Raw genomic sequence first — 288,358 nt, forward strand, 5'->3', positions numbered from 1 at the left:
TAGACATGTACAGGGAGCAGCCATGTCTCTGGCAAGTCCCAAACAGGGACTACTCGAACAAGCAAAAGAGGAAAGCAGCGCTGGATAAACTGTTGGAATTGGTGAAGCCGGTGTATCCCAGGGCAGACATAAACTATTTGAAGGCCAAAATTGGTACCCTGAGGAGCACATATAATAGGGAGCGCAAGAAGGTCCAGGATTCCCAGAGATCCGGAGAAGCAGCAGATGACATATATGCCCCCAGGCTGTGGTACTGCAACAGAGATTTTCGTCAGACCAGACGGAACCCAGGCCATCACTATCTACACTTCCTTCAACACTTCCTTCCACATCAGCTGCAGCTCCTGAAGTCCAGCCTGGGCCTTCCACCCAGGAAGATGTGGAGCAGCCCAGCTTGAGCCAGGTATAGCATTGTTGACCATATTTATTGTCAAAAATTGAATGATGTTAACTAGATGATATTGATCACTAATTTCTGATTTAACAAAGTGGTTGACATATCAATAGACAGTAGTAGCCACAAATGATTGGGACAAGAATGAAAAATGCTGGGGTCAGAAGGTTAGTCTTTTCTATTTGGTAACTTTCAATTCGCAAAGGTCAAATATCGTGTGTGATCGATGACCAAAAACCTAAAACTACATACCGTTTTCATACACAGGAAAGTCTCAGCCTCAGCCAAGTGGAGGACGTGGCAAGCAGCATGACAGAATCCCAGGTTCCTCCCCCCCGCCCTCCAACCAAAAGGACCAGGAAGGCGAGGAACCTGGAGGAGTCAGTGACTGTTTTGCTTTGCCAGGCTACTGCGACACTTAACATGACCCCTGGTGGCCACAAGGCATTTGGCTGTCTCACAGCAAGCAAGCTCGAACACATGGAGGAGGGCCAATGCACGAGCTGTGAAGAAATCATTATGGAGGCCCTAAACAAGGGGACGAGGGGCGAACTAACAACTCAAAGCCACCTGGATGAGTTGGACCATACTCCTCCACCACCTCCAGCAACACCACTAACACCACAGCCACCCAACCCACCACAGCAGCATGAAAGGAAGCTTCTTCACAAAGAAGGAAAAGGATATATAAAGATATCCAAAACCTTGAATATGCCAGTCAGTACTGTTTAATCACTTGTTAAGAAGTGGAATATTAAGGGCTCTTTTGATACCAAGCCAAGGTCAAAAAATATTGCAGCCACAACTGGCAGAAGAATTGCTCAGGGTACAAAAAAAAAACCACAGGTAACCACAGTAGAAATACAGGCTACTCTCCAAATAGACGGTGTGGTTGTTTTTAAGGAGCACAATTCAACGATGCTTGAACAAAAAAGAACTGCATGGTTGAGCTGCCAGAAGGAAGCCTTTGCTGTGCTAATGCCACAAAAAAGCCAATGAGGCATGTCAAGGTGCTGTTGGGCATATTGTAACCAGGCTCTTTTTTGTGGAACTTGTACAGTTGAGGCTTCTTTCTGGCAACTTGACAATGCAGCCTGTATTTTCCCTGAGGTTACCTGTGGGTTTTTCTTTGTATCCCAGACAGTTACTGTTCCTGTGATATATCTGACCTTGGCTGGGTATCAAGAGATCCCCACATTTTCCACTTCTTATTAAGTGATTGGACAGTACTGACTGGCATATTCAAGGCTTTGGATATCTTTTTATACTGTATCCCTTTCCATCTTTGTAAAGTTTCATTACCATAATACACAGGTCTTTTGACTGTTCTTTTCTACTTCCTCATGGCTCAGTGTCTAGCCTGCTTAGTGCATCCATGTGAGAGCTAACAAACTTATTGTCTATTTATACACAGACACTAATTGTGATTTAAAAAGCCACAAATGTGGAAAATTAACCTTTAATTGCCATTTTAACCTGTGTGTGCCACCTTCTTTGTCTGTACCAAGGCCAAACATTTCAGGGTATGTAAACTTTTTATCAGGGCCGTTTGGGTGATTTCTGTTATTATGATTTTAAAAGGATCCAAAAAAAGATGTGATAATAAGTGGCTTCATGTGATTGCCATGCTTAAATACAATTTTGGCATGATCAGTCATATGGTTAATATTAATGCCAAAATGTCCCAAATTCTGCCAGGATTTGCAAACTTTTGAGCACAGCTGTAAATCTGCCCTCCAAAAATACAATTCAAGCCTCCTCACTGCCAAGCAGACCTATTTTATCACTCATCAACATATCATCCCATCCCCATCAACTCTTCTCTACCTTCAACTCTCTACTTCATCCTCCACTGCCTCTACCCATCAACTCACTCAATGCCCAGGAGATCGCCAATCACTTCAAACAGAAGATTGATACAATTCTTGAGGAGATCTCTACTGGTCAGATCACCCTCCACGCTTTACACTTCATGACCACGGGTACAATCATTATTTCCCTCTTTGAACCCCACCACTATAGACAAGGTTGCTAAACTACTTGCTAATGTCCATCTTACCACCTTCCCCCTGGATCCTGTTCACTCGCAATGCTATTCACCCTCTAGCTGCATTCTACACTCTTTAACCCACATCTTCAATCTCTCCCTCTCTTCTGGCTTCTTACCCAACTCTATAAAACATGCACTTGTCAGCCCCATTCTTAAAAAGCCCTCACTGAACCAATCCAATCTTGACAACCTATGCCCCATCTCCTTGCTCCCCTTTTTATCCAAACTCCTTGAATGTCTGATCTACAACCGACTGAGCGACCACCTTGCTGATAGTAGCCTTCTTGATCCTTCAGTCTGGATTTTGACCTCATCACTCTACAGAAATTGGTCTCCTAATGCCGCGTACACACACGATCAAACAATTGGGTGGAAAAGTCCGGCAAACTCAAGTCCACCGGACAATCCCCCCGTGTGTAGCCTCCGGCAGACTTTTTTGATCCGAAAGTACGGCGGACTTAGAAAGTAGTTTTGCACTCCAATCTTCCCGCCGGACTTGCATTTCGGCGGACAATCTGGCCGTGCGTATGCCAGTCCGCCGTACTTTTGAAATGAACTGACTTTTCCGCCCGGAGAAAAGTCCGCTCATTTTGAGCGGGTCTCCAGGTAGGCGGGGCCCGCGAAGGAGACGTCGCTGACCCCGCTACCTGGTATGGACTTAAAGGGGAACCCCAACGCTGAAAAAAATCGGCATGGGGGTCCCCCCAGGTCCACATCAGACCCTTGTCCAAGCACGCTACCCTGTCGGCCAGGAAAGGGGGGGATGAGCGAGCGACCCCCCCCTCCTGAGCCGTACCAGGCCGCGTGCCCTCAACATGGGGGTGCCTTGGGGAAGGGGGGCCGCGCAGCCCCCCCACCCCAAAGCACCTTGTCCCCATGTTGATGAGGACAAGGGCCTCTTCCCGACAACCCTGGCCGTTGGTTGTCGGGGTCTGCGGTCTTATTGGAATCCAGGAGCCCCCTTTAATAAGGGGGCCCCCGGATACCGGTCCCCCAACCTATGTGAATGAGTATGGGGTACAATGTACCCCTACCCATTCACCTGTAAAATAAAGTAAAAAAAAAACACAACACACAAGATAAAATAGTTTATTGCACAGCTCCCAAAGGATGCTGGGACTGTGACATCATAATAGGCGGGGACATCATCCGGTGATGTCCCTATATAAGTCGCCGCACGCCCGGTCCCTGTCATTGTGAGCGGAGGGAGCGACGAGTCAACATCTGAAGAGAAGAGAAGAACAGAAGGCGGCGACGACGACAGCGGCGACAGAAGACGGGGCTACCGCCTGTAAAAGAGCTATAAGAAGGCGCGGTGGCCTGGCAGAAGAACCGAAGGGGGGGACAAGACCCCCGAAGTCAGAAGAAGAGAGCGGCGGCGAGGAAGAAAGCTGCGCTCCTCCACTAGTAAAAGAGCTAGCAGAAGATAGAGGAGGAGTCCGGCGAGAAGACCCCCGAAGACGGAAGACCCCCGGAGCTGTGCAATAAACTATTTTATCTTGTGTGTTGTGTTTTTTTTTACTTTATATTACAGGTGAATGGGTAGGGGTACATTGTACCCCATACTCATTCACATAGGGTGGGGGGCCGGTATTCGGGGGCCCCCTTATTAAAGGGGGCTCCCGGATTCCGATAAGCCCCCCGCCTGCAGACCCCGACAACCAACGGACAGGGTTGTCGGGAAGAGGCCCTTGTCCTTATCAACATGGGGACAAGGTGCTTTGGGGTGGGGGGGCAGCGCGGCCCCCCCTTCCCCAAGGCACCCCTATGTTGAGGGCACGTGGCCTGGTACGGCTCGGGGGGGGGGGGGCGCTCGCTCGTCCCCCCCTTTCCTGGCCGGCCGGGTAGCGCGCTCGGACAAGGGTCTGATGTGGACCTGGGGGGGAACCCCACGCTGATTTTTTTCAGCGTTGGGGTTCCCCTTTAAGTCCATACCAGTGGCGGGGTCAGCGACGTCTCCTTCGCGGGCCCCGCCTACCTGGAGACGCGCTTGAAATGGGCGGACTTTCCGCCGCTTGTGTGAGCGAGTCCGTTCATTTCAAAAGTACGGCGGATAGTACGGCGGACTTAGTACGCCATATTAGTCTGCTGAAAAAGTGCCGTGTGTGGGAAAGTAGCCCGTTCGGAAAGTCGGACGGACAGTCTGACGGGAAGTCCGCCAGACTAAGTCCGTCGGATAGACAGCTACGTGTGTACGCGGCATAAAACTAACAAACAATCTACTAATGGCCAAAACCAATCAACTCAGTACTGCTACTCCTGGACTTCTCTGCTGCCTTTGATACAGTTGAACATCCCCTCCTCAAAAAACTCCACACCTTTGGTCTCCGTGACTGTTCTCTTCACTGGTTTTCTTCCTACTTATCAAACTTCACCTTTAGTGGTATAATTCTACTTCCTCCTCTCCTCTTCCTTTCTGTGTTGGGGTCCCCCAAGGTTCTGTTCTTGGACCTCTCCCATTTTCAATCTACACCTCCTCCCTGGGTAAGCTGATAGCCTCCCATGACTTCCAATACCACCTCTATGTTGAAGACGCACAAATCTATTTCCCTACCCCTCAGCTCCCTCCCTCTGTCTCCTCCCGTATAACTAATCTACTAACAGATATATCAGTCTGGATGTCACCCCACTTCCTCAAACCCAATCTATCCATAACCAAACTTATAATTTTTCCTGATTTCTCTGTCAAAATTGATGGTGCACCTATAAGCCCATCCCCACATTGCCAGGCTCCTAGGTGTAGTCCTGGACTCTGAACTCTCCTTTAAGCCCCACATCCAATCACTGTCCAAATCTTGCCGTTTCAACCTTCGCAATATCTCCAAAAATACGCCCCTTTCATACCAATGAAACAACAAAGCTCCTCATTCACTCCCTGATCATCGCTCGCCTCGACTACTGCAATTCCCTTCTGATTGGCTTACCTTTAAATAGTCTATACCCCCTTCAAGAATTCTGCCACCAGACTTATCCACCCTACCAATTGCTCCACTGTCTGCTACTCCTCTCTGTCAATCCCTCCACTGGCTTCTGCTCACGCAACAAATTAAATTCAAAATACTACAAAGCCATCCACAACTTAGCCCCCAGCTGCATCACTAGCTTAGTCTCTAAATACCAAACTATTCATTCCCTTTGTTGCTGCCTCCTTCCATGCTCGCCTCCAGGGCTTTTTGAGAGCCTCTCCAATCCTATGGAACGCCTTATGCCAATCTGTCCGATTATCTCCTACTCTATTAGCTTTTAGATGATCCCTGAAAAACCTTCTCTTCAGAGAATCCTATCCTACCCACACCTAACAACTGTATTTTCATTTTCTCCATCAGCTCATCACAGTTATTACCTTTAGTTCCACTTGACCCTCCCTTCTAGATTGTAAGCTCTAACAAACAGGACCCTCTGATCCCCCCTGTATTGATTTGTTGTGTAACTGTACTGTCTGCCCCCATGTAGTAAAGTGCTGTGCAAACTGTTGGCGCTATATAAATCCTGTACAATAATATAATTTTGTGCAGTAACTATTATGCAACACAGCACCACATGTTCACTACCTTATTAACATAGTATAAATAAAACCTAGGCATTCTATTCACCTCCAAAAATGTACTAGTAATGACAGGCAAACCAAAAATTAAGGAGCATTTTCATTTAACCCTTTGTAGCGCTTCAATAAAAAAAATTAGCATATACACAACCTGCAAACTGCTGTGCCACTGGCCTGTTATATCTGCTTTGGCTCTAATCTTATTAACAAGACATCAGCCTACATCTGTTGGAGCTGCAACTTCACCAGTCAAAGCAGCATTAGTACTGACTAAAGAAAAAGCCTGTGTCACTGAACCACACTGGTCTGAATACACTGGTTAGCAGCTGCAGCTGATTTTCTGCAGCCACCGATCAATAGAAAATTCTCCAACATGTCCCTTTAACAGACATCAAGCCCAAGCCTTGTTCAAAAATGTGGCTGGTCCAGCAGGGACTGATCAGTATAGGGCCAGCTTTAAGTGGTATTAACCCAAAAGCAAACTTTTATTATCTTGCATCTTAGCCAGAGGCATAGCTAGAATCTTCAGGGCCTGGGTGCAAGAAACCATAAAGGGCCCCTCTGCCCCTTGCCTGGGGCCCTTCCTGTTGATCATGGGGCTCATTACTCCCATCAATGGGGCCCTTTATTCCTCAGGACAAGTCCTTCTCCACTTTCCTCAAATCCCCCTTTCTCCCTATCCCAGCACTTATCTCCACCATCCCCCGCCCCCCTTCCAGCACAAATCTTCCTTCCCCCAAATTCCCCTCCCAGCACAACTTCTCTCCCACTTCTAGCACAAATCCTTTCCCCCAAATCCCCTCTTCCAGCACAAACTCCCTTCCATCCTTAAAGAAATCCACTCCAGCAAAAATTTATTTTAACATCTCAAAACCCCCTTCCCAACACAACACCCCTCCATCCCAAGATCAATCACAATACCCTCCCATCCAAAACTCCCTCCTAGTACAAACTATCCCTTTCCCTCCCTAAACACAAATCCTTTCTCTCCATTCTAGTAAAAATCTCCTAACAGTATATCTCCCAACTGTAACGGTTTTGGCGGGACCTTCCCAAGAGATTTACAAAATCCTGGTGCCCCGGGAATTCGGGCTGAATTCTGGAGGCCAGTGCCAGAGCAAGATCCAGCAATTGGCTTCAGTAACTTGCCTGACAGGGTCACACCAGAGTGGGCACCCAGTGCACTTGCCCCGCAGCTCTTATAGGGTTCCAAGGGTCCCAGATGCTGCGATTGCTCCTTCTGTGGCAGGCAACATCTCTTTGATTTGGGGGGAGGGGATTAAGAGGATATGTGCTGGGGAGTGCTTTGGGAGGGAAAAGGACTTGTGCTAGAAGGTGACGTGGAGGGGGGATTTCAAAAATTACCACCCCAGCACAAGTCCTTTCCCAACCCCAAGCACCCCCTCCCCAGCAGATATCCTCTTACTATCCCTCTACCACTCCTCCAGGTGTATATCCTTATTACCTGCCCCCCTCCGTCCTACTGCTTTGGTTACTCTGTCCCCTGCTTTGGTTACTGTGCCCCCCTCCTCGGGTAATGTGTCCCCCTCTTTGATTACTGTGTCCCCCTCTTTGGTTGATGTCTCCACAAGTTAGATTACCAGTCTACAAAATATGTATTACTATCACAAAGTACCAAGCAGTACAATATGAGTTAAAATTCTTTCGTTTGAGAGTGGGTGTGTGTAGGGAGAAAGGGGCGTGGAGAAAAGAATTGCCAACACACTTCCACGTGGCGTACTGCACATCTGGCTGCATTTGCTGCTCCCTTATGAATGTGAGTGGGACACTGAGGAAAATAAACTAAACGTCTTTGAAAAAGGACACAACATCTGCCCTCATCAAGCTCATAAGCACTTACAGTAAGTGCAACATAATATTTTAACATTTTTGCATATCCTCAAACAATATTATCATAAGTTAATAGGTCTTCAATTTTCAGGGTGAAAAAACAGTATTGCCATTTCTACGGTGCAAAAATTTCTGTTCTTTTGAGCAGAAATCCATTTCATCCTTTTTGTGTTTTTGGGGCTTTGTGCTTAAAATGCCATATGACTCTCGAATCAAAGATATCATCAGAGGTGCTCAGCAATCTTTTAATATTTTTATTAACCTTTAATGCTGATCTACATCTACACATATAAAAAAAAACTAAAAAAAATGTAATTCAATTACTTGATATAAAAAAATACATATATACTGAGGCAAGGCAACTCTGCCAATAACTCTAAACTCCAACTTGCAGCATTTATATTATACTGCATAGCAATGAATACATTGAGAGGAATCTTACCAGGAGGTATCTCCACCCTCCTTATGGTGGCCATACACACTTCAATCGAGGTGAAATTTAATTAAAATATATTTTTTATCATAATTGCATCAGCAAACACCTGGGTGGACATAACTTCACTTCTGATTGATTTAGATCAGATTTGATCAAACTAAATGAGTTGGCCAGGACAGAAAATTATTAACTGTCTGGCATTGATCAGCAGCACTGAGATGCTTTGGCCATGAATTGATCAGATTATGAAATTGCACAGTGAAAACAGACCTAGTATTGTATCTTGTAACTATCGGCTGAAATCCAATTTTCTGTGTGCATCATATCAAATGAATGGGTTGTCGGCTATAGATAAATTATTCCTATTGGGAGAGATTGATCAGAAAATGAGACAGGAAGACACAGAGAGATGTTAAAATACTGTCAGAAAATTTTCTTATTGTTGCCCCCCTTACTAGAGAAATTTCATACCATTTCTTGTTTCTGACACCAAGACTGAATGGGAGAGGGAAAGCTCTCTAATGGAGGCCCAGACAGCATTAACCCTTACATAAAACACTAATCTGATTAGGGTTTTAATCTGGACTCAGACAGACTGTGAAAATATGCAATGTCAACTATTAAATTAATTTATGTATGCCTAAGGGATGTATTTCATAACTGTTCATATATCAAAACTGCCTATAAATGTATTCTGTGTGAATGGGGGAAAATGTCATGTTTTCAGACTATATTCTCTGCAATTTGAATGTGTGAATGCAGAAATACTGCACTCTGGCCACAAGATGGAGCTGAGGAGCATACTCATTAGTGTTGATTTACCAGTGAACCATTTTTAAACTTTTCACATGTTTAGGCTCCATGCACACTGAAGCTCAAAAAAGCTTTTTCTGGACGCCAGATTGCTGGCAGAAAACGCCGGTTGAAAAACTTGCTTTTAACAGCGTTTTGCACTAGCGTTTATGAGCGTTTATGAGCGTTTATTAGTGTTAGCGTTTATGGGCGTTTTCAATAAAAATACACAGAGGACACTCCAAAAATCCCACAGTACATTCCAAACTCCCACAATGCATTGAAAAAATAGAATGCCGAACACTAATTAACGCGCGTTTATCAGCGTTTGTCGTTTTTTGGCGGTGAAAAACGGCACTTTGAACGCGAATTTCTGGCGTTCAGAAAAAAGCCCGTAAACTCCACTGCTCATTAAAGCTGTAAAAACGTCCATGTGTGCATGGACACATAGGCTAACATAGAGTGGAGTTTATGGGCTTTTTAAAAAAAACGCCCAAACTCCAATAAACTGCAGTTTATGAGCTCCAGTGTGCATGGAGCCTAAGGCTCCATGCACACTGAAGCTCAAAAAAGCTATTTCTGGACGCCAGATTGCTGGCAGAAAACGCTGGTTGAAAAACCTGCTTTTAACAGCGTTTTATACTAGCGTTAATGAGCGTTAATGAGCGTTTTACAGCGTTAGCGTTAATGGGCGTTTTTTATAAAAATACACAGAGGACACTCCAAAAATCCCACAATGCATTGGAAAATAGAATGCCGAACACTAATGAACGAGCGTTAATGAGCGTTAATGAGCGTTAATGAGCGTTTGTCATTTTTTGCCGCTGAAAAACGGCACTTTGAACGCGAATTTCTGGCGTTCAGAAAAAAGCCCATAAACTCCACTGCTCATTAAAGCTGAAAAACGTCCATGTGTGCATGGACACATAGGCTAACATAGAGTGGAGTTTATGGGCTTTTACAAAAAACGCCCAAACGCCAATAAACTGCAGTTTATCAGCTTCAGTGTGCATGGAGCCTAAATGTTGCATGACATTGATTTTTGCTTTTCTTTTTTTATTTTATTAAACTTGTATTTTCTAAACATGTCTTTTTACTTAAAGTGGTATCAAACCCAAAAGCAAACATTTATTATATTGCAGCTTGACAATTCTTAGATGTGACGGTTTCATTTTGTTTCGTTATTTTAGGCTTTCTTTCTTTTATTTTCGACTGGTAATCCAGCCAGCAAGTCTGTTGTTTTTCACAGCACAAACTCTCCAGTAAAATGTATCAGTTTACATGGATGAGACAAATCATTAACACAATCACCTTGTGCACATTAGCACTATTATTCTGTGTGCAGGTGGGGGATGGAAAAGATGTCCCTTTTACCGGCTCTGCCATAAGAGGAGTGCTTACGCACAACTCTTTCACTGTGCCTGCAGGGAGAACAATGTGATGGGGCCATCTATACATGTAGACAAATGCACATGCATTGCTTTTTTCCTGACGCCTTCATGGCAGCACACACTGGGTTGTGACTCCACCCCCCACAACCTGACAGGATTGGATAGCTATAAATTTGAAGGGGAGACCTCCCGCTGCATTCTCTTTTTTATCCTCACCTGACAGGTTGGTCGGACGCGTTTCCATGTGACAGATGAATTAAGCCTCTACCGCATTCGCCCCAGCAGGTTCAAGCCTCTCCTGTTTGGTAGTCCCTCCTGTACAGTCTCTAAAGGAGCTTCTATGGAGGGAGACCCCCGCTCTGGTGGTCTCAAGGGGTGTTTATATTTTTTTCTGCCTGGCATTTTACAAGCTTTAAAGAAGCTTATTTTGCAGTGGATTCCCCTATCCTTGCTTTTCCATTTCTTTTCTTGCCTTTACGGGCCTAGTACCCTTAAGTTTCCTTCCTGTGGTCAAATATATTTTGTACCTTGTTTTCTCTGCAGCGGAGGGTACAGGTCTGCTGGCACCTGTTACCCCTCTTGTCCGCCGTTCGTTCCGCCGTTCTGCGCATGCCCAGTTCTGAGTTTTTTCCTCCTATACTTTCCTATAGGTTTCCCTCTTCTAAGATGGCGCTGGGGCGCTCGTATCGCTTCTGCGCATGCGCGGAGCGTCACACAGCGGCGGTATGGCGCCATTTTTTAAAAACACAGTGCTCCTGTGTGAATTTCTATGTATATTCTATTGATGGCTGCTGCTGAGGGAAAAAAACTGTTCTGCATCTCTAAATTCAGTTTCTTCTAAAGGTAAGTCCCTGTGGGATTTCTTATATTGTTTTTTAACTGTTTCTGCTTATGTTTAATATTATTGTAATAATTATAGTTAAATATTTAATTTATTTTTAATAATTTTCAATGTATTTTTCTATGCATTTTTAGCAATTAAATGTTTAAAAAAAAAAAAATGTTTTTTCTCGGTAGGGATCATAGTAGTCCCTTCCTGCTTATGCGTTCCTTCTTACGTTTTTAGACTGTCCTGTACCCTTTCCTTATGGAGTCCACTGCCCACGCAGACCACCATAAGCAAGTTAGGTAAGAGGCTTTTCCAGTAGGTACGTATTGAAGGGGAGATCAAAAGAGTGCTGGACGCTTAGTGCTGCCTTTTTTTCTTTCGGCAGCCCAGCTGAGTCAAGAACGGCAACTTCTAGACAGGGAAGAAGATCCAGCCATACTTCAAGCAGAAAATCGCATAGAAGCCACTCAAGATCCCCTTCACGCCACCGGAGGCATAGCCATTCACGGCATAGCCACACGTACCGTAGCCAGTCAAAGCATAGGAAATCTCCTTCGCATCAAGTCGCCATGCCCGTCCTGCACCAAATGCCTGCTGGGTATGCAGTGCCCCAGCTTTGCCAGACAAGCTCGCCTGTCGTTCCTGCTTCAGTGAGGCCACTAGAGAAAAGGAGGCGGATGCCAGAATGGCCACGGATCTCATTAGGGAGTCCGTACGAGACACATTGCTTGAGTCAGCAACGCCAGCTCTAGATAGAGCAGTTCCCAGCACATCCTCTGCGGAACCTCGCCTCACCCAAGCTTCAGAATCCTCATCTGAGGACGAATGTCAGGATATGTCAGCTGGCTTTGACTTTTCCCTGGTGGAGCCTTTTGCAAAATCCGTTAAGGAGGCAATTGGCTGTCAGGAGGACGCGAATTTGAAAAGGGATCCAGAGACCTTCCCTTTTATTGAGGAGCTTGAGGACCTCATCAAGGACGAATGGGAGCGATCAGATAAAAGAGCGAGCCTCTCTAATAGACTGGCAAAGATGTATCCTTTGAAGGATGCGAAGGTGAAGCCCCTTATGAATGCCCCCAACGTTGACTCTTCATTGATGCGCTTAGCCCGTCATGTAACCCTACCGAACGAGGATGCGGTCTCCTTCCGGGATGTTTTAGATCGGAAAATGGATCTAGAATTAAAAAAAGCTTATTCCACGGCTGGAGGAGCCTGTAGACCAGCGATTATTACGGGGGCAGTAGCCAGGGCCATCTCAGGATGGGCATCCGGAGTGGAAAAAGATCTCAAAGACGGCGTTGAGATGGAGAAGATAATATCCTCCTTGCAGGAGATCAGACTAGCAGGGGATTTCGTAGCAGAAGCTTTGGTAGACATTATTAGATCTTCAGCGAGATCAATGCTGGCCTCAGTAACTGCAAGAAGAGCTCTATGGCTCAAGCCATGGGTTGCAGACGCAGCCTCTAAAACTAACTGGTGTTGGATTCCTTACGATGGTTCAAATCTGTTTGGTGCTAAACTAGATTCGGCCATCTCCAAAGTTTCCGGGGGTAAATCAGGTATGATCCCTTCCGACAGAAGACCTAGGGCGCAGAAAGGTCCAGTCTTCAGGCGTAATTTACCGGACAAATACCGGGAATCCAGATCCTACCGTCCAGGTAGGGAGTTTAGAAGAGATTGGAGAAGCACAAAGACCTCCTTCCTCAAGTTACAGAAGTCCAAGGCCACCCCGACTGGGGATCAGCCAAAATCATTTTGAAGATCTGCCTGCCCACCCGGCCCAGGTGGGCGCCAGGCTGAAGAGTTTTTTCAAAGTGTGGGCAAGTCACATAAAAGACTTATGGGCACTCTCCACGATAAAATTTGGCCACAAATGGAAGTTCAAGAACGGTCTTCCACTAAGCTACTTCCGCGCAACCAGGCTTCCGTCTTCCTCAACCAAGAGAAGCCTGTTAGTAAAATATGTAACGGAATTAAGACAAAAGGGTGCAATCCTAGAGGTACCATCCCACCAAAGAGGGAGAGGGTTTTATTCCCCTCTTTTTTTGGTAAAGAAGAAAACAGGCGACTTACGGCCCGTACTAGACCTCAAAAGACTCAACAGAGGCGTCCAAGTGGAGTCTTTCAAAATGGAGAGTTTACAATCTATTCTCCTAGCCATAAACCTGAATGACTGGATGCTTTCTATAGACTTGTCAGACGCCTATCTTCATGTTCCAGTTCACCCGTTTTTTCAGAAATTCCTGCGTTTCGCCATAAATCAACACCACTTCCAATTTCAGTGTCTTCCGTTCGGCATCTCCTCGGCCCCCAGGACATTTACCAAAATTCTGCTGCCACTAGTAGCTTTCCTCAGGGAGAAAGGATTACGAGTCCACCACTATCTGGACGACATCCTGCTGTTAGCGAAGGATCAAGAATCTCTAACTCTCCATCGGGAGATTCTCCTTGTGACCCTCCAGAAATTTGGATGGATAGTCAACTGGAAAAAGAGCAGTTTGCATCCAACACAGAGAATGGTCTTTCTGGGAGCAGACCTGGACACCAGACTAAACAGGATACAGCTTCCACAAGAGAAAGTCAGATCTCTAGTACAAAAAATGCAGAGGCTATTGTCGATAGATCAGTTGCCGGCCAGAGTCTGCCTAAGTGTTGGGGTCCATGTCAGCAACTATACCTATGGTCCAGTGGTCCCAGTGGCACATGAGACCTCTCCAGAGCTCCTTTCTCAGGCAGTGGGATGGAGTATCGATGCGTCAGACCATCCGGGTTCCCAGTTCAGTGAAGCAATCGATATGGTGGTGGACTCACCACAGCAATCTCGGGAGATTCAGGCCGATAATTCCTCCAGATCCAGAGATTATAACTTCGGACGCTTGCCAGACTGGTTGGGGAGTCCATTTTCGAGACCTGGCAGCTCAGGGTCAATGGCTCTTTCAGGCTTTGGGCCTAGTTTCCAACATCTTGGAGCTCAGAGCGGCTTTCCAAGCCTTGCGAGCCTTTGCGCCTCTCCTGAGAGGCAAGAATGTAGTTATCCGCATGGACAACAAAGTGGCAGTGGCCTACATTCAGAGGCAAGGAGGTACCAGGAGTGCCACTCTGATGGAGGAAGTTCGGCCCATTTTGGATTGGGCTCAGATTCATCTTTCAGGACTGGGAGCAATATATGTGCCAGCAGCGCAGAACATGTTAGCCGACTACCTGAGTCGGGAGTCCCTTTCCAACAACGAGTGGTCCCTGAATCCTCGAACCTTCGCTCTTCTGACAGAAATTTGGGGAATGCCGGAGATAGACCTTGCGGCTACACCAGCGAATACCAAAGGTCTCAGGTTCCTATCAAGAGGGTCATTTCCATCGGCAGAAGGGGTGGACTGTCTGAGTCACCCATGGAATTTCAGGCTGGGATACATTTTTCCTCCAACTCCGTTGATAGCAAGATTTCTATCCAGACTCCGGAGATCCTCAGCTACTGTGATCGCAATTATCCCACTGTGGCCGAGGAGGCCGTGGTTCACGACTCTTCTGCAACTCAGCCTTCAACCTCCTATTCCACTTCGGATATCTCCGGATCTTTTGTCCCAAGGACAGTTCCTGCACCCCGCTCCGGAGAAGTTGCACCTGATGGCCTGGAAATTGAGAGGGCTAGACTGAGAGCCCAGGGCTGTTCTCAGGAGGTCATTTCTACTCTGATGCAAGCCAGGAGATTCACGACCAACTCCGTTTATTCTAGAGTTTGGGAAAGATTCTGTTCCATGGCTCAGCAGAGAGGTTGGAATAACGTCTCTCCAGAACCCGCTCACATTCTGGAATTTCTCCAGTCGGGGGTCAATAAGGGCCTGAGTCTAAGCACCCTCAAGGTTCAGGTGTCTGCCCTATCAGTCAAAACGGACACGAAGTGGGCCTTTCATCCTCTAGTTGTTCAGTTTTTGAGAGCCTATCTGAAAATCAAACCTCCCAGGAAGCCGTTTTTTCCATCATGGGATTTATCAGTAGTTCTTCATGCCCTGTCCTCACCTCCATTTATTCCATCTGAAAAGATTTCTTTATGGGATTTGACCTTGAAGCTAACTTCCCTGATTGCAATTACATCAGCTAGAAGGGTATCGGAAATACAAGCACTAATGATCTCGGAACCATATTTGGTGCTCTTTCCCGACAAAGTGGTTCTAAGACCCTCGGAGCAGTTCATACCCAAAGTAGCCACTCCATTCCACTATAACCAGGATATCATTCTTCCATCCTTCCATAACGATCAGGGGGATCCGCACCCTTTGGATGTGAAGTCAACCATTGTCAGTTATCTATCTGCTACTACCCCGTTCAGAAGGACAGATTCTCTCTTGGTCATTCCTCACGGTTCTAAGCGGGGTCAAGCAGCCTCTTCACGCACCATCGCATCCTGGCTGGTTAGGATCATTAAAAAAGCATATTCCTCCCAGCAACTAGCAATTCCTGAAGGCATCAGGGCTCATTCTACAACGGCAGTGGCTACCTCCTGGGCAGCATATTGTAGGGTTTCTCCAGAGATGATATGCAGAGCAGCATCTTGGTCCTCCAGACATACCTTCATTTCCCATTACAAAGTGGATTCAGCTTACCTATCCATGACCGACTTCGGCAAATCTGTTATTAGAGCAAATTCTTCTGCATTATAAGGAATAAAAGTTTATTTTTTACTTGCACCCACCAAACTGGCAAGTTATTTCCCAGTGTGTGCTGCCATGAAGGCGTCAGGAAAACGGAAAATTGTATACTCACCTTCGGTAATTTTCCTTTCCTGACGCATCTTCATGGCAGCACACAATTCCCTACCTGTCTCTTGGTGTTAATATATACGGAGAATGCAGCGGGAGGTCTCCCCTTCAAATTTATAGCTATCCAATCCTGTCAGGTTGTGGGGGCGGAGTCACAACCCAGTGTGTGCTGCCATGAAGATGCGTCAGGAAAGGAAAATTACCGAAGGTGAGTATACAATTTTCAGTTTTTCTGCATCCAAAATGCATAGGAAGTAGGTTACATGGTTTTCAATAGCAAAGTTCAAACCAGTGCTTGTAGTTCCAGTGCATTCTGTTTCCAGGGAAAAAAAAATGGAATGTAATGTGCTGCATTTTTTCTGCACAGAACTGTACTGGAACACATTAAAAAATGCATGAAAAATGCACCGGAACCCCAAAACGAGAGAAAAGAAGAAAAAAAGCATCCAGAACACATCAGCAACATTTTATAACACATCAAAAATGCACCAGAATGCATTAAAAATATGTCAAAAATATGCATGCAGAAACACATCAGGAACGGATCTGGAGGACATTTTTGTGGTGTGAATTAGCCCTAAATCTGCTAATACAATTTTTATTTGAATTTTTCTTTATTAGTAAACAAAGAATTACAAAGCACATCATCATAAAAGGGATCCGTATTACAAAAAAAAACATTAATATCTCAGACACAAAAAAACATGAATACAATACCTACATATAAATAAAAAGGTGTGTACCTGAACCTTATCATAATTACCAAATATAATGAGTTTCCCCTGGAGGAGGCAAGAGATTAGACATGTGCGATTCGTTTCGTACGAATCTCAAATTCGTACGAATTTCTCAAAACTTGTACGTTCGGGAGGATCCGAAATACGAATTGCCGTGCGTCCGAATTCTGTACGGAATACGAACTTTTGTTTACGAATTCCGGATTTCGGATCAGCGTTTTTTTGCGGCGTTTTTTGCGGCGTTTTTTACGGCGTTTTTTACCGCGATTCGCGGCGTTTTTTACCGCGTTTTTCAGTCATTATGCTTATTTTGACTTGCAGAAGACTTCTGTGATAGAAGTCAATGTAAGTTGCCTGAAGACATCAGTGAAGGACTTTCATCCTCTCTGGGCAGGCTGCCAAGAAAAGAACAAAATGATACAATGTTTCTTCTTCAATGGGCTGAACTCCGTGTGTAGAAGTTCTCAGTTTAACCAAAGACTAGGCTTCATGCACACGAGATGCAGATGCAAACTCTGCTGGAACCGGCGTTTAGAAACGCGCATTTTGCCACGATTTTTACCGCGTTTTACCAGCGTTTTACCGCGTTTGCGTCTAGAAGCGTTTAGTTAAGCTAACATCATAGACCCTCCCCAGCTCAAAAAACAGTATTATTAACTATTTCAGCAATTTTGTGAGACCAGAGTGAGTAGCAGCAGCCGTGAGAGCTGCAGTGTACTTGTATTTAGCGTGTCACTTGCCACGGCACCTGCCACAAGTTGTGGATTGTCCACTTGCCACGTGACTTGCCACGTGACTTGCCACGTCATCTGCCACAAGTTGTGGATTGTCCAACTGCCACGTCACCTGCCACAAGTTGTGGATTGTCCACTTGCCACGTGACTTGCCACATCACCTGCCACGTCACTTGCCACGTCACCTGCCACAAGTTTTGGATTGTCCACTTGCCACGTCACTTGCCATGTCACTTGCCACAAGTTGGGGATTGTCCACTTGCCACATCACCTGCCACGTCACCTGCCACAAGTTGTGGATTGTCCACTTGCCACATCACTTGCCACATCACCTGCCACGTCACTTGCCACGAGATGTGGATTGTCCACTTTCCACGTCACCTGCCACGTCACTTGCCACGTCACCTGCCACAAGTTTTGGATTTTCCACTTGCCACGTCAGCTGCCACGTCACTTGCCACAAGATGTGGATTGTCCACTTGTCACATCACCTGCCACGTCACTTGCCACATCACCTGCCACGTCACCTGCCACAAGTTGTGGATTGTCCACTTGCCACGTCACTTGCCACATCACCTGCCACGTCACTTGCCACAAGATGTGGATTGTCCACTTTCCACGTCACCTGCCATGCCACCTGCCACAAGTTGTGGATTGTCCACTTGCCACGTCACCAGCCACATCACCTGCCACAAGTTGTGGATTGTCCACTCGCCACGTGACTTGCCACATCACCTGCCACGTCACTTGCCGCATCACCTGCCACAAGTTGTGGATTGTCTACTTTCCACGTCACTTGCCACATCACCTGCCTCGTCACTTGCCACGTCACCTGCCACAAGTTGTGGATTGTCCACTTGCCACGTCACCTGCCACGTCACTTGCCACAAGTTGTGGATTGTCCACTTGCCACGTCACCTGCCACATCACTTGCCACAAGTTTTGGATTGTCCACTTGCCACGTCACTTGCCACGTCACCTGCCACAAGTTGGGGATTGTCCACTTGCCACGTCACTTGCCACATCACCTGCCATGCCACTTGCCACAAGATGGGGATTGTCCACTTTCCATGTCACCTGCCATGCCACCTGCCACAAGTTGTGGATTGTCCACTTGCCACATCACCAGCCACATCACCTGCCACAAGTTGTGGATTGTCCACTTGCCACACCACTTTCCACGTCACCTGCCACAAGTTGTGGATTGTCCACTTGCCACGTCACTAGCCACATCACCTGCCACAAGTTGTGGGTTGTCCACTTGCCACATCACTTTCCACGTCACCTGCCATGTCACCTGCCACAAGTTGTGGATTGTCCACTTGCCACGTCACTTGCCACATCCCCTGCCACGTCACCTGCCACAAGTGGATTGTCCACTTGCCACATCACTTGCCACATCACCTGCCACAAGTTGTGGATTGTCCACTTGCCACGTCACTTACCACGTCACCTGACACAAGTTGTGGATTGTCCACTTGCCATGTCACTTGCCACGTCACCTGCCACAAGTTGTGGATTGTCCACTTGCCACGTCACTTGCCACATCACCTGCCACGTCACTTGCCACAAGATGTGGATTGTCCACTTTCCATGTCACCTGCCATGCCACCTGCCACAAGTTGTAGATTGTCCACTTGCCACGTCACCAGCCACAAGTTGTGGATTTCCACTTGCCACGTGACTTGCCACATCACCTGCCACGTCACTTGCCACGTCACTTGCCACAAGATGTGGATTGTCCACTTGTCACATCACCTGTCACGTCACTTGCCACATCACCTGCCACGTCACCTGCCACAAGTTGTGGATTGTCCACTTGCCACGTCACTTGTCACATCACCTGCCACGTCACTTGCCACAAGATGTGGATTGTCCACTTTCCACATCACCTGCCATAAGTTGTGGATTGTCCACTTGCCACGTCACCAGCCACATCACCTGCCACAAGTTGTGGATTGTCCACTTGCCACACCACTTTCCACATCACCTGCCACATCACCTGCCACAAGTTGTGGATTGTCCACTTGCCACGTCACTAGCCACATCACCTGCCACAAGTTGGGGATTGTCCACTTGCCACATCACTTTCCACATCACCTGCCACGTCACCTGCCACAAGTTGTGGATTGTCCACTTGCCACGTCACTTGCCACGTCCCCTGCCACGTCACCTGCCACAAGTGGATTGTCCACTTGCCACATCACTTGCCACATCACCTGCCACAAGTTGTGGATTGTCCACTTGCCACGTCACTTTCCACGTCACCTGACACAAGTTGTGGATTGTCCACTTGCCACGTCACTTGCCACGTCCCCTGCCACAAGTGGATTGTCCACTTGCCACGTCACTTGCCACGTCCCCTGCCACAAGTGGATTGTCCACTTGCCACATCATTTGCCACGTCACCTGCCACAAGTTATGAATTGTCCACTTGCCCCGTCACATGCCAGTCACCTGCCACAAGTTGTGGATTTTCCACTTGCCACGTCACCTGCCAGGTCACTTGCCGCGTCACCTGCCAGGTCACTTGCCACGTCACCTGCCACAAGTTGTGGATTGTCCACTTTCCACGTCACTTGCCACTTCACCTGCCACGTCACTTGCCACAAGTTGTGGATTGTCCACTTGCCACATCACTTGCCACCTGCCATGTCACTTGCCACATCACTTGCCACCTGCCATGTCACTTGCCACAAGTTGTGGATTGTCCACTTGCCACGTCACTTGCCACCTGCCATGTCACTTGCCACAAGTTGTGGATTGTCCACTTGCAATTGCAATTGTTTAAAATATTTTTCTAATGGTTTTTATCATTTGCAATCATTTTTGAGATTTTTAATGTAAAAAAAAAAGGTCACCTTTAAAAACGCTTATAAACGAAAACGCGTTTTGCGTCTGAAACGTGGAAACTTTTGCGTCTGAACCCATTTTTTTGCTTCTTGAAAAACGAGGTTAAACGCAACTGCATAAAAACGGCAAAAAACGAGACTGTGTGCATGGATACATAGGATAACATTGAATGAGTTCAGGAGCAGTTGAAAAAAGTGTCCAACTGCCTCTGAACACGCGTTTTACTGCGTCTCGTGTGCATGAGGCCTAACACCCCATTCACACCTGAGCGTTTTGTAGCTTGACGCCTGAAGCTACAAAACGCTGGAGGGGAAAAAATCCATTATTCTCAATGGAGATGGTTCACATCTCCACTCCAAGTCGCCTGAAGCCCTACGCCTGAAGCTCAAACAAGTTCCGGACCCTTTTTTGTCGCGCGAATCGGGCTGATTTGGGCGTTTTGTTGCTTTTAACATTAGTGACCTTTTGCTCTGCACAAATTCGCGGCAAATCGCGGTAAAAACGCGGTAAAAAACGCCGCGAATCGCGGTAAAAAACGCCTCAAAAAACGCTTGAAAACGCTACGCTCAGGTGTGAATGCAATCTTTTTTGACACTTGTTGCTTACAAGTAAAAATCCAGTATTTTCTGCTAGAAAATCACTCAGAAGCCCCAAAAATTATATATATATTTTTAGCAGAGACCCTAGGGAATAAAATAGCGGTTGCAAGTGTCATTGCTGTATGTCACGCTGCTAATGTCAGTGCTTTCTAGAGGTCGAAAAAAAAGGGCTAACTTGCGTTTGAAAGACCTCTGCGCAAATACCGCGTCACATAAAATATTGCAACAACCGCTATTTTATTCCCTAGGGTCTCTGCTAAAAAATATATATATCATTTTTGGGGCTTCTGAGTGATTTTCTAGCAGAAAATACTGGATTTTTACTAGTAAGTAACGAGTGTCAAAAAAGATTTAGTCTTTGGTTAGAGCCGGTTCACACAGCGGGCGATGCGAGGCGACACGACTCGCCTCGCTCTCGCAAGTCGCCCCCGTTCTGTACAATGGAACCGTTCTGAGAGGAGCGACTCGAGTCGCTCCGACTCAGAAAAAAGGTTCCTGTACTACTTTTGGGCGACCTCGGGGCGACTTGCATTGACTTCTATACAGAAGTCATTTGCAAGTCGCCGCTGAGGCCGCGGCAGGTCGCGGCGAGGCAAGTCGGAGTCGCCTCGCCTCGCCTGCAGTGTGAACCGGCCCTTAAACTGAGAACTTCTACAAACGGAGTTCAGCCCATTGAAGAAGAAACATTGTATCATTTTGTTCTTTTCTTGGCAGACTGCCCAGAGAGGATGAAAGTGCTTCACCGATGTCTTCAGGCAACTTACATTGACTTCTATCACAGAAGTCTTCTGCAAGTCATAATAAGCATAATCAGCAATGTTTTTGCCTTTAAATTCATGGTAAAGAACGTTCGTACGAAAATTCGTATTTCGTACGAAACAGAACGGAATTTCGGACACGAAATACGAATTACGAATTAATTTTATTACGAATCGAAACGGAACAGAACGAAACAAATTTTTTGACGGCGCCCATGTCTGCAAGAGATAGCATCAGAGGAGGAGACACCCTGCCTTTAAATGCAAAAACTCTGCTAATACATTTAACACTCCCCTCCCCCAGACTGATAGTGCTGCTATCTGCTGTGCCTCCTTTGTTCATTCATTCAGAGTTTTATCTCAATAATACAGGAGGTGTGTTGCTGCCCAGATCACCAAGTGAAAACACAAGTGAAAAGTTAAAGAAAAGAAAACTGATGCAGACTCCACATCTAACAAATGGTAAACTGCAATATGGTACATTTTTAGTTTTGGATTTACTACCCCTTTATAATTACATGGTGGGTCCTCTGCCACATTCGATGGGCAATATCGCTGCAGAATGTGGCCTATTCAGGTAATTGGGGTCATGCTGCAACTGCGTGTCAAGTGTTAGGTTCATGATTGTTCTGTGGTATTCTCAGGGTCTGCCCTATGATGGGGCCTGGTGGAACCGTCGGTACTGAGCTGCATTTTCAGGGGGGCAGCAAACTGATGCCCGCCAGCCACCCAGTTATGCCCGCTACGCTGCCTGTGAGGGAGCCTGGTGCCGCTGCTGTTAGTGGTGACAGGAGTGAGCGGGCAGAACACTCGCTACCCGGGTGGGAGCAGTCAGTGGGTGAGTGAGTGAGTGGCCGGGCCAGTCAGCAGGTGAACAGGCTTGCTGGCCATGTCTTACTGCCCGCCCTGCATCACTGCAGTTCTACCATCACTGTGCAGCCGTGGCAGCCGAAAGATTACATCATCTCTCTGCTGCCTGCCTTCACTCTGGGACACAGCAAGTGACAATCCGCAAGGTGTGGCAGGTGACGTTGTGGCAAGTAACAATCCACAACGTGTGGCAGGTGACGTTGTGGCAAGTGACAATCCACAACATGTAGCAGGTGACGTCATGGCCAATGACAGTCTGCAATGTGTGGCAGGTGACATCGTGGCCAGTGACAATCCGCAACTTGTGGCGGGTGACATGGCAAGTGACAATCCGCAACGTGTGGCAGGTGATGTGGGCAAGTGACAATCCACAATGTGTGGAAGATGACGTTGTGGCAAGTGACAATACGCAACGTGTAGCGGGTGATGTCGTGGACAGTGACAGTCCGCAACGCGTGGCAGGTAACGCGTCAAGGGACAATCCGCAACATGTGGCAGGTGACATGGCAAGTGACAATCCGCAGTGTGTGGCAGGTGATGTGGGCAAGTGACAATCCACAGCACGTGGCAGATGATGTGGGCAAGTGACAATCTGCAGCGTGTGTCAGGTGACATGGCAAGTGAAAATCCGCAATGTGTGGCAGGTGACGTAGAAAGGGGCAATCCGCAACGTGTGGCAGGTGACATGGCAAGTGACAATCCGCAATATGTGGCAGGTGACAATCCGCATCTGGTGGTGGAGTCCAAATCAAATCTGTAAGTACAAACACACATCACAAGTTGTATGAGACATGAGAGCCTGAGAGGGACTTGCCTTGCCAAGCCCTAATTAACCACTTACAGACCAGAAGGATTTTCCCCCTTAATGACCAGGCCATTTTTTGCGATTCGGCACTGTGTCATTTTAACTGACAGTTGCGCAGTCATGCAACGCTGTACACAAATTAAATTGATATTCTTTTTTCCCCACATATAGGGATTTCTTTTGGTGGTATTTGATCACCTCTGTGGTTCTTATTTTTTGCTCTACAAACAAAAAAAAGAGCGACAATTTTGAAAAAAAACACAATTTTTTACTTTTTTGCTAGCGTACATTGATTCTTTTGCGCAAAAGTTATAGCTTCTACAAAATAGGGGATAGATTTATGACATTTTTTTTTTTTTTTACTAGTAATGGCGGCGATCTGCGATTTTTAGCAGGACTGCCAAGCTGAGGTGGACAGATCAGACACTTTTGACACATTTTTGGGACCATTGATATTTATACAGCAATCTGTATCTATAAAAATGCACTGATTACTGTATAAATGTCACTGGCAGGGAAGGGATTAACACTAGGAGGCGATCAAGGGGTTAAATGTGTTCCCTGGGAGGTGTTTCTAACTTTGGGGGGATGGAACTGACTGGAGGAGGAGAGAGATCGCTGTTCCTAATCACTAGTTGTAGATATGTGCAATTTACAGGTTGTAGATATGTGCGATTTTCAGGTTGTAGATATGTGCAATTTACAGGTTGTAGATATGTGAGATTTACAGAATGCAGATATGTGCAATTTACAGAATGCAGAATGCAGATATATGAGATTTACAGAATGCAGATATGTGCGATTTACAGAATGCGATTTACAGAATGCAGATATGTGCAATTTACAGGCTGCTGTATGCAGTTATGGGCAATTTACAGTTTGCAGAATGCAGTTATGTGCAATTTACAGGTTGCAGAATGCAGATATGTGTGATTTACAGGTTGCAGAAAAGGTGCCTGATGTGGTTATACACAAGATAGGCATGATTCATCTGCTTTAGTAGAGCCCTGTGTATAATGTGCAGCCTGGTATATGATGTTGATTCGATAAGGGGTGTAGTTTGTGAGAAGTGGGAGGGGCCAAATCTGAAGAGGCTTCACCAGCCGCCACTGGTATAGAGCCATGACAGGTTCTCTTTATACTCCTTTATACATGTATAGAGCCATGACAGGTCCTCTATATACGCCTATATACATGTATAGAGCCATGACAGGTCCTCTATATACTCCTATATACATGTATAGAGTCATGACAGGCTCTCTTTATACTCCTATTTACATGTATAGTGCCATGACAGATCCTCTTTATTCTCCTACATACATGTATAGAGCCATAACAGGTCCTCTTCATGCTCCTATAAATATTTATAGAGCCATGACAGGTCCTCTTTATACTTCTATACATGTAAACCACCTTTATACTCCTATATACATGTATAGAGCCATGACAGGTCCTCTTTATACTCCTATAAACATGTGTAGAGCCATGACAGGTTCTCTTTATATTCCTTTACATGTACAGAGCCATGACAGGTTCTCTTTCTCGTTCAAAAGTTTTTATTTTATGTTAAAATAAATTACATGTACAGAATATAAACAAATTATTTTATACCAGAAATAAAAAGACATATTGAAGTACAGATGATACAAAGCAAAGAAGAATTTCAAGATATTCTCATGGGAATGACAATAAATGGCCTTATTTATTTTAGAATTAGAAAACCTTCTTATAGCTGAGTTTTAAACATTTTAATCCCAAGAAAATATAAATATGTCAAAAAGAAAATATATGATTTTAAAGTTTTGACCATAACTTCTAAAGTATGTTTATAGTAAGTATGTATAGTAAGGAATGAACATAAAAGGTATATAGGAGGGGAAGGGGAGGGAATAATTCTCCGGAGGAGGTTTTATATATCATCTAATGTTGTAATTCTATAAAAGACAGGTTCTCTTTATACTCCTTTATACATGTATAGAGCCATGACAGGTCCTCTATATACTCCTATATACATGTATTGAGCCATGACAGGTTCTCTTTATACTCCTATATACATGTATAGAGCCATGACAGGTCCTCTATATACTCCTATATACATGTATAGAGCCAAGACAGGTCCTCTATATACTCCTATATACATGTATAGAGTCATGACAGGTTCTCTTTATACTCCTATATACATGTATAGAGCCATGACAGGTCCTCTATATACTCCTATATACATGTATAGAGCCAAGACAGGTCCTCTATATACTCCTATATACATGTATAGAGTCATGACAGGCTCTCTTTATACTCCTATTTATATGTATAGTGCCATGATAGATCCTCTTTATTCTCCTACATACATGTATAGAGTCATAACAGGTCCTCTTCATGCTCCTATAGATATGTATAGAGCCATGACAGGTCCTCTTTATACTTCTATACATGTAAACCGTCTTTATACTCCTATATACATGTATAGAGCCATGACAGGTCCTCTTTATATTCCTTTACATGTATAGAGCCATGACAGATTCTCTTTCTACCACTATATACATGTATAGAGCCATGACAGGCTCTCTTTATACTCCTATTTACATGTATAGTGCCATGACAGATCCTCTTTATTCTCCTACATACATGTATAGAGCCATAACAGGTCCTCTTCATGCTCCTATAGATATATATAGAGCCATGTCAGGTCCTCTTTATATTCCTTTACATGTATAGAACCATGACAGATTCTCTTTCTACCACTATATACATGTATAGAGCCATGACAGGTTCTCTTTATACTCCTTTATACATGTATAGAGCCATAACAGGCCCTCTTCATGCTCCTATAGATATGTATAGAGCCATGACAGGTCCTCTTTATACTTCTATACATGTAGACCGCCTTTATACTCCTATATACATGTATAAAGCCATGACAGGTTCTCTTTCTATCCCTATATACATGTATAGAGCCATGACAGGTTCTCTTTCTATCCCTATATACATATATAGAGCCATGACAGGTCCTCTTTATACTCCTATACATGTAGACCGCCATGACCGGTCCCCTTTAGTTATCATAATTTAAAATAATGAATGTGGGGGCCTTTTGGTGATTTCTTTTGGGGGGGGGGGGGGGCTGGGTATTCTCATACAAAAAGAAAAAAACTGCGCAATCCCTAATATTTCTATTAGGATATAAGCCACTCCACCTTAAGAAAAAAGTGTACCTTGTGGTCTATGATTTCAAAAAACAAATCTCATGACTAAATAGACCATAGAACATTGCTTATAACTAGTGAGATAAACATATGTATTAACCCTCGTACGTTGTGAACCCAAAAATGAAATATACACGCCACCCAACGCGTTTCGTGAAAAATTCACGTCGTCTGGGGTATGGGTGACACGCCATATTGCCTCCATTATATAATAAATGCTGGTACAAGCCTGATTTGTGATAAAGCGCTCCTTACTGGGGCATCTGGTAAGGGGCTATTGTTATCTGTTTGGTGGAGGTGCACCTGGTTTTACTTCAAGTTGACTGAAGGGTTTGGGAATGAACAGATCCCTTTAACACGGGGTGTTTCTTTAGTTGGACTCATAATGGACTTTATTATATTATCACATTTATATTGATTCATTATTTTTTATAATTTTTCTAGTCCTGTTGGATGTTACTTTACATGTTTTTCTTTTCAGAATTTTTTGGCATAGATTGACCCAGAACTGTATATTTCATTTTTGGGTTCACAACGTACGAGGGTTAATACATATGTTTATTTCACTAGCAATGTTCTATGGTCTATTTAGTCATGAGATTTGTTTTTTGAAATCATAGACCACAAGGTACACTTTTTTCTTAAGGTGGAGTGGCTTATATCCTAATAGAAATATTAGGGATTGCGCAGTTCTTTCCTTTTTTCTTTGTTTACACGTATATAACACTTTGGGTATGTACTAGAATTGCTGCATCACATAATTCGGTTTATTATACACTGTAGCGCAGATTTCCTCTCTCTTTTTTCTTTATTCTCATACAAAAACCCCGTTTGACAGTCAAAAAAAATAGGCATTCAGGGGGTTATACTGACTTCTGAATGCATTTTTTTTTTTTTTTACAGCCAAACAGGGTCATCCACTCCTATACCACTCTTGAAAAAAAACAATATACCACTAATCAATGGTCAGAGACTGCCATAATAGTACACTTCGGCTCGGTTCACACTGCTGCGATGCGAGAACTGGTGCAAATCTTGTGCCATCACATACAACTTGCAGGCAGTTCACACTGCCCTATGCGAACGGCTTCGAGAGTCAATACAAAGGTAATGACACCCCCAGATCAGTTTACATATTGAAGTGTGAACTGTCAATTTGAACAGAAATCTTCAATTCTATACAGAGCTAGGATTTCATATCAAGGAGCTATCAGTTAGGCTGGATTCACACCTATGCATTTTTAGTGCGTTTTGCATTTTTCAGATTTTCGCTACAGAACATGTTCCATAGCAAACCATGTTAAATGGACTGTAGTGCAAATCTGCAAAATGCAAAAAACAACAAAAAATGCATAGGTGTGAATCCAGCCTTATAGGCAAATAAAATAATAATAATAATCTGTGATGGTTTCTGTTATATAAACAAAAACTAAGCTAAAACCTGCCAGTTGCTGTCTATTTTTAGTGAATTACTACATGTACAAGCCTTAATTTATAGGTGGCATATTTCTCTCAACAAAGGGTACAGTATGCTTGCGTGGATTCTGTAAAAAAAAAAATAAAAAAAAAAATATGATAAATACAGGGCACTAAAAATGTGGTTGTTACTATGTTTATGCAGACACACAGCACAGTGGTTCCACGCTCTCTGCTACACAGAATTTTTGTTGTATCGTAAAATAAATGACACAAAATAAAAAATTAATTCTCTTGAAGAATTCACTAAATATACGCTTTAAAATTGTAGTTTGCTGTGGTGCCTGCAAATGGAAAATAGCAAATACAGCTTTACCCTAAGGTCTCATGCACACAGACATAAAAAAAAGACACAGGGCTGTCACATGTCTTCCTCAGGGGGATATGTTTGCCTAAAGCCATTTATTATCAATCAAATATGTTTACTCTTTTTAAATCATAATGACAACAGAAACTACCCAAATGACCCTGATCAAAAGTTTACATACCCCAGTTCTTAATACGGTGTATTGCCCTCTTTGACATCAATGACAGTTTGAAGTCTTTTGTGGTATTTGTGGATGAGGCTCTTTATCTTCTCAGATGGTAAAGCTGCCCATTCCTTAGTTACATAGTAGGCGAGGTTAAAAAAAGACACCCTATGTGTGATTATATGTCAGTATTACAATGCATATCCTTGTATGTTGTGGTCGTTCAGGCACTTAGTTAATAGTTTTTTGAAACTATCGATGCTCCCCGCTGATACCACTGCCTGTGGAAGGGTATTCCACATCCTTGCCGCTCTTACAGTAAAGAGCCCTCTACGTAGTTTAAGGTCAAACCTCTTTTCTTCTAATTTTAATGAGTGGCCACGTGTCTTGTTAAACTCCCTTCCACGAAAAAGTTTTATTCCTATTGTGGGGTCACCAGTACGGTATTTGTAAATTTAAATCATGTCCCCTCTCAAGCGTCTCTTCTCCAGAGAGAATAGGTTCAGTGCTCACAACTTTTCCTCATAACTAACATCCTCCAGACCCTTTATTAGCTTTATTGCCCTTCTTTGTACTCCATTTCCAGTACATCCTTCCTGAGGACTGGTGCCCCCAGAACTTTACAGCATACTCCAGGTGCGGCCGGACCAGAGTCTTGTACAATGGGAGAATTATTGTTTTATCTTTGGAGTTGATCCCCTTTTTAATGCATGCCAATATTCTGTTTGCTTTGTTAGCAGAAGCTTGGCGTTGCATGCCATTGCTGAGCCTATCATCTACTAGGTCCCCCAGGTCCTTTTCCATTCTAGATTCCCCCAGAGGTTCTCCCCCCCAGTTTATAGATTGCATTCATATTTTTGCCACCCAAATGCATTATTTTTTAATTTGTCTACATTAAATTGGTCCCAGCACAGAACCCTGGGGAACCCCACTACCCAACCCTGACCATTCCAAGTACTCCCCATTTATCACCACCCTCTGAACTTGCTCTTGTAGCCAGTTTTCAATCCATGTACTCACCCTATGGTCCATGCCAACGCACCTTATTTTGTACAGTAAACATTTATGGAGAACTGTGTCAAATGCTTTTGCAAAATTCAGATACACCACATCTACGGGCCTTCCTATATCTAGATGGCAGCTCACCTCCTCATAGAAGGTTAATAGATTGGTTTGGCAAGAACAATTCTTCATGAATCCATGCTGATTACTGCTAATGATACCGTTCTCATTACTAAAATCATGTATATAGTCCCTTATCATCCCCTCCAAGAGCTTGCATACTATTGATGTTAGGCTAACTGGTCTGTAATTCCCAGGGATGTATTTTGCGCCCTTTTTAAATATTGGTGCTACATTGACTTTTCTCCAATCAGCTGGTACCATTCCAGTCAGTAGACTGTCAGTAAAATTTAGGAACAATGGTCTGGCAATTACTTGTCGGAGTTCCTTAAGTACCCTCGAGTGCAAGCCATTTGGTCCCGGTGATTTAATCATTTTAAGTTTCCCAAGTCTAATGTTAATTCTGTCCTCTTTTAACCATGGAGGTACTTCCTCTGATGTGTTATGAGGATAAACACTGCATTTTGGTTACTGAAGCCCCCCGATTCCCTCATGAAGACTGAGGAGAAGAATAAATTCATAAAATTCAATACCTTCGCCATCTCCCCATTCCTCTTGGTAAAAAGCATCCAGTTCCTGCAAATTCTTTGGCTGTCTTGCATGAAATACAGGTTTGAGATCTTACCAGAGTGGTTCAATGATATTGAGGTCAGGAGACTGAGATGGCCACTCCAGAACCTTCACTTTATTCTGCTGTAGCTAATGAAAGGTTGACTTGGCCTTGTGTTTTGGATCATTGTCATGTTGGATTTTCCAAGTACATCCCATGCGCAGCTTACTGGCTGATGAATGCAAATGTTCCTCCAGTATTTTTTGATAAAATACTGCATTCATCTTGCCATTAATTTTGACCAAATTGCCTGTGCAATTTGTGCAATTTGCCTTTGTAGCTCACACATCCCCAAAACATCAGCGATCCACCTCCGTGTTTCACAGTAGGAATGGTGTACCTTTCATCATAGGGCTTGTTGACTCCTCTCCAAATGTAGCCTTTATGGTTGTGGCCAAAAAGCTAAATTATGGTCTTATCCATCCAAATGACTTTGTGCCAGAAGGTTTAAGGCTTGTCTCTGTGCTGTTTGGCATATTGTAAGTGGGATATTTTGTGGCATTTGCGTAGTAATGGCTTTCTTCTAGCGACTCGACCATGCATTCCATCTTTCTTCAAGTGCTCCCTTATTGTGCATCTTGGAACAGGCACACCACATGTTTTTGGAGAGTCCTGTATTTTATCTGAAGGTATTTGTGGGTTTTTCTTTGCATCCCAAACACTTTTCCTGGCAATTGTGGCAAAAATTTTGGCTAAAATTTTGGTTGGTCTAACTGACCGTGATTTGGTTTCAACAGAACCCCTTATTTTACGCTTCTTGATTTGAACACAGCTGATTGGCATTCTCAATTCCTTGGATATCCTTCTATATCCCTTATCCTGTTTTATATAGTTCAACTACCTTTTCCCGCAGATCCTTTGACAATTCTTTTGCTTTCCCCATGACTCAGAATCCAGAAACGCCAGTGCAGCACTGGATGAAAGATGCAAGGGTCTGTCAGGAGTCCAGAAACTCATTGACCTTTTATACACACACACACACTGATTACAAGCAAACAGATCACAGGTGAGGATGGTTACCTTTAATAGCCATTCAAACCCCTTGGTCAACTTGTATGCATGTTATCAGGCCAAAATCACTAGGGTATGTAAAGTTTTGATCAGGGTCATTTGGGTAGTTTCTGTTGTGATTATGATTTAAAAAGAGTAAACACAGTTGATTGATAATAAATGGCTTCAGCCAAACACTAACCATGCGTGAAAGGAAAGTTTTTGTGTTATCATTCAAATTCTCTGAAAAATGGCCAAGAAATCATAGAATCTGCCAAGGTATGTAAACTTATGAGCACAACTGTAAATGCAAGCGTATGCACATAAACTTATTCTAGTGGCCAAAATAAATATCCTGGCCAGTAGAATGATTTTAAGCTCAACGTAATATGCCTGTAAATGTGCATAAATATGACTAATTATGTACCAAAAAAAGCATTTTTTACACTTGATTTTTCTGCCATCTCTTGGCAGAATGACCCGTACACACGAAGTTTTCATTGTATATTCCGATCGTGTGTATGCCCAATCTGACTTTTTACGTCGAAAATTCTGACGGACCTAGAAATAGAGCATGTTCGAAATATTTCCGATGGAACCAATTCCTATCAGGAAAACCACTCGTATGTATGCTGTTTCCGACGGACCAAAAACAACGTATGCTCTGAAGCAAGTATGAGACGGAACCCATTGTACGTGTTGTATGTCACTGCGTTCTTGGCATTCAGACTTTGGTGTGATCGTGTGTACCCAAGACAGTTTCAGCTGAATTCCGTCGAAACTCCATCAGAAAAACCTTCAGAGTTTATTCTGACAGAGACAGGGCATGTTCCGTCTGTACAGGGCATGAGAATATTTTAGTTTATATTTGCCTGCTCTGTGGAATAGAATATCAAAGAGTGGCCCTGAACCTCCTCTTCTCAGTTCCCCCATCAGTGCTCCTGGCACTTCTTATGGTTGCACACCTGTGGACTTGATCCCAAGCCGCACTGCCTGTGTCTACAGACACGGACAGCATGGTTTGGCCCCTTCCCCCACTCCCTTGTCAGAAGATTTGACTGACAGTAGCAGAAGCCAATGGCTTCCTCTGCCTCAGCAAAGCTTGTAAGACTATGACGCTGCAGACAAGCACAGTACTGGATCGAGTGAGGTAAGTATAAGGAGGGGGGAGGGGGTGATACTTTTAACTAAACATTTTTTACCTTAATGCAAGGAATGCATTACAGTAAAAAATGTTTAGGCTTTAGAAACAATTTAAGCCGGCCCTAAACACTTCTGACAATTGTCAAACTCTTCTAGGACAGACCAGTCTAGGGACAAGAACCTCCTAGCGGTACAGGAGCAAGCAGTTGCTGAGCTCATCCTCAGCAACAGGAGAGTACACTGTTTATATGAAGGGATTGGGAGAAGGATGGCGATCATCCTAATGGCTGTTCCATCCCAGAAAGAGGACAAGATGGAGCTTTAAAAATTGAAGAAGTGTTTGGGACCAGCTTCACTCTGTGCACAAGTAGCATACAAGTACTGAAAGAGCATAAATGCATTTTTTTCAAGTCTGATTTGCTTTTGGTTATGGAAGGGTGTTTATGGGCTGCACTGTTTTTTTTTTTGTTTTTATTAATACGAATTAATCCTTTAAAATGTAAAACATTACTTGATGACAGCAAACTGTTATGAGCAACCAAAAACGTCCGCAAGGGTTATTTATTAAAAATCTTGGGTAAATACACGAAATATTTAATACTGGGCAAACAAGGTGAATGTGAAACTGTAAATGCCAGTATAATTGCCAAAACTGTCATTATAAATTTAGCTTACAGTCCAAGAAACTCTTAATCCAGCACCAATGAAAATGCCAGGACTGCTGGATTTTGGCTGGCTCTGTCCACATCTGTCATTTTGCCGACAAATCAATAATGCTTAATGGAATAATGTGATGCAGTAAGTACACAGCTATCGCAGAATGTGTACCACTTCAAAGAAAGTGGAAAGGTTAGGGAGGCATCAAGGTCAATTTCAGTTTAAAGAGTATACAAGGTAAACACTATTTTCACATAATCCTGCTTCATCACCGCATTGAAGTTTCTGAAAAATAACTGTTCTTACAATTAAGTGAACAAAGCATATTGCACTGTAGTGTGTAATTGTCTCAGTCCAAAGTACCTAGTGTGGTTTTTATATGCTCTCTCTTCCCTCTGCTATCTGCATCAGTCACTTCTAACAGGTTGCCTCTATTGAGGTCTCAGACTACACTCAGCTCCCTGCTCTATTCTGTGCAATGTGCATCAGATCCCAGCCTCCTGCCTTCTGGTGCTCAGAAATAACCTTTGATCTGTGAACGTTGAATAGCTCTGCAGAGCAGAGGGCTGCAGATAATCTGATACAACTTATATAGAAGGGTTTGTTTCATCCATGTATATCACTCACGGGTTGTCACTTCAGTGAGTATATATAAGAAGGGGACTATCAGGTATGATTGGGGATCATGGACCCTCCAAGCACACTGTCATCAAGCGTGCCGGCTGCACGGAGGGTCCACGATCCCCAACCATACATGACAGTCCAATGCATGGCAGGTTGATTGCCTACAGAGCTTGCAATTAGAATTAAAGTAAAGTTTTCTAACTGACCCGAATATCTCAATATGCAACTTGTCAGCTTTTCCTACAGCAGCTTCGAATACACTGATAGTAAGACTGCTCTGTGTCCCAGTTCTAAGTCTGTTGACCATTGTTCAAATTCCATGCAGTGCATTATGGGTTAAAGATTTTCCTGGACATGAATTTGACAGGACTGCAAATCTCAAACCCACAGGATTCCAGTCAAACTCATGGTAGCGGCAAACCAGAAACGAATCCCTACTGCTGTGGAGATTATATGTGAAATACATATAACAGATCCTGAGGAAATATACACTGTGGTAGTATGGTACCCCACCAGCAGAAGGATGCAGGGTTCTCAACCCGGCAGGTTGAGGGGCTCCAGGGGAGTTGTTTGTTTGAGAGGAAACTGGCTTTTCAGTTTCCTCATTGTTTTAAAAAATCCAGTTTGGGACCTGGAGCCCGGAGATTCCATAGTGTTATGGGTGGGACGGAATCTCCAATCCTGGGACCGGGTTTTGGGAAAAGCCAGGTCTGGCTGGATGATTGAACAGGTGGGTCCTGGGCTTATAACAGAACCAAGACCATGGTTCTGGGCTCCATCCTCCCGAGGAGTCCAGGCAAGCAAGGGAGAAGCATGCATATCTGCATGGTGTAGTCAGAAGGCCCAAAGCTGTGGGCTGAGCAGTAAGGAAGATCAAAAGAGGTACAGTCATTGTACGTGATCTCTGAAATGTGGCCGAGAGGGCTGAAGGGTAAAGCCTAAACGTCAGTATTACTGAGGAGAGCCAGGTGGCTTTTGTAATTTTTCTGTTTGTTCGTTTGTTACTGCTGTGAAGCTGAACCCTCCTGTTATGGGACTTGTTTTCTGTTACTTTTAATAAAAGTGGGCCAACAAGCCCTTAAATGGCATAACTGGCGTGGATTCTGCTCACTGGCGTGCTCTACACAGAGGCTAAAAAACCCCCAAATATCACAAAACTATAATACCAAAAGTAATGAGACACCGATCTTAATGCCGCGTACACACGATCAAACAATCTGGTGGAAAAGTCCGGCAAACTCAAGTCCGCCAAACAATCCCCCCGTGTGTAGCCTCCGGCATACTTTTTTGACCCGAAAGTACGGCGGACTTAGAATGCCGTGTTGCACTCCAATCTTCCCGGCGGACTCGCATTTCGGCGGACAATCCGGCCGTGTGTGTGCCAGTCCGCCGTACTTTTGAAATGAGCGGACTTTTCCCGCCCGGAGAAAAGTCCGCTCATTTCGAGCGGGTCTCCAGGTAGGCGGGGCCCGCGAAGGAGACGTCGCTGGCCCCGCCGCCTGGTATGGACTTAAAGGGGAACCCCAATGGCGAAAAAAATCGGCGTGGGGTCCCCCCCAAGTCCACAACAGACCCTTGTCCGAGCACGCTACCCGGCCGGCCAGGAAAGGGGGGCGAGCGAGCGCCCCCCCTCCTGAGCCGTACCAGGCCGCATGCCCTCAACATGGGGGGTGCCGCGTGGCCCCCCCACCCCAAAGCACCTTGTCCCCATGTTGATGAGGACAAGGGCCTCTTTCCGACAACCCTGGCCGTTGGTTGTCGGGGTCTGCGGGTGGGGGGCTTATCGGAATCCGGGAGCCCCCTTTAATAAGGGGGCCCCCGGATACCGGCCCCCCACCCTATGTGAATGAGTATGGGGTACAATGTACCCCTACCCATTCACCTGTAAAATAAAAGTACAAAAAAACACAACACACGAGATAAAATAATTTATTGCACAGCTCCGGGGGTCTTCCGTCTTCGGGGGTCTTCTCGCCGGACTCCTCCGCTATCTTCTTGTAGCTCTTTTGCTAGCGGAGGAGCCCAGCTTTCTTCCTCGCCGCCGGCCTCTTCTTCCGACTTCGGGGGTCTTGTCCCCCTCTTCGGTTCTTCTGCCGGGCCACCGCGCCTTCTTATAGCTCTTTTACAGGCAGTGGCCCGGTCTTCTGTCGCCGCCGCCGCCTTCCGTTCTTCTTCTTCTTCTTCTTCTTCTTCTCCAGGAGATGTTGACCCGACGATCTCTCCGGCCGCAATGCCAGGGACGCGCTGCGCTGCCACTTATATAGGGACAAGGGGCGGGGTCACATGGGTTTATGTCACATGGGTTGGTGTCACATGGTGACCCCGCCCCCTTATGATGTCACAGTCCCGGAGGATGCTGGGACTGTCGCCATGTGACATCAACCCATGTGACCAACCCATGTGACATAAACCCATGTGACACCGCCCCTTGTCCCTATATAAGTGGCAGCACAGCGCGTCCCTGGCATTGTGGCCGGAGAGATCGTCGAGTCAACATCTCCTGGAGAAGAAGAAGAAGAAGAAGAAGAATGCGGCGGCGGCGACAGAAGACCGGGCCACCGCCTATAAAAGAGCTATAAGAAGGCGCGGTGGCCCCCCGGAGCTGTGCAATAAATAATTTTATCTTGTGTGTTGTGTTTTTTTTTTTGTACTTTATTTTACAGTTGAATGGGTAGAGGTACATTGTACCCCATACTCATTCACATAGGGTGGCGGGCCGGAATCCGGGGGCCCCCTTATTAAAGGGGGCTCCCGGATTCCGATAAGCCCCGTGCCCGCAGACCCCGACAACCAACGGCCAGGGTTGTCGGGAAGAGGCCCTTGTCCTCATCAACATGGGGACAAGGTGCTTTGGGGTGGGGGGGCCGCGCGGCCCCCCTTCCCCAAGGCACCCCCCATGTTGAGGGCACGTGGCCTGGTACGGCTCAGGAGGGGGGGCGCTCGCTCGCCCCCCCTTTCCTGGCCGGCCGGGTAGCGTGCTCGGACAAGGGTCTGTTGTGGACTTGGGGGGGACCCCCACGCCGATTTTTTTCGGCGTTGGGGTTCCCCTTTAAGTCCATACCAGGCGGCGGGGCCAGCGACGTCTCCTTCGCGGGCCCCGCCTACCTGGAGACGCGCTCGAAATGAGCGGACTTTCCTCCGCATGTGTGGGCGAGTCCATTCATTTCAAAAGTAGGGTGGATAGTACGGCGGACAGTACGCCGTATTAGTCCGCTCAAAAAGTGCCATGTGTGGGCAAGTAGCCCGTTCGGAAAGTCCGACGGACAGTCTGGCGGGAAGTCCGCCAGACTAAGTACGTCGGACATACCGCTACGTGTGTACGAGGCTTTACATGCATTTAAAATTGAATGGCTTCCCAGTCTTAGTCTATAGGGTTCACTATTAAGTTGGCCCACCCTTTGCAGCTATACCAGCTTGAACTCTTCTGGAAAGGCTGTCCACAAGGTTTAGGAGTGTGTCATTGGGAATGTTTGACCATTCTTCCAGAAGCGCATTTGTAAGGTCAGGCAGTGATGTGTACAAGAAGGCCTGTCTCGTAGTCTCCACTCTATTTCATCCCAAAGGTGTTCTATCATGTTAAGGTCAGACCATTCAAGTTCTTCCACCCCAAACTTGCTCATCCATGTCTTTGTTGACCTAGTTTTATGCACTGGTGTGCAGTCATGTTGGATCAGGAAGGGGCCATCCCCAAACTGTTCCCAAAAAGGGAGCATGAAATTGTCTAAAATGTCTTGGTATGCTGACGCCTTAAGAGTACCCTTCACTGGAACTTAAAGCGGTTCTCTAAAGTGGAAGTTCCGCTAATCTGATCCCTCCCCCCCTCCGGTGCCCCAATCGGCACCTTTCCGGGGGGAGGGGGTGTAGTTACCTGGATAATCCAGGTATCTGCACCCACTTCCGTGACAGACCGCCGCAGATGCCCCCCCCCCATTGTGTTCTGGGAAACACACTGTTCCCAAGACACAGCGGGGACCAGCAGAGACTCGCAGTGCGACTCGCGCATGTGCAGTAGGGGACCGGGCAGTGAAGCCGCAACGCTTCTCTTCCATGACAGAGGATGGTGGCGGGGCAGCAGAGAAACGAGCGATCGCTCGTCATCTGCCGCCGACATCGCTGGACCCTGGGACAGGTAAGTGTCAATTTATTAAAAGTCAGCAGCTGCAATATTTGTAGCTGCTGGCTTTTAATATTTTTTTTTAAGGTGCAGAACCGCTTTAAGGGTCAAGCCCAACCCTTGCAAAATAACCCCACACCATAATCCCCCCTCCACCAAAAGATTTGGACCAGTGCACAAAGCAAGGTCCATAAAGACATGGATGAGAAAGTTTGGGGTGGAGGAACCTGACTGGCCAACACAGAGTCCTGACCTCAATCCGATAGAACAACTTTGGAATGAATTAGAGCAGAGATTGCGAGCCAGGCCTTCTTGTCCACAAATGTGCTTCAGGAAGAATGGTCAAAATTTCCATATACAAACTCCTAAACCTTGTGGACAGCCTTACCAGAAGAGTTGAAGCTGTTATAGCTGCAAAGGGTGGGCAAACTCAATATTGAACCCTACAGACTGAGACTGGGATGCCATTAAAGTTCATAGGCATGTAAAGGTAGGTGTCCTAATACTTTTGGTAATATAGTATATATGAGTATATACAGCTTTTGAGGTGGAGATAAGCTGGATATGAGGTAAAAAAAAGTGAAACTCATATATTATATGAAAAAACAAAAAGAGAAGCTGCGCATATAAATTGAATGATGTACAGTGACAATCCTGATATTGCGTGACACCTAAAAATCAATAATAATATAATAATATAATAATAATTAAAATAAATCACAACAAACCGTCAGAAATTATGAATATAAAAAATCTGTGGAAATTCTATAAAAATTTATAACAGATATTTATATTTGTAATAAATTGATAGATAGCATGAATAAATAAATAGTCCAGTGAAGTGATGAAGAAAATTAATAAAATCTTCTGTGCAAACAAAAAACACTGATAGTTGTGACTAGTGATGGACGAACGTTTCGCCCGGCGGTCGTTTCGCGGCGAATTTCCGACATTCGCGGTCCGCACGTTCGAACGCCTTTTTCCGTCGTTCGCCGCGGCGGACTTACGTGTTTAATGTATACAAGAACTTTAACCTTTGGTGACACGTTTATCATGTGATACAGGACAGCCAATTGAGACATGACAGCACATGGACACTTGGACATTCCCCCTAACCTATAAATACACCCGATCCGGTGGCCATTTTACATTCTTTCTTCTGTTACGATAGGGACAGGTTCCTGTGTGGAGTAGGGAGAGATAAACCACTAGCTATTTGGTACACAAAAGTTCTTTTCAGGACTGGTATAGGTGTTAGGTGTTGATAGGTTTGCTGTGCTGCTGATTCTTGCAGCAGCCTGAGTGTCTTTTGTTAGTTTAGAGAAAGGGAAAGGACGGTGTATGCTACAGGGACAGCCAGATTAGTCTTTCATCATCATCATCATCATCATCATCATTAGCTGTTACTATCAAGGTCCACAAAAGAGCTGTTCCAGTAACCACTAATCGTTCTCTTTTTTTGCCAATTTGTATAGGGACAGGAAGGAAGCAGTGTTGTCAGGCAGTGAGGGTAATTTTAAAGACTTGCTGTTATTATTAGTTCCACAAAGGTTCTTTTCAGGACTGGTATCAGTGGTACAGTAATAGGCTTGTACATGTATAATATTCTTTCTTCCAAATATAGAAAGGATATTATACTTGACTGCTGCCCTTCTGCTGCAGTCTGCTAAACATTCACAACTCACTTGTTCCACAAAAGTTCTTATAAGGACTGGTAACTTGGTATAGGGTGCTACGGTACATAGGCTTGAGTGCGGTACAGTCTGCTGTTCTGTAAGGACCGCTATCGGTCCACAATAGATAGGGTTGACGTGCACCACTGCTGACCGCTGCCCTATACTGCAGCAGTCCTTCAGCGGTATAGGGACTGACGTACAGTCTGCTAATCACTAACACACAACCTGCTTGTTCCACAAAAGTTCTTATAAGGACTGGTAACTTGGTATAGGGTGCTATGGTACATAGGCTTGAGTGCGGTACAGTCTGCTGTTCTGTAAGGACCGCTATCGGTCCACAATAGATAGGGTTGACGTGCACCACTGCTGACCGCTGCCCTATACTGCAGCAGTCCTTCAGCGGTATAGGGACTGACGTACAGTCTGCTAATCACTAACACACAACCTGCTTGTTCCACAAAAGTTCTTATAAGGACTGGTAACTTGGTATAGGGTGCTACGGTACATAGGCTTGAGTGCGGTACAGTCTGCTGTTCTGTAAGGACCGCTATCGGTCCACAATAGATAGGGTTGACGTGCACCACTGCTGACCGCTGCCCTATACTGCAGCAGTCCTTCAGCGGTATAGGGACTGACGTACAGTCTGCTAATCACTAACACACAACCTGCTTGTTCCACAAAAGTTCTTATAAGGACTGGTAACTTGGTATAGGGTGCTACGGTACATAGGCTTGAGTGCGGTACAGTCTGCTGTTCTGTAAGGACCGCTATCGGTCCACAATAGATAGGGTTGACGTGCACCACTGCTGACCGCTGCCCTATACTGCAGCAGTCCTTCAGCGGTATAGGGACTGACGTACAGTCTGCTAAACACTAATACACAACCTGCTTGGTCCACAAAAGTTCTTATAAGGACTGGTAACTTGGTATAGGGTGCTACGGTACATAGGCTTGAGTGCGGTACAGTCTGCTGTTCTGTAAGGACCGCTATCGGTCCACAATAGATAGGGTTGACGTGCACCACTGCTGACTGCTGCCCTATACTGCAGCAGTCCTTCATCGGTATAGGGACTAAGAGTTTTGTCACAGGGTCATTTAAAAAATGACAGGCAGAGGAAGAGGCAGGCCCTTCCGCAGGGGTGGTAGGGGTAGGGCAGGAGCAACAGGCTTGAGCCAAAGTGGGAAGTTGCAGAAGGTGCGTTCAATTACTTTAAAGGATGCACCAGACTTGGTTGAGTGGCTCGCTCAGCCTTACTCTTCTGCACCCTCCTCATCCTCTCGATCTGCACCCTCTTCTTCACTCTCTGCTATGTGCACCCCCAAAGACACTACCACCAACAACACGACCACCACCACCACCACCACATACCTTCCGCTTGAGTCACTGGAATTATTTTCCGATCCATATCAAGAGGACATTTCTGATGCGCAGCCACTCTTGGTATTGGATCAGGAAGAGGAGGTAGCAACAAGCGCTACTCAGCAGTCTGACGACAGTACCCAGATCAGCCCAAGGAGGAGGTTGGTCCCCGGTGTTGCTGCCTACTCCGAGATCTCTACTTATAGCGGTGGGGAAGGTGACGTTGATGATGACGTGTCTAGTGATGTCACGTGGGTGCCCACAAGAGAGGAAGAGGAGGGGAGTTCAGAGGGAGATATGGACCAGCAGATAGGGAGGAGAAGCAGGAATAACTTACATTGCACAGGAGGGACAAAGCAGACTGCAAATGTATCAGGAGCGAGTCATCGACCATGTACGGTCACATCTGGCGCTCCCAGGACACCGGCACATGGCTCCGCAGTGTGGGCTTTTTTTAACGTGTCCGCTGCTGACAATAGCGTTGCCATCTGCAATCTTTGCAGTCAACGCGTTAGTCGCGGTAAGCCCAATACTCACCTAGGGACGACCGCCTTAAGAAGGCACATGAGCAGCCATCACCGAGCCCAGTGGGAGCAACGGAACACACAAAGCCACACTGCAGGCTCTCACCGTCCAGCCTCGTCTTCTACTTCTCCTTCTCCTCTCTCCTCACAATTGTCCTCCACTCCACCTTCCATCACGCCAAGCTCACATTTTTCTGCAAAAAGGCAGGCTTCCGTGGGCCTAATGTTTGAGCGTAAAAAAATGATGACGCCGGATAACCCTCTTGCCCAACGGTTGGCGGCTGGCTTGTCAGAACTCATAGCCCGCCAACTACTGCCATATAAACTGGTGGACTCGGAGGCCTTTCGCAAATTTGTGGCCATTGGAACACCACAATGGAAGGTCCCAGGAAGGAAGTATTTCTCAGAGAAGGGCATCCCAGAGCTATATGGCCATGTTCAGCGGCAAGTGAATGTATCTCTGGCACACAGTGTCGGTGCCAAGATACATCTGACCACAGACACGTGGTCTAGCAAACACGGGCAGGGAAGGTATATCAGTTTTACTGCCCACTGGGTGAACCTTCTGACGGCCGTCAAGCATGTAACCCGTGGCACCCGTGTAGATTTGGTTTTACCGCCACGGATTGCATGCAGGCCTGACTCTTCTTCTCCTCCTCCTACTCCATCCTCCTCCCTCTCCTCCTCAGCTGCCTCCTCCTTTTCCGCTGCTAGCGTCTCTTCCGCTGCACCGCCCAAGCTCCCCAGAACCTATTCCACATGCCAGGTGAGACGTTGCCATGCCGTGCTGCGTCTGTTGTGCCTGGAAGCAAAGAGCCACACTGGCCCGGCACTCCTTTCAGCTTTGCGTTCACAGGCAGATGAGTGGCTAACACCGCTCAATTTGACAGTTGGTAAAGTGGTGTGTGACAACGGTGCCAATCTGCTTAGCGCATTGAAACAGGGCAAAATCACGCACGTGCCGTGCATGGCACACGTCTTAAACTTGGTCGTGCAGCGATTCCTTGTCAAATACCCTGGGGTCCAGGACATCTTGCGGCAGGCAAGGAAAATCTCGGCCCATTTCAGAAGATCTTACACGGCCATGGCTCGCCTTGCTGACATTCAGCGGCGACACCATCTGCCGGTCAGACGTCTTATTTGCGATTGCCCGACGCGATGGAACTCAACCTTCTATATGCTTGATAGGCTGCTCCAGCAGAAACGTGCAGTTAACGTCTACCTGTATGAACTCTGCGAAAGAAACGGTTCTGGGGAGCTGGGTTTTTTTTCACCGCGCCAGTGGCTGCTCATGCGCGACACATGCAGACTTCTGCGGCCATTTGAGGAGATCACCAAACTGGTCAGTCGCAGCCATGGCGCCATCAGTGACATGGTACCTTATGCCTTCTTTCTGGAGCGTGCATTGCGTCGTGTCATTGATCAGGCTGTGGAGGAGCAGGAGCGGGAAGATGAGGAAGTCGCAATGCTGGATGAATTCCCAGGGGGGGCTACTCTATCTGAGACAAGTCAACAACAGGAGTCTGATGAGGAGTCAGAGGAGGATGGTGCCGGGGCGGATGAGCAGGAGCAAGAAGAGCATGCTTTAAACCTTTCTGGGATCCCTGTTGTGCGAGGATGGGGAGAGGAGAATGAAGAGGACGACATTATCCTGGATGATGAGCAGGAGCCAGGCCACCACACCGCTTCCACTTTAGTGCAAATGGGGGCCTTCATGCTCCAGTGTTTTAATAGGGACCCCCGTATAAAAAGCATGAGGGTCAAGGACCAGTACTGGGTGGCAACGTACTTAGACCCCCGGTACAAACACAAAATGGCGGAAATGTTACCGCCGTCGCAGAGGGCTGTCAGAATGCAGCACTTCCAGGCCTTGCTTCGAGAAATGCTGCATTCTGCTTTTGCGTGCGCTGGCAGAGGAGCAATTCCCACTCCCAGAGAAGGATTTGCGGGTACCAATCCAACAGCGCCTGCAAGAAGAGGCCGGTTTGAAGATGTGTTGGTGACTTCGGATATGAGGTCATTCTTTCAGCCGACCCATCGACAGGTGTCATCCGGATCCAGCATCAGGGAACGCCTAGACCGTCAGGTGTCCGACTACATTGGGTTAACGGCCGATGTGGACGCTCTGAGGAGTGATGAACCCCTAGACTACTGGGTGGGCAGGCTTGACCTCTGGCCAGAGCTTGCCCAATTTGCAATCGAACTGTTGGCTTGCCCCTCATCCAGTGTCCTGTCCGAAAGGACGTTCAGCGCAGCAGGGGGGATTGTGACCGATAAGCGTACTCGCCTAGCTCACGACAGTGTTAACTACCTCACATTTCTAAAAATGAATGAGGCATGGATCTCGGAGGAATTCAACACATGTGACCAGTAGACCATGTATATGTCTATAAACTATTTTTTTAATCAAGCACACAGACCTTCTTAATTCATTTGGCTCACTTCCTTGACCCAAAAAAGCACACCGTACTATATGCCCCTACCCTCCTCTTTGAAGAGGTTGAGCGGTGTCATATTTCTACTGGGGCTGCTTATGATATCCCTGTGCTGTGCTGACTTCCTCCTGGGGGTTCTTATTATGAAGGGATCACACTATCCCTGTGCTGTGCTGACTTCCTCCTGGGGGTTCTTATTATGAGGGGATCACACCATCCCTGTGCTGTGCTGACTTCCTCCTGGGGCTGCTTACGGTGCTGCTGTCAGTGCTGTATGTCACGGTGCTGCTGTCAGCGCTGTATGTCACGGTGCTGCTGTCAGCGCTGTATGTCACGGTGCTGCTGTCAGCGCTGTATGTCACGGTGCTGCTGTCAGCGCTGTATGTCACGGTGCTGCTGTCAGCGCTGTATGTCACGGTGCTGCTGTCAGCGCTGTATGTCACGGTGCTGCTGTCAGCGCTGTATGTCACGGTGCTGCTGTCAGCGCTGTATGTCACGGTGCTGCTGTCAGCGCTGTATGTCACGGTGCTGCTGTCAGTGCTCTGTATTACGGTGCTGCTGTCAGATGCCTCTATCACGGTGCATGTGTCATTCCGGTATGTCACGCTGCTGGTGATCATCTCCTGCACCCTCTTCTTTGCCTACCCTGGTCCCTGACCTTCCCTCTCCTCCATTGCCTTCATTAGCTCCATAGTCCTGAATTGTTAGAACAATTTCCCAAATAAAATAAAAATGCTTGTAGTTATCGATCCCAAATTCACCTCATACATGTATTATGTCATTGTCCAGATGGTGGGACTACGTTTTACCCCCTAATAATTACCACGTGGCCGCAAATTCGACATGAAGGTTTGCAAAGTTCGCCTCCCATTGAAGTCAATGGGGCCCGCGGCGAACGTTCGGTTTCGCGAACGTTTGGGTCCGTTCGCATTTCGCTTTCGCGAAACGTTCCGTCGGAAGTTCGTCCATCACTAGTTGTGACCTCCACCACACAAACTATGCGCTTACCAGAGGGCAAGCAATAACATTCCTGTAGTAATACTCAGTGTCACCTCATCAAACCGTGGTAGCACCTCGCTCTCTCTTTAAATTATAAGTGCACCATATAGCGGTTTATTTCCCCCAAGGGATATCTCCACTGCTCTCTTCAATGCTTTCTCTCTTTCTCCAGTATCCTATTTACCAGCCCTTGGATATGACAGCCTAGTCTTATGTGGTAGCTGGCTCCACTCATTTCCCAGTGTAAGCGTGGCTTCCTTGCATGGTGATGTCAGTGTCCATAACTCTTCGACTACACAGTTCATCAAGCGACGACTTCAGGAAGCGATTTGTAAGTACTCCTCAGGAGATTTACAGCCTATATGGGGGGGGTCTTCTGATCCGAGAGAGGCTGAACCCGAACAGGATGGATGGTGGATGGGGAAAAATAAATTGTACCAATAATCAATCTGCACAATCCAATAATATAACTAACTTTAATTATAAATGTTGCTGGCCAACACCCATAAGTGATTCCAACCTAATTATACAGATATATGACAAAAGATTACGTAGCGCAAATTACAAAAAATAAACACAGTATAATCAAATGTAGCACCCTCTAGTGTGCTAGAAGAGCAGTGTAGTTTTTTTCTTTATGAACAGGTAAATTTCCAGGCTTGGCTGGTAGCCAAGCCTGGGTGTGTTCTTGTGATCTTGGGAGTGACCTAGAGTAGTGCTGGGTGACTCACAGGTGGTGTCACTAAGTCCTCCCACTTCTTTCCAGAATCTTCTGGTGCTTTCTGGAAAGAGAGGTGGAGAGGGGAGGTGGATCCATCTGGGAAATTCTGAGGATCCATGACCAATCCCCAATCTGGATTGGCAGGGGGCAGGCCTCCTTAAATACCCAGGGTCAGCCCAGCTGGGGAGGAGTTGATCAGGTGATAGATGGAGATGGATTGTTAGGCTGTCTGGGCCTTTGAGGGAGCTCCCCAGTCTGGGGGGGAGACGGGACCCTCTTACAACCCACAGAGGTGTCCTGGCCAGGAGACATAGGAGGAGCAAGAGAGGACAGTGGTAGAACACTGCTGGGCAAGTCCCCAGGTGTTCTACAGAGGCAGCCAAGAGGGCTGGTGAGTGTTCACACCGTCGAGAGGACTGGGAGGCATGCCTGATTGGACTAAGATGCAGAAGTCTTGGATGGGCGCAGAGCCAGTCTGGGGGATGGTGGTGGCATGGGCAGTAGAAAGGGGTAGCTGCAGCCAGAAGGGCTGTCAGTGCCTGAAGAGGTGGTACTGGGAGCAGTAGCCACGGGGACAGCTAGCATTGGAACTTTCTATTTGCTACACATAGGGGCCAGCAGTCTCTGCCTCAAAGGCCATCTGCTTTAGGCCTGGCTGAGCTAGTGTCAGGCCTACAGTGCTAGCTAGTCCAGGAAATGCAGCAGGTGATGTGTTGGAGGGGTGAGGAGTGATACTCTGCAAGCAAGGAAGTGTAGGATGACAGAAGGAGATTGTATATACCGAGGTGTATATAGTTGGTCTCATAAGTTTCCCATCCCCCATCCAAGTTAAATTTCCCTCAATAAAACATAAAAAACAAGTACAAGGACTGCTTTTATGTCTCTAAGCGAGTGAAAAGTGTGTACCTGACTGGGGCAGGATGACAGACGGTAGTGGTAGACCACTACATTCATCAGCCCCTACTGGGGTACCGCTACACAAACAATAGTGCAAACAATATGTGCAAAACAATTTATATGTGCAAAAAATAAGTGCAATAAATGTCCAAAAATATCAAAAAGAATTCTATCACCACTGTGAAATGTAATACTAAATGCGAATCCTCCACCCTTGTAGATAAGCCTCTCACCTCACTACCATGACCCCTCCAATACCAGTAGGCCTCACCACATATGTGTCCCTTTCTGGGGATGAAGACAAACAGCTACCGCTTCAAATGCCTCTTACTCAGATGGATGGATGGATGGATGGATGGATGGATTGGTTGATAGATTTCCAAGCCCCAAAAGCACACAAACCTAGTGCTCTCCATTTAAAACTGCCCATTTATTTAAAAAAGGATAAAGTATTACACTTACAAGGACAGCACTATAGGCAGTGCTAACCATAGATCGTGTGTTTGTCATATACAATCATAGGATCATCAGATGCAGAGATGGTCGCGGGATGACATCATATACGTGAAACCACGTCCTAGATGAGGACAAGGTTTCTCGTATATGACGTCATCCTGCGACCATCTCTGCATCCAATGATCCTGTGATTGCATATGACAGACATGCATTCTGTGGTTACCACTGCCTATAGTGCCATCATTGTAAGTGCAATATGTTATTCCTTTTTAAATACATTTTTTGCACATGTTGTTTGCACTATAGTTTGATTATACTATGTTAATTTTTTGTAAGTTGCGCTACATAATTTTTTGTCATATCTCTGTAAACCATCACTGACTATGGAAAATTTGCACTGGACCTCATGCAACATGGATTTTGTGCCTCTCCACTCTTCCGCCAGAGTCTGGTGTTGGAAGTACAACAGCACAGTTGCTAATAAACTGACAATACTATATGCATTACATACATGATATTATCTATCCAGCAGGTGGCACTGTAGTGTTATAGTGTGTTTTTCTATGGTAATGTGAGCACAGCATGTTCTTTATGCTCTTTGCAACATTCACTCAGGTTGAACTGGATGGACTGGTGTCTTTATTCAACCTTACTAACTATGTAACTATGTAACTATGCTCTTTCCTGTTTCATGTCTCTAATGCTGTAAGACATAATCTAACATCCTCCATAAAAGTAAAGCTGTAAGCTGTATACAAGAAGCTTCCAGCACATAATTATTCATTCACCTGCTAATAGGTCAATACTCTGGCAACAGGATATGGGTCCAGGCACTAGTGATGGACGAACTTCCGACGGGACGTTTCGCGAACGCGAAATGCGAACGGACCCAAACGTTCGCGAAACCGAACGTTCGCCGCGGGCCCCATTGACTTCAATGGGAGGCGAACTTTGCAAACCTTCATGTCGAATTTGCGGCCACGTGGTAATTATTAGGGGGTAAAACGTAGTCCCACCATCTGGACAATGACATAATACATGTATGAGGTGAATTTGGGATCGATAACTACAAGCATTTTTATTTTATTTGGGAAATTGTTCTAACAATTCAGGACTATGGAGCTAATGAAGGCAATGGAGGAGAGGGAAGGTCAGGGACCAGGGTAGGCAAAGAAGAGGGTGCAGGAGATGATCACCAGCAGCGTGACATACCGGAATGACACATGCACCGTGATAGAGGCATCTGACAGCAGCACCGTAATACAGAGCACTGACAGCAGCACCGTAATACAGAGCACTGACAGCAGCACCGTGACATACAGCGCTGACAGCAGCACCGTGACATACAGCGCTGACAGCAGCACCGTGACATACAGCGCTGACAGCAGCACCGTGACATACAGCGCTGACAGCAGCACCGTGACATACAGCGCTGACAGCAGCACCGTGACATACAGCGCTGACAGCAGCACCGTGACATACAGCGCTGACAGCAGCACCGTGACATACAGCGCTGACAGCAGCACCGTGACATACAGCACTGACAGCAGCACCGTAAGCAGCCCCAGGAGGAAGTCAGCACAGCACAGGGATGGTGTGATCCCCTCATAATAAGAACCCCCAGGAGGAAGTCAGCACAGCACAGGGATAGTGTGATCCCTTCATAATAAGAACCCCCAGGAGGAAGTCAGCACAGCACAGGGATATCATAAGCAGCCCCAGTAGAAATATGACACCGCTCAACCTCTTCAAAGAGGAGGGTAGGGGCATATAGTACGGTGTGCTTTTTTGGGTCAAGGAAGTGAGCCAAATGAATTAAGAAGGTCTGTGTGCTTGATTAAAAAAATAGTTTATAGACATATACATGGTCTACTGGTCACATGTGTTGAATTCCTCCGAGATCCATGCCTCATTCATTTTTAGAAATGTGAGGTAGTTAACACTGTGGTGAGCTAGGCGAGTACGCTTATCGGTCACAATCCCCCCTGCTGCGCTGAACGTCCTTTCGGACAGGACACTGGATGAGGGGCAAGCCAACAGTTCGATTGCAAATTGGGCAAGCTCTGGCCAGAGGTCAAGCCTGCCCACCCAGTAGTCTAGGGGTTCATCACTCCTCAGAGCGTCCACATCGGCCGTTAACCCAATGTAGTCGGACACCTGACGGTCTAGGCGTTCCCTGATGCTGGATCCGGATGACACCTGTCGATGGGTCGGCTGAAAGAATGACCTCATATCCGAAGTCACCAACACATCTTCAAACCGGCCTCTTCTTGCAGGCGCTGTTGGATTGGTACCCGCAAATCCTTCTCTGGGAGTGGGAATTGCTCCTCTGCCAGCGCACGCAAAAGCAGAATGCAGCATTTCTCGAAGCAAGGCCTGGAAGTGCTGCATTCTGACAGCCCTCTGCGACGGCGGTAACATTTCCGCCATTTTGTGTTTGTACCGGGGGTCTAAGTACGTTGCCACCCAGTACTGGTCCTTGACCCTCATGCTTTTTATACGGGGGTCCCTATTAAAACACTGGAGCATGAAGGCCCCCATTTGCACTAAAGTGGAAGCGGTGTGGTGGCCTGGCTCCTGCTCATCATCCAGGATAATGTCGTCCTCTTCATTCTCCTCTCCCCATCCTCGCACAACAGGGATCCCAGAAAGGTTTAAAGCATGCTCTTCTTGCTCCTGCTCATCCGCCCCGGCACCATCCTCCTCTGACTCCTCATCAGACTCCTGTTGTTGACTTGTCTCAGATAGAGTAGCCCCCCCTGGGAATTCATCCAGCATTGCGACTTCCTCATCTTCCCGCTCCTGCTCCTCCACAGCCTGATCAATGACACGACGCAATGCACGCTCCAGAAAGAAGGCATAAGGTACCATGTCACTGATGGCGCCATGGCTGCGACTGACCAGTTTGGTGATCTCCTCAAATGGCCGCAGAAGTCTGCATGTGTCGCGCATGAGCAGCCACTGGCGCGGTGAAAAAAAACCCAGCTCCCCAGAACCGTTTCTTTCGCAGAGTTCATACAGGTAGACGTTAACTGCACGTTTCTGCTGGAGCAGCCTATCAAGCATATAGAAGGTTGAGTTCCATCGCGTCGGGCAATCGCAAATAAGACGTCTGACCGGCAGATGGTGTCGCCGCTGAATGTCAGCAAGGCGAGCCATGGCCGTGTAAGATCTTCTGAAATGGGCCGAGATTTTCCTTGCCTGCCGCAAGATGTCCTGGACCCCAGGGTATTTGACAAGGAATCGCTGCACGACCAAGTTTAAGACGTGTGCCATGCACGGCACGTGCGTGATTTTGCCCTGTTTCAATGCGCTAAGCAGATTGGCACCGTTGTCACACACCACTTTACCAACTGTCAAATTGAGCGGTGTTAGCCACTCATCTGCCTGTGAACGCAAAGCTGAAAGGAGTGCCGGGCCAGTGTGGCTCTTTGCTTCCAGGCACAACAGACGCAGCACGGCATGGCAACGTCTCACCTGGCATGTGGAATAGGTTCTGGGGAGCTTGGGCGGTGCAGTGGAAGAGACGCTAGCAGCGGAAAAGGAGGAGGCAGCTGAGGAGGAGAGGGAGGAGGATGGAGTAGGAGGAGGAGAAGAAGAGTCAGGCCTGCATGCAATCCGTGGCGGTAAAACCAAATCTACACGGGTGCCACGGGTTACATGCTTGACGGCCGTCAGAAGGTTCACCCAGTGGGCAGTAAAACTGATATACCTTCCCTGCCCGTGTTTGCTAGACCACGTGTCTGTGGTCAGATGTATCTTGGCACCGACACTGTGTGCCAGAGATACATTCACTTGCCGCTGAACATGGCCATATAGCTCTGGGATGCCCTTCTCTGAGAAATACTTCCTTCCTGGGACCTTCCATTGTGGTGTTCCAATGGCCACAAATTTGCGAAAGGCCTCCGAGTCCACCAGTTTATATGGCAGTAGTTGGCGGGCTATGAGTTCTGACAAGCCAGCCGCCAACCGTTGGGCAAGAGGGTTATCCGGCGTCATCATTTTTTTACGCTCAAACATTAGGCCCACGGAAGCCTGCCTTTTTGCAGAAAAATGTGAGCTTGGCGTGATGGAAGGTGGAGTGGAGGACAATTGTGAGGAGAGAGGAGAAGGAGAAGTAGAAGACGAGGCTGGACGGTGAGAGCCTGCAGTGTGGCTTTGTGTGTTCCGTTGCTCCCACTGGGCTCGGTGATGGCTGCTCATGTGCCTTCTTAAGGCGGTCGTCCCTAGGTGAGTATTGGGCTTACCGCGACTAACGCGTTGACTGCAAAGATTGCAGATGGCAACGCTATTGTCAGCAGCGGACACGTTAAAAAAAGCCCACACTGCGGAGCCATGTGCCGGTGTCCTGGGAGCGCCAGATGTGACCGTACATGGTCGATGACTCGCTCCTGATACATTTGCAGTCTGCTTTGTCCCTGCTGTGCAATGTAAGTCATTGCTGCTTCTCCTCCCTATCTGCTGGTCCATATCTCCCTCTGAACTCCCCTCCTCTTCCTCTCTTGTGGGCACCCACGTGACATCACTAGACACGTCATCATCAACGTCACCTTCCCCACCGCTATAAGTAGAGATCTCGGAGTAGGCAGCAACACCGGGGACCAACCTCCTCCTTGGGCTGATCTGGGTACTGGCGTCAGACTGCTGAGTAGCGCTTGTTGCTACCTCCTCTTCCTGATCCAATACCAAGAGTGGCTGCGCATCAGAAATGTCCTCTTGATATGGATCGGAAAATAATTCCAGTGACTCAAGCGGAAGGTATGTGGTGGTGGTGGTGGTGGTCGTGTTGTTGGTGGTAGTGTCTTTGGGGGTGCACATAGCAGAGAGTGAAGAAGAGGGTGCAGATCGAGAGGATGAGGAGGGTGCAGAAGAGTAAGGCTGAGCGAGCCACTCAACCAAGTCTGGTGCATCCTTTAAAGTAATTGAACGCACCTTCTGCAACTTCCCACTTTGGCTCAAGCCTGTTGCTCCTGCCCTACCCCTACCACCCCTGCGGAAGGGCCTGCCTCTTCCTCTGCCTGTCATTTTTTAAATGACCCTGTGACAAAACTCTTAGTCCCTATACCGATGAAGGACTGCTGCAGTATAGGGCAGCGGTCAGCAGTGGTGCACGTCAACCCTATCTATTGTGGACCGATAGCGGTCCTTACAGAACAGCAGACTGTACCGCACTCAAGCCTATGTACCGTAGCACCCTATACCAAGTTACCAGTCCTTATAAGAACTTTTGTGGAACAAGCAGGTTGTGTGTTAGTGATTAGCAGACTGTACGTCAGTCCCTATACCGCTGAAGGACTGCTGCAGTATAGGTGAGCGGTCAGCAGTGGTGCACGTCAACCCTATCTATTGTGGACCTATAGCGGTCCTTACAGAACAGCAGACTGTACCGCACTCAAGCCTATGTACCGTAGCACCCTATACCAAGTTACCAGTCCTTATAAGAACTTTTGTGGACCAAGCAGGTTGTGTATTAGTGTTTAGCAGACTGTACGTCAGTCCCTATACCGCTGAAGGACTGCTGCAGTATAGGGCAGCGGTCAGCAGTGGTGCACGTCAACCCTATCTATTGTGGACCGATAGCGGTCCTTACAGAACAGCAGACTGTACCGCACTCAAGCCTATGTACCGTAGCACCCTATACCAAGTTACCAGTCCTTATAAGAACTTTTGTGGAACAAGCAGGTTGTGTGTTAGTGATTAGCAGACTGTACGTCAGTCCCTATACCGCTGAAGGACTGCTGCAGTATAGGGCAGCGGTCAGCAGTGGTGCACGTCAACCCTATCTATTGTGGACCGATAGCGGTCCTTACAGAACAGCAGACTGTACCGCACTCAAGCCTATGTACCGTAGCACCCTATACCAAGTTACCAGTCCTTATAAGAACTTTTGTGGAACAAGCAGGTTGTGTGTTAGTGATTAGCAGACTGTACGTCAGTCCCTATACCGCTGAAGGACTGCTGCAGTATAGGTGAGCGGTCAGCAGTGGTGCACGTCAACCCTATCTATTGTGGACCTATAGCGGTCCTTACAGAACAGCAGACTGTACCGCACTCAAGCCTATGTACCGTAGCACCCTATACCAAGTTACCAGTCCTTATAAGAACTTTTGTGGACCAAGCAGGTTGTGTATTAGTGTTTAGCAGACTGTACGTCAGTCCCTATACCGCTGAAGGACTGCTGCAGTATAGGGCAGCGGTCAGCAGTGGTGCACGTCAACCCTATCTATTGTGGACCGATAGCGGTCCTTACAGAACAGCAGACTGTACCGCACTCAAGCCTATGTACCGTAGCACCCTATACCAAGTTACCAGTCCTTATAAGAACTTTTGTGGAACAAGCAGGTTGTGTGTTAGTGATTAGCAGACTGTACGTCAGTCCCTATACCGCTGAAGGACTGCTGCAGTATAGGGCAGCGGTCAGCAGTGGTGCACGTCAACCCTATCTATTGTGGACCGATAGCGGTCCTTACAGAACAGCAGACTGTACCGCACTCAAGCCTATGTACCGTAGCACCCTATACCAAGTTACCAGTCCTTATAAGAACTTTTGTGGACCAAGCAGGTTGTGTATTAGTGTTTAGCAGACTGTACGTCAGTCCCTATACCGCTGAAGGACTGCTGCAGTATAGGGCAGCGGTCAGCAGTGGTGCACGTCAACCCTATCTATTGTGGACCGATAGCGGTCCTTACAGAACAGCAGACTGTACCGCACTCAAGCCTATGTACCGTAGCACCCTATACCAAGTTACCAGTCCTTATAAGAACTTTTGTGGAACAAGCAGGTTGTGTGTTAGTGATTAGCAGACTGTACGTCAGTCCCTATACCGCTGAAGGACTGCTGCAGTATAGGTGAGCGGTCAGCAGTGGTGCACGTCAACCCTATCTATTGTGGACCGATAGCGGTCCTTACAGAACAGCAGACTGTACCGCACTCAAGCCTATGTACCGTAGCACCCTATACCAAGTTACCAGTCCTTATAAGAACTTTTGTGGACCAAGCAGGTTGTGTATTAGTGTTTAGCAGACTGTACGTCAGTCCCTATACCGCTGAAGGACTGCTGCAGTATAGGGCAGCGGTCAGCAGTGGTGCACGTCAACCCTATCTATTGTGGACCGATAGCGGTCCTTACAGAACAGCAGACTGTACCGCACTCAAGCCTATGTACCGTAGCACCCTATACCAAGTTACCAGTCCTTATAAGAACTTTTGTGGAACAAGCAGGTTGTGTGTTAGTGATTAGCAGACTGTACGTCAGTCCCTATACCGCTGAAGGACTGCTGCAGTATAGGTGAGCGGTCAGCAGTGGTGCACGTCAACCCTATCTATTGTGGACCGATAGCGGTCCTTACAGAACAGCAGACTGTACCGCACTCAAGCCTATGTACCGTAGCACCCTATACCAAGTTACCAGTCCTTATAAGAACTTTTGTGGACCAAGCAGGTTGTGTATTAGTGTTTAGCAGACTGTACGTCAGTCCCTATACCGCTGAAGGACTGCTGCAGTATAGGGCAGCGGTCAGCAGTGGTGCACGTCAACCCTATCTATTGTGGACCGATAGCGGTCCTTACAGAACAGCAGACTGTACCGCACTCAAGCCTATGTACCGTAGCACCCTATACCAAGTTACCAGTCCTTATAAGAACTTTTGTGGAACAAGCAGGTTGTGTGTTAGTGATTAGCAGACTGTACGTCAGTCCCTATACCGCTGAAGGACTGCTGCAGTATAGGTGAGCGGTCAGCAGTGGTGCACGTCAACCCTATCTATTGTGGACCGATAGCGGTCCTTACAGAACAGCAGACTGTACCGCACTCAAGCCTATGTACCGTAGCACCCTATACCAAGTTACCAGTCCTTATAAGAACTTTTGTGGAACAAGTGAGTTGTGAATGTTTAGCAGACTGCAGCAGAAGGGCAGCAGTCAAGTATAATATCCTTTCTATATTTGGAAGAAAGAATATTATACATGTACAAGCCTATTACTGTACCACTGATACCAGTCCTGAAAAGAACCTTTGTGGAACTAATAATAACAGCAAGTCTTTAAAATTACCCTCACTGCCTGACAACACTGCTTCCTTCCTGTCCCTATACAAATTGGCAAAAAAAGAGAACGATTAGTGGTTACTGGAACAGCTCTTTTGTGGACCTTGATAGTAACAGCTAATGATGATGATGATGATGATGATGATGAAAGACTAATCTGGCTGTCCCTGTAGCATACACCGTCCTTTCCCTTTCTCTAAACTAACAAAAGACACTCAGGCTGCTGCAAGAATCAGCAGCACAGCAAACCTATCAACACCTAACACCTATACCAGTCCTGAAAAGAACTTTTGTGTACCAAATAGCTAGTGGTTTATCTCTCCCTACTCCACACAGGAACCTGTCCCTATCGTAACAGAAGAAAGAATGTAAAATGGCCACCGGATCGGGTGTATTTATAGGTTAGGGGGAATGTACAAGTGTCCATGTGCTGTCATGTCTCAATTGGCTGTCCTGTATCACATGATAAACGTGTCACCAAAGGTTAAAGTTCTTGTATACATTAAACACGTAAGTCCGCCGCGGCGAACGACGGAAAAAGGCGTTCGAACGTGCGGACCGCGAATGTCGGAAATTCGCCGCGAAACGACCGCCGGGCGAACCGTTCGGCCATCACTACCAGGCACAGCCTGCAAACCCAGCAGCACCCAGGCGCTGGAAAAATAATTCTGCAAGTCAGTGAGTACTGTATGCAAACTGCTGAAAGATGGCAACCAGTTCAGATGCGTTTACAATTGCAAAGCTGAACAATTAAAATGACCAGCTGTGAAAGTTTAAACTAGAAATGCTTTTGAACAAGGATGACTTGTGGTAAGTGCTAAATACAGGCAGACCCACAAACAGAGAGACAGAGGACTGGGATAGGAAGGATAGACAAACAAAAGTGACTATAAGCTTACTAGTGGAAGATGACCAGCTTATCCACATAAGAACAGAGAAAACAGCCAAAGGTATGTGGACTTCCTCACAAAAACTACATGAGCGTTCAAGTTTAAACAGCAAGCTGTTTTTGCTAAGACAGCTGTATAAGAACTAGATAAGGGGTCTTCAAACTGCGGTCCGGGGACCAGATGTGGCCCTTTGCTTGCTTTTATGTGGCCCTCGGGGCACCATTTCATTCACTGATACCAACAATCGGTCATAACCCCCCCTACTCACACCAATTGAACCAAAGATGAAGGGCCATTTCCCCCAACAATACCAACGATGGGGCACAATTCCCCCAATGACACCAATGATGGGGCACAATTTCTCCCAATGACACCAATAATGGGGCCTAATGACACCAATGATGGGGCACAATTCCTCCCAATGACACCAAAGATAGGGCACTATTCCCCCCAATGATACCAATGATGGGGCACAATTCCCCCAATGACACCAATGATGAGGCACAATTCCTCCCAATGACACCAACAATGGGGCCTAATGACACCAATGATGGGGTGCAAATCCTCCCAATTACACAAAAGATGGGGCATTATTCCACCCAATGATACCAACGATGGGGCACTATTCCCCCAATGACACCAATGATGGGGCACAATTCCTCCCAATGACACCAATGATGGGGTACAATTCCCCCAATGATGGGGAACAATTCCCCCAATGCCACCAATGATGGGGCACAATTCCCCTAATGCCACCAATGATGGGGTACAATTCCTCCCACTGACACCAATGATGGGGCACAATTTCTCCCAGTGACACAAATGATAGGGAATAATTTCTTCTAATGACGCCAATAATGGGATCCAATGACACCAATGATGGGGGATAATTCCTCCCACTGACACTAATGATGGGGCACAATTTCTCCCAGTGACACAAATGATAGGACACAATTACACGCATGGAACCGTGCGTCAGAGGGGTGACCGGCCAGACCGGATGACCCCGCCCTCCGTTATATAAGAACTGTCAGAAGAAGAGAAGCGTTACACAGCGGGAGCCTCCCATTGCGCGGCGTGGCCCGAGAACGAAGAAGAGACGCCGTGGAGGAAGATGGCGGACAAGAACACTGGAGCAAGAAGAAGCGGATCGGAGGAAGAAGAAGATGGAGGATGAAGATGGAGAAAACAAAGGATGAAGAAAGAAAGAAGACCAGAAGAAAGAAGATGAAAGAAGACTTTAATAAAGGACTTGTCAAAGGCCGTCTCCTGTCATTTTTAACACTTTTGTCACTATTTTGGTGAAATGGTAGGGGTACTTTTGTACCCCTTTACCATTTCACACAGGGGGTAGGCCTGGATCTGGGGGTCCCCTTGTTAAAGGGGCTTCCAGAGTCCGATAAGCCCCCTGCCTGCAGAATCCCACAACCACCGGCCAGGGTTGTGGGGATGAGGCCCTTGTCCTCATCAACAGGGGGACAAGGTGCTTTGGGGGGCCGCTACCCCAAAGCACCCTCCCAATGTTGAGGGCATGTGGCCTGGTACCGTTCAAGAAGGGGGGTGCTCTCTTGTCCCCCCTTTTTTCCTGCGGCCCGCCAGGTTGCGTGCTCAGATAAGGGTCTGGTATGGATTTTGAGGGGGGCCCCACGCCATTTTTTTTTGGCACGGGGTTCCCCTTAATATCCATGCCAGACCTGAAGGGCCTGGTATGTTCTTGGAGGGGAACCCAATGCCATTTTTTTTTTTTAATTAAAGTCGCCTGGCCTGGGGTGACTTAAAGTCATGTTGTAAGTCGCCGCAAGTCGTGCTGTGAGTCACACTCAAGTCGTGTCCAAGTTGTCTTCCAAGGTTGCGCTGGAAGTTGTGTTGCCCCTGTGTGAATGCACTGTTATTGATACAGCGCTCTCTACTATGAATTGTGCCATCATATTATGTGTTGTGCTTATGCGTGTGCCGGTTCATACGCTCACTTAAATTTACCTGCCACACAAATGGAGGTAAGAACCGGCACAGCGCATTCATCTTAGTAAATCAGACGCTTTGTTTCTAGTTGCTGTGTCTACCATCTGAACCATGAATTTGTCCTGCAAGACATTTAGGAACTGGTAAGCCTTAACCATCTCAATACAGTGCACTTATACCCCCTTCCTGCCCGGACCAATTTTCATCTTTCAGCGCTTTCACAGTTTGAATGACAATTACTCAGTCATGCAACACTGTACACATATGAAACTTGCGTCTTTTTTTTCACACAAATAGAGCTGTCTTTTGGTGGTATTTAATCACTAGTGGGTTTTTTATTTTTTGTGCTATAAATAAAAAAAATTCTGTCATAAATTTGCTAATTAGTAATTTGTCTTCATAAATTTAGTCCAAAATACTGCTACATATCTTTGGTAAAAATAACCCAAATTAGTGTATATTATTTGGTCTTTGTGAAAGTTATAGAGCCTACAAACTAATGTGCCATTCGCTGAAAATTGATCACATGATCATCAGACCTTCAGTACATTAGGTGAATCACATTTCTTGAGACACTAACAAGTCAGGAAAGTACAAATACCCCCCAAATGACCCCTCTTAGAAAGTAGGCATTCCAAGGTATTAAGTAAGTAGCATGGTGAATTTTTATAAGTTGTAATTTTTTCCCACAATTCTTTGCAAAATGAAGATTTTTTTTTTTTTTTTTTACAAAATGGTCATATTATCAGGTTATTTCTCACACACAGCATATGCATGCAACAAATTACACCCCAAAATACATTCTGCTACTCTTCCAGAGTATGGCAATACCACATGTGTGAGACTTTTACACAGCCTGGCCACATACAAAGGACCAACATTGAAGTAGCACATTCAGGCGTTCTACAAGCATAAATTACACCATCCTTTCTCAACCACCTATTAAACTTTTGAAGGCCCTGGAATTGCCCACAGAATGACCCCATTTTGGAAAGCAAACACCCCAATGTATAATCTATGAGGCATAATGAGTCTTTTGAATTGTTAGTTTTTTTCCAGAAGTTTTTGGAAAATGTGGAAAAAAAAAGAAAACGCAGTTTTTTTTATTAGATATTTCGAAAACATAGCATGTATATAGCAAAAAGTACACCCCAAAAATGCATTCTGTTACTCTTCCCGAGTATGACGATGCCACATACACATCCTGGCCACATACAGAGGCCCAACATTGAAGTAATACCTTCCGGCATTCATGGAGCATAAATTACACATCTCATTTAATTTCTACCTGTGACACTTTTGAAGGTCCTCGAGCACCAGCCCAGTGGAATTACCCAAAAAATGACCCCATTTTAGAAAGTAAACACCCCAACATATATTCTATGAGGCATGGGCTGCAAATAGTTACTCAGGTACTCTGATGGGCTGCAGATAGGTATTTGGGTACTCTGATGGGCTGGAGACAGGTTTTTGGGTAACTTGATGAGCTGCAGACAGGTACTCAGTTACTCTGATGGGCTGGTAACAGCTACTTGATTACGCTGATGGGCTGGTGACAGGTACTCGGGTACACTGATGGGCTGGTGACAGGTACTCGGGTACTCTGATGGCCTGGGGACAGATAATCAGGCACTCTGATGGCCTGGTGACAGGTACTTGGGTACTCTGATGGCCTGGTGACAGGTACTTGGGTACTCTGATGGCCTGGTGACAGGTATTCAGATACTCTGAAGGGCGGTGACAGGTGCTCAGTTAATCGGTACTCATATGAACTGTGACAGGTGCTCATGTGGACTGTGACAGGTACTCAGGTACCCGGGTACTCATATGGACTGTGATACGTCTGAAAATTCCTATGGAACCAGGCTATCAATAGAGCAATGAAGCAGAAAACTTGCTACCCAACAATGACATGTATTGCAGAGCAATCAATAAGCTGCTATATATTGCCACTGTGACAAGATCAGACATAACGGCATTGAAATGGAAGGGGAGGGAATTTGGGACTTTACATGAGGCATAAGTTGGTAAGTCCAATGCCTCCATCCCTGTTTGTCACTATTACTGAAAAGAAGGGTGGAGACTTTATATGAAACATGCAACTTGAAGGTGATAATGGACAATGGGTGTGTGACCAAAAAAATTTAATTATAGCTGTACCTACTGGATAGCAATGTCACAGTAAGCCCCTGTACACACGGTCGGAGATTTCGACAACCAAATCCGTCGGATTTTGTCCGTCGGATCTTGTCCGAAACTGTTGCATACACACGGTTGGACTAAGTTGTCGAAAAATCCGATCATTCAGAATGTGATGACGTAATTTCGTTACGATGGGACTACGTTCAGGCTAGTAGCCAATAGCTTTGATGTAGGAATTTGATCTGAGCATGCGTGGCACTTGGTCCGATCAAAAATTCTCTGCACATGATCGGAGTATGTCCGATCGAACCAGTTGGTCGGGAAATATTTCCAACATGTTGGAAAATTGGGTTCGACGGATATTCCGACAGAATCAGTCCGATGCATACCACACACAGTCGGATTATCCGACGACACGGTCCGATAGGACACATTCCGATGGATTCTCCGACCGTGTGTACAAGGGCTAACACAGAACAATAATTGCATAAAAATAGTATTAACTCCATATATAATACATAATAGCTTTGCAGCATACAATGATAATGACTATATAAAATTCAGGCATGTAAATGCATATATCACATTATAGGTATATAAAAGATCATGATTGTTACAGCATGCTACAATAAAACAAGGCACAAATGATGGAATTATTCCATATGGTGTATAACAGAAAAGCATTAAAATGGCTTGACGCACTTCGTGGAACTCTCCACTCATCAGGAGCAGATGCTAGTAATATCTGAAATTGATAAGGTTCAACTGTTGGTAGGGGCCTCTAATAACAGGAGAGTGAGGGGGGAAAAGTTATAATAAAGTAAAAGGAAGGTAGATAATATATATAGGGCGAAAAACATCCACCAACTTAGAGATCATCTATGGGTCTGGCTGTAAACCGTAAGGGCCATGCACCGGCCAGACAGGTCATCAGTTCCGGGAGCTGAGGCAGCATATCCCGAAATAGAGTGTTTGAATAAACCCTCAGGAGACAGATGTCCCTGGGAGTAGGATATCCCATGGATGGTGGATAGGAGGTAGGTGGAAAAACTGTGAACACTTTTTACACGTATTCATACACTTCATTTCACATCCCTTCCCTTTTTTAGATTATTCACTGTAACATTGAGATCCAGTATGTACAGCTATAATTAAAATTTTTTGGTCACACACCCATTGTCCATTATCATCTTCAAGTTGCATGTTTCATGTAAAGTCCCAACCCATCTTTTAAGTCATACAGACATAACCGCAGCAGTGGGCATAATATTCAGGAAAGTTTCAACTCCCTGTCAGCATGACTGGAACGCAGTCATGCAGAATTGTTAAAGGAACAATTCAGATGAAGTCACGCCTGCCAGATACATCAAATCCAAAAGAGTTGGATATGTGAATGCTGATTGGGCCAGGGACTGCATAGACTGCAAATCCACAAGTGGATTAATTTTCCAGTATGGGGAAGGAACCATAAGCTGGTATAGTCAAAAGCAAACAACTGTCGCTCTATCTTCAACTGAAGCAGAGTACATTGCAGCAGCATACACATGTCAAGAAGTGATATGGATTGATCACCTTTTTGTGGACATTGGGATAGACATGTCAAACCAATTCCCATTTTTTAAGACAACCAGGGATGCATAAACCTTACACAATCAGAAAGGGTCAATCCTAGTGTCACTGAACCCCGTCACACTCTGCCTGAGTGCTTCATTCAGCACACTGCTTCCTCCACTCTGGACCTTCAGATATCAGATATTACAGCCCATATATTGTAAACAAGAACCAGGCGAGACTAGCTCGGGTACAAAAAATGCAACATGGAATGTTTATTGGAACAAACTCACACAAATATGTATACCAGGAGGACCCCCCCCCCCCTTTCTGATCATATTACCCTAGCAGTACAAACTGTAACCAGAAACAGAATTAACATAGCTAATTAACTAGTCACTTAAAGCAGCCGAGGTGACTCCAAGGTTTGACCTTTCAGGTCAGCCTTGCCGTCTTCTAGCTCAGAAGACACAATCCACATTATCATAAGTATAAACACAGGACACCTTATTAAATGGACAATAGCAGGAGTCTCTGTATATTTCCTGGGAGATATTGTGGATAAATATTACTGTTCCACTTTAAGTAATCCAAGCCACATTCTTAATGTCCAGTGTGACTTAGACATAGAAAGCAAGGGTTTCCTAACCTCTCCAAGGGATTCTGCATTCCACCAACCCCCCACCCAAAGTGATTCCCATCACACCTAGGACCAAATGCATTAACGTGAAGTATCACCTACTGAGGGACAATCAAGAGCAAGGTGTTATCGACATTCAATACTGCCCGTCAGACCAGATGACTGTTTTTTTAAGGAAAGTCATTGTTATATCCAGATGAAGCGGAATATAATTTGACAAAGCAAATGCTGTTGAGAAGGGGTGTTGGAAGTACAACATCATAGCTGCTAATAAACTGACAATGCTGTATGCATTATACCTATCTATCCAGCAGATGGCACTGCAGTGTTATAGTGTGTTATTCTATGGTAATGTGATCACAGGATGTTCTGTCTATGTTCAATGTATGTACTTTTATGCTCTTTGTTCCTGTTTCATGTTTCTAATGCTGTAACACATAATCTAACATCCTCCATAAAAGTAAAGCTGTATCCTGTACACAGGAAGCTTCCAGAGCATAATTATTTCTTATCCTGCTAATAGGTCAATACTCTTCACAATATCTGGAACCTTGATTTCCAGATGAAATGCTAAATTTCCCACAGTCCATGATGATTTGTGGAGCAATGTCATCTGCTGGTGTTGTATCAAGTCCAAAGTCAGTGCAACCATCTACCAGTAAATTCTAGAGCACTTTATGCTTTCCTCTGCTGAGCAGCTTTATGGAGATGCTGATTTCATTTTCATGCAGGCCTTGGCACCTGCCAACACTGCCAAGAGTACCAATACCTGGTTTAATGATTATGGTATCACTGTGCTTGATTGGCCAGCAAACTCGCCTGACCTAAACGCGCATCTAAATTAAAAGAAAGAAATGCTTGAAATATATCACTGTGTGTAATGAATTTATACAAAATGTATGAGTTTCACTTTTTTAATTGAATTACTGAAATAAATTAATTTCTTTATATTTTAATTTTTATGAGATGCACCTTTATATGGTGCTATGTGCATGGCTTTGTGTGTCCTAACTGGGGGAATAATGCAAAGTTCACCAAGAGCTCTTTTGGGGGTGTGCTACATTTAGATGAAACATACATGGTTGCTGTTTTGGAGGTTGGTGGTAAGTTTATGCTGCCAGGGGCAGTGATAGGTTACTACGGTATTGATAGGGCACTGTGTGGATAAAAGAGCTGTTAGTGCAAATGCAGTTTATGATGGAAAATAAATGTTCTCCTGATGTCCACAGCTGTAAGTTTAATATTTTAGTTCTTCAACTGACATTTTCCAGTTTAGATTTGAATCTAATCACCAGCTATGAAGTCAGCTTATGAATAATTTATGCCTTTTTATATCCCTTTTTATACCCCTCTTGCTTACATAGGCTGGACAATACACAAATACTTAATGTCATGGAACTTCCACGTTGTATTGAGTACAGTACCTAAGGCATGAAGGATCTTTTGCAACCTGAATGAGATCTAAACCCTAACAGGATGTTTTTCACTTTCTAATGCAGTGTGTATTATAAACGATTGCAATGGTATTTGTCCATAAAATACATGTTTCACCTTTTTTGCCAGTGTTGCTGATCTCCTTTAGCCTGTTTTGCAGCCTCTCCCTGTCTGCATGAACTGGCTCCAGAATCAGCTTCACATCATTCCTCAGGACTGGATTTCATTTCTGTGCAATGTGTGTTGGCACAGCAGAACTTTGCCCAAAGCATCACACTGCCTCCGCCATCCTGTCTTCTTCCCATACTGCATCCTGGTACCATCTCTTGCCCTGTTATAAGTGGCGCATCCACACCTGGCTATCCACATGATGTAAACGAAAATGTAATTCATCAGACCAGGCACCTTCTTCCATTGCTCCTGGTCCAGTTCTGATGCTCACATTCCCAATGTAAGCATGGGTCAACATGGTCACTCTGACTGGTCTGCAACTACACATCCTCATACACAAACTGCGATGCACATTTTTTCTGCTTTCAACACATCAACTTCATGGACAACATGTATACTTGCTGCCTTATATATCCTACTGACTTTCAGATGCCATTGTAACTAAACCATTAATGTTATTAACTTAAGCTGTCAGTGGTCATAAATTTATGGCTGATTTATTTATGGCTGGTTAGTATTGCCTAAGTAGTTTGTTAGTAGTTAACACATCTATCTTAAAGTGATTGTAAACCTTCGTTTTTTTAAAATAACAAACATATCATACTTACGACCCCTGTGCACTTTGTTTTTCACAGAGTGGCCCCGAACCTCATCATCTGGGGGGCCCCCGGTGGCGCTCGTGGCTCCTCCTCGCATCGGTAAACCCCCTGGGAAAAGCGCTCACCCTGGGGTTACCTTGCAGGCGAGTCCAGCATTTGCAAGCATAGACACAGAATGCCGGACTCGGCCCCGCCCTCCTGTGCCCGCGTCATTGAATTTGATTGACAGCAGCAGGAGCCAATGGCTGCGCTGCTATCTATCTATTCAATCAAGAGCCAAGAACCCCGAGCAGAGAAGATGTGCGTGTCTCTACAGAGTGAATGAACTGGTTCCGGTGAGTAAAACGGAGGGCTGGGGAGCCGGTCAGTGCCATTTTACCGAAGTACATTGCCGTGCAGTGGTTGGCAAGTGGTTAAAGAGGTTGTAAACCCTCATATTTTTTCACCTTAATGCATCCTGTGCATTAAGGTGAAAAAACACAAGGGTTTACAACCTCTTTAAAGTGATTGTAAACCCTTACAAACCACTTTGACCTACAGGTAAGCCTAGATTAAGGCTTACCTGTAGGTCTAAGAAATATCTCCTAAACCTATATGGTTTAGGAGATATTTGCCCGAAGACAGGCACCGCTGTCTACGGCTCATGCTCCGTAGACAGCGGTGTGCAGGCGCTCTGAGTGCGGCATAGTCAATGACGAAGATGCCACGCGTGTCGGCTCCCGTGCGCATGCGCGGGAGTGACGTCATCGCGGCTTCGCCGAATGACAGCGGCAGAGCTGCGAGACCCCACCGAGAAGATGGATGTGCCGGACTACAGGGGACAGCGGTGACTTCGCTGGCTCCTGTGTCAGGTAAGTGACACATAATGGACTACTATGTGATGCATAGTAGTCCATTATGCTTTGCCTTTGCAGGGAATGAAAGAGGAAGTAAACCCATCAGGGTTTACTTCCTCTTTAACCGCTTGCCGACCGCTGCGCGGCAATGTACATAGGCAAAATGGCATGGCTGAGCAAATAAGCGTACCCATACATCCCTCCATCATCGCAGGCTAGTTGGCGGGAACATCGCCAGCGTTGCGCACCCACTGTACGCCACAGAAGCAAGCCTATGGGTGGCCCACAATCATGACACAGAGAGGCAGAACAGGGATATGCCTATGTAAACAAGGCATTTCCCTGTTCTGCCTAGTGACAAGACAGGGATCAACTGCTCCCACTGATCGGGAGCAGTGATCGCTATCATGTTGTAGTGAGCCCATCCCCCCTACAGTTAGAACCCACTGAGGAAACACACTTAACCCCTCGATCACCCCCTAGTGTTTAACCCCTTCCCTGCCAGTGACATTTATACTGTAATCAGTGGCTTTTTCAGCTCTGATCGCTGTATTAATGTCAATGGTCCCAAAATAGTGTCAAAAGTGTCTGTTCTGTCCACCGCAATGTTGCAGTCACGATAAAAATCCCAGATCACCGCCATTATTAATATAAATAAGAGAGGGTGGATCCTCACATTCAGTTTGTGTAAGGTACAATGGCCACCTGACATCAAGAAGCACACCAGGAGGGAATGAGCGTTCTGCAGAGAGAGCTTGCAAAGGTCCATATTCCGGATTTTTCAGGATCAACACACAGTCCCGTGGGGAAAATCAAGTACAGTTTCTATGGTTTGGCAATCCGTAACTTCCAGTTACCCAGCTCACAGATCAGTCCTGTGCCTAACGTTGGTCTGAAGTTGTCAATTTCTGGAGCCTTCATTGAGATTACTGGGAAGTGGGGATTCAAGACAAAGTTTGGCGTATCATTTAGCGGTGGATTTGATGTGAAGGTGGAAGGACTCAGTATATCTGTAGGACTAATGCTGGGCAGTGATGGAGTGGGCAGACCAACGATAGCTCCTTCTGATTGCAGCTGCCATATCTCGAATGTCAATGTCCATGTATCAGGGAAGTTTGGCTGGCTGGTCGATCTTTTCAAACACAATGTTGAAAAAGCATTTAGAAAGTCTATAGAGAGTCAGATCAGTCCATTGGTTCAGAATGCCATTGTCACTAAACTGGAACCACTTCTTCAAACCCTTCCAGTGACAGCAAAGATTGACAAAGTAGCTGCAATTGATTATTCTCTCACCGGTCCTCCACCTGTGACTGCAGCAACTGTGGATGTTGCACTGAAGGGAGAATTTTTTGAACTGTCCCATCGGACTCCTCCTCCTTTCTCACCGCCATCGCTATCCTTACCAGCTGACCACAACCTCATGATTTACTTTGTTTAACACCGCTGGCTTTGTCTACCATTCAGCTGGGAAACTCGTCTTTAATGTCACTGATGACAAGATTCCCAAAGACTTTAGCATTCGATTAAACACTTCTTCATTTGGCGCGCTAATACCTCAGTTATCCAAGATGTACCCAGATATGCTCATGAAACTCAAGGTCTCATCTACCTCAGCTCCATTTCTAGACATCAAACAAGGAAATTTGACCATTTCCCCAAAAATGGAAATTCAAGCTTATGTGATCCTACCCAATGCCACTCTGGCTCCAGCTTTCCTATTAAATGTGACAACCAGCGCTCTAGTGAAGGTAGCTATAAGTTCAGGAAGGATTGTGGGTAATCTGGAACTGAGTAGGATACAAATGAACCTTAAACACTCTGATGTGGGTCCCTTTTCCGTGATAATATTAAATGCTGCTGTAAACTATTATATGTCGCACATACTGCTTCCCCAGGTTAACGACATCCTGCACAAGGGTTACCCCTTGCCACTGCTGAACCATATTCAGCTCACAGATGTTGTCATAGAGCCACGAGAGAATTTCCTTCTCTTTGGAGCAGATGTTCACTATGGACAAGTGGAGAACAACTGGATTGTTGAATTATACTGATAGAGAAGGATGCATCAGGATTACACTGCATCCAAGTGAATCTGCGATTACCTAAAAGTCAATCTTGTAGCAGGACATAAAGCAACACTCTGGTCAAAAAAATATTAAATCTTGATGTATACAGGGAGCACCTATAGCTTCACATTATCATCCAGGCATTGCTGTACTGGACCCAATAACCCTAAATGGTTTTCTGGGTGGTTTGAGAACCCTGGCTCGTCATGCAAGATTGGCTATTCTCAAACAACGCCTAGAGGCGATTCAGTTTGCATTGTGCGCTATACAAGTATTTCATTCATTCATTCATTCATTCATTCAATAATAATAAAAATGGCCTAAATCTATCTCCTATTTTGTAGACGCTATAACTTTTGCGCAAACCAATCAATAGACACTTATTGGGATTTTTTTAACCAAAAATATGTAGAAGAATATATAAGGGCCTAAACTGAGGAAGAAATTCGTTTTTTTTATATTTTTTTTAGGATATTTATTATAGCAAAAAGTAAAAAATGATTTTTTTTTCCAAATTGTCTGTCTTTTTTAGTTTTCAGCATAAAAAAAAAGCAAAAAAAAACGCGGAGATGATCAAATACCACCAAAAGAAAGCTCTATTTGTGGATAAAAAAGGACGTCAACTTTGTTTGGGTACAGCGTCGCAATTGCACGACCGTGCAATTGTCAGTTAAAGTGATGCAGTGCCGTATCGCAAAAAATGCTCTGGTCATTAAGGGGGTAAATTCTTTTGGGGCTGAAGTGGTTAAGCACTCCAGGCTGTTTCCTGACCTACATATTGAAAAATGCCCATACACCTTCAGCCTGCAGTCTGAAAGAGCTGTCATTATATTCGAAGGCAGACACAAACATTTCACGCATTTACTTGCACATCAATCTCTATTTTTGCAGGGCGTTCTTGTGCTCTGGTTGTTCATCATTACCCACATCCCATAAGTTAACTACTTAAGGACTGAGCCTATTTTTTACACTTGTTGTTTACAAATTAAAATCAGTTATTTCTTTTTGCTTAGTTACTTGCTAAATTACTTAGAACCTCCAAACATTATATATATTTTTTTCAGACAATCTAGAGATAAGAATGTAGATTATTACAATACTTTATCTCACACCGCAGCGGTGATACAAACACAATTTTTTGGCGAAAAAATACACAGTTTTTAGTTATAAAATAAGAAAACACTAAAGTTAGCCCAATTTTTTTCTATAGTGTGAAAGATAATGTTACGCCGAGTAAATTGATACCCAACATGTCATGCTTCAAAATTGCGCCCGTTCGTGGAATGGCAAGAAACTTTGGCACTTAAAAATCTCCATAGGCATATTTCTACAGGTTACCATTTCTGAGCTACAGAGAAGGTCTTGGGTTAGATTTATTGCTCTTTCACCAATGATCGTGGCAATACCTCACATGTGTGGTTTGAATATCGTTTAGATATCTTTGCGCTAATTACATTGAAAACCTAGAGCGAACATTGGGACTTTATATGAGGCGGTATACAATATATACATACACCTCCATCCCCGATATATTGAAAAAAGAAAAAAGGAGAAATTGTGGGACTTTATATGAAGCATGTCACTATATTAATTGAACCACTTGATTTACATATTATTCCATTTATTAATACAAGCCATGCATACAATAGGTAAATAATACATTATAGATGAATAAATAATTGAGCTAAAGGATCATAATCATAATACATAATTGATTCAATAAAATACATAATAATCTCATAAAAAATTATATTAATTATAAATTGATAATTATAAATCCATAAAAAATGAATACTTCATAGTATAACATAGATAGTTCAGTATGATATGCATAGCACTCGACCTCAGTATGTAGACCTAAATTGTAATAGTAACAGCATATAGACCTCAATAATAGGTAGGTTCGTAAAAATAATGAATTCTAAATAATAAATAAAAACACTGTGACGACGCATCAAAGGTAAGTTCTACGCGTTTCGTGGTTATATACCACTCATCAGGAGCAGATGCAGAAAATGGGGGTATCTATAATGAGATAAAAAAGCCAAATGCATATCATACTGAACTATCTATGTTATACTATGAAGTATTCATTTTTTATGGATTTATAATTATCAATTTATAATTAATATAATTTTTTATGAGATTATTATGTATTTTATTGAATCAATTATGTATTATGATTATGATCCTTTAGCTCAATTATTTATTCATCTATAATGTATTATTTACCTATTGTATGCATGGCTTGTATTAATAAATGGAATAATATGTAAATCGAGTGGTTCAATTAATATAGTGACATGCTTCATATAAAGTCCCACCATTTCTCCTTTTTTCTTTTTTCCTTTTTGCGCTAATTACATATGCGTTTGCATACTTTTTAATTTAAAATTTTACACTGTCCCTTTAAAAAAAAAAAAAAAATGTGATCACTCTATTCCTATTACAAAGAATGTACACATCCCTTGTAATAATGAAAAAGCATGACAGGGCCTCATTAATGTGAGATCTGGGGTCAAAAAGACCTCAGATTTCACATTTACACTTAGAAGCAAAAGAAAAAAATAATATTTTATTTTTTTCTTTTAAAAAAAATTATATCTTTAAGGTCGTTGGGCGGAAGATTCATTTGATGTCACTCCAGTCCTCCAAGGGTATAGAGTTGAGTGGGGGCCATTATGCCCTCCCTCAACTTCCTGCCCATCAGGCCACAGGACTGAATCGTCTCTTCCAACGGCTCTGGTAAGTGGCGGAGACCACTTTTATTTTAAAGCTGACTGCACGCCATGAATAAAAATACCGGGGTTATGTCAGCTATCTGACAACTCTGGTATTTAACATCAAAGTATCGAGTATATACATGGTGGGCGAGTATATACATGGTGGTGGCTAACCACTTCAGCCCTGGAGGATTTGGCTGGCCAAAGACCAGAGCACTTTTTGCGATTCGGCACTGCGTCGGTTTAACTGACAATTGCACGGTCGTGCGAAGTGGCTCCCAAACAAAATAAATGTCCTTTTTTCCCATAAATAGAGCTTTCTTTTGGAGGTATTTGATCACCTCTGCAGTTTTTATTTTTTGCGTTATAAACAAAAAAAAGCGACAATTTTGAAAAAAAAGCAATATATTTACTTTTTGCTATAATAAATATCCCCCCAAAAAAATGAAAAAATAATTTTTTTTCCTCAGTTTAGGCCGATACTTATTCTTCTACATATTTCTGGTAAAAAAGATTGCAATAAGCGTTTATTGATTGGTTTGCGAAAAAGTTATATCGTCTACAAAATAGGGGATAGTTTTATGGCATTTTTATTCATTTTTTTTTAATAGTAATGGCGGCGATCAGCGATTTTTATCATGACTGCGACATTATGGAGGACACATCAGACACTTTTGACACATTTTTGGGACCATTGGCATTAATGCAGCGATTACTGTAAAAATGTCACTGGCAGTGAAGGGGTTAACCAGGGGGTGGCCGTGGCGCTGTAGGGATTAAGTGTGTCCTAGGGAGTGATTCTAACTGTAGGAGGATGGGCTATCTGTGACACATCACTGATCATCTCTCCCGATTACAGGGCGCTATGATCAGTGACACTGTCACTAGGCAGAATGGGGAGATGCTTGTTTACATTAGCATCTCCCCATTCTTCCTCTCCGTGAGACGATATGCAAGCCTTGCAAGATCATGTAAAATAACGTGATTTTGCGCAGCGGAGCCAACAGTAAAACTGTGGCGGCTGGTCCACAAGTGGTTAAAGAGTCACTCCACTTTAGTTGAGAAAAAAACACCTCCCTCTAAGTGATCTATGTACATTACAGGGATGTGTTGCAGATTTCTACCTTTTGTTATTCTGAAGAAATAGCTGTTTTTTTTATCTGTGTTCATGTGCAGAGTAAATCTAATGGGAGTGATTTTATCATTATTAATCAGCTGCTACACCTGCAGGACTTTAAGTAAGCAAGTGGCAGGGTCAGCATCCCTTTAGACATGATTTTCCATTGGGAGTATCTCACCAAAAATCACATTTGTAGATGATGCCCAAAATCTAACTGACAGGAAATTACATATCTATGTACAAAATGCCTCCAGGTTGCCATATTGCATTGCTTTTTACAGAAATTTACGGAACTGCAAAGGAAAGGTGATTTTTAATAACATTCAATTACAATATGACTAGTGCCACAAGTGCATATATATTTTTTAATTTGTGTTTGTTTTTTTCCCCCATGAACATGGAGTTACCCTTTAAGAATGTTTGCCAGATCCAGATGGTTTCTAAGGCTCCATTCACACTAATGCGTTTTTTTTTATGCATTTTGCAGAAATGCAGGGAAATTTTTTAATGGGTTTCCATGGAACATGTTCACATCAATGCATTTTTGTGCCTCAGTGTTTTTGGAAAGGGTCGGGGACTTTTTTTTCCCACAAAATGCAGTGTTTTGCATGTAATAGACTTCCAAAACTAAAATACTGTGTTTTTACCATGATTTTGCCGTGATTTGTGTTTTTTTTAACTGTACAGTTATTTTTTAACTGTACATTTACTGTATATAACTGGTGGCTAAGGAGGGGTCGGGAAGCCTGCCACCGCGTCCTTAACAACTGACGAGTCATCAGATGTCAGCGGGCTTCCCTGCTGAATGTAAAAAAAAGAATTGACAAATGGGACCACCCACACCAAATTGCTTTTTAAAAATGGTGTAGGGTCCCCCTCAAAATCCATCCAAGCACGCAGCCCAGCAGGCCAGGAAAGGGGGTGGGGACGAGCGAGCAACAACCCTGGCTGTTGGTTGTCAGGGTCTGCGGGCGGGATGCTTATTGGAATTTGGAAGTTCCAGATCCCAGCCCCCTACCCTATGTGAATGAGTATCGGGTACATTGTACCACTACCCATTCACCTAAAAAAAGTGTAAAAAAAAAAAAAACAATACACAGGTTTTTAAAGTAATTTATTAAGCAGCCCTGTTGTCTCTACCGACTTCTCCCCTCTACAGCTCTTCTCCCTCTTCTGGAGACCTCTTCTGCCTCCTCCGCTGATGTCTTCTGCCTCTACCGGTTCTTCTCCCCTCTCCGGGTCTTCCAGCCCACTCCGGTTCTTCTCCCTCTGTCTTCTGACTCTGTCCACTGTCTTCTGCCTCTGCCGCAACTTCTCCGCTGTCTTCTTGCTCTTTTGCCCAGTCTTCTCCATGGTCTTCTTCCTCTGTTCTTCTTCCGATGTTCACTCAATGCTCTCTCCCGCTCTAATGCTGGGTGCTCGGTGTGCCACTACTTATATTGGCATGGGCGGCCCCTTTCCTGACCTGCCGGGCTGTGTGCTTGCATAAGGGTCTGGCATGGAATTTGGGGGGGTGGAACCCCATGCATTTTTTCAGCATGGGGGGTTCCCCTTAAAATCCATGCCAGACCAAAGGGCCTGGTATGCTCTTAGAGGCGGAACCCATGGCATTTTTTTTTACATTTTTTAAATTTTTTAAAATTAAAAAAAAAAAACATTTTGTGCGTGAAGTTCCCCCTAAAGATTCATACCAGACAGTGCCTGGTATTGTCGGGTATCAAAGTTGGATCCCTGTTCATTGAAGCCGGACGCATGTCAGACTTCAAGTTGCAGGGCAAAGTTGGATTCACAGTCGTATGATTGTAATATCATACAAGTTTTTCATGCTTTCAACGCTGGACATTATTTTTAACATGGGTTTCTTTGGAACACGTTCATATCAATGCATTTTTGTGTCTCTGCATTTTTGGAAAGGGTCAGGCACTTTTTTTAAATGCAAACTGCTGCTTTTTTTAGATTCTTTGGTTCAATACACTTAAATGGAGAAGCTGCAGAAAAGCATGTAGTGCGTTTTTACCGGAGTTTTCACCACTACTCTACCTCTATTTTGCCACGATTTGTGTTTTGCGTTTTTTTATTCTGCCCCACAATAAATTTGGCAAAAAAGAACCTGCAAATCGCGGTTAAAAAAAAAGCTGAAAAGCAAACTGCATAGGTGTGAATGGAGCTTTATGCCGCATACACACGATTGGAATTTTGGTTGGAAAAAGCTCTGATGGTTTCTCCGACGGAATTGCAAAGGATTTGCTCAAACTGTCTCGCATACACACGGTCACACCAAATTCCGACCGTCAAGAACGCGGTGACGTACAACACGTACGATGAGACTAGAAAAAGGAAGTTCAATACCCAGTGCGCCACCCTTTGGGCTCCTTCTGCTAATCTCGTGTTAGTAGAAGTTTGGGGAAAGATAATTTGCGCTTTTCAGACTCGTGCTTATTCCGATCATTTTACTGCTGTTCAGTTTGTGCTTGTGGGTTTGTATCTGGTTTTCAGTACATGTAGCCAGTTCGTATCTGTTTTTCAGTGTGTTCTTGTTCGCTTGTTCCTGATTTTCATCTCGCTCTTCACAGGCCTTGCTGTTCTTCACTGTGTTCGGTTAGTTCGTTCTGACCAGCCGACCATTTTGAAGCCATGTTGCGGGTTAGGTACTCGTCGTAGAGTTCATGCTGTGTGGGGGCTTGGTGTTGGGGTTCTTACTTTGACCCAAGCCCAGTCCATGAACAGGGTGGGGAGGAGTTCATGGACCAATAATTGGTTACTATTGACCAATTCTCTCATATGGCTCTGCTGCGTGAGATCCAGGTGAATAACTGATGATTTCAGGAATTTTCTCTGGATGACGGACCCCATTTTTCACCGTTTGTTGGCTTTGCTCACCCCTTATATTAGCAGGCAGGACACCTGCATGCAGCAAGCCATCACTCCTGAGCAGAAGCTAGTCGCCACCTTGCAGTGCTTGGCAATGGGGAGAAGTCTGCAGGACTAGTGATGGACGAACTTCCGACGGGACGTTTCGCGAACGCGAAATGCGAACGGACCCAAACGTTCGCGAAACCGAACGTTCGCCGCGGGCCCCATTGACTTCAATGGGAGGCGAACTTTGCAAACCTTCATGTCGAATTTGCGGCCACGTGGTAATTATTAGGGGGTAAAACGTAGTCCCACCATCTGGACAATGACATAATACATGTATGAGGTGAATTTGGGATCGATAACTACAAGCATTTTTATTTTATTTGGGAAATTGTTCTAACAATTCAGGACTATGGAGCTAATGAAGGCAATGGAGGAGAGGGAAGGTCAGGGACCAGGGTAGGCAAAGAAGAGGGTGCAGGAGATGATCACCAGCAGCGTGACATACCGGAATGACACATGCACCGTGATAGAGGCATCTGACAGCAGCACCGTAATACAGAGCACTGACAGCAGCACCGTGACATACAGCGCTGACAGCAGCACCGTGACATACAGCGCTGACAGCAGCACCGTGACATACAGCGCTGACAGCAGCACCGTGACATACAGCGCTGACAGCAGCACCGTGACATACAGCGCTGACAGCAGCACCGTGACATACAGCGCTGACAGCAGCACCGTGACATACAGCGCTGACAGCAGCACCGTGACATACAGCGCTGACAGCAGCACCGTGACATACAGCGCTGACAGCAGCACCGTGACATACAGCGCTGACAGCAGCACCGTGACATACAGCACTGACAGCAGCACCGTAAGCAGCCCCAGGAGGAAGTCAGCACAGCACAGGGATGGTGTGATCCCCTCATAATAAGAACCCCCAGGAGGAAGTCAGCACAGCACAGGGATAGTGTGATCCCTTCATAATAAGAACCCCCAGGAGGAAGTCAGCACAGCACAGGGATATCATAAGCAGCCCCAGTAGAAATATGACACCGCTCAACCTCTTCAAAGAGGAGGGTAGGGGCATATAGTACGGTGTGCTTTTTTGGGTCAAGGAAGTGAGCCAAATGAATTAAGAAGGTCTGTGTGCTTGATTAAAAAAATAGTTTATAGACATATACATGGTCTACTGGTCACATGTGTTGAATTCCTCCGAGATCCATGCCTCATTCATTTTTAGAAATGTGAGGTAGTTAACACTGTGGTGAGCTAGGCGAGTACGCTTATCGGTCACAATCCCCCCTGCTGCGCTGAACGTCCTTTCGGACAGGACACTGGATGAGGGGCAAGCCAACAGTTCGATTGCAAATTGGGCAAGCTCTGGCCAGAGGTCAAGCCTGCCCACCCAGTAGTCTAGGGGTTCATCACTCCTCAGAGCGTCCACATCGGCCGTTAACCCAATGTAGTCGGACACCTGACGGTCTAGGCGTTCCCTGATGCTGGATCCGGATGACACCTGTCGATGGGTCGGCTGAAAGAATGACCTCATATCCGAAGTCACCAACACATCTTCAAACCGGCCTCTTCTTGCAGGCGCTGTTGGATTGGTACCCGCAAATCCTTCTCTGGGAGTGGGAATTGCTCCTCTGCCAGCGCACGCAAAAGCAGAATGCAGCATTTCTCGAAGCAAGGCCTGGAAGTGCTGCATTCTGACAGCCCTCTGCGACGGCGGTAACATTTCCGCCATTTTGTGTTTGTACCGGGGGTCTAAGTACGTTGCCACCCAGTACTGGTCCTTGACCCTCATGCTTTTTATACGGGGGTCCCTATTAAAACACTGGAGCATGAAGGCCCCCATTTGCACTAAAGTGGAAGCGGTGTGGTGGCCTGGCTCCTGCTCATCATCCAGGATAATGTCGTCCTCTTCATTCTCCTCTCCCCATCCTCGCACAACAGGGATCCCAGAAAGGTTTAAAGCATGCTCTTCTTGCTCCTGCTCATCCGCCCCGGCACCATCCTCCTCTGACTCCTCATCAGACTCCTGTTGTTGACTTGTCTCAGATAGAGTAGCCCCCCCTGGGAATTCATCCAGCATTGCGACTTCCTCATCTTCCCGCTCCTGCTCCTCCACAGCCTGATCAATGACACGACGCAATGCACGCTCCAGAAAGAAGGCATAAGGTACCATGTCACTGATGGCGCCATGGCTGCGACTGACCAGTTTGGTGATCTCCTCAAATGGCCGCAGAAGTCTGCATGTGTCGCGCATGAGCAGCCACTGGCGCGGTGAAAAAAAACCCAGCTCCCCAGAACCGTTTCTTTCGCAGAGTTCATACAGGTAGACGTTAACTGCACGTTTCTGCTGGAGCAGCCTATCAAGCATATAGAAGGTTGAGTTCCATCGCGTCGGGCAATCGCAAATAAGACGTCTGACCGGCAGATGGTGTCGCCGCTGAATGTCAGCAAGGCGAGCCATGGCCGTGTAAGATCTTCTGAAATGGGCCGAGATTTTCCTTGCCTGCCGCAAGATGTCCTGGACCCCAGGGTATTTGACAAGGAATCGCTGCACGACCAAGTTTAAGACGTGTGCCATGCACGGCACGTGCGTGATTTTGCCCTGTTTCAATGCGCTAAGCAGATTGGCACCGTTGTCACACACCACTTTACCAACTGTCAAATTGAGCGGTGTTAGCCACTCATCTGCCTGTGAACGCAAAGCTGAAAGGAGTGCCGGGCCAGTGTGGCTCTTTGCTTCCAGGCACAACAGACGCAGCACGGCATGGCAACGTCTCACCTGGCATGTGGAATAGGTTCTGGGGAGCTTGGGCGGTGCAGTGGAAGAGACGCTAGCAGCGGAAAAGGAGGAGGCAGCTGAGGAGGAGAGGGAGGAGGATGGAGTAGGAGGAGGAGAAGAAGAGTCAGGCCTGCATGCAATCCGTGGCGGTAAAACCAAATCTACACGGGTGCCACGGGTTACATGCTTGACGGCCGTCAGAAGGTTCACCCAGTGGGCAGTAAAACTGATATACCTTCCCTGCCCGTGTTTGCTAGACCACGTGTCTGTGGTCAGATGTATCTTGGCACCGACACTGTGTGCCAGAGATACATTCACTTGCCGCTGAACATGGCCATATAGCTCTGGGATGCCCTTCTCTGAGAAATACTTCCTTCCTGGGACCTTCCATTGTGGTGTTCCAATGGCCACAAATTTGCGAAAGGCCTCCGAGTCCACCAGTTTATATGGCAGTAGTTGGCGGGCTATGAGTTCTGACAAGCCAGCCGCCAACCGTTGGGCAAGAGGGTTATCCGGCGTCATCATTTTTTTACGCTCAAACATTAGGCCCACGGAAGCCTGCCTTTTTGCAGAAAAATGTGAGCTTGGCGTGATGGAAGGTGGAGTGGAGGACAATTGTGAGGAGAGAGGAGAAGGAGAAGTAGAAGACGAGGCTGGACGGTGAGAGCCTGCAGTGTGGCTTTGTGTGTTCCGTTGCTCCCACTGGGCTCGGTGATGGCTGCTCATGTGCCTTCTTAAGGCGGTCGTCCCTAGGTGAGTATTGGGCTTACCGCGACTAACGCGTTGACTGCAAAGATTGCAGATGGCAACGCTATTGTCAGCAGCGGACACGTTAAAAAAAGCCCACACTGCGGAGCCATGTGCCGGTGTCCTGGGAGCGCCAGATGTGACCGTACATGGTCGATGACTCGCTCCTGATACATTTGCAGTCTGCTTTGTCCCTGCTGTGCAATGTAAGTCATTGCTGCTTCTCCTCCCTATCTGCTGGTCCATATCTCCCTCTGAACTCCCCTCCTCTTCCTCTCTTGTGGGCACCCACGTGACATCACTAGACACGTCATCATCAACGTCACCTTCCCCACCGCTATAAGTAGAGATCTCGGAGTAGGCAGCAACACCGGGGACCAACCTCCTCCTTGGGCTGATCTGGGTACTGGCGTCAGACTGCTGAGTAGCGCTTGTTGCTACCTCCTCTTCCTGATCCAATACCAAGAGTGGCTGCGCATCAGAAATGTCCTCTTGATATGGATCGGAAAATAATTCCAGTGACTCAAGCGGAAGGTATGTGGTGGTGGTGGTGGTGGTCGTGTTGTTGGTGGTAGTGTCTTTGGGGGTGCACATAGCAGAGAGTGAAGAAGAGGGTGCAGATCGAGAGGATGAGGAGGGTGCAGAAGAGTAAGGCTGAGCGAGCCACTCAACCAAGTCTGGTGCATCCTTTAAAGTAATTGAACGCACCTTCTGCAACTTCCCACTTTGGCTCAAGCCTGTTGCTCCTGCCCTACCCCTACCACCCCTGCGGAAGGGCCTGCCTCTTCCTCTGCCTGTCATTTTTTAAATGACCCTGTGACAAAACTCTTAGTCCCTATACCGATGAAGGACTGCTGCAGTATAGGGCAGCGGTCAGCAGTGGTGCACGTCAACCCTATCTATTGTGGACCGATAGCGGTCCTTACAGAACAGCAGACTGTACCGCACTCAAGCCTATGTACCGTAGCACCCTATACCAAGTTACCAGTCCTTATAAGAACTTTTGTGGACCAAGCAGGTTGTGTATTCGTGTTTAGCAGACTGTACGTCAGTCCCTATACCGCTGAAGGACTGCTGCAGTATAGGGCAGCGGTCAGCAGTGGTGCACGTCAACCCTATCTATTGTGGACCGATAGCGGTCCTTACAGAACAGCAGACTGTACCGCACTCAAGCCTATGTACCGTAGCACCCTATACCAAGTTACCAGTCCTTATAAGAACTTTTGTGGACCAAGCAGGTTGTGTATTAGTGTTTAGCAGACTGTACGTCAGTCCCTATACCGCTGAAGGACTGCTGCAGTATAGGGCAGCGGTCAGCAGTGGTGCACGTCAACCCTATCTATTGTGGACCGATAGCGGTCCTTACAGAACAGCAGACTGTACCGCACTCAAGCCTATGTACCGTAGCACCCTATACCAAGTTACCAGTCCTTATAAGAACTTTTGTGGAACAAGCAGGTTGTGTGTTAGTGATTAGCAGACTGTACGTCAGTCCCTATACCGCTGAAGGACTGCTGCAGTATAGGTGAGCGGTCAGCAGTGGTGCACGTCAACCCTATCTATTGTGGACCTATAGCGGTCCTTACAGAACAGCAGACTGTACCGCACTCAAGCCTATGTACCGTAGCACCCTATACCAAGTTACCAGTCCTTATAAGAACTTTTGTGGAACAAGCAGGTTGTGTGTTAGTGATTAGCAGACTGTACGTCAGTCCCTATACCGCTGAAGGACTGCTGCAGTATAGGGCAGCGGTCAGCAGTGGTGCACGTCAACCCTATCTATTGTGGACCGATAGCGGTCCTTACAGAACAGCAGACTGTACCGCACTCAAGCCTATGTACCGTAGCACCCTATACCAAGTTACCAGTCCTTATAAGAACTTTTGTGGACCAAGCAGGTTGTGTATTAGTGTTTAGCAGACTGTACGTCAGTCCCTATACCGCTGAAGGACTGCTGCAGTATAGGGCAGCGGTCAGCAGTGGTGCACGTCAACCCTATCTATTGTGGACCGATAGCGGTCCTTACAGAACAGCAGACTGTACCGCACTCAAGCCTATGTACCGTAGCACCCTATACCAAGTTACCAGTCCTTATAAGAACTTTTGTGGAACAAGCAGGTTGTGTGTTAGTGATTAGCAGACTGTACGTCAGTCCCTATACCGCTGAAGGACTGCTGCAGTATAGGTGAGCGGTCAGCAGTGGTGCACGTCAACCCTATCTATTGTGGACCTATAGCGGTCCTTACAGAACAGCAGACTGTACCGCACTCAAGCCTATGTACCGTAGCACCCTATACCAAGTTACCAGTCCTTATAAGAACTTTTGTGGAACAAGCAGGTTGTGTGTTAGTGATTAGCAGACTGTACGTCAGTCCCTATACCGCTGAAGGACTGCTGCAGTATAGGTGAGCGGTCAGCAGTGGTGCACGTCAACCCTATCTATTGTGGACCGATAGCGGTCCTTACAGAACAGCAGACTGTACCGCACTCAAGCCTATGTACCGTAGCACCCTATACCAAGTTACCAGTCCTTATAAGAACTTTTGTGGACCAAGCAGGTTGTGTATTCGTGTTTAGCAGACTGTACGTCAGTCCCTATACCGCTGAAGGACTGCTGCAGTATAGGGCAGCGGTCAGCAGTGGTGCACGTCAACCCTATCTATTGTGGACCGATAGCGGTCCTTACAGAACAGCAGACTGTACCGCACTCAAGCCTATGTACCGTAGCACCCTATACCAAGTTACCAGTCCTTATAAGAACTTTTGTGGACCAAGCAGGTTGTGTATTAGTGTTTAGCAGACTGTACGTCAGTCCCTATACCGCTGAAGGACTGCTGCAGTATAGGGCAGCGGTCAGCAGTGGTGCACGTCAACCCTATCTATTGTGGACCGATAGCGGTCCTTACAGAACAGCAGACTGTACCGCACTCAAGCCTATGTACCGTAGCACCCTATACCAAGTTACCAGTCCTTATAAGAACTTTTGTGGAACAAGCAGGTTGTGTGTTAGTGATTAGCAGACTGTACGTCAGTCCCTATACCGCTGAAGGACTGCTGCAGTATAGGTGAGCGGTCAGCAGTGGTGCACGTCAACCCTATCTATTGTGGACCTATAGCGGTCCTTACAGAACAGCAGACTGTACCGCACTCAAGCCTATGTACCGTAGCACCCTATACCAAGTTACCAGTCCTTATAAGAACTTTTGTGGACCAAGCAGGTTGTGTATTAGTGTTTAGCAGACTGTACGTCAGTCCCTATACCGCTGAAGGACTGCTGCAGTATAGGGCAGCGGTCAGCAGTGGTGCACGTCAACCCTATCTATTGTGGACCGATAGCGGTCCTTACAGAACAGCAGACTGTACCGCACTCAAGCCTATGTACCGTAGCACCCTATACCAAGTTACCAGTCCTTATAAGAACTTTTGTGGAACAAGCAGGTTGTGTGTTAGTGATTAGCAGACTGTACGTCAGTCCCTATACCGCTGAAGGACTGCTGCAGTATAGGGCAGCGGTCAGCAGTGGTGCACGTCAACCCTATCTATTGTGGACCGATAGCGGTCCTTACAGAACAGCAGACTGTACCGCACTCAAGCCTATGTACCGTAGCACCCTATACCAAGTTACCAGTCCTTATAAGAACTTTTGTGGACCAAGCAGGTTGTGTATTCGTGTTTAGCAGACTGTACGTCAGTCCCTATACCGCTGAAGGACTGCTGCAGTATAGGGCAGCGGTCAGCAGTGGTGCACGTCAACCCTATCTATTGTGGACCGATAGCGGTCCTTACAGAACAGCAGACTGTACCGCACTCAAGCCTATGTACCGTAGCACCCTATACCAAGTTACCAGTCCTTATAAGAACTTTTGTGGAACAAGTGAGTTGTGAATGTTTAGCAGACTGCAGCAGAAGGGCAGCAGTCAAGTATAATATCCTTTCTATATTTGGAAGAAAGAATATTATACATGTACAAGCCTATTACTGTACCACTGATACCAGTCCTGAAAAGAACCTTTGTGGAACTAATAATAACAGCAAGTCTTTAAAATTACCCTCACTGCCTGACAACACTGCTTCCTTCCTGTCCCTATACAAATTGGCAAAAAAAGAGAACGATTAGTGGTTACTGGAACAGCTCTTTTGTGGACCTTGATAGTAACAGCTAATGATGATGATGATGATGATGATGATGAAAGACTAATCTGGCTGTCCCTGTAGCATACACCGTCCTTTCCCTTTCTCTAAACTAACAAAAGACACTCAGGCTGCTGCAAGAATCAGCAGCACAGCAAACCTATCAACACCTAACACCTATACCAGTCCTGAAAAGAACTTTTGTGTACCAAATAGCTAGTGGTTTATCTCTCCCTACTCCACACAGGAACCTGTCCCTATCGTAACAGAAGAAAGAATGTAAAATGGCCACCGGATCGGGTGTATTTATAGGTTAGGGGGAATGTACAAGTGTCCATGTGCTGTCATGTCTCAATTGGCTGTCCTGTATCACATGATAAACGTGTCACCAAAGGTTAAAGTTCTTGTATACATTAAACACGTAAGTCCGCCGCGGCGAACGACGGAAAAAGGCGTTCGAACGTGCGGACCGCGAATGTCGGAAATTCGCCGCGAAACGACCGCCGGGCGAACCGTTCGGCCATCACTATGCAGGACCTCAAGTTCTCTACAGGCATCTCCCCCCAGGCTCTGGGGATCATTATTCCAGAGACCTGTTCTGCTATTATTCAGGTCCTGCAGAATATAGTCATATTAGGGTAAGTTTTATCCTTTAACATCACATTCTATGTATTTAATGTATGTTAATCTTTTGTATTTCTTTCATCATTCCATAATTACCCTTATTGTAATATGCTGTGGATGTCCCCTTTGTCTTCATGCATGCTGGAATCTTTTAATGCTCCCTTTTTGGCCTGCATGCATATTTGCCTTTACTAACCTCCCCAGCATGGTATCCTGGGCCCATACACACCTAGCCTAGTCTCCCTAACAATGTATTTTGTCAGCTCCATTGTACTGCTTTACCCTAAACACCCCTATAATGTTTACAAATGTTATTGCTGTCCTTAAATTCATGCAGAGTGTCAGAGGCTCTTTTTGGGGTCCCAAACTCATTTAGAACCCACCCCCTAAAATTTGGACAATGGGCCATCAGAGGGGGTGAGGAATCTGATAAGTGGACCTTAGATTTTTGTCTTTAAATACGCATTAAAATCAATGTTATACTGATGTTGGCCAAGAATGTTTGTGTCTAATCTGCTTTCAATGTTTATGTGCAAAATTACAAATTTTTATTTTTCTGTTTGGACTCCACAGTTTCCTTCAACGCCACAGGAATGGCAGACTGTGGCATCCCACTTTTCCCATCGTTGGGACTTTCCCAACTGCGGAGGGGCAATAGATGGGAAGCACATCCACATTGTCCCACCACCACATTCAGGGTCATACTATTTTAACTATAAGGGGTTTCATAGTATCCTGTTGATGGCGGTGGTGTCGACGACATACGAGTTTCTCTATGTGGATGTGGGGAAGAATGGCCAGATGTTGGATAGATGTCGGATAGTGGAGTCTTTGCCCAGACCGAGTTCTACCAAAGTCTCAAGAGCGGTGGCTTGGGATTGCCACCTGTGGAAGAGACTTCTGTTTGATTTTATTGCTGATGAAGCATTTGGTCTGGGCAATCATGTGATGAGGCCATTCACCCAGAGGATCCTCACCCCGGAGAAGAGGGTTTTTAATTACCGGCTGGCCAGAGCCTGAAGAGTCATGGAGAATACCTTTGGGATAATGGCCAGCCAGTTCCACCTATTTCTAACGGCAATCAACCTGGCGGAGTACAAACGGAGCCACATTGTTTTATGCTGCTGCATCCTGCACAACTTTTTAAAATGCTCCAAATTATATAGCCTCAGTTGGGCCTGAGGCTGGACTTCGGGAACCAACACTGATGGCACCTGGAAGCTATCTGTCCCGGCTTGCCCTACCAAAGCGCCCTTGAAGTGCGTGAAAAATATGTGGAATATTTTACGGGTAGAGGGGCCATTGCTATGCCAGCTAATTTGTGAATATTTTTGAAATAAAAGAAATTGATATGATAAAATCTTAATTTGGATTTACTGCTTGTGTTTCTTTTAACTGTCTCCTAGGTTCTCCTAGTGCACTTGTAGTTCCAAGTAGTTTTCACATTAATTAAATAACACCCATTGTCACTGTAAACACCAACTTAATACAAAAAGTGTTATTGAACATTGAAAGAAGAAGCCACACATTGTTGCGTAGAAAGCCTTTTACTCCGTGCACATTCACATATGCGTTTTATAAAACATTTGGCGGTAAAAAAAAACATATTTTTTTTCAAATTTTTACCTTGAAAGTATTTAAAAAATACAGAAACAGGCATGTTTCCAAACATAACATAAACAACTTTGGAACTTACAAAGTTCAACATTGCAAAAAGAAGGCAATATGAGACATTTTATAGTGTGAAAAGGGTCTTGATCTTGCTTTCATCAGATGGGGTGAAGTCACCCCTGTAAAAGCCAAATTTAGAAGATGCACACAAATTGTAAGTCAAAATGGGGATTTCATTTCTGATCCCTTAGCCTAATGTCAACATGTGCTATCTCCCATCATGGGGGATCAATGGACTTGACTAGACTACTAGAGTTGGGAGGAAAGGGTTGAAATACCCTGATGGCACATAGCACATGTTGACACATTGGGGGTTATTTACAAAAGGCAAATCCACTTTGCACTGCAAGTGCACTCAGAAGTGCAGTTGCTCTAAATTTAAGAGGTAGATCTGAAATGAGTGGAAGCTCTGCTGATTTTATCATCCAATCATGTGCAAGCTAAAATCCTGTTTTTTATTTTCCTTGCATGTCCCCCTCGGATCTACAGCAACTGCACTTTCAAGTGCACTCATGATTTTGGCCTTTCGCAGATTGGGGTTTGGGTACGGTCCATTCATGCCATCATAGTTGGCCCTCTTCAATATGTGGACCATCTCCACCATCTCTTCAAAGGACATATTGGAGGCCTTAAACCTCCTCCTGGATCGGGACATTTCGGCCTCCACTTTACTACTAGTAGTAGTGACCACCTGCTGTGTCTCCGCCATGTTCCTTTGCCACTTGCGACGAAAGAGACGGGGCAGGGAATCTTTGAGAAAGAAGGTCAGTGCCGGGTGGCGTGTGCAGAGTTTCACGCATGCGAAATGTATATAACGTTAAGACGCGTGTGTCATAGGTACGTTTAGTGTACTGAGGAAGGAGGACAAATGTTCCAACGAAGGTAACATCTTAACTTTGGTACATCAGTGGCCTATACTGATTCTAGATTGAGGCCTATATTGGGATAAGATTAGGAGAGTTTAGCCTAATATTTAGGGTTTTTGTCTTGTGTTTTGTCTTGCAGCAAATATGAAACAATTCAAAGACTCTGAATTCATGGGTCACTTCATGGACAAATACAGGGATATGCAAAATTTGTGGGAGGTTGAAAACCCTTATATCGAAATAAACCAGCTAGGAAGGCATCGCTGGAGAAACTGCTGGGATATGTGAAGATGCAGGTCCCAGACGCAGACATCGAGTTTGTGGATAGGAAAATTGGTAGCTTGAGAAGTACATATAGGAAGGAGCTTAATAAGGTCCAGGCTTCCATGAAATCAGGAGCTGCAGCAGAGGATGTACACTGTCTGTGGTACTACAACAGGATGCGGTTTCTGCAAGACCAGATGGAAGCCAGGGAATCACTTTCTACACTTCCATCCACCCTTGCCTCAACCACAACTGAGGCTTTCGAGGACCAACCTGGGCCTTCCATCCTGGAAGAAGTTGAGGAGCCTAGCTGGAGCCAGGTATATTATCTTTTAATATATTTATTGTCTGAAAATAATTGTTGTTAACTAGATGTTATTGTTGCTATCAAATGAATGATTTAACAAAAAGTGTTTGACATATCAATTGACAGTAGGGGGCAAAAATGAGTGTGACAAGAATGAAAAATGCTGGGGTCAGAATGATAGTCTTTTCTATTTATTAACATTCAATTTGCAACAGGCATGAGCTGAAATTTGGGTGTGATTGATGAACCAAAAACTAAAAGTATGTCCCTTTTTCAGACACAGGAAGACCTCAGGCAGGACGAGGCTCTGGAATGTGGCAGACAGGAGGAGGTGGGGGTAAGTGGCAGCCAGGTGGTGGCAGGACCCTGTAGCCTCACCCAATCTCAGGTGCCTCCCCTCCGCCTTCCAACAAAAAGTGCCAGGAAGGGGAGTAACATGGAGGAGGCAGCACTGGGCCTCATTAAGGATGCTAATGCGGCCCTGAAAAGCCCCCTGTTGCTGAAGAGGCCTATGGCTGCTATGTAGCTGCTAAATTGCAGCAAATGGAGGAGGGTCAACGCCTCATGTGTGAGAAATTTGTTTTTGAGGTCATTCGGAAGGGGTTGAGTGACCAAATAAGTGATAACATGCACTTATATATGCTCACCCATCCTCCTCCTCCTGCCACAAGTCCACCTCCAGAGCCATAGTATCCAAGGAAGGCTGCAAGGAAGGCTGCAGGGGAGGCTGCAAGGCTGGAACGAAATCTATTGGATTTTTGAAACTTTTTTAACTAATAAAAAAATGAAAAGTGGAGCGTGCAAAATTATTCGGCCCCCTTGCGTTAATACTTTGTAGAGCCATCTTTTGCTGCGATTACAGCTGCAAGTCGCTTGGGGTATGTCTCTATCAGTTTTGTACATCGAGAGACTGAAATTCTTGCCCATTCTTCCTTGCAAAACAGCTCGAACTCAGTGAGGTTGGATGGAGAGCGTTTGTGAACAGCAGTTTTCAGCTCTTTCCACAGATTCTCGATTGGATTCAGGTCTGGACCTTGACTTGGCCATTCTAACACCTGGATACGTTTATTTGTGAACCATTCCTTTGTAGATTTTGCTGTATGTTTGAGATCATTGTCTTGTTGGAAGATAAATCTCCGTCCCAGTTTCAGGTCTTTTGCAGACTCCAACAGGTTTTCATCCAGAATGGTCCTGTATTTGGCTGCATCCATCTTCCCCTCAATTTTAACCATCTTCCCTGTCCCTGCTGAAGAAAAGCAGGCCCAAACCATGATGCTACCACTACCATGTTTGACAGTGGGGATGGTGTGTTGAGGGTGATGAGCTTTGTTGCTTTTACGCCAAACATATCGTTTTGCATTGTGGGCAAAAAGTTGGATTTTGGTTTCATCTGACCAGAGCACCTTCTTCCACATGTTTGGTGTGTCTCCTAGGTGGCTTGTGGCAAACTTTAGATGAGACTTTTTATGGATATCTTTGAGAAATGGCTTTCTTCTTGCCACTCTTCCATAAAGGCCAGATTTGTACAGTGTACGACTGATTGTTGTCCTATGGACAGACTCTCCCACCTCAGCTGTAGTTCTCTGCAGTTCATCCAGAGTGATCATGGGCCTCTTGGCTGCATCTCTGATCAGTCTTCTCCTTGTCTGAGCTGAAAGTTTAGAGGGACGGCCAGGTCTTGGTAGATTTGCAGTGGTCTGATACTCCTTCCATTTCAAAATGATCGCTTGCACAGTGCTCCTTGGGATGTTTAAAGCTTGGGAAATCTTTTTGTATCCAAATCTGGCTTTAAACTTCTCCACAACAGTATTACGGACCTGCCTGGTGTGTTCCTTGGTCTTCATGATGCTCTCTGCGCTTTCAACAGAACCCTGAGACTATCACAGAGCAGGTGCATTTATACAGAGACTTGATTACACACAGGTGGATTCTATTTATCACCATCAGTCATTTAGGACAACGTTGGATCATTCAGAGATCCTCGCTGAACTTCTGGAGTGAGTTTGCTGCACTGAAAGTAAAGGGGCCGAATAATTTTGCTCGCACCACTTTTCAGTTTTTTATTTGCTTAAAAAGTTTAAATCATCCAATAGATTTCGTTCCACTTCACAATTGTGTCCCACTTGTTGGTGATTCTTCACAAAAAATAAAAATGTTATATCTTTATGTTTGAAGCCTGAAATGTAGCAAAAGGTTGAAAAGTTCAAGGGGGCCGAATACTTTCGCAAGGCACTGTAATATGAGGTCAAACCTTAGGAGTTTCAGTTTGTATGCAATCAGGCAGGCCCTTGCACTACATGGTTTTGGTAAATCTGAAGACAAAAATCAGCAGAAAATCGGATAGTTTGTATGGGGCTTTCGGACGAGCTGTCTGCGGATATTCATATCGTTAGTACGGTGCTTTCGACAGCCGATTTGACTTTTCATCAGACAAAAGCTGAATGTGCAGGCTATAACATTTTTGTCGGATGTGAACTCAACATCAGATTTTCGGATGGTCAGTACAGAAATCGTCAAAAAGACAAAACAAAAGTCAAAAGTACAACAACGCATGCTCAGAATCAAGGAACAAGCCGGAAGAGTTTGGTCTACCGTTTGTAATCTAAAATTAACATTTATGACGCGGTAGCTGATAAAATATCAAATAGCAGCGCACATTCTCATCTTCTTTAATGGGATAATAATGAAGCTGCTTTGCTGGTGATACTGATGTAGTTATGCCAAACATATTTTAAAAGGCAATTGTTTTGTACGATCTGAAAATGGCAAATCAACGGACACCCAAGGGTGGTGCTTGAGAAATGAACTTCCTCTTTATACTCTCATAGTATGTCACTACATTCGTGTTTGTCAAATGACAATTTGTGGATAGTTCGTATGCTAGACAAAATCCTGCACACATGCTTTTGACAAAAATCAGACGCTCGGTAGTCCAACAATCAAACCATGTGTACGAGGCCAGAGGGTGTGTGCTCCCTTCTGAAAAAACAAGGTGCAATAACCCATAGCAAGATATTTTATAGCTAAACAGAACATTAAAGATAGTTGCTGACTAGTTGGTGGAAGACATCTGCTTTTTAGTGACCCCACGCACAAAATATACAAATGTATCATTCCTACATGTTTATTGTTATACAATATTCATGGCCCTTAGTTCATATTATATATTTTTCTATTACGAATCAATTTATTATTTTTTCAAATACCTATCGCCATCTTTCAGCCAGCCCAGACCACAGGCAGCAGGGCTGGACAATTAGTTATCTAATTTCTGGGGTTGCAATGCGCTCAGTTCTCTCCCCATTCATCCTAGCTGTCTGATGGAGGTTGGGTCTGACCTAAGTGTATTGGCGTCATGTTCAAGCAAGCCCCATGGGCGGCACCGATTGATGCCGCTGGGTGATGGCATGCTTTTTTCTCCACCTAGTGCCGCAGTGGAGGTGGGTGGGCACCTACTGGGATGATATACAGTGGTGTGAAAAAGTGTTTGCCCCCTTCCTCATTTCCTGTTCCTTTGCATGTTTGTCACGCTTAAGTGTTTCGGAACATCAAACCAATTTAAACAATAGTCAAGGACAACACAAGTAAACACAAAATGCAATTTGTAAATGAAGGTGTTTATTATTAAAGGTGAAAAAAAATCCAAACCATCATGGCCCTGTGTGAAAAAGTGATTGACCCCCTTGTTAAAACATACTATAACTGTGGTTGTCCACACCTGAGTTCAATTTCTCTAGCCACACCCAGGCCTGATTATTGCCACACCTGTTCACAATCAAGGCATCACTTAAATAGGAGCTGCTTGACACAGTAAGGTCCACCAGAAGATCCTTAAAAGCTACACATCATGCCGAGACCCAAAGAAATTCAGGAACAATTGAGAAAGAAAGTAATTGAGATCTATCAGTCTGGAAAGGGTTATAAAGCCATTTCCAAAGCTTTGGGAATCCAGCGAACCACAGTGAGAGCCATTATCCACAAATGGCGAAGACATGGAACAGTGGTGAACCTTCCCAGGAGTGGCCGGCCGCCCAAAATTACCCCAAGAGCGCAGCGACGACTCATCCAAGAGGTCACAAAAGACCCCACAACAACGTCCAAGGAACTGCAGGCCTCACTTGCCTCAGTTAAGGTCAGCGTTCATGCCTCCACCATCAGGAAAAGACTGGGCAAAAATGGCCTGCATGGCAGAGTTCCAAGGAGAAAACCACTGCTGAGCAAAAAGAACATCAAAGCTCGTCTCAATTTCTCCACAACACATCTTGATGATCCCCAAGACTTTTGGGACAACATTCTGTGGACCGATGAGACAAAAGTGGAACTCTTTGGAAGGTGTGTGTCCAAGTATATCTGGCGTAGAAGGAACACTGCATTTCATAAAAAGAACATTATACCAACAGTAAAATATGGTGGTGGTAGTGTGATGGTCTGGGGCTGTTTTGCTGCTTCAGGACCTGGAAGACTTGCCGTGATAAAAGGAACTATGAATTCTGCTGTCTACCAAGAGATCCTGAAGGAGAATGTCCGACCATCTGTTCGTGTACTCAAGCTGAAACGAACTTGGGTTCTGCAGCAGGACAATGATCCTAAACACACCAGCAAGTCCACCACCGAATGGCTGAAGAAAAACAAAATGAAGACTTTGGAGTGGCCTAAGCCAAAGTCCTGACTTGAATCCTATTGAGATGTTGTGGTATGACCTTAAAAAGGCCGTTCATGCTCGAAAACCCTCTAATGTAACTGAATTAGGACAATTCTGCAAAGATGAGTGGGCCAAAATTCCTCCAGGACGCTGTAAAAGCCTCATTGCACGTTATCGCAAACGCTTGGTTGCAGTTGTTGCTGCTAAGGGTGGCCCAACCAGTTATTAGGTTTAGGGGGGAATCACTTTTTCACACAGGGCCATGATGGTTTGGATTTTTTTTCACCTTTAATAATAAACACCTTCATTTACAAATTGCATTTTGTGTTTACTTGTGTTGTCCTTGACTATTGTTTAAATTGGTTTGATGTTCCGAAACACTTAAGTGTGACAAACATGCAAAGGAACAGGAAATGACCTCTGTATATACCCCGGGTGGTGGGCTCCCTCACCTCCTTTATGCTATTCAGATGGCGTCACATGACATTGGCAGGGACCCACCCAGGACCAGGAAGGATGTATATCAGCTGGGGCCAGCCAACAGTTCACTCCTCCTAAACTTATCTCAAGGAAGGGATCACACTGAGCCACACTCATATTACATAGGATACGGTAGGTTTATTCATGTTCTCAAACATATACACATTTTAAACCCACTTGTTGCTTACTCACACACCATCCTGGGTGTGTCAATTCCTTATTTATCCCAATACACATTTTCTGTTGTTGCATTTTCTGCCTACCTGCACACTCTTTTTAGCTGCACTATTTTCATACTCTCCATACACATTTTATCACACATACACTGTGGTTCCACATATGGGATCAGTCAGTACACATCTCTCTCACACACATACAATCCCTCATTTAAACATCTACATGTTTGACCTGTGTTACACATTTTCAGTTCATTTCATTTCTGTTTTCATTCATGTTTTTTCACAGATTTGGGTCTAAAATGCACACACGATATCTTTTGTATATGTGATGTGACTGTCTGGTTTATTCCATGGCTGCTGTTCCTCCTGGCCCTTTCTCCGATTTCTTTTGGGGGCTGGTTGTTACCCTGCCTCAATCCCGGTTGGGACAAACACTTCCAGATCACCATGCCATTCTCTTACTGGAGTTGGGTCCTACTAGCGGACTTTTCCATTTGTATCCTTAGGAAAGGGGGTGTATTTGACATGTTCCTCTCATTTGAGGGCTATGTATATTGATAGTTGTTTATTTATTTAAATTTCCAGTATACATATGCGTCTTACCCCTGATGATTGGCAGTCAGCCATGAAACGCGTTGGGTATAAAACTAAGGGTGCCTATACAAGTTTATTTCAATCATGAATTCAATATCATGATAATCTACTGTTTATAATATGTGATTTTTTTCACCTATGATCTGTACGTTTATTTATACATTTAATTAATTACATATCTATTGTATTAATTATGTCCATGTTTGCATAAAATCTACTATTACAAATATCATGTTAATATTCTTCTTATGATTATATTAAAAATGATTTATTATCTATATATCTATTTTATTATGCCTACAATTATCTTGGATCACCTAGGGGATTATGACACCAAAACATAAAATTAATCTAAAACAGTTCTCAGATATTCATACATAATTTTACTAACTACAATGTCATGCCTCATTTAAAGTCCCATTTTCCTTTCCTATACCTTATTACAATATATTTAGGGATAGAGGCATTTCATTGTTTAAATTAAGGTTGCGGTCATTTGTGCTTCCAACTTTACTAAAGTCTGACAATCATCCTGTTTCTTCCACTCCTTTTCATGTTTTGCCCAAACTTTGATCTTTTGCCTCTGACTGCTTTAGCACAATAGGTTTACATTCCACCTGACCTGCTATATTTGTTTCATTCCGGTCACCAACTGCGTTTCCAACTCCTTCCTTGCATTTGTGAGGTTCATTGGTTCTTGTGTCTTGCTGTCAATTACCTCTGATGATAGGTGCTAAATACATTTTGACAAAATGTTGGTCTAAAATGTATTTTTCAAACAATTTTTTTTTATATCTCAGCTGTGTCTTTTGAGGTTAGTTTGCTCGTTTGCCAAAATTTCAGCATATATTTTTAATTGGACCAAACTCAACCACATCAAAAATGCATCAAACTATATTGCTATACAACTGTAATGGTAATCTGTAAAATATTTGTTTTTGCCATCTGCTTGCTTCCCCCCATGGGATGAATGTAGCTGGACCATGAGCCCCCTTGGGCACTGATTATTTCAGACAGCCTGGTGATCAAGAGGGAAGAGAGCAAGGGGGTGGGACTTTATATGAGGCACATGGTTTGCAAAAAAGCAAAATGGAGAACATACTTGGATTTATTATTGGTTGCCATATAATACAGCCAAATATGATAAGTAAACATATATAACAATGATATAGTAGTAATACAATGCATAAAGTCATAAAAGCAATATCACAAGGTATAGCAAACAATGACCTTCCAGAGTTCACTAAAACCAACAATGGGATAAAACCGTAATACATAATAATGCCTGCAAAGCCCATGACTTCATTGGTCCTGAAAAAGGGTATTAGAAGTAAACTTGATGTTCGGGTAATGTTAATGTTTTTAATGATATATGGCAGCTCTACGCGTTTCGTGGCTAGCGGGCCACTCGTCAGGAGCGAGCACAAGATGTATCCATGGGTAAATATAATTGTTAAAAAAGTATGAGTATAAACATAAACAATGATGGGGTTGAGGTCCCCAAACCAGAGAACTTGTTACCTCACTACAATTAACATGATGGTGGTGTAGTGCCGGGTATCGTGACCATCTGAGGAATACTCCCAAGTGGGAGCTGCGGCAGGCATCTCATCCAGGGTGCACCAATGGGCATCGACCCAGGCAGGCATGGAACCACAAGGCAACCTAAGCGTGCAATAAAATAAAAAAATAAAAAAATAAACCAAGGGTTAACCACAAGGACAGCGTGAAGGAGTGGGTGTAAAGAACCATGCTGTTGACATAAGGTGGATGGAAAAAAATGACAGCCAGGGGGCTGAAAAATTGTGGGGTAGGGTGAAAGAGGTAGAAAACAGCAAGCGACCACCAGTGAAAGCGGGAGGGGGAGAGGGTTGGAGGTGAAGTCCAAAAGGAGGAATGGTGTGAGTTACTGGATGCCAGTATTAAGGGAGAATAAGTGACTGGAGTGAAAAGGAAATCCAAGACTGACAAGCCTGGTGATGTTTTTTGAGAGGTACCCCCTTATCTGGTAAACCTCTCTTGAATCCCCCTGCAATGCTGGAGGAAATGCAGGGTGGTATCAATGTGGCAAAGGGGTGCTTGCATACTGCCGTCTAATCATTGGAGTGCCAGCCTATATATTTGCTATGCAGTGCTGGTACTGTTCAGGGGGCATGCAAATAAAATGTTTTTCTTTTTACTAAAAAAAAAGAAAAGTAAAATATTTTTTTACAAAATAAAACTATAACTGCAAACTCATTGTATGTTAAAAACATACCTAGCATTCTACGAAACTGACCATTGCATTAGTCCTGGGTAGGGATGAGCTTCGAGTTCGAGTCGAACTCATGTTCAACTCGAACATTGCCTGTTCGCCTGTTCAGCGAACAGTGAACAATTTGGGCTGTTCGCTGCAAATTCGAAAAGCCGGAACACCCTGTACAAGTCTATGGGAGAAATCTAAACTGCTAATTTTAAAGGCTAATATGCAAGTTACTGTCCTAAAAAGTGTTTGGGGACCTGGGTCCTGCCCAAGGGGACATGGATCAATGCAAAAAAAAGTTTTAAAAACTGCCGTTTTTTCAGGAGCAGTGATTTTAATAATGATTAAAGTGAAACAATAAAAGTGTAATATTCCTTTAAATGTCGTACCTGGGGGGTGTGTATAGTATGCCTGTGAAGGGGCGCATGTTTCCCGTGCTTAGAACTGTCCCTGCACAAAGTGTCATTTGTGAAGGAAAAAAAGTCTTTTAAAATCACTTGCGGCTATATTGTCGGCTCCGGTAATACAGAGAACACTCAATGAGTGTTCTCTGTATTAGCCGACAATTCATTCATTCACTGATTAAAAAAAAAAAGCGTGGGGTTCCCCTAAATTCAATTACCAGGCCCTTCAGGTCTGGTATGGATATTAAGGGGAACCCCGTGTCAAATTAAAAAAAAAATTGACGTGGGGGTCCCCCTAAATATCCATAAAAGACCCTTCAGGTCTGGTATGGATATTAAGGGGAACCCCGCATCAAATTTAAAAAAAATTGACGTGGGGGTCCCCCTAAAAATCCATACCAGACCCTTTATCCGAGCACGCAACCTGGCAGGCTGCAGGAAGAGAGGGGGGGACGAGAGAGCGCCCCCCCTGAACCGTACCAGGCCACATGCCCTCAACATTGGGAGGATGCTTTGGGGGTCTGTGACCCCTCAAAGCACCATGTCGCCATGTTGATGGGGAGAAGGGCCTCATCCCCACAACCCTGAGTGGTGGTTGTGGGGATCTGCGGGCGGGGGGCTTATCAGAATCTGGAAGCCCCCTTTAACAAGGGGACCCCCAGATCCCGGCCCCCCCCTGTTTGAAATGGTAAGGGGGTCCCCGCAGACCCCCAAAGCATCCTCCCAATGTTGAGGGCATGTGGCCTGGTACGGTTCAGGGGGGGCACTCTCTCGTCCCCCCTCTTTTCCTGCGGCCTGCCAGGTTGCGTGCTCGGATAAAGGGTCTGGTATGGATTTTTAGGGGGACCCCCACATCAATTTTTTTAAAATTTGATGCGGGGTTCCCCTTAATATCCATACCAGACCTGAAGGGTCTTTAATGGATATTTAGGGGACCCCCACGTCATTTTGTTTTTTCAATTTGACAGGGGTTCCAGACCTGAAGGGCCTGGTAATTGAATTTAGGGGAACCCCCATGCTTTTTTTTTTTTTTAATCAATGAATGAATGGCTTGTCGGCTAATACAGAGAACACTCATTGAGTGTTCTCTGTATTACGGGAGCCGACAATATAGCCGCAAGTGATTTTAAAAGACTTTTTTTCCTACACAAATGACACTTTGTGCAGGGACAGTTCTAAGCACGGGAAACATGCGCCCCTTCACAGGCATACTATAGACACCCCCCAGGTACGACATTTAAAGGAATATTACACTTTTATTGTTTCACTTTAATCATTATTAAAATCACTGCTCCTGAAAAAACGGCCGTTTTTAAAACTTTTTTTTGCATTGATCCATGTCCCCTGGGGCAGGACCCGGGTCCCCAAACACTTTTTAGGACAGTAAATTGCATATTAGCCTTTAAAATGAGCACTTTAGATTGTGAACGTTCGAGTCCCATAGACTTTAATAGGGTTCTAAAGTTCACACGAAGTTTAGGTCTGTTCGCAGGTTCTGGTGCGAACCGAACAGGGGGTGTTCGGCTCATCCCTAGTCCTGGGCATTCTAACAATAAAGCCCAGGCTTTTAGTGGTCAAATAAAATAATAATATACAATCTTTCATATGTAAGGTAAAGTCTACAGGCTTGGAAAGATCAGTTTTTAAATGGATAGAAAACTGTCAAAAAAATTGAAATTCAGAGAGTAGTTGTTAATGATTCTTACACTGAATGGCCAAACGTTATCAGTGATGTACCCCAAGGTTCGTTGTTGGGACCCTTACTTTTTAATATTTTTATAAATGTTATAGGGTCTGGGATTAAAAGTGTCATTTAAGTGTTTGCAGGCGACACCAAGCTATGGAGTGGAAAAACATCCTTACACGATGTTTCCAACTTACAAGCCAACCTTGATGCACTGTTTAATTGGGCAACTGTTCAGCAAATGAGGTTTAATGTTGATGAAGTTATGCACTTGGGGGCTAAGAATATGAATACATCATACATACTAGGGGGAGTACAGCTGGGGGAACCCATAGTGGAGAAGGATCTGGGGGTTTCATAGATCATAAGCTTAATAATAGCATGCAATGCCAAGCTGCGGTTTCCAGATCCTGCAAAGTATTTAATTGTATTAAGAGAGGTATGGACTCCAGAGAGAGAGATATAATTTTATCCCTGTACACATCATTAGAAAGACCTCATCTGCAATATGCAGTTCAGTTTTGGGCACCAGTTCTCAAAAAAGGATATCAGGGAACTGGAGAAAGTGCAGAGAAGGGCAACCAAACTGATAAGAGGAATTGGCAAGCTCAGCTTTGAGGAAAGATCAGTGGAACTGAATTTATTCTCTCTTGAGAAAAGGAGATTAACCACTTAACAACCGGCCCATAGCCGAATGACGGCTACAGGGCGGTTGTTTAACTCTGGGAGGCCGTCATATGACGTCCTTCCAGAATTCCGCTCTCGCGCGCCCCCTGGCGCACGGATCACGGTAAACGGCCGCTCATCGCGGCCGTTTACCACATGATCGCTCCGTCAAATGACGGAGTGATCACTTGTAAACAAACCAGCGTCATGTTATGACACCGGTTCCTCCCTCCCCCTCTCTGTACCGATCGGTACAGCGGAGGGGGAAGAGATCGGTGTCAGCAGCGCTGTGGGCTGCATCTGCAGTGCCCACATGGCTGCTCACCGAAAATTAACCCCATCATACCCTGCCATTACTCTGCAATACTCTGCTGCAATACTCTGCAATACTCTGCTGCAATACTCTGCAATACTCTGCAATACCCTGCACCAACACTCTGCAATACCCTGCAACAACACTCTGCAATGCTCTGCAACACCCGCCAATACCCTGCAACACTCTGCAATGCTCTGCAACACTCTACAATGCTCTGCAACATCCGCCAATACCCTGCAACACTCTGCAATGCTCTGCAACACCCGCCAATACCCTGCAACACTCTGCAATGCTCTGCAACACCCGCCAATACCCTGCAACACTCTGCAACACCCGCCAATACCCTGCAACACCCTGCAATACCCTGCAACACTCTGCAATACCCTGCAACACTCTGCAATGCTCTGCAACACCCGCCAATACCCTGCAACACTCTGCAATGCTCTGCAACACCCGCCAATACCCTGCAATGCTCTGCAACGCAATACTCTGCAACGCCATACTCTGAGATATCCAGTCATACTCTGAGATACCCAGTCATACTCGGGGATACCCAGCCATACTCGGAGATACCCAGCCATACCCAGCCATAGTCGGTGATACCCTGCAATACCCAGCCATAGACATCCCCCCCTCCCGCCGCCCTCCGGTGCTTCTACCGACTCGCCAATACGATCAAAGCCAGAATCTTTTTTTTTTTTCAGGCTTCCCAGCTTAGAGGTGAGATGCGGGGTCTTATTTACCCCATATCTCACTGTAAAGAGGACCTGTCATGCCATATTCCTATTACAAGGGATGTTTACATTCCCTGTAATAGGAATAAAAGTGATCAAAAAATTTATTTTTGGGGAAAAAAAGTCAAACTAAAATAAATAAAGTAAAATTAACAATAATAATTTTTTTTTTTAAAGTGCCCCTGTCCCCATGTGCTCGCATGCAGAAGTGAACGCATACGTAAGTCCCGCCCACATATGAAAGCGGTGTTCAAACCACACATGTGAGATATCGCTGCGAACGTTAGAGCCAGAGCAATAATTGTAGCCCTAGACCTCCTCTGTAACTCAAAAAATATAACCAGTAAAAAAAATTTAATCATCACCTATGGGGATTTTTAAGTAGCGACGTTTGGCGCCATTCCACGAGCGTGTGCAATTTTGAAGAGTGACATGTTAGGTATCTATTTACTCAGCGTAACTTCATCTTTCACATTATGCAAAAATTGGGCTAACTTTACTGTGTTTTTTTTTTAAGCACAAAACTGTTTTTTTTTCCAAAAAAAAGCATGCAAGGTAAAAAGTTTCAACGACCACCATTGTATTCTCCAGGTTGTTTGCTAAAAAAACATATATAATGTTTTGGGATTCTATGTAATTTTCTAGCAAATAAATTATGATTTTTACATGTAGGAGAGAAATGTCAGAATTGTCCTGGGTGCTCCAGAACGCCCGATGGCGCTCCCTGCATGTTGGACCTCTGTATGTGGCCACAATGTGTAAAAGTCTCACACATGTGGTATCGCCGTACTCGGGAGTAATAGCAGAATGTGTTTTGGGGTGTAATTTGTGGTATGCATATGCTGTGTGTGAGAAATAAACTGATAATATGACAATTTTGTGAAAAAAAAAAAGTAAAAAAAATCTTGATTTTGCAAAGAATTGTGGGAAAAAATTACAACTTAAAAAAACTCATCATGCCTCTTACTAAATACATTGGAATGTCTTCTTTCCAAAAAGGGGTCATTTGGGGGGTATTTGTACTTTTCTGGCATGTTAGGGTCTCAAGAATTCAAATAGGCCGTCAGTACTTCAGGTGTGATCAATTTTCAGATATTGGCACCATAGCTTGTGGATTCTATAACTTTCACAAAGACCAAATAATATCCACCAATTTGTACTTTTTTTTACCAAAGATATGCAGTAGTATAAATTTTGGCCAAAACTTATGAAGAAAAAATTACTAATCTGCTAAATTTTATAACAGAAACAAAGAAAAATTAATTTTTTTACAGAATTTTCTGTATTTTTTCTTTTATAGCACAAAAAATAAAAAACCCAGCGGTGATTAAATACCACCAAAAGAAAGCTCTATTTGTGTGAAAAAAAGGACAAAAATTTCATATAGGTCCAGTGTTGCATGACTGAGTAATTGTCATTCAAAATGTGAGAGCACCGAAAGCTGAAAATTGGTCTGGTTATTAAGGGTGTTTAAGTGCCCAGTGGTCAAGTGGTTAAGGGGGGATATGATCAACATGTACAAATACATACGTGGTCCATATAGTGAACTTGGTGTTGAATTATTCAGTCAGTAAGATTCCCTCCAGAGGTGGTTCTGGCCAGATCAGTAGATTGCTTTAAAAAAGGCCTTGATCATTTCCTTAATGTACATAATTTAACTGGGTACTGACATTTATAGGTAAAGTTGATCCGGGGAAAATCCGATTGCCTCTCAGGGGATCAGGAAGGAAATTTTTCCCTTGCTGTAGCAAAATGGATCATGCTTTTCCTGGAGTATTTGGCCTTCCTCTGGATCAACTGTGAGTGAAGGATTGTGTATATGGGACTGTATGATTTTTTTTTTTGTTGGTTGAACTAGATAGACTTTTTTCAAGACTTGTGTCTTTTTTCAACCCTGACTATGTAACTATGTAAATATACCCCCAACTAAAAAGAATAAAAAAATTTTTTAGTCCTGAACATAATAACAAATATAGAATATATGTAAAAAGTTGTAATCTGTACACAAATTCTCCTACCTAGCTGTGCCCCCAAAACCCCACCTTGTTGTCATGATCGAATGCTAAAAGATAACAGTAAACCTCCTAAGCTACGTCTTTTGAATACGTGAGAGGAAATAATAATCGTAACCATAAAATGCAGTATATTTTTTAGTTTTATAGTATATTTTTCCAGTAAACTGCTGGTATGCTTAGGTTGGCCTAGTGCTTTGTGTCACACAATTTGACCAGGATAATCAGTATGTATATAATATACATATATCATACATGCTGGTACATTGACATCTAAACTCCAGCACATCTACCTTCTAAGTAAAATAAAAACAGGCTCCACAATACCTGGAAATTATTTGTGTACTTTGGTACCATGCCAGATCATAATACACATTATATAACATAGTTAAATAGTGGCAAGAATAGGATAACAGCAAGGGCTGCGGATGTTAATTGTTCCATATGAATTGTAAAATGACAACATTGTAATTCATGCTGTGGATAAAAGACCAGTTAAGAACAAAGGTCCTTCAGCAACAACAAAAAACAAAACAAATACAATCTGCCTCAGAGAAACATTTGAGGTCTAAAATGTGGTTCCTAAGGGAATAAAAAAAAAAAAAAAAGTTGAATCACAGTATGTTGTACTATTTTCCATGCCTGAATATGACAACACCAGTCTTATTACTGGCCTATTATTTTCACGGGTTACCTCTCTGGCCATTGTTGAAGTGAGAGTGGTAGGGCTAGGTCCTTAACCCTGGACATTCAGACAGTAGTCATATATCAGCTTGCCCTATAATTTGAAGCACTGGTGGTGCTGTGTTGGAAAAAAATAAGGTATTTTTCGGACTATAAGAGGCACTTTTTCCCCCCAGAAATATGGGAGAAAATGTACCTGCGTCTTATGGTGCGAATATACGATTGGCACCGCCCCGCCACGATCCAGAGCGCGCCTCGGCCTTAGGAAAGGCCGAGGCTTCGGCCTAGCTCCAGAGTGGCAGCCATCTTGGTGCACCCTTCGGCCGTTTACAACATGATTGCTCCGTCAAATGACGGAGCGATCACTTGTAAACAAACCGGCATCATGATGACGCCAGTTCCTCTCTCCCCTCTGTGTACAGATCTGTACAGTGGAGGGGAGAGATCGGATGGCAGCAGCGCTGTGGGCTGCATCTGTAGTGCCACAGCGCTGCTCTGTGACAAGTGCAGTCACAGCCATCCCTCCATACCCTGCCAATACTCTGCAATTCCCTGCCAATACTCTGCCATACCCTGCCAATACTCTGCAATTCCCTGCCAATACTCTGCCATACCCTGCCAGTACTCTACAATTCCCTGCCAATACTCTTCAATGATCTGATACCGTGTACAGATAGGTAGGAAGTCGGGAGAGGGCAAGATGGCCCCCACTCCACTCTGTGCCCTTGGAGGACTGGAGCGATGTCAAACATCACTTCTGCCCTCCGACCTTAAAGGGCCCATTTTTTTTTTTATTGCTTTTAATTGTAAATATGAGATACAAGGTCTTTGTGACCCCAGATCTCACATTAAAGAGGCCCTGTCATGCTTCTTTCTAATTCAAGGGATGCTTACATTCCTTGTAATAGGAATAAAAGTGATAAAAAAAAAGAAAAAATGTGTTCCTCCGAACTTACACGCAGAAGCGAACGCATATGCAAGTCAACAAATGTAAATGGTGTTCAAACAACACATGTGAGGCCTCTCCGAAACATGATGCACATGAAAGCACACAAACAGTATGCTGAAGACAAGCAGACTAAGGACATGGATTACTGGAACTGTGTCCCGTAGCCTGATGAGACTAAGATAAACGTATTTGGTTCAGATGGTGTCAAGCGTGTGTGGCGGCAACCAGGTGAGGAGTACAAAGACAAGTGTGTCTTGCCTACGGTCAAGCATGGTGGTGGGAATATCATGGTCTGGGGCTGCATGAGTGCTGCCGGTACTGGGGAGCTACAGTTCATTGAGGAAACCATGAATGCCAACATGTACTGTGACATACTGAAGCAGAGCATGATCCCCTCCCTACGGAGACTGGGACGCAGGGCAGTATTCCAACATAACGACCCCAAACACACCTCCAAGACGCCCACTGCCTTGCTAAAGAAGCTGAGGGTAAAGGTGGTAGACTGGCCAAGCATGTCTCCAGGCCTAAACCCTATTGAGCATCTTTGGGGCATCCTCAAACGGAAGGCGGGGGAGCGCAAGGTCTCTAACATCCACCAGCTCTGTGATGTTGTCATGGAGGAGTGGAAGAGGACTCCAGTGGCAACCTGTGAAGGTCTGGTGAACTCTATGCCCAAAAGGGTTAAAGCAGTGCTGAAAAATAATGGTGGCCACACAAACTATTGACACTTTGGGCCCAATTTGGATATTTTCACTTAGGGGTGTACTCACTTTTGTTGCCAGTGGTTTAGACATTAATGGCTGTGTGTTGAGTTATTTTGAGCAGTACACTCACTTAATTTACATTGTAGCAAAGTGTCATTTCTTTAGTGTTGTCACATGAAATGATATAATAAAATATTTACAAAAAAGTGAGGGGTGTACTCACTTTTGTTAGATACTGTACATAAAAATATTGTTCACCTAAATTGCTAGTTTGTTGTAGACTTTTAACTTTTAGTTTTTTACAATTTACTTTTGTCCTCACATTTTTAGTAAGCATGCAAGTTGCTGATATGGTTAATAGGAAACAAGTCGCTCCAGGTGGTATGTTGAGACTCCAAAATGTGGGTGCCCACCCCAGCTTGCCTCTGTGAAACATGCAATGAATAAAGAAATGGCTTCCCACCACGGCTGGTCCCAAATCCTTTTATTCGAATTCCCAACATGACACACACAGGACACTAATCAAGCACATTATTCCTGTATAAAAACTCATCAACCATTTGCAGCCTGTCAGTGTCCTGTGTGTGTCATGTTTGGAATTCAAGAAAAGAAGTTGGGACCAGCCGTGGTGTGCAGCCGTTTCTTCATTCAAAGCATACAAGTTCCTTGGCCTTCCCTAAGTATCAAGCATTTGCTGTGTAGTGCCAACCTCATGTCTGCCCTAAGGGTCTCAATTTGTTTGAATTTAAAATCTTCTGGACTGCTTAACCACAAAATAGTTCATTAAATTAAATTAATTTCAGGAAACTAAAATGAGTTATGACCTGAGAAAGATTACCAGGGAACCATTTTCTAAGTGCAATATTAAAAGATAATGCTTCCAAAGAAAAAAATAATGAAGAAATTCTAATATTTTGGCTCAATTTTTCTTTATGTTTTTTACTATCTATTTAGTTATATATTTTGTGTTTTACAAATAAATATACTATATACATGACAAATGTTTACTAGAGCACTGTGCTACCCTTAAAGTGGAGGGCCACCCTGAAAAAAAAAATCTATAAAAAATTACAAAAAAATCTAAAAAAAAAAATGAAAAATTTTTTTTTTTTACTTACCAGAAGTGCCTGTTGCTAGGCACATAATCCTAATCTTCCTCTTCCTCCTCCGTGGAGATCTTCTGTCTTCTCTCCTCCGTGCGGCGTCTTCTGGGTAATGGGTCGCGCTGTGTTCTGGGAACTGTGTGTTCCAGAACACAGCGCGTCCCATTCACAAAGCGCTGCGTGACTCGCGCAAATGCGCAGTAGGAAACGGGCAGTGAAGCCGTAAGGCTCCACTGCCTGTTTCCCTTACAAGGAATGGCGACGCCGGGACCCGAGAGCCGAGGGACGGGTCGGCCTCGGGCGGCCGACATCGCGGGCGCCCTGAACAGGTAAGTGGGCTGATTAAGTCAGCAGCTGCAGTGTTTGCAGCTGCTGACTTTTTTTTTTTTTTTAAACGGCCCTCCGCTTTAAGTTGGTCCTGTCTGATTGAAGAGTAAGACAAAAGTGTCTATTATGTCACTCCTAGGACTAATTACTTTATGTTTGTACTTTAACAGACTTTATACAACACTGTTATAGGGAGAAACTGGAAAACATGTAAAAAAGCCTAATGTTTTGTACACACGGTTGGACATTCCGACAACAAAATCCATCTGATTTTTTTCGATGGATTTTGTGCCAAACTTGTCTTGCATACACACGGTCGGACAAAGTTGTCGGAAAATCCGATCGATCTGAACAAGGTGACGTAGAAAATGTACGACAGACGTAGAGGCCAGTAGCCAATAGCTTTCGTCCCCAAATTTATTCCGAGCATGCGTGGCACTTTGTGCATCGGAATTCTATACACATGATTTGAAAAAGTCTGATCAGATTTTGTTGTCGGAAAATTTTAGGTCCTGCTCTCAATTTCTTTCCATCGAAGTCCACACACGATCGGATTTTCCGACAACATAATCCGATCGGACTTTTCCTGTCGGAAAATCCGACCATGTGTACAAGGCATAAAGCACACTTGCTTGCTGAATAAAAAAAATGGATACTATTCATATGTAGTATTTAATGCTTAAATTGTATTTCTTTTTAGTTGGAGGCTGTCAATTTGTTGAAGCCCAGAGCCCCTGAGCAGCAGTAAACCTTTGGCTATCAGCAGGTCAACCTCTAGTGTAGTGGTTCTGTCCTTGGTACCCTCCGGAATGTGCTGTGAATAGACCGGCTCTCTGCTAATCTATTAATAGCACCCACTCCAACACAAATTTCAGGCTGCTTTTATCTTCTGTGTCAGAGAACCTGTCAGAAGTTATCATGCTGATAACAGAAGAACAGGGCAGCAGAAAGACATGGAACTTAGAGCTTTGGGAGAGATAAGAAAACACTACAGATATATGTACCCAGGTCAAATTTCATGGATCAGGTTTACATCCACTTTAAGATTTGTTTTACCCTCAGGCATGAAGGGGTTAACCAGCATAGGCACTTATTTTCAATGTTTTCCATAGCTTTACCTGCAAAAGGGTCTAGCCTGAAGTGATCTAGCAAGACTTAATTTTATGACTAAAGTTCCACTTTAAAGTGGTGTTCCGTCCCCAAAAAAAATTTAAAACCGGCAGCTACACATACCGCAGCTGCTGGCTTTTAACAATAGGACACTTACCGGTCCTGAAGTCCTGCGATTTCGGCACTGCAGCTGATGCTGCCACCATCATTGCGGGTAAAGGAACCCGGCAGTGTAGCCTTGCGGCTTCACGCCGGGAACCCTACTGTGCATGTGCGAGGCCCCGCTCCTCTCTCCTACTGGACCGGCAAAAGGGAGATGAGGCGGAAGGAGGAGGGAGCCCTGGGGTTATGTCACAGGCAGCAGCCGGACTCCCAGTAGTGGGAACAAAATACCTGTCAAAGACAAGTATCCTGTTCGCCCTCCCCCCCGAAAAGGTGCCAATTGTGGCAACGGAGAGGGAGAGGAGACAAGCGATGCATATACTGTTGGCGCTATATAAATCGTGTATAATAATAATAAGTTCCACTTTTGGGTCGAACTCCGCTTTAACAAATTGGAGCCAAACTCCAGCTCACATTTTATAAGCAGTTACAACAGCATTTTTTTTCTTTTGAGATAAAGGATTTACATAAATAAATAAATGCTGAACATTTTAAGCAGTTTTAAATAGTTTGTCTCAGCCCTCTAACTGCTACAACAGCAGGACAGATTGTTCTGTTGAAAAACAGCTTACTGGCTAGGTCATCAAGTGAAAATAAAGGAAAATAAAAAGATGAATGCAGCCCCACCCCCCACATATAAGAATTGGTAAGCTATAGTAAATGCTTGCTTTTGAGATAAAGGTCTGTACCTCAGTATGGACCTGAGCTGGAGGAAGAATCTGCAGGAGCCAGAACATTGCACTTGTTTTTGCAGTTGCAATGCTTTGCAGGCTCAAATGCACAATAATAATAATAACAACAATAATAACTAGAAAATCTACAATTTCTGGGGAAATAGTTTGAAGTGTTCTTGCCTCCACCTACTGGAGTTGGCAGAGTAACTGGGTGGAGTGGCTTCAGTAACTGTTAAGTGATTGGAGTGGCTGGAGTAACTGTGAAAAGTGTTTAAAAGCTTAATATTTTAAAAAGTATAAATAGTAGTAAAAAAGTTGAAAGTCCCATCATTAGCTGAAAGAGCAGAACATTTTTTCAAAAATGATTTTGTTTTTTCAAAAATGATTTAAAAAAGAAAAATGTCATGGGGTGGTCATAATGTTTTGGTTGATCATGGGGTGGTCATAATGTTTTGGCTGATCATGGTGTTGACATAATGTTTTGGCTGATCATGGGGTGGTCATAATGTTTTGGCTGATCATGTGGTGGACATAATGTTTTAGCTGATCATGTGGTGGACATAATGATTTGGCTGATCATGGGGTGGACATAATGTTTTGGCTGATCATGGAGTGGACATAATATTTTGGCTGATCATAGGGTGGACATAATATTTTGGCTGATCATGGGGTGGACATAATGTTTGGCTGATCATGGGGCGGTCATAATGTTGTGGCTGATCATGTGGTGGACATAATGATTTGGCTGATCATGGGGTGGACATAATGTTTTGGCTGATCATGGAGTGGACATAATATTTTGGCTGATCATAGGGTGGACATAATATTTTGGCTGATCATGGGGTGGACATAATGTTTTGGCTGATCATGGGGCGGTCATAATGTTGTGGCTGATCATGTGGTGGTCATAATGTTTTGGCTGATCATGGAGTGGACATAATGTTTTGACTGATCATGGGGTGGACATAATGTTTTGGCTGATCATGGGGCGGTCATAATGTTGTGGCTGATCATGTGGTGGTCATAATGTTTTGGCTGATCATGGAGTGGACATAATATTTTGGCTGATCATGGGGTGGACATAATATTTTGGCTGATCATGGGGTGGACATAATGTTTTGGCTGATCATGGGGGTGGACATAATGTTTTGGCTGATCATGGGGTGCTCATAATGTTTTGGCTGATCATGGGGTGGACATAATATTTTGGCTGATCATGGGGTGGACATAATGTTTTGGCTGATCATGGGGGTGGACATAATGTTTTGGCTGATCACGGGGTGGTCATAATGTTTTGGCTGATCACGGGGTTGTCAGCTTTTGTCCCCTCCCACTCTAGTTTTGAACATTTCGCCATTCATTCCTATGGGACAAATTTTCCTCCAACAATTACGATATTTTGTGAATGATGGGGTGGACATAATGTTTTGGCTGATCATGTGGTGGTCATAATGATTTGGCTGATCATGGGGTGGGCATAATGTTTTGGCTGATCATGGGGGTGGACATAATGTTTTGGCTGTTCATGGGGGTGGATATAATATTTTGGCTGATCATGGGGTGGCCATAATGTTTTGGCTGATCATGGGGTGGACATAACATTTTGGCTGATCATGGGGTGGACATAATATTTTGGCTGATCATGGGGTGGTCATAATGTTTTGGCTGATCACGGGGTGGACATAATGTTTTGGCTGTTCATGGGGGTGGACATAATATTTTGGCTGATCATGGGGTGGTCATAATGTTTTGGCTGATCATGGTGTTGACATAATTTTTTGGCTGATCATGGGGTGGTCATAATGCTTTGGCTGATCATGTGGTTGACATAATGTTTTGGCTGATCATGGGGTCGTCATAATGTTTTGGCTGATCATGGAGTGGTCATAATGTTTTGGCTGATCATGGGGTGGACATAATGTTTTGGCTCATCATGGGGTGGATATAATGTTTTGATTGATCATGGGGTGGTCATAATGTTTTGGCTGATCATGGTGTTGACATAATGTTTTGGCTGATCATGTGGTGGTCATAATGTTTTGGTTGATCATGGGGTGGTCATAATGTTTTGGCTGATCATGGGGTGGACATAATATTTTGGCTGATCATGGTGTTGACATAATGTTTTGGCTGATCATGGGGTGGACATAATGTTTTGGCTGACCATGGGGTGGACATAATGTTTTGGCTGATCATGAGGTTGTCATAATGTTTTGGCCGATCCTGGAGTGGTCATAATGTTTTGGCTGATCATGGGGTGGACATAATGTTTTGGCTGATCATGTGGTGGTCATAATGTTTTGGTTGATCATGGGGTGGTCATAATGTTTTGGCTGATCATGGGGTGGACATAATGTTTTGACTGATCATGGGGTGGACATAATGTGTTGGCTGATCATGGGGTGGACATAATATTTTGGCTGATCATGGGGTGGACATATTTTGGCTGATCATGGGGTGGACAAAATGTTTTGGCTGATCATGGGGTGGACATAATGTTTTGGCTGATCATGGGGTGGTCATAATGTTTTGGCTGATCATGTGGTGGACATAATGTTTTAGCTGATCATGTGGTGGACATAATGATTTGGCTGATCATGGGGTGGACATAATGTTTTGGCTGATCATGGAGTGGACATAATATTTTGGCTGATCATGGGGTGGACATAATATTTTGGCTGATCATGGGGTGGACATAATGTTTTGGCTGATCATGGGGCGGTCATAATGTTGTGGCTGATCATGTGGTGGTCATAATGTTTTGGCTGATCATGGGGTGGACATAATGTTTTGGCTGATTATGGGGTGCTCATAATGTTTTGGCTGATCATGGGGTGGACATAATATTTTGGCTGATCATGGGGTGGACATAATGTTTTGGCTGATCACGGGGTGGTCATAATGTTTTGGCTGATCACGGGGTTGTCAGCTTTTGTCCCCTCCCACTCTAGTTTTGAACATTTCGCCATTCATTCCTATGGGACAAATTTTCCTGCAAAAATTACGATATTTTGTGAATGATGGGGTGGACATAATGTTTTGGCTGATCATGTGGTGGTCATAATGATTTGGCTGATCATGGGGTGGACATAATATTTTGGCTGATCATGGTGTTGACATAATGTTTTGGCTGATCATGGGGTGGACATAATGTTTTGGCTGATCATGGGGTGCTCATAATGTTTTGGCTGATCATGGGGTGGACATAATATTTTGGCTGATCATGGGGTGGACATAATGTTTTGGCTGATCACGGGGTGGTCATAATGTTTTGGCTGATCACGGGGTTGTCAGCTTTTGTCCCCTCCCACTCTAGTTTTGAACATTTCGCCATTCATTCCTATGGGACAAATTTTCCTGCAAAAATTACGATATTTTGTGAATGATGGGGTGGACATAATGTTTTGGCTGATCATGTGGTGGTCATAATGATTTGGCTGATCATGGGGTGGACATAATATTTTGGCTGATCATGGTGTTGACATAATGTTTTGGCTGATCATGGGGTTGACATAATGTTTTGGCTGATCATGGGGTGGACATAATGTTTTGGCTGATCATGGGGTTGTCATAATGTTTTGGCTGATCATGGAGTGGTCATAATGTTTTGGCTGATCATGGGGTGGACATAATGTTTTGGCTGATCATGGGGTGGACATAATGTTTTGATTGATCATGGGGTGGTCATAATGTTTTGGCTGATCATGGTGTTGACATAATGTTTTGGCTCATCATGTGGTGGTCATAATGTTTTGACTGATCATGGGGTGGACAAAATGTGTTGGCTGATCATGGGGTGGACATAATATTTTGGCTGATCATGGGGTGGACATATTTTGGCTGATCATGGGGTAGACAAAATGTTTTGGCTGCTCATGGGGTGGACATAATGTTTTGGCTGATCATGGAGTTGTCATAATATTTTGGCTGATCATGGGGTGGACATAATATTTTAGCTGATCATGGGGTGGACATAATGTTTTGGCTGATCATGTGGTGGTCATAATGTTTTGGCTGATCATGGGGTGGGCATAATGTTTTGGCTGATCATGGGGTGGACATATTTTTGCTGATCATGGGGTGGACAAAATGTTTTGGCTGATCATGGGGTGGACATAATGTTTTGGCTGATAATGGGGGTGGACATAATGTTTTGGCTGATCATGGGATGGTCATAATATTTTGGCTTATCATAGGGTGGACATAATATTTTGGATGATCATGGGGTGGACATAATGTTTTGGCTGATCATGGGGGTGGACATAATGTTTTAGCTGATCAGGGGGTGGTCATAATGTTTTGGCTGATCATGGGGTTGTCAGGTTTTGTCACCTACCACTTTAGTTTTGAACATTTCGCCATTCATTCCTATGGCACAAATGTTGCTGCAAAATTATGATATTTTGTGAATCATGGGGTGGACATAATGTTTTGGCTGATCTTGAGGTGGTCATAATGTTTTGGCTGATCATGGGGTGGACATAATGTTTTGGCTGATCATGGGGTGGACATAATGTTTTGGCTGATCATGGGGGTGGACATAATGTTTTGGCTGATCATGGGGGTGGACATAATGTTTTGGCTGATCATGGTGTTGACATAATGTTTTGGCTGATCATGTGGTGGACATAATGTTTTGGCTGATTATGATGATAACATAATATTTTGGCTGCTCATGTGGTGGTCATAATGTTTTGGTTGATCATGGGGTGGTCATAATGTTTTGGTTGATCATGGGGTGGTCATAATATTTTGACTGATCATGGGGTGGACATAATGTTTTGGCTGATCATGGGGTGGACATAATGTTTTGGCTGATCATGGGGTGGACATAATATTTTGGCTGATCATGGGGTGGACATAATGTTTTGGCTGATCACGGGGTGGTCATAATGTTTTGGCTGATCATGGGGTTGTCAGCTTTTGTCCCCTCCCACTCTAGTTTTGAACATTTCGCCATTCATTCCGATAGGACAAATTTTGCTGCGAAAATTAAGATATTTTTTGAATGATAGGGTGGACATAATGTTTTGGCTGATCATGTGGTGGTCATAATGTTTTGGCTGATCATGGGGTGGGCATAATGTTTTGGCTGATCATGGGGTGGACATAATGTTTTGGCTGATCATGGGGTGGACATAATATTTTGGCTGTTCATGGGGTTGACATAATGTTTTGGCTGATCATGGGGTGGACATGTTTTGTCTGATCATGGGGTGGACATAATGTTTGGCTGATCATGGGGTGGTCATAATGTTTTGGCTGATCATGGGGTGGTCATAATGTTTTGGCTGATCATGGGGTGGACATAATGTTTTGGCTGATCATGGGGTGGACATAATGTTTTGGCTGATCATGGGGTGGACATAATGCTTTGGCTGATCATGTGGTGGTCATAATGTTTTGGCTGATCATAGGGTAGACATAATGTTTTGGCTGATCATGGAGTGGACATGTTTTGGCTGATCATGGGGGTGGACATAATGTTCTGGCTGATCACGGGGTAGTCATAATGTTTTGGCTGATCATGGGGTTGTCAGCTTTTGTCACCTCCTACTCTAGTTTTGAACATTTCGCCATTCATTCCTATGGGACAAATTTCACCACAAAAACAACGATGTTTCGTGAACCCTTCAGTGAAACATTCCACAAAGTAATAGCACACCAATCGGGAACAATCCGCATGTTTTGGTATATTACTGTCTATTTAGTGTAAAAGCTGTGGGGGGAGTTAGGGTGGTAAATTTGGCTATAATAATATATATGTGAGATAACAGTAAAGCCGCGTACACACGTAGCGGTATGTCCGACGTACTTAGTCTGGCGGACTTCCGCCAGACTGTCCGTCGAAATTTCCGAACGGGCTACTTGCCCACACACGGCACTTTTTGAGCGGACTAATACGGCGTACTAAGTCCGCCGTACTATCCGCCCTACCCCAAAGCACCTTGTCCCCATGTTGATGAGGACAAGGGCCTCTTCCCGACAACCCTGGCCGTTGGTTGTCGGGGTCTGCGGGCGGGGGGCTTATCGGGATCCGGGAGCCCCCTTTAATAAGGGGGCCCCCGGATACCGACCCCCGACCCTATGTGAATGAGTACAATGTACCCCTACCCATTCACCTGTAAAATAAAAGTACAAAAAAAAACACAACACACGAGATAAAATACTTTATTGCACAGCTCCGGAGGTCCGCAGTCCGCAGCTCCGGAGGTCTTCCGTCTTCGGGGGTCTTCTCGCCGGACTCCCCCGCTATCTTCTTGTAGCTCTTTTGCTAGCGGAGGAGTCCGGCTTTCTTCCTCGCCGCCGGCCTCTTCTTCCGACTTCGGGGGTCTTGTCCCCCTCTCCGGTCTTCTGTCGCCGCCGTCGTCTTTTTTTGTATTTTTATTTTACAGGTGAATGGGTAGGGGTACATTGTACCCCATACTCATTCACATAGGGTGGGGGGCCGGTATCCGGGGGCCCCCTTATTAAAGGGGGCTCCCGGATTCCGATAAGCCCCCAGCCCCCGACAACCAACGGCCAGGGTTGTCGGAAAGAGGCCCTTGTCCTCATCAACATGGGGACAAGGTGCTTTGGGGTGGGGGGGGCCGCGCGGCCCCCCTTTCCCAAGGCACCCCCCATGTTGAGGGCACGCGGCCTGGTACGGCCGGGTAGCGTGCTCGGACAAGGGTCTGTTGTGGACTTGGGGGGGACCCCCACGCCGATTTTTTTCGGCGTTGGGGTTCCCCTTTAAGTCCATACCAGGCGGCGGGGCCAGCGACGTCTCCTTCGCGGGCCCCGCCTACCTGGAGACCCGTTCGAAATGAGCGGACTTTTCTCCGGGCGGGAAAAGTCCGCTCATTTCAAAAGTAGGGCGGACTGGCACACACACGGCCGGATTGTTCGCCGAAATGCGAGTCTGACGGAAAGATTGGTGTGCAACACGGCATTCTAAGTCCGCCGTACTTTCGGGTTAAAAAAGTATGCCGGAGGCTACACACGGGGGGATTGTTTGGCGGACTTGAGTTTGCCGGACTTTTCCACCGGATTGTTTGATCGTGTGTACGCGGCATAAGTGGTCTTGCTATGCAAGAACACTTAATAAAAAGAATAATAACGGAACTTTTTTTTTTGCAATGTGGGTATTTTTATTATATTTTTTCAAAAGATGGAATTCTCCTATAAATCTCACTTTAAATTTTTTTTTTTATGGTAGGCAGAATGAGTTAGTAGTGATTGGAGCGGATTTAAACAATTGATTTAGTATGAAGTATGACTAGAATTGGTGGCAATGCTGGGCAGATCTCTGCGTGTAGTGGTGCTTGGTGTAGTAATGCTGGGTGTAGTGGTGCTGGGTGTAGTGATGGTGGGTGTAGTAATGGTGGGTGTAATGCTGCTGGGTATAGTCATGGTGGGTGTAGTGATGCTGGGTGTAGTGGTGCTGGGCGTAGTGATGCTGGGCGTAGTGATGCTGGGCGTAGTGGTGCTGCGCGTACTGGTGCTGGGCGTACTGGTGCTGGGCGTAGTGGTACTGGGTGTAGTGATGCTGGGTGTAGTGATGGTGGGTGTAGTGATGGTGGGTGTAGTGATGGTGGGTGTAGTTGTGCTGGGTGTAGTGGTGCTGGTTGAAGTGATGCTGGGTGTAGTGGTGCTGGGTGTAATGGTGCTGGGAGAAGTGATGGTGCGTGTAGTTGTGCTGGGTGTAGTGGTGCTGGGTGTAGTGGTGCTGGGTGTAGTGATGCTGGGTGTAGTGGTGCTGGGTGTAGTGGTGCTGGGTGTAGTGGTGCTGGGTGTAGTAATGCTGGGTGTAGTGGTGGTGGGTGTAGTAATGCTGGGTGTATTGGTGCTGGGTGTAGTGATGGTGGGTGTAATAATGCTGGGTGTAGTGGTGCTGGGTGTAGTGTTGCTGGGTGTAGTGTTGGGTGTAATGATGCTGGGTGTAGTGATGGTGGGTGTAGTGATGGTGGGTGTAGTGATGGTGGGTGTAGTGGTGATGGGTGTAGTGATGCTGGGTGTAGTGATGCTGGGTGTAGTGATGATGGGTGTAGTGATGATGGGTGTAGTGATGATGGGTGTAGTGGTGCTGGGTGTAGTGATGCTGGGTGTAGTGATGCTGGGTGTAGTGATGCTGGGTGCAGTGATGCTGGGTGTAGTGGTGGTGGGTGTAGTGGTGCTGGGTGTAGTGATTCTGGGTGTAGTAGTGTTGGGTGTAGTGGTGCTGGGTGTAATGATGCTGGGTGTAGTGATGCTGGGTGCAGTGATGCTGGGTGTAGTGGTGGTTGGTGTAGTGGTGCTGGGTGTAGTGGTACTGGGTGTAATGATGCTGGGTGTAGTGGTGTTGAGTGTAGTGATGGTGAGTGGAGTGGTGTTGGGTATAGTGATGGTGGGTGTACTGGTGCTGGGTGTAGTGATGGTGGGTGTAGTGGTGCTGGGTGTAGTAATGCTGGGTGTAGTGGTGCTGGGTGTAGTGGTGCTGGGTGTAGTGATGGTGGGTGTAGTGGTGCTGGGTGTAGTGATGGTGGGTGTAGTGATGGTGGGTGTAGTGATGGTGGGTGTAGTGGTGCTGGGTGTAGTGGTGCTGGGTGTAGTGGTGCTGGGTGTAGTGGTGCTGGGTGTAGTGATGGTGGGTGTAGTGGTGCTGGGTGTAGTGATGGTGGGTGTAGTGATGGTGGGTGTAGTGGTGATGAGTGTAGTGGTGATGGGTGTAGTGGTGATGGGTGTAGTGGTGATGGGTGTAGTGGTGCTGGGTCTAGTGATGCTGGGTCTAGTGATGCTGGGTCTAGTGATGCTGGGTCTAGTGATGCTGGGTCTAGTGATGATGGGTGTAGTGATGCTGGGTGTAGTGATGCTGGGTGTAGTGATGCTGGGTGTAGTGGTGATGGGTGTAGTGATGCTGGGTGCAGTGGTGCTGGGTGTAGTGGTGCTGGGTGTAGTGATGCTGGGTGTAGTGGTGATGGGTGTAGTGATTGCTGGGTGTAGTGTTGATGGGTGTAGTGATGCTGGGTGTAGTGGTGTTGGGTGTAGTGATGCTGGGTGTAGTGGTGATGGGTGTAGTGATGCTGGGTGTAGTGGTGATGGGTTTAGTGATGCTGGCTGTAGTGGTGATGGGTGTAGTGGTGATGGGTGTAGTGATGCTGGGTGTAGTGGTGATGGGTGTAGTGATGGTGGGTGTAGTGATGGTGGCTGTAGTTGTGCTGGGTGTAGTGGTGCTGGTTGAAGTGATACTGGGCGTAGTGGTGCTGGGTGTAGTGGTGCTGGGAGAAGTGATGGTGGGTGTAGTTGTGCTGGGTGTAGTGTTGGGTTTAGTGATGGTGGGTGTAGTGGTGCTGGGTGTAGTGATGGTGGGTGTAATGCTGCTGGGTATAGTCATGGTGGGTGTAGTGATGCTGGGTGTAGTGGTGCTGGGCGTAGTGATGCTGGGCGTAGTGGTGCTGGGCGTAGTGGTGCTGGGCGTAGTGGTGCTGGGCGTAGTGGTGCTGGGCGTAGTGATGGTGGGTGTAGTGATGGTGGGTGTAGTGGTGATGGGTGTAGTGATGCTGGGTGTAGTGGTGATGGGTGTAGTGGTGATGAGTGTAGTGATGCTGGGTGTAGTGGTGCTGGGTGTAGTGATGCTGGGTGTAGTGATGCTGGGTGTAGTGATGCTGGGTGTAGTGGTGATGGGTGTAGTTGTGAAGGGTGTAGTGGTGATGGGTGTAGTGGTGATGGGTGCAGTGATGCTGGGTGCAGTGGTGATGGGTGTAGTGGTGATGGGTGTAGTGGTGATGGGTGTAGTGTTGATGGGTGTAGTGATTGCTGGGTGTAGTGTTGATGGGTGTAGTGATGCTGGGTGTAGTGGTGATGGGTGTAGTGATGCTGGGTGTAGTGATGCTGGGTGTAGTGATGCTGGGTGTAGTGGTGATGGGTGTAGTGATGCTGGGTGTAGTGATGCTGGGTGTAGTGGTGATGGGTGTAGTGATGCTGGGTGTAGTGGTGATGGGTGTAGTGATGCTGGGTGTAGTGATGCTGGGTGTAGTGATGCTGGGCGTAGTGGTGATGGGTGTAGTGATGGTGGGTGTAGTTGTGCTGGGTGTAGTGGTGCTGGATGAAGTGATGCTGGGTGTAGTGGTGCTGGGAGAAGTGATGGTGGGTGTAGTTGTGCTGGGTGTAGTGTGGGGTGTAGTGATGGTGGGTGTAGTGGTGCTGGGTGTAGTGATGGTGGGTGTAATGCTGCTGGGTATAGTCATGGTGGGTGTAGTGATGCTGGGTTTAGTGGTGCTGGGCGTAGTGGTGCTGGGCGTAGTGGTGCTGGGCGTAGTGGTGCTGGGTGTAGTGATGCTGGGTGTAGTGATGCTGGGTGTAGTGATGCTGGTTGAAGTGATGCTGGGTGCAGTGGTGCTGGGAGAAGTGATGGTGGGTGTAGTTGTGCTGGGTGTAGTGATGGTGGGTGTAGTGGTGCTGGGTGTAGTAATGCTGGGTGTAGTGGTGGTGGGTGTAGTAATGCTGGGTGTAGTGATGGTGGGTGTAATAATGCTGGGTGTAGTGTTGGGTGTAATGATGCTGGGTGTAGTGATGGTGGGTGTAGTGGTACTGGGTGTAGTGGTACTGGGTGTAGTGGTACTGGGTGTAATGATGGTGGGTGTAGTGATGGTGGGTGTAGTGATGCTGGGAGTAGTGATGATGGGTGTAGTGCTGATGGGTGTAGTGCTGATGGGTGTAGTGGTGCTGGGTGTAGTAATTCTGGGTGTAATGATGCTGAGGGTAGTGATGCTGGGTGCAGTGATGCTGGGTGCAGTGATGCTGGGTGTAGTGGTGCTGGGTGTAGTGGTGGTGGGTGTAGTGGTGCTGGGTGTAGTGATTCTGGGTGTAGTAGTGCTGGGTGTAGTGGTGCTGGGTGTAATGATGCTGGGTGCAGTGATGCTGGGTGTAGTGGTGGTTGGTGTAGTGGTGCTGGGTGTAATGATGCTGGGTGTAGTGGTGTTGGGTATAGTGATGGTGGGTGTACTGGTGCTGGGTGTAGTGATGGTGGGTGTAGTGGTGCTGGGTGTAGTAATGCTGGGTGTAGTGATGGTGGGTGTAGTGGTGCTGGGTGTAGTGATGGTGGGTATAGTGATGCTGGGTGTAGTGGTGATGGGTGTAGTGGTGATGAGTGTAGTGATGCTGGGTGTAGTGGTGCTGGGTGTAGTGGTGCTGGGTCTAGTGGTGCTGGGTCTAGTGGTGCTGGGTCTAGTGGTGCTGGGTCTAGTGGTGATGGGTGTAGTGGTGATGGGTGTAGTGGTGCTGGGTGTAGTGGTGCCGGGTGTAGTGGTGATGGGTTTAGTGGTGCTGGGTGTAGTGGTGATAGGTGTAATGATGCTGGGTGTAGTGATGCTGGGTGTAGTGGTGCTGGGTGTAGTGGTGATGAGTGTAGTGGTGCTGGGTGTAGTGGTGATGGGTGTAGTGGTGCTGGGTGTAGTGGTGATGGGTTTAGTGGTGCTAGGTGTAGTGGTGATAGGTGTAATGATGCTGGGTGTAGTGGTGATGGGTGTAGTGGTGATGGGTTTAGTGGTGCTGGGTGTAGTGGTGATAGGTGTAGTGGTGATGGGTGTAGTGGTGCCGGGTGTAGTGGTGATGGGTTTAGTGGTGCTGGGTGTAGTGGTGATAGGTGTAGTGGTGATGGGTTTAGTGGTGCCGGGTGTAGTGGTGATGGGTTTAGTGGTGCTGGGTGTAGTGGTGATGGGTTTAGTGGTGCTGGGTGTAGTGGTGATAGGTGTAATGATGCTGGGTGTAGTGATGCTGGGTGTAGTGGTGCTGGGTGTAGTGGTGATGGGTGTAATGATGATGGGTGTAGTGGTGCTGGGTTTAGTGGTGCTGGGTGTAGTGGTGATGGGTTTAGTGGTGCTGGGTGTAGTGGTGATAGGTGTAATGATGCTGGGTGTAGTGGTGCTGGGTGTAGTGGTGCTGGGTTTAGTGGTGCTGGGTGTAGTGGTGCTGGGTGTAGTGGTGCTGGGTGTAGTGGTGATGGGTGTAGTGGTGATGGGTGTAGTGGTGATGGGTGTAGTGGTGATGGGTGTAGTGGTGCTGGGTGTAGTGGTGCTGGGTTTAGTGGTGCTGGGTGTAGTGGTGATAGGTGTAGTGGTGCTGGGTGTAGTGGTGATAGGTGTAGTGGTGCTGGGTGTAGTGGTGCTGGGTGTAGTGGTGATGGGTTTAGTGGTGCTGGGTGTAGTGGTGATAGGTGTAATGATGCTGGGTGTAGTGGTGATGGGTGTAATGATGATGGGTGTAGTGATGAAGTGTCCTGCCTCCATGTGTGGGTGGATCACATACTCCTATATGTATTCTCTGTCACTCCTCAGCCTCATGCCATTGCTGACAGCAGGAAGGATTGTAGCAGATCGGGGAGGAGACGCTCTCAGGTGCAAACTACTTTCTCTTCTCTTCCCAAAACTTGGTGGAACAAGTTACACGATTATTGTTTCCATGTCATTTCTGGTACTTCTATCAGATCTGTTCATTAGGAAGTTGTGTTAATAAATGAAAGCGATCTGCAAGGTGCCAACACAACTTCAAGTTCACCGACAGTGAGAGCGTGGTAGAGGGAGGTGAGTGCTCATATTCGGCTGATGCAATCTCATGTGTCTCTTAAGTAAGGTGGCAGCCATGATACCGGAGACCAGTTCGGGGGCAAGATCCAGGCTCCCTGGCTGGGGTGGAACTACAAGTCTCAGCACGCCTAGATATAAAACCTCCCCTAGGCTGGCTAGCTGGGACTTCCACGCCTTCTGTGGCCACTGACTAGACACGATGTGTTGTGGGCTACGCCAAAATGGCTCCTGTGTTGGGGACAGAAATTCATTCATCATGGGTTTTCTCTGCTGAATGCAGGCTGCACATGTGTTTTGATCGGCTGTGAGCATCGATCTGGCGAGACGGTCGTTGATAATTGCTGTTCTGTGTGTATCGGGTATGTAATGATTGATGATGATGGGTGGGGGTCGGGGTGCTCTGTGGGACAATGTTGGGGTTTGATTGACAGCTGGGCGCCTGTCTCTGTATGCGGGGGAGGAGGTGTGTCACGGACCATGTGTTGTCACATAATGTGATCCTCACTGCTTGCTGACAATTGGAGGGTTCTGTTTATATTTAGGACAATGATTGTTACTGTGGAGACCTGTGTAGTTTGAATTATATGGCACTGACGTGGCAGGGAAGGGAGCCGATCTAACAGCACATAGATCAATGACAGGAGGGGGGGTGGGTATAGATCAATAAACTGCACTGTCCACTTACACAAGCATGACGAGAAGCATCCTAAAAAAAAAGGGATGTATGTATTAAAACTGGAGCAGTTGTGCGTGACATCCAATCCGCTTTCAGCTTCTAAAATGAAAGCTAGAAGCTGATTGGTTGCCATACTCAGCTGCTCCAGTCTGCAGAAATTAATTTCAATATATTTTAGACTTCATTCACACGACTGCGAAAAAAGAAAAAAAGACGCACATACACGTGTTTTTGAATTCTGGATCTGACCTCAGCTGTATTGTATTCAGTGGAGCCATTCACACATGTGTAAAGACGCTCGGCATTCAGATCCGTAACACAGAATCCAAAAATCTGCATGCCGATTATGCGTATAAATGCGTGTAAATTATGCCTAAACAATCATTGTGTTCACATACATGTCTATGCATTTAAAAAAAAAACTGTCTATACGCAGGTATTATACTGATCGTTGCGCAGGAACTTTTCTCCTAGAAAACGCATGTGTAATAACATCAGTAATATTTTCATGGTCGTGTAAATGAAGCCTTCTATTACACACTAACTTGTTTCACTTCTCTTCCTGATGAGGCTGAACACCATCTCCTTTTAGGCTAGGTTCAAACTGCTGTGGGAATCGCAGTGAAAACGCAGGGCTCTGCACAGATCGCGCAGGGCTGCCATTTATTCTAAATGTCACCCCCTTCATGTAAAAACACTGTGTGCGGGAACTACGTGTAAATTGTGTGGTCGTTTTTTGAAAAGGTTCCTGCAATGCTTTGGGACGATGTAACAACTTGCATTGACTTCTGGTTAAAGTAGTGGTAAGCAAGCTGCGATAAAGACACGCAGGGATGTCTATTCAAAGTCGCGGCAGTGTGAACAAGGACTAAGGGCAAAAACTTTATTTATTTTTTGTTTTTCTCCCATATTGAATAGCGTAAAGCTGGTCATTCATGTCAACCCATTGTTCAATTTTCTTATGGGTAATGTGCTTATTGTGACAGTCAATTATTATTTCATCCCCAGTTTACGGTTGTGCCGTGCGAATTTGCAGCAAGTTCTGTGCGGATTCCACACCGCATGCAAACCGCACACAGTTCATGCGAATCGATGCAGGTGTGTATGTTAACGGCACCCTGAAATCCGTTTGTAAGGCTGGGTTCACACTGCTGCGGGGGGGAGATCCGGATGTGATTCGCACCGCACTGCAGTGCAAATCACATCGGATCTCTGTAGCAATGCGAGTTCAGCCATACAGATAGTATGGCTGAATTCGCATCGCTCCCGCAGCAAACTCGCACGGGACCCTTTTTTTGGTCCGCAGCAGAATCGGATCGCATGGGTGTTCACACCATGCGATCCGATTCCTGTGCGAGTGTGCAGTTCGCACTGCGATATGCGGACAGATCTGGGGGTGTCATTAAGATTTCATTGACACTCCCAGCAGTCCGCATAGGGCAGTGTGAACTGCCGGCGGGAGTCATGCGATGCGGGAAAACGCAGCGGATTCGCGGCGTTCCCGCATCGCTATAGTGTGAACCTAGCCTAAAACACAATGCGTTTTTCAGAATCGGATTACATGGGTGTGAACACCCATGCTATCAGATTCTGGTGCGGCCAAAAAAAAGGGTCCTGCATGTTGTTGGTGCGATTTGAGCCATGCAGAATAAGGACTCAAATCGCACTGAGGAAGATTTGCATGTAATTTGAACAGGAATGCAGTGTGATTCCTATTCAAAATCGCATGTGGTTTCCTGCACCGAATAGTGGGAACCGGGGCTCATGAGAATGAACATGGAATTTTTTTTTTTCTTTGATGAAATTATTATCTAATTGTTTAGGTTCCATGCACACTGGAGCTCATAAACTGCAGTTTATTGGAGTTTGGACGTTTATTTTTATTTTTTAAAGCCCATAAACTCCACTCTGTTAGCCAATGTGTTCATGCTAACATGGAAGTTTTTTTGCTTTAATGAGCAGTGGAGTTTATGGGCTTATTTTTCTGAACGCCAGAATCTTGCGTTCAAAGTGCCGTTTTTACAGCCAAAAAATGACAAATGCTCACAAACACGCATTAATTCGTGTTCGGCATTCTCTTTTTTTCAATGCATTGTGGGCGTTTGGAATGCACTGTGGCATTTTTTGAGTGTCCTCTGTGTATTTTTATTATAAACGCTCATAAACGCTATTAAAAGCATGTTTTTCAACCAGCGTTTTCTGCCCGCAATCTGGCATCCAGAAAAAGCTTTTTTGAGCTTCAGTGTGCATGGAGCCTTAATAGGTCGACTATTAAAAAAAAAAAAAAAAAAAAAATGTTTTAAGTGAAATGCGCAGTAGTAGTAGTCAATGGTGGTAGTAGTGGTAGTCAATCAGAAAATGTTTAAAATCATCTAGAAAAATTTCCAATACAATGATTGGGCCATCGAGTGTTAGATTGGAAGAACAAATTTTGTACTAAATTTCGCTTGTTTTTCTCTCCATGTATGGCCAGCTTAAGGGAAAGTTATAACTCCATCTGTTATTTGCCCTCTGTGTCCTGTTGGTGAGATTTCCCTTCACTTCCTGCCCCAATGATAAAACGGGAAGTGAGGGGAAATCTCTCCAAAATGAGAATTCCTGGTTGTCAGTAGAATTAGTGTCCCGTTCAAAGATTTCCCTTTCATTCCTATTTTGGTGACTGCTCAAAATTTGGGATTACGGTATCTTTATTCTTCGCTTTCGGTGATCACAGTAAACAGGACAAATAGGGTGAATCTCCCTAAAGGGGACACAGTAGTAAAAACGTGGCAGGTGTTCTAATCCCTCTCCGCTCCGTCCTAAACTAAACAAAAAAAGTTTAGCCTTTTGGTTATACTTTAAATGTTTTGTTTTGGAACAGTGCTTTTGTGCAGTTACACAAAATACATGGGTCACAGTAATGCAGAAATATAGAAGGCAGTTTCTATGGGACATCATCTTCAGCAGAAAGGGAATCCCAAGCTTTATACATAAAATAAAGGTGTCCCTGACCCTATGCTAAATGGCTAGAATCTCTACTGCTGGCACCAGACATATTTGGTTTCCTTTTTATTAAATGTTAACCACTTAAGGACCAAGCCTCTTTTTCAGACTCGGTGCTTAAAACTGTTTCTTTTTTTGCTAGAAAATTACTTCGAACCCCCAAACATTATATATTGTTTTTTTTTTTCTAACACCCTAGAGAATAAAATAGCGGTCATTGCAATACTTTTTTTCACACCGTATTTGCACAGCGGTCTTACAAGCGCGCTTTTTTTGGAAAAAAATTACTTTTTTAAATAAAAAATAAGACAACAGTAAAATTAGCCCAATTTTGTGTTATATCGTGAAAGATAATGTTACGCCGAATAAATTGATGCCCAACATGTCATGCTTCAAAATCATGCCCGGTGTCAAACTTTTACCCTCAAAAATCTCCATAAGCTACATTAAAAAAAATTCTACAGGTTGCATGTTTTGCGTTACAGAGGAGGTCTAGGGCTAGAATTATTGCTCTCGCTCTACCGATCACGGCAATACTTCACATCTGTGGTTTGACTACCATTTTCATATGCGGGCAATACTCAAATATGCATTCGCTTCTGCGCGCGAGCACGTCGGGACGGGGTGTTTTAAATTTGTTTTTGTTTTTTTATTCTTATTTATTTTACTTGATTTTATTTATTTTTACACTGTTTAAAAAAAAAAAATTGGATCGCTTTTATTCCCATTACAAGGAATGTAAACATCCCTTTTCAGAAAAAAAAACATGACAGGTCCTCTTAACTATGAGATCTGGGGTCAAAAAGTCCTCAGATCTCATATTTGGACTTAAATGCAAAAAAAAAAAAAAAAAAAAAAAAAGTGTAATTTGAGAAAATTATATTGAAAAAATGTGCCTTTAAGAGGTATGTGCGGAAGCGACATTTTGACATCGCTTCCGCCCTGCTATGGTATAGAGACAGGTGGGGGCCATCTTAGCCTAGCTCGTCCCCATACCACAGACATGACAGGTCCCGATCGCTTACTGGAGCCGTCGGTAGTGGCGGAGAGCGGCGGGAGTGGGGTGGCACCTCTCCTGCCGCCGATAACAGTGATTTTTGCAGCAAACCTGCCGCAGAGATCACCATCATGACTGGCGCCTGAATAGATGGATATCTCGGTTGTGACAGCAGCTGCTGCCGTTACCGTGATATCCCTCTTCATAAAATGGACGTACATCGGCGTGCGCTGATCGTAAAGTGGTTAAAGTCTACCTTTTGTCCATATTCCACTGAGGTTGGCATTTTAGTACTGGGCTTATATTTCAGGAAATGCATCCAGTCAGTTGAAAATTCTTACTATCAGGAGGGTATTATTTTAAAGGGTTAGTTCACCTTTACCAAAAAACTGCCTATTCAGGTAAGGGGATGCTGCTAGATATAAACTAACTGCAGCTTTGACCAGAGCTAAATAATGCCCTTGCTATAGGTGTAGGCCACTTATGTACCTCTTGAAGCCTGGCCACAAAACTCCCAGAGGTGGTAAAATTCCCATCCTGTCTGGTAGGAAACTCCCAGTCATTACTGCTCCTCATCACAGGAGGGAGCTCTCAACCCCCCGCAAATGTGTGATCCACAATCTTCTCCGTTGCAGCATCTCTGAGATCAGAGCTTCTGTGATGGAGGAGATGGGGGATCATACATGGGCGGGGGTTGGTAGCCCACTTCTGCGATGGAGGAGATAGGGGATCACGCATGGGGTGGGGGTTGGGAGCCCACTTCTGCGATGGGGGATCACGCATGGGGGCGGGGGTTGGGAGCCCACTTCTACGATAAAGAGGATGGGGGGGATCAGGCATGGGGGCAGGGGTTGGGAGCCCACTTCTACGATGGAGCAGATGGGGGGGGGGAATCACGCATGGGGGCGGGGGTTGGGAGCCCACTTCTATGATGGAGCAGATGGGGGCGGGGGTTGGGAGCCCACTTCTACGATGGAGCAGATGGGGGGGATCACGCATGGGGGCGGGGGTTGGGAGCCCACTTCTACGATGGAGCAGATGGGGGGGGATCACGCATGGGGGCGGGGGGTTGGGAGCCCACTTCTACGATGGAGCAGATGGGGGGGGGGATCACGCATGGGGGCGAGGGTTGGGAGCCCACTTCTGCAATGGAGCAGATGGGGGGGATCACGCATGGGGGCCGGGGTTGGGAGCCCACTTCTGCAATGGAGCAGATGGGGGGGATCACGCATGGGGGCCGGGGTTGGGAGCCCACTTCTGCAATGGAGCAGATGGGGGGGATCACGCATGGGGGCCGGGGTTGGGAGCCCACTTCTGCAATGGAGCAGATGGGGGGGATCACGCATGGGGGCGGGGGTTGGGAGCCCACTTCTGCGATGGAGCAGATGGGGGGGATCACGCATGGGGGGCGGGGGTTGGGAGCCCACTTCTGCGATGCTAGGGGTGAGCAGTAATGGCTCAGAGTGTCTTAACATCCTGGCAACAAGGCAGGACAGAAGGATTCTATCTCTGGGAGTTTTTTGGGCAGGCTTCTGGAGATCCATAAATCGCCTACCCCTATAGCAAGGGCATTATCCAACTTTAGTCAAAGCTGCAGTTTATTGTTACCTGCAGGCGCCCCTTACCTGCGGAGATAGCTTTTTGGTAAAGGTGAATGAACCCTTTAAGATGTAGAAATTGTTCAGCTCGCTAAATACAGTATAAGTAGGGTGGGCGCTGTGCCATTTTCTTTGTATACTTTGTGAACACTAAATCTCATTATCTGCACCAATAGGATGCCCTGATCTACAACCTTGTCTGGCTTGAGTCAGTGATTCAAAATATTAAAGCTGGGCAGCTTGAGAAGGAGAGGTTAGCGGTGGCAGTTTACTTGTTGCTCTAATCAACTTTACTTAAAGCATATTCTACCTTTTGCAAAAATGAAAAAATGCACCTACGTTGATTAAACAAGAGGGCAGTTGACATCATCCCACGTATGATGTTATTTTTTACTACTGCTATGTTTTGCATTCCTTTTGTTTCTATCAGTGTTGATATCTAGTGGTAGATTAGTGCCATAGCAGCTTCTTTATTTTAGCATTCTTTCTGTTTCTCCCTCCTTGATTAGAGCTAGGTGGTACAGTCTTAGTTACTCTTTATCTTTTTTTTTCTGTGTTTCCTCAGTTACTTTTTTATTCTTTATAGCAGTATAGCAGACACACCAGGCTGTTTTTATTTTTTATTTTTATTTTTTATTTTTTTTACACTACAAGAGAGTGGAAAAACATTCTCTGTAATTTAGGTAATCTTATTGGAGAGTTTAGCTGTCTGAGGATTATGCTGAATTTGGGGCAGTGGATGGAGGTCTGTCATTGCTTAAAGCTGCACCTAATGCCCCGTACACGCGATTGGAATTTTGGTCAGAAAAAGCTCTGATTTTCCCGACTGAATTCCGTCAGGATTTCACTCAAGCTGTCTTGCATCCACACGGTCACAACAAATTCCGACCGTCAAGAACGCGGTGACGTACAACACATACGACGGGACTAGAAAAAGGAAGTTCAATACTCAGTAGCCAATAGCTTCCATCTCCTAGTTGAATCTGAGCATGCGTGAGTTTTTGCACATCGGAATTGCATACACACGATCGGAATTTCCAATAGAAAGTTTTTCTGTTGGAAAAATTGAGAACATGCTCTCAAATGTATGCTGGTGGGAATTCGGCCAGCTAAATTCCGATGGAGCATACAGAGTCGCATTTTCCGATGAAATGCTCTCATCTGTCTTTTTTGCCGGCTGAAATTCTGATTGTGTGTGTATGTGGCATAAAACAGAACAAGGGCTGCAGACTCTGGCCATGTTTCATGGTACAACCTAAATGTAGGTGTACCATGAAATATGGTAGACTTGGCTTTAAAGACAAAATGCGTTGTAGAAGAGACTTTGTCAGTGATGTCATCATGCACGGCCGCAGGCTGAGCAGCGGATTGGCGTTATTTGTAAGTACATTACTTTTAATAAAATGTTCTTTAAACCCTGGTAATGTACTATAGTGTGCTTTTATTTTCTGCTGTATTTGGTGGCTCACAATTGTTGCGGTATGTGGTGGAGCGGCACGTAGCCACCACACGAAGGAGATGAAACCTTTTGATGCTCTTTTGGATTGGAGTGGTATTTATTACCTGCCTGGTATTAAGCACATATGACCTCAATTCTATAGAGGTCTACTAATTGGTAAGCGGATGCTGTGAGTTTCCTTGGTCAGGGTGCACTGACCTTGTTGGTGTAAATGGTTTGCAGTGAATCTGCACTCTTGTGTTCTGACAGTTTCTGATGGACTTTTATTATGAAATTGGTGTCTTTGCACTAGCACTTTGTTGTTCATAAGTATTTGTTTTATTGTATTAAAGCGGACCCTCAGTCTTTTTTTCATCTATTAAGGCCCCTTTCACACGTGTGGACTGTATGACCGTATTTCATCCATCCGTTTGCGGATGAAATACGGATATACATGCATTCCTATTGGATAGCGGGTGTCTGCGGATAAACATCCGCAGACACCCGCTATCGTCCGCCTCCGCAATTGTCCGATTCTGCAGACGGAGGAAAATCCTATTTTTCTATCCACCTGCAGAGCGGATCGGATGAACACGGACAGACGGTCCGTACTCATCCGATCCCCCATAGAGGAGAGCGGAGAGCTGACAGGGCGGTCCCTGCACAGTGTGCTGGGACCGCCCTGTCCGGCGCCGGCTCAACGGGGACAACGGAGAGATCCCCCGCTGAGCAAGCGGATCATCACGGGGCGGATCATTACTGATCCGTCCCGTGTGAAAGGGGCCTAATCTTCTGCCCTTGTTGTTTTGGTGTGTGGTTGGGTTGGTTGGTTTGTTTGTTTGTTTGTTTTTTTGTTTTTTTCTTTCTGCCAGTAAATACCTTATACGACCCACTTTCTTTTTCTTCTTTAAAGAGGAACTACAGTCTGCTCACATAATTTGTAATAAAAACATCTTTGCCATTCTCAAGCTTTCCTCCGAACACTTTGCATGTTTATTTTATAATTAATGTGATTCTGTACTTGCCAAATATGCTGCAGAAATCTCCCTCCACTAAGTCTGGCTGCATCCATTTACTTCCTGGATTTACACAGAGGCACACCTCCATCTCTGCATCTCTCATTGGTCCTCCTATGACTCACCTGCCCTCCCTTCCTGGGACGCTCTCACGAGAGTTAGGGACTGCTGTGCATGATGTCATAAGCCTAGGCTTTTTACCAGACAAGAAACTAGGGATGCACCGAATGGGTTTTTTGGTGCCGAAACCGATACCGAAACTGAAAAAAACACAGAAAATGACTGTTTTTAAAAATATTTTTATACAGGAGGTGGCCAGTGACTGGGGACGTGGTACAGGAGATGGTCAGAGACTGGGGACGTGGTACAGGAGGTGGTCAGAGACTGGGGACGTGGTACAGGAGGTGGTCAGAGACTGGGGACGTGGTACAGGAGGTGGTCAGAGACTGGGGACGTGGTACAGGAGGTGGTCAGAGACTGTGGACGTGGTACAGGAGGTGGTCAGAGACTGTGGACGTGGTACAGGAGGTGGTCAGAGACTGTGGACGTGGTACAGGAGGTGGTCAGAGACTGGGGACGTGGTACAGGAGGTGGTCAGAGACTGGGGACGTGGTACAGGAGGTGGTCAGAGACTGGGGACGTGGTACAGGAGGTGGTCAGAGACTGGGGACGTGGTACAGGAGGTGGTCAGAGACTGGGGGCGTGGTACAGGAGGTGGTCAGAGACTGGGGGCGTGGTACAGGAGGTGGTCAGAGACTGGGGGCGTGGTACAGGAGGTGGTCAGAGACTGGGGGCGTGGTACAGGAGGTGGTCAGAGACTGGGGACGTGGTACAGGAGGTGGTCAGAGACTGGGGACGTGGTACAGGACACATGATACAATTGATACAATGCAGCCAGTGTGTCCCCCTCATAGCAGCCAGTGTGTCCCCCTCATAGCAGCTAACCTGTGAAGAGAAGAGGAGAGTCGCCTCCGTCACCTGTTTGATCACAGCAGGGGAACATCACAGCTTTCAGTTCAATAGCTGTGTGTTCCTGGCCGCGCACCGTCACGTACAGCCCCTCCCCCTTGTCAGGGCACTTTGATAGACAGATCATCCGTCCAATCCTATGGGTGATCTGTCTATCAAAGTGCCCGGCCAAGGGGGAGGGGCTGTACGTGACGACGAGCGGCCGGGAACACAGCTATTGAACTGAAAGCTGTGATGTTCCCACGCTGTGATCAAACAGGTGGTGGAGACGGCTCTCCTGCACTATAGCATAATATAGCTTTTCATGATGGGCGCACCAGGGGCGGGGGGCTCCACCCCCTACCCTGGCCCCGCCCCATTTTCGGCTCCATTATCGGCTGTTTTTCTCTTTCGGCAAATTGCTGAAAAGGGCATTTTCGGCCGATATGTTTTGGCGGCCGAAATTTCGGTGCATCCCTACAAGAAACAGGAAGTGGGCTGTATAAGGTATTTTCTGGCAGGAAAAAAATGTTTTACTATACAAAGTTTAAACAACAAGGACAGAAGATTTAATAGATGGAGTTGAAAAAATGACTGAAGGTCTGCTTTAGGCACATTATTTTTGCATGAATTTTCAGATTTATAAATTTGGAATGTTTTTGGACTTTTTGCACATATTTGAATGCACTTTATGAAAATATAAAATTTTAGGACTTTTTGCAACGAATTTTGGTATAAGTTTTAAGACCGGTACCTCTTTCCAAAAATTAGAGAATGCAGCAACCATTACCAGACGCGGCAGCAACATCAGCGGTATGTATGATGACTTTCCATGAAGTGAGGGGATGGGGCTGCTTTTGGTTTTCTTGAGATTACTTCACTTGGCCTTTGGTGTATGATATCCGATTTAGGAGCCCAAATTCTTCAGGAAAAGGCTTTTCACCATTTTGGAAAATGGGGGAGAAATTTTATCTTTGAGGGCATCTATACTTTCCAGGACGTAGGTGAGGAATTCTCTATCCACTTCCACAGTAGAATCTTAGTGGACACATCGGTGTGGACAGAAGACTCCCTGTCCTGTACAGTAATGGAGCCCTAGTAGAGTTTGAAGGCATTCCCAGCGCTAGTGATCACATACATTGTTTATCTGTTGGTGACATTGGCTATGTGGCCAAATACTCTTCCAAACCAAATGTACTACAAAGCCCACTTTGTAGTTCTACTGCTAAAATATTTTGTATGAGGAAGCATATTACTGGCAGTGTAGAAATATTTATTTATCAATCAGTAATTGTATCTAAGGAAAGGGGAAGCGGGTGAATTGCTTAAAGTTAAGGCTTGTTTAGTGCAATAGCTTCCTCCTGGCAGTTTGTGGTTTAGATATAGAGCTAAATCCTGAATAATGGAATACTTGTAAGAAAATGGTCTGATATGCAGTGTGATGAGTGCGCTAGAATGTATAATGTGTTTTTTAAAGTATCGTAAAAAAAAATAGTGAATAAATAATAAAATAATACTGATGATACATTTTAAATATATTGTATAATATAAAATCGTTATGTATTTTTTTTATTTTTATTTTTTATAAATTCTTTATTTTTTCACAAAAATAGTAATACAATGTTACGTGTGAATGCATCCATACAACACATCCTCTAATTTACAACTAACATCCTCTTGGCAGACGTTAATTACTATTACTCGTACAGAGAGGTTATATTATATTAAGTTAGCTCGTTGTTTATTCACACTTCCATCATAATCTAATGTAAGACCATGTCATTTTCTACCTTTGTTACATTTTCCTTAAGCAGGGACAGCCCTGGTTATACCACACAAAAGGAAAAGACACAACAGAGATTTGAAAGGACAGAAGGAGAAATAGAAAAAAAAAATAATAATAATATACCATGCCGCTCCATAAAGATCTTATTTTTCTGTGCCTTAGAAAATGTAACCCCCAGATCCCTTTCCCATGCTTGTAATAAGGCCAGTTCTAAACTTTATACATGTTTTATCTTTAGCTAAAATGTGTTAAACTAATATATCCCAAATTACATGACTGTTCTTATAGTATTCACCTCATGTTAATATACTGAGAAGCCTCATTTCACACTTTTATACATTCTACTTAACTATAAATCTTCTATTGTATGACTCTTTTTTTTATTGCATTATATTCAATAAAATATTTGAAAAAAGAAAGAAAAAGGCCAGTTCTTGTGGGGCTTCCAACTCAATCAACAGGGCATACATAAATGCGAGTGAATGTCTCAGTGGTTCCCCCTTTAAAGCGGGGTTCCACCCTAAAGTGGAACTTCCACTCATCGGAACTCTCCCCCCCTCCGGTGTCACAATTGGCACCTTTCAGGGGGGAGGGGGGTGCAAATACCTGTCTGCCACTTCCGGGCATAGACTCCCACGAGAGTCTATATATAAACAACTAAACACTGCGCAAAAAAATATACGAAAGAGGAAGCTGCCAACACGCTAAAAGTGGGATTTTTTTAGCTATAAAAACGTCAAAAATGTAAAGTGTAGGCGCTAAACATATATTACTGTGATGATCAAGGGAATTTAACCCCCAAAAAAACAAACAGCAAAACAAAACACATAAAATAATGAACAATATATGTGCAAAAGAACAGAAGTAAAAATAGAGTGTCAATGTGAATATATCTTACTTCTAAAACCTGACCCCAAATCTGAGGATAACTTCTTACAAGAAACCCCCAAAAAATGTACATACAATCAAGTCCATGTGTTAGTGAACGTGGATGTACGAAAAAAAGGAAAATATACAAACAGTCAAGTCCATATAATACTAAACGTGGATGTGCAGACATGGATCCAAACTGGTTATAGTGAAGGCAACAAATCCTAATGTGGTGTAACCATAGACCATTTCACCGTCATGCAATTCCCACCACCTTACGAAGCAAAGGCTTACCAGAAAAAAATGACCCGGATAGACTTATGTCTAGGGGGTCAGAAATAGCTTGAAATTCCAACTACTGAGGCATTGGATACAACATTCAATATTTCCATGGATCTCGAGATGGATGGTCTTTACGATGTGGTAGACTATATATGGTCACCGTTTTTTAGAGAGACAACTCCGACATCAGCTCGGACATAGGGGATGGAAGGATAAAGCCAAAATAGTGTAATAACGTTTTTTTTATTTTTTTTAAACTTTTTTAATAAAAATAAAATATTACACTCACATTTCCATAGTTGTAAATAGACATGTCACAAGAAATAGGCAGTGGTAGAGTCTTTCCGGACGCGTTTCGACCTATGGGTCATCATCTGCGGTAGACTACTACCACTGTTACACTGCCTTTTATAAGAAACATACCTTGGTACAATCGGATCAAACCAGGCTCCCCCCTGTGTGTCACTGGTGTCCACTTCCAATATCAGTGTCATGGCGGCCCGGCGTGCGTTCCACGCCTCTATCCAAATGCGTTCCACCTCTATTTGCCTGCGTTCCGCCCCATGAACTCAAAAATTACCCCCAATGGTTGGAAAATAGCGAGTTGTAAAACGAGGACTCATCTCGGAGGGATAGAAAGTTAAATGAGTCTGGGCCGCTATATATTAAGGATCGTATTATACTCCTAATTAGGAGCAGGCAAATAGAGGTGGAACGCATTTGGATAGAGGCGTGGAACGCACGCCAGGCCGCCATGACACTGATACCGGAAGTGGACACCAGTGACACACAGGGGGGAGCCTGACATGTCTATTTACAACTATGGAAATGTGAGGTGTAATTTTTTATTAAAAATGTTTTTTTTTTAAAAAAACGTTATTACACTATTTTGGCTTTATCCTTCCATCCCCTATGTCCGAGCTGATGTCGGAGTTGTCGCTCTAAAAAACGGTGACCATATATAGTCTACCACATCGTAAAGACCATCCATCCCGAGATCCATGGAAATATTGAATGTTGTATCCAATGCCTCAGTAGTTGGAATTTCAAGCTATTTCTGACCCCCTAGACATAAGTCTATCCGGGTCATTTTTTTTCAGGTAAGCCTTTGCTTCGTAAGGTGGTGGGAATTGCATGACGGTGAAATTGCCTATGGTTACACCACATTAGGGTTTGTTGCCTTCACTATAACCAGTTTGGATCCATGTCTGCACATCCACGTTTAGTATTATATGGACTTGACTGTTTGTATATTTTCCTTTTTTTTTCGTACATCCACGTTCACTAACACATGAACTTGATTGTATGTAAAATTTTTTGGCGTTTCGTGTAAGAAGTTATCCTCAGATTTGGGGTCAGGTTTTAGAAGTAAGATATATTCACATTCCCATTCCCACGAGAGTCTATGCCTCTTCCTGTGCACTGTCTGCTGGGACACACACGGGTCCCAGAGACAGCGCGGACAATTCCTATTGCGTGGCACGACTCGCGCATGCGCAGTAGGGAACCGGGAAGTGAAGCCACAACGCTTCACTTCCTGATTCCCTCACCTAGAATGCTCGGCTGCTGCCGCCACCAATCGATCGGCCGACATCGCTGGATCCTGGGACAGGTGAGTGTCCATTTATTAAAAGTCAGCAGCTGCAGTATTTGTAGCTGCTGGCTTTCAATATTTTTTTTCACAGTGAAATCCCTCTTTAAGCATATCTGCTCAAACTTGGATGGTGTACTTACCACTGACATTTGCAGTGTTATTGATCGAAGGAACACATTAAGCTGTGTTCACCTAAATGGGTCTAGATCCCCTGGGAACACCCGTTGAATCTCCCCACTAGTCATCACATGATTGTCTGTCGAGAAATGAATGAGGCTGCTAGTTTCCCGTCGCCTTAAATCCTGAAAACCCTGGTCTGTTAAGCCTGGCTTGAAACTCGGGGTGTCCAGGATTGAAATCATGGGACTTGGATGTGTTGATATCTCAGTTTTCTTGAATATCTTTTTGATGTATCGAAGAGTGGCACCACAGTAGGGTGTCTCCTCACAGCCTGTGGTATCTCTACATCCGAGAGCCATACTGTTCCCTCCAAGGGTATAGTAATCATTGCGTGTTCCATGTATCCATGCCTTATCTTTAGAGTACACACCAATCCACTACCCGTGCTAAGTGTGATGCTTCATAGCAGCCACGCGGATCAGGGAATCCAACCCCTCCTCTTTCTTTTGGTAAAGTTTAAATATCTCTACGTGCTCTCGCTGGTTCTCCCACCCAAATAAACCTTAACCTCAAATCCCTCAGAAATCCTGGGGAGATCTTAATAGGTAGGGTCTGGAACAGGCATATCCATCTCGGCATTACCTTCATTTTTTTTTTTTATATGTCAATTCTACCAAACCACTTTAAAAACGTCCTTATCCCACCGCTGAAAATCTGGTTTAATCTGTTGTACTAGGGGGGCAAAATTGAGTTTGAACACTCTCTCTCTATTTAGCTTGTTCGGTATTTTAGTCCCCAAGTAGCATATATGGGAGTCTGTCCATCTAAAAGCAAAGTAAGCAGATAACTGATATTGCAAAGAGGTATTCACTTCACTTCTACTCCCATCGCTTCTGATTTATTGTAGTTTACCTTGAAATTGGACCTCCCACCATACATGTGTAATTCCGATAGTAGGGATGGGAGAGATATAACTGAAGAGGTTATAAAAGATAACAAATCATCTGCATAAGCGGCAAGTTTGTGTTCTTCTCCCTTTATTGAAATGTCCCTAATATCTGGATTGGCCCTATAGCCCTTAAAAAGGGTTCTAGTGTGAGAATAAAAACAGATCTAAAATATAAAAAGTACCGTATTTATCGGCGTATAACATGCATCCCAAGTTTAGGAGGGAATTTTAAGGAAAAAAAATGATATTTAAATGCCCATAAAAGCAGCCTTATCAGTGTCCATTTGCAGCCTTGTCCATCATTGCAGCCTTGTCACTGTCTTTTGCAGCCTTGCCGTTTAAAAATGGCACATCCGAGCTACAAAGCCGGTGTATCTCGGCAGCTTTCGGACAATCTCAGCGGCTTTCGGCTCACAATCAGCGGGAGATTGGCGTATAACGCACCCAGGATTTCCCCCTGATTTTTAGGGGAAAAAAGTGCGTGTTATACGGTAATATTAAAGACCAGGTATTATTTAAAAAAAAACAAAAAAAAAAACACCTGCTCTGTGCACTGCAGTGGTTTTGCACAGAGCAGCCCTGATCCTCCTCTACTTGGGTCCCCCTCACCCCTCCCTCCTGCCACCAGAACAAACTGCTTGCTATGGGGCACCCGCACAGGCTTTCTCATGAGCCGATGCTCTGCGTATCCATACCTGCCCCCTCTCTCTTCACATTGGTTCACTGGCTGTGATTGACAGCAGCGGGAGCCAATGGCTCTCAGTCAATGAGGAGGGATAGTCTCCAGAGAGCCAAGGCCCTTGTGCACATTGCTGGATCCAGATGGTTTTCATTGGCCAGATTAAATTGATGCCCAAACGCCACATTCTGCTAAACTGGTTTGAAAAAACACAGCTTAGGTGAGTTTTTAATGCTGATTTTATCCTGTTTGGATAAACAGCATTTTACAATAAACCAATGTGCATGAGGCCTTATACTCTGCAATAATTCACAGCTCTTCAATAAACTATTTTGTCATTTTAAAAAAAGGTAAACAAAAAAGACTGATTGGACCAACGCTCATGACATGAATGGAATGTCCTACGACATGTCATTCAGCTTGACTTTGCTATAATGAAACTATGAACTCGAAGTACATATGACATATCTTGTGACATTGCATTAGCATGTTAACACTTACAATGCCCCCCCCCCCCCCCCCTGTAAATTGTGACTTAGGCCTCATGCACACGGACGTTTTTACAGCCGCTTTTTTGAGCGTTTTTTGCAGCTTAAAAACGCCTGTCCATGTTAGTCTATGGCTTCATGCCCACCTAGGCGTTTTTGAGCTGCAAATGGCATAGGCGTTTTCAAGCTGTAAAAAAAACCCCACAACCAGTGCGTTCTGTGGCGCGGAGCTAGAGCTGTAAAAACGCCAATCGCGGGTAAACGCGCAACATATTTTCTTTGTTTTCGGAGTGCTATAGCCAAGAGATGTTTCTTTAAAAATGCTACTTAACGCTAAACGCACAAAAACGCCAATGCAAAACGCGGTAAAAATTGCGTTTTTAACGCCGATTTTTTTCCAGGCGTCGGAGCTAGCTTTGCAGCCAGTTTTTTAAAACGTCCGTGTGCATGAGCACTTATTCTTCACAGCTTTATTTGCCATTTAGAAAACCACTCCGTATTAATGAAGCTGAGTGCAGTCAAACAGGCTTGCTTGGAGGAGACCTGTGATAAGAGGAATACTTAGACTGACATTGGGGACCTGTGAAAATGCTGCTTATTTAGCTGTTCGGTTGATCTAGTGGCTTTAATACTTTGAGTCACTAACTTGGGCATGTATTATTTTCATTATTATTCAGAAATTATATAACACTAATGCCACATACAGACCACCTGGACTTTTTGACAGCAAAGGTCAGACGGAACAAATCCGTCGGACAATTTGATCATGTGTGGGCTTCATCGGACCTTTGCTGTCCAAAAATCTGATGGACTTTAGAAATAGAACATGTTTTAAATCTTCCCGCCGGAACTCCACCGGATCGGGAATTTGGTTTATCATGGTTACCGTGACATTGTGTTAATGCATCAATGCAGTGCATGTTATCTCTGCAGAGCTTGGATTCATTGAATCAGTTTACCAAAAAAGTACATATTGCAGAATATAAAGCCTCATGCTACATAACGAAGCTCCATTTCATGCTGAAGAAACTAAATTATTTAATGCTTCTTAAATAGAGAACTATCTTTAGATAGATTTTTACCCCAAAAGCGTTTTATTAAAATAAATTTGCTAAAAAATCAATTTTTTTTTTTTTTTTTTTTTTTTTTTGTTGATTTAAAAAAAAATTGATTTTCTATCCACCCTGGATGAGAGGGCACCAGTTATGACCCTTGACATCACCACAGATAAAATTTAGTGAATATTCTGTGTCAGACACACAGCAGGATATAGTTTAAAGTGGATGTAAACCCACTCTCATCCTTTCTAAACTACTGCAATATTGGTTATGTAGAAGGATATACATGCCTTCTGCATGTGTACTTATCTGTCAAATGTCTCCCCTCTGTCTGCTATGAGACCCGAAAAACTGCAGATTTTGTGGGTGGGTCTGTTTTTCCAGGGCTCAGTGGGTGGAGTCGTAATGTCAGTAGACTTCCTGCCCACCTCTACACTCCCCTTATCAACATGCATTTTCTCCTGTGTATTTCTTACACTGAACTTCTGCTATGATCACTAACATCCAATCAAAACCCAGAAAAGTCCCCACATGACTTCAGCATGCCAAATCAGGCTGAGGTGTGGAACAGCCAATCCTTGCAGAGCTGCTGAAGAAAGGAGTGGGAGGGAATTAAAAAAATAATGCATGTCTTCGGCTAGTGCACGAGATATGTAAATCACCTGTCAATCACAGCAAGGGGAAAGAACAGACACAGATTTCAGTTTCCCGTCTTTTTTTTTTTTTTTTTATTTCACTGAAAAAAGATTTGAGGATTGCTCAGAGCTGGATTAACTCTTTGTGGCAAGACTGGGCACAGCTGATCTGAAATCCCATACTCTATATTGTGCCAGACAAAAAAATAATAATAATAATAATAACTACTTTAAAGTGGTTGTATACCCACATTTTTAACTTTTACCTACAGGAAAGCCTATAATAAGGCTTACCTGTAGGTAAAAAAAATATCTCCTAAACCTGTACGGTTTAGGAGATATTCCCCTCGGTATGCGCCGCTGACTGCAGCGGCGCATGCGCACAAGGGGTTTCTCGCCGTCAAAATCCGGCAGCGTCCGAGCGGCCGGACTGAAATCTCCCGCGCGCATGCGCGGGAGTGACGATATCGCGGCTCCTGCCACTCACAGCGCCGGAGCCGCGATACCCGGATGAAATGCAGAGGGAGCATGTCAGCTCCCTCGGCGTGGATCGGGCCAGATGTCGGGGCCTCGTTCTAAGGTAAGTATTTCATAATGAGCTAGTATGCGGTGCATACTAGCTCATTATGCCTTTTTCTTTGCAGGTTTAAAAAACAAAAAAAAAATGTGCGGGTTTACTACCGCTTTAAAAACTATGGGCATAATGCAAGAGATGTTCAGAGACGCCTTGTTCTAACTAAACAATTATAAAGTAGGTGGTGGGGTAGAGTGAAATCCCATTTTTAAATGCCAGTTTGGTTCACAGGTGTTGACTGTATTGGCAGGTATGTGCAAAATAAATAGATCCACTGTGTATGTACTGCTTCATAGTTGTCAGAGTAGCCACACTTTCCCATCCATTTTATTAGGGCTGATATAGAGGATGGAATCTGTATGTAGTCAATGTTGGTCTTCTAGGTGTTTTCCACAGTAAGGTCATTTTGTAGAAGAATAGTAGCAGACAGTGGCTTTCTTAACCACTTATGCTCTGGAGCAATTTGTTCATTTTGTGCACACATGAAAAATCAGAATTTTTGGGCATAAAATTACTTGAAGGGGTTGCACAGTTCACAATTAACACTATCCTCTCTGTTTATTAATGTAATGTGTCCCTGTGTCTGTGCCCTATTAAAAAACATAAAAAAAAAAAAATACAGCTATATACCTGATTTCAGAGCACTGATCGGCGCTCACATGACCGGCCGACTCTCTCCTCTCTCAGCCTGTCAGCCACTGCAGGACAGAGTTGACCGTTGCTCTTTAAAATTGAGGATTTAAATCAAATCCACCCTCGGCAAACACTTTTGCAAAGTCCAAGTTTCCCATATCCACAGCCACCCCTCTGTACAAGGTTTTACTTACCTCCTCATAAAAAGAAATCCGGTTTGGTTGACAACGTCTGTCTTTCATGAATCCATGCTGTCTGTTGCTTAACCACTTAAGCCCCAGACAAATTTGCAGCCAAAGGACCAAGCCCCTTTTTGCGATTCGGCACTGCATCGCTTTAACTGACAATTGTGCGACGTGGCTCCCAAACAAAATTAGCGTCCTTTTTTTTTCCTCCCCCACAAATAGAGCTTTCTTATGGTGGCATTTGATCACCTCTGCGGTTTTTATTTTTTGCGCTATAAACAAAAATAGAGCGACAATTTTGAAAAAAATGCAATATTTTTTACTTTTTGCTATAATAAATATGCCCCAAAAAATATATAAAAAAAAACAACATATTTTTTTTCCTCAGTTTAGGCCGATACGAATTCTTCTACATATTTCTGGTAAAAAAAAATCGCAATTGCCGATTATTGATTGGTTTGCGCAAAAGTTATAGCGCTTACAAAATAGGGGATAGTTTTATAGCATTTTTATTAATTTTTTTTTTTTTTACTAGTAATGGCGATCAGCGACCTCCTTTTTTTATTTTTTTATTTTTATTGTGACTGCGACATTTATGGGGGACACGTCGGACATTTTTGAGACCATTGTTATTTATACAGCAATCGGTGCTATTTAAATGCACTGATGCCTGTGTAAATGGCACTGGCAGTGAAGGAGTTAACCACTAGGGGGCAATGTAGGTGTTATGTATGACATTGTGTTTTTTTTTAATTGTAGGGGGCGTGGCCTGGCATGTGACATCACTGATCGTCTTTCCCTATATCAGGGAACAGACGATCGGTGACAGCCACAGTAGAAAGCACGGGGAGAGGTTTGTTTACACAGACCTCTCCTCATTCTTCAGCTCTGTGACCCGATCGCGGGACACCAGCGGCGATCAGGTCCGCTGGTGCCACGGTCACGGAGCTCGGGGAACCGGGTCAGGAGCGCGGCAGCATGCTCCCGACCCACGGCTGGGCACTTAAAGAGCAACGTACAGGTACGTGCTTGTGCCCAGCCATGCCATTCTGCTGATGTACATCGGCGTGAGGCGGTCCTTAAGTGGTTAAAATATGTTGTGTTTTTTTTGTTTGTTTTGTTTTTTTCCCCAGCAAGAACTCATCTATGTGGTCTTTTATTAAACTCTCCAGTATCTTCCCAACTATAGAAGTTAAACTAACAGATCTATAGTTATTTGGTAAAAACTTTGATCCCTTTTTAAATATGCGCCAATGCAGTGGTACCATTCCAGTCATTAACGAGTCCCTAAATATTAGAAACGATGGCCTTGAAATTACAGAGTTAAATTATTTTAGGATCCATGGGTGGATGCCATCTGGTCCAGGTGCTTTATCCACCTTTATTCTGTCTAAATATTTCTGGACCATATACCTTTTGAGTCATTGTGGATCATTTGCGGCTGTGTCACTACCACCCCCATTATGGACATGCGCTCCCCCATGCTCCTTTGTATACACAGAGCTGAAGAAAGTATTTAATACATTTGCCTTCTTTGTCCCCAGTCACCCACTCTAGATTATTTTGTAAAGGGCCTACATGCTCAGACTTGACCTTTTTACTATTAATATATTTGAATAATTTTTTGGGGTTTGTTCTATCTTTTGCAGTCTGTCGTTTCGTTAAGAATTTTTGCATCCTTGATTTCCTTTTTACATGTTCTTTTATACTCTTTGTAATGTTTAAACGAAAACGTGCCTTCTTTTTTTATTTTTTATAGCCATTTTAACTTCTTTAAGGTTTTATTTTTAGCATTTTAAACTTATTGCCCATGGGAATATACTATGCAGTGAGTTTACATACAGTCACTTTGAAGAATTCCCATTTCTGTTCTGTGCCCATTGATGACAATATTCACTCCCAGTCTAAGTCCTGGAGAGCAGCCCTCATCCTTGGAAAATTTGCTCTCTTGGGCTGCTTTCACAATGAGGTGCTTTACAGGCGTTAACCACTTGCCGCCCACCCTATAACAAAATGACGGCGGCAAAGTGGTTTCAAAATCCTAACCGGACGTCATATGACGTGATCAGGATTTTAAGCCGCTGCGCGCCCCCGGGGGCGCGCATCGCGGCGATCGTTGTTGCGGGGTGACAGTCTGACACCCTGCAACTACGATCTCGGTAAAGACGGAGACTCTTTACCACGTTATCAGCCGTGTCCAATCACAGCTGATCACAGAGTAAATGGGAAAAGCCGGTGTCAGACACGAGTAGAGGAGAGCCGATCGGCTGCTCCTCTGACGGGGGGGGGGGGGGGTCTGTGCTGATCGATTATCAGCGCAGCCCCTCTGAGCATGCCCACACTGGACCACCAGGGACGTCACCAGACCACCAGGGATGCCCAGGACAAGTTATGCCACCCTAGACCACCAGGGATTCCAGTCAGTGCCCATAATGGATGCCAGTCAGTGGCCGCAATGGGCATCACTGATTGGCATGCATTATTGTTTGGCAATGGCATCCATTAGTACAGTATATTATAATACAATGCCGCCCATCTGTGCTGCCTATCAGTGCCCTTCTGTGCCGCCTATCAGTGCCCATCAGTGTCGCCCATCAGTGCCACATATCAGTGTCCATCGGTGCCCATCAGTGTAACCCCATCAGTGAAGGAGAAAACTTACTTATTTACAAAGTTTTGAAACTGAAACAAAAAAAACATATTATTTTTTTCTAAATTTTCGGTATTTTTTTTTATTTGTTTAGCAAAAAATAAAAACCGCAGAGGTGATCCAATACCACCAAAAGAAAGCTCTATTTGTGGTAAAAAAAAAATGATAAAAATTTCATTTGGGTACAGTGTAGCATTACCTTGCAATTGTCGCTCAAAGTGCGACAGCGCTGAAAGCTCAAAATTGGTCTGGGCGGGAAGGTGTTTAAGTGCCCAGTATTGAAGTGGTTAAAGTGCTACAAATAGTGTCTGCAAAGCGCCCAGGAAACAGCCGCTGGTGTGTCTCCAGTGGGCCCTGAGGGCTTTCACACTGAATCGGTGCACTTCTAGGGCGGTAAAAAAAAAAAAGTCCTGCAAGCCGCATCTTTGGAGCGCTGTACGAGAGTTGTATTTACCGCTCCTAAAGCGCCCTTTTCCATTGAAAACAATGGGGCAGCGCTGCAAACCCGCCTGCAAAGCGCCACTGCTAAAACGACGGTAAATCGGCGCTAAATATAGCGCCGCTTTACCGCCAGTGCACGCAACACCCCAGTGTGAAAGTAGCCTTAAAGTTAAGTGTTTTTATCTTGGCTGTAAGCAACAAACGCATGCAGGTAACATTAAATGAAATCATGTTATGGTCTCTGCTACCCAGATGTTTTTTTATATGAATATTGGTAATAAGCTCTGCATGGTTTGAGATTACCAGGTCCAGCAGCGTGTCATTCCTAGTTGGGGCCTCAATAAACTGGACCATAAAATTTGTCTTGTAATAGGTTTATACATTTTTTGCCCTTTAAATGTCCCAGTAGTATCATGCCGGGTAGTTAAAATCCCCCATTATTCCCACTGTCCGCTCCCTTGCAGCCCTTTCCATCTGCGCAAGGAGCTGAGTCTCCACCTCCTCACTAACACTGGGAGGTCTATAACAAACTGCAATGATAACCTTTGCAGTACGCATACCCATGTACAGTTCCACCTATAATGCTTCAGACTCATCACACTCTCCATCAACTAAGTCCTCTTTCAACTAGCACTGATGTGGACGTGAAGGCCAAGCTCATAGTCTCCGTTCGAATTCATCCCAAAGGTGTTCTATCGGGTTGAGGTCAGGACTCTGTCCCCAAACTTGCTCATCCATGTCTTTATGGACCTTGCTTTGTGTACTGGTGCACAGTCATGTTGGAACAGGAAGGGGCCATCCCCAAATTGTTCCCACAAAGTTGGGAGCATGAAATTGTCCAAAAATGTTTTGGTATGCTGATGCCCTCAAGGTTCCCTTCACTAGAATCAAGTCCACCCCCCACACCGTAATCCCCCTTCCACCAAATGATTTGGAACAATGCACAAAGCAAGGTCCATAAAGACATGGATGAGCAAGTTTGGGGACAGAGTCCTGACATCAACCCGATAGTCTCCGTTCTAATTCATCCCAAAGGTGTTCTATCGGGTTGAGGTCAGGACTCTGTCCCCAAACTTGCTCATCCATGTCTTTATGGACCTTGCTTTGTGCATTGTTCCAAATCATTTGGAACAGTACACAAAAAGCCACAAATTTGCAGTAAAATCTTGCGATTTTTTTCTGCCTGAAAACGCTATGCTCAGGTATGAATGGGGCCTTACTGTGAAGGCCAGTTATGGGCGTGGGCAGTGGCCAGTTTTTTGTTACGATTTAAAAAAGTAGTACATGCACTACTTTTGGTGATTTTGGGTGCGACTTCAATAGACATCTGTGCATGAAGCTGCACAGATGTCTTCAAAGTCGCACCAAAATACGACTTTGAATTTCAGATGCCGCACCATTTCAGTGCCGCATTCAGTGGGAACAGATTGTGTTCTTGGTAATTCGATCCCTGTCAGTTCAACAATAACTAGTTGAATGTAATAAAGTATTGTACAGTAGACATTTAACACCTCATTGTATTTTAGAATGTGCCTGGTCTATAGAACAGCTCCATGGTGACAAAGCTTTGTAGTCCTGAAAGCTCCAGACCATTAAAACCAAAAGAGCGAGAAGGAACAACATTCTATATGTGCAGTGAAGTGAAGAGATGGAGGGGTATAAATAAAGGCTTACAATGTTTTTGGCCAATAGACTGCTTTTCCAAAACATTCACCTCCTGTGAACTTGTACCTGATGTATGATTCCCAAGCATGTGTGACACCTGGTCTGTGTGGCATTCCTCTCCACTTTTAAATATGCTTTGGGCTGTGCCAATGGTTGTCAACTTTTTGAGCTAAAGGGGACTCTAATGTGCCCCCTGACATTACCACAGGGCCACACTTAATGATCAATAGATCTAAGTCTTGATAGGCCTGTCAGAAACTGCAGACCTAATACTGTAGAGGAAATGTCTGTCACAGAGTGTGGACATGCTACAGTGGGGATCGAAAGTTTGGGCACCCCAGGTAAAAATGTGTATTAATGTGCATAACGAAGCCAAGGAAAGATGGAAAAATCTCCAAATGGCATCAAATTACAGATTAGAAATTCTTATAATATGTCAAAAAAAGTTAGATTTTATTTCCATCATTTACACTTTCAAAATTACAGAAAACAAAAAAATGGTGTTTGAAAAAGGTTTGGGCACCCTGCAGAGTTGATATCTTGTACTGCCCCCTTTGGCAAGTATCACAGCTTGTAAACGCTTTTTGTAGCCAGCCAAGAGTCTTTCAATTCTTGTTTGAGGTATCTTTGCCCATTCTTCCTTACAAAAGTGTTCCAGTTCTTTGAGATTTCTGGGCTGTCTGTCACGCACTGCTCTTCTAAGGTCTATCCATAGATTTTCAATAATGTTGAGGTCAGGAGATTGTGAAGGCCATGACAAAACCTTCAGTTTACGCCTCTTGATGTAATCCCCCGTGGATTTTGAGGTGTGTTTAGGATCATTATCCATTTGTAGAAGCCATCCTCTCTTTAACTTCAGCTTTTTCACAGATGGCATCAAGTTACCACCCAAAATTTTCTGAAATTTTATTGAATACATTTTTCCTTCTACTCGTGAAATGTTCCCTGTGCCACTGGCTGCAATACAACCCCAAAGCATAATTGATCCACCCCCATGCTTAACAGTTGGACAGAGGTTCTTTTCATTAAATTCTGTGCCCTTTCTTCTCTAAACGTACCTTTGCTCATTCCGGCCAAAAAGTTCTATTTTAACCTCATCGGTCCACAGAACTTGTTTCCAAAATGCCTCAGGCTTGTCTATATGTTCATTTGCATAGTTCAAGCGCTGATTTTTGTGGTGAGGACGTAGAAGAGGTTTTCTTCTGATGACTCTTACATGAAGACCATATTTGTACAAGTATCTCTTTATAGTGGAATAGTGTACCACAACTCCAGTGTCTGCCAGATCTTTCTGGAGGGATCGTGCAGTCAAACGTGGGTTTTGAATTGCTTTTCTCACAATGCTGCGAGCTGTTCTGTCTGATATTTTTCTTGGTCTTCCAGATCTTGCTTTAACTTCTGTTCCTGATGACTGCCATTTCTTAATTACATTCCGAACAGAGGATATTGACATCTGAACACGCTTTGCTATCTTCTTATAGCCTTCTCTAGCTTTGTGAGCGTCAACTATTTTCAGTTTCAGTTTTCTAGACCAGTGGTCCCCAACCTTTTTGGCACCGGGGGCCGGCGTAGTTGAAGAAAATTGTGCCAAGGCCCAGGGGGGTGTATGCAGCTTTTCGCGGGCAATTTATCGGGCGATGGCTGGCATTGGCGCTTCAATCATCCCGGCACCATCATTGATATGATGTTAGGATGATTGAAGCGCATTATTTCTATTATTACATTGTAATATATAATGAAATAGTTCAACTCACCATAACGCAGAATGTGCCAGAGTGTCACTTTCAACGTCGCCTGCCTTCAGATGCAGCTTGTCACGTCGCTTGTCACCAGAAGCATTTTGTCCCTTGCCACGTCGCCTGGCACCAGATGCTTTTTTGTCCCTTACCATGTCACCTGCCACCTGATTCAGCTTGTCACTTGCCACGTCACTTGTCACCAGATGCAATTTGTCCCTTGCCACGTCACCTACCACCAGATGCGGATTGTCACTTGCCATGTCGCCTGCCTTCATATGCAGCTTGTCACTTGCCATGTCATCTGCCACCAGATGCATTTTGTCCCTTGCCACGTCACCTGCCACCAGATTTGGATTGCCACTTGCCACGTCCCCTGTCATCAGATGCAGCTTGTCATTTGCGACGTCGCCTGCCATCAGATGCAGCTTGTCATTTGCCACGACACCTCCCACCAAATGTGGATTGTCACCTGCCACCACATGACTGTTGTCACTGCAGTGGTGGCAGCACAGGTGTGCACATTAGTAAAGAGGCAAGCCTGCACTAATGGGTAGTAAGGAAGAACAGCGGTGGGGCGTCGGTAGTGAGAGATGATCTCACCTGCCTCCGCTTCAATAGTATATCAGTGTTCTGCCGCGCTGTGTCGGCAGAGGAGCAGTAAAGCGGGCGGGCAGTGAGAGATGATCTCATCTCTCTGTTCCCCCGCCTCACCTCCAGCGTTATAGCATCCCCGCTGTGAGCGCGGAAGAGTTGGAGATGATCTCATCTCACTGCTCGCTCGCCTCCATATAGCGGCCCCGCTGTGAGCGCGGAACAGCGGTGATGCGGGCGGTGAGAGATGATGCCACCTCTCTGCCTGCTCCGCCACCGCTCATCAGAGAGTGCAGCCTTCGCGGCCCGGCTGCAAGCAGGCCACGGCCCGGCAGTGGGCCGCGGCCCGGGGGTTGATGACCTCTGTTCTAGACAACTGCTTAGAAGATCCCATGGTGCTAATTGTTGGGGCAAGGTCAGATGAGTCTGGCCATTTAAAACCTTTGAGATTGACATCACCTGGTCTTCCCAGACGATGATTGAGAACAATCCATGACACTGGCAGGTCTCAGCTTTGCAAAGGGGGCAGTGCATGCTATAAATTCTGCAGGGTGCCCAAACTTTTGCAGACGCCATTTTTTTGTTTTCTGTAATTTTGAAAGTGTAAATGATGGAAATAAAATCTAACTTTTTTTGACATATTATAAGAATGTCTAATCTGTAATTTGATGCCATTTGGAGATTTTTCCATCTTTCCTTGGCTTCGTTATGCACATTAATACACATTTTTACCTGGGGTGCCCAAACTTTCGATCCCCACTGTACATAGTTGGCTGGGGATATGCTGCAGAACACAATACAAAACTGGGAACATGTTATATGGAGCTAGTAGAGATCAGTGCCATTACTCTAATCTGTGTTCCCAATACAGACTGTCCATGGCCAAGGGCCGCACATCATATACCAAAGGGCTGCATGAGGCCCTCGGGCCATAGGTTGTTAGGCACCAGGGAACTATGCAGTATGTTGCATAGTAGGCGAGGTTGAAAAAGACACAAGCCCAACCTAGTCCAACAAGTCCAACCTATGTGGCTGTATACAATCTGTGCTTGGTGAAGCTTTGCACTGTGTTCAAAGTGAACACGCAGCAGGGTGTTTTTGGCACTTGCTGTAGTTTCAGCTCTGTTGCTTTTACTTGTGTGGGAAATGGTATTCCAGGTGCTAATTTTACCAGTTAGGATAAGAACAGGTTCCATTATTATGCACAGTATTGTACCCATGTGTGATCAAAAGTGTGGGAGCTTTACACAAATTCCATGTTTTTTCTTGATACATCGAGAGAAGACAATCCTCAAAATTACTTGTGGTCTTTCTTAACCACTTGCTTACTGGGCACTTAAACCCCCCTCAGTCCCAGACCAATTTTCAGCTTTCAGCGCTGATGCACTTTGAATGACAATTGCGCGGGCATACAACACTGTACCCAAATGAAATTTCTATCATTTTTTTCCCACAAATAGAGCTTTCTTTTGGTGGTATTTAGTTACAGCTCGGAGTTTTATTTTTTGCTAAACAAACAAAAAAAGATGCAAAAAAAAAAAAATCATGTTTTAATAGTTTGTTATAAAATTTTGCAAACGGGTCATTTTTCTCCTTCATTGAAGTGCGCTGATAAGGCGGCACTGATAGGCTGCACTGATGGGCTGCATTGGTGGGCACTGATGGGCTGCATTGGTGGGCACTGATGGGCTGCATTGGTGGGCACTGATGGGCTGCATTGGTGGGCACTGATGGGCTGCATTGGTGGGCACTGATGGGCTGCATTGGTGGGCACTGATGGGCTGCATTGGTGGGCACTGATGGGCTGCATTGGTGGGCACTGATGGGCTGCATTGGTGGGCACTGATGGGATGCATTGGTGGGCACTGATGGGATGCATTGGTGGGCACTGATGGGCTGCATTGGTGGGCACTGATGGGCTGCATTGGTGGGCACTGATGGGCTGCATTGGTGGGCACTGATGGGCTGCATTGGTGGGCACTGATAGGCTGCACTTGTGGGCACTGATAGGCATAGTTAAGGCGGCACTAATAGGCACAGATAAGGCGGCACCGATGGGCACAGATAAGGCGGCACTGATGGGCAAAGATGGGCACAGATAAGATGGCACGGATAAGTGGCACGGATGGGTGGCACGGATGGGCACTGATAGGTACCACAGATAGATGGGACTGATGGGCACTGATAGGTGGCACTGATAGGTGGCTCTGATAGGTGGCACTGCTGGGCACTGATGGGCGGCACTGCTGGGCACTGATGGGCGGCACTGCTGGGCACTGATGGGCGGCACTGGGGTGCAGCACCTTTGAGGCAGATTGGGTGGCACTGTGGGGTGGCACTGTGGGGTGGCACTGTGGGGTGGCACTGTGGGTGGCACTGTGGGCATTATGGGCACAGACGGGGGGCACTTACTTTTACTTTGTTATTTTTCAGGATGGCACTGCGGGAGGCAGGTGGGCACTGGCAGGTGGCATGTGGTGCCTTTCATTGCTGGCCGTGATCGGGACTGATGTCCCGATCACGGCCGCCGGTGATCGGCTCTTTTTTTTTTTTGACAGCGCGAGGAGGAATAATAGCCGATTACCGGCTCCGTTCTGTCACATGATCAGCTGTCATTGGCTGACAGCTGATCACGTGATAAGGGGTCGGGATCGACCCCTTACACGGATCGGTGATCAGGCGAGTCTCACGGACTCGCCGATCACAGAGCGCGCCGCGCGCGCCCCTCAGGGGGCGCGCAGGCCGCTCGTAACCAGGACGACGTCAATAGACGTAGTCCTGGAAATCTAGGTCCGCGCTAATGCCGTCATTCGGCAATAGCGCGGTACCCAAGTGGTTAAAGAGGGCTTCCACTGGAAACAAAAATATTAAAAGCCAGCAGCTATAAATACTACAGCTGCTGACTTTTAGTAAATGAACACTCCCCTGTCCCAGGGCCCAGCGATGTCTGCAGCCGAGGCCGATCGATCGCTCGGCTGCTGCTGCCGCCATTCTCTGTGAGGGAATCAGGAAGTGAAGCGTTGCACAATGGGAATGGTCCGCGCTGTCTCTGGGATCTGTGTGTGTCCCAGCAGACAGCACGCCGGGACAGGAAACTGCATAGACTCCCGTGGGAGTCTATGCCCGGCAGTGGGTGCAAATACCTGTCTTAGACAGGTATCTGCACCCCCCTCCCCTATGAAAGGTGCCAACTGTGACACCGGAGGGGGGGAGGGTTTCCGATGAGCGGAAGATCCACTTTAGGGTGGAACCCCGCTTTAAGTACCATATTTATCAGTGTATAACACGCACTGCAATTTTAGGAGGGAAGTTTAAGGAAAAAAAACTCACATTTTAAATAAAGAACTTTAAAGCAAATTTAGGGTCACAGCTCATCAATGCACCCTGCTCAGTGCCCATCCATCTGCAGCCTCTCAATTGCTCATCAATGCACCCTGCTCAGTGCACATCTTCAGTCTATAAATTGACCAACAATGCAGCCTGTTCAGTGCCCATCTACAGCCTCACCTTTCCCATTATTGCAGCCTCGCCAGTGTTGGATTTGACCTGCTGTCTCCGATGGAAGAGGAGGAGCGAGCGCTGCTGAATTACATAGAGCCGTGATCTCCTGTGTGCCCCGCGCTCCGTCACTCACAGCCACGCCTCCTGGCCCTGCTCATATGATAGAACAGTGGCCCAATGCGGGACCAGGAGGCGTGGCTGTGAGTGGCGGATCGGCGTGTACATAGGAGATTGCGGCTCTATGTAATTCAGCGGCCCTCGTTCCTTTTTCGCACCTCCATGCGGTGCGTGTTTTCCCTCAGAGAGCAGAGATTGCTATATAACACGCACCCACGATTTCCCCCTGATTTTAAGGGAGAAAAAGTGCATGTTATACGCCAATTAAATATGGTAATCATCTGTAGTGTTGCTTTGAAAAGACAAGGTAGAAATGTGCTGTGTGTACAGTGCCTTGAAAAAGTATTCATACCCCTTGAACACTTCCACATTTTGTCATGTTACAACTAGAAACATTAATGTATTTTATTGGGATTTCATGTTATAGACCAACACAAAGTGGCACATACTGTAATTGTGAAGTGGAAAGAAAAGGATAATTGATTTTCAAAATTTCTTACAAATATGTGAAAAGTGTGGGGTACATTTTGTATTCAGCTTTATTCATACTTTGTAGGACCACCTTTCACTGAAATTACAGCTGCAAGTCTTTTGGGGATGTCTCTACCAGCTTTGCACATTTAGATGCCCATTCTTCTTTGCAAAATAGCTCAAGCTCTGTCATATTGAATGGAGAGCATCTGTGAACAGCAATTTTCAAAAAGTCTTGCCACAGATTGTCAATTGGATTTAGGTCTGGTCTTTGCCTGGGCCATTCTAACACATGAATATGCTTTGATCTAAAACATTCCATTGTAGCTCTGGCTGTATGTTTAGGGTCATTGTCCTGCTGGAAGGTGAAGCTCTGCCCCAGTCTCAAGTCATCTGCAGATTCTAATGCTGCTCTAAACATGACCGGACTTTCCGGCAGACTAGGTCCGTCGGACATTTGGCGGGGTTCCGACGGACCTTCCGAACGAACGGACTTGCCCACACACAAACGGCCTAAGTCAGTTTCAAAGTCTGTTCATTTTGAACGTGATTACGTAAGACAGGACTAAAAAAGGAAGTTCAATGGCCAATAGCTTCCCTTGCGTTGTTTTTGGTCCATCAGACCAGCATACAGATGACCGGTTTTCCTTATATGAATTGATTTGAAACATGTTCTATTTCTAGGTAGGTCCGGATTTTTATAACGAAAAATTATCGTATTAGCCCACCCACGATTGGATTGTCTGATGGACTGATTCCGTAGGACCTAGTCTGCCGGAAAGTCCGGTTGTGTGTACGTGGCATAACAGGTTTCCTTCTAAGATTGCCCTGTATTTGGCTCCATCCATCTTCCCATCAACTCTTACCAGCTTCCCTGTCCCTGCTGAAGAAAAGCATCCCCACAATATGATGCTGCTACCACTATGTTTCACGGTGGGGATTGTGTGTTCAGGGTGATGTGCAGTGTTCGTTTTCTGCCACACATAGGGTTTTGCTTTTAGACCAAAAAGTTCAATTTTGGTCTCCTTTGACCAGAGCAGCTTTTTCCACGTTTGCCGTGTTCCCCACATGGCTTCTCGCAAACTGAAAACTGGACTTCTTATGGCGCTCTTTCAACAATGGCATAGTTGCCAACATTGTAAAAAAAATTGGGACACTTTTTTTGTCAGTAGGCAGAGTTGTATTATAATTAGGGGGTGGGCATGCGGTTATAGGTGTGGCATAGAAAAAGGCGAAGCGCGCCGCAGCAAGATATGGATGTGGCTGAAATGGGGGCGTGGCTCAAAGGGGTGTGGTTAGAGTCTGAGATGAATGCGGGGAGAAAGGAGAGGGAAAGGAGGGACAGCAGCCCCCCCGATCCTACACCACAATAGCAATAGGTGTTTTCCAGAGTTTGACAATCAGCAGATAAAGATGCTCCAAATACCTGGTGTTAGCGCTTTAATCATCCCGGCGCCATGATTGTTATGGTGTCAGGATGATTGAAGCGCATTATTTCTATTATTACATTGTAATATGAAATGAAATCATTCAACTCACCATAATGCAGAATCAGTGGGAGCCATGAACGCATCACTAGCCACGTTGCCTGCCACCAGATTCCATCAGGTGTCCCAAGCGGAGACTGTCCCTACATCAGGTGCCCCATCAGAGGTACCTTCCTCACATCTGTATCCATCAGCGGAGCCCCTCCTTACATCTGATGCCCCTCTGACATCCAGACCGGCGCCCCCACATCTCCAGACCGGCGCCCACATCCACGAGACTGGCGCCCAATTCACTGCACGGACTCACTGGCCCCCGACAGGACATATGATCTCCTGTCGTCCTCCAAGCGGCAGCTGTCTTTGCCGCGCTGACTTTGAACTGTGGCGCCGCCCACGGCTCTTCACACACATACACTGGCAGCGGGGGTGGGCGGGGCCACAGGTTCTCTGTTGAAGACCAGCTTCTGGTCTTCTTAAAAATGGCAGCCGGCTGAGGTCTGCGGCCGGCGGCAAAAAAACGGGAAATTTGAATTTCCCGGGACAAAATTAATTTGGGACAAATGTCCTAATCCCGGGAATGTCCCGGGAAATTCAGAACAGTTGGCAACTATGCAATGGCTTTCTTCTTGTCACTCTTCCATAAAGGCCAGATTTGTGGAGTGCATGACTAATAGTTGTCCTGCGGACAGATTCTCCCATATGAGCTGTGGATCTCTGTAGCTCCTCCAGAGTTACCATGGGCCTCTTGTCTACTTCTCTGATTAATGCTCTCCTTGCCCTGCCTGTCAGTTTAGGTGGACGGCCATGTCTTGGTAGGTTTGCAGTTGTGCCATACTGAAATTTTCAGATGATGGATTGAACAGTGCTCTGTGAGATGTTCAAAGCTTGGGTTATTTTTTTTTAACCTAACCCTGCTTTAAACTTCTCCACAACTTTATCCCTGACCTGTCTGTGTGTTCCTTGGCCTTCATGATGCTGTTTGTTCACTAAGGTTCTCCAACAAACCCCTGAGGGCTTCACAGAACAGCTGTATTTATACTGAGAATAAATTACACACAGGTGGACTCCATTTACTAATTAGGTGACTTCTGAAGGCAATTGGTTCCACTAGATTTAAATTGGGTGTATCAAAGTAAAGGGGGGCTGAAAACAAATGCACGCCACACTTTTCACATATTTATTTGTAAAAAAAAAATAATGTAAACCCATTTATCATTGTCCTTCCACTTCACAATTATGTGCCACTTTGTGTTAGTCTATCATATAAAATCCCAATTAAATACATTTACGTTTTTGGTTGTAACATGACAAAAAAAGTGGAACATTTTCAAGGGGCATGAATACTTTTGGGAGGGGGAGGTAACGCAATGTAGGTTTTTCAGGTTCTCCGATGACAGCTTGAAAGGAGATGGCAATTTCATCTGTAATTCAGAAAATGAACGGAAAACAGGTAGTTTTGCATTCTTCTCTGACAGTTGTGTTGTGAAGTTTTGTGAGGATTTTTTTTCTTTCATTATTTTAAAGTGGCCCTTTTCTGTGCTCTTCAAATTCCATTCGTATATTTTGTTTTCTTTCTTGCGGCTGTTCGAGGGTGGATAGATTTTGTTTTCTTCGGTCCCGCTGTTTATAGGAATGCAGCCACCCTCTTTTGCTCACTCTCAAGATAGACTGTGGACTACGGGATGCGTAGTGTGCACTTGACCGCAATTGATGTACAATGCTCAGGGAAATGAGGGGGAAATTGGGTCTTGTGACCGCATCTAATGTGCACTGCTCCTTCCAAGCAAATGAAAGTGAGGGGAAAATTTGATGTTCAGGAGCTAATAAAGAATCGTACAAGAAGGCCGAAAACACAATTTCATGAGGAATAGGCTACAGGCCATTAGAAAGTGGATGTGTATGGATTGTTTTAGAGAATAAGGATATTGTTTAGTGTCACTTTAATGATAAATGAAAAAAATCCACATAAATCTGGTTGATGTGGAAAATGGCCACCTCTTTGCTCTGGTTTTTACAGCTTCCCATCCAGGGCTCTGTAATTAATGTAACAGTGGAAGAATATTGTTTCCATTAGGAATTTTATACATATTTGACAACATCTTCCCATATAGACCACCAGAGCCTCTTCTGCTTGGATCCATGGGCCTGCAAAGAAAGTCCTTTGCTCAATATTACATTTACAATATGTAATTATCTTTTACAGCACATAATAATAAGAGGTTTAACAAAGGAAGTGAGCGTGTTTGAACATGTTTCTGTTAATAACTTTGAGGCAGGTATGGTTGACCTCCTCTTTAAAGAACACAAACACTGTCACTTTAACACAACTTTTTGAAGTAATAGCCGTACATGAATTTAGCAAAGTTAAAGATCACTACCTCCTGCAGTGGAGGTCATGTCACCAGTGCCACGTCATTGGTCAGGCTGAGCCAATTTCAATCACTCCAGCCAGCTCCATATCTCACTCATATCTTGCACATAAGTAAATCAGTATTGCAAGTTCTTGTGAATTATTTTTTATAATTTTAAAGCTAAAATTGGCAGATTTGAAGGCACACATGAATTCAGCTCTGTATTCATTTATATATTGTAAAGCCCAACTCTATAAATGACAAAACTCTAACCTTGCAAGGGTTAAATGCTCGTTGACTATAGGAGTAGAGCAATTGGATGTAATACCTTACTCCTCGCTCTTGCAGACTCCGGCTGTGTGAACTGTCACCCTGATGTCTCTTCTGTAAGACTGCGTGGCTCGTGGTCCCACACTAATGTCATTAAGTACAATGCAGGACCAAAGATCTTCTATTGCACATGAGAACCGCAAGGCAGGTGCATAACCAAGAGTGGAGAAGAGCTTTAGAGCCTGCTAGAGGAAGGAATATGGTAGGTATTATATTGTATTCCTCTTCCCCTAAAGTTATCAAGCATTTTACTATTGCGGTGCTGCGGGTGCTTACAAGGGCATTTTTTTTCCTGATTCCTAGAGTTGAGCTTTAAATCTATTTTCCAAATATAAGCAATGCAGGTTCCTGAATTTGATCTTGTATCGGCAGTCTCTGTACAGCAGAGCTTAGACTGGGGGAGAAGCCATTCAATAATGCAAGGTGCATGCTAATGCAAGGAAAAGGCAGAGTGATAGAGGGATCAGCTCATCAGTCGGTCCACTTATTGAACGGAGTGAAGGAAAGAAATGTTCACCTTTTGTCCGCATGACTTATAGAGCACTGGCACTTTACCTTTTGGACTTTTTTTTGCATCTGCAGTTTTGCACATTCATTTATATGGACTGCATGGATAAATAATTTCCTTTTTATATTATATTGATTGTGATGTTTGCAGTGTTTGCACGGATAGATTTTGGCACTTGCACTTTTTCCTAACTGTTGGATTACCACGTTATGCACTGCACATGGTAATAATTTGTATGGAATTTTTCTGATCTCAATAGTATTTTTCCAGATTTTAATAGCTTTGTATGAATATTCATATCCACATTCGTGGATGTCACGTATCCTATGTCACACGTATTTTTATTTTTTAATTGAAGGAGTGCTTTTTAGTAGTACACTTAGTGTATGGCACATTACTCTTTAAACTGTGTTTATTTCTAAGCAATTCACTTACCCCTTTTGCCTTGCTTTTCCACCGTTGGAATTAGGGATGCACCGAAATTTCGGCCGCCGAAACATATCGGCCGAAAATGCCCCTTTCGGCAATTTGCCGAAAGGAAAAAACGGCCGATAATTGAGCCGAAAATGGGGCGGGGCCTGGGCGGAACCCCCGCCCCGCCCCTGGTGCCTCCCATGATGGGGGTGAATAGCGCAGGACTGATGCAGCCAGCGATGCCCCTCTGCAGTGAAAAGAGCCGTCTGGTTGAATAGAGCCCCGGGAACATCACAGCTTTAATTTCAATAGCTGTGTGTTCCCCGTCGCGCGCCGTCACACACAGCCCCTCCCCCTTGTCCGGGGAACTTTGATAGACAGATCACCCGTCCAGATTGGACGGGTGATCTGTCTATCAAAGTGCCTGGACAAGAGGGAGGGGCTGTGTGTGACGGCGCGCGACAGAACACACAGCTATTGAAATTAAAGCTGTGATGTTCCCGGCGCTCTATTCAACCAGACGGCTCTCTTCACTGCAGAGGGGCATCGCTGGCTGCATCACAGGGGGCAACACACACTGGCTGCATCACAGGGGGCAACACACACTGGCTGCATCACAGGGGGCAACACACACTGGCTGCATCACAGGGGGCAACACACACTGGCTGCATCACAGGGGGCAACACACACTGGCTGCATCACAGGGGGCAACACACACTGGCTGCATCACAGGGGGCAACACACACTGGCCGCATCACAGGGGGCAACACACACTGGCCGCATCACAGGGGGCAACACACACTGGCTGCATCACAGGGGGCAACACACACTGGCTGCATCACAGGGGGCAACACACACTGGCTGCATCACAGGGGGCAACACTGGCTGCACTTATCTCTTATCAGGTCGCCAGTCTCTGACCACCTCCTGTACCGCGTCGCCAGTCTCTGACCACCTCCTGTACCGCGTCGCCAGTCTCTGACCACCTCCTGTACCGCGTCGCCAGTCTCTGACCACCTCCTGTACCGCGTCGCCAGCCTCTGACCACCTCCTGTACCGCGTCGCCAGCCTCTGACCACCTCCTGTACCGCGTCGCCAGCCTCTGACCACCTCCTGTACCGCGTCGCCAGCCTCTGACCACCTCCTGTACCGCGTCGCCAGCCTCTGACCACCTCCTGTACCGCGTCGCCAGCCTCTGACCACCTCCTGTATAAAAATATTTTTTGAAAACAGTCATTTTCGGTATCGGTTTCGGTTTTCGGCCTAGTGTATTTTTCATTTTCGGTATCGGTTTTGGCACCAAAAAACCCATTCGGTGCATCCCTAGTTGGAGTCTCTTTCTCCCATTTTCTCCTCCACCCCCCCCCCCCCCTTCTATCTTTCCCCTCGCCTTTCCTCTCTACATTGCGCAGCACTATTATATATAAATATTTTTCTGGGTTTGATTGACCTCTCTCAGTGCATGCAGCAGTTTTCCACTCTCTGTATCTAATTCGTTGGCAAAGAGATACTTGATTTGTTAGCTCATCAGTCTGCTGCTTCTTTTTACTGCCCATTTATAGGATGGGGAGGAGACCAGCAAATATTGCATTGCTTTACATCAAATAAATATTAGATTTGCTCCTTACCAGACAGGGCTGTGTGTTGTGGTAGAGCTGTGTAAAATTCAGAACTAGAGAGACAAAACAGCTCCTTAATACATGCTTTCTATGTATCTAGCGGTTTGCCTGGAGTTAAGCTGTAAGGTACCCAATGACCGAAACAACATCTGAAGAATAGTCTTTTCCAAAATGACTTTCAGGGCAGCCACCCGAGAGATTATGGCTCCACCTCCCACAGGAAACACCTCCTCCTCCATCAGAGCTTTTTAAGGGAAGTCTCCACGCAGCCTCCTCAGTTTTTTCTCCAACCTGGAGGAACACCTCCGGTGGTAGCCATGACCTCTGGGGTGGTCCTGGAGGTCTTCTTTTTTTTTTTTTTTTTTTTCTCCCACCTAAATTTTTTACTTTTCAGGAGCTGGTCCTCCCATTTGCCTCCCGGTGTGGGTGGTCCCATGGGCTCTCTCTCCTCCTTCCATGCTCGGGAAGAGCCAGCATGTCAGAGGTTCTGTTTCCTGGTCAGAGTGGCGGCTGCATCAGTTTGAATCTCCCGCGTGCAGCACGCTGGATCTGAGGAAGAGGACGCAGCTTCCAAGTACAAGTTGTCATTGGAAGAAGTGGGAGGCCTCCTTAAAGTGATTTATGCCACTTTGGGTATTGAAGAGGAAAAGGAGCTCTCCTTGCATGACCGGATGTATGCGGGGCTAGGAGATTCCAGATCTCGCACCTTCCCTGTGCATTCCTTGGTATACGACTTGATTAAAAGGGACTAGTTGGAGCCAGAGGGGAAAAAAAAAAAACCTTTTTTTCCAGAGCACACAGGAAGAGGTTTTCTTTTGAAGACAACCCGGACCTGGTCTGGAACAAGGTTCCAAAGCTAGACTCAGCCTTTTCTCAGGTTTCAAAATCAACGGATCTAGCTTTTGAAGATATGGGCACGCTGAAGGAACCTATGGATAAGAAGATGGATCTGCTTCCAAAAAGGTCCTGGCAGTTGGTGATGATGAATTTGAAACCGGCCATGGCAACAACCTGTGTGGCAAGAAATCTGGATCATTGGGTTAACCAGTTGAAATCTCACATTTTGGCTGATTCCCCTAAGCAGGAGATTCTGGATTCCTTTGCTACTCTGTCTGCGGCAATTGCATACATTGCGGATGCCTCGGTGGAGTCTGTCCACATGACAGCCAGGTCAGCCGCCCTGACCAACTCGGTTAGAAGGGCATTGTGGTTGAAAAATAGGTTATGTGGCATCCCTTTTTGCGGGGGATTTGTTGTTTGGTTTCGGAGTTAGATTCTATTCTGGACTGAACGGCAGATAGGAAAAAGTCCTTTCCGGTAAAGAAGAAACCGGCGCAGACTTTTTTTGGGGGGCCCATGGGACAGGCTAAGGATAGGACAGAAAACGGGAAGTCCTGGGCGCAGAAGCCCAAAGGCAAAGGGGGGAGTCCTCCTCAATCCTCCTGCGTCCGCCACCAAGCCGCAATGACTCTCTAGTCAGGGTAAGGGGGAGACGTCAGCGTTTTCTCCCTCTGTGGGAGGCCATTACTCAGAATTCGTTTATTTTGAGGATGGTCTCCCAGGGTTACAAAATCGAATTTACAGAGTGTCCCCCTCAAAGATTCCTGTTCACCAATGTTCCCAGAGACCCAGTCAAGGCCCTTGCTATGAAGTCCTTAATTCAGGACCTAATGTTTCAAGGGGTTGTTTGGTAGGTCCCAGCAGAGGAACTAGGCCAGGGTTTTTACTCCCATGTGTAAAATTTCCTGGTCAGGAAACCTTCGGGAAAGTTCCGTCTCATTTTGAACCTCAGGGGTCTAAACAGGTTGGTGAGGTACGAGAGGTTTCGGATGGATTCTATTTTTTTTCAGTAAGAAACCTCTTGAACCCGGGATGCTATATGGCATCCATAGATTTACAGCATGCGTATCTCCATGTCCCGATTTGAAGTGGATCTCAGAGATACTTGAGGATGGCACTAAAGGAAGGGAGCAAGATCTTTCACCTTCAGTTCAAAGCCCTCCCTTTCGGTCTGTCATTGTCCCCGAGGGTATTCACCAAAATTATGGCAGAAGCATTAGCTCCTCTTCGCTTAGAGGGAATCTCAGTGATTCCCTATCTGGACGATTTGATGTTTGTTGCCCAGACCAGGGAGGGTTTGCAGAGGGAACTCGACAGAGCTTGCATCCACCTAAGGCAGTTGGGTTGGATTATAAACCTTCAGAAATCAAATTTGGTGCCTGCTCAGGAAGTCACATTCCTGGGGTTTTGCATCAGCTCCATAGACCAAAAGATCTTCCTGCCAGAAGAAAAGGAGAAGCTGGTACAGGGGTTTGCCCATCTACAATGCAATCCTCCCCGATCCATCAGGTGGGTCATGTCGGTTCTGGGGACTCTGACTTCCTCTATTCTGGCGGTCCAATGGGCAAGGCATCACTTCAGGCCTCTTCGGGCCTTCCTACTAAGGGTCTGGGATCGTCAACAGAGTTCTCTAGACGATCTGGTAAGGATTCCTACCTCGGTAAGAAGAGGTCTGTGGTGGTGGAGAGCCCAAGGGGTGCTCTTGGAAGGCCTGTTGTGGTCCTTTCCGGTCCAGGTGTGGCTGACAACCGACACCAGCACCTGGGGTTGGGGGGCCCATGTGGACACTCAGTGGGTCCAGGGCACATGGTCAGTGGAAGAGACAGAGAGGTCCTCAAATTGGAGGGAGCTGAAGGAAGTAGAAAGCGTAATGTTGGCCTTCTCAGACGTTGTGCAGAAGCAACACGTCCAGATCCTGCCAGACAATGCCACGGCGGTGGCATATTTGAACAGACAGGGAGGAGCCAGAAGCAGGGCACTTCAGGATCTAGCAAGAAGTATCCTGGGCTAGGCAGAGCAGTTTACTCAATCCTTGTCAGCGATCCACCTAAAAGGGTCCTTCCTTGTCAGCGATCCAACGAAAAAGCAGACTTCCTCAGCAGGAACCGAGTTCTGGAGCCAGAGTGGCAGTTGAATCCGAAGGTCTTCAGACTGATCGTGGAGAGATGGAGTCAGACAGAGGTAGATCTCTTTGCCACTCAGGAAATGCCCAGGTCCCTCTTTTCTTCTCCCTGAACAGGCACGAGAGGTCGTTGGGAGTGGATGCCTTAGCTCACAGCTGGAAGTTTCGCCTATGCTATGCCTCCCCCGTTTCAGTTGATTCCCTGGGTGTTAGGAAAAATCAGAAAAGAAGAAGCAGGGGTAATTTTGATCACCCCCTTTTGGCCCAAAAGACTGTGGTTCTCGGCCCTTCTGCAGATGCAGCAAAGACCGTTCTGGCATCTCCCCCTACGAGAAGATCTCCTCCGGCAGGGCCCTCTCATCCAAGATCTGGCAAAACTAAGACTTACGGCTTGGTTTCTGAAGAGCAACTCTTGAAGAAGGGGTTCTCAGATAAGTTGATTGCTACCCTGTGGTCCAGTAGGAAGAAGGTCACCAGGGCAATATACTTCTGGTGCAGGACTTCAGCTAGGTCACCAAGACAGATTGCTTCAGTTCTGGAATTCCTACAGGAAAGAGCAGATAATAAATTAGCAATCAGCACCCTAAAAGTTCAGGTAGCCGCTCTGGGGGTCTTTTTGGAGAAATCTGTGGCATCAGACCCTCTAGTAGTCAGGTTCTTTTAGCGCTCTTTCTCGTTCTAGGCCTGTCGTATCTAGAAACTTCCCAGGCTGGGACCTGTCTACTGTTCTGCAGGCCCTGACCAAGGGTCCTTTCGAACCTATTGTTTCAGCCTCCCTGAGATGGATTACTTTGAAAACAGTTTTTTTTTTTTTTTTTTTTTTTTTTTTTTTTTTTTTTAGTAGCCATTTCTTCAGCTCGCATAGTCAGTGAGTTGCAGGCATTATCAATCAGGGAGCCGTTCTTTTTTTGTTTTTCTGGACAGAATAGTCCGTAAAACAGACCCTAATTTTTTGCCCAAAGTGGCATCATTTCAAAATCATTCCCAGGAGATAATTCTATCTACATTCTTCTCTGATCCACCGGGTAAGAAAGAAGAGGATTTCCATACCCTGGATGTTAAGAGGGCAGTCCTAAGTTATTTAGAAGCCACTAAAGACTTTACAGTCTGATGCACTTTTTGTTTCATTTTCCGGTACTAGAAAGGGAAAACAGGTGTCCAAAGGGACCATAGCCAGATGGCTGAGAATGGCAATCTCGGAAGCATATTCCTGTGCAGGTCAGAGGAGTCCAGTGAGCGTCCGGGCTCATTCCACAAGGGCTACAGCAGTGAGTTGGGCAGAGAAGGCTGGCACCACCCTCGAACAGATATGTAAGGCTGCTACCTGGTCAGGTCTAACGACATTTGCCCGCCATTACAGATTAGATCTTTTATCGGCTGGGGATCAGGCTTTTGGAAGGAAAGTCTTACAGGCTGTTGTCCCGCCCTGAATGGAGTAAGTCTCGGTAATCCTCTTGGGTGGCTGTCCTGAAAGTCGTTTTGGAAAATTCAAGTTAGACTTACCGGTAACTTGTTTTCCAGTAGACTTTCAGGACAGCAATAACCCGCCCTGTGGTATATGTGATTTGCTGTAATACTATTATATAACTGTCGCTTGTGTGTTGCAGCTGGGGTTGGAGAGTCTCTACAAACAACTGAGGAGGCTGCGTGGAGACTTCCCTTAAAAAGCTCTGATGGAGGAGGTGTTTCCTGTGGGAGGTGGAGCCATGATCTCTCGGGTGGCTGTCCTGAAAGTCTACTGGAAAACAAGTTACCGGTAAGTCTAACTTGAATTTTTGTGAATATTAAAGTGGTTTTAAACCCTTACAACACACTTTCGCCTACAGGTAAGCCAGATTAAGGCTTACCTGTAGGTGCTGTAAATATCTCCTAAACCTACATGGTTTAGGAGATATTTACAATTCCACGTACGAGGATTCCTTCTGCGCATGCGCTGATGTATTCGCCGCATGCGCACTTTAGAAGGGTAGTTTCGTGCCGGTTTCATTAAAGGAAATGCCGCGACTGGTGGCTCCTGGGCGCATGCGACTCCGGCCAGTCACAGATCCGGAGTCCGCGACCCCAGAAGGAAGATGGCCGCTTCCAGACGGCGAGGAAATCGGGGACATTGCAGGCTTCTGTGTCAGGTAAGTAACACATAATGGGCTACTATGCTTTGCCTTTGCAGGAAAATAAAGGGGAAGAAAACCTATCGGGGGTTTACTTCTTTAATGGTTGATGTAGCTGATCTTGTACATTCTTGCTTATGGAAGAGAGATTGAGTCAGTACTAGAAACTTCTGGTACTGGCTTATTATGGGATCAAACCTTGGGATAAAAAAAAAGTATTTGACCACATAAAATGTAAAGGATAGGTTTACCTTTGGAACATGCGACATATTTCACCCATATATACCCATATATTTAATGAGGGGGTTTACTTCCTCTTTTGATCCCCACAAGACCTGCAAATGAAAAGCATAATGGGCTAGTATGCATCGCCTATAAATTGGGGTTTTTTACATCCTGTGTGTATGTGGCTTGAAGCCTGGTACACAACACAAGTTTTTTGTTTTTCAACCCAGCAAGTTGTATGAAAAAAATCTGACAGCTTTGGTGGGAGCCACTGTGTACTAATGATCCAATGTTAGTGCAGCGATCTCACCTGCTGTGCTACTGTTTTCTGACACGGGGACGCCCCCCACTAGAACACTCTGGTCATCGCTCTCATTTAAACGCAAGCTGGTAGGCTGCTGGTTTTCCAGCATGCTTGTCCGACAGAAGCCGGCCAAACTTCTGTCGGACCGGCTGCCATACACACAGGCTGAATGTCGGGCAGTTTTTATTGAATGGGCGTGACCCGTGTTTACTAGGTTTTAGGGCTTGGTCACATCTTAGCACTATGTATTGTTCAACACATTGGCTGGATGTAGTACTACAGATTAATATTTTGTAAATCAGTTGATTCAGCTGTTCAGCAGTTGATTCAGTTAAATCAGCTGATTAAAGTGGTTGTAAACACACTTTGACATACAGGTAAGCCTAGATTAAGGCTTACCGGTAGGTCCAAGAAATATCTCCTAAACCTATACGGTTTAGGAGATATTTGCCTGAAGAAAGGCACCGCTGTCTACGGCGCATGCGCCGTAGACAGCGGCGCGCAGGCGCACTGAGCGCGGCACCAACGGAGATGCCGCACGTGTCGGCTCCCGTGCGCATGCGCGGGAGTGACGTCATCGTGGCTTCGCCGAATGACAGCGGCGGAGCTGCGAGACCCACCGAGAAGATGGATGCGCCGGACTACAGGGGACAGCGGTGACTTCGCTGGCTCCTGTGTCAGGTAAGTGACACATAATGGACTACTATGCGATGCATAGTAGTCCATTATGTTTTGCCTTTGCAGGGAATGAAAGGAAGTAAACTCATCAGGGTTTACTTCCTCTTTAATGGCTATATGAAACTGAGGACAGTCTCTATTGAAGTGGTGCGACACTGCTGGATAAACATGGCTTTTTCAATTAGTATCTACTGCGTTCATCCTTCGCAACATGTCTGTTCCTAATGTATGCTGATTCGTGCCATTCTAGGATGCCTTCTAGCTGGAAACTTTCTTGTAATGCTATAGTGCTGTGCTGTGCTGTACTGTACTGTAGTATTCATCTATTAAAGAAGAACTCTGGTCTTAGCAGAAACTTGGTTTCTAATGTCAGGGCTCACTGTGATTAGCTGTGACACTGACAAGCTGTCACATGGGATGTGAAAAGCCCTCTACTCTATGTAAGTGACTTGAAGCTTACAGACGGCGCTCTTTCCTTGTTTGGAGTCCCAAATGGAGTAGTAAGGTAATGGTATGTTCAGCTTTGAGAGGTGACTATTACATTTTTGAATTTTAAAGTAACTTTCCTGTCTATGAGCAGATGAATGAGAGTGCCTTTACTTACTGAGGCACTTTCTTTGTAGTTAATTTAGAAAAAGCCAGGCCCCCAGTAACATAGTGTAACTAAATAATAATAATATTTAAAGAATATGGAAACCCTCACCTTGTAAAACAACCTACTCAGTTTAAAATAGAACTGAAAAGCAAAACATTTTGTTTATACATTAAAAAAAAAACTGTATAAATACATTGTTCCCCGTTTTTATAAGTGATCCACATACCCATCATTATCTGGATAAGGATCTTGGAGAGCTGGGAGGAGAAACATCAGTACACTAAGCTTCCCAGTGAATGTAAAGGGGGGGGGCATGTCACCGGAGGTCTGATCATTGAAGGAGAGCAGGCTGTACTCCGTTCTTAATAGGAAAGCAGTGTGGTCCAGTGGAGTGACCAGCAGGATCACCAGGTATTTCACACAAAGGAAGCACATTGTAATGCAGGCACACATCAGCAATATGAACTTTTGGGTTGACCTATTCTTTAGTTGAATATTAAAGGGCCTGAAACTGCAACATTACTTGTTAAAAATGGTGCCAACATGAAGGGTCTGGTCTTGGCACGGGGTTCCCCTTCATGATCCATACCAGACTCAAAAGGCCTGGTATGGTCTTGAATCGGTTAAGACGACTCATAGGGAACCGTTGATTTTAACATGTCATGCAACTCAAAGTTCTCAAGTGCATGTCAGACCATTGTGAACCGTCTCTAATGCGCATGTCCATCCTAAAGTCATAGGGAAAGTTCAAAACTTTGACATGGCAACCACAAAACTTTTCTAGTTCTATTGAATACTTTGGCAAATTACTTTTCTGATTCTATATGCAAACTTCCTAACAAAAGTTTGCTAGTGTATGGCTAGCATTAGTAAAGTACCAGTGGCGAGTCTGCCTCTGCCTTTATGGAAATGTAAGTTGATGGACAGCAAGTCAAAGGATATACTTTTATACAAGGTGAGCCAAGTTTTTAGTGTCCAGGTGCTGCATGGCATGATTTTGCTGTGGTTAACATTAACAGGAATGTTGCTAGCAATCAGAAAATTAATCTACGTACTATAAAACACCAGTGGTATTTCAGAAGAAGTGAGATTGTGGAGGGTGACCCAGAAGGAGGGCAGGGTGTCAATGGAGAAGGCTGGAATTCAGCTGGGACATGACAAAATGTGTAACGTCTCTCAGATATCTTGATACCTTTTAACCGCAAATTACCCTATTCAACAAAGCGCTGCAAAGAGCAGGGATGATGTGTACATTGATGTTGTCTGTAGCAACCAGATATCACTCTTTTTATCTTGATGTAAGATGATGATAAAAAGTAATTGCTGATTGGTAGATAGGTGTAGCTGCACTTGGCATCCTGACCTTCACTTTATTTAATATGTAGTTTTATTTCCCTACATCCAAGTTTGGGAAATGGCCTGGTTGCATATTTGATCAAGACATTTGTGTGTGTGTGCAATATATAAATTAGAACTGGATAGTGTGTATATATATATATATATATATATATATATATATATATATACAGTGGTGTGAAAAAGTGTTTGCCCCCTTCCTCATTTCCTGTTCCTTTGCATGTTTGTCACACTTAAGTGTTTCGGAACATCAAACCAATTTAAACAATAGTCAAGGACAACACAAGTAAACACAAAATGCAATTTGTAAATGAAGGTGTTTATTATTAAAGGTGAAAAAAAATCCAAACCATCATGGCCCTGTGTGAAAAAGTGATTGCCCCCCTTGTTAAAACATACTATAACTGTGGTTGTCCACACCTGAGTTAAATTTCTCTAGCCACACCCAGGCCTGATTATTGCCACACCTGTTCACAATCAAGGCATCACTTAAATAGGAGCTGCTTGACACAGTAAGGTCCACCAGAAGATCCTTAAAAGCTACACATCATGCCGAGACCCAAAGAAATTCAGGAACAATTGAGAAAGAAAGTAATTGAGATCTATCAGTCTGGAAAGGGTTATAAAGCCATTTCCAAAGCTTTGGGAATCCAGCGAACCACAGTGAGAGCCATTATCCACAAATGGCGAAGACATGGAACAGTGGTGAACCTTCCCAGGAATGGCCGGCCGCCCAAAATTACCCCAAGAGCGCAGCGACGACTCATCAAAGAGGTCACAAAAGACCCCACAACAACGTCCAAGGAACTGCAGGCCTCACTTGCCTCAGTTAAGGTCAGCGTTCATGCCTCCACCATCAGGAAAAGACTGGGCAAAAATGGCCTGCATGGCAGAGTTCCAAGGAGAAAACCACTGCTGAGCAAAAAGAACATCAAAGCTCGTCTCAATTTCTCCACTACACATCTTGATGATCCCCAAGACTTTTGAGACAACATTCTGTGGACCGATGAGACAAAAGTGGAACTCTTTGGAAGGTGTGTGTCCAAGTATATCTGGCGTAGAAGGAACACTGCATTTCATAAAAAGAACATTATACCAACAGTAAAATATGGTGGTGGTAGTGTGATGGTCTGGGGCTGTTTTGCTGCTTCAGGACCTGGAAGACTTGCCGTGATAAAAGGAACTATGAATTCTGCTGTCTACCAAGAGATCCTGAAGGAGAATGTCCGACCATCTGTTCGTGTACTCAAGCTGAAACGAACTTGGGTTCTGCAGCAGGACAATGATCCTAAACACACCAGCAAGTCCACCACCGAATGGCTGAAGAAAAACAAAATGAAGACTTTGGAGTGGCATAGCCAAAGTCCTGACCTGAATCCTATTGAGATGTTGTGGTATGACCTTAAAAAGGCTGTTCATGCTCGAAAACCCTCTAATGTAACTGAATTAGGACAATTCTGCAAAGATGAGTGGGCCAAAATTCCTCCAGGACGCTGTAAAAGCCTCATTGCACGTTATCGCAAACGCTTGGTTGCAGTTGTTGCTGCTAAGGGTGGCCCAACCAGTTATTAGGTTTAGGGGGCAATCACTTTTTCACACAGGGCCATGATGGTTTGGATTTTTTTTCACCTTTAATAATAAACACCTTCATTTACAAATTGCATTTTGTGTTTACTTGTGTTGTCCTTGACTATTGTTTAAATTGGTTTGGTGTTCCGAAACACTTAAGTGTGACAAACATGCAAAGGAACAGGAAATGAGGAAGGGGGCAAACACTTTTTCACACCACTGTGTGTGTGTGTGTATATGTATATGTATATGTATATGTATATATATATATATATATATATATATATATATATATATATATATATATTATAATTTTATAACTGGCAGAAAGCAAGAGCATCTGCCAAGAGATACTAGTTCACCATCAGATCCGCTTTGCTTTTGATTGACAGCGTACATCAGTCCAATAGAGGCTTTCAAATCTGCCCATTTGCTGTCAATCAGAATTAAATTGGACCAGACTGGGAACTAATCTCTCAGTTCTCCATCAGACTCTGCCAATCCAGTGACAAGTAATTTCCCAAAGATGGCCTATACTTATATTTGGGCAGTGACATCACCCCTATCCCTGTTTTTAGATTTTGGTATCGGCTGGGGAATCGCCTATTCAACAGCTAAATGGTATAGCACTGCGCTCAAAACTGTCATATATACATTACAGCTTCCCAGTACAGCCATGGCCCACTCTGAGTACTGGTGTACACTGTACGTCAATTCAAAGTTGGTCCTAATTACTGCCAGATTCCTAATCTGAGAACTGTCGGTAATTCTTTAAGAATTTGTCGCGGTCATAGTGGCAGTAGTAAGAACTACCTGGAGCATATGTACCACTCAGCGATACTATTCTGACCGCTGACAGGTAAAGTCAATAATATTGATTATATTGTTACAGTGGCACCTGAAAGTGGGTGAGATATTTTAAGGATAAGGCATAAGGATTTCAGCGACTTTCACAAGGACCAAATTATGATGACTAGATGACTGGGTCAGAGCAACTTTAAAGCTACAGCTCTTATGGAATATTCTCAAGTCAGAACCTACTAGTAGTGGTCCAAGCAAGGACTGGTGAGCAGGTGAAACGGCCATTGGCGGTCGAGGCTAACTGATGCACGTGGGGACCCAAAGACTTTCCCATGTAGTCTGATGCAATTGAATAGCCACTGTATTACACAATTTTTCAAACTGTTGAAAAAGTTAATGCTGGTTCCAAAAGAAAAGTGTCAGAACACAGTGCATTGCTGTTTGTTGCGTACGGGGCTGTGTAGCCGCAGACCGGTCAGGGTGCCCATGCTGACCCTTGTTCGGCCTAATCTAATGTATAAAAAGATTCTTCAGATCTCAATCCAATAGAGCATCTGTGAAATGTGATGAAAAAAGCAAGTTCACGGAGGCCTCACCAATGATGGCTTGGTGTCAGATTGCATAGCACAATGTTTCTCAACTCCAGTCCTAACAGGTCATAATTTTAGGCTTTCAATTATTTTGCACGGTTAATTTGATCAGTTTCACGACCTTCGGAATTACCACAGCCATGTCATCTGAGGGAAATCCTGAAAACCATGACCTGTTGGGGTGCCTTGAGGACTGGAGTTGATAAACACTGGCATAGAATACCTTAGGACAGGGGTGCCCAACCTTTTTAAGAGCAAGGGCCACTTAAGCAACTTGGTAACTAGCCGCGGGCTACAATGAGCGGAGCGGGTGGATGACAGGTCACGGCTACTCTATAGGCCCTCTGATCTGATCCACCCAGATGGAAGGGGGCAAACTCCCTTTTATTATTTTTAGCAGATTTTTAGGACCGGATTGGAGGCAGGCGGGAGTAAACGGATAAAAGTCTGTTTACGTCTGCTGCTCTGTGGAGGTGAATTGAGGGTCTGATTGGGTAGGGCCGATCGTGTGAAAAGGGCCTAAACTGCTTTCACACTGATTACCCACACCTCAGGTGCAGGCTAGTGCTGTGGGTTAACTGAACTTTGCCATAGACTCTGCCTGTGGCAAAAGCGGGCGCTGTACAGGAAGCATCGGCTTATGGGCTCTGCTCTGCAGCTGTTTTCTTCCTCTACAACCAGCTTCATTCACAACAACGATGCTGTGGTATGACGGGTCGGCAACCTGCGATCTGGACTTGCTAACCCGCCATTCCAGAGCAAGAGGTCGCGGGCCACATCAAAGGGTTCCGCAGGCCACATGTGGCTCCTGGGCCACTGGTTGACCACCCCTGCCTTAGGAGGTCTAGTGGAGTCCCTGCCTTGACAGGTTATGGTATGTGGTCATATTGCTGCAGCTGATCTTTATATTTCCTCCTTCCATTTATTGTAACTCAGGCCAATGAATAGTTCCCGGGACATACTGATATAATCAGCTGCATCTTGAATTCTGTTTTTAAAAGGTTCTGAAAACTGTGAAAATCCTATTTAATCACAACCCCGCTAGGTTTTCTTCTCCATTTTTAATTTAACCTACAGTAACACTTGTTGGTAAAATCTGCTATTGACAATATTTTATTATGGAATCTTTTTTTTTGATGGGCCACCCCTCCAGGCTCTGCTGCACATAGTGGGTGTGATTCCACTGTAGCGGTTCATGCGCCTCAAAATGCAACCCTGGAGTATCCATAAAAATTCTTGCAATGGTAGCTAATGAATGAGAAGTGCATATGTGGCATCCTCTTCTGGTAAGGTGTCCCAGAAGAGAAAAATGCTTCTTGTTGGCCAGAGTGGTCACATGCTTGCACTGACCAGCGAGCGCTTGCCATTGTGAACATTATGATGGATACTCCGGGGTTCTTATTTGTGGTGTACAGTCTGCTAAATTGGCACCACGGGCCATGACTGCCACCCTGACTCTTAATTGTGCCTTTTCATATGTTTGTACAACACACTTTTCTGAAAAGCAACATACTGTATCATCATACAGACATAACGTTTTCAAGTTCTGTCCTACAAGATGATAAAATTGAAAAAGAAAATGAAATCGTCATTGCCTACAGAAATCAAATGGTTGACAGTTGCTTCATTCCATTTAGAATGTTTTCAGATGGAAAACACACTTTAAAGATATGCCCTGCGTCCTAAGAATTGCTGTCGTGAGACGACTTGAAGTGCTTTGCAAGTCTTGACATTTCAGTATTATCTGGGAGGTTAGGGGGTTAAATAAATGGAAATTTTCCTACATGCTGTTCATAAAGGGGTGTGGAGTCACACACCTCCCGAGATGGAAAGCTGAATGGCTGAGAGGTGGGAAGAGGAGAGGTGAGAATGCCGTGAGGAGGAGTAAGAAGCACCATTCAGACTATGTGGTTGGGACTTGCAGGGAGCTCTAGCACAGATGAATAATATTCTGTATGAAGACTTTATGTAATCAAGACAGGAACGCACAACTCTCGCCTCACTGGTTTATACTGGCATCAGCCCAGAACTAGTAGCTGAACACAGATATGCAATTTATTCATTTAGATTTGTTAAGCTGATTCTGAGGTTATGTAGTTTAACATAGTTTAATCCACCTTTCTTATCATAGTTTTGGATGGTGGGGAAGGGTTACAACCCTGCCTGTTTTTTATTGCTCAGTCTCAGTTGGGGAGGTTTAAGTTGACTCTCTGAATTAGACGGTTACCAGTAAATGTCTCTCTTGATTTGTCAATCTAGAGGTGGGCGGAACATGTTACCAAGCAACCAGTTGCCGAAAACCTGCACACGTAAGAGTGGCTCCAGGGAGACCCCACCAGGCATCAGAAGAATTCCATAGACAGAAGTATACTTGCCAGATTTTGAAGTTCATCTCGTTCTGAAGAAATGGTCCTAAGTAGGAAATCATGTAGCGGCGGGCACAACATATAAGTGTAGCTAACTCTTTATAATTAAAGTGATTGTAAACCCTTACCTTTGTAAAGTAACACGATCAGTTTAAAATAGATATGAAAGGCAAAACATTGATACAATTCGGGCCACATATATATGTGGACACATTTCATACTATTGGCTCTGTATGCCACCAAAATAAAGTTAAAACTAAACGATTCAAATGAATTTGACGTGCAGACTTTCAGCTTTAATTCAAGGGGTTGAACATAAATATTAAGTACAAATTTTAGAAACTGCAACCAGTTTTATACACAATCCCCCCCTCCCCCCATTTCAGGGGCTGAAATGTAATTGGACAAATGAATACACCATATTTATCGGCGTATAACAAGCACTTTTTACCCCTAAAATCAGGGGGAAATCAGGGGGACCCCAGAGCTGATCGAATACCACAAAAAGAAAGTTCTATCTGTGGGAAGAAAATGATAAAAATGTCAGAGTGGTACAGTGTTGCATGACCACGCAATTGTCATTTAAATTGTGACAGAGCTGAAAATTGGCCTGGGCAGGAAGGGGGAAAGTGTCGGTATTGAAGTGGTTAAAGAAGAGCTCCAGTTGTTTTTGTATCCAACGATATGGTCAGTTCTCTCCCTGCCACTGGCATTTCAGCTGTGCTCCCAGGCTGTGACAGCTTGCGGCGCTGCACCTGCTGATCGATCCGGCAGTCTTTTGGGACCTGTGACATGTCTCCAGAAGCAGGAAGGGAGAACTTCACCTAGGCTATCCAAGCAGAAGTTGGAGCAAGTACCTGTCAAGACTAGGTACCCGCTCCCCCCCCCCCCCCAAAAAAAATAATTGCATAGCAAATGTTGGAGGGGGGGGGGAGTGGAGCAGTGCTTAAAGCGAAACTTAACCTTTTGGGTGGGGCACTGCTTTAAGCTGTTGGTAATGTTGCAAGAAAAACATGTGCCACCTGTATGTTGAAGCTCTCTGTCTAGTGCATGAACATAAATCATTCGTCCTATGAATTGTGCTCACGTATCTTATATGGCTGACATTGTAGGGCCACATAACTGAAGCAGGTAGTCATTTAAAGTTATGCAAGTCTTTGTGGACCTACAGAATGTTTTTCAAGCTAGTCATTGTTGCCCATCAGGACAAACTTTGTTTCTCTGCAGTCTAACCTGCACTACTTGCTGCCCATACCATTGGAATACAATTATAGTTGACATTTTTGGATGGTAATTTTAGAATATAAATCATCCATTTACACAAAATGGGAAAATATATGATCACGCACTTTACACATGTATAGGTAAAATAGCCTATTTTATTCAGTGGAAATCATGTTTTAAAAAAAAAAAAAATTGTAAGCTGTATTTTTATTTTTTTTTCTCATTGGCCCTGACTTTGCGAACGCTGACGTATTATAAGTAATGAGTAAGAATATGTTTACCTACAGTGCCTTGAAAAGGTTTTCATACCCCTTGAAATTTTTCCACATTTTGTCATCTTACAACTAAAAATGCACATGTATTTTATGTGATGGACCAACACAAAGTGGCACGTAATTGTGAAGTGAAAAGAAAATGATAAATGGTTTTAAAATGTTTTTACAAATAAATGTCTGAAAAGTGTGGCGTGCACTTGTATTCAGCCCCCTTTACTCCTACCCCTAAAATCTACTTGAACTAGTTGCCTTCAGAAGTCACCTAATTAGTAAATGGAGTCCACCTGTGTGTAATTTAATCTCAGTATAAATACAGCTATTCTGTGAACCCCTCAAAGGTTTGTTAGAGAACCTTAGTGAACAAACAGCATCATGAAGGCAAAGGAATACATCAGACAGGTCAGGGATAAAGTTGTGGAGAAGTTGACGGCACTGTTCAATCCATCATCCAAAAATGGAAAGAGTATGACATAACTGCAAACCTACCAAGACCTGGCTGTCCACCTAAACTGACAGGTCGGGCAAGGAGAGCATTAATCAGAGGAGCAGCCAAGAGGCCCTTGGTAACCCTGAATAAGATGCAGAGATCTATAGCTCAGGTTGGAGACTCTGTCCACAGGACAACTATTCACTTTTATGCTCCACAAAACTGGCCTTTATGGAAAAGCGGCAAGAAGAAAGCCATAAGATGTCGTGTTTGCAGTTTGCGAGAAGCTATGTGGGGGACACCACAAACGTGTGGAAGAAGGTGCTCTGGTCAGATGAGACCAAAATTGAACTTTTTGGCCTAAAAGCAAAATGCTATGTGTGGCAGAAAACTAATGCTGAACATCACTGTGAACAATGATGGTGGCAGCTTCATGTTGTGGAGATTTTTTTCTTCAGCAGAGACAGGGCAGCTGGTCAGAGTTGATGGGAAGATAGATGGAGCCAAATCTTAGAAGAAAACATGTTCAAGTCTGCAAAAGACTTGTCTTGCTGGAAGGTGAACCACGGCCCCAGTATCAATGACCCTAAACATACAGCCTGAGCTGTATGGTTTAGAACAAAGCATATTCATGTGTTAGAATGGCCCAGTCAAAGTCCAGACCTACAGTGCCTTGCAAATTTATTCACCCCCTTGGCTTTTTACCTATTTTGTTACATTACAGCATTTAGTTCAGTGTTTTTTTAATCTGAATTATATGTGATGGATCAGAACACAATAGTCTAAGTTGGTAAAGTAAAATTAGAAAAATATATACATAAAACTATTTTTCAGAAAAAGAAAAAAAAACGGATAATTGGCATGTGTGTATGTATTCACCCCCTTTGTTATGAAGCCCATAAAAAGCTCTGGTGCAACCAATTACTTTCAGAAGTCACATAATTTGTGAAATGTCCACCTGTGTGCAATTTAATGCCGCTTACACAGGACCAGACTTTCCGTCAAAATAAACTGCGACGGTCTGCCCGACGGAGCTCCGACCGAACGGACTTGCCCACACACAATTGAGCCAAAGTCCGTCAGTTTTGAATGCGATGACATACGACGGGATTAGAAAAGGAAGTTCAATAGCCAGTAGACAATAGCTGCCCTTGCGTAGTATTTGGTCCTTCTGACCAGCATACAGACAAATGGTTTTCCCGATAGAAATTGATTCCATCTGAAAAAAATTTAAAGCGTGTTCTATTTCTAGGTCCGTCTCAATTTTTTAAAAGAAAAACTATCAGATTGTCACACACACGATCGGAATATCCGACAGGAATGATTCCGTCTGACCTTTTCTGCTGTAAAGTCCGGTCACGTGTACACGACAGTGTCACGTGATCTTCCACTACATAGACACCCCTTTTTGAAAGGTTCCAAAGGCTGTACCACCTAGGCAAGAGTCACCACTAACCAAACATTGATATGAAGACCAAGGGCCTCTCCAGACAAGTATGGGACAATGTTGTTGAGACATACAAGTCAGGGTTAGGTTATATATAAAAAAAAAAAAATCCAAATCTTAATTTGATGGTGCTCTTAGGGATCATCAATCATAACATGGCACAGAACATGCCACAACAGCAAACCTGCCAAGAGATGGCCGCATCCCAAAACTCACAGACCGGGCAAGGAGGACATTAATCAGAGGCAGCACAGAGACCTATGGTAACCCTCGAGGAGCTGCAGAGTTCCACAGCAGAGACTTAAGTATCTGTACATCATCTGGACAACAATAAGCCGTACACTCCATAGAGTTGGGCTTTATGGCAAAGTGGCCAGAAGAAAGCCATTACTTTCAGTAAAAAACAAAATGGCATATTTTTGGAGTCTCCAACATGGCTTTTCGCAAACTCAAAATGTATGGAGCTCTGGTCTGATGAAATTAAAATTGAACTTTATGGCCATCAAAGAAAACGCTATGTCTGGTGCAAACCCAACACATCACATCACGCAAAGAACACCAACAGTGAAACATGTTGGTGGCAGCATCATGCTGTGGGGATGTTTTTCAGCAGTTGGGACTGGGAAACTGGTCAGAGTTGAGGGACAGATGGATGGTGTTAAATACAGGGCTATTCTTCAGCAAAATCTGTACCACTCTGTGTGTGATTTGAGGCTAAGATGGAGCGTCACTTTCCAGCAGGACAGTGACCCCAAACACACTGCTAAAGCAACACTTGAGTGGTTTAAGGGGAAACCTGTAAATGTGTTAGACTGGCCTAGGCAAAACCTCAATCCAATAGAAAATCTGTGGTCAGATTTAAAGATCGCTGTTGACAGGCGCATACCATCCAACTTGAAGGAGCTGGAGCAGTTTTGTAAGGAGGAATGGGCAAAAATCCCAGTGGTAAGATGTGGCAAACTCAGAGACTTATCCAAAGTGACTTGGAGCTGTGATAGCCGCAAAAGGTGGCTCTACAAAGTATTGACTTTACGGGGGTGAATAGTTATGCACATTGATTTTTTTTTTTTCTGTTATTTTGTCCTATTTGTTGTTTGTTTCACAATAATAAAACAATCTTCAAAGTTGTGGGCATGTTCTGTAAATTAAATGATGCAAATCCTCAAATAATCCATGTTAATTACAGGTTGTGAGGCAACAAAAATGAAAAATGCCAAGGGGGTGAATATTTTTGCAAGGTACTGTAAATCCAATTGAGAATCTGTGGCAAGACTTGAAAATTGCTGTTCACAGATGCTCTCCATCAAATCTGACAAAGCTTGAGCTATTTTGCAAAGAAGAATGGGCAGAAATGTCACTCTAGATGTGCAAAACTGGTAGAGAAATACCCAAAAAGACTGGCATCTGTAATTGCAGTGAAAGGCGGTTCTACAAAGTATTGGCCGAATACAAATACATGCCACACTTTTCACATATTTATTTGTAAAAAATGTTGAAAATCATTTACCATTTTCCTTCCACTTCACAATTATGTGCCACTTTGTGTTAGTCTATCACATAAAATCCCAATAAAATACATTTACGTTTGCATTGTAATATGACAAAATGTGGAAAATGTCAAGGGGTGTGAATACGTTTTCGAGGCACTCTAGGCATTTTTAAATCTGCTTTTTCTTATTCCTGCTTAACCACTTGAGACCCGCGCTATAGCCGAATGACGGCTACAGCGCGGATCTCCTTTGCCGGGACTACGTCTATTGACGTCGTCCCGTGCACGAGCGGCCTGCGCGCCCTGTGATCGGCGAGTCTATGAGACTCGCCTGATCACCGATCCGAGCAAGGGGTCGATCCCGACCCCTTATCACGTGATCAGCTGTCAGCCAATGACAGCTGATCATGTGATACAACGGAGCCGGTAATCGGCTATTATTCCTCAGCGCGAGGAGAAGGAGAAAAAAAGAGCCGATCACCGGCGGCAGTGATCGGGACATCAGTCCCAATCACGGCCAGCCCTGCCAGTGGCCACCTGCCCCCTGCCAGTGCCACATGAATAAAAAATGTCCCCCCTGTCAGTGCCACCCAGCAGTGCCACCCAGCAGTGCCCACAGTGCCACCCAGCAGTGCCCACAATCTGCCTCAACAAAGGTGCTGCACCCCAGTGCCACATATCTGTTCCCATCAGTGTCATCTACCAGTGCCCAGCAGTGCCACCTATCAGAGCCACCTATCAGTGCCCATCAGTCCCATCTATCAGTGGTACCTATCTGTGCCACCCATCCGTGCCATCTTATCTGTGCCCATCGGTGCCGCCTTATCTGTGCCTATCAGTGCCCACCAGTGCAGCCTACCAGTGCGGCCTCATCAGCGCACTTCAATGAAGGAGAAAAATGACCTGTTTGCAAAATTTTATAACAAACTATTAAACATGATTTTTTTTTTTTTTTGCATCTTTTTTTGTTTGTTTAGCAAAAAATAAAACTCCCAGCTGTAATTAAATACCACCAAAAGAAAGCTCTATTTGTGGGGAAAAAAATGATAAAATTTCATTTGGGTACAGTGTTGTATGCCCGCGCAATTGTCATTCAAAGTGCATCAGCGCTGAAAGCTGAAAATTGGTCTGGGCATGAAGGGGGTTTAAGTGCCCAGTAAGCAAGTGGTTAAAGACCGCTCCATTCTTGACAAATTACATATTTTGCTGTTTTCTGAAGGTTCACTTTTTGCCTTGTAGACATTGTCAACTACTTAAGATAAAAAGCAATCGGATACATTTTCTTTCAATGACTTTGTACTGCTCTAAGACCGTATCTAGTCATTCAGATTGGTCACAAGCATTGACCCAGTTGCTAATATTAGTCCCTTATTTTGTGGATCAGCTTTCAAGAATTTCCTTGTCTTGTCTATTTTTGGATGCTGGTCGGCTGTAATTAAGTTACCATGAAATCCAGCTTGAGTTCCGGCTTGTAGCATGTTGTTTCCAAACAATACAGGTGTATGCGGTCTGCCATTTTAGGACCCATTTTACATTTTCTGGTGAAGCCAGTGATATTTAAACAATATAAAAAATATTTGTGTTCAAATAATGAAAATAATGTAAAACTAAGGCAGGCACCACAAAAAAAATATATTGACAATTTCAAGTGATAAAAAGCCCCCAAAAAATGAAAAACAAATGAATAAATCCCTAGAGAAAATAATTGAACAAATCAATGAAGAAAGACCAATTCAGTAAAAAGTAAAGCGCAAAAAGAAAAAAAAAGAAGAAATACAAATGAGAGTCCACATAAAGTGCAAAAAACACAATCTGATTGGAGGTGAGTGAAAACCAGATCCTCTATCCAGGGTAGTGACACACCACAAGTGAGTAATAATGCCCCTTATCTGACTCCAGATGACCACAATACAGGGGTCTCACCAAGCACAGGGAAGTTTTCAGGTATCCCCAACACCTATAGCGGCTTCTCCTTTGATTGCCACTACAAACATACCACTTGAAAGGCAAAAGCAGAAATTGCCCCCATAGTGTAATCATTCAAAGTGTATTTATTAAAGCAATAAAAAAAAATGCACTTGCAAAAGCATCATCGAACTTGAGAGTGATGCTATTGCAGATCAAAGATGGAGATCGCGGCGTCTCCACAGGCTTCCCGCTGTTCGTTTTCTGTCCATTATTTTCCTACGAACGTAATGACATCAGTGTCACAAACCCACTCTACGCGTTTCGTCCCGATAGGACATCGTCCGGGGATTGGCCAAGTGACTATGCCATTACAATTGAGATTTAAATACCCACGCAGTGCCATCTTAAGTGCTGGCCGCTCTAGTTGGAGAGCTAGGAAAGATAAAGGCGCCACCATATTAACAGCTGGCTACCCTAATAACAATGGACAGAACGAAAAGAAGCCTATTGGATACATAAAAAACTTTGCGCTATCTTGTGGCCCAAAACCATAATGTCGTCTGGAGTCCGTAAGGGGCATTATTACTCACTTGTGTTGTCGCTACCCATGATAGAGTCACTATTCTGGATAGAGGATCTGGTTTTCACTCACCTCAAATCGGATTGTGTTTTTTGCACTTTTATGTGGACTCTTTTTTTTTTTTTTTTTTTTTTTTTCCCCATTTGTTTTTTCTTCTTTTTGTTTTCTTTTTGCACTTTATTTTTTACTGAATTAGTCTTGGCTTTTTATCACCAATTTTGAAGCAGCTTTCCTTTTACAGGGTAGATGACCACGCAATTGTCAGTTAAAGTAACGCAGTGGCAAAAAGCAAAAAATGGCCTGGTCATGAAGAGGGGGTAAATCTTCTGGGGGGGGGGGGCAAGTGGTTAATGGCCAGAATAAATGAATATTCTGGCCAATAAATAAACACCCAAATGCTTGATACACCTAAATTTAGCAAAACGCATTTGCACAAACATGGCTTTAGGCAAGTTTTTTGCCCTGCTTTTCTCCTGCCAGGAGAATGGGCATTTTCCCAGTACTTCCAAATGCCTGTGTGCATGAGACCTTAGGCTTACTATTAAAATTATTCTCCATACAATTTGGTCTTGGTTGGTATTTTAGGAATTTTTTTACTCCTGACCAGTATATGGGGATTAAATGTCGTTGCTTAGTTTCTGACTTCATAGTCAGATTTGTTCCATTGATTTTAGTACTGTGGTTTTATGAGATTGGTCACATCCCTAGTTCCCCATACAATATATTCAACCAGACAATTCTTTCTTGGTTTTGGGTCTGCTGAAAATTCAAGACAACGACTACAAATCTAAGGCTATTTCAGATTTATTTGACAATATGAAAGAGCACATTTTAACTTGCTTACTGTATTGTTTTCTCAACTTCAGTCTTTGGAATGGTTTGGGATTTCCTTGGTGATTGCTTAGCTGCCATGAGAACATGTAGCAGAACTTTGAATGGGACTGTAAAGAGACCTGGAGGCTTACAGTGCTTGTCAAGTCCCACTCCCCCCCCCCCCCCCCCCCTTTTTTTTTTTTTTTCTTTTAATACCAAACGTCATACTTGCCTGATCTGTGTAGTGGTTTTGCATAGAGCAGCCTGGATCCTCCTCTTCTCGGCTTCCCCTGTCGGCGCTCCTGGCCCCTCCAGCAGCTTGCAATGGGGGCACCCAAGCAGGCGCCCTCCAGACCCGCGGCTCTGTGTCCATTCACACACTGAGCCGCAGCATGGCCTCGCCCCTCCATCTTGTGATTGACTCACTGGCTGTGATTGACAAAAGCCAATAGTGAATATGAGTCCCTGAAGAGCCAAGGCTTTCATGGACATTGCTGTATTGAAACCTTGCAAAAAGATCTGAACAAATTAATGGGATGGGCAACTACATGGCAAATGAGGTTCAATGTAGAAAAATGTAAAATAATGCATTTGGGTGGCAAAAAATATGAATGCAATCTACTCAGTGGGGGGAGAACCTCTGGGAGAATCTAGGATGGAAAAGGACCTGGGGTCCTAAGATATGATAGGCTCAGCAATGGCATGCAATGCCAAGCTGCTGCTAACAAAGCAAACAGAATATTGGCATGCATTTAAAAAGGGGATTAATTCCAGAGATAAAACAATAATTCTCCTGCTCTACAAGACTCTGGTCTGGCTGCACCTGGAGTATGCTGTCCAGTTCTGAGCACCAGTCCTCAGGAAGGATTTACTGGAAATGGAGCGAATACAAAGAAGGGCAACTAGGCTAATAAAGGGTCTGGAGGATATTAGTTATGAGGAAAGGTTGCGAGCCCTGAACTTATTCTCTCTGAGGAAGAGACACTTGAGAGGGGATTTGATTTCAATTTACAAATACTGTACTGTTGACCCCACAATAGGGATACAACTTTTTTGTGGAAGACTCGTGGCCACTCATTAAAATTAGAAGAAAAGAGGTTTAACCTTAAACTACATAGAGGGCTCTTTACTTTAAGAGTGGCAAGGATGTGGAATTTCCTTCTACAGGTGGTGGTCTCAACGAGGGGCATTGATAGTTTCAAGAAACTATTAGATAAGCACCTGAACGACCACAACATACAGGGATATACAATGTAATACTGACTTATAATCACACACATGGGTTGGACTTGATGGACTTGTTTTTTGTTGACCTCACCTACTATGTATGTAACTATGAGAGGGGGGGGGGGGGGCTCAGGTAAGTATTAGGGGGATACTGCAAACAGAAGTTTTTTTTTTTTTTTACCTTCATGCATTGAATGCATGAAGGTAAAAAAACGTTGTGCCTTTACAACCACTTTAACAGAGACGAGTGCTACTTTTGGTGGAATTGATTGTCCCATTAGTTTAGTAAGAAGTGAAAAAATTTTAGTCCAGGGTTCATGGACCACCAGACATGACCACCAAGTGTGATAAAAGGTTCCCAATTGTCCACATGTGTGAAAACCATTGAGAGGAATAACAAGGAACATAATGTGCAACTCAAACCAGGACCATCATGCCATAGTTTCCCATATATGGTTCTATTCCTCTTCATCCAACTGACTACCTTGTGTCGCCTTTTGTTTCTTGGTTTGAAAGAAGCTGCATGACTGTACTGCATTATTGTTTTCAATAAATATGATGTTGGGAAGGGAAAAAAATGTATATTTGGTGTATTTTCCACAGTGTAGGGCAACATTCAGAAATGTTTTTTCTTTTAACTAAAAGGCATGATGTTTTGACCTTTCACTTCAGTGTAATTTTCTGTATACCTTTTTATCTTTTCCCTCCTTGGTTCCCTAAATCTTTCTAATGTATGAAGGGACGGCACTGACCACATTGGGAACCTCTGATATAAAAGTACAATACTCTTGTTCATTACAGCTAACTGTAGCTACCAGTCTAGCATTCGCCTACGTATTGAAAGCATTTCAGAAATGGGGCTACCTTTTTTTTTTTTCCCTCAAAATAACAAACATGTTATACTTACCTGCTCTGTTCAGTGGTTTTGCACAGAGCAGCCTCAATCCTCCTATTCTCGAACTTCCCACCAGCGCTCCTGGATCCTCCCTCCTTGCAAGCAGCTTGCTATGTGGGCAACCGAGCAGGCTCTATTCTGAGCCGCTGCTCTGTGTATCTATTCACACATGCAGCTCGGCTCTGCCCTTCTCTGTCCTGTTGGCTCACTGGCTGTGATTGGCTCCTGCTGCTGCTTCAGCCAATGAGGAGTAAAGGCCTTTGCTCTTGTGCACATTGTTCGGAATCAGGCTCAGGTAAGTATAAGGGGGGGGGGGGCTGCTGCACACAGAAGGATTTTTTTACCATTGTGCACAGAACTCATGAAAGTAAAAAACCTTGAGCCTTCTTAGTGATACTGACATGGCTTGCTTGATATGTCTACAATTTTTGTTTTTTGTATAAGTTTTAAGATTTTTGAAGCATCCTAATATTGCCGGTTTAATTTTGCAGGTTTGAAACAAGGTGGATTAAAAGACTAGATTATTGCATTCCACCCTGGATCGGAAATCCTGATTTTGTACTGTGACTTCAATGGAAAAATCTCTCGGTGATCTAGAGGGCAGCGCGACAGCAGAGTCTAGCCGTGACCTGCTACCCGAACCCACACACCGCCCCACGTGGGGCAGTAAAGTTCAGTACATCCTTGCTCAAGTTGGCTTTTCGGTTGGTCTTGGGAATGTTTGGAGATTTCCTTACTTGTGCCATCAAAATGGGGGAGGTGAGTGTTTTTAGCTTTAAAGACTGGAAATGTTGGTCAGTAAGGAGATTTGCAGGTAAAGGGGAGAATATAGTGCCTATATTTATATTATATTTCATGTTTAGTAATGAAAAAAAGTGTGTTTTTTTTTTTTTCATTTTTAGGTAACTATGATATATTTGTAATTGGCTGTTAAAAAATTACAAAATAGGAGGAGCTCTATGCAGGCTTTTTGCAACTGCGGTGGTCAGTAAAGTTGGTCAGTAAGCCTAGTCAGTTTACATAGGTTACACAAAGTGCAATTATTTACATTTTAAAGGCTACCCAAGGCCTGCCTGCAGAATAACATCCTAAGCACAACACAGGCAGGACCAAGACATCCCACATGTGCATTTACGAAGCCCTGCATGCTTTGCAAATGGAGTCTTTGATGCACCCAGCACTAAATATGTTTTAGTGTTGAATGTTAAACATTTTAAACCGATATGTACACAGGAAAAGGAGGAGTGAATAGACTAGGACAGAATTGTTAGTAACACATCACATGATATACCCTCGCGGCTAACAGAGGCCGGAGTCTTGGAAAGACTACATAAGCTTAACACAAATGAATCACCAGGACCCGAGAGTCCTCAAAGAACTGTTGGGTTATAGCTAGACCATTGTTCCAAATCTTTCCGGACAGCATACTGACAGGAATTGTACCAGCTGATTGGAGAAAAGCCAACGTGGTGCCAATATTCAAAGAAGGGCAGAGATATACAGTGCCTTGCGAAAGTATTCAGCCCCCTTGAACTTTTCAACCTTTTGCCACATTTCAGGCTTCAAACATAAAGATATAAAATTTTAATTTTTTGTGAAGAATCACCAACAAGTGGGACACAATTGTGAAGTGGAATGAAATCTATTGGATAATTTAAACTTTTTTAGCAAATAAAAAACTGAAAAGTGGGGCGTGCAAAATTATTCGGCCCCTTTACTTTCAGTGCAGCAAACTCACTCCAGAAGTTCAGCGAGGATCTCTGAATGATCCAATGTTGTCCTAAATGACTGATGGTGATAAATAGAATCCACCTGTGTGTAATCAAGTCCCTGTATAAATGCACCTGTTCTGTGATAGTCTCAGGGTTCTGTTGAAAGTGCAGAGAGCATCATGAAGACCAAGGAACACACCAGGCAGGTCCGTAATACTGTTGTGGAGAAGTTTAAAGCCGGATTTGGATACAAAAAGATTTCCCAAGCTTTAAACATCCCAAGGAGCACTGTGCAAGCGATCATTTTGAAATGGAAGGAGTATCAGACCACTGCAAATCTACCAAGACCTGGACGTCCCTCTAAACTTTCAGCTCAGACAAGGAGAAGACTGATCAGAGATGCAACCAAGAGGCCCATGATCACTCTGGATGAACTGCAGAGAACTACAGCTGAGGTAGGAGAGTCTGTCCATAGGACAACAATCAGTCATACACTGCACAAATCTGGCCTTTATGGAAGAGTGGCAAGAAGAAAGCCATTTCTCAAAGATATCCATAAAAAGTCTCATCTAAAATTTGCCACAAGCCACCTGGGAGACACACCAAACAAGTGGAAGAAGGTGCTCTGCCCACAATGCAAAACAATATGTTTGGAGTAAAAGCAACACAGCTCATCACCCTCAACACACCATCCCCACTGTCAAACATGGTGGTGGCAGCATCATGGTTTGGGCCTGCTTTTCTTCAGCAGGGACGGGAAGATGGTTAAAATTGAGGGGAAGATGGATGCAGCCAAATACAGGACCATTCTGGATGAAAACCTGTTGGAGTCTGCAAAAGACCTGAAACTGGGACGGAGATTTATCTTCCAACAAGACAATGATCCCAAACATACTGCAAAATCTAAAAAGGAATGGTTCACAAATAAACGTATCCAGGTGTTAGAACGGCCAAGTCAAAGTCCAGACCTGAATCCAATCGAGAATCTGTGGAAAGAGCTGAAAACTGCTGTTCACAAACGCTCTCCATCCAACCTCACTGAGCTTGAGCTGTTTTGCAAGGAAGAATGGGCAAGAATTTCAGTCTCTCGATGTGCAAAACTGATAGACATACCCCAAGCGACTTGCAGCTGTAATCGCAGCAAAAGGTGGCTCTACAAAGTATTAACGCAAGGGGGCCGAATAATTTTGCACGCCCCACTTTTCATTTTTTTATTAGTTAAAAAAGTTTCAAAAATCCAATAGATTTCGTTCCACTTCACAATTGTGTCCCACTTGTTGGCGAGTCTTCACAAAAAATTAAAATTTTATATCTTTATGTTTGAAGCCTGAAATGTGGCAAAAGGTTGAAAAGTTCAAGGGGGCCGAATACTTTTGCAAGGCACTGTATTCCTGGGAACTACAGGCCAGTCAGCCTAACCTAAATCATAGGTAAATTATTGGAGGTGATAAGAGACTATGTCCAAAAGAATTCTAATGAAAACCGTATCGGTAGTAGTAATCGACATGGGTTTATAATGGTTCGTTCTTGCCAGACCAATCTGTTAACATTCTACAAGGAAGCGAGCTGCCAGCTAGATAGGAGGAGGCCTGTGGATGTGGTGTATCTGGATTTTGCAAAAACATTTGAAACCGTTCCCCATAAACTCTTAATCAACAAACCTAATGTTTGCGGGCATGGACCATAAGGTTTGTTCTTGGATAGAAAACTGGTTACAGAAGCGCGTCCAAAGCATAGTAATAAATAACGTGTACTCAGACTGGTCTACCCCAAGGTTCTGTCCTGGGACCGGTTTTGTTTAATTTTATTTATAAATGACATAGAGGAAGGGATACATAGCTCAATCCAGGTTTTTGCGGACGATACAAAAAATAAGCAAGGCAATAAACACTGCAGGATATAGAAATTTTACAGAAAGACCTGAACAAATAAATGGAGTGGGCAACTACCTGGCAAATGTGGTTTAATGTGGAGAAATGTAAAATAATGCACTTGGGGCTAAGAACATAAATGCAACCAAACCGCTGGGGGAGTCAAGGATGCAGAAATATCTGGGGGTCCTAGTGAAAGATGGACTACGCAATAGAATGCAATGTCAAGCTGCAGCTACCAAAGCTGACAGAATATTAGTATGGATAAAAAGGGATATGCCCCAGAGAAAACTATAATCCTGCCACTTTATAAAACTCTGGTTAGGCCACATCTTGAGTACTCCATCCAGTTGTGGTCACCAGTCCACAGAAGGGATGTGCTGGAGCTGGAGATAGTCCAATGAAGGGCAACTAAATTAATAAGAGGACTGGAGCACCTCAAATATGAGGAGCAACAACAAGCACTAAATTTATCCTCGCTGGAGAAAAGATGGTTGAGAGGGGACATGCTAGTGATTTACAAATACCTCAATGGTGATTCCAGCATAGGAAAAAAAATATTTAGTCTCGGGGAGTGTAAGAGGACACAGGACAACACAATGAGATTGGAGGAGAAGCAGTTTAACCTTAAGCAGCGCAGAGGGTTTTTCACTGTTGGGGTGGTAAGAATGTGGAACTCTCTTCCACAAGTGGTGGTGTCAGCGGGGACTATTGATATTATTAAAAGACTCTTGCACGTGCATCTTAAAGAGCACAATATACAGGGATATGGGAAATAATTATCAACACTGACACCCGTACACCTACACAGGTTGAACTGTTGTCTTTATTCAACCTTACCTACTATGGTAACTATATGTACAAAAAAATTAAAAAAAATTGAAGGTGTTCTAAGCCTCTCCTAGTTTTTTGGATCGATTTTTGCTCTAATTTTAACAGATATAGAAGCCAGGATTTGACATTTCACCTACAGAGCCAGCTTCAAGCAAAGCTTATTCTACAGTTTTTCCAGTGAGATTTAACCGTATTCATTATATTACAAGGAAAATACTTTTGTTTTCTAATAGTGTTTTGCGAAACAGTCAAAACGTTCCTTAGTTTGATTTAGACTTCTTTAGATTGGGGTAAATCAGCCCGGGTGGACAATTGTTAATCAATTTGCATCATTTCATGGTGGAAACGGAGATGCGATTTGAAAAGTTACGATGATATCTTCCAGCTATGTGTGTGATATATTGATCTGTTGGGTTGTCAACTATAGGTTGATTATTTATTTTTATCGGGAAAAATCAGGAAAGAAATGAATCATTTATTGAAGCATGCATGTCTACCATTAGCAATCGATGATTTGTCCACTGGTAATGGGGTTTGTAGGAAGAAAAGACCTTGGGGAAATAATTAACAGACAGGGCAGAAGGATATAGGGTATGGGTATTTTCTTTTTGACTGGTTGTCACTATAAAGAATGCTTGTGTCCTGTGCAACCTGAGGAATGTGATATCCTGTAGAGCACATTTTCTGACTTCCTTCAGAAATATGGGAAAATCATTTTAACATTTTATCAATATGATAACACAAATGTGCAGGAACAGAATGTTCTTGAACATGTTACGTGCCCGTGGATAGTCACCTCCCAGCAACACTACTGTCAACCAATCATAGCAGTCCTACCGAGGCACACCCTATTTCACCATCTGCTGGAGAAAAAAAACATACTCGACCTTGCTGCCAATTATTGTCCCACTTGTTGAGCACAGCACATTATTCTCTACCATGCCCAGTGTTGTAGGATTTCTACCTAACTGTATTTTAAAATAAAGCAGACTAACCATAAGGATCTTCCTTGGGGTAACTAAAATCTAAGATAGAAAACCGTGCCAGTATTTTGCAGGCATTGAGCAATGATGATGGGGTGTTTAAGTAGTTAAGGGGGTGGTCGGGCACAGTACATTGGGTCTATGCTGTGGGAGTCAGCACAGTAAAACAAAGTGAGAACCCTCAGAGCCGGTTCACACAGGGGCAACATGACTTCCAAAGCAACTTTTGGAGGCAACTTGGACACGACTTGTCAACACGACTTGGGGCGACTTACAACATGACTTTAAGTCGCCCCAGACCAGACTTTGGCCGTGGCCAATCATAGAATGAGCTCTCAAGGGGGAACTCCACGCCAAAAAAAAAAAAACGCGTGAGGGTTCCCCCTCCGGGAGCATACCAGGCCCTTAGGTCTGGTATGCATTTTAAGGGTAACCCCCCTACGCTGAAAAAACAGCATGGGGGCCCCCCCCCCCCAAGGTCCATACCAGACCCTTGTCCGAGCACGAAGCCTGGCCGGTCAAGAAAGGGGTGGGGACGAGCGAGTGCCCCCCCCTTGGACCATACCAGGCCGCATGCCCTCAACATGGGGGGGTTGGTGCTTTGGGGAAGGGGGGCGCCCTGCGGCCCCCTCACCCCCAAAGCACCTTGTCCCCATGTAGAGGGCACGCGGCCTGGTACGGTCCATGTAGCGCGACTAGGGGCGACCTGAAGTCGGATCATGAGTTGCCCCTGTGTGAACGGGCTCTAAAGGTCTTCTATTCCCAACACTAGGCATCACCTAATACTTAACACCCCCCTGCTACGTGAACCCTCACATCTTCTTTATCCCCTAAATGATTAGGGGATAAATTGTCACAGCGTTTGATTAACAGTGGATCTGCCCCATGAGGAGGGACAGAGCATCATGTAAGTATAATGGGGGTCATGGGGGGGGGTGTGAGGAGCTGGATGCAGAAGTTGTTTTTTTGTTTTTGTTTTTTCCTTAGGAAAAAGGGAACGCAATCACCGTCCACAGCTGATCATAGGAGAAAGAACCACATAAGGATGGTGATCACCTCCTCATGGGGTTGGTTCTCCCTCGCAAAGGGATGAACCACCCTCAGTAAAATATTAACATCACTGATTGGTCTTTTTATGGGAAGAGTAAGGAAAAGAAGACGAGGAGAGGGAAATTAAGGGAAGTGGGACAAACCAGAATAATGTTTTCTGCATGCCAGTAAGCGTCGGGGATCCAGGGATGAGGTCCTTTTTCCAAGAACTGAGATTTACAATATACAATAAATATTGGTCTTAAATGTCTACGAGGTCCTGGGCATTCATTTTATTTATTTACTACAGGTACTTGTATAGCACCATCAATTTATAATATCCTTATACTCACTAGTTGACTGATACTCAAGCCAACAAACCCACATTTTTGTAAATGGCACAAATGGTCTTGATACGTGATCTAGCTCCTCCATTTCTGAAACCCTATTCAGCTGCCTGAACCAGTCTTTTGGGAAGGGAATACAGGGATGTTTCCAAAACACCAGTTTACACATGCTTGCAAAATGCTGGTGTATTTACCTGAGCCTTTTCTCATATTAGCTTCATGCAGTCCCCTGTACAGCAGAACAGAGAGAGGAAGGATCTTTTATTTTTTATGTTTTTATTTTTTTTTACAACTTGGAGAGTCGGTGACCTTGAACAAGTATGCAGGTCAGGTGTCCTAACGCGTCACCAGATCTATGCTGGGTTTGGGTGGGTGACTTGCTGAGCGAAGGAAGGATAAGGATCATTGCAATGGTGGCTCCCATATTTCTATGCCAGAAGAGTTCTTTAAAGCTTTGTGGTAATGCTTCATACAATTTACTTGACTTATCGTGCTCAGTCTAATATTGGATGACTCATTCTGTATTAAGTAAACTTACAACTACGTACTCCCTTATTGATTTAGCCTATCTACACCTCCCTGTAGAGCTTTCACATATACAACAGGCAGTTCTGTGTGCTGACTCTACGTCAGTACGGGTAAATACGATGGTGTGTTTGTACACTCAACCTGACTTTGAGTTTGAAGAATTTAAACTCACATGACCAATAAAACATAGCAATCTTTATAAAGTGGGTATAAATCACATGATGTCTCCACGTGCTTTTGTTTAATTTTAAACTCCTTTCTGATAACAAATTGTATATTTCAATATTGGAGCCAAAGACTTTTAAGGAGACCTCCACCAGAAACGTTGAAAGGGTGGATTCCATCAAAAATGATATTCCAGATGGACACCATTGGATGGACAATGGATCAGATGGACACCGTTCAGATTGATAAATCTTTTTCTTCTATTGCTTTGGGATTCTGTTGGAAAAGTTGACCTCCAGAATATCCATCAGAGGGCAGAAGGAAGCAGTCTCTGAATAAATCAATTCAAAAGAATGGAACAATATCATTTAGTAAATTAAACCTAATTATTAAAACAATGTACCTGATCTCCGGCCATGTGACTTTGGCTAGACTGAGATGGTGTCATCAGTCTGCTGCAGGCAGAAGGAAGCATTTACTAAGTCTCTCTTCCACCATTGATTAAAGTGGTATTAAACTTAAAACCACAAATGTAATATATGGATGCTTACCAACCATTAGATGTGGTGGTTGCACGTGTTTTTTCTTTTTTTTTTTTTTTTTTTTTTTAGGCCAATAACACACCTTCTGTATTAGACTGCCCTCATTCTGGATGGAGGAACACAGAGGGCACATTTGGATAGCATCATTGTCAGTTTAAGATGAGGGGAGTGTTGGATGTACTAGCAGATTTAGATACACTAACAAAAGAGAGCCAAAATACAGCTCATTATTCACAAGCAGTTACAGCAAAAAGTTATTTTGCTCCTTTTGGGATAAAGGTTTTACATAAAGAAAAGATGACCATTGTGAGCACCCCTGCTAGTGTTAAATGGTTTGTCTCTTCAGTGTACATTTGTCGTGAGAGCTTGTTCTGTTGGAAAACAGACTTACTGGCTTCATAACCAAGTGAAAATAGAAGAAAGAAAACCTAAAACGAAAACAAATCCAGCTATCGCATCTAAGAATTCGTAAACTGCAATTTTATTAAATGTTTGCTTTTTGGTTTTTATACCCATTTTAACCGCTTCAGCCCCAGATGATTTTGCCCCCTTCCTGACCAGAACCCTTTTTTTTCTTGATTCGGCACTTCGTCGTTTTAATTGACAATTGCTCGGTCGTGCGACATTGCACCCAAACAAAATTGATGTCCCTTCCCCCCCCACAAATAGAGCTTTCTTTTGGTGGTATTTGATCTCCTCCGCAGTTTTTATTTTTTGCACTATAAACAAAGAAAGAGCGACCATTTTGAAAAAAAAAAACGGTATTTTTTGCTATAATAAATATCCCCCAAAAATATATAAAAAAAAGTTTTTTCCTCAGTTTAGGCCGATATGTATACGTCTACATGTTTTTGGTAAAAAAAATTAGCAATAAGCTTATATTGATTGGATTGCGCAAAAGTTATAGCGTCTACAAATTAGGGGATAGTTTTTCTGGCATTTTTATTATTCATTTTTTTTTTTTTTTATACGTAATGGCGGCGATCTGAATTTTTTTATTTTTTATTTATCTTGACTTCGACATTATGGAGGACACATCGAACACTTTTGACACTATTTTGGGGCCATTGTCATTTATACAGCAGTCAGTGCTATAAAAATGCACTGATTACTGTGTAAATGACACTGGCAGGGAAGGGGTCGATCAAAGGGTTAAGTGTGTCCTCGGGAGTGATTCTAACAAAGCACTTACATGCCTATATAGGTACAGCAGATGGCAGCACAGCTAAGGGATGAGGCAGAGGCCGGTCCATCACTCGGTATGTGAAGCAGGAAGCGTGGCACGCTGGGAGTGGAAGTAAAAACTCCTGTATCAAGTTTCTCAATCCTCGTTTTCAATGCATTTCATGCGCAGGCGTGCATCATTAGGAAAAAAATAAAATCTATGATTGAATGAAGTTTGATCGATACTGGAAACAGTTGATTGGAGCTTCACGTGGCTTGGAAGAACCTAGCTAACTGAGGAAGGTTTCCCTCTACTATATGCCTGGTGGTCACTTAGTGGCCAGAGATGTCTGGTGAGCAGATTTATGACACTTTGGGTAAGGCACTTTTGTCCTTTTGCAAGACTCTAGCACACTGCACTTTAGGAAGGCACAGTGTTGGAGATATAATATACACAGAAGAATTGAACTAATTTATAGGTTTATTCATATTTATGTTGGACTGGTTTGACACTATATTTACGGTATATTTCCTGCTACAATTGTTGCACTCACTTAGGTTTGGGTGATTTTGCAACGCACACATTTTATAATATATATATATATATGTAGCGGCCATAACCCTTGGCAGGGCGGACTTAACTTTTTGGGCTTACCGGTTACCTCAGCTTGGCTTTTTCTTCCACGTCTAGGGGTTCCTAGAGTTAGTATCCAACAACTTTGGACGCCGACACCAATAAAGTCCTTTTTGAAAGGTTTGTATTTGGAGGGGTAACGTCCAACAAACAGTCTCGTATAGGAACAGAGGGCAAGGGTGAAAGCATTCCGGCACCTTGAACTGCAACTATCACAAAGTCTCTAATACCACCCAGAGAGTAGCCACTCGCAGCTGGGCACTTCAAGGCTGAACAAATCTCTAGCCAGAGATTAGGGCAATCGGTGCTTTGACTCAGAACTTGTGAAATCTCTGACCTTGAACAAATTTTAACTGAAAGTGAACAGGAACCTTTTTCCTCAGTACCTGGAACATTCTCCGTCTCCTTGGCAGTACTTGAAAAAGCGTGGATTCGTCAATGTCCTTCACAACTCAGCAACCAGGCACTTCTCAGGATGCCAGCTTGTTGGCCCTCCTCCGAAAAGTTCTCCCCCGGTCACTTACACAAGCTGCGGTGCCCCCCCAAGCAGAGAGCACACCCGGACACCTTGAATCCTCCCTTAGTTAGCGCATCAGACCAGCCAGTTCCGAGACTCTGGAACAGACGGATCCTTACCCCAGACCAGGCAGATCTATTGGGGTTAACCAACTGAAGCATGTTGCGGAGCGACTAATGATCCCGTGACCCCTCGTGGCGCTACAGAATCAGGAACAGACTGCTAAAGCCTCACGAACGAACCCGGAACACTTGACTTCAACACCTTAAGTACCCTTCCCCAGACTCCTGATTGGCTCCGGGGAAGCTGGTACCCAAAACCGTCCAACCAGGCCTGCTTCTGAGCCTGTCATGTGCACCTCACCAGTGGCGTAACTAGAACCTTCAGGGCCCCCATGCAAGAAACCATGAAGGGCCCCCCTGAACCCCAGCCAGGGCCCTTCCCTCTGAGTCCGGTGGTGGAACTCCAGGGTGTGGTCACAGGTATGACCTTTGTGAGCCCTGTAGTTCCACCACTGGTATCGGTAGTTTTTTTTAATAACTTTTTTTAAATTTTTAGGTGCCCCATTGGGGGACTGTCCCTAGGCAGGATGGGGTCCCCATCCCCAGAAGAGATGAGGTCCTTTTTTCTCCAGGGCAGATGAAGTTACTGCCCACAGGTGAGAAGGGGTCCCTGTCCCCAGGAGAGGTGGGGGTCCCTGCCCCCACGTGAGAAGGGGTCCCTGTCCCCAGGGGGAGATGGAGGGGGTATGTAATGGTGTGTGGGGTCCTCTCACTCACCATGACCAAGCTGTAGGCTGCACACTCATCCATGTTGGCCTGGGCTCCATCCAGTGTGCTGGACGGGTGATCAGCATATCTCCCAGAAAGACCTTTCATCATCTGTGTATATGACGGGGGAGGAGGGGGGCTGGCAGACAAGTCTGCAGTGTCCTCCGGGGAGCCGGCTCTCATAGGGCTGAACTGCATCTGTGTGCTTAAAGTTTGTTTACCTGGGAGAAGGGGGGGGGGGTGGAACTGAGCGGCAATGCATGGAGCAGGAGAGGGGTACTCTGAGGAGCCAGCCGAGGACACAGGTCATGCGGGGAATGCACAACTAAAGAGCAGCCAGTGCGATAGTCGAGCATGGAGCTCTGCTAGTCACCCTCCACCTCCAGCCACCCGTGTGCATGGTGCACTGGTACCCCTAGCTGCCTATGCTGCTGCCGGCCATATGTAGAGGGGGCTGCATGGGCCCCCTGCATTCACAGGGCCCGGTTGCGGTCGCGACTGCTGCACCCCCTATAGTTACGCCCCTGCACCTCACTGTACACATGACCAGGCAGAACCCTATCACAGCCCAGCCAAACTGATGTCAAAGTTAAACCTACATAATTAACCCTCAGAACCCCATTACTGTTCTGAGGCAAAAACTAAATTTGTACATGAATGACACTTTGTCCAAAGTGTCACCTATATATATATATATATATATATATATATATATATATATATATATATATATATATATATATATATAGGTGACACTTTGGACAAAGTGTCATTCATGTACAAATTTAGTTTTTGCCTCAGAACAGTAATGGGGTTCTGAGGGTTAATTATGTAGGTTTAACTTTGACATCAGTTTGGCTGGGCTGTGATAGGGTTCTGCCTGGTCATGTGTACAGTGAGGTGCAGGGGCGTAACTATAGGGGGTGCAGCAGTCGCGACCGCAACCGGGCCCTGTGAATGCAGGGGGCCCATGCAGCCCCCTCTGCTCCCTCATATATATTGTAATGGACGCCGTGGCTGGGTCCTGGAAGGACGCTATATTTCCCCTCTGTTTGGGTTGTGCTCTCTTTAGGGAATGAAAATTGATTAACCCACCTGTTAGAGGAAGTGTCTTTAAAAGGCAAGACAGGAAGTTGTAGATGTGTGTGGAGGAGTGGAGAACACATGTTGGATGGTGTTTGGCGTTTGTTTTGGGTTGCAGCAAATGAAGTGGACAGCAGTGTCCTGTTTGGAAGGCTCCTGGTAGGAGAAGCTACCTGCCATCAAGACCAAGCTCTGTTTCTGATAAGGACAGCTGTTCTGGACTTTGCAAGTCGGTGAGACTACAAATCTTTTTCCTTTTGTTTTTTGGCTGCTGTAAAGCTATTTAAGTTAATAAACCCTTTGTTGTATGAAAAGCCTGTGTCCTGCGGTCTACCTGGTCCCCCGAACATTACAAGTGGTGCTCGAATGCGGGCAGGACAAAGTAACAGGCATTTTTTCTTGCTATTTTTTTTTTTTTGTGAATTTGAACTGACATTTAAAGGGACAGTACAGTGAATTTATGTCCTGGGTTAAAGCTGCACAACTGCGGAAAGCTGAAACCATGGAGGAGCTAATTAAACAGCTGTCCTTGGCAAATATACAAGCGCAGACCCGCCATGAGGAAGCTAATCAGCGCTTAGCAACGCAGCACAACGAGGCACTGGCTTTGCAGCAAGAAAATACTCGCCTGTTGGTGGCCCAGTTAGCAGCCCAGCAAGCGACCCAACAAGGGGTTATGCAGGATCAGATGGCGGCCTTAAAAGAAGCAGTGCAGCAGGTTTCTCAGGTCCGTGAACAAGTGGCCGTTGCCCCTGGCAACCAGGTGACCATAAGGGCAAGCCATTTCTTGCAGAAGTTGTCCCCGAGTGATGACGTAGAGGCGTTTCTGGCAACATTTGAGAGGACGGCAGAGAGAGAAGGGTGGCCCCAGGACCAGTGGGCCGGCTTAATTGCTCCCTTCCTCACCGGAGATTCTCAAAAAGCCTATTTTGACCTACCACCAGAAGATGCTAAAAATTATCAAAAACTAAAGGCAGAAATACTGGCTCGGTTGGGGGTGACTACGGCCGTCCGGGCCCAACGAGTGCACCAATGGAAGTATCATTCAAACCGGCCACCGCGATCTCAAATGCATGACCTGGTGCAACTAGTAAAAAAATGGCTGCAGCCCGAAATGTTGTCTGGCCCCCAAATTGTGGAGCGGATCGTGCTGGACCGGTACTTAAGGTCACTGCCAGATGACCTTCAACGGTGGGTCAGTCATGGAGACCCCAAAACCCCGAACGGCCTTGTTGAGATGGTGGAACGATATACGGTGGTGGAGGATCTGCTTGGCCCCACCAAGCGTCAAGGGCCCAGTCGGCCACGGCCCTTCCGACCAACTGCCGCCCTTCGAACGGATGTCCCCAGGAGCCCTGGAACCAACACCCCGGAAGGCCAAGAGTCACACCCGTTACCCCCTCAGCGACCTGTTCCTGATCGGAGAGGAGGGGATGTACAATGTTGGCGATGTCATGCCTGGGGCCATACCCGGGCCCACTGCCCATTGCAGGAAGAACCCATGGAATGCGGGGTTCTTCGGAGGGGGTCTTTTTATGCCCATAAATCATGTACAACACATCTTGACCTTGGAGAGAGGAATTTTGAGTGTGAAGTCCAAGTGAACCACCACCCTGCATGGGCCTTGCTGGACTCTGGAAGCATGGTAACCCTGGTTCACCCTAGAGTAATTGGGAAGATCGGTCCGGTAAGCAAAATTTTGCGGGTTGTGTGCATTCATGGGGACACTAGAGAGTACCCTCTCATCTCGGTGTCCATCTCCACAGCATGTGGCACTGGTACTCAAGAGGTGGGGGTGGTAAAGAACTTGGTACATGACGTTATCATAGGACGAGACTGTCCATTATTTGCAAAACTTTGGAGACAAGGAGAACTATCTGAAAGGTCCAGAGACTGGGAAGAAACTAGTCCCTCTGTTCCTGTTGTAGAGGGTAATAACCCTGAGATGCCACATGTTCATAATATGGACCCAGTTGATAAAAACGCCAAGACTTTGGTTAATAATGATGAAAATAGTGCTGATACTGTTAAAGATGTCAATATGTGGGGTTCTCAGACCTACCTGAACACTGAGGGGGGGGGAACCTTCCCCGCTTCAGGTAATGCTGGGGGAAGACGATGAGGAAATGGCCTCTACCCCTGACTTGCCAGATTTGGGTGTTCCCCAGGGGACATTTGGTACTGCCCAGATGCAGGACCCCACTTTGGCCAGGGCACGGGAACAGGTTGTAGTAATAAATGGGGAGCCCCAAGAGCCAGGTGCTAATGAGCGGTGGCCACATTTTTCAATACGTAATGAATTGCTTTATCGGGTTACTAAAGTGAGAGAAAATGTGGTAGAACAATTATTGGTACCCCAACAATATAGACGCAAGGTCCTGGACCTGGCCCATGATGATGTGTTAGGGGGACACCTGGGAGTTGAAAAGACGGAGGCACGGATCGCCGACCGGTTTTACTGGCCAGGCTTGAAAGCAGAGGTAAGGAGATACTGTACCTCTTGTCCCACCTGTCAGTTGACCGCTCCAGCGACCCATTTCCGGAGCCCGTTGGTCCCTCTACCCATAATTGAGGTCCCATTCGAGAGGATAGCCATGGATATAGTGGGTCCCTTGGTAAAGTCGGCTCGAGGTCATTCTTACATACTAGTGATCCTTGACTATGCCACTCGATATCCTGAGGCGCTACCCCTGCGGAATACCTCCTCTAAGGCTATTGCACGGGAGTTATTCCAGTTGTTTACACGGACAGGTTTTCCCAAGGAAATACTCACAGACCAGGGCACCCCGTTTATGTCGAAGGTTATGGCTGATGTATGCAAACTGTTCCGGATTAAACAGCTGCGCACATCGGTCTACCATCCCCAAACAGATGGATTGGTAGAACGTTTTAATAAGACCCTTAAGTCTATGCTCAAGAGAGTGGTACAAAGGGATGGGAAAGACTGGGACTGCTTGTTACCAGCTCTCCTGTTCGCTATCCGAGAAGTGCCCCAGGCCTCCACTGGGTTTTCGCCCTTTGAATTGGTATATGGGCGGAGACCTCGCGGACTACTGGACTTTGTTAAAGAAGAATGGGAAAGTGAACCAATCCAGCATAAAAGTGTTCTTGAATATGTCTCTCAAATGCAGGAGAGGATCCGAACTGTGATGCCGCTAGTTAAGGAACACTTACAAAAAGCCCAGGAGGCTCAACGACAGGTCTATAATAGGGCAGCCAAAATTAGGAACTTTCAAGTGGGGGATCGAGTAGCAGTGTTGATTCCCACTGTGGAAAGTAAATTCTTGGCCAGATGGCAAGGCCCTTTCGAGGTTGTGGAAAAAATGGGAGAGGTAAATTATAAAGTCCACCAACCAGGCAAGAGGAAACCCTTCCAGATATATCATGTAAACTTGTTAAAGCCCTGGACAGACAGGGAACCAGCGACCTCCCTGGCTAGTACAAAACTTGAGCCTCGGGTTGGGGTGGAGAGTGTCCAAATAGCAAATACCCTGTCTAAAACCCAAAGTCAGCAGGCAAAGGAGTTCTTGCAGAGAAATCAAGAAAAATTTTCAGACTTGCCCGGGCTCACTAGTGTCGTAGAGCATGATATTGTCACAGAACCAGGAGTCAAAGTTTTTGTCCGGCCCTACCGCATCCCAGAGGCTCAAAGGAAGGCCGTTTCAGAGGAAGTAAAAAAGATGTTAGACCTAGGGATTATTGAGGAATCGCAGAGTGAGTGGTCGAGCCCGATTGTGTTGGTACCGAAGCCCAACGGGACTCTGCGATTCTGCAATGATTTCCGGAAACTTAATGAAGTTTCCCGGTTTGATGCCTACCCTATGCCCCGGGTAGATGAGCTTATCGAGAGACTAGGTCCAGCCAGGTATATCACTACGTTAGACCTTACCAAGGGGTATTGGCAAATACCGTTGACTAAGGCTGCTAGAGAGAAAACTGCTTTTTCTACCCCAGAGGGGAGTTTTCAGTACAAAAGGATGCCTTTTGGATTGCAAACTGCTCCAGCCACTTTCCAGAGAGCAATGGATAGGATTTTACGACCTCACCGGAAGTATGCCTCAGTATACTTGGACGATATAGTCATTTTTAGCAAAGACTGGGAATCACATTTGCCCAAAGTGCAGGCAGTGCTGGACTCTCTTTGGAAGGAGGGGTTTACAATAAACCCTGAAAAATGTGCTTTGGGAATGGAGGAGGTGAAATACCTGGGTTATATCGTGGGTAGAGGGGTAGTGAAACCTCGGGTCAACAAGATAGAGGCTATACAGAATTGGCCCCGCCCCCTCACAAAAAAGCAGGTACGTGCATTCCTGGGCATGGTGGGATACTACAGGAGGTTTGTACCCAACTTTGCCACGTTGCCGGGTCCGTTGACCGATCTGACTAAGGGTCGGAAATCGGTCATGGTGGAGTGGAATGCAGACGCTGAGAAGGCTTTTTTGGAGCTCAAGTCGGCGCTGTGCAAACACCCTGTCCTTGTAGCACCCAATTTTTCAAAATAATTTATTGTCCAGACAATAAAAAACTATGCCATAATTGAACGAGAGTGTCTGGCCATTAAGTGGGCTCTGGAATCCCTCAGATATTACCTTTTGGGGAGGAAGTTTAGGTTGATTTCTGACCATGCCCCTTTAACATGGCTGAGACAGGGAAAAGGGACTAATGCCAGGGTTACCCGGTGATTCCTGGCACTCCAGGAATTTAAGTTTGTAGTGGAGCATAGGCCCGGGAGACTGCATCAAAACGCAGATGCCCTCTCCCGAGTCCATTGTTTGAGCTCCACTGTTGCCTCCACCTCCTTGGCGTTGGGGCACAGGGGGGGGATATGTAATGGACGCCGTGGCTGGGTCCTGGAAGGACGCTATATTTCCCCTCTGTTTGGGTTGTGCTCTCTTTAGGGAATGAAAATTGATTAACCCACCTGTTAGAGGAAGTGTCTTTAAAAGGCAAGACAGGAAGTTGTAGAGTGGTGTGGAGGAGTGGAGAACACATGTTGGATGGTGTTTGGCGTTTGTTTTGGGTTGCAGCAAATGAAGTGGACAGCAGTGTCCTGTTTGGAAGGCTCCTGGTAGGAGAAGCTACCTGCCATCAAGACCAAGCTCTGTTTCTGATAAGGACAGCTGTTCTGGACTTTGCAAGTCGGTGAGACTACAAATCTTTTTCCTTTTGTTTTTTGGCTGCTGTAAAGCTATTTAAGTTAATAAACCCTTTGTTGTATGAAAAGCCTGTGTCCTGCGGTCTACCTGGTCCCCCGAACATTACAATATATATATATAATATAATATAAATTTATATAAAATTATTATTTTTCCCACACTATAGATTTATAAAATGTGTGTTTTTGTGCCCAGCATCTATAGTGAGCTTTACACATTACCTAGCATGAATGTGTATATATAGCATAAGACCTATATCTATTTATCTAATCCCAAGAACAAAGTAATACATTGCAGCCTACCAGTCTTTGAATGTGGATGCTTTAGTTTTCTATTTATAGGCTTCATTTAGTTTATGAACACCTGGTGATCCTCTATTTCAGTACTTTCAATAACACACTTCCTGTCCTAGGGTGACAATGTTAAATTACTAGAAAAATAAAAGTATAATGATTTCATCTGGGAAAATCTGTGACTCCATAATGATTTTAAAGCATACCCCAAATGCATGATCCTTCCTCTCCACCTTTCCTTTGGTCCTGTGCACAAATAGCGCACCTAGAGTGTGCTTTGCCTCCTGGTATGTGTACGTCACATATCCTAGGAAGCACAAAGCCTTTCATTCAGTAAAAGAGGATGGGGCGGGCCTAGCGGCATGTCATCAGGAGCTGCGCTGGCTGAACCCAGAACAGCCAACAGCCTCTCTGTGACATCACACCAAACCATGACAGTGTGGGAACAAGTGCTGCCAGAAGAGAAGAGGGTCTCAGCTGGATAACGATGAATCCGCTTGCTGGGGGAGTATCTTAAATGTGCAGAACTCGCCACTAGGTGAGTAGTGGTTTAAAAAAAAAAAATTTGTTGGAGTGTGAAAATTCGCTTTAATTTGTTTAAATATTTGCATGTGGTTCAGTCTGACCAGCTCATTACTGCCAGCCAACTTTCTTCAAACCTTTCTGTGTGTCTGTGGCCCTCTAGTGGCTAACAGGTTACATGCTCGTGTATCACTGTCACTGCTCTTGTTGTTTTCAGAAAACATTTTTCAGTATGTTGTTAGGTTCTTTAGATTCTGTTTTGCTATTTTTCTAAGTGACACAAATATGATTAAGAGAACTGTATTGTTTGGCAGGTGCCTTCCTGTTACTGTACTTTCTGCTGCTAATTGCCATCGGCATTCCGCTTTTCTTCTTGGAGCTAGCAGCTGGGCAAAGCATACGCCAGGGGAGCATCGGTGTTTGGAAGCATATCAGCCCTCGGCTAGCTGGAATTGGGTTTGCCAGCTGTATAGTAAGTACATGCCAAGTTTATTGTTATGGTAAATATTAAATTCTTATATAATCTCTTGTGGTGATGTGCAAACTAAGGGCAATTTCACACAGGTGGCAAAGAGGAGATGAAAAAAGGCAGTTCTATTTTTACCGCTCCCATCTGCACACCTAAAACGGCAACCAGACAGGGTGGCAAACATGGCGCTTTGCAGCCATAACAAATTTAACTTGGCTTGCAAAGTGTGACAGGCAGTGCTACCCATTAGACTGGCCCACGGGGGTCAACAGGAACGAGCCCTGACCACTAGCTTAAATGCTTGTTTCGTGGTTGTGGTGCGGTATTTCAATACAAAATAACACAGCCCAATGTTTCTTGGTGCCTTTCTATTTAGACCTGTTAACGGGGTTATTTGGACGATTCAGAAAATTGTATTGGCGCATCAGTTCTAGTTTCTTAGATATGGTCAAATCCATAAAAAAAAAAATGTGTACGTTTTTGACAAGATCTTGCTGATCAGCCAGTTCTTCTGTTACCTACTTTGTATTTTTGAGTACAAGTTAGCAGATATAGTAAGAGTATTTTACGTATTTCCAACTGTGATCTTACATTGGAAACATTGGATTCTGAATTGTATGTTATTAACTGTATTATACAGTGGAACCTTGAATTACAAGCATAATCCATTCCAGGAGAATGCATATGAAAGCGAGTTTCCCCATAGAAGTCAATGGAAACTAAGATAATTTGTTCCCCATTGACTTCTATTACATGCAATACTGCATGTGGCCAGAGGTGGGGGGGCGCCGGAGCACCTCGGAAATACTCGGGGACAGCTTGGAAAGTCTGGAAAACACTTGGGTATTTCCGAACGGCTCCGAACCATTCCGAATATCCCCAGCGCCCCCACACCTCTGGCCAAATGTGGTACTGCACCACCCATTAGCTTGAATTCTGTTCGTTTTGTGAGACAACACTCGCAGTCAGAAGTAAAAAAAAAAAAAAAAAAAAAGTAAGTTGCTCGTATTTCAAAACTCTCGTTAACCGCGCTACTCGAAAACCAAGATTCCACTGTATTTATGATTTTATAGGAGGTGTGTGAATCTTGCCACACATTATTTCATTTTTGCAGATCGAGCATTTTTCATGTGTTTCTTTCATGTTGCAAGGAGATTAAATAAATTGCTACGTTAAAATTTTTACAGGGCAACCAGAGTGAAGAGTGATGGGGAAGAATTGGAATAAGTGGGTCAGATATTCCCAGGAACAGGTCTAACATTTGAGGCACCAAAATGTGTGTTGGTCTGTGTAACCATTGGGATTAAAAAAAAAAAAAGCCACACAAACCCATCTTCAAGAAATGGCAGTATAAGCTCCTGAATAGCTGCCAGCTACTGCTTTGCTGCCTTCTGAAAAGTGGTCCACATGGTGGTGGAGCAGCAGCTGGCAGGCATTCAGAAGGCAGTATTGCACCTTTTGAAACATAGATATGTGACTCAAAAAACGCACCACAAATGCACTGTATGTATAATGTGAGTTAGGGACCTTAGATTGAGGCACATGTAAAATATACAGTGCACCAAGAAAGTATTTTTGTTATGTTATAGCCTTATTCCAAAATGGATTAAATTATTTTCTTTGAAATTCTACAATTTATAAAAAAAAAAAAAAAAAAAAAAAATGAAAAAATCCCGTACCGTTCCAAACTTCTTCCATTTACAGATGATGGAGGCTGCTGTGCTCTTTGGGACCTTCAATGCTGCAGACATTTTTCTGTACCCTTCCCCCAGAATTTTGCCTCGACACAATCCTTTCAATTCATTTCACCACAGGTGGAATCCAATCATCCTATAGACGTTTATACAACTTAATTAGTGGAAACAGGATGTACCTGAGCTCAATTTTGTGTCATGGCAAAGGCTGTGAATGCTAATGTACATCTGATTTTTTTATTTTTTTTTTATAAATTTCCAAAGATTTCATACAAACTTCTTTAATGTTGTCATTATGGGGTATTGTTTGTAGAATTTTGAGGAAAATAATGAATTGAATCCATTTTGGAATAAGGTTGTAACATAAAATGTGGAGAAAGTGAAGCACTGTGAATACTTTCCTGGTGGACTGTATATACATAAAGCACTGCGTAAATTTGACGGCGCTATAGAAGTAGCTGTAATAAATAAATATTCTAATTTAGGTGTGGGTTACAATGCCAACTCCTTTAAAAACGCGCCACTTGCCATTGCACAGATGCCAGTAGCTATCTTTTTGTATTTAATGAAATGCATTTATACAAACCGCCATATAGGGCAGAAATAGCCGGTCAGAATGCAGTACAGGGCATTTAAGGTGACTGACTATGAAACCTGAATGCTGCTAAAATGTTCAGCTAACGAGGAATACTGGGAGGAAGTTGGATGCAAAAAAAGTATTTCATGAGTTGGGCCCACAGGTGAGAGTTGGGTAGGTTTGAATTGACAGTTGGCTTGCAGGACTGATTTTTTTTAATATAGTGTATATGTAAAATTCATCCAGTTATGTCAGTTATGTAGCCACTGTTATAATTTATATAATGCAGAGTATTGATATGGAATAGATAACGTAACCATCTTCTGTTTGCAGGTCTGTACATTTGTGGCCCTCTATTACAATGTTATTATTGGATGGAGCCTTTTTTATATGTTTAATTCCTTCCAGTATCCTTTACCATGGAAAAGCTGCCCAACCCTGGCCAATCAAACACAAACAGGTTAGTACTAATATAGACCAAGATGTTTTATGGTAGTATTTATCTTTTGTAGGATTTTGCTTACTACCAGTTGCATTCACCTTCTTTCAAATACAAAATGCTTGGTAATGGATGGCAATATGACATCAATATTAAAGTATTTGTTCTGTCAGTGGTTTTGGTTCATTTGAGACCCTTTTAGTTTTTATGCAATGTTTGTGTCCTAACTTTTGCAATAAGAACCAAAATAACAGATTTGTAGAATCTGCTTTTACTAAGAAAAAATTGTATGTACATGCAAATTACAGTTACAGGAAAAAGGTCTACGATACATATAGAGAGATAAAAATAGGCAGAGGGGTACAATCTGCAAACACACTGGGGTTGATTTACTAAAACTGGAGAGTGCAAAATCTGGTGCAGACATTGTAGCCAATCGGCTTCTAACTTCAGCTTGTTCAAGTAAGCTTTGACAAAAAAAAAATTGGAAGCCGATTTGATTTCTAGGTTTTGCACTCTCCAGTTTTAGAAAATCTGTTTATCCATTCCTAGCAATTATACATTGGCAATATTGTATAGGAATACTCTAAGGACTCATCTACCTCTTCAATATGCTTTATTAATGAAGCTTGGCAGATGCCCTGTGTGTGCTGATATCTCATACCTGCAATACCTCCAAAGCGATGCTAAAGCTGAATTAAAGCCTCTAAAAAGCTACAGGTGCTTCAAGCGAGCTTTGTCATAGACTTCTATGGAGGCTCTGAAGCACCACTTGGGGCTTGTTTACACCTGCCTCAAAACAGGGCTTCAGAAATGCTTTTTATTTTATTTTTTTATTTTTTAAAGGGCTACAGGTACGTTCGTTTGCCTGTACAAGTCCTTCTGCCAACATATATCGACGTGAGGCAGTCGGCAAGTGGTTAAAGCTCTCTTAACGCCAAAGTTACTATCCCTAAATAATATGGTTAGCTTGGAGGCCTGTAATAAAAACAGGGATAATGGCGCTGCTGCTAATAAAGGTGATAAAATATCCCCCTTAACCCAGTGGGGGTAAAGGGCAAAGGTAAGTGTTTACTGAATAAACCCTAATAGGTTAATATTAATATCATCTGAATTCCATCAAATGTGAAGTGCGATTCACTAGGCAGTATATAAAAGGCTTATAATAAATGAAAAAGCCTCTCTCACCAAAGAATATAATACATGAGCATAAATGTAAATCAGAATCAGTTGTAAAGGGAATCCTTGATTGCAAGATAAAGTGTCAAGTGTAGTTAATTGATTAATAAAAATCTGTGAATAATTAAAAACTGAAAAAAAATATATAATATATATAACACTATAAAAGACGAGAAGAAAAAAAAAGTCCATATTTCAATATATAAATACTTCAATGTCCCATATGCATATTTTCATAAGTGCTTTGTGCTAGTATCCAAATATGGCGACTTGATGTCCTCTTCTGTGCATCAAAATAAAGTGACTTCTTGTGCAGTAGATAAAGTGACCAAATGTATCCAAATAAGGTGACTTCTTGTGCTCCCCCTCAAGTATGTGCACTCACCAGAAGCCCCCACCCCTGCAGGGTTAAAGAGCGTGTAATAAGCTGCTTCATCAATCTGGATGTTCCTAGGAAGCAATAAACTCTCAAGATTGTAGCGATTACAGCGCACGTGAAATGGTATAGGAAGTTCACCCACTCCTGGGGGAAGGCGGTTGGCTCGCAGGTGGAGAGGCAGCTGATGTTCCCAACTATGCTGGTTGCTCCCAAGGCTTCCTGGTTCTCAGATTCGGCTCAGGGGTGGCTGGACACGTCTCTTCCGGATGGTGAGGGGGGGGGGGGGGTAGTGCTCGTTCGGAGCATGTGTGCTCCTTCATCAGGCTAATAAATCAGGCGCTGTAATCTCTACAATCTTGAGAGTTTATCGCTTCCTGGGAACATCCGGATTGGTGAAGCAACTTATTACATGCTCTTTACCCCTGCAGGGGCGGGGGGTTCTGGTGAGTGCACATACTTGAGGGGGAGCACAAGAAGTCGCCTTATTTGGATGCACTTTATCTACTGCACAAGAAGTCACTTCATTTTGATACACAGAAGAAGAGGACATAAAGTTGCCAAATTTGGATACTAGCACAAAGCATTTTTATGGAAATATGCATATGGGACACTGAAAGGATTTATATATTGATATATGGAATTTTTTCTTCTCTTCTTTTATAGTGTTATATATATTATATATATTTTTTTTCAGTTTGAATTATTCACAGATTTTTATTATCAATTAACTACACTTGACAATTTATCTTGCAATCAAGGATTCCCTTTACAATTGATTTTTAATTACATTAATGTATTATATTCTTTGGTAAGAGAGGCTTTTTCATTTATTATTTATTTCATTTATTATCACACTTCACATTTGTTAAAAAAAAATCAGCAAAAATAAATGTATATAAAGTTTACACCTTGCATTTGAAATGATGATAAATAATTTAAAAATGATACCCCATGTCGCTTTAGTGGTGCCTCAAAGCTTCCATAGAACTCTATGACAAAGGTGCTTGAAGCACCTGCAGCTTTTGGGAGGCTTAAATTCAGCTTTAGCTCCATTTTTGTTTTCGAGAAATTATATATATATATATATATATATATATATATATATATATATATATATATATATATATATATATATATATAATATACACACACACACACACACATACATATACACATATACACACACACACACACACACACACACACACACACACACACAAACCGCATCTGCCAAGCTTCAACAAAGTTTCAAAAGAGCATCACTGAAGATTCAACAAAGCCTTATCAAAGCACCACCGAAGCATCAAAAACGTATCATAAAAGCATGTTGAAGCGGTAATGTGTGTTGAAGCTCAGTGCAAGTGTAAATGAGCCCTAAAGCGACATGGGGTATAATTTTTGAAGCAGAGACAAGGCAAAGCAAGGTATAAACAGGTCTGTAAGCTAGCCATTTTATTTAGTGACAGTGGATTAGACTGGTGTTCAGAGAGCTTTGAAAAAGTGCATCTGAAGCAATGTTTTGAAGCAAATGTAAATAAGCCCTAAAGGTACTTTGCTTCCTTTAGATCTGATCCATGATTCTCTTAGTTAACAGAACTCTGGAGATTAGGCAATCGCAGGAATGGGATAGTGATCTTGGCTCAGGATGTTAGGGTGGCCATAGATTATGCAATTTTGGTTGAAGGAAAGAAAATTTCCCTATTACGACAGTCGGTGTTGATGTGGCAATCCATCCCACTAAGCTATTGTTTTCTGACAGTGAGATGTTTCCCTGCCCTCAGAAAACAAATGATCACTGCAGTATAGCCTCCAGCAGTATTCATACCAAAAAAAAAACCTGACAGGCTGATTAATTGTTCGACTTCAGTACAACTGGCCTGCCCATAGATGGATCAAAATTCAGCCAGTTCTATGGCTGGCTTTAGTCTCATGTAGGCATTTGTCACTCCTCCTACTTGGTGCTTAAAGCGGAGGACCACCCTAAAATAAAAAATAACATTAACATTTTCAAAAAAAGAAATAAATGAATAAACATTGTAAACAAAAATAAAAATAAAAAATTACTTACCAGAAACCCCTGTTGCTGGGCAGTCTTCCTAATCTGCCTCTTCCTATTCCGCAGCGCTTCCTCCTCTTCGGTGAGCTGCCCTATTGCCTTCTGGGACATGTGTGTATCCCAGAAAACGGGGCCATTCACAAAGCGCTACGCGACTTGCGCATGTGCAGCAGGAAATGGGCAGTGAAGCCGCAAGGCTCCACTGCCTGTTTCCCTTTAAGTTGGCGGTGCCGGAACCCAATCTGAAGGATGGATCGGCCTCAGGGGCCAACATTGCGGGCTCGCTGGACAGATAAGTGCCCCTATTAAGTCAGCAGCTACAGTGTTTGTTGGTTGACTAAAAAAATTGCAGCTGGAACACTGCTCTAACAGCAATCTGTGTGAGATACATTTCTACCTGAAAACTCAAGATGGCAGCACAGTATTATAAATGCTATAAGCCACCTAGTTCTGTCTGGGTGAATCTGTTGTCATTTATTATAGGCATTGATGCTATAGAGCAGCCTTTCTCAACTTTTTCACCCTAGGGGAATAATTGTCAGGTCTTGGAGAACCCCTGCTAAAACCAATTTACCAGAGGCCAGTGGGAAGATATCCTCTTTACATTGTAGACATGCCCCCCCCCCCCTACTGATAACTAAAATGTCTATTGGTATCATGCCTTTGACATTACAAAGTAGCAATGGCCCTTTATTTTTATTTTAATTCAGATCTTTTTTTTTTTATTTTTTTATATGCAAACATTAAAAAAACAATACAAACAGGTCATTCAAACAAAATCACATTAAACCAAATATCGTCTAAAAAAAAAAAAAAAAAAAACCCCTAAGCCACCCCACCCTACTCTTGGAGTATATCTAAAAAAAAAAGTAAAAGAAAAAAGAACAGTATCTAATATTGCAAAGTACAAAGTATGTATTGGTTTACAATAATGCCTAAGTCATGGACTGGAGCCACCTTGACCAGGTAGGCATCAAAGGTACTCATGGAATTCCTTAGGGAATATGTGTGTTTTTTTTTTTTTTTTTAAAAGAATAATCCTATTGAGATCTAGAATCCACTAAAATACCGTCTGTATGTAGGAAGAGGTAGGAAGAGGTCCACTTAAGAGCAATCTGTCTACGGCAGCAAAAAGTGCATATTATAGTATTATGACCTATAGCTGGGGTGCTCAACCTGTGCCTCTCCAGCTGTTGCGGAACTACAAGTCCCATGAGGCATGGCAAGGCTGAAAAGTACAAGCATGACTCCCAAAAGCAGGGGCACGATGGGACTTGTAGTTTCACAACAGCTGGAGAGCCACAGGTTGAGCACCCCTGACCTATAGTGTTATCCATAGAAGAGGGATAAGTAGATGTGTCACAATAGCCCAGTAAACATATAAGTGGTTCAGTCAGGATGTTAATATCCAATAGCCGTTTAGGTACCAATCGCCGCTGCCCAATATCTTTCTAGTTTTGGGCACCGACACAGAAAAGGTATTAGCGTACCTGTGTTACCACAGGCTGGCTCAGATCCCAGTCCAATTGCGTACAGAAATTGGGGAGTTCTATACACTCTATGGAGGATAAAAATCTGTGTCGGTCTGTGTAATGGAGAAATAGACACTCAGGGCGAGGACCGGAGAATACCATCCCAGACTTCCTCTGGGATAGGACCGATATCTTTTTCCCAGCCAGCCCTGGAGCAGATAGGAAAGTTTAATAAGAAGCTATCTGACAATAACCTATATGTAGCAGAGGTAAGACCCTTTGTTAACCTTGCTTGTACCATCTTGTCAAAAACAAAGATGGGGGAAGAACATCCTAGCAAAATAGAATTGGGCATGTAAAGCATGTCTTAGTTGAAGGAATTGATAGAACCAATTAGATTATAGAGAAAACTCTCCTCTGAGCTCTTCAAAGGATTTAAGTATACCATTCTCTTATCGCTGAGCTAAAGTTGTTCTTCCTAATTTCCCCCATCTCTGAAAGCCTCTAGGTGCAGAAATTTGAGGAAGTCCTACACGGGGGGTGTATCGGGTAGGATAAGAGACACCCAGCATTTTTTTAACTGTACCCAATATTTTACACATTAACATACAAGCGGGCATATTGGTGAGCGAGACATCCCTTCTTGCGCCATCTAAAACATGAAGTGGTGGCCGACCCTTAAATGCAAATAAAAATAATCGTAGAGCAGGAAGGAGTATCTGCTCAAACTCCAATCCAGCAAAATGCCGTAGTTTGGATGCAAAAAAGTATAACCAGTCCGCCCGCATTTTTGGGATGTTGTAAAGTCTCCAGTTTAATGCGAGGGGTTTTGTTCTGCCATATTAATTGCCTAAATATGGTGTTAATATTGGTAAACATATATATGAGTATCCACATCGAGGCATTGTGTAAAAAAATAAAGCAGCTGAGGGATCCATATCCTCTTGATTAAGTTGATACGGCCTATTAGCAATAGGGTGAGCTTATTCCAGGTTTTACTTTGGTTTTGAAATCTAGAAAGTATATTATCCACGATATGACTGTGGGGAGTCAGAAATAATTACACCCAAATATTTTATGGTGGATACAATGCGAAAGTGAAAATGATAATGAATCTGTAAGGGGATCCAGGGGCATTAGCATGAATTTCTCCCAATTTATGCCTAACCCGGAGAACCTGCCAAACTCCTTAATATAATTCATTACTACCAGCAGGGATGAGTAGATATTGGTCCAAAAAAAAGAGATCGTCTGCATATAATTACTTTTCCTCCATATCTTTCTTAGACCTGTAACATTATAAGAGGTCCACATAAGACAAGCCAAAGGCTCCATTGCCAGTCTAAAAAGCAGGGGGGGGGGGCAGTGGACACCCCTCTCTAGTGCCCTGGGAAAGTCTAAAACTAAGAGAGCGATGGCTCTTGAACTATCACATGAGTGGTCAATCACCCAAAGCTGAAGGAACCAAGTTGAGAATCTGCTTGAGCCCCTGGGTTCAGTGTTCAACTAAATGATAGAAATTGGTAGCAATCTTCCTGGCCCTACTAATTAAAGAAAAACAGACAGTCTGTTGCAAACAATTGTTTAATTGTATATTGGTATTTAAAAGGTTGATATTGTAAGGTGGTTGTAAGATGGTTATGCATTTACTGTATGTCACAAAAACAGGTAGTGTGGTGGAAGATGGGTGGAGATGGGCTCTCTAAGTTGAAGATCTTGCTACAAGAGACTCTGAAAAATATTACCTGTTTTTATATTGTGATGTAAAGAGCTGGATCAGTATTGACAGCGTTCCTGGTATACTGATTATCAGTGTAAAGTGTTGACAATTCTCTAATAGGTATCTGTTTGCTTTAAGAACAAAAAGACTTTTTGTATTGAAGGTAATATAAAACTAGACAGGAAGATCATGCTTAGGATTTTGAAATGGCAGTTTCAGAATACATTTTAAACAGTGAGAGCAAGAACAATTTATTATAAACCTTGAAAGGTTGGGTGGGCATATGCCAATCATTCCTATCTACTCCACATCCCAACAGTGCATTCAGTACAGCTTGAGTAAGTTTATCTAAACCTCAACAATGAACTACTTTTATTTGTTTCCTTTTGGTCTGCTAAATTTTCCATAGAGTGTTTAATCATATCTATTTGATGAGTGCGAAAAATTACCTTTTGTTAGTTTTTTTTTTTTTTTTTTTGTTTTTTTACATTTTGCCTCAATGTACCCTTTAATGTTCTACTCTGGGCATTTCTTTTTTTTTGGTATTTTACAGAGCTAGAATGTGCCGAGAGTACACCCACTACGTACTTCTGGTACAGAAAAGCCTTGGATGTTACAGAGTCTATTGAAGCATCGGAGATGAACTGGCCAATGACAGGGTGTCTTATTCTTGCCTGGGTACTGGTTTGTGGTGGTATGATCAAAGGCATCAAGTCTTCTGGGAAAGTAAGTTGATAATATGTATCAGTAATGAATGTGTTGTAACCTCACCATCCATGTCTGAAGAGTAAAATGTTGCACAAGTTGAGAAGTTAAAATGAGTTTGCAGCATTGGGATTATTCTTTCTATTTCCTAGCTGAGTAGATTAACAGAAGATCTAAGAGCAGACAATGGTCTGAGGCCCATTTACACTTCTCAATTAACGTGTGTTGTGGTAACCAATGTTACTTGGGTCGGCGCTTTGCAGTGTTGTCATATTGAATGGCCTGCCAATAGAGTAACCAAACAGATCTCCAATGTACATGTTTTGCAGCATACTACAACACAGTTATATGCTGCTGTGCAGTTTGATCTGTTGCTTAGAAGAACTTGCTACATGTCTGATGCGTTGCCATCCCATTTTGAGAGTATAAATGACCGTTTACAGTAACCATTACTTATCAAACTCAAACTGTTGAGCTTTTGCCTGTCTGTAAGCAATCATTGCTCCAGGCTCCCTCTGACATTGGTCCTGTGGACTCTGCTAATTGGTGACAATTAGGCAGACCTGGACAGTATGTAGCTTCAGTTCCTAATCAGTAGAGACTACTTCAGTAAGCTTTTACATGTACCAATTAATATTATATGGTGGCTATGCTTCACAAATAAGCATAGCTTAAATTTTCATCCAGCAGAGGTCCGAGTCTCATGTTTGTTCTTTGACTTGGATCCTTCATATCACAGCCCCACCCCCTTACATTACAGTTTTGTGTTTACGTAAGTGTCATCAGTCCTCCCCTTTACATCACAGTCCCTCGTTTACACCACATTGCCTCCTCTTTACATCACAGAACCCCCCTTTCAACTACAGACCCCCTTCCTTGCACCGCAGTCCCCTTCACAGCCCCCCTTCCTTACACCCGTCCCCTTTACAGCACCCCTTACTTGCATCCCAGTCCCTTTCACAGCCCTCCTTACTTGTATCCTAGTCCTCTTTATCTTACCTTGCACAGCACTCATCCTTTCCAGCAGATACAGTGCCTTGAAAAAGTATTCATACTCCTTGAAATTTTCCACATTTTGCCATGTTACAACCAAAAATGTAAATGTATTTTATTGGAAATTTATTTTCACAATTACAAATAAGTGTGGCGTGCATTTGTATTCAGCCCCCTTTACTCTGATACCCCTAATCACTTGCCTTCAGAAGTCACCTAATTTTTAGAGTCCACCTGTGTGTATTATATTAAAAATCAATATAAATACAGCTGTTCTGTGAAGCCCTCAGAGAACCTTAGCAAGCAAATGCCATCATGAAGGCCAAGTAACACACCAGACAGGGCAGGGATAAAGTTGTGGAGGGTTAGGTTATAAAAAATAAATAAATATCCCAAGCGTTGAACATTTCACAGAGCACTATTCAATTCATCATCTGAAAATGGAAAGAGTATGGCACAACGGCAAACCTACCAAGACATGGCCGTCCACCTAAATTGACAAGCCGGGCATGGAGAGCATTAATCAGAGAAGCAGCCAAGAGATCCATGGTAACTCTGGAGGAGCTGCAGAGATCCACAGCTCAGGTGGGAGAATCTGTCCACAGTACAACTATTAGTCATGCACTCCACAAATCCGGTCTTTATAGAAGAGTGGCAAGAAGAAAGCCACTGTTGAAAGAAAGCCATAAGAAGTCCCGTTGGCAGAATCAGATGAGACCAAAATTGAAATTTTTGGCCTAAAAGCAGAACGCTATGTGTGGCAAAAAACTAACACGGCACATCGCCCTAAACACACCATCCACACCGTGAAACATGGTAGTGGCAGCATCATGTTGTGGGGATGCTTTTCTTCAGCAGGGACAGGGAAGTTGATTAGAGTTGATGGGAAGATGGATGGAGCAAAATTTCAGGGTAATCTTGGAAGAAAACCTTTTAGAGTCTGCAAAAGACTTGAGATTGGGGCGAGGGTTCACCTTTCAGGACAACGACTCTAAATATACAGCTATAGCTACAATGGAATGGTTTAGATCAAAGCATATTCATGTGTTGAAAATCTGTGGCAAGACCTGAAAATTGCTGTTCAGATGCTCTCCATCCAATCTGACAGAGCTTGAGCTATTTTGCAAAGAAGAATGGGCAAAAAATTCACACTCCTGATGTGCAAAGCTGGTAGAGACATCCCCAAAAAAACTTGCAGCTGTAATTGCAGCGAAAGGGGGTTCTACAAAGTATTGAATACAAATGCACGCCACACTTTTCACATATTTATTTGTAAAAAAAAATGTTGAAAACCATTTATCATTTCCTTTCACTTCGCAATTATGTGGCACTTTGTATTGGTCTATCACATAAAATCCCAATAAAATAGATTTACATTTTGGGTTGTGACATGACAAAATGTGGAAAATTTCACGGGGTATGAATATTTTTGAATATTTTTTTCAAGGCAATGTAGAGGTTAGAAGATGCAGCATGTTTGGGCAGAGGGCGGGAGCTGCCGAACCTTTTCATGTTAACAGGCGGGTGATTGGTTGCTAGGACTGCTCCGTATCCTTGCACCAAATCATTGACTTGTTAACTAGAGCAACAGCTTACCTTTCAAATCCTTTTTAAATCCTTTTCACCACGGAACACAGTGCCTTGATAATGGGTTACTACCCCACTTTCTGCTCTTCTGTGAGGACACCACGATTAAAGTAGCAATTTTATTTTTTCCTCTAAACCCCTGAACTCCTTCTACGGGAAGACACAGTCCTAAGCTAGAAAAAAGCAGAGGTACTAGCGCAGGTGCATCAACTGCTGAGCTTGTCTAGCAATACAAACATTATGATGCTAATTTTCACAGCCTGATGATGCGTTAGACATCTTGGTGTGCCTGCATCCAACACACATGGAGTTGTTTGTGCCCCAAGCTGTTGTGTCCCTCTTGTATGCAGAGCTCTGGTGTCTGGGGGTTTATAAAAAAAATTCCACCCTGCACCTGCTCTGTGGCTGGCGTGCACGCCCACGGCATCCACACCCCCTCCCTCCCCCCGCCAAACTGGGGGAATGGCGGGGGGCAAGAAGGGGGAAAGAGAAATGCCCCAACAAGTGCTGTGGACCCCAGACTACAAGGGACCCCCCCCTACAGAGTTTTGGCAGAACCTACAGCGGAGGAAGTGAGCCGCTCAATGTACCGGCTGACACTGAGCTTTTGTTTCCTGGAGAGCATGGTAAGTAGAACACCAGGTATGCATCTTTACTCCCTTCAGTGGCGGAAAACAGGTAAGACATACAGCTACTCACAGGAGAAAGTCCTTAAGATTTTTTTCTTAGGATTTTTTCACCTTATCCCCGCTGCAGGAACTGCTGAAGACCGGACAGATCCAGTCTTCAGCCATCATGGCGGGTAGTGTTGTGCCAACCTTCAGGGCTCTGAGTTTCTATTTAAAGGATGCCTCTTCCCTGGACCTGTAGAAGACTCTGCCAGAGTATCTTTGCACATTTTTTAATACATGCCCAAAGTACTAGATCCCAGAGCCCAGTCCTACAAGAGAGACATTACAGGCAAAACCTTGCTCTTCCACGAGGCCCGGGTACCATCCATTTTAGCATTTGTGTATTTTTTTGGCTTTATTGGATGGATCCGGTTGAATAGCTCCTTAACCACTGGAGGGATCTTTCAGTAGAGCTTTCTTCTTAGCACATCTTTAACCGTGACCAACACCTTAGACACTGGCAAAAAATGGGAGGGGTTATATAGAGGGGGACTTGTCTTCATTGGGTGTGCCAGTGTCCAATCACCTACTGGTGAGCTATACAACCCATTAAGTAATTAACAAGGCTCTGTGTCCCGTGGTGTATGAAAAAGAAAGTTGGCCAGCTACCGCCACTGCCCAGACATTCCACGGCTTTTGCCATCTACCTGCTGGAAAGGATTAATGCTGTGCCGATGGCGGTGAAGGAGGCTATGCTATTACCCGGTAGAGGACACCCTAGCTGCTAAATGGTGGAGCCGCAATCCAGATAGGACTGTCATTGGGTCCGTCATTTAGTAACAGCTGGTCTAAGCCAACAGTTCAATTCCAGAGCTTCTACATGGCACCAAGGTTTAGGCATAGGACTATAAAAAACTTGGGAGTGGGTATTGACATTAGGAGGGATGCACATCTAGAGTGAATTTGTTGCCCATTCTTCTTTGCAAAATATCTCAAGCTCTGTCAGATTGGATGGAGAGCGTTTGAACAGCAATTTTCAAGTCTTGCCACAGATTCTCAATTGGATTTAGGTATAGAATTTAACTGGGCTATTCTAACAGATGAATATGCTTTAAACGAAACCATTCCGTTGTAGCTCTGGCTGTATGTTTAGGGTCGTTGTTCTGCTGGAAGGTGAACCTTATAATCCTCACAACGTATGCGATGGTTTTTTTGTCTTTTGATTGCATTTGTGCCACACTCTTTCCATTTTCTCTACAACTGTATCCCTGACCTGTCTGGTGTGTTTGTTCACCTTCATGATGCTGTTTGTTCACTGAAGTTCTCTAACAAACCTTTGAGGGCCACACAGAACAGCTGTATTTATACTGAGATTAACACAGGTGGATTTTATTTACTAATAGGTGACTTCTGAAGGCAATTGATTCCACTTGATTTTAGTTATGGGTACTTTCACACGGGACGCCCCGCGAACATCCGCTTGCTCAGAGGATCACATTGCGGTCCCTGCACACTGTGCGGGGACCGTCTGTCCGTGTTCATCCCATCCACTCTGCAGACAGATAGATAGAAAAATAGGATTTTCCTCCGTCTACAGAATCGGACCATAGCAGAGATGGATGATATCGGGTGTCAGCGGATATTTATCCGCTAACACCCGCTATCCCATAGGGATGCATGTCCGTATTTCATCTGAAAACGTTTGGCTGAAATATGGACATACAGTCCACACGTGTGAAAGGGGCCTAAGGGTATCCAATTTAAAGGGGGCTGAATACAAATGAACGCCACACTTTTCAGATATTTGTAAAAAAAAAAATTATCATTTTCATATAGTTACATAGTAGGCGAGGTTGAAAAAAAGACACAAGTCCATCAAGTCCAACCTATGTGTGTGATTATATGTCCGTATTACATTTTATATCCCTGTATGTTGCGGTCGTTCAGGTGCATATCTAATGGTTTTTTGAAACTATTAGTGCCCCCCCGCTGAGACCACTGCCTGTGGAAGGGAATTCCACATCCTTGCCACTCTTACAATAAAGAACCCTTTAGTTAACATAGTTTAAGGTTAAACCTCTTTTCTTTTAATTTTAATGAGTGACTAGGAGTCTTGTTAAGCTCCCTTCCGCAAAAAAGCTTTATCCCTATCATATCCTCTCTCAAGCATCTCTTCTCCAGAGAGAATAAGTTCAGTGCTCGCAACCTTTCTTCATAACTAATATCTTCCAGACCCTTTATGAGCTTTGTTGCTCTTGTTTGTACTCGCTCCATTTCCAGTACATCCTTCCTGAGGACTGGTGCCTAGAACTGGACAGCATATTCCAGGTGCGGCCGGACCAGAGTCTTGTAGAGCGGGGTTTATTGTTTTATCTCTTGAGTCAATCCCCTTTTTTTTAATGCATACCAATATTCTGTTTGCTTTGTTAGCAGCAGCTTGGCATTGCTATTTTCCTTCCACTTTACAATGATGTGGCACTTTGTGTTGGTCTTAAAATCACATAAAATCCCAATATAATACATTTAAGTTTTTGGTTGTAACATGGCAAAATGTGGAAAATTTCAAGGGGTATGAATATATTTCAAGACACTAAAGTGTTAAACTAGTGAGGATGTCCTGACCTGCATACTGGCTCAGGTGACAGTAGGGAACTATTATTTGGTGTATTTAATTTTTCTGCTTCTTATTTTAAATAATATATTTTATTTTTAGAATTTTTAAGAAATCTCAAGTTACTTAAACTCTTGCAGTTTTTTTTTTACCTTCCTGTTTAATGCTCTCATTGAAAGTAAAAGAAGAAAATCCCCAATTTTTTGGTTGTCCCCAGAAAAGTAATAAGGGGGAATCTTCCAATGGGGACACTAGCTGGTGACCTGGGGGTGTGGGGAAAAAAAAAATTAAGAGTCAGCAGCTACAAATACTGCAACTGCTCACTTTTAATAATCGGACACTTACCTGTCCCAGGGTCCAGCGATGCGGGGGAACGAAGCCCCCCCCCCCCCCTCGTTCCCCGCTCCGCAGCGCCGTCATTCTTACTGTGGGCACCCGGCTGTGGCTTCACCCAATTGGCATGCGCGTGCGGCGCAGGGCGCCGTGATACGCCGCACAATCATTTGGGACACGTGACAGGTCCCAGGTGACTGTGCGGCACAAGGGGAAGTGATGTCATCAGCCCGGGCAAGGAAGAAGGCAGACTACGAGGGACCCCCTAGCAACAGGTATTTAGAGGTGAGTAAAAAAAAAAAAAATTCCCTATTATTATTATTTATTATTATTATTATTATTATTATTATTATTATTATTATTTTTATTTTTTTAAGAATTTATTTTTTTTTACTTGTAAGAATTTTCTCTCACTTCCTGTTTTGGCTATGGGACAGAAAGTGATGGTAGATTCCCCCAATGGGACACAAATGGCAAAAAAAACCTGACGTGTTCAAACCTTCATTTTACTTTTATCTAAAATTAAAAAAATGATGTCTATAGTTCTACTTTAAATACTGAAACTCAAGTTCACTTTATGTGACTACATACATTTTTTGACTTTTCCAGGTGATGTATTTTAGCTCGGTTTTTCCTTATGTTGTGCTCTTCTGCTTCCTCGTCCGTGGATTGTTACTGGATGGTGCTATGGATGGGATTCGAATCATGTTTACACCAAAGGTATGGCTCATATCTTCTACAGACCACTAATCTTACCTTATGTCACCATAAACAATGCTCCTTACTTAATCATGAATTTTTACTTTATTTGTTAAATAAAAACTATTCGGTGTGTAGTATCATAAGAATTGGTTTTGGTGTGAATCCAAAAGAGAGGGTGTTCTCCTTGTAGGAGGAGATTCCATTAGAAAGGTATGGTGTGTAGAGGACTGGTTCAGGTCCTAAAATGCTTCCTATCTGCTCAACCTGGAAGAATCGCTCATCAGAAGATCAAATCCTGGATAAGCGGGTCAACTTGCTCTAGAAATTGTCAGCGTGACCTAACAACAATGTGAGACTGAGTCAGCTGCGCTTACTGTTGCCAGATCATGGTGACACTCGGCCCTAATATAGCCCCAAACTGAGGTATTCAACAGACTCTGCCTTGATTAACCGCTTAAAGACCAGGCCTCTTTTTCAGACTCTGCGTTTACAAGTTAAAAACAAGTTGTTGTGTTTTTTTTTTTTTTTTTTTGCTGGAAAATTACTTGGAACCCCCAAACATTATACATTTTTTTTCTAACACCCTAGAGACTAAAATGGTGGTCATTGCAATACTTTTTGCCACACCGTATTTACGCATCGGTCTTATAAGCACTCTTTTTTTGGGGGGGAAAAAAATAAACTTTTTGAATCAAAAAATAAGACAACAGTAAAGTTAGCCAATTTTTTTTTATAGTGTGAAAGATAATGTTACGGCGCTTAAATTGATACCAAACATGTCACGCTTCAAAATTGTGCCCGCTCGTGGCATGGCGTCAAACTTTTACACTTAAAAATCTTCATAGGCAAAGTTTAAAAAAAATCTACAGGTTGCATGTTTTGCGTTACAGAGCAGGTCTGGGGCTAGAATGATTGCTCTCACTCTGTTTCCAGCGTTGCCTCACGTGTGTGGTTTGACCCCCGTTTTCATATGCAGGCGCTACTCACATATGCGTTTGCTTCTGCGCGCAAACCCGTCAGGACGGGGCGCTTTACAATTATTATTTTTTTCTAATGCATTTTACTTGATTTTTTTTTTTTTTTTTCCGTTATAAAAAAATTGGATCACTTTTTTATTGCTATTACAAGGAATGTAAACCTCCCTTGTAATAGAAAAAAAACATGACAGGTTCTCTTAAATATGAGATCTGGGATCAAAAAGACCTCAGATCTCATATTTGGACTTTAATGCAATAAAAAATAAAAATAAAACAAATGTTGTCATTTGAAAAAATGACAACAGAAAAATGTGCCTTTAAGACATATGGGCGGAAGTGACGTTTTGACGTCGCTTCCACCCTGCTATAGCATGGAGACGGGTGGGGGCCATCTTCCCCTCACACTTCTCCATACCCAGCCACGGACAGGTCCCGATTGCCTCCGCTGCTGCCGACGGCTCCGGTAAGCAGCAGGAGGGGGGTGGCACCTCTCCCGCTGCCCATAACGGTGATCACGTGGCGAATCCGCCACAGAGACCACCATTATCATAAACAGGACCAATGGCTCTAAAGATGGATACCTCGGTTGTGGCAGCAGCTGCTGCCGTTACTGAGATATCCATCTTTAAACTGCTGAGGTATATGTACAGGAGTCGGTCGGCAAGTGGTTAATACACAAATTCACCTCATGTTGCAGCATAATGCATTGCCCCATGTTGCAAGGACCTGTACACAATTCCTGGAAGATGAAAACATCCCAGTTCTTGCATGGCCAGCATACTCACCGGACATGTCACCCATTGAGCATGTTTGGGATGCTCTGGATCGGCTTATACGACAGCTTGTTCCAGTTTCTGCCAATATCCAGGAACTTCGCACAGCCATTGAAGAGGAATGAACCAACATTCCACAGGCCACAATCAACAACCTGATCAACTATATACAAAGGAGTTATGCTGCACTGCGTGAGGCAAATTGTGGTCACAATAAAGTAAAACTGCACATTTTACAGTGGCTTTTTTTTTTTTTTTTGTGGCCAGCCTAAGGCACACCTGTGCAATATTCATGCTGTCTAATCAGCATCTTGATATGCCACACCTGTGAGGTGGATGAATTACCTCAGTAAAGGCACAGATTTAGAGAGGAATACTGTATTTGATGGCATATAAGGTGACTGGGCATATGACGACCCCCTAATTTTCCAGCTAAAACTTTGGCTTTAGGATATACTCTCCATATAAGATGACTCCCTTCTGACTAGTCTGTCTAGTAACTTCGGTAACATACTGAAACAGCAATATTAGGTCTGTGCAACTTGATTACCACTGTGACAGTACCTTGTAAAGCGGTAGAATGTGAACCAGATTTGCGAAGCAATGCTGCGGTGGTAAATGCCTAATTTGCCCAGCAAAGTCCACTGTAGGGGGAGAACCAATGTGTGCAGAGCCAGATGGAGGGTCAGGTCCTAAAAACCAAAGCTCCTGTGGTGAATGGCGAAATGGCTGTGGACGGAAGAGGAGCTGAGGGGTAGCCGGGAACAACCGCTGACAGAAACGGGCATGATTTTGTCCAAACAAGATGGTTCCGATCAACGCATTTGGTAACATACTGTATACCATGCTGAGCCAATCACGGCGAGAAATGTATTCTATTAATGAATACAAAGCCTGCTCGGATTGGCTTTGAGACTCAGAGAGGCACAGGCTGATGATGTTACAACCTCTGCCAATCTGAGCAGGCTTTGTATTCATTAATAGAATACATCGCTCGCCATGATTGGCTCAGCACGGTGTACTATATGTAGCCGAAGCTACAAACAGTATTACCGCACATCCAGTGGGTGGACATTTTATACCGAGGTAGAAGACGACCCCCGTTTTTTTTTTTTGGGGGGAGGGGGGGGGGGGGATATTTTCAAGTATAAAAGGACATCTAATACGCTGGAAAATATGGTAGGCCTTTTGTGTACAAAAAGTCGTAGATCTTTGAGTTCAGCTCATGATAAATAGGGGCAAACACAAAAGTGTTGCGTTTCTAATTTTGTTCAGTGTATACATAGCACTGCACTCTCTTTTATACATTTATGTGAGTTAATGGTATCTGAAGTTATGGTGCTGGCAGCTTACCTCATCTTGTGTTCCTAGAAAAACACATACATTTGGTATGGAAAAGTCTCCCCCAGCGGGGGGTTTTCGCAGCAGAAGTAAAAAAATTGGATAGTTTAAAAAGGATTTTATTAGAAATTGTCATGAACATACATAAACACTTAAAATATGAGGTCCGGTCAGAGATATGCGTGAATATTCAATTTTACAGTATTACAATCGTGCAACAATATTTAATCAGTATTAAAAAAATGCAAATCCCCAACTAGTTTCAACATGTGTGGTCAAAGTCTTTCTCAGGGAATTAATTTGCTGTCAAAAAACATATATACAGTCATTATTTTCATATATCAACAATGTAAACTTTAATAATGCAAAGTCTCTCATCCATATGGAGGCAAATTACAAAGACAACATTTTTGCCAATGAAGGATGCACACAAATTCTCCTGGCTGGAGTTCCCTTAAAAAAATCAGACGATCCCGTACCCTCATGCGGTACACGCTCCAAAGGGGGGGAGATCTACTCACATGTGGCTAACAAGAAGCCACAATCAAGGCAGCCAAAGGGCCAACAGAAAGGGGGGGGAGGGGGTCCCAAGTACCTGCAGCAAAGGTCCCAATAATTATTATTTATAAAGAGATCAAAAACTGGTAAGTGAGATATGGGGGAGTATGGGGATAATGATTATGTAAATTTAATTTAATTTATTGATTACTGACATGAAGTGCCAAACATGTGATGTGATGCAAGAATAATTGTACCTGAATTGTCCAGGTTTGATTAAAAGTATTAATGAATAAATGAATGAGTAAGTGTGAAAAAAAAATATCTGGACAACAATGAGGAAAAGGAAAAATTGAAGTCCAAATTAAAGCGTGTCCATAAAAGCATGCAAGAAAAATTCTAAATGAAGAAAAAGTGGTGAGGAAAAAGGTGGTATTGAAGTGTAAAGGTGGGGTGACATAAAATCCCAGACTGATACACACTCTTATATTCAATATATTCCAATCTTATTATATATTCTTAAATTAATACCTTCAATATAGAATCCCAGCCGTCAATGTCTGCAGCATCTAAAATAAATGCCAAACTGGAGGGAGAGTTCCCCATATGGCCATATTAGGCCTAACGGCGGCAGGGATCATCTAAAAAGAAGTTGGAACATATAGGACAATCAATGAATCAAATAGTGCTCCAAGAGCTGCCAAAAAAGTCAGGCAAAATAAAAGAGCACTATAGTAACGAGAGTGTAAGGAACTGACCTGTATGGTATTTTAATGGTGTCTCTGACCTTCTCATCTGGGTGCTGGGAATCGACGGGAGACTCCTAGCAACACCAGTGTTTTATGGCTCGGTACAGGTGGCCATGGAAGGTCCCTTGGATACTTGTAAGTGCAATACTTTTTTAATAAACCCAATACCCAAGAGGTTTTACACTATCTAGTCCAGTCAATAACAGAAAGACAAGTCGCTGAAGCACATAAAGCAAAGAACAAAAATAGTGTTGCTTTAAAAAGTGATCAAAAAATATATATATAACAGTCCAAAAATACACTTTCCTAGGGTGTTTTATTTTTTTAAGACTTGAACCAGGTCTACATACACTATATTTTCCCTATATAGAGGTTGCTATTCTCCAACTTGAGGACTGTGCACCAAAAGACCTCCCTCATAGTAAACCTAGGACTAGTCGTGATTGAGGCTATCTAAGCCCTTGTACACACGGTCGGAGATTCCGACTGAATGTTTCCTATCGGACCGTTTTGTCGGCTATTCCGATTGTGTGTGGTCTGCATCGGACTGTTTCCGTCGGAGTATCCGACGGACCAACTTTTCCAACTTGCCGGTAAAATTTTCAGACAAAATGCTCCGATCGGACATACTCCGATCATGTGTAGCCTACTCCGACGGACAAGGTGCCATGCATGCTCACAATCAAATTCGGACACGGAAGCGCTCGCTCAGGTAAAACTACCGCTCGTAATCGATATAGCACATTCGTCACGCAAATTATTTCATGAAGCGCATTCTCTTGTTCTTTACAATGCTGCAAGAATGAACTTCTTTTGATGCTCATAGTCACACACACTTCTCCCGAATGTATTTCTTCAGTCTTTTTTACTCATTTCAGCAATACAATATTTTAAATCGTCACATCTACACATTATTTTTTCTTTTTTTTTTGGGGGGGGGGGGATTTTGTGTTTTTTGTTTTTTCATAAACATCTCCTTTTTTGACAGTTTGCTCATCTTTGCATTTTTTGGGGTGTGTTTTGTGTGTCAACTTACCACAACAACATTATCTTTTTTGTGGTGGTGTCCCTTGTTATTCATGTCACTTTGTATTTTTGAAATGTACCTGCCTGCTCACAAATAAACTGGCCTTTTTGAAGTCAAACACATACGCAAGTATTTCTTCAAACAAAAAAAACCTTTATTTAGGTGTCAGTAACAAAGAGGGAGGCAGCGATGGAGAAACTGGGGAGATTAGCGAAGCCTTTGGCCCCCAGGGCACACATCAACTATTTAAACGCAAAAATTTGTGGCCTGAGGAGTACATGTCTGAGGGAGAGAAGTCTGGTCCTAAAGTCCAAGAAACCCGGAACAGCAGCAGATGACATCTATGTTCCCAGGCTGTGGTACTACAAGAGGCTGCATCTTCTGTCAGACCAGACTGAACCCAGGTCATCACACTCTGGTCTTCCTTCCAGACTGTGGATGTGGTGCTGGAGATGTGGCAGAAGGAGGAGGAGGGGCATGGGCCAAATCACACAAGTGTGTTGCCTGTGTGATTTGGCCCAACAGACCCTTGTTGAGGGTGTGTATAATTATCTGCTCACACAAGAGCTGTTGCCCCACCTCCATTTTCTCCCATTTGCACGCAGCCAAGGCGGCAAAGGCCTCTTGATAGATGGGGGTGGCTTGGAGGGCCGCTGAAGCCTCCCCGATCAGCCTGCATGGAACGTGGAGGGGAGGGACCTGGCATTCTGTCAGGCTCCTTTGCCCGTCCACCGCTTGGCTGCCGCTTACCCCTGCCTCCTCCTGGCTGCCACTTTCCACAGCCACCTCCTGGCTGCTGCATTCCACACCCTCCTCCTGGCTGATGTCTTCCTGTGTATGAAAAAGGGACATAGTTTTAGTTTTTGGTTCATCAAGCACACACAATTTTAATAATAGAAAAGACTATCATTCTGAGCCCAGCCTTTTTCATTCTTGTCCCAAAGGTTTTGGCCACTACTGTCTATTGATATGTGAAACCCTTTCTAAAATTGGCAATTGGTGAGCAAAAATCAAGTTAACATCATTCATTTTTACTCCCAAAATATGTACAACAATACTATACCTGGCTCAAGCTGGGCTCCCCCAGTTCTTCCTGAGTTGAAGGCCCAGGTTGGGCATTGGAAGACTCAGCGGGTGTGGAATGTAGCATAGGACACGTGGAAGGAAGAGTAGAGAGGGATTCTCTGACCTCAGCCTGGTCTGACAGAAAATGCATCCTGTTATAATGGCACAGCCTGGGGACATAAACATCATCTGCTGAAGCTCCAGATTGCATGGACTTCAGCACCTTCTTCCTCTCCTTCAGATATGTACTCCTCAGGCCACCAATTTTCACTTTTAAATAGTGGATGTCTGCCCTGGGGACCACCGGCTTCACAAACTCAACCAGTTTCTCCATTGCTGCTTGCCTCTTTAGTTTGTTACTATAATGAGGGTGCATCGCTTGCAACAGGCAGGGCAGCTCCCTGTATTTATTGATGAACAGAGGGAGCAAACTGTGGTCATTGAAACCGCCCATAATCTCTGCAAGACACAACACAAGACAAACCCTAATGTCAGGCTAAACTCCACTAATGCAGGCCTCAATCTAGAAGCATTATAGGCTAGTGATGTACCAAGCTCAAAATTTTACCTTCGTTTGCACGATCGTCGCATCGGCTTCTCCCTCTGTTCATAGATAGTACGTACGGCACACGCGTGTTGCGTTTTATATACAGTGCGCATGCGTGAAACTCCGCCCGCCCCTGACGTTCTTTCTAGGCTATTCCCCGCCCCTTCGCTTTCTGCGCAGTGGGGAGAGCACATGGCGGAGAGAACGCAGGTGCGCAATCAGAGTTCCACTAACGAGAAGGAGGGCGAGGAAAGCCCGGAGCCTGAAACGTCCCGATCCAGGAAGAGAAGATTTAAGGCCTCAAATATATGTCTTTTTTGTAGAGATGTTGGAGATGGTGGACATATTGAAGAGGACCGACTATGATGGGAAGTATGGACCTTACCCAAACCCAAATATCAGAAAGGCCAGTTGTGAAGAGTCTTCTGCAGAATTTTGGGGTACGCCGATCCAAGGATCAACTGAGATAACGCTGGTCAGACCTGAAACTGAGGGAGCACGATCAGTACAGAAGGATCAAGCGTGTTCTTCAAAAAAGTAAGTAGTTGTCGTGTGTTCATATGATTATTCTTGCTTGCATACATGCTCCATGTGCTTTGATTTCATGTTGTGCAGTTTAAAATGGCCACTTTCAAGTTCATGGTTTCATTCGTTCGTAATAAACATCGTTCTGCAGGTAAGTATTCCAGCTTAACAAAGTGTCCACAATAATGTTCTCACCTTTGAACTCGGCCAAAAAACACAATTGTACAACACTTCCAAGCAATGTTTCATATTCCTATTTCTGCCCTCTGTGTGCTAAGTATTCCTTTTTTACATTCTCATAGGGGAGAGAAGACTCGGGAAGTCTGAGGACACCAGGGACCCCACCCCTCACAAAGAAGGCAAAATTCCAACACCAGACGCAGAGGAGCAGGAGGAGGAGGAAGGAGAGATCGCTGAAGTTGGACAAATTGTCACCACAACAGGTGAGTGTCGGAGACCACAGCTTCCGGTAAGCTCATCAATGTACGTCGGCATATTTATAATACATGGTGTGTGTTTGTTTTGTTTTTTTGCTTTTTTTTTGTAGGTGATGTGGAAGAAGAATCACATTTTACCAGTGAAAGTGCCCAGATCCTGATTGGGGAGATAATGGTGTGCAATCGGGATTTAGAAAATATACAGCAAAACATCAATGATGTTAAAAATAAAATGAAGAACATCATTGATGTTTTGGGGAGAGTGTGAAACACCCCAAACTAGCTAGGGTTTTATTTTTTTGTTTTTAAACAACAACTTTTGTCTTTTACAAAAAGACAAATTTGTAAGATGCACAGAGTGTGTCAACATGCGCTATCTACCATCATAGGGGATTAATGTACGTGTTTTGTGGAAAGTGGCTGAGTTGAAGGGGTTGCAGCCCCAAAACATGTACATTGATCCCCCATGATGGGAGATAGCACGTTGACACACTGTGTGCATCTTCCAATTTTGGATTTTCCAGGGATGACACCCCATGTGATGAAGGCAATATCAGCCCAGTTTGTACATACTCATGTCTGATATTGTCTTCACTTTTCAAAGTTGAACTTTGTAAGTTCCTGTGTTCTGTATGTTACGCTTTGATACATGCCTGTTTACACAAAAACACCAAGTTACCCAAAAATTGCCTTAAATAATGTTTTTGATACACCCAATATGTTGGTTTGTTGTAAAAACCCTTTTCTAAACGCACATGTGAATGTGCTTTGATTAAAAAGTTAAATTATCAACAATGTGTGGCTTCCTTTTTCAATGCGCAAAAGCAGTATTTGGAGTAAAATTGTTGTTTTCGGTGACAATGGGTGTTATTTACTAAAGGCAACTCCACTTTGCACTCCAAGTGCAGTTTCAGGTGCACTTTTGCAGTGCATAGTGGATGTGCCTTTAGTAAATAACACCCACAGTGATGTGTTCATTTTCACAATCATGCCATTTTCCTGAGCCTACATATTTCTGCCATGGTGCTGAAAATGAGCAAGATTTTGGTCAGTAATGCACTACATACATTAGTTAACAAAAACAAGGTGTGTGTGTAGCAGACCCACAACATAATAAGATTATCTGAAGAAGAGACTGTCCCCTCATCTCGCTCAGAACTTGGGTTTGCACTGTTGTAGAAAAAGGCACAACAACAAAAAACAAAAATGTACCTAGGAGACACCTAAAACCAAGCCAAGCAGTAAATGAAAACAAAGATTATTGGAGTTTCAAAGGAAAATTTATTAAAAAAAATGCCGCTCAGACATTGTCTGGCATATCAATGGCCCCCCTACCCACAAAGTACTCCATGTATTGGGTTCGGACCTCACGGGCGCTTTGGGGGGGAAAGCCAGGACGAACAGCTTCAAGGCCCGTGAGGTTCTCATTTTCAAGCAAGTCTGCATCTTGGACAACTGAGAGCGCATAGTTTGCTGAATGTCTTTTTAAGAAATTGTGCAGAACACAGCAGGCAAGCACTATGTGATTTATTTTATATTCCGCCATGTGGATAGGCGTTAAAAAAAGGCGGAACCGGCTGGCCAGTATTCCAAAAGTGTTCTCCACTACTCTTCTGGCTCTGGCCAGCCGATAATTAAAAATCCTCTGGTCCAGGGTAAGGGTCCTCTTCGGGAAAGGCCGCATCAGATGGTTTGCCAGGGCAAACGCCTCATCCGCGACGAAGACAAACGGGAGTCCTTCCTGATTCTCTTCTGGGGGTGGCAAGCCCAGACTGCCACTCTGGAGACGCCAGTAGAACTCCGTCCGTGTGAACACTCCGACATCCGGCCATTTTGCCCCACGTCCACATACAATAAGTCATAGGTCGCTGACACCACCGCCAACATCACGATACTATTAAACCCCTTGTAGTTAAAATAGTATGACCCCGAGTTGGGTGGTGGGACAATGCGGACGTGTTTCCCATCAATTTCACCTCCACAATTGGGAAAGTCCCAACGACTGGCAAAGTGGGAGGCCACAGTGTGCCATTCCTGTGGCGTTGAAGGAAACTGTGGAGTGAAACAAGACCAAAAATTTTGTAATTTTGCAAATCAACATTGCAAGCAGATTAGGCACCAACATTTTTGGCCAAGATCAGTAGAACATTTTGGGAACTGAGTATTTAAAGCCTAAAGTATAAGGTCCCCTTATCAGAGTCATCACCCCCCCCCCCATCTGATGACCCCTTGCTAAAAATGAGGGGGAGGGATGTTTTGGACAGGTAACCCTCTCCACTTGATTGAGAGCTGAATGCCTAAATAATGTGTGATACTTTGGGCAGCCCCTCCTTACTTACACTATTGGCAGCCCACCGGACAGGTAAGAAGTGTCATAATACCAAAAATAAAACAAAATGGAAGCACATTTTGACATTCTGCTATTACATATCAAGATAATAGTAGGGGAAAAAACTAAAAAAATTATAGCATTTGAAAGTATTGAGGCAGGCCCTTGCACTACATACTTTGGTGAACTCGTCCATAAAAGTGACCATCAAAAAGGTAGGTAGAGTGTGTTTTGGGTTTGGTAAAGTCAGCAGATGGAGGATTGCTATCAGCTGACCTAGCAGTTGGGGGGAGGGGGGTTCCTAATGAGTTTGGCACAACCAAAAAAAGTCACTCTGCATGAATTGAAGCACACACATAACATTTGTAGACATTTTAGGGGGTGTTTAGGGGAAAGCAATACTATGGAGCTGACAAAAGACATTGGTAAGTGACTAGACTATAGTTTTTTGGGCCAAGAAGAGCATGGTGGGGAAGTTAGTGAGGCAAATATGCATGAGGACAAAGGGGCAGAGCATATGAATTAGAGCATATTGCAATGATGGTAATTAGGGAATGAGGAAAGAAATGCAATACATTAGCAATCATAAATGCATAGAATGTGATGTTAAAGGATAAAACTTGCCTTCATATAGTCCTTCTGCAGGACCTGAATGATGGCAGAACAGGTCTCTGGAATAATGATCCCCAGAGCCTGGGGGGAGATGCCTGTGGAGAACTTTAGGTCCTGAAGGCTTCTCCCTGTCGCCAAGTAGCACAACGTGGCGATGAGCCTCTGCTCCGGAGTGATGGCTTGCCGCATGCAGGTATCCTGCCTGGTGATATAAGGGGACAGCAAAGCCAGCAGACGGTGAAAAACGGGGTCCGTCATCCGGATCTCACGGAGCAAAGGCATGTGCGGGAACTGGTCACGCTGGCGCAACCAATTCTTGGTCCACAAACGCCTCCCCTCTCTGTTCATGGACCGGGCTTGTGTCAAAGTAAGAACCCCAACACGAAGCCCCTGCACAGCACAAACTCTACGACGAGTACGTAGACGAAACATGGTTTGAAAATGGTCGGCTGGTCAGAACGGACAACAGAAAGCACTGATAAACAGCAATGCCTTAAAGAACGACCAGAATAGCAGAAGCAAGCAGACAATAAGCAATGCAAATCAAAGCGTACTATACCAAGATATAGTCCACAATGAGAAACTAATGCTTACTGACTACACGCACTGATTATCAGATACGCAAAGACAAGCAGAAACTGAAGAGCAGTAGCGAACTGAATCACAAATCTGAAAAGCGCAAATCATCTCTCACCAAACCTCTACTAACACGCGATACACACGAGATCAGCAGAAGGAGCCCAAAGGGTGCCGGACGTGGTGCTGAACTTCCTTTTTCTAGTACCGCCGTACGCGGCTTACGTCACCGCGTTCTTGGCAACCGGAAATTCCGACAACTTGGTCCGACCGTGTGTATGCAACATCTCTTCCGGAATTAATCCGTCGGAATAACTCCGACTGATTTGGTTGTCAGAATCTCCAACTGTGTGTACAAGGGCTTAGAGTCTACATATTTCAAATATTATAATTATGCTGGCCTACTGATTGATGTTTTGCCACTTTTTTAGCTTTATTTACTTTGTCTAAGTCTGGTTGAGCCAGGGGTGAAAGTGTGTGTAATTTTAGAGTTGCTGCCCTGTTGATTTCCCAACTGAAATGTCCCAGAGCTCTTGAGAGTGCCATCAAAGAACATCAAATAGCAGAGACTTCTAGATGATTGCATTTTATTAACTATGGGAATCTCTGATTTGGTCCAGTTTTGCACACATGGCAGATAGGAGGCAACTTGGGCTCAAAGCCATCAACCCTCAGTCTTCAGGTGATCGCTGACCCCTAAAACTCATATTGAAATGGCATACTTGAACTAGACCTGGCCACACTCTGATCAAAATTCAGCTGGTTTAGTAGGGACCAGTCAAATTTTGATAAGTGTGTAGCTGTCGCCATGCAACAGAAGTCAATTCTTTGATCAACTTCTGTGTAATGGACACGCTAGAAAATTTGGGGTGATCTTCAGGTGGCACTGTCAGAATACGATTGGGGTGGGGTATTCCTTTATGAACCTTGTATGCGTGGATGGAGGAATCAGCCATTTTTTCAATAAAAAGAAACAATGTATGGTAAGCTTTGGTAAGTGAATTTAAGTAAATTGGCAAATATAAATTTTTCAAAGATTAGCCAGCACCGTTGTGATTGATTAATGATGAAATTTCAGATTTGTCCTTTTTAATAACAAGCATCTTCCTTTTCTCAGCTGGAAATTTGGGGTGACGTTCAAGTTTGGCGCCAGGCAGCTACACAGGTCTTCTTTGCATTAGGCCTTGGATTTGGAAGTGTGATAGCATACTCAAGCTATAATGATCGAAATAATAACTGCCACTTTGATGCCATTCTGGTGTCATTTATTAACTTCATGACTTCCATCCTGGCAACACTCGTGGTGTTTTCTGTTTTGGGATTCCGAGCCAATTACATTGCAAAGAAATGTGTAGAAAAGTAAGTAAGCCTCTTATGGTCTTCATTTCCAAAGGGAAGCCTTCTAAATTGGGTTGTTCATAGATAGGAATATTTCACTTGAAAACAAAAAAATTTGCTCATCTGATCATTCCAATCTGACACCTTAAGCACCAATTTCACTGCTTTGGCAAGGTTTGACGGTAAGGTAAAGACATTGAAAAATTTGCTTCCACTTCTGTGGTACAAGAGGAATTTTGGTTCATCTGTCACTGAGGTTTCCAACACATTGGAGAAGCTACTGTATGTGACCTTTTAATATTTTCTTGCAATGCTCATATGTACTCACTGTAGCTCAGTTAATAACCTGTATATTAAGTAATTGTCTTGGGTTATATGCTTTATGTACTGAATATATGCATGGGCATCTCCCATATATTAAAGCAAAATTCTGATAAGCACAGCTTGCCTCTAAATTGACTACCTCATGTGCCATTTTCTGTAAAAACAAAAAACAAAAGGGTTAAGCTGGCCATAGATGAATCAAATCTTGCCGGTTCGTCATGAACCAGCTGAGATTCGACCCATCTATGGGTAATCGCATGTAAAAAATCTGACAGGCTGGCTGTAAGTCGATCGATGGAGCCAGCCTGTCAGATTTTTTTACATGCGATTACTGCCGGTGGCTATAGCCGATAGCAATACATATTGTGTTCTGCTGGCAGGGAAGGCTTTCCGTTGGCAGAACAGTGCTGTATGAAGGATTCCCAACATCAACACACCATAATGTGCAATCGAGCATTTTTCTTTCCTACAACCTGTGATTGCAGGAAGCAATATTGCATCATTTGTGACTTGCCTTACTGTTTCTCTACTAGTTGAGAAATTCAGAAACACTAGTATCCATTAGTAAATGGAATGTAGATCCAAGTTCATATTTATACTATGTGATATGGGGGTGGTTAACTCAAGGGTAGATACATTTTAAGTAAGTCCATGCCAGACAGGAACTATGTTTAAGGCCTTGTAGCCCACTGATTTTAAATTACAATATTTATTGACATATAACATGCACCTTCATTTTAGGAGGGAAGTTGATGGACTTGTGTCTTTTTTCAACCTCACCTACTATGTAACTATGTTTCAGGAAGAAAATTCAAATTTTAAATAAAGAACTTTAAAGCAAAATAAGGGACAGTGTCCATCAATGCAGCCTGATCAATTCTCATCTACAACCTCACAATTGCCCATCAGTGCCCATCTGCAGCCTGATCAATGCCCATATGCAGCCTCACCATTGCCAGGAATGCAGCCTAATCAATGCCCATATGCGATGCATAGTAGTCCATTATGCTTTACCTTTGCAGGGAGACAAAGAGGAAGTAAACCCATCAGGGTTTACTTCCTATGTAATAGGAAGTCCCACCTTCTGGACCGGCTTCTATGATAGACAGAATACTGGTCCGATGCCGGCCCAGGACTTCCTATTACAGAGGCCGCTAAGTAAACAGCGATTCTCGCTGTATGTCATCTGATGGCTCTCGTCCCACCCCCCTCGCCATCCCTTCCTAGGCAGCCCAAATTGCAGTATCGGCGTATAACACGCACACACATTTGCACCCGATTTTCAGGGTGAAAAAGTGTGTTATACGCCAATAAATACAGTAAATTAAACGTCCATCCAGGATTCTCGCACAGGGGTTTCAACTTCATTCAACAACCATGTTAACCTGAAATACCAAGCCACCTGGCTCTCTGGTCAGCAGTACCGCTGCTCTGTTTGATCTCCCAGACCACTGGCTATTCAGGCTCTTCCAGCCTAGGTGGCAGTGAATAGAGTGGGTGAGATCCTGTCATTTGCCCTCTCCTCTTTTCCCATTGGCCATCTACAGAATTCTTTACATTCTGTGAATGAATGCAAAGCTTTTTGTTAATGGACAAGCGAAGAGGAGGGGACGGCTACACAAAAGATTCTGGCAATGTATAAGAGATTGAATATGTAGTTGCAGGTCTAGAAGAAAATAGCTGTGCATCCAGTATCGATAAATATTACATTTGTACAGTAAACGGGAGTCATCCAAGCATAGGATACTCTGCATTAACTAATTTTGCTTGTGCTGTTAGCCCTGGATCACACCAGTGCGATTGAAATCTCGCATCAAAATAACACTGACGGCTTTGAAATCACGCTAAAGTAGCATAATTTCAAAGCTGCGCTGGTGTGAACCAGGCTTACTGTATAAAACTATTTTTTAGAGTCTTGTTTTAAGCACTTCTGGACCTCCCACCATACATATACTGTAGCAAGGTGGCCCAGCTGCACGAAACAACGTACCTGTCATTGTTTCCTCTTCCTGGGCCTTGGGGGCGTGTGCTGCCAGAGACCCGCTCCCGCTGTGATTGGACCCAGCTGGTTCATGGTCTCAATGGCCACCCACGATCGTTTGTAGGAGTGGCAGACCATTGTTCTGTCACAGAGAATATGCATTGATTACTGTAAAAATGTCACTGGCAGGGAAGGGGTTAACACTAGGGGGCGATCAAGGGGTTACTTGTGTTCCCTCAGTGTGTACTAACTGAAGGGGGAAGACGACTGTGTAGGGGAGATGACAGATCGCTGTTCATACTCTGTGTGAACAGACGATCTGTCTGTTCTCCCCTCAGAGAACCGGAAACTGTGTTTACACACACAGATCCCAGTTCTCGGTGTGCCCCAAGCTATAACGGGAGCAACAGCTCTGTGGGCGAGCAGAGGCCGTGCCTCTGGTGGCCAAATCGGGAAGCGACATAACATGACGGCAATTTGCGCAGCCGAGACATGTTACCACAGTACAGCTTCGGCGGCTGGTCAGCAAGTTGTTGAAGTAACGCAGTGCCTTATCACAAAAAATGGTCTGGTCATTAAGGGGTAAAACCTTCCAGGGCTGAAGTGGTTAAAGAGGTAGGGGACATGTTCCTCTATTTAGAACAATAGAAAATCAAATTTTAGGATCATCTGCTACTTAACAATTCAGAAGAAAATGAGTGCCTTGCCAGCTAAATCTCTGTAGTTGCCAGTAACGTCACCTTCTGAAGTCCCTAAACTGAACTGATCCTTGGAAGATATAGGCATGTGAATCGCTGGTTCAGGCACCCCCTCTCTCTGAGCCTACTGCACATACGTTGGAGGGCGGGAGATAGAAAGCACAATATAGACTCTTATGCCCCATACGCACGATCGTAAAATACGTTTGTTGGCAGAAAATCTGACAACAATTGTCTGATGGAGCATATACAGCTCCATCAGAGCAGATTTTTCAGCCTGACATCCAACATTTCCTGTTGGAAAATCCGATCGTGTGTACAGGCTTTTAGAGTACAAGACCGGTCACTGATTCCTGTTGCAATCGGTTTCATAGTCAAATTAAAGATAAGCCAAGTGCACATTAAAACTTTAGACCAGTTGCATAGATAACATTAGTGATTTGTTAATATAAGGGTTTTTTTTTTTTTTTTAACAGGAATTTGCCTACCATCAATGGACTGATTTTTGAAGGTATTTTGACAAACAACTCAATACTGGGAGAAAACATGACCGTTGACCAGTACAGCCAGTGGTATATGAACACCAATGAAACCGTCAATCTGACAGGTTACAGCATTCAGAATTGCCGGGTGGAGGACGAAATGAACAAGGTTTGGAAATGTCATCTAATAATAAGACACTGGCATGTCTGTACAATTACTGGAAAAACTCCCTGATCTCTTGTCTCTGTGTTGGCAGGGTGTGGAAGGCACAGGTTTGGCATTCATCGTGTTCACAGAAGCTATGACTCTTTTACCTGCCTCCCCATTTTGGTCCTTGTTGTTTTTCCTGATGCTGCTAAATCTGGGGCTAAGTACTATGTTTGGGAACATGCAGGGAATTATTACCCCACTGCTGGACAATTTTTCATGGTTACGCAAGAAGAAAACATTATTCACAGGTAAGGAAATCCAACCTACATCCAACCTCCAGCCTACATCTTCGTGCCAGAATTTTTATAGAACACATTTGTGCTTAAAGTGAATCCGTCGGCCATTCTTAACATTTACAAGTTATAGTCCTGCACCACAAAAAACTAGACAGACCTTTTTTATGCTCTTCCGTTAGCTCCCTCCAGACCTGTTGTCCCCTTTCCAAGGACATTGCCTTGGTGGTGGCCATTAAAAGTGAGCAGCCACGAGGTTTTAAATATATAATTTCTGGTTTCAGAAGCAGAACCATGAAAGATGGTTCAGAACCATGAAACCATTTCTGCTAACCATGAAAGATGACAATATGGTAGCAGGTAAGGTGAAGCTGCCTAGAAGGATCCACTGGGTATCAGCTGCCAGTTTATATCAAGGAGGTAACAACCAGTTTCATAAACAAAACATATTTACGTTAAAGTGGTTGTAACCCCTTCCATACACCCAATAAATTGACTGGCTTCAGATGATACACAGAGATTAAACAAATCCTCCTACATAAATTGTACCTGTTTATCTGCAGTGTTCTCTTTACTACATAAGTTCAAAGTCCTTTATAAAGCATGCCTGAGCTGTCAGAAAAAGGGGGTGGAGAGATGAAGTTGCACTCTGCAGATCTCAGTAAGAAGAGCTCTGAGAGCTGATTGGAAGAAAGGGACACACCCTTCTTCACACCCAAACAGAGCTGAGGCTGTTAATCAGCTGGAGTTCCCTCCCCTGTCACCTTTTTTCTCTTTGTCAGGAAAACTTGTCAAAAATGATTCATGCTGATAGCAGAGGAATGAAGCAGAAATTACACTTTATTGCTCTTAATTTAAATACACACTATAGTGGGATATGCTTTGTTCATATTTCATGTCTGAGGCTTACAGCTGCTTTTAAAGTGGACCTGTTTCAAAACTATGGATAATAAACTGTTTGCGTATTCTTGAAATAAGAGTGAAAGAGCATTTTCTAGCTGCTCGTACTATCAAGGAATTTATCTTCAAACCTCACGCAAAGAGCAAAGACTATAGAGTCAGTTCAGTCTTTCCGTTTCTAACAGCTTAGAAAAACCTGCTGTTGGCAGGCTGCTGAAGTCTGCTTTCATAGAAAACAACTTAAAGCGGAGCTCCACCCAAAGGTGGGACTTCCGCTCATTTGTCTACCCCACCCCCCTCCAGTGCCACATTTGGCATCTTTCGGGGGGGGGAGAGAATACCTGCTTTTGACAGATACCCTGTCACCACTTCCGGGAGACCAGGCTGTGGCAAGTTACGTCAGCAGCTCGGCTCCCTCCTCCTTCCCCCGCAGCTGGGCCAGTAGGAGAGCGCAGCGGTGCCTCACGCATGCGCAGTAGGGACCCGGCGTTAGCCGTAATGCTTCATTAACAGGTTACCTTACCGGCAGTGGCTGCAGCAGCACCCGACAGCTGATGGAAACATCAGCTACAGTACCAACATCGCTGGACTCCAGGACAGGTAAGTGTCCTATTATTAAAAGTCAGCAGCTGCAGCATGTGTAGCTGCTAGTTTTTAATTCTTGCAGGGGTGGGCGGACCTCCGCTTTAAGCCCCCGTTCACACCTATGTGAATTAGATGTGGCTTACACCGCATCCAATTCGCAGGACATTTTAAAATGCATTCAATTGAATGTATCTGGTTCACATATATGCGTTGCATTCGCATTGCGCATTTTTTTTTGTCCAAAATTCTTTCAGATGCAGAGGTAAATGATGGCTTGCCCAGCGCTATTTTTTTCCGGGTGTGACAGGAACGTCTCGTCTCACACCCAGAACACAGTGCTGTATACTGTATCTAGCTGAGGCTACATACACTTTATACAGTGGATGCACATGTTAACCACTTGCCGAACAGCTCACGCAGATATACTGCGGTAGGTTGGCAGCCCTGCCCGAATTGCCATACCTGTATGGAGGCTCGTGCAGTTGCGGGCCACTGACAGAGAGTTCTTCCACCATGAGTGCTCACTGGGAAGGTGGCAACTCACCAGAGGCGTTTGACCTCTTTTCACAGGATGGTCAAAATGTGCATTTGGAATACCAATTGATTCCACTGTCAGCACCACTCCACTCTAATGGCCCCTCGATATACGGCTAGTGAAGTGACGGATCCTCCGCACTGATGTACGTTTCTCCGTGGTTGGCGTCTTCAGGAATTGATTATTTATTATTATCACACACGGACTTTAAGCTTGCTTTTTTTCAATCATATATTGATCTGTGTATTTTTTATGGTTTTATGTCATCCATGTGATTCACTTTGTAATGTTTAATTGATCATTCATTTGTTATCACACACATTATTATATTATATTATATCGTATAATATTATTTTTATTTTATTTTTATTTTTTTTTATTTTTTTTTGTGGTTGAACTGGATGGACTTGTCTTTTTTTTCAACCTGACTAACTATGTAACTATGAACACAAATAAGTGCCTATTTTATTATTCACTAGTATCATTTTTTACATAACATTTTATTATCTGGTACATGGCTATTTATCTCTAAAACGTTGGAATATGTCCGTTTCTTAAAAATGTATACGGAATTAAATAATGTAACCTTTTGTTGGCCTTTTTATTTCTTTCTCATTTCAGTTGTATGCTGTGTAGTCGGCCTGTTATTTGGCTTATTGTTTGTTCAGCGATCGGGATCCTACTTTGTCTCCATGTTTGATGATTATTCAGCCACTTTACCCCTCATCATCGTGGTTATATTTGAAAATCTTTCCGTAGCCTGGGTGTATGGAGCAGACCGGTACGATAAAGGTTTAATTTAAAAAAAAAAATGTATTGTGCATTTGTGTTAGTGTGTATGTACACTATATTACTAAAAGTATTTGCCTGCACAGAGTCCTGACCTCAACCCCATATAACACATTTGGGATGAAGTAGAGTGAAGACTGCATGCCAGGCCTTCTCATCCACATCAGTACCTGACCTCACAAATGCGCTTCTGGAAGACTGATTGAACATTGCTTTAGACACATTCCTAAACATTGAGCGAGTACCTGGTTTTGACAGGTGCCTGCTTCCACTTTCAGTTTAATTACTGCAGAGATCTGAGCGGGCATTCGGCCTGCCCCTTCTTCCCCCGCAGCCTTCTGGGACATGTCACAGGTCCCAGAAAGCTGCGGGACCATTCACAAAGTGCAGCGAGGCTTGTGCATGCGCAGTGTGAACACACAAATCCCTGCTCTGTGAGGAGAGGAGAGACAGATCGTGTATTCCTACTAGCTAGGAACAACGATCTGTCTTCTCTGAGGGAACACATTTAACCCCTTGATCGCCCCCTAGTGTTAACCCCTTCCCTGCCAGTGACATTTACACAATAATCCATGCATTTTTTTAGCAATGATTGCTGTATATATGTCAATGGTTCCAAAAATGTGTCAAAAATGTCCGATCTGTCTGCCACAATGTTGCAGTCCTAATAAAAATCGGAGATCACCACCAGTACTAGTAAAAAATAAATAAAGTGCCATAAATCTTTCCCATGGTTTGTAGACAATATAACTTTTGCACAAACCAATCAATATATGCTTATTGTGACTTTTTTATTACCAAAAATATGTATAAGAATATATATTGACCAAAACTGGTGAAGAAATGTGATTGGGGATATTTATTATAGCAAAAAGAAAAAAAATATATATATTTTTTTTCTTCTAATAAAAAAATAAAAACCGCAGAGTTGATCAAATACCACCAAAAGAAAGCTCTATTTGTGGGGAAAAAAGGACGTCAATTTTGTTTGGGTACAGAGTTGCATGACTGCGCAATTGTCAGTTAAAGTGACGCAGTGCCATATCGCAAAAAATGGCCCGATCATGCACAATTCTCTGGCGGCCGTAGCGTTGATTGTTTTGAAAGTTGCCATAACAATACAATTACTAGCAATGTTTGTATTTAATTATAGTCATTGTTTGGCTTCTTTTTCACTGGGATAAGTTTTATCCACATAGTTTCTATTTTGTGGTCTTCACATATATATTTTAATTTCATAGTCATTTTCTTTGTCACTAAACTGTAAAATTTTTCCCTTTATTTTGGGACCACCTTATATGTACTTTGAGACACAGGAATATGTATGACTACTAAAAACACACAAGTTGAGCGCTTACACTTTACCCTTGACATATTTTCTTAGCTAAAAGATCCCTAATTTTAGCGTGTCAGCAGCTTACAGCTTATCACATCTTTCTTTGTTTACAATCAACCTTTTTTCTTTTGCTCGTTTTGCGCAGTATTGTTGGTTAATAATAACAATGGGCGACGACAGAGGAAGATCCCGCCCCATTGTTATGTCAACCACATTAAATCGCGTCATTTCCTATTTGGAAATAATGCGCTTTATGATCACAACAATGCCCACAGACTCCTGGGAAATGATGGCTCATCTTCAGTTTTTTTCTCTAGATGGACACATCCATCATTGTTTAAGCATAATTCAGGGTCATACATACTGTATATATTTGACTTAAATATAAAATGTGTCCTCTAGATAATTTTATATGTGGTTTTTGTCCAGGTTTATGAATGATATTCAAGACATGTTGGGTTTTCGTCCATGGATCGTGTACAAATACATGTGGCAATATGTCAGCATATTGGCTATGATTGGACTCCTGCTTGCAAGTTTAATTACAATGTGCATCACCCACCCAGTGTACCAGTCATGGAGTATGGAACAGGTATAGTTGTGAGACAATTTAGTTGTCTGATCAATGTTATGACCCTAGATTAAAAATACACAAGATACACACATTTTGTAAATGGACTTTATGTGTGACTCTTGGGTAAAAACATTGATAAATTGACCCCCTGGTTTTTAAATCTGTACAATACATTAATGGTCAGCGCTAAAACAAATTGTGTGTGTGTAGGTGCACGAGCACCTCCGGCAGCCTGGGATGTATGGGAGCGATCGTAGGGGAAGAGAGAGGAGAGCTGCCGCTGCCTAACCAGTGTTCCCCACCGCCATATACAGCCCCTCCCCCCTTGTCCGGGCACTTTGATAGGCAGATTACCTGTCCCAGGATTGGATGGCTGATCTGTCTATCAAAGTGCCCGAAAAGGGGGAGGGGCTGTTTGTATGTATGTGTGTGTGTGTGTATGTATATGTGTGTATATATATATATATATATATATATATATATATATATATATATATATATATGTATGTATGTATGTATGTATGTATGTGTAATGTATATTATATATATATATATATATATATATATATATATATATATATATATATATATATATATATATATATATATAATATACAATTTTTTTTTTTTTTTTTTAGACAGGAAAACTGAACTATTGCATATGAATATTATGTAGATGTATGTCCATTATGTAGGTGGATGGGTTAGAGCAGTTATTATTCCTTTATTGGATGTTTTCATCCAAGGTTTCAATCAGACACAGCAATCCTGAAGACGGGCTACTACTGCTCTGCTGTCTCTTTAGAAAACTCTTTCTGTGAATGCTCTGTATTGACGTAGTTGTAAACCCTCACATATACCCAGTGAAGTGACTGGTGATACACAGAGACAAAAAAAATTCTCCAAATAGGTTGCACCTGTTTATCTGCCATCTTCTCTTACATCTACATACATTCAAAGCCCAGAAAATGTGGTGGATAGCGGATATTACACTTTGCAGTGCTCAATAAAGAGAGCTCTGACCGCTGATTGGGGGGGGGGGGACTCACCCCCCTGCACACAGGAAAGTAGCTGAGACTATCAATCAGGTGGAGCTCCCTCCCCTGTCACCTTTTTTATCTCTTGGTGGCAGGAAAATTAGTCAGAAGTGACTCATACAGATAGTAGAGGAATGGGACAGCAGACAGAAACACTTAGTGCTCTTAGTAAATGCTATAGAGCAGTGATGGCGAACCTTGGCACCCCAGATGTTTTGGAACTACATTTCCCATGATGCTCCACTACACTGCAGAGTGCAAGAGCATCTTGGAAAATGTAGTTCCAAAACATCTGGGGTGCCAAGGTTCGCCATCACTGCTATAGAGGGATATGCCTTGTTCATATTTCATGTCTGAGGTTTACAACCACATTAAAGTGGTGTTCTGCTTAAAAATAAATAAATAAATAAAAGTCAGCAGCTACAAATACTGCAACTGCTGACTTTTAATAATTGGACACTTACCTATTCCTGGGTCCAGCGATGTGGGGGATCGAAGCCCCAACGACGTCGGCATTTTAACTGTGGGCACCCACTGCACATGCGTGAGCCGCATTTCGCAAGTCACTGGCCGTGTAAATAATCTGGGACCTGTCACGTGTCCCAAATTGACAAGAGAGAAGGGGGAGAGGCGATCTACCTTCCTGCGCCGAGGGAAGTGACGTCAGGAGCCCAGGCGCCAAAGGAGGCAGACTACGATGGACCCCTAGCAACAGGCATTTAGAGGTGAGTTAAAAAAAAAATATTTCTCTAAATGTTTAGAGAATGAAATTAACTCCACTTTAAGTGTTCATTGGTAAAATAAATATTGCGCACATAGTGCATGAAGCAGTTTAAAATAAACTAAAAAAAAAATGTACCCAAACCATTATAGTTTTCCTTTTACTTCTGAAATGCAATATATTAAAACTGCATTACCAAACACATTTACAATATAAAATGTTCCAAAACAAAATGACAAAAAAACGTTAACTGTGTGTGCCATGTTATTATTGCTCGTTGCTTATATTTGGTTCCCAGTTAAAGGCACAAAACACAATGAAGGCACCTGAATACTTAAATGGTATCTGAATACAAAATATTAGCTACCTTAACAAAGTATGCATTCAAAGATTTTGGACTATCACTGTACATGTGTAGCAGCTTTCTAGCATGGGTTAAATTTTTAGGTACTGTACACGATTCTTGTAGTTCAGCAAGGATACTGACCATATTGTGTTCTGTATAGTTGAGTGCCTACTGGCTTGTGATGCAAAAGGCTTAATTAACATAGCTAGCACACCAAGATACGGATCCTTTATTTTTGTTGACAGCAACTTTGAGCTGAAACCACTAATATTTAATAATTGTAGTCAAAACAGCTTAAATAAAGTTCCTTATCTTGTGTTAAAGCTTTGTGAATTAAGTTTAATGTGTTTAGTGACACATTACACAATCTCTATTTTAAGTTAGGAAGATATTTTTAGATAGTTTCTCTTTAAGTGTGTGTTAAACTATATTGAAGGTTCCGTTTTTTTATTCCTTCCTTGGTTTATGAATTAGGCTAAAGAGATCAAGTTGGAATACCCACCCTGGGCCTTTGCACTTCTGGTCAGCCTGATCATCTTTGCTTCTTTGCCCATCCCGCTGATCTTCCTGAAGGAAATTATACAAAACCGGTTACAAAAACATAGAACGGACAAATATGGTCAGTGTGAATACAGTCAAGGTTGTACGGTTGATGAAGTGACAGAACCAATGGAAGAAAATATAACACGGTGTGGAAATGGTTACCTACATGTAGAGATGGTAGACCTTGCAGAAAGCGGTCAACTTCTTTCCCCTGAAGAAGATGCCGAAGATGACAGAGATAATGCAACAACCTAAATACAGTCCCAATTACGGGAGGAATATTGGAATTCCGAACATTACTGAAATGGGTTAAGAGGTTAAAAAAGCAATGGTCTCCAAACATTCAAGTGTTGCTGAGCAGGCGAAGCGGGCTTAGCCTGCCTGTGTCCTTTCATCAAATAGTTCTTCACTTCCAGATTACTGTGCCAAATTCATATCAAATTCGGGGTCCTTCTCTGTCTCATTTGCTTCCACCAGTATTTTCAGCCCCTACCTCTAAATGACTTTAAAGTAGAATCATATGTATCCTTGAAAGAAAAGGACATATTTCCAGCCATGTTCGCTTCATAATTTTTCCTAAAGCTTACAAAGGAAACATCCGGTTGGTTATGGAAAAAATAGTACTTTGACGTGTGGCTGCACCAAGCAAAGCACTTTTATGAGCCAATCACAGATCAGGTCACTTACTGTTTTATCCACACAATGATCAACTGTGGAATGTAGGGTATTGCTACCATGTTTGGTGATTGGACTTCATTCTCTACTGCTGGATTCTAGTTACTGATCTTATATGGAAGGGACCTTCTGTTACAACATCTTTCTATTGCACCGTGTGTAATATTTATTTGTGTATATATTTTTTTAATTGGAGTAATCTCCGTGGACCTTTTGACAATGCTTGAAAGACAATATAACTGAACAACATGGTGACAGATCAAATACCTCTTTCAGGCCAGGAGAATGATTCATCACTTCTGTTTAGATGGAATTGTAAATATATTTATGACTGTGCAAGCTTAGGTTTTATGGGCTAGATATGTATATTTTACAGAAGTAACAAAAATGTGTTTTTTGTTTTTATTTTTTGCTTGCTTAACTTTCAGATTTAAACGTTGTTTAATACTTTCAAGTTTTGTTTTATCCTTATTATTATTTAACTGGTTCCTTCAATGAGTATGCGTTCCCTGGGTCTGACAGCTGCTAACAGATTTAAAGGAATTGGCCACAATCCACAATAATTAAATTTTCTGACTTACAATTCTTTGGCAAGAGTTTGTATGTGAGTGTGTGTAAATGCGAACACACATGCATGCGCATATATTTCTAAATATATGTATGTAGAAGAAGTCCAAGGTTGCGCGTGTAGTAGACTTAACATAAATCCGCAATGTTCCATCAACAATTGGGCAAAATCTACCCTTCTTCAATGAACAATATGAAATAAAACCAGTAACAAAAGTATAAATACCATTTACATAGTAATACGTTACAATTGTGTTAGAGATTCAATTAATGACTTGCGTTCACAGCCCAGAGGATAAAACACGTTGGGACATAATCAAATAATGAATAGCCACTATTGCTTTCACAGCGACCTTTAGTAAAACAAAATGCATAATAAATATACAGTGAGGGAAAAAAGTATTTTTATACCCTGCTGATTTTTTAAGTTTGCCCACTGACAAAGAAATGATCAGTCTATAATATTAATGGTAGGTTTATTTTAACAGTTTGAGACAGAACAACAAAAATTTCAAGAAAAACACCCTTGGACAGCTTTTTGGTCTTGACCATGGTGGAGAGATTGAAATCTCATTTCTTCTGTGGACAGGTGTTTTTTATACGGTAATAAGCTGAGCTCCTAATCTCATCTCATTACCTGTATAGAAGACACCTGGAAGCCATAAATCTTGCCGATTGATAGGGGGATCTAATATTTCACTCATTAAAATGCAAATCAATTTATAACTTTTTGAAATGCGTTTTTCTAGATTTTTCTATTGTTCTGTCTCACTGTTAAATTAAACCTACCATTAAAATTATAGACTGGTCATGTCTTTCGCAGTGGACAAATGTATAAAATCAGCCAAAATCACAGTTACACCAAAAAGTAAAGATGAATTTCCAACACCCTCCACGCTTTTCCAGTCCTTGATGCAGTTATCTGCTGTGCCGAAAATCATCCATCGCCCACATCTGCTGGTATGCTAATCCGTACCCTTTTAAACTCCATGCAAAGCCCCGGAGGCTATGTTGCAGCCTAATGCTGGCAATGGCTCAGGTGACGGTGTTGACCAGTGAGAGTCTCATTATCTATCCTAAGAGACCCTGTACAAAAAAAACAAAAAGGGTGAAACGCATCTAAGGTGTTCACTGCGGGTGGAGAACAGAAGTTGAAGCCATCTTTTACTCACCTCATTGAGGCCACAGGGAGTTGGTGTCTGTCTGCAGATGGCCACCATTTTGTTGAAGAGACTCTCATTGTTCATACTGTCGTGTGACCGCGCTGACCAGTGACTGCTAGCCCTTGTGAGCATTATGCTGCCACATAGCCTCCGGGACTGTGAGCAGAGTGTTGGGGAAAATTATTACCTGGGTAGGGTGTTGGGAATACATCTTTATTAATGAAAAGGTGGGATTACCCTTTAAACTAAGAAAATTGTTTCTTCGTACAAAGGCTCATACAAAACAATGCATACTCAAAGGAACACATGCAAATCAAAATCCGAAGAGTGCAAGGTTGGAGTTTGCCACCACGGTAGTTCTTGATGGCATGCAAGGGCACTTATGAGCACCTTCGAAATCCATTGACACTTCCTCCATATTTTAAACCGCAAGCTTGTACAGAGGTATGGGCAAGTAAGCTGTAGGAAGTGCCTGCAGGAGCCTGACACTGTACTTATGATCCATTGATCATGGATGCCATGCTTTGCATATCTGGTTTGTCAGGTATAGTAACCATTAATCATGATTTGGTAATTCTGGTGTGGGTGAGAAAAGGAATTCCTTTACTCGTATCTGTGCATTAAATGCAGTTAAAACAAAGATAGGAATAACTGTTATGTGGTCCTAAACAAATGTACCCACAGACTTTGCCATTGGGAGATAATTTGTGGGCCCATTCCTAAAAGGGGTAAGTGGTGGGCACACAAAATCTGGCATATCCATAGAACTATTATGTCACGCTCAAAAGGGTGATATAGTAGATAGAATACATTATGTATCCTTACGTTTGACAGAGATCAGTGTGCCCACTCTTTTAAGCATGGTACATGGAAAACCTTTTACTGGACATTTTGTTTTCCATCTCATTTAATCCCTTTTTTTTTCTATTATGGCTTGGTATAATCCAAAGGAAAACCACAGACTGATGATGTTGGCAAAACATTAATCAGCCGACAATCTTCAGCATATGATCCCACCCCCAGGACCACTCCTCTGACATGTTTCAACCAGTGGGCTTAATCAATACGCATTAGGATTTCGTAAAATGGCTTAATTTGACACCCTTTCCCTTACACAGGTAAACTGACTATGGGGAATATATTTTAAGAAGCTCTGATCGATGGAAACTTGTAAATTGCAGTGACTGATTGCAGTCTGGGTTTAATGTACAGGTCGCTCCCATCATGAAAATTTATGAAAACCTGTGTATCAAAAAAGTGAATATAATTAAATTCCATCCCCAGCAACAGATACAGGGACTCGTGTTACACATATGTACATCGATCAGCCATAACATTATGACCACCCACCACAACCTGTCGAGGCATGGGTTCCACTAAACCTCTGTAGATAAGCTGTCATTAGCAGATCCTATTAGTTACATAGTAGGTGAGGTTGAAAAAAGATACAAGTCCAACCTATGTGTGTGATTATATGTCAGTATTACATTTTATATCCCTGTATGTTGCGGTTCGTTCAGGTGCTTATCTAATAGTTTTTTGAAACTATTGATGCTCCCCGCTGAGACCACAGCCTGTGGAAGGGAATTCCACATCCTTGCCGCTCTTACAATAAAGAACCCTCTACGTAGTTTAAGGTTAAACCTCTTTTCTTCTAATTTTAATGAGTGGCCATGTGTTTTGTTAAAATCCCTTCCGAAAAAAGTTTTATCCCTATTGTGGGGTCACCATTATCATTTGTAAATTGAAATCATATCCCCTCTCAAGCGTCTCTTCTCCAAAGAGAATAAGTTCAGTGCTCACAACCTTTCCTCATAACTAATATCCTAATAGCTTAGTTCCTCCCTTCCTGAGGACTGGTCCCCAGAACTGAACAGCATACTCTAGGTGCAGCCAGACCAGAGTCTTGTAGAGTCAGAGTTTCATCTCTGGAGTTGATCCCCTTTTAATACAGGCCAATATTCTGTTTGCTTTGTTAGCAGCATCTTGGCATTGCATGCCATTGCTGAGCCTATCCTCTGCTAAGACCCCCGGGTCCTTTTCCATCCTAGATTCCCCCAGAGGTTCTCCCCCCAGTGTATACATTGCATTCATATTTTTGCCACCCAAATGCATTATTTTACATCTTTCTACATTAAACCTCATTTGCCATGTAGTTGCCTACCCCATTAATTTGTTCAGATCTTTTTTCAAGGTTTTCACATCCTGTGGAGAAGTTATTGCCCTGCTTAGCTTAGTATCATCCGCAAATACAGAAATTGAACGGTTTACCCCATCCTCCAGGTCGTTTATGAACAAAATAAATAAATATGTGAGGTGGGGCCTCCATGGATCAGACTTGTTTTTCCAGCACACCCCACAGATGCTCGATTGGATTGATATCTTGAGAATTTGGAGGCCGAGTCAACACCTGAAACTCGTGTTCTTCAAACCATTCTTGAATTCACCAAACCACGCCATCTTATTCCATGGCTCCTGTGGTCCAGTTCCAATTCTTACCTGCCCATTGTAGGTGCATTTGGCTGTGGATACATGTCAGTATGGGCACTCTGAATGATCTGTGACTACACAGCCCCATAATCAACAAACTGTGATGCACCGTGTGTTCTGACATCTTTCTATTGGAACCAGCTCAGGGACATGTTCACATTCTGCCTAATATATCCCTCCCACTTTCAGATGCCATTTAAAAAAAGTAATCAATGTTAATTACTTTACCTGTCAGTGGTCATAATGGTATGGCTGATTGGTGTATATGTTGCATGCATATATTTATTTCCTTCAGAGAGTTTTTTTCTCAGCCTCTACACCTAAGATTTTTATAGTCTAAACAAAAAAATAAAAAAAATATAGAAGTGTATGGCCAGCTGATGGAAAATTCACTCTGTTGACCATCCACACCAGGACAGGAAAAAATGTAGACCCCAAAATATGAGGAGCAGTACTAGAGGGAAAATCTTCCAATGGGGACACATTCCTGTTGCGTCTACAGGACCGGAAGTAAATGGAAATATTCCCAAAGGGATACCAGAAAAAAAACTGACTTACCATAGTTTAAAAAAAATAAAATTGTTTTGGCATTATATATACTTTAATGTACTAATTTATTATTGTCTAAATTAAAAAACAAATATCATAGATTTTACCCAAAATTGTACAGTTTTCATTTTTTGGTGTGTATGTAAATATTGCTACAGCATTTTCGTTACGCAGGTAGAATGCCTATAGACTTGACAGCCATATTTGAAGGAATCAAGCTAGAGATTATGTACAGAGGACCCGTAGGCGCAACAGTTACCAATCTACTGAAGTGTGCAAGCACGAAGGAAGGATCATTGAATGGTTTTATATTTGTATTCAACATTCCTGTTCACTCTTCATCCTGATGCGTCCGTAAATGTATAGAGAAAATTGGAATGACTGAAAGAAAACCTGATTAAATTGTGCAAAAGCTTTTGTTCATAAAATGGTTTCTAATTTTTTATTTTTTTTGGTTAATTTAATTAAAAGGAAAAATATGTAGGCGGCCATCACTGATCTTGTGTAGAAAATGCTAGTTGCTTGCTTGTCTGTTTCTTCAATCTGTTGAGCAGCTGACCTGGAAAAGGAATGCAAGCCAATGAGGTCTAAACTCCTGATTTGCATGCATGTTCTCGTTCAGAGATTTAATACGCGATTCCCCAACAGTGAGGGTGGAATCTCCCCTACCAGTTATTGTATTCGGACAATTGCAGCACTCACATCTTTGTGAATGCCCAAACAGTGACTGCATCTGATGGCATACAGTCACTGTTTGGGTGCGAATTTTTACCCAGCTCCTTTTTTTTTTTTTCTTTTGTGGAGCTGGATGGTGCAGATAGCTTGTGTCACGGTCAGGGCTCTGGCTTGTAGCTATAGCAGTAGAGAGATACTTGCCAAACAACTGGATAACTACAGAAGCAGTAATTTGTCACTCTCAAGCCACATTTGTATAGATCATTTGAACACAAAAGAAAAAACCCCACTAGGTCGGACTTTGAGGGCAGATTGGACCAACGGTATTGGTTTAAAAAAAATTGTCATATTTTATTCATACATAAAAATAGAAAAGGCTCCCTGGGACAATATATGGATGTGTGAACAGGCTCTGGCTTTGCCTTCCTCTGGAGATAGATGTGGTTGGAGCTGCTGAGAATGTAATTTCTACTTCATTCCAGTGTTAAAATAGGGGGAACAATGATCTTATTAGTATGATCTGGCTGCTGATGTCTATTCAGCTATTGTGTTACTATTATCTCTTATGAAGTTTGCCAGATCAGATTTTTCTTTCCCCTAGAGGAACAATTGTCTGAATATCTTTGACAATTTGGGATTAGTGTCCCAGGGAGACTTTTGTGTAGTCATTTTCACACATTCAGACCAGTGAGACCTGTTTCTATACCCCTCCCTTTACGTGTGTCCTGAAGAAGTGAAACGCGTAGACGTACAGGGGCTCATGCATTTTGCTGATGTCATATTTTTGAACATTATTTGGGTATATGTGACCCCCTTTTTGGCCATCTGTGGATATATGCATTTTTAATATGAGTACTATGTATGTTTATGTATACGGTGTATGTTTATATGTCCTTTTCTATTTTTACGTATAAATAAAATGACAATTTTTTTAAACCAATAACATTGGTCCAGTCTGCCTTCATAGTCCAACCTGAGTTTTTTTTTTTTTTTTTTTTTTTTTTTTTTTTTTTTTTCTTTTGTGTTCAAATACAGAAGCGGGTCACCCTGGCAGATGATGCAGGCTTAAGTAATTTAAGTAATAACCTCAGATCTGCTAATGGAGATTGATTTTGCTGTGTGTTAGTACCAGATTGTGGTCCTCAGGATTGCCCCACCAAGAGGTGAGCAAGCCAGGGTTTAGTAGCAGATATAGCAGGCAAGGATAAGCAGAAGTGTAGTCAGTAAAAAAGCCAAAAGTTTGGTAACGAGTGGTTGCAGGTTGGGATCAAGCAGAAGAGTAGTTGCGGAAAAAGCAATGAGTGGTGGCGAGGATACGGATGGCAGCAGGAGTGACAAGAGCAAGATATTGGCCAGAGAAAGCACATTCTTGCAAACAGCAAGTGCAAAACAGGATGCAAGGCAAGATCATTCAAGGAATTGTCCAGGGAGCTATCCAGCATCCCAGGTGGCTCAGGAAAAAAAATGCCATACCAGACACAGCAGAGTTCGAAGGTTCAGACCTGGGTCTTGACAGCAGGAATCAGACAAAATTTGAGCCGTGCTTTACTAGCTTTGGAAAGTATAACAGCCAAGCAATCAGCATTTTCAGAAAGGCACCTTAGCAATTGTAACCTACATATGTTGCTAAGTACAAGTTTCCTATAACAACATAAAGCAAAGAAGAATGTGGCTAATTTTTTTTTTTCCACCTTCTCGATTTATCCTAGTGACCAATGTCACAAGAACAGAAAGTGAAGTGGAATCCAAAGTTTTTCAGTTATTGGAACAGAAATAGGAAATCCTCCAGTGAGGATACCTGTGTCTGGAGGGGGGTTTCTTTTCCTAATCAGGGACAGACTGAGAAGAGAAACAGCAGAAAAATACTTTATCCTAAAAAAAGAAAATTGTGTTGACTTTGACTTTAGATACATTGTATAGTGTTCAAGTGCCTAGCTTTTTCAATAAAAAAAAGTAAAACCTTTCCAGAGTGAGTTTTGAAGACCACAATTGCTGATCCCGTTCTAAAAATGCTAGTTCTCTGGTTGTTATGCTAACCCTTTAGTTTCAAATGTTTTTTAAAATTATTATTATTAAGCAAAATCAGAAAATTTGTTCAGCATGAGTAAAAAAATAATCATTATTGGAAGAGTGAAGTTGCACTTTAACCATGGATGATGGTCCAAGAATTGTTGGCCTCACTCTGACATTTACAACTGTGCAATCATGGTCTACATGTGGGTACCTTGTGCATTTGCGGATGTGCTTAGAGCTGATCACCTCTGCCTTCATAAACGGCAAAGGGGATCAGGGCATAAATGTTCCTCATGGTCCTTGTCATCCTGATACTGTTTATTGTGGTCCTAGGCTTCTGAGAAGGTGTGAGCCAGAAAAACTGGGAATGGGGGGTCACTGCCTGCACTGTAAAAGTATAGCTGGAACTCCTGCATCACACACACACACATACACACTGAAAATGGTATCCACTGCACACGGGGTGGGGGAAGCAATGCTTTTAAGAAGACATACATGTGTTGCCTTTACTTCCACTTTAATATTGCTCAGTAAAACATTCACAGTTCAGATTCTCACCTCCTCCTAGGTTGTATTGCTAAATCACATCTTTCCTGCAGTTTTTAAAAAATTTTGCCAATTGAGAATTACTTTTCAAGATTTTTTTATTTATTTTCTCAAAACTGACTCAATTTAGCTTGAAAACAAAGTGCTGATAGTTATATGATCATTTTTTTTTTTTTTTAACATGTTTAAGTGACTATATTACTAAACAGATTAGTTTTGTACTAAAATTAACCTTTAAAAACGAACTCCTATCAAAAGTGAAGAGGTTACTAACAATACAAAATTTTTCGTACGACAGAATACAACCTCAGAAATGACGTAATGTGTTAAATAGTTTTGTATGTATTCTTTTGTTTCTGAGCATGTGTAGTCTTGATCTTACAATTTTTTTCGTACAAAAAGCATACTAATGAAACGAAAATCAGATGTTGAGTTCACATCCGCCAAAAATGTTATACTCTGCACATCTGGCTGTTGTCTGACGAAAAAGTGAAATCGGCTGTGGAAAGCATCGTACTAATGATCTGAAAATTGGCACATCGTTTGAATTTTTTCATCTGATTTTCGTATCGTGTATGGGCCTTTAGCCCTGAGTTCACAAGCATTACAGACTTTCACCTGTGGCCTATGCCTCCCTCATTTGGTCCAGCATTATCCTTAATTTAAGCCTCAGCTGGACCCTGTTGGATATTACATCATGTTTCGTAGAACTTTATAAGTACTCTGACTTGCTTTTATACAACCATTTTTAGGGGCGCATGTCATATATGTTCAAGGTTTCCCAGCAGAACATTGCCAAAAGCATCACACTGGCCCCTCTGACTTGTCTTCCTCCCATACTGCATCCTGGTGCCATTATTTCCCCAGGTAAGCAACGCACACAAAGCCGGCCATTCACATGATGTAAAAGAAATGTAATTCATCAGACCAGGCCATCTTCTTCCATAGCTACATGATCCACTTCTGATGCTCACCTGCCCATTGTAGGACGTTTTGGCTGTGGACATGGTTCAGCAGGAGCATCCTGTCTGGTCTGGCTCTACACAGCCCCATACACAACAAAATGCCAAATTTCAGCATTCAAAAGTGGCCACTGCCCTCAAAAAAATAAAAAATAAATCAACTACAAATTGACAATAAAGCACCCAACAATAAGAACAAATAAAGGCAGCAAAGTGGTTGATGGCCCAAAGAGCGAGCAATCGGAATTAAAGCATTGTTTCTTAACTGACCCTAATCTCTCCCTATGCTGTTTGTCAGCTTCCCCTTACTTTCCCTACAGCAGCTTTTATAAACTATCACTATGGGGGTATTTACTAAAACTGGAGAGTGCAAAATCAGTTGCAGCACTGCATAGAAACCAACCAGCATCCCGGTTTTATTTCCAAAGCTTAAAGCAGAGCTCCACTCAAAAAGGGGGAATTTCTGCTTTAAGGACTCATCCCCCGCTACTCTTGCACAATTGGCACTTTTGAGGGGGGGGGGGGGCAGGTACCCAATTTTTACAGGTACCTGTTTTCTACTTCCGTTCCGAGTGCCGTGGCTGTCGGAACGGACGTTCTCCCTCCCTCCCCCCTACAGTCCCCAAACACGATGGCAGTGCGACTCACAAATTCGCAGTGCAACTTATGCAAGCGCAGTGTGATTCACGCATGCGCAGTGGCCACCCGGCTGTGAGACCAACTTTAATTGAACAAGCTGAAGTTAGAAGCTGATTGGCTACCATGCACAGCTGCACAAGATTCTGAGTGCTACGGTTTTAGTAAATCATCCCCTATGACTGTCCTGTGCCCTTGGAAACAGATGGAGAAGGAGCTATTGGAAGGGAGGAAGACCAACATACAGTCCAATTACCAACAAAATTGGATATGGAAAAAATGTTTGTGGCCCTGAAAAATTCTTTAACCACTTGCTTACTGGGCACTTAAACCCCCCTCAGTCCCAGACCAATTTTCAGCTTTCAGCGCTGATGCACTTTGAATGACAATTGCGCGGGCATACAACACTGTACCCAAATGAAATTTTTATCATTTTTTTCCCACAAATAGAGCTTTCTTTTGGTGGTATTTAGTTACAGCTCGGAGTTTTATTTTTTGCTAAACAAACAAAAAAAGATGCAAAAAAAATAAAAAATCATGTTTTAATAGTTTGTTATAAAATTTTGCAAACGGGTCATTTTTCTCCTTCATTGAAGTGCGCTGATTAGGCGGCACTGATGGCTGCATTGGTGGGCACTGATGGGCTGCATTGGTGGGCACTGATAGGCTGCATTGGTGGGCACTGATAGGCTGCATTGGTGGGCACTGATAGGCATAGTTAAGGCGGCACTAATAGGCACAGATAAGGCGGCACCGATGGGCACAGATAAGGCGGCACTGATGGGCAAAGATGGGCACAGATAAGATGGCATGGATGGGTGGCACGGATAAGTGGCACGGATGGGTGGCACGGATGGGCACTGATAGGTACCACTGATAGATGGGACTGATGGGCACTGATAGGTGGCTCTGATAGGCGGCACTGATAGGTGGCACTGATGGGCGGCACTGATGGGCGGCACTGGGGTGCAGCACCTTTGAGGCACATTGTGGGCACTGTGGGTGGCACTGTTGGTGGCACTGCTGGATGGCACTGTGGGTGGCACTATGGGCACTGCTGGGTGGCACTTTCTTTTATTCAGGATGGCACTGCGGTGGGCACTGGCAGGGTGCAGGTGGTCAGCTGTATTGCTGGCCGTGATCGGGACTGATGTCCCGATCACGGCCGCCGGTGATCGGCTTTTTTTTTCTCTCCTCGCGCTGTCAGCGCGAGGAGGAATAATAGCCGATTACCGGCTCCGTTCTATCACATGATCAGCTGTCATTGGCTGACAGCTGATCACGTGATAAGGGGTCGGGATCGACCCCTTGCACGGATCGGTGATCAGGCGAGTCTCACGGACTCGCCGATCACAGAGCGCGCCGCGCGCGCCCCTCGTAGCCGGGACGACGTCAATAGACGTAGTCCCGGAAAAGTAGATCCGCGCTAATGCCGTCATTTGGCAATAGCGCGGATCCCAAGTGGTTAAAAGCAGAAATGACAGTTCATAAAGACTTAGGACATATGCTCTCAAGGGTCGAGGAGATTGAGACAAGTGTGGATTCCCAATCATTCCCAAGAATGATAAAGGAGTTGAGGGGAGAAATAAACCTATTAAAAAGGGAACAATAGGAACAAGCCTATAAAATAGAAGATCAAGAAAATAGGGAAAGAAGAAAAAAATCTAAGAATCCAAGGTCTCCCTGAATCCACACAGGAAGAAAACCTAGCAGAAATAATAAAGAAGATTTTTAACTCTATATTGGGAAAGTAAGAAACGAATAAAATAAAAATCGAAAGAGCACACAGAATAAGAAGACCACAAGGACTCCCAATGGAAAAACCAAGAGATTTAATCGTTCGATTTAAAAACTTGGAAGAAACAAAGCAAATTTGGAAGAATCTGAAGAGAAAACTGGCAATCGAGTATGAAGAAAAAATCATCCTACAAATTTTTAAGGATTTATTTCAAGAAACTGAGAAGAAGAAGGATGTTGAAACCTTTATTGAAAATTCTCCAAGAACAGGAAATACAGTATAATTGGGGTTTCCCTGAATGTTTGATCGCAAAACATCAACAAAAAATGGAGGGTGGGGGATGGGGGAGGGTAGGGGAAGGAGTAGGTTTGTTAGTATAGGAATACACCGTGACCCTTCAACCTGGTATATAGATAAAATACCCCCGCGTGTCAGCCCGTGGCACCCCCCCCCAACCCGGTCCTTTGTTTGAGCCGGGGGGACGCGTGGGGATTAAAAAGGAATGGAAAAGATGAATAGTGTAAAAATCCTGTCATACAATGTCTGAGGTCTGAACTCACCAGGGAAGAGATGCATAATAGTACGAGAACTAGAAAGGAGCAAGGCCGAAATAATATTCCTTCAGGAAACACGTATTACCCAAGATTCGAATGTTAAAATTTATTCAAGAAATATACCAACATGGTTTTATGCTGATTCGCCAATTAGAAGGGCAAAAGGAGTGGCTATTGGATTGGGGAAAAACATTCGCTTTACAATAGAACAGAGAACGGTAGAACCAGAGGGACAGGAGAGGAATAGTGTAAGTAATTCCCATATACATGCATTTTATATATATTTTTATATTTTTCATCTTATTCCATACCTGCTTATTTTAGTATTTTACATACACATTTTATTCTTTATTAATTTTATTGTTAACCTTCACATTTACACTATGGTTACATGGTTATTAGTGGATAGCCATTCTCCATATCTAAACAGCTATTACCTCCCAATTCAATTTAAATAATATGCAGCGTGAGTTTGTTGAATATATATTATAGGCATAATTATATTGAGTAAAACATTTAAATTCATATGTTTAATGATGCATGTATAGCATGAAGGCTGATTATCGAATGGGATGCTGATCAGTCATAGCGTCCATCCTGGGTGTGTGTGTGTGTGTGTGTGTGTGTGTGTGTGTGTATGTCTGTATATGTGTGTATGTGTATATATATATATATATATATATATATATATATATATATATTTATGGTCTGAGCCCTCCGCTCTAAGAGATATGAAAGAACACATAAACACGTCACAAGACTAACAACATAAAATAGACCTGAATTGTGCCCTTGGTCTGCTGTAAGGTAAGCCCTGGTGAGCTGGGCGGTGAGCCCTGGTCTGCTGGGCGATATGCCAAGAGAAGGCCGCAAAAGACTTGGATTAGGGAGGTAATTATTAATTTATGTACAACAAGACACTATGGGGCAAAGTTGCTGAAGGCTCATGACATTTCCACTTGTGGATTGGAGATGTATCGAGAAAAGCAGGTGGATTCCCGCCTGCCCATCTTTGATCGCGTGGACTGGGACCCGTTTCGTGAGGCTGCTGATGCTGCTCCAATGCGAAAAAATGACCAAGGTCCTGGCCTAATTTGCTCAAAAGGAACCTGACGTGACTAATGAACTGGTTGCTGCCTGGGGTACTAATCGGGAACGGTAGTAATGGGCTGTCCTGCGAGGGATCAAACATATGGGCCAAAAATTGATCTAGGATGGACACGGGGCACCAGGCTTTGAGAGTTTGGAAAGGTTTGATGTCAACCCCTGGACCGGACTATTGTGTTTTGGACACCCTGAGGAGCAAGATGAAGTAAGTCTGATGGCGTGTGAGGTGGCGTCTACGTAACACTTTACAACTGGGATGGTGACAGTATTCACTGGGGCGTAAGAAGCTGTAGAAAGCCAGATAGATGGCTGCTTGAACGACCAGGCTGAATTTAGCCAAAGGGGAATGTGACAGGATGAAAGACACGTCTCGGAATATGGCGCTGGTGACGGGTAGCCGTTTGATACTGATTTGGGGTCATTGCCTGTGAATACCACGCAACATGGTCTTGACCGTATGGGCGGCAAACAAGACGGTTTGTTAGGATCTCATAAGGGGATGAAATATTGGATGTCAGCTGAGTGGGGTCTAAGGTATTGTATGACAATGCCAACTGTGGTGTGGTGGCATAATATGAAGACCAGGATGTGATGGAGAACTCTTGATATTGCTCTGGGGTTTGAGGCTAGTAACCTGACATGCAGTAGAACCTCTAGGCTGCACGGTAGGCCTTCAGGGTGTTGTGAGATAATGAAAGATTAATAAGGCAGGTAGCGTCTTGAAAGTGTTGTTTGAATCCGAGGTTAGCTACGACCAGTGTGGGATAAGAGACATGGTTGGGTCTGTTCCAGGTTCCTGCAAAAAATAACGAAGCCAAGTTAACGGGTAGTGCATCGGCCAGATTATTGCGTTTGTCTGGGATGTGGACGCATAGGACGTTAGATTGGTGCTGTGAGGATAGTGGCACTAGCCTGCGCAGGAAGGCCACGATGGCCGGCTACTAGGATCTCCTTTATTCATAATGATGGCTGTGGCTTGGTTGTCTGTGGCGAACGTCACTGTTTGTCCTGCCCAGTTGTTGCACCAGACTTGAGCTGCTGCGACAATGGGGTAGAGGTCAAACAAAGAGGAGGACTAACTGAACCCAGGAATCAAGAGGATTTCTGACGGCCATGGCCCTATAAACCCAAGTTTGGCAAAAAATTCCGGCGAGGACCTGTGGAGGCTGTGGTGACCATGACTACCTGAGATGAAGAGAGAGATGCTGAGGGAATACACATTGGCATGCCATTCCAATTTGTGAGAAATTCGACTCCTATGGGCAGATCTGCTATAGCTGGCACATCTTAATTTAAGGATTTAGTCAGGGTCTTTACCTAGAAGAGAAACACTAAAAGGTGGGAGGTAAAGGATCACCTTGAGTCTGGCTGCTGCCTTGGCTGAAAATGAGCGGTGATAGTCAAAGGATGGGCACCCTGCATACTTGTGACCTGCTGCATGCAGATACGGGTCCAATTCTACCCTCCTGTTGGGGTTGCTCTGCCTAGCATGTCTCTGACTGTCCCCAAGGCCAGCACAAACTCTGTGACAGTGAGCTTGCGATTAAGTAAAGGGTCTCTGGCCTTCAGGATGACGGAGACATCTCCCCGTGAATATGACTTGTTCTAGGCCAAGTTGTGTACTGCTATGAGGAGGGATGCTGAGTTAACGTCGTTGTCATCCAAGATGTCCTCCTAGATGCCCTGCTAGGACAAGGTGTGCAGGGAAGACGATGGTGCAGAAGTTGGGTGTATCTGTAAGTGAAGGTACGGGAATGACGGTGGTGACTGGAGCTGGTAGGGGCACAGCTGGGCGTACCTCCAGGGCTGTCACTCTGCTTGGACTTCGGCGACTGCTGTTGACAGTGTGGTTACCCAGGAGTGCAGCTGAGTAGTCGCAAAGAAGATAGACTGACGTGTTGCCTGGAAGGGCTGCCACTGGCGGTGGAAACAGTAGCCTAAAGGCTTGATTTCCTGGCTGCGGCAGGGTAGGATTTACTCCTGCGACACCGTTCTGCTATGAGTTTTTTTTTTTTTTTATTGGTCCAAGCTCTTGTGAGACTGTAAACCGTCGCTTGCTGAGCCCGTAAAGGGTGATGGCAGGGCAGAGGCAAAGTCCTCACTGTCTGCGACATGGCGTCAACTAAAAGCAAGGGGGGGGTGCGTATGTTTGAGGTAAGTTGCAAAGGTAGGAGGGGATAGTTGCGTTTGGGTAGATAAGATGAAAGGCGGAAGGAAACAAGAAGAATAGGACAAGGAACGACAGCCATAGTGACAGTTGGTTTGCGCTCGAGCGCTGTTGAGTGTGACTTTAGAAAACTCAAAGGAATGCGTGACAACCGAGGTGAGCCAGGTGGTGACTGGCTAGGTAACCGATAGCTCGGGTGTCAGTCTGAGCTCGGCACAGACTAATGAACCAGAGCGCCCCAGGGCGGACTGGGGTGGGTAGCTGAAGTCTGGTATACTAAGTATTAATGTTGTCATCTGTAGTTAATTGACGTGGGTTCGGTCTACTAATGCTTGCACTGCCAGCAAGTATGGAGATTAGGCGACCTTGTCTGCGTATTGAAGGCTTGTGCTTCGAAAACAGAGTGAAGTGCACAGAAGTATGTGACACTTACTAACGCCTCAGGAGCAGGTCAAATTCTGTATGTGAAATAAAAATATGTAGTGAAAGAGTGTTTAAGAGAAAGGGGGAATCCCATTGAACTAAACACCTGACTTTATGCCCTAGTTGTGAAGTTGACTGGTTGGGGTCGAGAACTGAGTTGACCGGGAGCCTGTAGTAAGGTGACATGAGAATTTCGTTTTGACAAGGGGGATTGCAAAGAGCTGTTTGGGGCAAAGCTGGCCCCCTGGTGAAGATGCAAGCCCTCGACAATGGGGGTTTTTTTTTTTTTTTTTGGGAGATACTGTCCAAACCTGGTGCAGGGTGGACTAACTGGTGTTCTAACTGGCCTAAAAAGGTGGCAGTTTGAGCCACTTGCTGAAATGCTTGCAGTGATTGCCAGAAAGCGGCCTTATTTGAATTATGAGGTGAGAATGAATGAATGGATGAATGAGGTGAGCAGCTGTGTTGCTACTGGAGATGAGTGGCCGTATTAAGCTATTGCAGAGATGCTTGCAGCGATTGCAAGAAAGCAGCTTTATTTGTATCTATAAATTAAATGATAAGTGTGTAGGAATGAGGAGAGCAGCCGTGTTGCTACTGGAGATGAGTGGCCGTATTGAGCCATTGCATTGATGCTTGCAGCGATTGCAAGGAGCTTTGTTGAAAGGCGAAAGAAAAGGTTATAGAGGAAATGTGATTATGTAGGAATGACCGTGCGCAACACTGAGCAAATTGGTGGAGAGAATTGTGTATGATCATGTATGGATAGACTGAGAAAGTCAAACGTAAGTACTGCTGAATTCGTACAGTCGATGTGACTAGTTTGAACTGGGTTATAGCTATGGAATAGTCTGCGAAAGATTTGACTCATTTGAGTCGGTGATGCAACAGGATACGGCTTGGTTGTTAGAGTTGCGTTTGGCAAGGACTGGAATCGTTGCGCCGATGCTGCGACTAGACTCGAATCCTCCGTAGATGCGACTGAGAGGCTCGTATATGGGATCCGACCATATCGCTGAGGATATGGCTGGGTTCAGATTGATTGAATTGTGATGGTGGTTGAAGGGGCTGGTGATTGCCAATGATCCGAAACATAGAAGCGAAGTTGCGACTAGATTCGAATCGGCCGTAGATGCGAGGTGACTACAGGGCTCATATGACAGATCTGCCCGTATTGCCGATGATATTGCTGGGTTTGAATCGACTAAATGGTGATGGTGGTTTGAAGGGGCTTGTGATTGCAGAGGATCCGAAACATAGAAGCGAAGTTGCGACTAGATTCGAATTGGCCATAGATGTGAGGTGACTACGGGGCTCGTATGACAGATCTGACCGTATTGCCGATGATATGGCTGGGTTCGAATCAACTAAATGGTGATGGCGGTTGAAGAGGCTTTGTGATGCCCGAGGATCCGAAACATAGAAGCGAAGTTGCGACTAGATTCGAATCGGCCATAGATGCGAGGTGAGTAAGGGGCTTGAGTGTCAGATTTGACCGCATCGCCGTGAAGTGTAAGGGGGGGGATTTTGTGTGGCGCTATCTATAGTGAAACTACCTGTGTCTATTTAATAGTCATAAATAACACAATACAGTGCAAACAAATGTGCAAATAACGCAATACAGTGCAAATACTGCCGATAATAAAAGTGCATACAATATCCGTAATAAGGTGCAAGAAAATATGAAACTGTGAAATGAATGGCTCGAGTAAACCCGCGTTGGGTAGAAAGCATGAAAAACATGAAAGATGATATAGAAAGACTTACGGTGGCGTAAGTGCGACTTTTTGCAAAACGAACATGATAAACGAACATGATAACGTAACTACTAGAGTTTAGAGGAGTGGTAACAACAAAGTCCTACCTACGACAGCGAGTGTGTAGCGGTCCAAGCGTGGGACAATCGATGAAGATATACGACCGATCTCGAAGGTACAACTACGTGGACACGCAGTGAGTTGGCAGAGTCAGCCTGTGCAATGCTTTTGACACGAATCAGCTTAAAAAATGTATGAGATGAATCTGATATAAATTGGCAGTAAGGAGTATCTGATACGAATTGGTTGTAGAGTGTATGCCGTTCCTTACTGTGAAACCAAACACCTATCAACCACCCATCCCCCCAGGCTAGTCAAGTGCAGGAAAGACATCAGGTGGGTTTAATTACATCTCAATCAGCCACAGAAACCCATACAAACAATACCTGTTTATCTCAAAAAAAGGATGAGAACAGTGAATCTTATAACCAGTGCAGCCTATAGCGAGTGATATTGGAGAACGACCGACAGCGACTCGGAGGCTTGGATCTATGAATGAATCATATGTTTGGTAGAAGGAATTTACGAATGTACTATGCCTGTGCTGAAAGATGTCGGGACATGAGTGTCAACAACTCAGAGGTAGGTTTTGCGAAAGGGGTGCAGGATAGTAAGCATGATAAGCCGCAAGTTTACACATGATATGAAAAGATTCGGATACTACTTATCTGCGACCATGAGCGGGAACCGCCGACGAAGACCACGAATGAAGAAGCCGAAGTGCACCTGCAATTGGACGCACAGATAGTCGACCGTGAGGGAGCTGAGAAGAGTCGGCCCCTTGATGTGCAGTACCTTGCACTGGAACCGACACAGACCGTTGTGGGTGGTCTGCTTAAATACCCTCCGGGCTCCTCCCATAATTATGGGCCACCATACTGGCCCTCTTTTATATATATATATATATATATATATATATATATATTTAATTTTTTATTTTTATTTAGTTAGGCTTACATTTAGCCATTTGCAGAGCTGTTTGTTTTATTCAGGCCACTATAGATCACAGGCATCATGGAATTATATTAAACCTTAGAGGTCAATTTTTTTGTATCCATCTATTTTTCCCATTGAACTGCACTAATCCAAGACTAGAGTTTCCCCGCTATACAACAAAATGGCCACGGACACGCTAAATTAAATGATAACTTTATCGTCCAATCAAATTACCCCCTGAGGAAGATAAGAATTAACCCCTTGTATCGACACGTGTAGGGGAAGCGGACAGGATGGAACGCTAGTCAGTGTACCCACTAAGGACGATCAGCATACCACCCTGATAGCTGCTACAGCTTGTTTTTTATTCTATTTTAGAGTGGCGCCCTGATGCGCCATGCAAATGTGAGTACCCTACAAGGGATTTTTTACTGTGTTCATATTAAAAGTTTTAATATACTACACTATGAAGTCCTCCTTTTTCTATTGGTATTACTGAAGCACAAAAGGGACTCCATTACCGTATTGAAGCACAGAGTGAGGCCACCACAGGAATCCGGATCTACATACTGGCCCATTTACAGGTTCCAATGCGTGTATTGACAAAGCCTAATCGGCAAGGTCACACGCTCTAAGGTGAGCAGCAGCCATTACCGGGGGGGGGGGGGGGGAGACACCTGAGTGCACACGTAGTGCCTTAAATATTGGATTGATATCACAGCAACCACTGAATTGCATGGATTACATTGGAGCACTTTTGAACTTTTTTTGATTGCACAGCACATTGTAGCACACTTTTTTTCTCACATATTTGTGTACATATTATATATATATATATATATATATATATATATATATATATTATAAGGATTTTTATAGTTTTGTTCACCATTATATTGGTTTAAGGATTTTATTGATTGCTTTTTTTCTCACCATATGGACATTTTATCATATCCTGCAAGAAAGCACTTTATTTGGAATATTGTATGTATTTTAGAACGTTATCACTTTATTCCTGTTGTTATATAGCAAATTTTTTCGTTACACTATTTGGATTTTAAGTTTGAAAGCGCAGCGTATTTTAGAATATTGGATGATATTTGCATAATTTATGAGACATGTGCAATGCTAGCTGCTGATTCAAAATTATAGTGTCATTCGAGAGACCCTATTTTGGGCTCATAGCAAGTGGTGGCTTGCAGGACATTACATTGTTTGTAGACCCAGAGGTACATTTCCTTTTCCTTATTGGATTCATACAGGGAATAAAGTACACACTTGCTAATGTATACTACCCCAATATAAACCCGAAAAAATATGTGGTGGGAATATTGAAAAATCTAATGGAATTCAAACAAGGTAAATTAATATTGGCAGGAGGCTTTCATTTTTCTATGGACCATAGATTAGATAGTACCTCGAATGCAACAGACAGAGAGATAAGACAACTTAGGAAGTTAAAACAAAAATTACATGGACACCGGTTAGTGGATCCATGGCGAATACAACATCCAAGTACAAAAGATTACACATTCTACTCATCAGTCCATGGAACATATTCCAGGTTGGATTACATTGTGGTCGAGCATAGAAGCCTAGAGGAAATAATAGAAACAAAAATTGGAATAAGAGCTGCTGCAGACCACTCCCCAATAATGTTGAAGATGAAATTACATGGGAAATCTTAGAGGTACATGGAGAATAAATGAAGATATATTTGAGGAAAGTGAAACGGAAAAAAATATAACAGAAGAGATTGAAAAATATTTCCAAGAAAATGATACCCCCGATCTGTCAAAAGCAACCATCTGGGAGGCACACAAGACTGTTATAAGGGTAAAATTGGAGCAGGACAAAAGAAGGAAAGAGGAAAAAACATGACGAGAATCATTAAAGAAATGCATGAACTGGAACAAAAGCATAAAAAACAAATGGAAAAGGAAAAAGAGAAAAAGAGAACAATTGAAGGAGTGGATGGAACAAGAAGAAAGGAGGGTCTACAATAGGGTAATACAAGAGAGATTTAAATGGAGTAATAAACCAGGAAAATATCTCACAAGTATGGTAAGAAAAAAGAAGGCTATAAACTATATTGAGAATATTAAAAACGACAATATTATAGTGCATTATATGCAATAAAAAAAAGTAGTCAAAACAAGCAGAAGATAAAAGAAGATACAAGTCTATCTTAAATTTCCCAAAATTCTAAATGAGCAATTAAAAGACTTGGAAAAAAGATAACTCAAGAGGAGATTAAACTGGCCATAAAAGAAACCCCATTAGGACAAAGTCCAGGACCAGACGGTTTTACGATGAAATATTATATAAAAATTTCAAGAACAAGATCAAGAACAACTTTTTCTCCTATATTATTCAGGTATTATACGAATACCTGAATGATATAGGAGAAAAAGAGGAAGTAAGGCGAGAATCAGTTTTAGCCCATATCACAATTATTCCTAAGGAGGGAAAAGATAAAACCAATTGTTCGAGTTATAGGCCTATCGCTTTACTAAATGCTGATACAAAAATATACGCAAAAATTCTAGCTACTAGATTAAAAAAATGAATACCACTCTGGATAAACCCCCGATCAGACCGATTTTGTCCCAGGTAGAGAAGGACAGGACAACAGTATAAAAACAATTTTGTTGATACGTAAAAAGAAGTCCAGTGGATCCCCAACTCCTGTCAATAGATGCAGAGAAAGCATTTGACAGGGTAGACTGGGGATTCATGATGGACACATTGCGACACTTGGGAATGGGGCCAAAAATTATGAAGTGGGTAGAAAATCTATATAATGGCCCAACAGTAATGGTAAAGGTCAATGGGAGACTTTCACCTGTGTTTGAGATGTTTAACGGAACATGACAAGGTTGCCCTCTTTCCCCCTTGTTATATGTGTTGTCAATAGAGCCTTTTTTGGTGACATTCCGAAACAATCAAGACATAGGAGGAGTAAGAGTTGGAGAAAAAGAGCATAAAATCGCGGCATACGCGGATGATATTCTAATGTATGGAACTAACCCAAGAGTGACTTCGCTAAATATATTGAAGGAGATAAAAGAGTATGGAGAACTCTCAAACTTCAAAATAAATCCAATAAAAACAGAGATATTAAATATCAGAATAGAGAAAAGACTCTTCAAAGAGAATTTCCATTCACATGGGTTAAAGATGGGTTAAAATATCTAGGAATTAACATCAATGTTAGAAAAAATATACTCAACAAATTATATACCGTTATTTAATGAGATTAAGGAAGATATTAAAAAACTGAGTGCACAACCAATTTCATGGATCGGAAGAGTAAATATGCATAAAATGATAATATTGCCAAAAATAATATACAAGTTTCAGATGGTACCAATCGAGATCCCACAAAGTTTTTTCAAAATAATAAAAATGTTTTAATAAAATACATTTGGCAAAATAAAAAAACAAAAATAAAGTATGCACAAATCACGAGGAAAAGGGGACAAGGAGGATTGGCAACACCAGACATAAATCAATACTACAAAGCAGCAGTATTAACACGAATGATTGAATAGACAACCGGAAACAGTGGAAAAAAAAGGGTGGATATGGAAAACACAATAAGTAGGACCATATTGCACAAAAACATGGATACCACGAAAGTTTGGGACACAATACACCGGAAAAATGAATGCGTATATAATTCACCGTTAATGGCTCTCATGGAAACCAAGTTTTTTATACCGGGGAAGGAGATATTCCCTGGTAATAAGATAAGAAATCCACAATTGAAAGATATCACTATAAAGAGAAGGAGGAAAACACGATCAGAATTATGCTGCGTACACACGATCGGACTATCCGGTGGACTTGGTGACAATCCGCTCGTGTGTGGGCTTCGGCTGACTTTTTCTTCCCCTAAAGTCCTGTGGACTTAGAAAGAAGTTTTGACTCAAAATTGTCCGCCAGACTCGGCAGTCCGGCAGACAATCCGCCCGTCTGTGTGCTAGTCCGCTGGACTTTTGAAATTAACTGACTTGCCCACACATGGCGACAAGTCCTTCTTGCTGTGCCTCCGCTTTCTTCTTCCAGCTCTTTAACTAGCGTTGGCCCAGTCTTCTGTCACCGCCGCCGCTTTCTGCTTCTTCTTCCTTCTGCAGATGTTGACACAATGCTCTCTCCGGTCATAATCCTGGGGACGCGTTGTGCGGCGACTTATATAGGGACAATATATATATGTAACATCACCCGGTTATCCTGCCCCTTATGATGTCACAGTCCCAGCATCCTCCATGGCGGCAGCGACAGAAGACTGGGCCAACACTAGTTAAAGAGCTGGAAGAAGAAAGAGGAGGCCCGGCAAGAAGAAACGAAGAGCGGAAGACCTCCGGAAGGCGGCGGCTCCTCCACTAGTAAAAGGGCTAGCAGAAGATAGCGAAGGATTCCAGCGAGAAGACCCCCGAAGACAAAGAAGAGAAGACCCCTGGAGCTGTCTAATAAAGTATTTTAAAACCTGTGTTGTGTTTTTTTTTTGTGTACACTTTTTTCCCCAGGTGCATGGGTAGTGGTACGATGTACCCCATACTCATTCACATATGCTAAAGAATTGGCCTTATGCACATGGCACAGCCGGTACCCCTAGGGATGTTTAGATATACCAGGCTGTAAAGGAGTATAGTACAGTAAATTTATTAATCAAAAAGTATATTACAAACATGTAAAAAACATATAGTGGCAATACATAACAGGTTGTTGAGCCAGTTATTAATGGTATAAACAATAAACTTGCGACTTAAGTATCTTTGGAGAAAAATGCCGACATGTTTCGGACCGACCGTCCTTTTTCCTAGGCATATATTTGGGTCTCATGTGTACATAGTCTAAAAATATAAATGTAATTGAATTAGTACAGCATAATATATATCAAAACGTGCAGAAAGCTTGCAGGAGGGTTGTACATAATAATACATAAAATGTATAATACATACCAGCCAAGCATTAATACCAATAGGAACCAGCAGGGGGTGCAAATTTAATAATGTTGACGATGTATAGAGCTGTGCCTGGTGTCAGATAAGCCAATTTGCTCTGATAATACGAATGTTAAGCCAATGGTGTCCAAGGCTGCTGTGGTAACAAGGTCTCAACTGGTAGCCTAACCCAGTATAACACCAGCATAGTGTGAGACAACGTTGGTATGTGTCTAAACAACAAGGAGAGTATGTGAAAGTAATGAGTATACTGAGACAAATTGTCCACAAGAAAAGCGTAGATGAGTGTAAATAAAGTACGATGATGTCTCGCCAAGTAGTTCAGAGTGTGTGGATCCAAAGCGGCATGCACCAGGCAGCGTACTGAACGCCGCCTGTGCATGCCTTATATCACCCATAAGAGTGATACTAATCAACTGTGAGTAGGCGGCACTAAGCCGCCTCCACAGCTGATGCTGGTGGGGCCGGTGGGAGTGCCAATGACATCTACCTAGCCAGCCGTGTTGAGATTATTTTGCAAACCTACCGTTGGCAATACTATTCTATCTGCAGATAAGCCCCTATTACAATCTATTCCCTATGCACAATACTTACGTGCACGACGCAACTGTTCTACCGATTAACTTTTCAACCAAGAAGCCATCTTACTTAGAGAGAGGCTTTTTGCCTGGGGTTATTCCAACAAAACTCTAAAAATGGCGTATAAAAAGCCAAAGCGCAAAATTGCCACGATCTTCTCTTTCAAAAACGTACTACAGCACGCCCTCCTCCCCGAATCATTGTCTCATACTGTCAGCAGCACCAGCAGATTAAAAACATAGTATCAAGATATTGACATATTTTAACTGCGGGTAACAGTCTTGCACCTTTTGTTCCAGCGCAGCCATTATTCACATTCAGACGGGCCCCCTCTATACGCGATAAGCTGGTTCGTAGTGAATACTCTCATACTTCCTCCACTACTACTAAACTATGAGGTACTTACCCCTGTGGTAACTGTAGATATTGTAAGTAAATTAATACTATTCACAATATTGTGTTACCTAATCAACAACTTTTGAATCCCCATCACTGCGTTAATTGTCACACAGAGGGGGTCATCTACCTTCTACTCTGTGAATGTGGCTGTTTTTATGTTGGCAAGACTAAACTACCATTTTGGAAACACATCTACCACCACATTACGACTATTAATACCAAAGATCCTGACCTTCCGATTGGTCGACATTGTGCTACAGTCCACCCTGATTATACACCACATGTACGATTTTTGGCTTTAGACCATATTCCTCCCAGTGTCCGGGGAGGGGATTACAAACTTTTACTCCAAAGCGAATTGAGGTGGATTTTTCACCTTAATGCCACCTCACCCCCCGGCCTCAATGAAGCCTTTAATTTTAGACCCTTTTTGGAGGGCTTCCAATCAGGGGTCTGTGAGCTTGACCTTTAAGATTTCAATACATTTCATCATATTTTCTCCTACCTCCTTTTAGGCCTAATGGCATTACACCAGTGCTACAGTTCTCTGTGGTATGTGATTATCTGCTGATGCTGTTGACATATATCTTAGACACACGCTTCCTGAAGACGTTAATAACGAAATGTACATCAGAGCGGTACTTGGTCACGCTATTCGACACCACTTCCGGCCATCTGCATCGTCGGTCTGCAGGCCTGGAACGCACGCCAATATCGAATGCGGAAGGACCTTTTCCTTGAGGCAGAGAGTGAGTCTTTCGGTCAGAGCGAGCAGTCCCAGTGCCAGGTCAGGCAAATAACCATGTAAGGAGCCTTTTGGCTGCCTGTTTTTTTTACCTTATTTTTTATTAAAGTCAGTATTATGCTATGGATCTTTTTGTATTTTTCCACATTTGCTGCTTGAGTCTGTGAAGAAAGACATACCATCTACTATCATTTGCATCAGTATCCATATGAGCAGGCATTATCCTGTACAAGCGTTATTTGACTTACTTTTTAACTAAAGTGGTCAAACGGATCTGGTAAGCAGTTTGGACTTGCATCGTCACAACTGGTGTAGTGCTGCGTGTATGGTGGAGGGAGTCGCAAGCCTTTTTCCCGACTTGTTGCTATATCACGATTAATATCTGTTTTCCACATTCTGGATCAGCAGGATTCATTTTTTGTAGAGACACCAAAAAACAAAAAAAAAAACAAAGGTAAATAAATAAAGGGTGAGGGGCCAAAGGAACGAGGAATTGTACCATAAATATTTATCAAATTATTTTTCTTTTTATATATTCTTTATTTATACTTCAAGGAGGTCACAATGTCAAATTACACACATCTTCATAGTTACATACAAGCATTCATTGGTTCTCAGCCCATCTTATTCTCTACCAAAAAAGTACTATTTCCCTAGATTAAATAACTGAGAACCCTTTCTTATTTATCTCTGCTGTTATTAAGTATTCCACTTTCCCTCCTTTTATTTTAATTTTTTCCCCCTACCCTCCCCCCCACCAGTAAACAAAAAAAAAAAACGCCCATCCTGCCCCCCACGCATACAATTTACTCAATCCCCTACATGGTGGTTTCCTTATCTTTCCCTGTTCCCCAGCAATTTCTTTCCCTCCTCTGAAGAAAGGAAAGCGTTCCATACCGCCCATATCCTGGTATACTGCTCACTTCTGTCCTGAGCCGAGTATATTCAATCTTCCACAGCCCCCACCTTCCTCACTTTATTTAACCACATTGCTATTGTTGGTGGTTTAGAATCTTTCCAAGCACGGGCAATACATCCCTTGGCCTCATTAACCATGTGACACAGTACCGAGCTCTTATATTCTCTTATTGGAATATGTGAGAGGTGCAACAGAAAAAAAGCTGGGTCGTCCAGTATTCGATATTCTGTAAATTTTTGCATAATTTTTTGCACGTCTCTCCAATACTGTTTGATCCTGGGACAGGTCCAGAAAATATGTAATAAAGTCCCCCGTCCCCCGTTGCACCTCCAACATTGATCTGAAGCTCCAGGGAAGAACCTCTGGAGCTTCGATGGAGTATAGTACCACCTCGTCAACAACTTGTAGTTTAATTCCTGAATTCCAGTACAGATTGATGAGTTTAACGAGAGGTATATCATCTTCTGACGTTGATCTAATGAGAATGTCCTGTCCAAGTCCCTTTCCCACTTTACAAAGCATGGCATCTCATAATTATCTGAGGGGGCTATGAGCATTGTGTATATCTTTGATATCGTTCGAGACAGAGGTTCCTTCTCTTCACAGTATATTTCAAATCTAGTTAGATCTCATTTATAGTTTATTGCTGGACCTAGTGACTCAAAAAAGTGCCGAAGCTGCATTGCCTGCCAAACCTTCACTTCAAATTGGCCCCCCTGTTGAGTCAATATGGTCACTGTTGGCCAAGAATTAGATTGCAGAAAATGTGATACCTGCATATAACCCTTTTCCCGCAAGCTCTTAAAGTCCCTTCTCTCCATTCCTGGTTTAAAACTGGGGTTACCTAGTACCGGCACTAGTGGGGAGTATGCTGACGAGAATTTAGGGTTCTGACTAATGCTAAACCCTATTTGCAATGTTGGGCCTATAAGAGGATGTTTTTTCATGGATTCTGGTAGTTTTGTATAGCACCAGATCGCTCTTCGAAGAGGTACTATACACATTTCTTGCTCTAATTCTATCCATATCTTAAGTTCTGTATGTCGGCACCAATCGATAATCCTCCCTATGTGAACTGCCTTATAATATTTAAGTAAGTCTGGTACTGCTAAGCCTCTGTCTCTTTTTAGCATGGTCATCCGGCTTCTACTGATCCTTGGTCGCTTACCTGCCCAAATAAATTTTGTAAACACCGTGTCTATTTTACGGAAGAAAGCAGATGGAATTTCTATCGGTAGGGCCTGTAGTAAATAAAGACATTTTGGCAAAATACTCATTTTAATGGAGTTGCAGCGACCAAACCATGAATGCCGTCCCTGTTGCCATTTCTCTAACAATGTTCTAACTGCCTTAAGGAGCGGAGGAAAGTTCATCTTAAATGTCTCCTCTATCTTTACTGGGATCTGTGTGCCCAGGTATTTTAGGGCCGTCCCTACCCATTTAAATTTAAAATTAGGTTGTAACACTTGTTGTTTTTCCCAGGGAAGAGCTACCCCCATTGCCTCTGACTTTGAATAATTGATTTTAAAATTTGCTAATGCTCCATACTCTTCTATTTCCTTCATTAAATTTGGCAGTGAGATATGTGGACTAACCAGTGAAAACAGCAGATCATCTGCATAAGCCGAGATTTTATAGCTCCTATCTCCAACTTGTAGACCTCTGATATCTGGATTTCGCCTAATTTTGTTCAGTAACGGTTCTATCGAAAGGGCAAACAGCATAGGAGAAAGTGGGCACCCTTGTCGTGTTCCGTTTGAGATTTTAATCGGCTCTGAAAGTACCCCATTGACTTTAACCAAAGCTTGCGGGGAGGAGTATATTCCAGATATCCACCTTATCATATGCTCACCTAGTCCCATATGCCTCAGTACTTTAAACATAAACCCCCAGTTCACCCTATCAAATGCTTTTTCTGCATCTGTACTTAAAAAAATAGAGGGTATTCTCGTTTGATTGGCATAGTGGACCAGGTTGAGTACCTTAACCGTGTTGTCTCTCGCCTCCCTAGTAGGGATAAACCCTACTTGGTCTCGATGTACCAATTGGTTTAATAATGGTTGGAGGCGAGAAGACAACAGTTTGGTAAAGAGCTTCAAGTCACAGTTTAGCAATGAGATAGGCCGGTAACTCCCACAGTCCGCGGGGTCCTTCCCTTCCTTTGGAATCACCGAGATGTGCGCTCTAAGTGCATCCTGGGGGAGGGCCGCCGCTTTGCCGATCGCATTAAAGGCCTTTAACATATGCGTACCTAAGGTTGGGAGGAAACTCTTATAATACTGGATTGAGAATCCATCCGGCCCCGGTGCTTTCCCCTGCTTAACTGTTTTCATTACTACATTTAATTCCTCTATCGTTATAGGGGCTTCCAGTCTACTACGTTCCGTGGAAGAGAGCCTACATAGGCCTGCTGCTGATAAATACTCCTTCATTTTAGCCTGGGGTACTCGGGGTAGTGACAAGTTGTATAACGAAGAGTAGTATTCTCCAAATCTCTTAGCTATCTCACTGGGTCGGGAAATCAGACGTCCATTTTCCCCTTTAATATGGGGGACATAAACCATCTTCCCCTTTTCTTTAAGTTTCCCTGCTAATGCTTTACTACACTTATCCCCTAGTTCATACGTTATTTTCCTGCCAAACTGGATTGCCGCCTTCGCTTTACATCGGAGGAGATCGGTCAGCTGTCTTCTCAGATGTGCCAACTCATTTCCTGTAGATGTAGTTTGTATATTCTTGTGCAGAGTCTCCAACTTCTGAATTTCGTCTACTAATTTTACCATCTGTTCTTCTCGTATTTTTTTTAATCGAGAGCCATGTTTAATCAGCACTCCCCTCATTACCGCCTTATGTGCCTCCCATATCATGCCCGGGTCGCTCCCCGGGGTGTCATTTATCTGGAAGTACGCTTCCATTTCTTTCCCTACATCTTCCCGTATTTCAGGAATCTGCAACAAACTTTCATTTAGCCGCCATTGACGCCCCTTGGATAGAGCCGGGCCCGACATGGAAATCTGTAGTGTCACTGGTGCATGATCTGACCAAGTTATATTTCCTATCTCTACTTTCTGTACTGACGACAGTAAGTAATGGGGTATCAAAAAGAGATCAATGCGGGAGTAAAGTTGATGCGGGTTTGAAAAAAATGTATAATCTCTCTCTCCTTCATGTAACAACCTCCCTACATCCACCAAATGCATCTCTTGCAACTTCCGCACTATCTTCCCTCTGACACCCTTAGGAACTGATGAGACTCCCGATGACGTATCTTCCTTAGGGTTTAGTGGTATATTAAAATCTCCTCCTAAGATTATTTTCCCTTCTGCAAATTCCATTAATTTAGTCAGAGTTTTACTTATAAAATTACCTTGATGTACATTTGGCGCATATACAGTGGCTAACGTAACTTTTGCCCCTCCTATTTGTCCCTTTATAAAAAGGTAACGTCCATCTACATCTTTCCACATATCCAGGAGAGCCCAGGGTACCCGGTTCGAAATTAAGATGGAAACTCCCTTAGACTTCGATATTTGATTGTGTACATGGTATGCACAGGGGAAGAATCTATTCTGGAGATACGGAAGGTCGCTCTTTTTAAAGTGTGTTTCTTGTATGAACGCCACGTCCGTACTGGATCGTTTTAATTCATTAAGTAGTATTTTCCGTTTCTCCGGTATATTCAATCCTTTTGCATTTATGGAGGTTACCCTTATCCCCTCCATCTTTCAGAGGGCTATGAAAAGGCAGTAGTGGGCAGAAAAAAAAATAAAAAACACCCCAATCTTTTCTAATCTAAATCTAACCCCCCTCCTATCCTATCAACCCCTAAGAGAGGCACCCCGCTCTGAACCTCCAATTATACAGTTCGCGTGGGTGCAGACCTATTTAGGGGGTTGGCTTGAGTCGGCTAGAGTGCTCTACTCTGCTCTACTATACCCTCCCTCCAGTCTCCCCCTTTCTCAACCTTTACTTTCTTCAACTACTCAACACATTTTATTTCCATATTGGGGGTAAATCCCATAATTTACTATCGTAGTCCCCCTCTCTCTCTTCTCCATCTTTCCTCCTCCTCTCTCTTCTATTCCTCTAATCTTTTTCCCCCTTTTCCCCCCCTCCCTTCCCCTTCCTTCCCCCCCTCCCTTCCCCTTCCTTCCCCCTCCCTTCCCCTTCCTTCCCCCTCCCTTCCCCTTCCTTCCCCCTCCTTCTCGTTCCCGGGCCTCCCTCTATCCTCTCATATTCTTTTATCTTTTATCCTTTCCCCTGTCCCTTCTATATCTTCTCTTCCCTTGGCTTCCATCTCCTCTCTCTCTACCGCCCCTCCTTCCCCCCCCCCAAAACCCCCCTCTAACTTTTCCTTCTTCCTTTTTTCTCTTTTTTTTTCCCTTCCTTTCCCCTTCCCTTTCCTTCCCTCCTTTCTTTTCCCCTAGGATTTTACTTCTTTCTTACTGCATCCCTTTCTTTAACTTCACACCTCTTATTACCTCTGACTTCTATTCCTTCTATTCAATCACTCCGCAGGTCCTCCCCCTCGTGTGAACCTACCAAACCTACCGAGCCTACCAAACCCACCCTTACAGTGACAACTTGAATTAGAGTGCCCTTACCCCCCCCCCCCTTCCCCCCTTCACTATCTTCTACATTACTTCTCCCCCCCCCTCCTCTTTACCCCACCTCCCACTATTTTTCTTACTCACCGCGATCCTCCTACTTTACTAAGTGCCCGTGTTCTTTCTTTTTTTCCCTTTTCCTCTTCCCTCCCCCCTCTTTCCCCTTCCTTCTTCCCTTCCCCCTCCCTCCCTCTCCTATCTCCTTCTCCTATCCTATGTGTATTGTTACCTCATCCTTTCTTGTGTTTCATTTTCACTTTCATAATTTCATAGACAATAGAGTGACTAAATACCCAAACCCCGGGAAAAAAAAAAAAAAGGGGAGAGAGTTTTTAAATCCCTCTGCGGTATGAAGGAATTTAGTGGTGACGTTTTCTGAAGGGGTTTATCTCATTCATCAATCAACTTATTGCCTATTTCCAGTTTTTTGAAGTCTATTGAAGAAGAGCTTTTTTCTCCTTTTCTTTTCCCTTTCTTTCCTTCTTGGGGCCACCTGGGGAGGGGAAGGACCCTCATTCCCTACTTCACTAATTTACCAAGGGATTTAAACCCTTTTCCCTATTTCCTTATTACCTTACACATATTAATATTAATATTATATTTCCTTCCCCCCTTTTCTTCCCTTTCCCTCCCCCCCTTATAAACTTTTATATATTTAGTTAGTGCCAATATTCCCATTGTTACCCCCAGAACTACCCAGCTGTGCTCTCGTGTATTCTCATAAAAAGCCGTGACAGAAAAAAGAAAAAAAAAAAAAAAGTAAATAATTAAGTGAGATTATATATTACATATTTTCCCCCCTCCTATTGACTCCCTTAGAGAGGAGTGGGCGGAGAGCACCCCAAATTTTTTTTTTGGGCGCTCCCGCCAAACTTCTCTTTCTTCTCTACACACTAAAACAACAAAATAAAAAAAAAATAAAAAAGAAAAATTTTTTTTTTAAGTTAATCAAATAGAAAAACATTTTCCCTATCTTTACCCCTGTGTACCAAAATCAAAACCAAATGTGCAACTACACCACACAATAATCTCCGTATTTCTTAAAAAATGAAAAAATTAAATCTCAACCACTATCTTCCCATCGTCCCCCAACCCTCCCCCCCTGGGAAGGGGAGAAAAAAAAAAAAAAAAAACCCCGGGGAAAAAAAAAAAAAGGACCCTCTACTGGTTTTCATTTAAGGGACAAGGGGGCGACCCAGAAAAAAAAAGGGAGGGGGGGAAATCAAAACATTTCTTAAAAAAAAAAAAAAAAAAGAGGGGGGGGCCAAACAGGGGTAGATATTTTTCAAGAGAGTCCAGAAAAGATGGTCCCTAACAGAGTCTCACCCCTCCTCCCCCCATTAATCCACTGGAATTACTGTCTAATTTCTCCTCTTCTCTGGGGTTTTAGTCCATCCCCCCTCGGGAGGTCTTTACTATTCAGGGGTCCTGTTATTGATTGGAGCCAGTTCGGTACCTCTAAGGCTTCTGTTCCTAGAAAGGAAAACAAATCCGGGAGTTCTGCCGGGTGTCGCAGATTAAAAGTCATCGCGTCTTTTCTTACAGTCAACGCTATAGGGTATCCCCACTTATAGGCCCCTCCTGTATGTTTAATTCTGTCCAAGAGTGGACGCATCATTGCCCTTCGCCGCAAAGTAGCCCGGGATAAGTCAGGTAGTACTTTCACCTTTACTCCATCATATTCTATGTCACCTGCCTCCCATGCTTTGCGACTTATTAACTCTTTTTGGGAAAAATGATAAAATCTGCATATAACGTCTCTGGGTCTATTTACATTTATTGACGGGGGCCCTAGGGCTCTATGCACTCTCTCAAACTCCCATTCCTGGGGGAGAGCAAGAGCTTGCAATTGTTGGCAGATAGTTTGTACCGTAAGCTGCAATGCGTCCCGTCCTACTGTCTCAGGGATCCCCCTGAATCTCAGATTCTGACGGCGGCTGCGGTCTTCCATTTCTTCTATTTGCAACTGCATATTAGAAACATATAAAGCTTGTAAAGTCTGTACCTGTTCCAGCTGATGAACTCGCTTCTCCAGGGATACCCTTTGATCTTCCTCTCTTAGGAGCCTTTCTGATAAATGCTCCACTTCAGTTTGAACCAACTTCATCTCCCTTCTAAGTGTATCCTCAAACCTAGTCACCATTGTGTCGATATCTGCACGTGTGGGGAGTGCTTGAAACAGTGCTCTCAATTCTGGATTTCCCATAGATAGCTGCACATTTCCCTGATATTCCTGGGGATTTTCACTCTCCTCCATTACCTCCTCTCTCTGTAGTCCCCGCGTCTTACCCATCTGAAGCTGGGGCGTAGATCTTCTTCGTTCCTGCATCTCGCTTGTCTCTCTTCCGGCAGGCTCCGATGCACACTCACTCGGCTTATCTCCACCTCCCGCTGGGTCACGTGGTCCCGCCGATTGTTTCCTGGATACCGCCGCTCTCGTATGGGGGAAGAAGCGCTCTATCTCCGGCTGTTTCTCCGGTTTTTGTGCCCCCTTCTCCTTCTTCCTCATCCCCAGGTAAGCGCTTACTCTGTATCTCGCTGCTTGGGGAGGGGAGGACAGTAGCCTATGTCCGTAGCATCGCACTACACACTCTGTATCGTGCTGCTTAGAGAGAGTAGAGAGGACTTTGACACGCTGTGTCCGTTACATCGCTGAGAGACCGGGTGGAGGGCCGGAGCTTGTTCGAGCGTGTGTCTCCTACTCCGCCATCATCAAGCCACACCCCCTCCTCCTCTCAATGCCACAGATTCTCAATTGGATTTAGGGCTATTTTTCTATCCCCCCAGACACAAAACCTTCCAAAAAAGGTTTGTAATTAAATGCCTCATTGAGACCTGGGAAGACTGTAGCTTGTAACTGGAAAATCCACTTCAGTTCTTTATGGATTTTATTTCAATCTCCCCCTCTAACACTAGGGTGCACTCTATCGAGAACTGAAAACCTCACTTTGGGAAAAATACTATTGTGTAATGATAAAACATGTCTTATCCCTACTTGTACTAGACTTGTATACAACGTTTTTCCCGCCAATACCATTATCCAATTCCACCAGGAGGTGTTTGTTACATCTAAGCCCTTGTACACATGGTCGGAGAATCCGTCGGAATGTGTCTTATCGGACCGTGTCGTCAGATAATCCGACTGTGTGTGGTATGCATTGGACTGATTCCGTCAGAATCTCCGTCGGACCCAATTTTCCAACATGTTGGAAATATTTCCCGACCAACTGGGCCGGTCGGATGTAATCCGATCATGTGTAGAGAATTTTGATCGGACCAAGTGACACGCATGCTCAGATCAAATTCCTACATCAAAGCTATGGGCTACTAGCCTGAATCTAGTCCCATCGTAACGAAATTACGTCATCACGTTCTGAAAGATCAAATTTTTCAACAACTTAGTCCGACCGTGTGTATGCAACAGTTTCGGACACAATCCGTCAGACTAAATCTGACGGACAAAATCCGACGGATTTGGTTGTGGAAATCTCCGACCGTGTGTACGTGGGCTTAGACTGTCGTGAAACATATGTCCACTTTTGCAGCTATTTTGTGCTTCCCTTTTTGCTAATACTATTGCCATATCATGTCTATGGGATGCGTGCAGTCTTTCAGCCCAGTTGGTGGGGTTGTTTAACTTCGCCATGGTGCGCTTGCACTCCAGCCTGGGGCGCTGCGACCAGGGCTACTCGCTTGCTGCTGACGTCATGAGGGTGGGGCTGCGCTGTCCCGTCAGAGATCTCAACGCAGCCAGCTAGGTAGATACCATTGGCACTCCCACCGGCCCCACCAGCATCAGCTATATAAAAAACTAAAATAAGATATTTTCTTTTGAATAAACCACTATCGTGTGAAAGCGGTAAGGGACAAAACTGAACTGCAAAGTTGAAATAAGTCTCTCGGAAAATTTTCACTGAAGTGGAAAAAAATAAATAAATAATCAACTACAAATTGACAATAAAGCACCCAACAATGAGAACAAATAAAGACAACAAAGTGGTTGATTGCCCAAAGAGCAAGCAATCGGAATTAAAGCACAGTTTCTTAACTGACCCTAATCTCTCCCTATGCTGTTTGTCAGCTTCCCCTTACCTTCCCTACAGCAGCTTCTATAAACTATCACTATGGGGGTATTTACTAAAACTGGAGAGTGAAAAATTGGGTGCAGCTCTGCATAGAAACCAACCAGCATCCAGGATTTATTTCCAAAGCTTAAAGAAGAGCTCCACCCAAAAGGGGGAAGTTCTGCTTTAAGAACTCGTCCGCTCCTCTAGCTCAATTGGCACTTTTGAGGAGGGGGGGGGGGAGCGGGGTACCCAATTTTGACAGGTACCTGTTTTCCACTTCCGTTCCGATCTCTCCCTCCCCCCTGCAGTCATGGACAGGTCCCAGAAGACTGCATCCACCAAACACAATAGCAGTGCGACTCACACATTCGCAGTGCAACTCATGCATGCGCAGTGTGACTCACGCATACGCAGTGGCCACCTGGCTGTGAAGCGGCAAGCTGTTACAGCCAGCTGCCCATAGAGAAAATGCTGGCGCCGGGGACCGAAGACAGCGGGTGAGACCAACTTTAAATGAACAAGCTGAAGTTAGAAGCTGATTGGGTACCATGCACAGCTGCACAAGATTCTGAGTGCTACGGTTTTTGTAGATCATCCCCTATGACTGTCCTGTGCCCTTCCCCTTCTATAGTTTGGGGGTCTAGACTATCCAGCAGCCCTTCATTGTCTCTAAGCCTGATTCCATGGTTCAACGATGGTTAAACAAAAATTCTCCCCGGAAAATTTAGCCATAAATTTGCCATGACTCCTTGGAGCTGCATGATTTGCTGCAAATCCATAGTGACAAATCTGAACCACATCCCAAATTAGAAGCTCTTTTTTTATTACTGCCTGTGTTCTTAATAGGGAGGTTTCCTTTCACTTTTTTCATTGGGGTCAGATGCACAAGAAAATATGGGGACAAAGGCAACAACAAAAACATCCTGTTTTATCAGATAACACAGTTTTTCATCTGTAATAAATTTATGTTATTGCATAGATTCTAACAAAGTAAATGAGTTTTTATTAAAATATTTTTAGTTTTTTGGCATTTGAAAATCAGTGGTGCACACAGGATTCCATCCATTCTGCACATTAATTGTTATGAATTAGTGAACGTGAATAAGGAAACATTTGCACCTTGTGTCCCCCATTAGAGACTTCAACCTTGAATATCCACTTCAATTTGCATGATTTTTCCACTGTGTGCCTTTCTAAAGTTCTGTATTTTTTTTTTAAACATATTTTATTGAAGTTTTACAGATTTACAATAACCACAACAATATCGTATAGTACAAAGTCATCAAATCCAATATATGTGGCCTAAACAATGTAAGAGGAACCTTAGGGTCTATGTAGGCAGCTCTCCTAACCATTTCTGTGAAGAACACCTGGGACCATACCTACCCTAGGCTCATGTATCTAAATTGTTGCGTGGTTATTGTGATAAAAGTGGTATAGATCAGAGAAATACCCTAATTTTCCATTTCTTATGTTATGGATCTATATGGGTAGTGCGCTTAGCAGAGAAAGTGCCCCAAGAGAGTTCACCCTCGTCCCCGAACACCCCTAAAGAGATCTGTGTCTGGCGAAGAGGGTGTATATGCGTACATCCAGGCGGATTAGGGTTCGGTGCACTGCGTTGTGTGTACGAGCCCATAGTAGCGATATTAGGGTCTTAGACTTTATAACCTCTGGGTATGGGATGTGGGAGGTGTCTGTGAAAGTTTTCCAGCATTGCATGCATATCTCTATAGCACCTAAAGGTCTTTGTTTAGGATGTTAATGGCTTGCATTGTACAATTAACTATGTATAAGGGGAGATTTGGATGTGGGGGGAGGGTCTAGGGATGGTATAGGACCATCCTGTGGCAGACAATGTTATATACGGATTTCTCTAGGCAGAGGAGGAAGAGGTACCAGTGGAGGTGTTCGCATCTGGTGATTTTCTAAATTGCAACCAGCATGTCCAATTTCCCTGTATTTCTGTGGAGCGTCTCTAGATTGGTGAATGAGGTTTTCCATTTCAGCTATTCTGTCAACTGGTCGTATCCATTCTGAGATCATGGGAACCGTGGTGGCCCTCCAATGTACCGGGACACATTGATTTGCCGCATTAATGAGGTGGGATACAAGGGATTTCTTCTACGCTGACTTTGCAATGGAGGTATAGTGTAGTAAGAATTGGGCGGGGGTAAGATCGGGGGTATATGTTGTGATTTGTGTGATAAGACGTTGGATTTCCATCCCAAATGGTTGTATGAGTGGGCACTCCCACCAAATATGGTGTAGTGTGCCATGCGCTGTTTTATATCTCCAACACTGCAGAGGGAGGCTGAGGTAAAACTTGTGAATTTTGTCAGGTGTCCTGTACCACGTTTTGAATATCTTGTATCTGTTTTCTTGTATGGAGACATTGATGGATCCTTTGTGAATATGGTGGTGTATGAGCCCCCAGTTGTCAGTGGATAGATCTAGTTTGAGATCTGCTTCACATTGGCGTACCAGATTGTCATCTTTGATTTTATGTGTCGAGAATAGCATCCCATAGACATTTGAGATTAAATGGCGTTGGGGTACCTCTTTAATACAAAGGGATTCAAAAGATGTGTATTCACGGTGCCAGGATGTGTTGGGACCTGGGTTTTGAAGAAAGTAGAAAGTGTTTGACATGCAGATATTTATACCAGGAAATGTGGTAGTCTGGGAATTTAGATGTCAGGGCTTGATGTGACAGGATTGTTCCATTGTCAAAGAGCTGTTTTGCTCTAATTCGGAGTTTATGTGGGTCTGTTGTTTGGTTCCGTACTGTCAGGCCTGGTCGAAATTCTGGGTTTTCGTCTAGTGGAGTCATGGATCCATTAGTAGGTCTTAAATTTAGTTGTTTGCATGACTTTCTGAAGTTTAGCAAGGTTGCATTAATTAGAGGGTGAGATTTAAGTTCTTTAGGGTTAGTTGGCTAGTGGGAACTGGATAAATGCATTTACTAGTTGGATCCAGTCCTTATGGCGCTCATGTATATGCCAATCGACAATTCTAGTCAGGTGGCAAGCCCAATGGTATTTTTGGATGTTCGGCAGGTTTATGCCTCCTTGCATTTTGGGAAGTGTCAAACTTTCCCAACTCAGTCTGGGTGGTTTAGATGCCCATAGGAATGATATGCACATCCATTTGTAGGTGGAAAAGAAGGTTGGTGGGAGTTTAATAGGGATGGCTTGCAGTAGATAGAGAAGCCTGGGTAGGACATTCATTTTAAGAATGGCTGCCCTGCCAAACCAAGAGAATGCTCCTAAGTGCCATTTGTGCAGGTCGCTCTGGATTTTTTTGCAGGATAGGTTGAAAATTATGTGCATAAAGATCATTCAGTTTCGCAGGTATTTTGATACCGAGGTATGTGATGGCTTGGGGTTCCCAGCCAAAAGGGAGCTTGTTCTTACATTGTGTGACTGTTGTTGTCGGGAGGGTAATGTTTAGAGCTTTTGATTTTGAGAAGTTTATTTGTAGATTAGAAAGATATTTCAAGAGTGAAAAGTCCTTGAGGAGGTTCAGGTTCGTGTTCACCGGATCAGTTAGAGCAGGATGTCATCCGCAAAGGCTGCTACCTTATATTGTTTGTGATTGATCTCTAGATATCTGGGTTCTCTCTGAGTTTACGGAGTATGGGTTCTTTGCTGAGTATGAAGATCAAAGGGGAAAGGGAGCATCCTTGTCTAGTGCCGTTTGATATGGAGAAGGCGTCCAACAGGCGGCCATTTACTCTAATTCTGGCTGTGGGGGACAAGTATAGAGCTAAAATCATCTGGACTAGGTGTTGAAGTATGCCCATTGCTTTTAAAGTTGCCTCCATATAGTCCCATGCCACCCTGTCGAACACCTTCTCCGCATCCAAGGACAGGAAAAATGTCATGGATAGCCAATGATGAATGTTCAGGGCTTTCGTGGTATTATCCCTGGCTTCCCTACCAGGGACAAATCCAACTTGATCTAGGGAGACCAATCTGGGGAGTAAGGGGAGGATGCGGTTGGATAAAGCTTTGGCGTAGAGTTTTACGTCCACGGTTAAGAGGGATATAGGGTGGTAATTGGATACTAGCATGATGTCCTTATCTGGTTTAGGAATGAGAGCGATGTGGGCCTCTAGGATATCTCGACTAGCCATTCCAGCGGATGTTAAATTATTGAAGGCTTTGACTAGCTGGGGGATAAGAATATCTGGCAAAGATTTATAATAGCCTACTGTCAGGCCATCTGGGCCCGGGCTCTTTCCCGTTTTTAGTTGTTTCTGCGCATGTAATATCTCTTCTACAGTCAGAGGTAGGTCTAGATCTGTGGATTCTTCTGCCGTGAGTGGTGTCGGGCTATATTTGTGTAAATATTTTTGGATCGCAACGATTCGGTCGTTTGTGTTGGTTGTCGGTTGTGGGGTTGAAAGGCTGTAAAGTTTGGAAAAGTATTGCACAAATCGGTTTGCTATCTCTTCTGATATAGCTAAAAGTTCTGTATTTTTATTTTCAACGTTTTTCTTTTATCATTCAAATTAATTTTTTTGTTTGTAGAATTTTACTCACTAGACCAAAAAAAAAAAAAAAGATTTAAAATTGCCTTTTATGTATTTCAAAAACCAAGAGTTGCATTTTTCTAAAATTTCAAACTTGCAATCTGCAATCAGCAATTTACTTTCAGAGCAGGACTACAGAGCAACCTCTGTGCATGTGTAGCAGTGGTTATAGACCACTATACCATGCCAAATAATGTTTTTTTATTTGTATAAAAACCTGCACATTATTAGCTGTTGAATAACATACAACTAAAATAGAAATGCTGAAGAACGGACCTTCCTTCCCTCTTCCATTGAAAATAAAAAAATAGGGTTCTATGGCAATACTCCTGCAGTCCTAGCTGCTCTTCTTTCAGATTGAATAATATACAGTGGGGTTGATTTACTAAAGGCACTTGGAAGTGCTGTCACTGTATATCTAAAGGGAAGATCTAAAATGAGTGGAAGCTCTGCTGATTTTATCATCCAATCATATGAAAGCTAAAATGCTGTTTTTAAATTTTCCTTGCATGTTACCCTCAGATCTACAGCAAGTGCACTTATAGTGCAAAGTGAATTTTCCTTTAGTAAATAACCCCCAGTGTTCTGTTTCAAATGCTGCTTTATGCATTGACATACCACCTTAGTCCAAACACATAAAAACAAACCAATTATAGTGTTGTCCCCAATATTCCTAATCCAACAGCAAGCAGTCTGAATGTATAAACTCCGCTCTAGGCGTTGCAGCTCTCCAATAAGTCCACTGGGTGGCAGACACAGATTTGTAAATATAGAGCAAAAGAGAGTGCACGCCAGCCCTAGTGTGATTCCGTTTAATAATAAAAATACATTGAAAACAGGAGGGGATGCGTTGTGACGTGACTAACTCCTCTGATAGGCTTAGTGCGGTTTCTAGGACATGTTTTGGAGGCCTTCTTATTTAGATCAGGCAGGCGTGGCCTGTACTAGGCCTGTACTAGGCTGCAAAAGTACTCAAAATTGCATATTGTCTTTTCACCATAAATCCTAAAGAAAATCTGATTTTGTGCATCTGGCATGGCTTTTAAACTGCTGCAGGAAAATAAGGTACTTTGTATATAATTAGGGAGGAGGGGGGCTATTGATAGATCAGAGTAGAAAGGAAGGGTCACACATCTATGGTGGAAGTCGGACATCTATGGTGTCTTACTGCAATGAATGGAGTGGCAACCTCAGCCTGGACTGCGACCATGTCACGCCTCCAACACATTTCATTCCGTCCCCGGAGCTTAGTCATGGGGATAGGGAACTCATGCATATGGGGAGTATTTAAGCATCATCGGTAGTCACTCGTTAGGTGCACAAAGGTAGTAGGTATGTGTAATTGTGATTGCGGTTAGTATGGAGGAAAGGATCTATCAGTGCAATTTAGCCTAGAGTGCTATCCTCTGTGCAATGTAAAATATTGTGAGTGCAAGAAAAAAAATCTATAAGCATGTATACGCCCAATTGGGCCAATAAGCAAAAAGCTAACAAATGTTATTATAATATATACGATAAAAAATAAATTGTTTTTGATTCGTGTTAATGTTAGATCAGACTACATGGTCCATCGATGTAAGAAATAGCTCCACTACATATGTATATGACGGATATTTAATTTGGGTGATCGAAAATAGTTTTTTGATTGTTGTTATAGGTCTCTTACACACACTTTTATCTGTCTGGATATTCTTTTATATCGGGGATTCGAGACATATATAGTGGAGCTATTTCTTACATCGATCGTAGAGTCTTTTGACTCGTGGGCTTTTTTTTGCGGTGAATTACAGTGTGACCCTGTGAAAGTTGTCTGGCTGGGGTGGTGTCACGATCGTCCTGGCGTTCCGGTCGCACACGGGAGACTTACCCGCAGAAGCCTGTCGTTGAGAACCCGTCGTTCCCCTTTGACGCGCGCTAAAGCGAACGGACGCTCTCGCGTCGGCATGAACGAGCGCACGCGTGCACGTGGGGTCACGATCGGGCGCACGGCCACTCGCGGGGGCACGCTGACTCGTCGTGCCACCGTTTTGGCGCCCTAAAGGCTTCTTAAGGTCCTTGCTCCGTTCCCTTCTTGCTGTCCAGTCTACAGCGTGTTCGGAGATCCTGCTATTCAGTTCCTGTACCTGTTACCTTGGTTCCTGTTACCCGGCTAGTTCTTGACCTTGATCCGTTGCTGCCTGCCTACGACTTCTTGCTTGTCTGACCACGTCTCTGCCTCATCCTCTTGTACTGTGTTGACCGTTTCCTGCTGACCCGGCCTGCACCCGACTCCGCTGTTCCTGCCAACCCGTTTGGATTTCCTGTGACTGCTTCTCCGCTGACGATCGTCTGCCTGCCAGTCTACCCACTTGTGCCTGCCTACACCAGCCGATTACCATCAGCCCTACCTACTCGCTGTCGGTGTTCTGCTGCTTATCCGGACCTGCCTCTATCTGCCAGGCACTTGTGCCCTCTGAACTTTTGAATTCCTGTTACCACCTCCAGGGGTTCATTAACCAGGGGATACGGGGGGCCGCTCCCTGCATTCCGGGCTCGTCTACTAGGTACGTGACAGTACTGGACAGCCATGTCCGAGCCTGCGCAGGGAGCCTCCCCCATGGACGAGCTTTGCCGCCACCTGGCTGGCCTTACCCAGGCAGTAAAGAGTCTACAAGAAGGCTACGGCAGATTGGAAGAACAAGTCCAGGCGCTATCTGCTTCTTCGCCAGCTGCTCCGGGGGCCCATGCCCCACCATCAGTGGTGATGATGCCACCCGAGCCCAGGGTCCCAACTCCGGAACGATTCGCGGGAGACCGGAACAAGTTCAGTCCGCAACTCCTGTGAGCTCTATTTCGCCCTGCAACCGAGGACCTTCTCCCTTGAGGCGACTAAGGTGGGGTTCGTTATTTCCCTTCTGACGAACGAACATCAGGCCTGGGCACATCGTCTGCTGGAACGAAAGGATCCGTCCTTAGACACCATGAACACTTTCTTCCTGGCGATGTCTAGACTCTATGAGGATCCCCAACTTGCTGCGACCGCTGAAGCAGCCTTACACGCCCTGCAACAAGGTCGCAGGCCTGTGTCGGAGTTCCGACGTTGGAGCGCTGACACGGACTGGAACAACGCGGCCCTGCGATATCAGTTCTGCATGGGTCTGTCCGAGCCTCTGAAGGACGAGTTGGCACGTGTGGGCATTCCCGAAACTCTGGAAGCTCTGATAGACATTTCAGTCCAAATTGATAGGCGCCTGAGAGAGCGCCGCCAAGAGCGTTCTACCGCAGCTACTCGCCCGGTCTGGATGTTACCACAGGTGCCTAGCTCCGCCCACCCAGCTCCTTCTGTTCCAGCCGCAGCCACACTGGATCCCCCGGAACCTATGCAGCTGGGGCTACTCCGTCCATCCCTGACTCCAGAGGAACGCCAACGTCGCCGGGTCAACAACCTCTGCCTGTACTGCGGAGAGCCAGGGCACTTTGTTCGCACTTGCCCAGCTAAGATGCGTAAGTGCCTCCTTGTTCCACCTGTCCCCTCACCTGTTTTGTCTGATAACACCTCTCACCTGGCTGTCCCTGTTCTTTTGCAGCTTCCAGGAAGGACTATTCCAACCCACGCAGTTATTGATTCCGGGGCGTGCAGTGGCTTTGTAGACTCGTCCTTCGCCCTGAAGAACAGGATTCCCCTTAGACCGAGAGAGAAGGGGCTCTCGGTATACCTGGCCGATGGGTCTACTTTGGAATCAGGACCAGTGACTCAGGAGACTAGTCCCCTATCTGCTGTCATCGCCGGGACTCACCAAGAATTCCTATGCCTAGATGTCATCAAGTCTCCTCTGTTCCCCATCATTCTAGGTATGCCTTGGTTGAAAGCACACAACCCACGCATTGATTGGGCCACTGGAATGATTGAGTTTCCTTCGGTCTACTGTCTCCAGCATTGTTGCCCTTCAGTTAACGGGGACTCTTCGGCCCTCCTCTGTTTGGAAGCAGACGAAGAAACCCGACAAGCTGTGCCCAAGGAATATCATGACTTCCTAGATGTTTTCAGTAAAAAGGGGGCCTGAGACTCTACCACCTCACAGGCCATATGACTGCCCTATTGAACTACTCCCGGGGGCAGAGATCCCCTTCGGAAGAATCTTCCCTCTATCCGAGTCTGAACTGAGTACCCTGAAGTCCTACTTGGATGATAACCTTGAGAAGGGATTTATCCGACCCTCTACCTCCCCGGCTGGCGCTGGGATTTTCTTTGTGGAAAAGAAAGACCACTCCTTACGCCCATGTGTGGACTATCGGGCGTTGAACAAAATCACCATTAAAAATCGCTACCCCCTGCCATTAGTACCCAAATTTTTTCAGAGACTAGGTTCTGCTAAGTTGTTCTCCAAGCTGGATCTTCGGGGTGCCTACAACCTCGTCCGTATTAGGAGGGGTGACGAGTGGAAGACTGCCTTCCGTACCTGCTTCGGGCACTTCGAATACTTGGTGATGCCATTCGGGTTGTGTAACGCCCCAGCCATGTTTCAGCATTTTGTCAATGACATTTTTAGAGATTACCTTGATCTGTTTGTAATTATTTACCTTGATGACATCCTAATTTTTTCCCCCACTTTATCCGACCACCGGGAACACGTAAAGAAGGTCCTGACTCGTCTCCGCCTTCACGGCTTGTACGCCAAACCCGAGAAATGTGTCTTTGAACGGCAGAGCATCCAGTTTCTCGGCCTGGTCATCTCTGTGAGAGGGATTGAGATGGATCCCCAGAAGATCTCCGCAAAACAGGACTGGCCTGTTCCTTCCGCTAAAAAGGGAGTTCAGCGATTTGTGGGATTCGCAAATTTTTACCGCAAGTTTATTAAGGGATTCTCTTCTTCTCAGATGGCTGGGCGGGTGCGTGACGTGAGGACGTAGCGTCCGCCTGAGGGGAGGGGCCTGCCAGCGCTAAGCGCACCGCGCCGACGAGCGGGAAGGAGGACATGGCTTGGAGCGAGGAGGTGAGAGATCCCAGCCCAGCCAGATGCGAGCCCCCGGGGCGGTAGATCGGAAGCGGTGCAGCAACATCCCGCTGCCTTGTGCACAGCAGAGTACTTCTCCAAGCTTAACAGTAACGGGATGTTGACCCCCCCCCTCTCCCCCACATCTCAGGAACCCGGAAACCAGCAGGAGAGAGAGTTATAGCGGACAAAAAGGAAGAAAAGGACGGTAACAGTATCAGGATAACAATGTTATTGTTGTGCAATATATATATATATATACAGTGGTGTGAAAAAGTGTTTGCCCCCTTCCTCATTTCCTGTTCCTTTGCATGTTTGTCACACTTAAGTGTTTCGGAACATCAAACCAATTTAAACAATAGTCAAGGACAACACAAGTAAACACAAAATGCAATTTGTAAATGAAGGTGTTTATTATTAAAGGTGAAAAAAAATCCAAACCATCATGGCCCTGTGTGAAAAAGTGATTGCCCCCCTTGTTAAAACATACTATAACTGTGGTTGTCCACACCTGAGTTCAATTTCTCTAGCCACACCCAGGCCTGATTATTGCCACACCTGTTCACAATCAAGGCATCACTTAAATAGGAGCTGCTTGACACAGTAAGGTCCACCAGAAGATCCTTAAAAGCTACACATCATGCCGAGACCCAAAGAAATTCAGGAACAATTGAGAAAGAAAGTAATTGAGATCTATCAGTCTGGAAAGGGTTATAAAGCCATTTCCAAAGCTTTGGGAATCCAGCGAACCACAGTGAGAGCCATTATCCACAAATGGCGAAGACATGGAACAGTGGTGAACCTTCCCAGGAGTGGCCGGCCGCCCAAAATTACCCCAAGAGCGCAGCGACGACTCATCCAAGAGGTCACAAAAGACCCCACAACAACGTCCAAGGAACTGCAGGCCTCACTTGCCTCAGTTAAGGTCAGCGTTCATGCCTCCACCATCAGGAAAAGACTGGGCAAAAATGGCCTGCATGGCAGAGTTCCAAGGAGAAAACCACTGCTGAGCAAAAAGAACATCAAAGCTCATCTCAATTTCTCCACAACACATCTTGATGATCCCCAAGACTTTTGGGACAACATTCTGTGGACCGATGAGACAAAAGTGGAACTCTTTGGAAGGTGTGTGTCCAAGTATATCTGGCGTAGAAGGAACACTGCATTTCATAAAAAGAACATTATACCAACAGTAAAATATGGTGGTGGTAGTGTGATGGTCTGGGGCTGTTTTGCTGCTTCAGGACCTGGAAGACTTGCCGTGATAAAAGGAACTATGAATTCTGCTGTCTACCAAGAGATCCTGAAGGAGAATGTCCGACCATCTGTTCGTGTACTCAAGCTGAAACAAACTTGGGTTCTGCAGCAGGACAATGATCCTAAACACACCAGCAAGTCCACCACCGAATGGCTGAAGAAAAACAAAATGAAGACTTTGGAGTGGCCTAGCCAAAGTCCTGACCTGAATCCTATTGAGATGTTGTGGTATGACCTTAAAAAGGCCGTTCATGCTCGAAAACCCTCTAATGTAACTGAATTAGGACAATTCTGCAAAGATGAGTGGGCCAAAATTCCTCCAGGACGCTGTAAAAGCCTCATTGCACGTTATCGCAAACGCTTGGTTGCAGTTGTTGCTGCTAAGGGTGGCCCAACCAGTTATTAGGTTTAGGGGGCAATCACTTTTTCACACAGGGCCATGATGGTTTGGATTTTTTTTCACCTTTATTAATAAACACCTTCATTTACAAATTGCATTTTGTGTTTACTTGTGTTGTCCTTGACTATTGTTTAAATTGGTTTGATGTTCCGAAACACTTAAGTGTGACAAACATGCAAAGGAACAGGAAATGAGGAAGGGGGCAAACACTTTTTCACACCACTGTATATGTGAAAGAGAACAGCGTAAAATGGGATCCGAGAGCACAATGTTGTAGCAAAATGTGGGGACGAACAGATATGCCGGCAAGGGGAGTTTCATACAGGCATGTTGATGAAGCCTTCTATGTTTTGCTTTTATTTGTTGCTGTATGCTACTGCTGAGAGTAGTGGACTTGTCTGTGAGCGACATTCCCTGGAAGACCAGTCCACACACATGAGAGCACGGATACAGTGGAATTAGACATAAATTTATTTTTCCCCACTCATTTTCTCCCCTTACCGCTCACCGGGCTGACCAGATAAGAGGATCTGATTTAAAGCTTCCTCCAGGAGAGGCTGCAGCAAGGGCGAATAAACCTCAATAGGGATTGTAGTTCTGCCATATATGCTCGTGACTGAATGTAATGTCAGCTATATTTCAGATCGGAACTCTGCAAGGCACCTCCCTGAGATGTTGGTAGGCTCACTGGATAGATACATACTGTCTCCGCAAAGATAAATTGAACAGTGTATGGTAGACTACCTCAATCGCTTGCTGCATTGCATATACAAAACAGCACGGTGGAAAAGTTGCATGATTTGATTCAAGGGAACTATTCTCAGGTCTATTCGTATCTTTCCTAGGATATGGCAAACCTTCTCAATGGGACTGTATATCTCAGCGTTGTTTAGAGGAAAGTACCTAAGTGGATATATGTATTCCCCCCCGTATAGATATGGATGTCTCTGAGGCGTACCTTGAATAGGGCATGGTGGCCAAGTCCTGTGGCCTGTTTTCTTTTTCTTCTTTTTTTTTTTTGTCGTCTGGTACACAAGACAGCACGGCAGTATAGCTCCACGATAACATATCAGGGTGCTATTTTCTGGTGTCCTACAGGTTTTCTACGCAGAGGGAGGTCAGCTTATCCCAAGGTTGCCCTACGTTTGAGCCGACTTAAGTAAAGTGCCTCCCCGACATCTGTACCCCTACTAGACAGATATGGTAGCACGGTGGGAAACCGCTAATACAAAAATTGTGGGGTGCAGTATCAAATCCGCTAAGAAAGTCAGCTCTGGGGGACCCCTGGCGGATTGCTAATAGGGCAAAGACATACAGTAGGAGGTCCGGTGGTTAGTCCCTAAGTCCCTAAGTAAAATTGGGAAGCGAAGGGATAGACAGGACTAACAGTCGTATAGAAGGTGAACCGCAGGAGGAAGCAGCTACGCCCAGGTCCTAGGATTAAAGGGAAAGAGTCACTGGGTGCCAGGTCCCATATAAGTTTGATAGAGATTGAAACATGAGTAAAGCGGCGAATAAGGCGTCGAAAAGTGGGGCCTCACGAAATGTAAAAGATAAGGGCCTAGATACGACGATCCAACAGTACATGACACAAGGAGCAAGCCCCAAAGAATTGGGAACTGATAAGAGACAACCATCTATACAAGAATATATGGTGGGGGGAGGGGGGAGTGGGGGGGGGCTCGGGGTGGGGAAGGTGTAAGGTCTGGGAGGGAAAGTATAGGAGAAAGAGGGGATAGGGGGGAAAAGAAGAAGTGGACCACCCAAGTAAATAAGATAGAAAGTACCCACGTAGGGCAGAGGAGCGATAGGGCAAATAGATGGTAAACAACAAAATAGACGGCATGAAATTCATGTCCTATAATGTTAAGGGCATGAATACCCCAATAAAAAGACACAAGATCTTAGCAGAGCTGAAGCGGTATGAGGCCGATGTCATATCTCTCCAGGAGACTCATATCTCCCTCGCGTCGAACATAAGACTATATTCCAATAACTACCCGGTCTGGTATTATAGTGATACAATATCGGCCAGAAGCAGAGGGGTAGCGATAGGGTTCTCTAAAAGAACAAGATTTCAGTTAAGTGAAAAAATGTGTGATGCAGAGGGAAGATATTTGTTTCTAAAGGGTACATTGGAAGAACTGGAATGTACTTTAGTAAATATATATGCCCCTAATAGCAATCCAATCAGCTTCTTAAATAAGATATTAAATAAACTTATGAATTTCAAAAAAGGATATGTAATTATGATGGGAGATATGAACTTCGGCCTCAATCCGGAAGTAGATAGTTCATCGGAGGTAAAGAAGGTGAGAAGCGTAGCACAAAAAAACATATTACAAAAGCTATATAATAATCAATTGGTAGATATATGGAGAGTAAAGAACCCGCAGGTCCGCGACTACTCTTTCTATTCAGCAGTTCATAGGATATATTCACGTATCGATTACATTTTCATAGACCATGGGTTGCTGGAACATGTAACAGATACGGGTATAGAAGTTATGACAATCTCGGACCATGACCCAGTAAAATTATGCTTGAATATCTCAAGGGTCGGGAGAAATCCCTCAATATGGCGGATGAACGAAGAGTTGTTGCTTGGGGAGAAGGATAGGACAAAAATTGCGAGTGAAATTGAACAATATTTTACATATAACGATACAGCGGAAATTAAAGGCCACACGTTGTGGGATGCTCATAAAGCATATATAAGGGGAATATTGATATCTATGGGAGCTATAAAAAAAAAAAATAAGAGCCGAAAAGATCAAAAAATTTATGAAAGAGATACATTGTTTGGAACAGGACCACAAAAAAGGACTGAAACAAAAAGACTTGGTGCATAAAAAGTTATTAACCGCAAGGGTTGAGTCGAAGGACCTTCTAGATCAAGAAACCAAGATGGCGTTTAAAGGGTTGGCCAAGGAACGGTATATATGGGGAGATAAATCAAGTAAGTTTCTAGCTAGAATGTTAAAAAAGAAAAAAGGGAAAAATTTTATTGGGAAAATTCAGAATAAAAATGGTAACATGATGTTCACTACCAAGGATATAGCGGAAACTTTCAGATTATATTTCGAGGGGATATTTACAGATAGAAATCAGGGAGTAAAAACCGGGGAAAAAGAGAAGAAGATCAGGGAATTCTTAGGGAAAATCACACTGCCTAAAATTAGCCCCATTGAGAGGGAGATGCTTGAAAGGCCAGTATCGGAAGAAGAAATAGTTAGAGCGCTTCTAAAATCAGCCCCAGGAAAATCCCCGGGACCAGACGGTTTCACAACATTTTATTACAAAACATTTAGAGAGGCCCTGGTTCCCAAACTTTGCAGTTATATGAACGGTCTAGGAGAAGA

The 288,358-nt window shown here is 44.1% G+C and overlaps 2 protein-coding genes across 7 annotated transcripts; both read left to right on the forward strand.

The window, feature by feature from the left end:
• Window positions 1–7,831: 7,831 nt before the first annotated feature.
• Window positions 7,832–239,783, forward strand: LOC143933942 (sodium-dependent neutral amino acid transporter B(0)AT2-like). 6 transcript variants are annotated; one of them, XM_077457125.1, is made up of 12 exons: window positions 7,832–7,850; window positions 179,251–179,518; window positions 197,224–197,381; window positions 199,983–200,109; window positions 207,448–207,620; window positions 214,344–214,454; window positions 227,010–227,251; window positions 230,710–230,884; window positions 230,973–231,174; window positions 233,801–233,960; window positions 235,734–235,896; window positions 238,457–239,783. In XM_077457125.1, the coding sequence occupies exons 2-12, from the start codon at window positions 179,332–179,334 to the stop codon at window positions 238,778–238,780; spliced, it is 2,022 nt and encodes a 673-aa protein (XP_077313251.1). In that variant the 5' UTR covers window positions 7,832–7,850; window positions 179,251–179,331; the 3' UTR covers window positions 238,781–239,783. The 6 variants fall into 6 exon arrangements, with proteins under 6 accessions (XP_077313251.1, XP_077313250.1, XP_077313247.1 ...); XM_077457124.1 differs by lacking the exon at window positions 7,832–7,850 and adding an exon at window positions 90,546–90,574; XM_077457121.1 differs by lacking the exon at window positions 7,832–7,850 and adding an exon at window positions 117,186–117,339.
• Window positions 11,973–67,346, forward strand: LOC143932957 (bactericidal permeability-increasing protein-like). The gene is given in 4 exon segments (XM_077455888.1): window positions 11,973–12,846; window positions 13,570–13,866; window positions 65,862–66,576; window positions 66,578–67,346. Coding segments are annotated over 4 exon segments (2,505 nt in total). The 3' UTR covers window positions 67,197–67,346.
• Window positions 239,784–288,358: the final 48,575 nt, after the last annotated feature.

This window comes from Lithobates pipiens, unplaced genomic scaffold (assembly GCF_037356315.1).
Source record: "Lithobates pipiens isolate NorthernLeopardFrog02 unplaced genomic scaffold, aLitPip1_a1.2 Scaffold_27, whole genome shotgun sequence".
NCBI classification, from domain to species: Eukaryota; Metazoa; Chordata; class Amphibia; order Anura; family Ranidae; genus Lithobates; species Lithobates pipiens.

Excerpts from the sequence above, each read along its gene's own strand:
- LOC143933942 (XM_077457125.1), top strand. The coding sequence starts at position 179,332 with ATGGAAAAATCTCTCGGTGATCTAGAGGGCAGCGCGACAGCAGAGTCT. Across the intron at positions 179,519-197,223 it reads GTGCCATCAAAATGGGGGAG|GTGCCTTCCTGTTACTGTAC; the intron begins GTGAGTGTTTTT and ends ATTGTTTGGCAG. Across the intron at positions 230,885-230,972 it reads TGGAGGACGAAATGAACAAG|GGTGTGGAAGGCACAGGTTT; the intron begins GTTTGGAAATGT and ends CTGTGTTGGCAG.